Source organism: Elephas maximus, chromosome 18 (assembly GCF_024166365.1).
Source record: "Elephas maximus indicus isolate mEleMax1 chromosome 18, mEleMax1 primary haplotype, whole genome shotgun sequence".
NCBI lineage: Eukaryota > Metazoa > Chordata > Mammalia > Proboscidea > Elephantidae > Elephas > Elephas maximus.
Window position 1 is genome coordinate 76,842,902 of NC_064836.1, and position 288,358 is coordinate 77,131,259.

At 39.3% G+C, this 288,358-nt stretch overlaps 1 protein-coding gene across 1 annotated transcript; it reads left to right on the top strand.

The window, feature by feature from the left end:
• Positions 1 to 26,782: 26,782 nt before the first annotated feature.
• Positions 26,783 to 227,039, top strand: ALCAM (activated leukocyte cell adhesion molecule). Its single transcript, XM_049858259.1, has 15 exons — positions 26,783 to 26,952; positions 179,685 to 179,785; positions 181,360 to 181,579; positions 189,788 to 189,852; positions 191,910 to 191,997; positions 192,457 to 192,639; positions 197,704 to 197,831; positions 199,338 to 199,470; positions 204,059 to 204,171; positions 206,822 to 206,957; positions 207,076 to 207,213; positions 210,072 to 210,200; positions 212,064 to 212,102; positions 212,392 to 212,509; positions 226,932 to 227,039. The coding sequence occupies exons 1-15, from the start codon at positions 26,880 to 26,882 to the stop codon at positions 227,017 to 227,019; spliced, it is 1,752 nt and encodes a 583-aa protein (XP_049714216.1). The 5' UTR covers positions 26,783 to 26,879; the 3' UTR covers positions 227,020 to 227,039.
• The last annotated feature ends 61,319 nt before the right edge of the window (positions 227,040 to 288,358 follow it).

The following is a 288,358-nucleotide window of genomic DNA, read 5'->3' on the forward strand; positions in this document are numbered from 1 at the left end:
ACCTACTCCTCATTTATTGACTATCTCATTATCCGACACTTCGCATTTACAACAATAATAAAAAATCTACTATCCTACTATTTTGCACATTAATGAAGTGCGTCTGGCAGTAATGAAAGCCAAGTTGCAAGGCAAGAGTAACGCTGACTGTGATGGTTAAGGTTATGCGTCAGCTTGACTGAGCCATGATTCTCAGTGGTTTAGCAGTGATGTAATGATGTAATTTGGCAGTTATGTAGCGATGCAGTCATCCTCCACTTGGTGATCCGACAAGCTCATCTTCCTTTTTCACACAATGCCAATTTTCACATAACAACCTGGTCTTTGGAACCAAACTATGTCTATAAGTCAGGAGTGGATGTGCTAGCTATTTCAGACACAAGATTGAAGTAAGCATATGTTAGTCCAGGTTTTGTCATTCCTGTAACATTTATTTCATTCTTTAACTTGCAAAAAACCCTCTTTTCCTTAAAATGATAAGGCTTTTAACAGCAGATCCTAGAAACCTTCTGTATATTTTCTACCATCCAATTCTCTCAAAGCAAAACATAAAGGAAAAGGGGAGGTGGGGGCGGGGGGGCTTGGCTGCTCCAGACACTGTTCTTGGCAGGACCATCACAGAGCCTGCAGCCAAGTATTCCAAAGTTATAACTGATAAAATTTCTTAAGCACATAATTTCTGGGTCCATATTCACTATTCACAAGGGCTAGTGAATAGTTACCCACTCACTAGCCATTGGTGGAGGGCTGTCACGTGCCAGGCACTATGTTAGGTGCTGGAGACCCTGGCAATCTTAAAGTGCTTTGCGTCTATTTTTCTTTTTCTCCCCCCGCCCCCTTTCCTGCAAAATTCTGGGGACAGGAAAAAGGTAAAATGGAACTACTTTAAAATGTATATAAAGAAGCACATCAAGAAAAAAGTCAGAACTTGCTATTTGCAATAGTGCTCATTTCACACTACAGCTTTTTGGGGATTAGCGTAGGTAAACTGCCGCTGCAAGCTGATGTGTGAGCGATCACATGATGTCACTAGCTGGCAGTTATAATTAACGCCAAATCAAACTCTGATAGCAAACTCCCAATTAGGTAGGGGTTTTTTATGACAACTGTGAAAAAAGATCACCATACTTGTGATCAAGGAAAATATCAATGAAGGGAATACAATGAGGAACAACTGACAATTATGAAAATAGACAGACTGTAAATACCCAAATTGATTTTTTAAGATTTCCCCTACTACATCTCCTGGTTTGATGAATCTGTACTGTCCGCTTTATAGGCACCCAGGAGTTAATTCTCTGTATTTTTGTCATACCTAAGAACCCTGTGGAATTATCGTTAGCAGAATTAGCTATGCTTTAACATCTATCAGGGTGTTGGAACAAGTCCAGAAGTATTCAGGATTTTTTCTTTTCTGTATGGCAAACAGTGGGAAAGTATCTGTTTGTTAATAGGAAATGTATCTGAAGTCTTAATGTGATGCATGTAGAACCCAATTAAAGAAATAATTTTGAGGGTAATCAGGTATTCTAAAGAAGGACTATTAATGTTCTGTTCCAGACATCTCAGAAAGATATTGTAGTTGATATTAACATCCAAATGAGTATTGCCAGGACTGTCAAATTTCTGGTCAGACACTACCTTGTGCTTGTAGACAGGAGTGATATTGAAGAGAATCAGCATGTTGAATGACAGCGGTACCAGCCAATCAGAATGGACACTGCCCAAAGTGCTGAAGTAGATTTCGAGGGAAGATTTTTAGTAATAGGCACATAAATATTTCAATATTTTTATAACAAATATGGCTGTACCAGTGCATATGGCTGTCGACATGGCTTGACGGGTTGAAAAAGAGACTTTAAAATCATTCCAAAGATACTGCCACTGGCTAACTTGTGGAACTTCGTTTTGCAATTGCTTTTAAAGCCAGTTGCAAGCTGTGCAAAAAAAAAAAAAAAAAAACATTAATTTTGTCACTCCTCATTTTTTACCAAAAATGGTATTACACGACTTGTTCACTCACATTATTCACCACACTTGGCTCTAAATGGCTTTTTGCTATTTCCAAAAATCAGATTCACACCCCAAAGACAAAAATATATTAAGGGTATATTTTACAATGTCTTATACAGCATCCAAAAGCAAGTTCAAATGAGGAAAAGAAAACTCAAGTGGACTAAGTTCCTTTGAAGAGCCATTAAAGTAAGGGGACCCATGTATATAGTTATTCCATATGATTTTACATTATTTCACGTTGTATCATTGACCACCTGGGAGACTGAACTCTAGAAAAAAGCAAAATTTTCAGAACAAAAAGTTCACAACGCTATAAAAGCCTGACTTTCTTCTGAAGGGTATTCTATCTCCTAATTACAACTTCTGACTCTAATTAGTAGATTCATGGATAATAATACATTGAAGTAACAGGACAAAGTTTCCAAATACCTTAAAGTAAAAGGAAGCTAAGATTTATTGAGTGCCCATTTCATGCCACAAGTGCCACATGTTAGGACTAGCTTTTGCACATCTTTAAACAAATTTAAAAAGACTTTATATCTGAGCAAGCATTGTGTACCATTATTACATATCTTGGTGATATGTAATTACTAGCTGAAAAAAAAGTTTCTACTATTATACTTTTACGTTAACATTTTAAAGCCCCTACTATGTAATAGGTGTGTATAAAATTATTGTATACTACATTATTTAACACTCACGATAATTCTATAAAGCAGGTATGTTAAAATAGCCATGTTATAGATGAAAAGAAGGAGGCTTGGTGATGTTAAGAAGATTGTCTGTGGCTCAGGGGTAGTGAAGGGCAGAGCCAGGACCTTAGCCTAGGCAGTCAGATTCTAGAATTGCACTGTCATCACGGTGCTGCATTGAAGGAATTGGGGGCAAACATTGCTACAGACTTGCTACTTTTTTTCATCAGAAATGTTGTTACATGCTTAGTAAGGAGATTGTGTTCTGTTGTACGATTTGCATACAGGTAGGAACAGAATCAGAGCTGACCCATCAAGAGGGCAGAAAAGGGAAAGAAGGAGTCTATAATATGTGATGGAAGGAACACTCATCTCCCAATATCCCCAAGGTATTTTCCCTCAAGTCTGGTCTCAGAATGGCTAAGGTTCCCACTATGAATCCATCCTCTGCGTAAAGGCAATGATTATGTTGTTTTGACATGTGTGCTGTAAGCTACATGTCACAAATAATTACTTACGTGCTTAAAAAAATTTTTTAAGAAATTATTTCCTTTTTTTAATTTCTTTTTTAGAGAAAGCCACCACCCATTTGTCAGTATGTCATACTGCGTGTTGTTATGATGCTGGAAGCTATGCCACCAGGATTTCAAACACCAGCAGGGTCACCCATGGTGGACAAGTCTCACTGGAGCTTCCAGACTAAGACAGGTGAGGAAGAAAGGTCTGGTGATTTGCCTTCAAAAATTAGCCAATGAAAACCTTATGGATCACAGAATATCACCTGACTCATTTTCTTTGGACAAGTTATTAGGAGGGATCAATAACTGGAGGAGAATATCATGTTTGGTGATTATAAGACCAGCAAGGGCAAGGGAGGCCCTTGGTGAGATGGACTGGCACGATAGCTGTAACGATGGACTCGAACATGCCACTGGTCATGAGGATGATGCAGGACTGGGCAACATTTTGTTTTGTTGTGTATAAGGTCACTATCTTTCAGAAAAAATATAAAAACTTGTTCAACATGTACACATAGAAAATTACAGCAAACAAGTGTACAGTTTAAATAAGGCAAACTTTCAGAAATCACCACTCAGTTAAGAAATAGAGCATTTCAGTCTCATCCTCTTACCTCCCCTAGTTATTCATTATCCTAGTTTTGTGATGTCATTATTTTATTGTTCTTGACTTTACCACCCATGTAGGTATCCCTAAACTTTATATTTTATAGTTTGCTCTTTTTTACTTTATGCAATGTATGCATTCTGTGACTATGCTGCGACTTGCTTATTTTTAACATGTCTATGACACTGACACTGATTTATGTTGAAGTGCGTCTTTTGTTTGTTCATTTGCATAGCTATAAAGTATTCCACTGTACGTCCCAATTGATTTATCCAGTCTATTGTTGATGGATATTTGAATTGTTTTGAGTTTTTTTTTTTTTTTTTTTTTACTGCAAATGATGCTTCTATGAATATGTTTGTACAGCTCCCGGTGTCCATTTGGAAGTAAATCTTTAAGGTACAACCTAGAAGTAGAATTATTGTGTTATAGGGTATGGTGGAGACTGCTCATTACTGCCCAAATCCATTCTCCTCTTCTTCCATAATAACAGAGTGCTGGAGATGGTATTTCCCAGTTTTCTTGCAGCTATTTGTGGCCATGTGACTAAGTTCTTGCTAACGGAGTGTAAGTGAAAAGGACCTAAGACACGCCCTGGTCTGGACCTTAAAACCCTGGACGTGTACTCCTCTGTGCTCTTTTTGCCTTCTCACACGCTGGGACATGGATGTGCCTACAGTCCATCTTATCGACCATGAAAATGTGGACAGTGAGGTAAAAAAATGGCCACGCGATGAAATGGAAGAATCACTGATCCTTGAAGGACCAGGTTACCCCCCAAACCGGACCACTCACTCGGGACTGTTACGTGAGAGATAAATACCACTGCTTTTGGGTTTTGTTTGCTTGTTTTCCCCAGCACCTTAGCCTCTATCCTGTGCAATAAATAGAGCATGTACATGTTTACTCAGTTGTGCCAAAATGTGTCTGAAGGGGTTGTACCAGTTTACACTCCCACAGCGGAGTGTGAGCACTCCCGTTACTGCAGCCCCTCCCTGCCATTTGGTGGTGTTCGTTTTTTAACGTTTACAACTCTGTTGTCCTTAGCTGCTGTGGAGTTAGTCCCCATCTCACGGCGACCCTGTGCACATGTGTTTTATTGGCTGATCATTGGAAGTAGATCGTCAGACCTTTCTTACTAGTTTGTCTTAGTCTGGAAGCTCCACTGAAAGCTGTTTGGCATCATAGCGACAACCAAGGCTCCCTGTGGGTAGTGGCTGCGCTTGGGGGTGCACTGGCCCCGAATGGAATCTGGGTCTCCTGCACGGAAGGTGAGAGCTCTACCACTGACCCCCGCTGCCCGCTCGCAGCTCAGCTCCGGCGGGTATCAGTGATATCCACTGAGTTTTCATTACAGTCCTCCGACTACTGATGCCAAAATTTTTAATGATTTTTTTCAATCAGGTTTCTTCTTTTCTGAAGTACTTGTTTAAGTCTTGTGCCTATTTTTTTTTTCTATTTGATTGCCTTTTTCTTATTAATATGTAAAAGTTCTTCAGAGTTTGGGGAGGTATACTAGTACTTGGTCAGTTTCATGTGTTGCAGATAACTTTCACTCTCTTTTTGGAGCCTTGATGATATTTTTGTTTTTTGTTTGTTTTAATGATGTCAAATGCATCCAATTTTTTTTTTATTAATGATTCCTTCCTTTCTTTTTTTTTTTTTTTCGTGGAGAGGATGAGGGGGGCTTTTTTAAAGAAAATTTTCTCTTCCCTAATATCACAAAGCTATTCACTATGAAATCTTCTAGAAGTTTTGTTATTTTCATATTCAGTCCTTTCATCTGAATTAGATTTGAGATTATTTATTTGACAAAAAAAGTTGAGTTTATATATATTACCTCTATAGTACTTATTTTCACTCATTCAAGTGTCTGATATGCTGATTTTCACAGAAGATTAAAGGGTGGAGTTTTAACTGACAGATGGGAATTGTAAATAAATCACGGGTGTTCCCATGGGTATTATGTATTTCATATGAATACCATCATTAATGCGTATTAAGTGGGAGAAAAAAGGTTCAGAACAACTGCTTAAAGGCATTGTCTCCAAAAGTTTCCTAAGTGTGATTTCACTGGCATACATTGGCATAAATCTGCTGTTAGATACACCGTTAGTCACTCACGCACGGGACAGGCTAGAACTGGCTTATCAACACATCATGTGAAAAAGACCTGGAGTACTTGCTCTGTTTTTAACTTGTCGTTGACAAACTTGGCATGCCCCCAACTATGTGGCATAGTTGCTAAGAAATCTAATGATATCTCAGCCTCCTTGGAGAATAGAGCGTCCAGATTGTGAGAGATAATATCTCTGTAATTTATACTAGTTAGACAATGATAGGGCTATTGCACCTAACTCTGGTGCCACTCTTAAAGAGGCACATAGGTAAACTAGACTTCATCACAAGAAGGACGGAAGGAAATGGGAAAACTTAATTCAAAATGAAGATGTAGATGGGCCTGATACCTGTATTTAACAATTTTAAATGTAGCTCTATGAAAGAAAGGACACGTATGTACTCTATATTTCTCCAAAAAAGACCAGGCACCATGGATGGAAGTTATCTATGAAGGATCTTTATAGCAGTTGGGCAATGTGTCTTCAAAAAGAACCCATTAACTCAAAAAGTAGTAGTCTTCTTCCCCAACACTGATGACATTGAAATGGATGCTGGAAGACCATTTATCAGGGAGGTTACCAGTAACAACTAGTATTTATTAATCTTTACCACTAACAAAGAATTATTCTGTGCTCTCTGCCTGCATTTTCTCCATTAATCCTCACAGCGGCCTTAGGAGGTGGAAACTATTTTGTCCTTATTCTCTAATTGAAGGGCCTGAAGCTTAGAGGCATTAAACAATTTGCCCAAAGTCACACAATTAGTAAAAGGCAGAAAGCACATCTGTCTTGTCTCCAGGGACTGCCTTCTTACCCACAGAGCTTCTCACTTGTCAATGTGGTGCAAAGACTTGCTGCACTGGGAGAGGAGATGTTCTATGTTTCTTTCTTATCTAACTCCATGATTGGAACAAAATAGAAATATATAACCTTGAAATCATAAAGCATTATGGAAAGTAGGCACCAGAGGGGATGGAAAAGGGAACAGAAAAATTCAATGAGGGAGGGAAAAAGTCTGGAAAGAATCCTAAGTGCTGGGCCCTGCTCCAAGAAAAATACATTCCTGGCATGGTTGTAGACACCGGAGCATTACCTGAAAAAAAAAAGGTGGTGCATATGTGAGAAAAAGTCGAATGAGGAGTAAATCAAAACCCATTGCCATGGAGTCGATTCCAACTAACAGTGACGCTATAGGAAGGGATAGAACTGCCCCATAGGGTTTCCAAAGCTGTAATCTTTACTGACGCAGACGCCATATCTTTCTCCAGCAGCAGCTGTTGGGTTCCAGCCTCACATCTTTTGGGTACCTTCGAATGCAATGTGTTGTTGTTGGGTGCCCTTAAGTAGATTCTGACCCATAGTGACCCTATAGGAGAAAACAGAACTGCCACAGGGTTTACGAACTGTAATCTTTACGGAAGCAGACTGCCATATCTTTCTCCCCGAGCAGCTTGTGGGTTGAAATCGCCACCTACCTTTTGGTTAGCAGCTGAGGACCTAACAACTGCACCATCAGGGCTCCTTGAATGGGGAGTAGGAAGCAGCAAAGACATGCAAAAATGTTCACTGCCTTGGCAGAAGCATCATTTGATGATATGAAATGAGGTCTCAAACACATTTTGCTAATTACCAAAAGAAGAGGGGGAAATAAGGAAGGAATATCACCTCCATGCCAAGTGTAGACAGAGGGTCCTGCTGTGAGCGTACTTGCATTATTTTTCTTGTAAGTAACTAAATAGTACCCCTCACTTAACAAAGTAGCCACAAAAAAAAAAAAAAGATGCTGATTAGATCCAATGGACTATTTTCATACATTTGTTCATTGGTTCAGTCATGCATTCATGTAACAAATACTTATCGAGTGCCCATTATTTACCAGGCTATAGGGTTGCTATGAGTTTGGTTCTGGACAAATGAAATATATCAGGAAAAAAAAAAAAGTAGTTGCTCTCCCCTTTAAGCAATCCCTTATCTTCACTTCATTTAGTATATTCTCTGGATACACACATACACACACACACACACATACACAGACGATGACTATGTAAGATGATAAGGAATGTTAAATACTGACAAGGGCTAAGGAGAAAAAGAAACCAGGAAAGATGACCATAAAGTGAGAGTGTATGGGGAATGTTGATACTGAAAAGGAAAGAGGAAAAAATGGACAAAAAAAGGGATGCGTTGAGCACCACGTGTTTTTAGTTCATGCTTATGAATCATAAATACCATGAAAGGTCTTGTGACAAAGAGAAAAGGACACTGTGAACCTCACTTCCCTTCTCTTATCCTCATTTCCTCATCTATAACATGGAAATTCTAACACTAGACCTATCTCCCACACAAGGTGAATGTGTCTCTCAAATGAGTCATTGAACTTGAACACAGCATTCAAAAAGTAAAACAATATATCCATGCAACATAACTTTACTACAAAAATGATTTATATTTTTGAAAATGTCCTCATCTCTGAATCTCTCTTTCTCTGTGTGTGTATATATATGTATGTATGTGTATGTATATACGGAGAGAAAGGCAGATCTCTTTCAGAGACAGATGACAGAAATTTTCTTTAGGGTGTGAGGAGGATACACACAGGTTGGATCCACCCCATTCCACACAGCCTGACTTATATAAATAGTCTCACAAGGAAATCTGTGGTGAAAACCCCAAAATAGGATCCTATGAGGTTCTCCGGTCTCTAAGCTGGCTAGGACAACCCATTCCTTCTTTCAGCCTTCCTTAGATCACCGAAGAAACCCTGGTGGCATAGTGGTTAAGTGCTACAGCTGCTAACCAAAAGGCCAGCAGTTTGAATCCACCAGGCGCTCCTCGGAAACTCTATGTGGCAGTTCTACTCTGTCCTGTGGGGTCGCTATAAGTCGGCATTGACTTGAAGGCAATGGGTTTGGGTTTGGGTTTAGATTACTGAAGACTTCCCAGAGCTCTTGTAATCACCTTCTAAAATGCTGGTTTCCTTTCTCTATCCAAGAGACTGGACAAAATAGAACTTGTCAACTGTGCTTATGGTAATAAGTCTCCTTTCGAGCATTCCTTCTGACATTCTAATGCCTTCCTGAACATAAAAAAGGTCATTTTCCACCTGAATTCATCTTCTCCAAACTGCCTTATACTTTTGCAAATCCAAGTTTCAACAAGTTTGATTTCATGCCTTCTACAGTATTTTACTTGCTTTAACCAAGCTGAAAATCCCAACTGCCAGCCCTGCTTTACTCTAATAGATGAGTGGGGAATATGTTTTACTGGCTGACCGTGTAACGTGGGTACATTCTGAAAGCTGAACTCTTCCTTTTTCTTGAGTGACAGAGAATGAAATGCTCCTTTTCAGAAATTGCCCGAGGATTCCTTACGGTTTTGTTTCCCCCATCAATTCCGTAACTTCCTATGTATCAATTATGCCAAAATCAGCATTTTCACCTAAATATAAAACAATCCCCCAGAAGCCCCAAGAGTGAGCAGGCCTTTCACTTTGGGCAACCAACTCAGCTGGATTGTCATATATTTCACAACGCCCTCACCCGTTTTCCGGAGGAACAATTCAAGCCGTAGCCCTAGAAGTCACACGTGTTCTTGGTTACAGTAAAAAGGGTTGTGTTTACCCTTGGTAGGTTCAGGTATTGATTTAAGCGCGATCATTATTTCTAGACAACCTTAACTAGAATATAGAGCTCCATTCATCATTAAAGTCTGTGGGGGACAGGGGTACCAGGAGCGCTGCCGGGCAAAGGCTTGGGAAAACCTTGGACTTCTTTTTGCCAGCGATAACGGCAAGACAGAGCGACGTAAGCATTCCGCCCTGTCTGTCCACTTCCCCCAAATGATGAGTCAACAGTTCGTGGTCGATGAGGCAGGCTGGGGCCCTTCACCCAGAGGAATGGAATCCCAGGGGGGTTTGCAGGGGCCACACCCTAACCGCGATCTCAGATGCTGACAGGAGCCACAGGGACCGGGGAGGGGGACTAGCCAGGCCTGGCGGAGCGGCTGGGAGCGAGCGCACCCGCGGCCACAGAGCCCGCAGCCGCGGCCACAGAGCCCGCAGCCACCGCCACGGAGCCCGCAGCCTGCCCTGGCCGCTCCAGCCGCTCCAGCCTCTCCAGCCGCTCCAGCCCCGGCGCCCGAGCGCAGGCCGGTGCGGGCGTCTGCCCGCGGGATGCACGGGGATGTACCTCGGACCTGGAAATCACTTTCCATTCACAGAGACAGTGGTTTCTTTAAGAGAAAAGAGCGAGGGGACCCTTTTCCCAGCTCCCCAGGAATATCGACCGCTTCTCCTGGCCAGCGAGCTCGGAGACGCCCGGGGGAGGAGGTGACCACTGGGGAGAGGAGCGGAGGAAGGGGAAGGGGGCGGAGGGGAGGGAGATTTTAATTAAAGTTCACAGTTTACATTAATGTTCACTCTTTGTGACGTAGGCTTGCTTATATTTTAAGCCAATACCGTCTCTAATCGAAGTGTCTTCATTTATCATGGCAATAACACCCACCTCTTGAGGGACAGAGAGGAGTAATGAAGTTATGCCTGTGAAGTCGTCAGCGCAGTTCCCGGCCCCCCGAGGGTGCCCAGTAAATGGCAGCCAGTAGAAGCAGACGAGGGACCTGGGCAAGGTGGAACTCTGACTTGGGGGCATTGGCGAAGTCAGAACTGGCACGGCTGTGCTGAGATGGCCAAAATCAGGCGGTGACGGTGCAAGGCAGGCAGGCAGGACGGGACTGGGTCAGCTTCCCAGCCTCTGTGATCTCGGGAAAAAACCCAGCTCTGACTAGGAGGATGGAAGCGATCGCAAGCCGCTGGCGGCGCGGAAGGACGCAGGCCTTTGAACAGCAAAGGGAGAAAAAAAAACATCTCGGGAGCTTTGGGGCAGAAGGAAAGAATGAGTTGGAAGAAGGGAAGAAGAAAAAGAGAAGGCGGAAGCACTCCTCTTTTTCCTGCTGTATTTATTTATTTGGCGGACTCGTTTATTTGAATTTCCCCCACCAAGCGCAAAAGGGAATCAGCCAGGACTCTGGCCCGGGGGGGCATCTATTATTTAATTTAAAAAGAGCGCTTTTTCCTCCCTTCTTTGAAATAAACGCAGCTGCACTTTTCAGTGGTTCTTTCTCTTTTTTAAACCTACCCCAATCTATCCTCTGGCACACCCTTCCTCCCGCACTCCTGGCCTAATTCCCGGTTGGTCTTCTGGACTAACGAAGCATTTGTCTCAGTTCTTACATCCTGCGTACCGGGAGTTTATCTGCTTAAATGCCATCAGAGTTTACTATTTCGCTGATTTGGACTTCCACACCCAATGTTTCAGTCCTTTCTAGTTCAACGGTGTCATTAACAGGCGAGGTCTGTCCCTTTCTCCCTCCACGCCCACCTCTGTACAGGAACACACATCTACATTCCAGGGCACTTACATTCCAACCCCTCGCTGGGTTGCTATTTTGCCTGCGGCTCGCTGAGCACTTCAAAAGAGTTGTTCTTTGACTGCCCTTCCACCCTGAGTCGGTGCCTACTGGTGGGGCAGCTCTCTGGATTTGTAATCCGCACATTTTCGCTCTTTTCTCTGAATTTCCTTCCTTCTTTCCTTCCTCCATCCCCCCTCCCTCCTTCCCTCCTTCCCTCTCTCTTTCTCTCTTTTTAAGCTTGTTTCCGTTTCTGGTAATAAAAACAACCGAAATGCTTAGACAAAGCGTGAGTAGGGCAATCTGGCCTATACTCTGCATCTCAGCAAATATTTCCCAAGATCTTTTCCCCTCTCCTTTTCTTTATCTACTCCCATTTTCCCCCACCAGTACCAAGACTTCTGGTGTTCCAAAAGTTAACACAGTTGACTCAGATTTGAGAGAGAATCAGGTATCACTTTATTTCCTGGATGGTGTGAACTGTTAACCACTGGGCACTAACACTAGCTAATCAAAAGGTTGGAGGTTGGAGGTTCAAGTCCACCCAGAGGTGCTTAGGAAGAAAGCCTTGTCCATTGAAAATCCCATGGAGCATAGTTCTGCTCTGACACACACGGGGTCGCTGTGAGTCCGCAGCCAGCAAGTGGTGTCTCTCAATTTGGCTTTGCTGAAAAGTTAACATAGTGTATCATCCACTATTCATTCAAAAAACAAACAATAAACACATAAATAGGTGCCAAGCACTGTGAAGATCTTTGGGGGCTAAAAAGAAATTGGGGTTTCTTTTTCTTCAACTTCTCTCTTCCTGATTTACCACCTCCATCACCATCATCATGAAATTAATCTTTTACAACATTTACTGAGCCCTTAATATATGCCACCATAGGGTTAGGAGCTTTACATGGATTTCCTCATTTAATCGTTAGAGGACCCTATGAGATCAGTACTATGTTAGCTCCATTTTGTAGGTGAGAGAACTGGGGATGAAAGAAGTGGAGTAGCTTCCTCAAGATCCTAATCTAGTATATGTTAATGCAGAGGTTTGTGACCCGGACAGTCTGACTCCAGAGTTGTGGCACATCACTACTAAGGAGTTCACTGTCTCAATGGAGGATCCATACTTATAAACAGGTAAATACAATCCAAAGTGGTAAGTGCTAGAACCCTGGAAATAAATAGGTAGCAGTGACTAACACTGTCTGGGAAATCAGGAAAGGCTTATTAAGAAATAACTGGACGTATGAAGTGGGTCATGAAGTATGAGCAGGAGTATTTTAGGCAAACAAGAGGATGGGGGTGGAAGGTGCATTTCAGGCTGAGGGAGTCATACGTGTAATGCGGCTGGTTGAGAAAGGCCATCATTGTCTGTCTAGGAAACAGTGCATTCAATGTGATTGAAGCATAAGGTTCATGAGCGAGGGCTGTGAAATGAAGCTGAAGAGAAGTAAATATAAAACTAGGGGTAAAACCTGTCAAGATCTTTAGAGATCTTGCTAGGAAGTTTAGCTTTCATCTTGTAGGTAAAAATATTCCAGGAGAGATCTTAAACAAAGTCAGTAATATAATCAAGTTTGCGTGTGTGTGTGTGTGTGTGTGTGTGTGTGTGTGTGTGTGTTGTCCTTCCTTAAGATGACCAGAGAAAACCTGGAGAATGGAGTGAGAGAGAGCCAGATGGTAGACAGGCTGGTTGGAATGGTGCTGTAGAGCTGTGATAGGTGAGGCCTGGGGTAGGAGTAGTGAGATTGAAAAGGAAGATTTTTGTTCTCCCAAGAATATAGTCATTAGGCTTTGCTCTGTTTCTAGAATAAAGGGCTTAAGCACAAATAATTTCGTTCAAAATAGGAAGGTCTCTTAAGAGGCCCTTTACTTTTATGTTGTTAGTTGCCACTGAGTTGACTCCAACCCATGGCGACCCTGTGTACAGAGCAGAACTGTTCCATAAGGTTTTCAAGGCAGTGACCTTTTGGAAGCAAATTGCCAGGTCTATTTTCCAAGGAGTCTCTGGGTAGGTTCGAACGGCCTACCTTTTGGCAAGTAGTTGAGCACTCAACCATTTGTGGTTAAATTCTATTAATCTTAGGAAGATTAAACCATACAATCAATTAAAACCAAACCAACCCCACTGCTGTCTAGTGGATTCGGACTCATGGCGACCCTATAGGATAGAGTAGAACTGCCCCACAGGGATTCCAAGGAGCAGCTGGTGGATTCAAACTGCCGACCTTCTGGTTAGCAGCCAAGCTCTTAACCATTGTGCCACCAGGGCTCCATGCAATCAACTAGTGGAAGGATAATAATGGCTATCGTTTATGAGGGGCCTTCGTGGCGCAATCGTTAAGAGCTCAGTCGCTAACCAAAAGGCTGGCAATTCCGATCCACCAGAAACCCTTTGGGGCAGTATTACTCTCTCCTACAGGGTCTCTGCGAGTCAGAAAGGACTCAACAGCAGTGGGTTTGGTTTCGGTTTTTTTGATACCTATTTTGTAGAGACTACTATCCACACACTTAACATCCTTTAATACATTTGATCCTCCCAACAGATTTCAGAGTAAAGACAAAGCTATTATTAACACCATCGACCAGGTGAGGAAATTGAGGATCAGTAACGTGAAGGCTGTACAGATAATTACAGACAGGGCTGCCATGCAAATCTAGGGCCATCTGATCCCGCAGTTCATGCAATGCTTATGTGCCGAGATTAAAACTTTGACATCCTTCCCTAATCTAGTGTTCACTAGCCTCTGCTGCCTTTATCCTCTTTTAAATGCACTTCAGACATCACTGGGCACATATTTCTGACTACCTGGCTTTCTGCTCTACCAATATGCCCTAATATAGCATTTATTGAGGATTCATTATCTACCAAATACTAAGCAAGGCACTGTGATGATCCTTTCCAAGAACTAGGGGTTTAATGGTAAAAGAAAGAGCAGACATAAATGACATCAACATACAACCAGAAACATAGTAATCATCATCTTGTATAGTGTAGAGACAAAGGATTAAGGGCTATTAGAGAAAGAGCTAATGGTATTCAGTACTTTCCTGTGCCAGGGGCTTCATTTGTATTATTTTACTTAAGCCTCTGTGTGGTAGGTGTAGTTATTATAACACTTATAATAAGTAAACTGATTTGGGGAGGTGAAATAACTTGCTCACTGCCTCATAAATACTAAGTAGATGAGCCAGAACTCAAATGCCACTTTATCCGACATCAAACTCAGCTTCTTAAGCATTGCCTGATGCTGCTATTAGAATAGCTAGTGAAGAAGTCGGCTCTGTGGATGCTACTAAATGTTTAAAAAACAGCCCTTTGCGGGGGGGGGGGGGGAGGGGGTAGCCCTGATTTGATAGCACTTGGCAATTTCAGATTTCCATGGTGTAAATAATCCCAACAAGACCAATTGCAAGCTGCCGACGTGACTTCACTGATCGCAGCGCTGGGAGGTGATGTGCATGATCAGCCCTGGAAAGCTTCCAGCACACAGTTAGACCAGGGAGAACGAGATGCTTGGGCAATATTTTAGAGGAGAAGTGGAAGATACTTGGGAGAACTTTTGGAGGGAAAAAAAGAGGCTTATGAATGAAAACTAGAGTGGGGATTGGGTTAATTATAGTCAAGGAAGGTTGTAGGTTGAGTTGATTGCCATTGAATCAAGAGGAAAGACTGATTTTTTTTTTTAGGGGCAGTCACTTGGTGAAAATCACAACTTTTAAGGAGTGGCAATTTATGTAAAGACCTAAATATGACTTATTTTATCTGAAACTTTTGGAAAGCACTTGTCTTAATGACTTCTAAAATTGAAAACATACTTACGAGACTAAAATCATAGCTAGAGGAATCAAAAAGATTGATTTATATGATTTTCTGTCCATTCATCTACTTCTCTCATTCTTTATGGAAAGAGCAACAGCAGGCTGGTGAGGTGATACATGGCTGGAAAATCAACCTTAGCAAAATATGGCCAATAAAATTATAGAGCTACTCAGTGTTCACCTTCAAAAGAGATCCTGAAGAAACACCTGCTTGTTTTTTCTCAGTGTATCTTATATTGACCTTGTATTCAGGGAAAATAAATATATTTGCAAATAACTCCAAATATTTATCACTTTATTTCACACCTTTCTATGTATAAGGAGCCCTGGTGGCTCGGTGGTTAAGAGCTTGGCTGCTAACCAAAATGTTGTTAGTTCAAATCCACCAGCCGCTCCTTGGAAACCCTATGGAGTAGTTCTACTCCATCCTATAGGGTCTCCAATGTGTTGGAATTGACTCAGCGGCGAAGAGTTTTTGGTTCCTATGTAGAAAACAATACCAGTCCTTGCTTATTCTCCACATAATCAGACAGCACGTAGGATTGTTGTTGTGTGCCCTGAAGTCAGTTCTGACTCATAGGGATCCCATATGACAGAACAGAACTACCCTGCAGGTTTCCTAGGCTGGCATGGGACAAGGCAATGTTTTGTTCTGTTGTTGCAGAGGGTAACTATGCATTGGAACCAACTTGAAGGCGCCTAACAACAGCAACAACAATCTTTACAGAAGCAGATTGCCAGGTTTCTGCTCCAGCAGAGTGGCTAGTGGGTTTGAATCACTCATCTTCGGGTTAGCAGCTGAGCATATAACCGTTGCACCACTGGGGCACCTGAGCTTACGATAGTGCAGAGAATATTAGCTAGTACCTGCAGATAATGCTCTCTTTCCCTCTGTGCCAGTAAACTAGCCCTGTAAGAGGAGAAAGGAAAAAGATAAAGCTTACAGGGTTTCGCATGTTGTAGAGTATTTCTATTTCTTTTTACCTTGCCAACGAAAGGCTCCTGTTGTACATAATTTGTATGCTAAAGTATATTAGTCCTAAGCCTCAATAAAAATATAATGTTGTTATTACATGCCATCAAGTCAGTTCCAACTCACGGGGACCCTACATACAACAGAAAAAAAACACTGCCCAGTCCTGCGCCATCCTTAAAATTGTTATGTTTGGGCCCATTATAGCAGCCACTGTGTCAACCTATCTCCTTGAGGGCCTTCCTCTTTTTTACTGACCCTCTACTTTACCAAACATGATGTCCTTCTCCAGGGACTTACCATGTCCAACATACGTGAGATGAAGTCTCACCAACCTCGCTTCCAAGGAGCACTCAGGCTGTGCTTCTTCTGGCAAATCTGGTATATTCAATATTCTTTGCCAGCATCATAATTCAAAGGCATCAATTCTTCTTTGGTCTTCCTTATTCATTGTTCATCTTCCGCATGCATATGAGGTGACTGAAAATACCATAGCTTGAGTCAGGCTCACCTTAGTCTTCAAGGTGACATCTTTACTTCTTAACACTTTAAAGAGGTCTTTTGCAGCAGATTTGCCCAATGCAATGAGTCCTTTGATTTCCTGACTGCTGCTTCCTTGGGCATTAATTGTGGATCTAGGTAAAACGAAATCCTTGACAACTTCGGTACTTTCTCCATTTATCATTATGTTGCTTTTTGGTCCAGTCGTGAGGATTCTAGTTTTCTTTATGTTGAGGTGTAATCCATACTGAAGGCTGTAGTCTTTGATCTTCATCAGTAAGTGCTTTAAATCCTCTTCTCTTTCAGCGAGCAAAGGTGTGTCATCTGCATATTGCGGGTTGTTAACCAGTCTTCCTCCAATCCTGATGCCACACTATTCTTCATGTAGTCCAGCTTCTTGGATTATTTGTTCAGCATACAGGCTGAATAAGTAGGGTGAAAGGATGCAGTCCTAATGCACACCTTTCTTGATTTTAAAAAAACATAATATAGAGGAAATAAAGTGAATGTCTGATATTTGTTAGGTCTGCTTATTGGGGAACTGCTCACCGCCCCTACCCTTGAGATACTGAGGTTCTGTGAAATATGATGTCCCATCTGCTCTCTGGCTGCAAAGGTGGGCATACGCCTCAGGCCTTACCAGTCATGATACTTGTTCACAGTGAATTACTCAAGAAATGGGGAGAGCCAATCAAACTTCTTCTGTGAGAGAGAGAACGGCTCTCCTCCTTTGAAATTTTAATTTCTACGGTTGTAGGGTCAGATCTTCAAGTAAACCATCTTTTCAGTATGGAAGGAGCTGGGCTGCAGCAGAGGAAATTCAACCAAGACAAGCAAAGGCATGTGGAGCTAAGATACGGAAAGAGGGGCGAAGAGACTTGACAACCTGCTCAAATGCCTGGGTCCAGCTATGCAGGAACAGAGACACACTTCTGGAATTCCCAGTCATTTAAACCAGTAAGTCACCCCTCTTCTTTTTTCTTTTATTAAACTGGTTGTAGTGGGGATTTTGCCACTTTCCTCTTAAAGTATGCTGACCAATACAAAAACCTTAGTAAAAATTTCCCAACCTGATGACAGACTCCTGCTGGCTGACTGACAAGGATTAGAAAAATGGTATCTCCCTAATTTAAACAAGCTGAGGAGGGAGGATGGGGAAACACCAAGAGCTAAATTTCTTTCTTGGCCTGTATTCTAAGATATGCTAATGTATTCTACTTTGTTTCTCTGATCTATGACTCATTTCTCCTTGGACATCTCTGTCTTTCATTGGTACACAGACCATGATCCACTCATTCCTTCATTCATAAATTATCATGGCTTTGTTATTTAGCTCAACATGCTGAGCCTTCAGAATAGGCAAAAGTCAAGGTATTGAGATTGGAAGAAAAGGAAAAAGAAGATGTTGATCATTTTAGAAATGGAAGGACAAATCAGCACTAGGAAAGCTATTGTCATCTTAAAACTCCTGTAAGGAATTCAAGCAAATGGGGAAAAGCCACCTCAAGAAGGGGTAATCTGGGTTTTTTTCAGTCTTTCTAGGAAGGATCTCAGAGCTGCAGGTATTAAGAGGGAGAAGTGAGAACAGAATGTGACTCAGCTGCTGGTATGGGGAAAAGACATGTGTAACTGAGGCCCACCTTCTCGCCAGGCTAAATGGGCGTGAGTCCCTGTGTATGGACACTTCTCAGCTGCCCATTGATGCTGCTTTGCCTTTGAAGGTTGAATTTCGTATTTATTTAACCCTGGACTTAAGATTTGTCTCAGACCTGAGTATTCAATGGAATAACCCTGGGTCTTGCATTCTTTTGAAATGTCCTTGAGTCTAGGAAAAAATAATTGAGACTTATGCTCTTTGGGGATTCTTTTCTGACTTGATATGTTAACCACTCTTGGACAGAATGCTTCACTCTGTAACCTGGATGTCACTCTTCATAAAAAGGCAAGCCATTTCCCTTAAGAGATATATCAATTAACTAGTTTTAACAGAATTTTAAAACTGGAAGCGATAGGCAAAAATAATTTAACACACCTCCTTGTCAGCTAGAACACACACAGATTCTGGCAATTTCAGTGAAAGTATGTGCATCTTTATAAGTCTTTTTATGTGTTACCTTATATAGCTGTTTTAATATGTATTATGTTTTCTCATAAGCTCTTTGCCTTGAGGTACAATTATTAAGTCAATTTCTTGCCCTGACCAAAAAAAAAAAAAAAAAGCAGGCACATTAAACACTTTCAGATAATGTTAAAATGCTGGACTTTAAATTAAATATTAATATATATATTTTTTCTTTTTCATAGCGCTGTTAGCTGAACAGGTTAGGAATCACCTATGTTTGTGGAATACATTGCTCAGAATTATAGCTTTGCAAAATTCACCCTGTCAAGAACAGAGTATAAAGAACACTGAGGTTTAAAATCTTAAATAATCCTGAGCTAACTCTGTAGGCTTTGCAATATCGGCACTGCCTCCGTAATCACGCCTTAGTGAAATGTTACACAGAACAGGATTGAGAACGTTTACTCTGAAAGAGTTGGGGTAAATGCACTGTGTTTGGAATTGATCAATGCTGTCTGATATGCATCCAGATTTTTTTTTTTTATTATCCTGATAATTTGACTTAAAAATTACAGGGTATCTTGTGTATTTGCTCAACCTGAGGGTAGTATACTTGCATTTAAGCCAGTATGGGAGTCGTTACTGTGTGAATTTTGCTAAGTCTTCTGACTGATGGCACCTCTATTACCTCCTCTGTCATATGTGTAGTTAGACTCCCCTGGGGTTTTGATGCTGGTTTGTTTTAACTCTGCCGAAAAGCCTTAGAGTGTCTACATGAGGAGATGAGGCCTCAGGCTGCTCTACAAAATTCAGCCAAGGAGCCTCACCTTTATCTGTACATGAATTACCTTGCACAATAATTTATTATTCATTCACGCATTCATTCATCAAATAGTGTCCTGTGCCTACTATGTGCCTGTCTATTCTAGACACCTAACAGCAACAACATTCTAGGCACTTAACCAGTTACCGTCCAGCTGACGCTAACTTTTGGTGACCCCATGCGTGTCAGAGTAGAAATATGCTCTGTAGGGTTTTCAGTGGCTGACTTTTCAGAATGAGATCTCCAGGACTTCCTTCTGAGGTAATTCTGAGTAGGATCAAACCACCAGCCTTTCAGCTAGTAGCCCAGTGCTTAACTGTTTGCACCAGTCTGTGATATTAGCAGAAACAAATCTCACTGAGCTTTCATTTTTATGAGAGAGGTAGACACTAACCAAGATACATAAGTTACAAATATGTTATACGATGATAAGTTCTACGGAGAAAAATAAAGTGAGAAAGGAAGATACGGAGTATTGGGGCTGGGAGTTGAAATTTTAAATAGTTGTTCATGGAAGAATTCAGTGAGAAGGTCACATTGACCAGATGCCTTCAAAGCAACGGTAGAGTAAGCTACACTGTTAACTGGGGAAAAAGAGCTCCAGGAAGCAGAAACAGCAAGTGCAAAGGCCCTGAGGTGGGAGTACATCAAGTGTATTTAGAAACAGTGAGGGGAACAGTATGGTTAGAGTGAATAGAGCAAGTGGGAATTAGGAAATTGAATTTTTGCCACAGGCCTAATTTAGAAGAAAATGGTTTGTTCTTTAGGCCCTGAGAAGCATTAAAATACTCAGGTTCTTTTTTATATTGCATAATCAATGAGTCTTTGTCCACTGCTGTGAAATCTTTTTTTTTTTTTTTTTTTGGCAGACTAAGAACTGAAGATCTTTTGCTCTTCAGCCATTTCATATTTATATGAGCATTGCCTCTTAATAGTTTTCTGTAAACTCAACTATCTTATTTTAGGAGGGAATAGTATGAATAACGAGGGCCTAACATTTAATGTGGTTTTCTAGAACTTTATTAAATCCATGCTTTATTTGTTTGCTTTAGAAAATCAAGTATACATCATTTTCATGTTTCTACATTCATTTTTTGACCACCTCGTATTCCTGAATGAAACCTGTTGTGGAACATAACAGCTAGTAGATACATGACTGAGTAGAGGAAACTCTGGGGAACTTTTTGAGAATATTTAATCAAGTTGAAATTTCTGTTAAGGTATCACATATCTGAATAATCTCACTCTGAGTCACTTTCTGCTTACTCAAAGCTAAAAGAGCTACATCTTTCAGACAAAACTTAAAAACATGCAACAACCTTTGAAGAGGAACTTCCAAGTAGTGGGGTAAACCAAGGCTGTTAAGGTTTTGGTTTTTTGATTGTTTATTTGTTTTTTTTGTGGGGGGGGGTAAGAAATTTTATGCACCTACTAAAATCACTTATGGATTATGAGTTTTTAATACACTGAAAGGTTTTGACATTCATTATATAGGTAGAGTGTAAGTTTCAGAGTCAAATAGCTTAGCTAGATTTCTTTCTCCATTCCTCATGTCTAAGAGAGGAAAGAAAACGACTAAGTTGATTTCCAGTTAGACTGAAAAAGCTATGCATTTCTTTCTGTGCCCAGACTCTGAGCAATCTACAGTCTGAAGTCAGAACATAATGTTTACCACAGGTTTTGAAAGTTTTTGCCCTTCAGTGATATCTGTATTAGCTAGCAGTATTCAAGATGTGAGCTGCAGAATTTTATTAATACAATAACTGATATTACTATTAACAAATGAAATTAAACAATAAAATTCAATGGAATACTTTTTAGGAGAATATCTCTTCTGCAGTATATATCTAGAGTGATCGATTGTAGGTGTCATTTACTTAAAGAACCTTGGGGACAGAAATAAAAGAGCTTTATCTTATACATACATAATCTCCATGCCTCTTTAAAACAGTTTTACCTTCCTAGACTTAAATCCCACTTAGCCCTATTTCAATCGCTGTCATTGCCACGTTGTTGTTGTTGGGTGCAGTCACGTCAATTTTTGACTCATAGAGACTCCACGTGGCAGAGTAGCACTGCCCTGTAGGGTTTTCTAGCAGCAGATCACCAGGACTTTGTCCTACAGAGCTGCTGTGTAGGTTCAAGCTGCCAACCCTTCAGTTAGCAGCCTAGCCCTTAACCATTGCACCACCAGGACTCCTTATCACTATGTTATCCCAGGCCATTGCCCATCTCTCACCTGGTCACTTAGAACCTCTACTAATCAGGCTTCTGCTCTCAGCATGAGCTTTTCTGTTTTACTCTCGTTGATGGCAGATAGTTTTTATAAGCCTCTTCCTCTTATAGGTTAAGTGTCCTTACTTGATAGGTCCATGTTTTCACTATGGTGACTAACTAGGACTTGACACATTTTTTTTCCCCCTTCAAACCTTATATCCCTATTTCAGTCATTGAAGACCCAGAGGAAACCCCATTAGTCTCCTTATTAAAAAAAAAAAAAAATACCATCCCCCTTATTAGTGTTTTTCCAATATTCTCTTAGAGAATCCTTTTTCATTATCATTCATTCATAAGTATATCCTGATATATTTTCAAAATACTGGCTAGAAATGCATAATCACTGGATGGGAGGGAAAAAAAAAGAATCAGATTTGTTGCATGCTCCTGAAATGCAGACAACTTTGTTTAAAGACAAGGAAGGCACACAGGGTACTATGACGTAAGGTGATAAAGGACAAATGTCAACATCTTTGGTGAAATTTCATCTCCAGTGGGAAATTTTTTAGGTTAATCCGGAAAAAGAATTATATGTTCTATTTCATCTCTCTTAGTATAAAAATGCAAAATTAACATGAAATCAGTGGGTCATTTCCGTTGCCCTCAATACTTCGAAGGCACTCATACTTGACCTGGTTATGCTGTCACATACTGGTGGGGTTTATATTTTGGTACAGGACAAAAGTTTCTGGACTGTGCCTCATGGGTCCTGACTTCTGATACCAACAGACCCTACATAGGAAACCTGTCTACTATGTTATATCACTGCTTTGAACAGACTGTCCTGATTGATGACCAATTCTTTTATACTTAGGATGCAGAGCTCTTCTCATGCTCCAGGTAACCTGAAATATTTTTTCCTTGGGTGAGTATTATTCATTTTACCTCTTGCAATAAGAAGGGCCCTTCATCATGCTGTGATTCATAACTTACCTGTCTGACAAATGTCATTGTAATAGTATGTATTTTAAGTTGTAACAAACCAGTTTTGATTCAAATGCAGCTGGAACCACTCTTAAGAACTAAGGTGGATCCAACCCTCATTCCACAGATTTTGAAAGACAAATACTCTCCCTCTACTGCATTTTTTGTGGCTTTTACATAGTCATGTTTATCTCTGGCTCTGAGCTCTTGCTTACGCTGAATTATTTCAGTTTAGAAATTGTCTTGTCATTTCATATGCATTGTACCTGGCCCACACAGATTGGGTACACTGCCCTATTAGTTAATTTCCTCAAGGAAAACTTTATTAAAGTTTTGGGAAGATGCAAGAATTTGTGTTCAAATGAGGCCCCCAATTTTTTTTTTAAGAGTCATAAGTTTATTGTAGACATTTCTAGTGAGCAAAGTGGGTAGGAATGCAGGTCTAGAATCAGATGGCCTGCGGTAGAATCCTGACTTTACTATGAATCACTGTGTGAATTTGAGAAAGTGTTTTCATCTCTGGGCTTCATTTTCTCCGTGAGTAGAAGAGAGAAGATAACAGCTTTTATAACAAAGGATTTTTTTGAGAGAGGATTATACCCATTACTTTATGTAAAGTGCTTCAGATAACCTAACATATAGCATGCATTCAATAAATATTTCTAATTAATTAAACTGTATTTACAGGCCTTTTACCATTTCCAAACTCATGTTTGTACGGCTTGGCCCTTGTCCCTTCTTCTGAGGCATTCCTCTATCACTTCACTACCAAATTTCTATTTTTATTATTATTCTGTTTAACATAGAGCAATTTACCCATCTTTTTTTTTTTTTGTCTTAGCTAATATGACTAACGTCCTTTGGAATTACTGTTCCAAGTGGCTTATCAAGGCAATTTCCTAAATTAGGACATATTCCTCTCTAGATGCAATTCTGGAAGCAACTGACTATGTATATATTCACGTGTATTTTTTTTTTATGTGAAATAGCTCCAGTTTATGTACTGTGTGTTGTTCCTAATGAGCAGCACACCTTTGAAGGGGGTACTCTAAGGTGTCACCACGTTTTGTGACGGACTGACTTTTGCTCAAGGTCACTTGCTGAGCAAGTGCAAAGTCTAACAAGGCTGTCTATTCCCCAAAACCAATCTCCTCCTGCTATACCTGGTCACTTATCTGCATGGTCTCATTTAATTTAATCCTCACAGCAATCCCAAGAGACTGGCACTATTGTTAGCACTTTTTACAAGTAAGGAAACTGAGGCTTAGAGAGGCTGACTTAACCGTGCATAAGCCATTGCCTCTGAGCCCATTCTGACTCCTAGCGACCCTATCAGACACAGCAGAACTGCCTTGTAGGGTTTCCGAGGCTGTAAATCTTTACGGATGCAGACTGCCATATCTTCCCTTGCTGAGCAGCTGGTGGGTTCGAGCCAAGGTCTTAGCAGCGGAGCTTACCCACTGCACCGACAGGGCTCCTTGGCCCTGCATACAGGTAGTAAATGTCAGAGCCCAAATCTTTGTAGGCTGACTTCTTAACAATTATGCTATATTAATCCTCATCCCAAAATAAAGGCGGTCAGATAGAAAGAGTAGGTTAAGTACATAGTTAGGATGACTTCTAGTACGCTCCATGTAAGCCGCTGTTGAAAGAAAAGTAATTCCCTAAAGGAATCCTACAAGATCCCATTGGAATGTTAGGAATTCAGCCAAACCTAGTTCATGGAGTACTGTTAAAAGGCATTTGCCTCCTAGCATTAACCTTCCTGGAGCCCTGGTGGCACCGTGGTTAAGAGCTCAGCTGCTAACAAAAAGGTCAGCAGTTCAAAACCACCAGCTGCTGCTCAGAAATCCTAAGGTTCTACTCTGTCCTACAGAGTCACTGTGAGTCAGCGAGTTTTTTTAAATTAACCCTCCCGTTGATTCACAAGATGCAAATAAAATGCTAATGTTAAAACCAAGTAGGAGAAACTACTTATTTTGAGAAGAAAAATATAAAAGCTTACTCTAGAATACTGTTAATGTAAAGATAACCCAGAGTACAAGATCGGCAAGCTTTTGACAAAAGCCACAGATGAAAATCGAGTTTAATAGCCTGGGTACTTTTTTTTTTTTTTTGTCTTAAGCTTCTGCGCATCTAGTCGGTGGCTTCTGATGAGAACGCAGTAAGTGATGATTTCTAGCTGGGCTTCTCTGCTGGAGGCCAGCTTCACACTGGGGTGATCCTGTGATGCGCGAAAGGCTATTTAATGCCCCAGGGAAGGGATTCAGGGGCCAAGATTTTACTGCGCTTGGGGAGGAGAGTTGCGATCCCGCATCCCTGATTTAGAGCCACTTAAGCAGTGTTTTTTTTTGTTAAGCCTCCGACAGCTCCACCACGGTGTTCTAGAGAAAAATACTCCTTCATGCTCTCTGCCTGATCTGAAAGCGACACTGCTTCCTGTGTTGCGCCTGGGAGGTGTTTCAATCTTTAGATATTGTCTGAGAAGCCTGTCCATCTGCTGAGACGCCTGGCTTTCAGGAACCGACCAGGAAGAGCCTGTCTTTTAACCTAAGTAACTTGAGAATTTTCTGTTTATGACTCTAAATTCGCCGCTTAATTCAAAATACCAGAGACACACGCTGGGGCTCTTGCAGACACTGGGAAAATTCGCGCGACGAAATCTGGTCTAGAAATTCCTGATTTAATTTCTCCCGGGAAAAAAGCAAATATCTTCTCCGTATTTGCTTCTGGGCAGTCGATCCTAGTGGTCTGCGTGCATGCAGAGCCAAAAACCAAGCCCACTGCCTTCCAGTCGATTCCCACTCATAGTGACCCTACAGGACAGGGGAGAGGCGCCCCCCCAAGTGTCCAAAGAGGGGCTGGTGGACTCGGACTGCTGACCTTTTTTGTTGGCAGCCGAGAGAGAGGGGATATTAAACCTGTACTTGGAATGTCCCCCTCTCTTCCCCTTGCCCCGGCCAAGCTCTGGCCGTTAACAACCAGGAGAATCCCCAGGTTTTCCACCTCCTCCTGCTCCTTCCTCCTCCAACCTTCCTGCCCTTGGACCAGGGTGCCCGTCCCCGTGAGGCTCCCCCTCGCCCACCACGCTGCTTACAGCAGGGCGACGCTGCAACCCCACCCCGGACAAGCCCAGGAGTGTGAGCCGGTGGAGCGGGCACCTGGGGGCAAGAAGGGCGCAGTCGGCCCGTCCCAACCGCGGCGCGGACAGGTGCGCAGCGGGGCGCGCGAGCCCGAGCCAAGAGCGCGCTGGCGCTGCCCGGGCAAGTGGCCGAACCCGGGGAGGCGGCCCGGGCGCGCGCGGCTCGGCGCCGGCTCCCCATTGGCGGGGGCGGGCCGGGGCGGGGCCTGGCGGAAGCCCGCCCCCCGGCGCCCGGGCCGCGGCCGCCTCTGCCGCCGGCTCCCAGGCTCGGGCTCGGCGGGACTCAGTCCTGCAGCGCCTCTAGGCTGCGAGCGGCGCTCCGACCGCCTGCTCAGCGCGCGGCCGCCTCTGCCGCCGGCTCCCAGGCTCGGGCTCGGCGGGACTCAGTCCTGCAGCGCCTCTCGGCTGCCAGCGGCGCTCCGACCACCTGCTCAGCGCGCGGCCAAGGCGGCTGCGAGCGGACGAGGGAGGGGCGGGGCGGGAGGAGGAGAGCGGCAGTCTGCACACACCTTCCAGCTCCGCCACTCGGCGCAGTCCGAGCCCGCGCCGCCGCCACCTGCGGAGACCTCCCAGGCCGCCCGAGGCTTCTCCTAGCGCCCGGCTGTCCCCGCGCAGCGCCCGGCTGTCCCCGCGCAGCGCCAGGGCCGCTGTTACTATTCCGAAGGAGGAAGACCAGAGCCAGCCAAGAGAGCCACGCACACCTTGCCGAATTACTCAGGTGCCTCCGGGAAGACAGGTCGCCCGGCCCGGCCCGGCCCGGCCCGGAGGAGCAGCCAGGGGCCGAGGGCAGGTGTCTAGGGCGAGGGAGGAGGAGTTGGGGACACCGCCGGCTGGAAAGTTGCGACGCCAGAAGCCCGAAGTGCCGCGCCCCAGCCCGGGGGCAGTGTGTGCGCGAGAAGCCGCTGCCCCAGCGTCCTGACGCGCGAGCGGTCGGGCAGCGCGGGGCCGGAACGACGCCCCCTCCTGCGGCGCGGACTCTGCCGGTGGCCCGGGAGGAGGAGGAGTATGGCTTCGAAGGCGGCGCCCTGCTGCCGTCTGGTCTTCTGCCTGTTGATCTGCGCCGTTGTCCTCAGACCAGGTGAGCGGGGACCACGGAGCGGCCCCGGGCCGGCGCGCACCGGGGCCAGCGTGCTGGGCCCCCGGCTCCGGCCTGGCACGCTCGGGGCTGTGCGCCCCGGCGCGAGCGGGAGGTAAGGGGGCGCTCCTCCCGGCACGGAGCCGGTCCGGGGCTCGGTCATCTGTGCCGCACGCTTGGTGCCGCACATTTGGTCTCGGCCGGTTGGCTCAAGTTTGAGCAGCCAGCGGGGGCAGGGGGTCAGTCTCCAGGAACTTTGGGTGCGGCCGGGGTCAGGGCTGCGGGGGCCCACGCGCAGAATTCGTCGGGCGCCCCTTTCCCCTGCGGCTCCTGGTTGGCAGCCGGACCTCGCTCTCCGACCAACCCTCCTGTCTCCGGGTGTCAAAGTCCACCTCTCTGCGCCCCAGGCAGTATTCCTTTCGCTTAGTTCTCGGAGGAAATAAACTGCCTGCACTTTTTCGTGATAAATCCCCCGGTAACTTCCCCTGGGTAGGAGATGAGAAAGGGATGAGGCCAAAGGGAGGACTTCAGTCACCCCTAAAAAAAAAAAAAACCTGAAATCGTCGTTTTAACAACCCCCCCCCCCATTTCCTGGGAGGTGGTTGATGACTTGGCGGGGGGGCAGGGGGTGACGGTAGGCACAGACCACAGCCTCACCTGGAATTAGCAGCCAGGTTGTGAGCAGTGACTGAGCGGCTGTGGACTTCCAGGACCTGCGATGTAGTCTCAGTTCTCAGTTCTGAGTTGAGCCTCAGGGGAAAAAAAGGCAAAACCCCCAACAACTAAAATACCTCGCGGGGATCCCTTCCTTCACCTGCAGGGACGTCCCCTGGCCCTGTCACCCTGGCGCCCGCCGGGCTGCTGACCCGAATTGGTCCTAACTGGGCATTCTGCATGCTCGCGGTCACTTGACCGAGCAGCAGGTTCATTCCCTCCTATGACTTGTGGGGTTTTGGGAAACATTTTTTTCTCCTTGAACTTTAGACCTCTAGCCCTTCGTAGACAGTTGCAAGTTGAAGTCCCACCTCCTGTTATTTGGCTCACCGGTACCCTATTCTTTAGCTTTTATAAAAGAAAGGTCATTTCCTTTTGCATTTTTCCATTCCTACGTATGTCTCAAGTTGCTGGCAAACTGAGGCCACAGAAGGGGTTTGAAAATCTCTGAATCTGTCCCAGGAACGGGGGAAGGAGTGGCTGGAGTCCAGATCCCGAGGGAGAGACTACAAGTGCGTGTGAGCTGCAGCTGCTGTGTGCGCGCGCGTGTGTGTACGGGGGAGGTGCCCTCTCCTTATCTCTGTATTAAAGTTTCGCTTCTGAATGAGCTCACCTGCTGTCCTGAGGCTGGAGAAAGAGGCGTCTGGGATCTGTCTCCGGCTTTGGGGCGGGTTGAACCGGATTTAAAGCCGGCGGGGGCGGGGTAAGAGCACCCGGGAGGTGGAAGGGGAGACCCCCTTGGGTCTGGCACAACTGGATCTCACATTTCCGCGATCCCAGGGTCGGATCGGGGAAGGAAGAAAGGGCACTCTAGAGCTGGGGCGAATGAGAAGCCAGAGTGGGGGAAGAGGTGATGCGGTTTGTGAGATGCGAAGAGCAACACGACTGGAGCTCGTTTTCAGTTTAACCCTCTCGCAACGTCGAAATCTCACCCACCTCCCACACCCCGGGCCACACGCATACATCCTGTTTCCCTTTCCTTGCGGTTGCCCTGGAATTTATTTTTTAGTCAGGCCACGTCTACAGACGGTTTTTTCCCCCTGCATATATATTTTTTATGTATATTTAACTGCCAGGGGGAGAAGTTCCGCCTTCAGATTTCCTTCGCAGCCCCGAGTCGTTGGGTCCCGCTGGCTCGCGGTTCCAGCAGGCACCCAGGGCGCGCGCTCAGCAAGCCCGAGGGAGGACGCTGGCCTCGCCGCTTGCGGCAGCTGCGCGGGGCTCGGAGGTCTCAGACCCCTACTCCAGAGGTTTTCCCGACGTTACTTGGCTTGCATATGAGCGCAATTTTCTGAGCTGTGTCGGCGTGCTTTAAAAGAAAGCATTGTGCCACCAAAAGGCGCCGTGTGCACGCTCCGTGGAGATACGGTGTCTCAATCCAGGGGCTAACTGACTTCCCCACCTGCCGCCCTTCATTTCCGGAGCGGTTGTGATAGTGTGTGCTCAGGTCTAGACGGCAGAAGCTCGACTTTGTGAAAGTGTCCCCGCCTTCCCCTACTTCCCCTTGCTCGTCTGAGGTCCTTTGGCCTGCAGTCCCTACGGAGTCACTGACAGATTGTAGGCCTGGCGTGTTGCCTGTTTGAAGGGAGGGGGACATACATGAACCACGAAAACCGAATTCGGAGATCAAGGCAATGAAATATGTGCTCAGCATCTGAGGTAGCGAGAATCTCATTATTCTTGTAGAAAGAGCGTCAGCCTGTGGTGACATTTTGTATTGCTTTATAAAAGCTTTTCCTTGATTATTTACAACAGGGAGGTGGGGCGCAGCAGTTAACTGTTTGTTCGCTTGGGTCGTCTGTGTGCACCCTTTCGGGGACGTTTTCTTTACTCACTGGTACAAGGTTCGCTCCAGGACGTAAGGGCACTTGGGGCTTTGTTTCCAGAGGATACTAGATTTGAATCGTGTCTGCTTAGCTCAAGAGGCCTTGGGAAATGCATCAACTTTACTAACGTGATTTTCCAGCTATCTAATGTGGGACTTTAAAAATGTATTAATTTAAAAATGGCAAACTGCGTTGTAGTCCGTAACTATGGCATTATTCCTTGGTGATTTATATAATCCAATAGCAAGTTACAATTAATGGGACACTGTTGGCGACAACCTGCTATTCTGGGTTTGCTCAGCCCGTCTACCTTCAGGCACTTGACCAAGTCCTTTAACGTTTTGGGGCTGAGTTTTTCTCCTGTGTCAAACAGAAGGGCGGACTACGGTTCTACTCTGTGAGATCTCTTTCAGTTCAAAAAACCTTTGTCTCTAATGCCTTAAGGTAAAATGTCTATTTGCGTACCAGAGAGTATTTCCAATTGTATTTTTCTAATGCTTTCAGTCAAGGGAGCCCAATTATTAATTTACCAACCTTTTTTCTGCTTATATAAATTCATTGTAAATATCTTGTGATTACCCTACCAGGTATGGATAGGGTTAAAAAAAAAAGGAGGGGATGGGGAGGAGGAGGATGGAGAAAAATTAGCCTCTCACTCTCCTGGAAAAAAAGACCCCAGAAGTGGGAGAGGTTCTCAGGTTTCAGAAAACCCGGCTTAGTGTGGCCTGTCCCTCCTGAAAACCTGCCTGTTTATAGTTCATATGTAGCTGTGGAAACCCTGATGGCATAGTGGTTAAGTGCTAGGGCTGCTAACCAAAGGATCAGCAGTTTGAATTGGCCAGGCCTCCTTGGAAACTCTATGGGGCAGTTCTACCCTGTCCTATAGGGTCGCTATGAGTCAGAATCGACTCGATGGCAGTGGGTTTGGTTTCGGTATGTAGCATGTGTGGTTTCTAGAATGAGAAGCAAATGATGGCTGATGCTAATGAGTTGGTGTGATAATGCCTTAAATGTACACTAAATTTATTTTTAGACAAAGATGAAAATTTGTATCATGGTTATAATGCAGTGTGGAAAGAAAGGTAAAATACAGATATTTTCCTTTTATGTTAAAACCTACGGTATCCAAAAGATTTTGCATGACCAGATTCCAAACTTTCTGATTGTTCAGAAAGTTCAAACCAGCTTATTGTTTGTAATAAAAACATTTGTTATTTTAAAAGATAGCTTGCAGAGAGAATGGAGTCTGCTGTTGACTTCCCAAAAAGAAGGAAATCGGGAAAACTCTACTTCAGTAGTCAAGTGTTATCAGAAAATTCTTGTTTTGGAGTCAGGACTCTTGTGTTCAGTTGTTAGCTATGCCATTTAAGAAGGCTGTGACCTTGGGAGAGTTGTTTTTCTGCTCCGTTTTACTTCCCATCTGTAAAATTCTCTCTCTGGGTACTGCATGGTTCTGATTGGACTTGACTCATAGACAAGTAATGAGATTAGTGATTCCCTTGCTCAGCATTTTGAGTTTTTCAAATAAAACACACTATATTAATCAAAACTTTAAGCATATTGTTTATAGACTAACACTCTTTAATTTATTCTACTTAATTATCACTTTGACCCTATAATTAAAAGCAGGCAAAAATGTTTCTTTTATTTTTTATTCTTTTCTTCCCCCTTAAGTTTTCGTTGTCACTAAAACATGGTCCTTTGCAACACTGAGCACTAAGTTTCAGCCTGGTAGCATTTGCCAAGTGGTAGTTTAATACTTTTGTAATCATTTTGTCTCATTTTCCCAAACACACCTCTTTCTGTTTTGGCTGTTTATTTAGCATAAAACATCGTCCAAGAGTTGGAGCTCCCTGCAGCTATTACCTCAAGTAAACACATGCAGTATATGTCCCAACTATGCAAGAGAGCCACATAGATAAAACTCTGGTGAAATAGTCTTTCTGTGCCTCTGTGTATACACATACGAACGTAAACCGAACTCTCCAAGTGTTCATTTTATTCTTCGTTGTTAGGTTTTCGCAAAAGCCCATCTCATTTCTCACACATGAATGTGTGTGACATATGGAGAAATGAGCTAACTCACTGGAATACTAAAGAATGTTTTCTCAGGAGTGATTGGTGATGAATTACCATTTATTTAATTACTACTTTTGTATTTCAGCTCTTTTTTAGTTTCAGTAATAAATTAAAAAACCAGGAAATCTCTATTTATACATTTCATTGTTTTTTAAATTAATGCAGAATTTTTCCTTTTTTTTTAATGTAGAACAAAGTCAAGACTAAAATGTATCTGTTATATTTACGAAGAGGATATTATGGTCTATTTGGTTAGATCCTACAAGGATGATACACTGTACAAAGTATTTTATTTGGAGTTACTGATATTTTCATCCAGTTAATTTCTGTTTCAGTAACAAAATTTATATTCTCTTTTCCCATTTTTTATTGAAAGGAACACCATATGTATTTCATATAGGGCTAATTCCAAATGTGCTGTGGTACTCATTAATTGTTTTATGGTAACCTATTATCGTAGCCCATTATTGTCATACATGTTCCAAGAACGAAATTAGCTTTTAGTACCTTCTCTTGTATGTATCCCGTCAGCTCTTAATTATCTATTTCACTGAAGAGGAGATCAGAGCTGTGCACAACCCAAAACCAGTTCTCATCAAAGGATTACTTAATTTGACTGTGTGGTGATTTGCTTCAATGAATAGGCTTGTATTTGCTCCTCTGAGGATTCATATTTCAACATGATGAACCTAAGCTGTGTGTGTGGGCAGGGGTAGGATTAATCAGAAGTTAGATGTCCAGCTTCTCTGGCTTGCACCCCCCCCTTTTTTTTTTAGTTCTTTCCTCTATCGTCCCATAAACTTAATGCTTAAGATGAAGAAATCAAGTAATATTTGAAAATCGTAGAAATACCTTGATGTTCTCCATGAATTTCACAAAGGAAACATCCTGTGACCATAGCATTTAGTATATTCTCCCAGCTTTCCTCCAATTACATTTCCATCTAGAGTCATTCGTTTAGCTCTACAAATCATATTATCAACTTTTACTTAAATTGTATCCTCACCCTGTGACCATTTTTCGTAAATGTTCAATTTCAGCACTTCATATGAGTTTCCATAGATGAATGGATAATGAAGCAACAAACTTTTTTTGATATGTGTTGTTTTGGCAGCCAACTAGATTGACCCCTCAGCAGGATATTCACACTTCTGCTTGCTTAAAAAACAAACAAAAACCTTGCTACTTGTCATAGGTTTTGGGGTCACTGAAAACGGTAATATCCAGTCCATAAATGCCAGGGGCAGATTGAGGCTTGACTTAAAGAGACTTCTTTTTGGTTGCTTTCACTTATTGTAAGTGATACAATGGTGATGATGTTAACCAAGAATTTAAACTAATTTGCAGGCTAAGATACCAACCAGCCCTTCAGTGCCGCGTTTTCTTGGGATAAATCCGCAAAATACTCTGCTTTAGAAGTTGATCTAAATACGTAGATTTTTATTCTTTTCATCTGTAGATCTAGTTTTAGAGAGCGTAGCTTACCTTATTTGATCTGTGAATGAAAAAAGGTAACTTTTCCCCCGCTCTACCTTTGATGGAAGGTCAGCACTGCAGTGGCAGTAGTAGTTCCAGCGTGTCCTGTTACCTTTTCCTTGTGTGCAACTTCACTTTAGCTTTGTTTTATCACATTTTATTATATTTTGGTTCTTTTTAAAAAATATTTACTCAGTTAACCATGAGCTTTGAGAATACCAAATTTTATCTCCACCTGTGTATCCTTTAGTCTAGCAAAGAGCTTGGCATCTAGAAGCGGCTTCCTATTTTTCCCCCTTTGCATTGAATAGTCTATAAATAATGCAAAAAAGGCGAATTGAGTTCTTGCATCTGGCAGGACCACTCATTCATGGGTTACCAAGAAACTTTCCTGGAGAACTTGGGAACTGAGGATGTACTATTGCTCCCCTGAGAAATAAACTTGAAAATAAAAACATAATGAAAAAACAGACACACATATCGCCTGCTTTTGGGAAGTTCACTTTAAGCCACTTTACTTTTACAAAAGACCTACATTAGAAATCAGAAGAGGATTTTTGCTTTTAAGAAAAAAGGTGAAAAGCAGAATAGTGTTCGGCATTTGTTTTGCAGTGAGCCGTTGAAGAGGCAGCGTGCACCCAAGCAGCGCAGCGAGAATGGCGTCACCAAGCCCCTTCCCAGGGCGCTACACTCGGCATCTCAGCAGCATCATGCCGCTGTGGCTTTCACCTGTGTCTGTGAGCATCTGCACTTCATCTTGATTTATTTTATGCATTCCTGCTTTTACTTTAGGTTTTATGCGTTATTTGTTATGATTTGGTAGGTTATTTTTTGGATCTGGGAACGCTCAAAAAAAAAAGTTTTCCCGTGTGAATTAAGGGTAATTGCTCTTCTGCTTTGCACCATTTCATCTTACAAAAGGTTTTGTGGGAACGCTCTGCTTTCGGATAGTGGGGGAAACTTGTATATGCAAACTTGCCTTAGTGAACAGAAAGATTCACAGGCCAGTAAGACATGATGGCACCCGATAGTGCATTTATGAAGGGGGTTTATAGTGTAGTGGTTAAGCACTTGGCTGCTAAATGAACCCACCAGCAGCTCCATGGGAGAAAGATGTGGCAGTCTGCTTCCGTAAAAATTCACAGCCTCGGAAACCCTAAGGGGCGGTTCTACTCAGTACTACAAAGGTTGCTATGAGTCAGCTATCTAGGAAGGCCTATTTCATTCTGATCTTGAAACTCTTTCTAAGCCAACTGAACTACTCCCATTCTGGTCTTCTGTGAGGTCTTTCAGTACCTTTACTGTCAATTTGGATCTAAAAAGAAATACCAGGGATGTGTATACAATTGAATGAAATCTTCAAATCTTTCTGTACTTTCTGTTACAGCTGTATTGGTCAGAGATGGTGATCTGACCTGGGGTGTTCAATAGTTTGATGAGGGCAGCTGGAGCCAAACCTGATCATTGCTAATAAGGCAAACACATGTTGTTTGACTCAGCTATCTCAGAGTTTCTCAGGCACTCAGAAAACCCCGAAACACAAAAGAGGTAATGAAAGGTGAACACACAAGACGGGACAAGATAGGAGAAGCTATAGTTTTGGCCTAATTAATAGAACAGAATGAAGGGGAGAGAGTCTTGGCAACCATGGACTCTTGTCAGTAGCTTCCCAAGTAGTTTCCCTAATTGTTTGGACGTTTCTGGGTATGGATTTCACCTAGCTCCAAATCAGGGGAAGAAGGTACGAAGAACTCTATGTGCTGTTTCTAAATTTTTGAACCATAGTGTATCAGTAACTATTGCTGCATGATAAAACACCCTTAAATGTATTAGTTTAAACAACTATTTATTTAGTTCGTTGTCCTCTAAGTTGGCAGTTTAGTCTGGACTGAGCTGAGTTGTTTTTCTCGTTTCAGCTAGGCTTCATTCTATTGCAGTCAGTTGTGTCTCAGCCTAGGCATCTCTCTTTCTGGGGGTTATCCAAGACGACTTGGCTCTCCTCCATGTTTTTTCATCCTCTTATAGGCTTGCCTAGGCTTGTTCTCTTGGTGGAAGCAGGGTTCTGAGAGAAAGCCGAAACGTGCAAGGCTTCTTGAAGCATAGCCTTGGACCTGGCAAACTGTCATTTCTGCCTCATTCTCTTGGTCAAGACACGTCACAACCCCAGCTCACATTCAAGGGGTTGGGAAATAGCCTCAAACACTTAAATGGAAGGAGCTGCAAAGTCACTTTGCAACAAGTGACAATAAATAGTGCAGTCCCTCAACCACTCACAGTAATAGCGGGAGATGTGATAGCAGCAGGGACCTTTACTGCAGACCCTTAGCCCCATGTCTCAACTTACACTGTCTTCTAGTTCCTTGAGCAAGAAATATGACAGGCTGGACAGGCTCAAGCTCTATCCAATAATGATAATATTTCCCATTGCTGAAGCCTCAACTTTCCCTGGAATAAAATTATGGAAAATTCAGTGTGTGTACGTGTTTGTATGTGCGTGTTTACATGAGAGGAATTTTGAAGGGCTTTAGGAATTTTGAAGGGCATAGTGGTTAAGTGCTACGGCTGCTAACCAAAAGGTTGGCAGTTCGAATCCACCGGGTGCTCCTTAAAAACTCTATGGGGCAGTTCTCTGACCTATAGGGTCGCTATGTGTCAGAATTGACTCGATGGCAACGGTTTTTTTTAAAATAGGTATGCACTTCTTAGTCAGATGCTAAAAAGTGATAAGGAAGGGGTTGTTGGAAAAATGAAAAGGTGCTTTAGAGGCTCGTCTTGTTCAGTCCTCTTACTTGACAGCTGAGATAAGTAAAGCCACACGTTAAAGGATTACTGAAATTCAATAGTGTATTAGACATAATTCTCAGAGACAGTAATGGTCTTAGTGTTATTTGTGCCTGGATTTACAGGTTCAAGATTTTGGAACTATAAAGAACCTTAAAATTACTTAGCTACTTGCCCAAAATTAATTATTGAAAGATTAGAACTCATATGAATTGAGGATTCAACATATAAAACGCATTGAACAAATATTTATTGAGCACCCACTATGTGCAAAGCACTGTGGCTTGGTGCTGGGACTATCACAATAAACTAGATACTAGGTGGCATAGCGTCTAAGAGCTATGGCTGCTAACCAAAAGGTCAGCAGTTCCAATCCACCAGGCCAGGCGCTCCTTGGAAACTCTATGGGGGCAGTTCTACTCTGTCCTGTAGGGTCGTTATGATTTGAAATTGACTCAACGGCAACAGGTTTGGTTTTGTTTTTTTTAGACAGTCAAGGCTCTATAACTCAAAGAAGTTAAGTTCTCTCTGGGAAGCAGACATCAATCAATCAATTATATGATTATGTAATAGAAGATTTACTAAGTGCTTCCAGGACAAATAAAGAGGATTTTAAGTCAGAATGCTAGACCTGGTTAGGGTTTAGGAAAAAATAGGAATGCTCCTTTAAGCAAGAGGTGTTTGAGGTATATGGGAAAGAATAATTAAACAAAAGATGGAGGCTGAAGGACTGATAGACCACCACTAACACAGCCTCTGCCAGACTGAGTCCAGCACAACTAGATGGTGCCCGGCTACCACCACTGACTGCCCTAACAGGGATCGAAATAGAGGGTCCTGGACAGAGCTGGAGAAAACTGTAGAATAAAATTCTAACTCACGAAAAAGACCAGACTTACTGGTCTGACCGAGACTGGAGAAACCCTGAGAGTATGGCCCCCAGCCACCCTGATAGCTCAGTAATGAAGTCACTTCTGAGATTCACCCTTCAGCCAAAGATTAGACAGGCCCATAAAACAAAACGAGACTAAATGGGCACACCAGCCCAGGCGCAAGGACGAGAAGGCAGGAGGGGACAAGAAAGCTGGTAATCGGGAACCCAAGGTCCAAAAGGGGAAAGTGTTGACATGCTGTGGGGTTGGCAACCAATGTCACAGAACAATATCTGAATTAATTGTGTAACGAGAAACTTGTTTGCTCTGTAAACTTACATCTAAAGTACAATTAAAGGAAAAACAAAAAAAAATCCCTTGCACACAATATGCCCCCAATCTTAGAATTACCATAGCGGGGGATGTCCTGCCCAGTAAAGGAGAAATAACATTCTAGTGATCACAGAATCACCCCTCACAGATATTATTTTCAGAAATTAGGAAAAGAGGCTCTTTAGGGTCTTGAGTTGGTAAAGTAGTCCTATGGATTAAAATAAAAAAAAAAAATGTAGACTGAGGGGATAACATGAGTGAGTATGCGGAGGTGGGAAAGGAACACAGTTTCCAACTCTTGGAGATAAAGAGGCGCACCTGCCTCTCTTCGGGAGAACTGAGGAAGTTCTGAGATTGAGGCAGAAACCAGGAATTCATTTCCCTAATTCTCTTTGCCTATAAGAAATATGTCTCCTTTAAAGAATATGCACCTCTAAAACATCCCAACAGAAGATTATGGGAGTGCATCTTTTTCATACTATCCCCATAAATCAGTACTGTTAATGTAACTTTAACCAGACTGATAGACTGATAGATGGTTCTTATTCATCTAAAGCTTATAGGGAAAGACGAGAATTTTCACGTAACAGGCACACACGTTCACATGCAATGCAAAAGCTGTAGGTGCCTAACTTTATGATACATGAGATGGGCCACAAATGGGCAAAAGAAGAGCATCTATTGGTAGGATATTGATATCTTATTAATGATAAGAGCTACTATCATTGCTCTTTCCACATCAGATGGCTAACTTTTAGAACATAAACTGTCTGACCGTAAACCATATTTTCTTCTATTTTGGAAGATCCATACACTGTGAGATCACAGTGGCTGAAACGAAACAGTGGATTGAGAGATAACAGTGGGTGAGCCCTAATGATGTTGGTATTGTTTTTCATCATAAAACATGGTTTCCAAATATTTGTGCTTATTCATTTGAGGTATAATATACATTGTGTGGGTGGTCTAACTAATGCCATTTTGTAAAACCTGCATAATAAATCTTACTAAACAATGTCAGTAATTTTTAGGTAAATTATATTTTTGAGCAATTCATCCAATAAGTTTGTTTTAATAGGCTTGTCAAAATTATTTAAAAGCTGATAAAAGCACCACTGTTTGCAAATTAAAAAGATCCACCAGTACCATTGAATATGTTTCATCTTGTAATTTTTGGACCTATTATGAAAAGTAGAAGTAAATTCTATTTTTATAGTCACTTTTATGTGGAAAACCTGTAGTAATAGGTATCTGAAAAGTTTTTAACAAGTGTGTGCTGGAGGTACATTTTTTAAAACAATGCAATGAATATTTATTATAGAAGTAATAGTAGTATGCACATATTGTAATTTTATGAATAAAGCAGTTTCTTCCTGGCATTTAATTTTAAATGTTCAAATTTGTGGCTTGTATACTTTTTTCTGCAAGCATTTTCTCTCTCTCATAGTGGATATGACTTCGTAAGAACAGTATGGATGTGGATTATAAAACACAGGCTTTCTGTTTTTGCAAAGGTGGTCATGCTTTTGCTATCAGGTCTGAGGGTCAGATGCCATGCATATTTGGATTTACCCTGTGAAATTTATCTCCTACTCAACCCAACCCCAGTGGATGCCAATCTAGTCCTCGAATAGAATTTTTTTTTGAGAAGTGTTTGTTTAGCATGAGAGGAAATTGCTTTTCTTATCATACTAGATGGCAAGTAAGTATCTCTTTATTAAAACAACCCCTGCATCTGCTTAGCTGTTTTTCTCTTTGCCTATAAGAAATATGTCTCCTTTTTAAACTAAATGACAAAACAGTAGAAAAGAATAGAGTTTTAGGATATGTTTTGGAGGTTATCATTGTTCAGAACTGATCCAAAATGTTGGATTAGAAAGGATCTAAGAAGAGATTTTTTTGTAGACAATATGGATTTAAGTGCTTGAGAAGTAATTTTTTTTTGTAGAATGTATGGCTGTACCTTCATGATATTAAAAGAAACGCATTCTCTGCATAATTTTTGGCGACTGTCAGTGCTCACAGACTCCTTCTGGGGATTGTCGGTGTGTAGCATAGGTTCCATTACAAAAGAGCGCAGAAGCTTGGGCTGTTGATCTGAGCATTAGTTTGATTTTCAGCTCTTGTCTCTCTGTTTTCTCATTTGTAAAGTGGGGATAACAATACTACCAACTTCATTTGTTATGAGTATTCAAGAAGGTTATGAATATATAGTGCTTTTCATAGTGCCTAGCTGTAAACTCTCAACAAACACTTAATACAAATCGCATTTTTAGTATCCATAAATTATAATAATGACATGTAAAATAACTCATTTTACTGATTGAAAGATATGTTTCAGTCTCGTCAGGATCGATTTTTTGATTTTCATAACATATTCTTATTCGAATGTTTCATAATCCAAAAGACTGTCAAGTTACCTTTACAGTTTTATCAACTCAGGAAAACACAGGCTGAAACTGACAGCTTTAAAACATGTTACCCCATAAACAAAAACTCTAAAGCAAAAAATATATGTATATCACCAGCTCTAAAATTTTAGGGACACATACAGTTTGCTATATTATTTTTAGAAAGTGACATTGTAGGTGTGTTTCTGTAATTTGAAATAACCCGAGAAGCTGGACTATATGAAGAAGAACGGGGCATCAGGATTGGAGAAAGACTCATTAACAACCTGTGTTACGCAGATGACGCAACCTTGCTTGCTGAAAGTGAAGAGAACTTGAAGCACTTACTAATGAAGATCAGAGACCACAGCCTTCAGTATGGATTGCACCTCAACATAAAGAAAACAAATATCTTCACAACTGGACCAATAAGCAACATCATGATAAGTGGAGAAAAGATTGAAATTGTCAAAGATTTCATTTTACTTGGATCCACAGTCAACAGCCATGGAAGCAGCAGTCAAGAAATGAAAAGACGCATTGCATTGGGTAAATCTGCTGCAAAGGACCTCTTTAAAGTGTTGAAGAGCAAAGATGTTACCTTGAAGACTAAGATGCACCTGACCCAAGCCATGGTATTTTCAGTCACATCATATGCATCTGAAAGCTGGGCAATGAATAAGAAAGACCAAAGAAGAATTGACACCTTTGAATTGTGGTGTTTTGGCAAAGAACATTGAATATACCATGGACTGCCAAAAGAACAAACAAATCTGTCTTGGAAGAAGTGCAGCCAGAATGCTCCCTAGAAGCAAGGATGGCGAGACTACATTTTATATACTTTGGTCATGTTGTCAGGAGGGATCAGTTCCTGGAAAAGGACATCATGCTTGGCAAAGTACAGGGTCATCGGAAAAGAGGAAGACCCTCAACGACGTGGATTGACATAGTGGCTGCAACATTGAGCTCAAGCATAACAACAATTGTAAGGATGGCACAGGACCGGGCAGTGTTTCATTCTGTTGTGCGTAGGGTCGCAGTGAGTCGGAACTGACTCGACGGCACCTAAAAACAACAGCAACACAGCTTAGAAAGAGGAAGAACATTTCCCATTATTATAATTTAGTAATGTTGATGATAAAATGATGATTTTGAATACAAAGCACATTTTCTCAGCTATAATTCAATAGAGGAGCTCGACTCCTTTCCTTTCATGAGCATTGTAGGATGTTTGTATTTATTATGACTTTCTAGTGACTTTTAATGTAATAGTGACTTTATCCATTAATTATTAGTATATTCATTGTGACACAGTTCCCATCTGGTAATGAAATATCATTGCCCTGCAATACTGAGGTTGAAAAAGTGAAGTTAAAACCAGAAAACAAGCACACTGCAGGCTGCAGGTCGTAGTGTCTGAGAGCACGTTGTTGTTTTAGCGCATTAGTGTAAGTAGGGCAGGGGTAACTCATGTCTGAAAGTCTGTGTGCCTAAAAGACAGATTTATGTAGATTCTATAGATTCAGAGTAAAATAGAGCCCAGGAGGCATAATATTTTTAAGAAAACGATAAAAGTAAACAGAATCTGAAGGGTTTCCCACAGTTTAGTCTTACCTCCCTTCAATGTCTTCTTCTCTACGTTAACAAAATGATGTAAATCGAATAGAATCTTTTAACTGCTCTGTTTAAACCATTTTGGTGGCTCCCCATTGTGGGCGGGGTAAAATACAAACTTCTAAGATAATCCTTCTTCCTTTCTCAACACAGCCTTTCTTGGAATTCCATGTTCTAGCCATATTTCTAAAGGAGTCTTGGTGGCACAGTGGTTAGGGTGCTTGACTGCTAACAGAAAGCTTGGGGGTTCAAACCCAGCAGTCACTCCATGGGAGAAAGATGTGGCAATCTGCTTGCATAAAGATTATAGCCTTGGAAGCCCTGTGGGGCAGTTCTACTCTGTCCTGTAGGGTTGCTATGAGTTGGAATCGACTCGATGAATGGGTTCGGTTTTGATTTTAGCCGTACTTCTAAGTGTGCCATGCCCTTCTTGTTCCCTGGGTTGTTACTCAAGTCACTGACTTGTTCCAGAAGACACTCCCTTTCAACTCTTCCATTATCTTTTCTTTATGTGAATAACTCATATTCCCATCCTTCAGAGCAGTTGAGATGCCAAATACTCCAGAATTTAATTCCTTTAGAATATTGAACTCTTATTGCCTATTTATCCTTGCCTCTCTCCGTTAGTGGATTTTTGTGTTGCTAGAAGGCAGGGGCTAGTTTTTCTACCCAGTGTCTAGTGATATATAGTATTTCCTCAGTACACGTATGATAATTGAATAAATGCACTAGTCAAAATTAGAATTCTTGATTATAATGAGGCCTATTTAAAAAAACAACATATATTCACATACGAACAAGAGATACCTATAACGAAACACTTTTTCAATTGCATTTAGAAATTTAGAGAATGATGAATCTCTTGAATTATGACCTTTCAAAAAAGTCAGTTTTTGCCATATTGTACCCGAGAAATGCAAATAAAGTTTTAAATGAAATAAAGTTATCCTTGTTTTCTTCTAGGTGCCAATCCTTGTTTACATAAACAAAAATTTGATGACTGTAAAGTACTCTTCCAGAGCTTCCAAAGACATTGAACATAGCCTGTTTATGAAATGTGAGATATCCCAAGAAATACAGAAATATTAATTTATTTTAAGAATTGTAGTTCTCTGAACTACAGGGTAATAGTAGAAGCATGATCAGATAGGCAGTGGATAACTGGTAATGGCTTTATAATTCTTATTTTTAACTCATAGATCAAACCTGCGGATCAGGGTGTTTTCTAGAATATGGCAAAAATATTATAGAAGAGATTTCGTGAGCCAGTTGATAAATCAGGCCGGCAATATTTAATATATTTGTGCCACAAGAAAAACGTGTGTATTGTGGACTGTTCCTTTAAGGCTGTTTAGTAAAAATATTAAAAATAATTTAGAGAAAATCTGGTGTTATTTTTGCAAAAGTATTGTCCATAGAAGAAAAACGTTAAATTTCAATCACAAATCTAAGAAAAATACTTGAAGAAAAATTTTTGTAAAATAATATTTTATTTTTGCTAAAATAATAATAATAAGACTTGTGCTCTTGAAACTGACATGACATGTATTAAACAGGTCATTACTGATAAAAAAAAAACGCAGAATTTTATTTCTCAATGTATCCATTATTTGATGGTGTTTGATAACTGAAAACATATAGTTTTAAGTCTGTTTAATCTCTCTCTTCTCTTGGAAAAATAATTTTAAGTCCTATGTTTACTTAAAAGCAAACCCAACCTGTTGCCATCAAGTCAATTCTGACTTATAGTGACCCTATAGGAGAAAGCAGGACTGCCCATAGGGTTTCCAAGGAGTGCCTGGTGGATTCAAACTGCTGTCCTTTTGGTTAGCAGCCATAGCTCTTAACCACTACGCCACCAGGTTAATTTTACTTAAAGCCTTTTTATAAGCCTTCATTTAGTATCTTTTTATTTTAGATCCTTCCCACTTGTTCTCAATTTTAACATCTGTATAATGGTTTCACCAGAGACCTGGTGGCGTAGTGTGGACCAGTATAAATCCAACACATTGTCACTAGTAGCTCACATTTATCGAATACCTGCTATTCTCCATAGGCAGTGGAATGACTAATGTATTTGTATAACCAATTCCATGGTGAAAAACAGTGCTTCTTTTTTTATTTTTATTTTGAAATTACAAAATCTAATCTCACTTTCAGCCTTTTCAGTATGAGACTTTGAAGGCAGGATATCGTATGCCTCAAAAAGTAATCAGAGCGAAGGCAATATCAAATACAGCCAAGTAAGTGGGAATTCCTCTTTCTTTAAATACATCAGATGATTGGGCTATTTTCAGGGACATGTCAGGAATCTGGGTTAATCAAATAGGCTACATGACAGTATTTTTTAGATCTTACTTTACAACTTGAAAAAAATGTTACTTATTCCTATTGGCAAATATTGCCCAAATTCTTGGATTCTTAGCATCTAGTATAGGTTTCACCTTAACAGTGGTGTGTCCCAACAAAGTAATCTTTCTACAAACATGTGAGACAATTTATAAATAATATAACTCTCAATTTTCCATGGAAGCAGCCTCTAGGGGTTAATGTGATGAAATAATTTTTATCATTAACAAGCCTTATTTTATTCTATGCAAATTGGTTTTAAAAGTTAAGTTTTATGATAAAAGATATGATCTCAGTAAAAGACAGTATTCTGTAAAAGCTGTGGAGGATAAGTGATGATTATGAGAACAGCTTGTAAGAGAAGAGGGAAGGAGGAAATGAGGAGATCTCTCTGCAGAGAGAAAAGAGTTAAGATTCAGACACTAGCATGAAGGGAAATTGCTATAAGAAAAAGAGATTACCAGACTTTTCCTGTGAACCAGTAGCATTATTATTCAAAATAATTCTCTTTCTGCTTTGTTGTAAAACCTAGTTGATAATACATTTTAGTAATTCCAAGTATGAGTCACTCCTCTCAATAGCAAGCTAATTTTTAATCTTGAAGAGAGAAGAGCAATGGATGGAAAAAAACTTCTTCATATAAAGGAATTTTGATGCAAAGCTATCTTGAAAACCAGAGGATTATTGGCTCAACTTAGCAATATTTGTCAAATTCTGCCACAGTTCATGTGGATTTATGATTCTCTATCAACTTTTAAGAATTCTGAATGGTATTAGTTTCCTTAATTCTAGCGGTAAACTAAAGTTAAATGAAATAATGATAGAAAATACTACTTAGTAGTAACGTTACATAAATATACAATTTACCCATCCATTTCTACCTGAGTGTGTCTGAATTTACTCAGACCTGTGGTTAGTGCTGAAGGCTTGTCTGTAAAGGCTCAATTCCATACCTGAAGCATCGAGAATATAGTAAGACAGTATTTTAGAAACTCCTCTCACAGATGGGCAGAGCATATAATACCGAATGATCTGCTCTGCGTCCTGGGTAAGGGCCTTGACCTACGACTTGAGCTTTGACCTTCTGTTTCCTTCCACTCAAAGGATATCTAAATGTTTTACCCAATGAGGCGAGGCTGGAATACAGAGTTTGCATCCCAGTGCTGCAGAGGAAGTTACAATTAGAGAAATGCGTATAACACAGGGATGAGTGGGTGATTGCTCATACACTGAAAAGGGAAGTATGAATCTGCAGGAAGAAGAAATGGGTTTAGAAGGGCAGGGCTAGGAAGACAGAAATAACCCAGCGAATGCCTTTGAGTAGAACTGGTTGTCTCTATCTATTATTTTCAGTCAGCTGTACTGTGGTTCACACATAGGCCAACTGAAGAGAAGGCCAGGCCAGCAAACACTGTAGACTTGATCCTAGTTACCAGCTCTCTCTCTTAGTTTGTTCGCACACAGAGCGTGATTAAGCATATTCTTGTTGTCCAGGACATTACTGCTCCTCCTAGTTTTTTTCAAGGTTTTTTCCCCCCACATTCCACTTTCCTATCCCTATTCTCTATGATCTGGCTTCTTGACAGCCAGGAAAGCCCTATCATCATACTAGATTATATAAACAAAAAAACCAAACCCAGTGCCATCGAGTCGATTCCGACTCAGAGCGACCCTATAGGACAGAGTAGAACTGCTGCATAGAGTTTCCAAGGAGCACCTGGCAGATTCGAACTGCCAGCCCTTTGGTTAGCAGCCGTAGCACTTAACCACTACACCACCAGGGTTTCCACTAGATTACATATATGTACTTAATTGTTTTCTTAATGAGTTGTAGGTTTTTTTCTTAAAAAAAATAAAATGGTGTGGGAAAGTATGAAACGAAGTTAGGCACATGTATAAGAAGCATACTGTTTTTGAACACAAATTCCTAACCCAGGAACTACCAAGTAACTAGTATCATTGTAGTTCCTTTTTCAGCACAGAACACAGTGTTTACAACGGTCTCTATTCTTACTTAATCCTTTAAAGTGAAAGCAGACATCAAAAGTAGCATGAGCAAATTATCCAATAAACATTCATCTTCTGATAGTTTCAATCTCACTCAAGTTAACGTCATCTTAGATGTTAATGACGTGTCAAATTAACAAATGATGAGTTTGTCCCTTCCTTTTTCCGCAGGTCATTCTCTAAATAAAGATTTAGAGGTTCCTCTGGAAGAGAAATACTTGGAATAACTGAGAAGTAGTTACATTTTCCGCAGTGATATAGAGTCGTCTCACAGGCTGAGCTTCCAAATGAGGTTGCTACAGGACATGGCAGGCAGAAATGAAAGTAAAATAAACGATCTTCCCCGCCCACCAAGAAAACAAGCAAAAAAGACCCATCAAACAAACCCCAGACACGCTTCAAACGTGGGATAATCTTTTGCTTTACATTTTTGTTGCTGATTTACTTTGCCTTCTGGAAATACCGTACTATCAGCTTTTTTTCTTTAGGTGTTTACAGGGTACAGAGTGTACTAACTTTTAAAAAATAGTATTGATTCTCAGAGCAGAACCAATGTGTACTTGTTAGCCACACATGTACATTGTTAAAGCATAGTTAAAAAAAAATAGTTACTTCGCGAATAATACAAGAAAACAGGCCCTATGCAAACAGTTCATATGCTCTACTGACTGTATTATTTGTTGATTAAACTAGAATGCACTGAAAAGTGAATTTCAGCTTATCATTGTTGAATTAATAAGAGTAACTGGATTCACTATTGAGTTAAAAACAGTGACCACGGATTTTCCTTTTGCATGTGACCTGGCTACCAGTGATCAGGGACAGAGTGACACAGAGTACTGGAGAAAGGAGACCAAGGTTTCAGTTCTCCCTTTACCAGATGCCCTCGGAATTTGGTTAGTCACTCATATTTCTGTTCTCTGTTTCATTATTTGTTCAAACGATGATATCAGACTAAGTGGGCTCCCTTCCACATGCTTGCACATGTTGTGTGATTTTATTCCACTGCCAGGGGAAATGATCTTCACCTTCTCTCTTTTTTGTTTTATTTATACTTCTTTTGTCATCATCAGTACACACAATGACGAGCTGGGCATTGAACATTTTGTAGACTGAGATTCCCCAGTCACAGTGGACCATAAATTAATTAATTGAGCCATAGAAATAAAAAATACAATGTAGACAAGCATCATCAGAGTGTGAAATTATAATAGACGAGGGGGGATAAAACCTCTACCCTACTCAACATGAAACAAACTTTTCAAGAGAGTACAGTATTATATTTCATTTCAGTTCCATATTTTAAGTAAAGATATAGAGAAATTGGATGTGGTTCAGAGAAAAAGCAATAAAAATGATTAAACTTATAGAATACAGGTCCTGTGAGGAAAGATCAAGGCTAGAGAAGGAAGGGATAAAATGTATCTTAGTAGCTATGATGAGAATGCTGACCAATGATTCTTGGCCTCCACAGACAGCTGCCCAAGAACAACAGCAAAATAGGATTAAACTATTGAAAGAAAAAGCTCCTTCCTTGATTTTGATTTTGAAAATGTTCCTTTTGGGTGAGACTCATGGATGACTACCTCTGAAAGTGTTTCAAAATGTCATAACCACTTGTATCTCTGGGATGTTTTATATGCATACCGTACTCCAGGCAGAGATTTTCTGAGTTCTTTTTCAATTTAGAGATCAGTGTGAAAGGATAATAAATTTGGTGATAAACTTAGGGACAAAAGCCTCATTTTTTGTTGTTTTTAATGTTAATTGCCATCAAGTTGATGCTGACTCATGGTGATCCTCTGTGTGCATAATGATAAAAAAAAACAACAATGATAGATAGGAAAAAAAAAAAAAATCAAACCCATTGCTTTTGTGTCCATTCTGACTCATAGTGACTTTATAGGACAGAGTAAAACTGCCCCATAGGGTTTCCACGGAGTGACTGGGGGATTCAAACTGCTGACCTTTTGGTTAGCAGTGTAGCTTTAGCCACTGGGCCACCCCAGTTAATATTCTGTCTGGTTCAAATAGTTGGTAATTTCTGAGTGTTGGGTGGTTGGGCTTGAATCTTAGCTTAATATTTGGTAATGGAAATACTCTTCTAAAAACTTATTTAAAGTTAAATGAGTTTTTTTTTTTTCATTTAAACCATAAAGTGGTGCATTTTGAACTTAATAATTACATAGCAAATGTTTCTAATGGCACCCTGTGTATCTTTAGCTTTTGAGGGCTCAAAGCTGTGAGACTTTACAGTTGTGGCTTAGATATGATAAATGGATGTGTTAAAAATTTCATGAAGAACAAGAGAAAGAAAGGATAATTGAAATAAGTTACTTAAGTGGGCAAATGGTGTAATGCCTTTCAGTCAATTCCTTATTTGTAAAGTTAAAAAATAATTGTAGTTAAATCAGAGGCTTATTAAAGGAACTAAGTGAGGTGATTTCTGGAAAAGTTAATCAAACGAAATCACAAGGAGTACCGGCTTCGGAAGCGTTAGCAGTTTGACATGGTGTGCCTTCTAAGAAAGGCGCAAATCGGACACATTTAAATTTAGTGGAAAAGAGAAAAAAAGTTCCAGGTAAAGTGGAATATTATCCCACTACAACTTTTATCCTTATTTATTAAAAATGCAAGAATGAATGTAAGAAAGAGTGGGCAGAACATTTGCATAAAATGGAAAGTATGTGTAAACACACACACCATCACTTACATGCTTGTATAAACATGGATTTTTTTCTCCTGAAAAAATACAAGAATATTTAATAATGGCTATCTCTGCAGGGAAGAATGAGGTTCTGAGGTAGGAGGGCAGCCCCCCTCCCTTTTTTTAAGGTATATACTGTATAATCTTTCATGTGATTATATGTGTATATGATTTTTTAAGTGATAACAATAGTGACACTGCCAAAACTATAGGAGAGAGAGGTTTTTCTTAAGCAGTACTTTATTTTGAATTGAGAAATTCCAGCATTTAATTAGATGTAGCATTTCTATGCTTTTGAAATTTTGCAGTAACAATTTTACTTGTTCTCATATGTTTCTTGTTTCTCCCTTCTGTAGGCATGTGAAAGGATTCTGGTGTATTACAATAAACCCTGCAAACATTTTGGAATTAAAATGGCCCTTCATTTTCATTTTTCATTGGTATTTTTAAAAACACTAGTTTGCGTTTAAGCTTAAATCACATTTAGGATAAGGTTGCATAATATGCTTATTGATTGGTTTTTTGAAGTGATTTGCAAATATAAAACTGAAAGCCTACCTGATGACTATTAAAAGATTGCCAAAACGTATTACACTTAACCAAAGAGCATATTTCCTTTAATGAAAAGAGATTCACTCGTGATGACAGGCAAGTTAGGATGAGAAGAAAATATGTCATGGTGTGTATATAAAGTTTCTATTGGTAACTTTTCGACACTAAAGGTTGTTGAACTGTCTTTAAAGGAATGGATGGTTTTGAAGCTTGTGGTATATGAGCCTAGCAGCAATGTTCCCCACATTCCAGGGGTCTCATTACTCAGACCATGGTCAGGTTCATTTGGGAAGGCCCTGCTTTGGAGTTCACAGTACCAGCAGGTGCTGAGAATTTCTGATGTAAAGAAATTTGTTTAATGTTATTTAATCTGGCATCTGATGACACACTGGAGAACAAAGGCTTTGGAAAGGTTAGTAATGTTTACAAATAAAATATATTATCCAGATTTAGGATTATTTGATTTCTGGAACCTTGTGGAAACTGTTACTGCATTATAAGTGAAAATACAGCAGCAGAAAAACAAACCACATGAAAACAAGAGAAACCTGTTCATTTCCATGAAGATGCGTGTGTGGAAGATTTCTGCATGATTTGGACTTCATATCAGCCACATTTTATAAGATCGCTTAAATATAAATAATTATAAATTTGGGGAAGTAGACAATAATAAGCATGATATTATTTCTTACCATCTATACTGAATAAGCACCTTTTAAGTGGAAGGTAGAGGCCTTAGGATTGTCAAGGAACTCATGACTCAAAAATAGACAATAGTATTGCTGAACTATCTCCATCAGTCATAGAAATTTTCAAAACATAGATGCCTTTGAAAGTAAAACATTTTAGTTATTCTATTTTAGAGACTGCTTGAAGGAATGGAAAAATATTAAATATTATGTTTTCAGTGGAAACCCTGGTGGTCTAGTGGCTCCTTGGAAACTCTATGGGGCAGTTCTACACTGTCCTGTAGGGTCGCTAGGAGTCGGAATCGACTCGATGGCAGGGTTTTTTTTTTTTTTCATGGAAGGTTTAATGGAGGAATTTAGCAGGGCTAAACTCTCTTGCAAACCCTTGCAACATCAGGTTTAATTATTTTTTAATATAAATTCTTGCAAAACACCTATAACTTACAAAATTTAAAGAGACACCACTTGGCCATGGTCTCCCGTTAGCTATTATTACCTCTGGCATTTTTCAGAAACATTACTTGTAAAGGAAACCCAGGTAGTGTAGTGGTTAAGTGCTATGGCTGCTAACCAAAGGGTCGGTAGTTCAAATCCTCTAGGTGCTCCTTGGAAACTCTATGGGGCAGTTTTACTCTGTCCCATAGGGTCACTATGAGTCAGAATCGACTCGACAGCACTGGGTTTGGTTTTTTTTTTTTGGTATCAGTCATAAAATGCCTCCGATGCTGGCAGCCCAGGTAATGGTCTCTCACTTTAAGATTGTATTTTGGCATTTAGAAATCCGAATTGTTCTGATTTATAGGTAGTTCTTTGTATCTGACATTTTGTTCACAACTAGTGAAGACCTCATTCAAAAGAGATTAGATTTTCAAACATATGCAAATCTGTTTTAAAAGAAACAATCAAAAAATAAGATTCTAAAATTAAATTAAAATTAAAATGGGATGTGAATGTGTATATATGTATGTGTGTGTGTATATTCTCATTTAAGAATAAAATGAAGGCCTACTTGTAGGTAATCAGCAATTCCAGACTTTGTGAAGTATTGAAAAGAAGCGGATTTAAGTGAAAAGTGTTTTCAGTTTATGAGTTGTGGTGAATACGAAGGGCACTATGAATCCCCTCAAATTGCAATAGTAATCCAACACCTACAGGGACAAAATAAAAGGTATCGTGTGGTTTTCCAAAATAGTTCTAGTCTGTTTCCTGGAGAGTGCCGCGGAAGTAGGCAGAGTGCCACAGCGCTTCCACTCAGTGTGGTAATAGCCGTTTATCACATAGCAGAGGCCTGTAAAACACTAAAGCTGAAAGAATTAAAATTGAATTTGCTAAGAAAGTATAGAACAGTTTTGGGAAGTAGGTTGATTGTGTCTAAAAAAAAAAAATGTGTCTAGTTCCCCTTTTATTTCTCCTCCAAGTGTGCCCCTGACACATGACACCCTGCGTAGGGACTTGTGGATGGTGAGGTAGCACGCGTGTCCCCACGCCCACCTCCTCCCACACTGGCCAGGCATCTGTGCCTTCAGGAGCTCTGTCTGGCTTGCAGCGTTTCCAGTTCCCCATTGCAGGGTACGTACAGCCGTGATCTGGAAACTGCCGTCCTTACTCCCAGATGCCTAAAACCAGTTGCTATCGAGTTGACTTTGACTCCTGGTGACCCTGTCAGAGGAGAATTTTGCTCCATATGGTTTTCAATGTCTGATTTTTTGAAAGTAGATCACTAGGCCTTTCTTCCAGGGAGCCTCTGGGTGGACTCAAACTTCCAACCTTTGGTGAGCCTGAGAGCTCACCATCTAGTGACTGTTTTCTAATTCCCTGGCTCCTTCTTCAAGAGACACAGAGAAATTTCTCTGCTTCTTCCTTGCCATCGCCTTTTACTTACATCTCAGGGGTTTCCTTTGACTCCTTCAGCCTAAGCTGACTTTGTAAAACAGACCTTTGTCCCAGAGGCTTTATTGATAAGTTATCCCTGTTTTTAAGAAAACACAAGATATTGATGTAGTCCACAACTGCTCCTAAAAGTTATTTTACTTCCTTCACAATTACACTGTGTACGTTTAGAGCTACACGGCTCTCTCCCTTTCTCCTGGAACCCGTGCATTTATTGTCGTAAGCAAAGTCATTTAGGCTGGGAAGCAATTTTTATTTTTCCATTTTAAGATTAACTGTACACTGCAGCCATACAGAAAGTATGCAAGCCGATGACTATATTTTGGAAAATTATTTAATAATTCAGTAGCTTACAGAGATTGCTTTTGCCTTTCCCAAATCCTTCATAGTAGCCCTGTAAACTTTTGCTCTGTGTAGTTATCCTTTCCTTTAGCGTGGAAGAAGAGGTAGTTTTATAATTGGAGAAACAAATGCAGGCTAGGTAATAATGACCACAGTTCACAGAGAGTTTTTTTCAGAACAGTGTAATTGAAAACACAGTAAATAAAGCGTGTACCTCATGCTGTGAAATTGTGCCCAGAGTTTATCAGAAGATAACAATCAGCATATGTGGTTTGCATTTTAATCAAATGACCTTCCTGCCAACTTATTTAAAAAAAGAATTTGTGCTATTAAAATCTTTAATGATTACTTTAGACTCCTTTGTATCTCTGTTAAAAAATATCCTTGGCGACCACGACAGAGTATATTTTTCCATTTTAGGTCGAACAAAGTTTGATGGAACATTTTCAGGATGATACCATACGTTAGCACTCTAATCCTACATAGTATATAGTTATGTAGAACTTTTTGTCCTTGGAGAACAAACTAAAATATAGAAATTCACGACAAGTAATTTCCCATATGCAACCTTTCCTTATTAAATTTTTGCCTATGTAAAGTGATGTGATATATTTGTTATATTTAATTTCAAGTGAATTTTCCACCTTGGCTCTCTATTTTAGATTATTTCCCCTGAAAGTGTATTTTTCTCTAATTATCATGTTAAATAACACAAGTGTCTGAATCACTGTGTTATTTAGACATTTTACTGCTGTGACAGAAGCCTACAGGGTCTGGCTTAAGCAAACCTGTTGCCGTCAAGTTGATCTGGACTCATGGTGACCCTGTGTGTTAGAGAGTAGGAGTCTCCGTTGGGTTTCCTGGGCTGCAGTATTGATGCAAGCAGATCGCCAGGCCCTTCTTTTGCAGCGCCATAGGTGGTTTGAACTGCCAGCCTTTTGGTTACTCGTCAAACACAAACTGTTTGCGCCACTCGGAGCCTATGGCTTAAGCAGAAATGGAGAGTATATTGGAAGTGTAAAAGAAATGTCTACAACCAAAGGAGTTGATGTAGCTAGGACTCAGGACTCGAGACTGATTAGAATCAAAGGCACGAACACTGTCAGCTCTCTCTCTGTTTCTTGGCTCTGCTTCTTTTCTTCTCTTTCACTGCAGACCAACATGTTCTGATTCTTCAGCGATACCACAGCCCATCGCTTCTCAGTTTAGTTTCTTCCATTCTGTAAACCAGCCAGCATGGTTTCCCTTGACCCAAATCCAAATTCATAGGGAAGGGATTCTGATTGGCCCAGCTTGAGTTAAGTGTCCACTTAGAACAAATCAACTGTGATGGTGGTGGTGGGGAGGGGAGAGGCTCTAAAATACTGGAGAGGTGCTAGCAGAAAAAGCTGGGTAGGAAAAATAATGCTTGCTTACTCTAGCACTAACGATTGTAAGGATGGCGCAGGACCGGGCAATGTTTCCTTCTGTTGTGCATAGGGTTGCTATGAGTCGGAACCGACTCGATGGCACCTAACAACAACAACAACACTCTGGCACTTTTTATTCAGTTAAACTAACATGTATTGGACATCCATTATGAGCAGGACATCGCATACAACTGTTGTGCTGGATAAAGGTGAGTAAGATACAGGGTCTGTATTCAAAAAGGTCAAGATGATACGGCAGGTGCACTAATCATTTGAGTACAATGCAGGCGGGGCATGTGGTTTGATGATGATCACAAAATGAGAAACCGCTTAAGAAGATAGGAGGTTTGATCCTTTTGAGAATGTTTGGAATAGAAGAAATCCACCTGAGTGTGTGTATGGGCCCAGAGGAAAGAAGGAGGAAGTCTAGTTGAAGGGAGGCAGAACTGAGCTTGGAAGTAACTGGGGATTGACTGAGTGAGGTCTTCAAGTTGGAGAGGAAGGAAAGCGACGGGACAGTCACACTTAGGAATTTGTTAGGCTTCTTCCTTGAAGATGGAAACAGAATATGGTGTATTGGTTTCTTACGGCTGCCATAACAAGTTACCACAGATGTGTTGGCTTAAAGCAACAGAAGTTTATTCTTTTGGCATTCCGGAGGACAAAATCCAAAATCAAGGGTTTGTTTCTTCTGCAGGCTGTAAGGGAGAATCCTTTCCATGCCTCTCTCCTAGGTTTTGGTGGCTCCTGGCCATTCTTGGCTTTGCTTGGATGGCTGCCTCCTTCTTCACAGGAATATTCACATGGCCTTCTCCCGTGAGTGTCTCTGTGTCCTCTTCTCATCTTAGTAGACTTAGGAGTCACCTTAACTCCAGCATGGTCTCATCTTGAGATCATTAGTTAAGTCTGCAAAGATTCTTTTTTTCCAAATAAAGTTAATTTCACAGTTTCTGGAGAATAGAACTTGGATATATGTTTTCGAGAGAGGGGCACTATTCAGCCCACTGCAGATTGGTAAAGACATTAGTGCTGTTGAGTTTTTATGTAGAATTAATTTGTAGTGGACTTAAATTAATAAGGCTTTATGATGTTCTTCAGCAGTATCTACTACTTAGGAGTTTAATTTGGCGGAATCATAACTTCTCCATTGCATAGTCCTCTCTTTCTGTGGTTCTTTTCCCCTTCTTGTGTCTCATACACTTCCATATGTTCACCCTTTCTCTTTAAATTTCACTTTTCTTCCCCTCACTCTCCCATATCTCTTCAGCAATTACTGACATAGTTGACCCCACAGATGGCATTTTAGACTAAAGAGATATCCCCCTCATGGCTTTTCATTCCTTTCCAAAGACCGTGGTCTCTGCATTTGTTTCTTATCAGTTTTATAGTTCTTTGATTATATATCATCTGTAATAAACTGTGATTTTTAGAAATATGATATGTATTTCCTTAAACCCCATTGCCGTCGAGTCGATTCCGACTCATAGTGATCCTTAGGTGGTATTAATGTGTTTAACTTTCTATTTGTGGGCTTTCAGCCAGTTTTTAGCTCATGGTGACAGGTTTCTTACTGTAGATGAGTTAATTTTTTAAAATAACATTTTTGTGAGGCTATATCAAATGGTAAACTAGAGTTATAATGTGTTACTTTGCCCAGTTTCCCATATTCTACTAAAGTATATAATTCAAACCAAAAAATACAATAAAACATGTCTCCTAAAATTGTCCTTTGTGAAATGATGATGGCCATTACCCTGTCCCTTGAGGTTACTAAATTTTCCTTTTGGCATCTGTTTCCTTATTTAACTGGTAATATAAGTTTAAAGCTTATAGATACAAATCCTACTTTTAAGATTTGGTTTTTGTTTATTCACTGTAAGCAACATTTTTGGAAAACAAAGCACATTTTGGGGGGGATATACACGAGCATATATAAAGTGAACCTATCCAGAGTGCTCGAGTCCAGTGATACAAAATTATGTACATATATAATGTTATGTTGCATAGCAAGAAGTGATAGCCGTAAGTTTTAATGGATGGCTAAGTTAAAAAATATTTATGCTAATCAAAGAAGATAATAGGTAATAGAGTTTGTATTTTTCAATAGCAACCCCTTCTCAAACAGTTCTCCCTCCAACAGAAACAAAATCAACAAACCACCCATCCACACATTCAAAACTGTTTATGTAACGATTGTCACAATATGTATATTTTTTTATTTTTCCCAATATTTTATTAAGAAAAATTTTAAACGTATAGAAAAGTTGAAACAATTTGACAACGACCACCAATACATCCACCACCTAAAGTCTACAATTATCATTTTGCTCCATTTCACAATATATTTTTAACAAACACTTTGCTTTTCAAATTTATTTTGACTCTAAATGCTAATAAGAAGGCACCCAAGTTAAGGAAACTTTTGTTTTTACAAATAATGATAATACTGTTTTGTCAGTGAATTTGTTTGCCAGCTCTAAAAGCATTTAAAATGATGGTTTGGCTAGAAAAGGGTTTCTTCTTAATTCATTCAGGAAATGTCGAGTGCCTTCCGTGGGTTAGCTCTGTGCTAGGTTTGTGCTGGGAGTACCGGGTGAAGCTCTGGTGTTGGCGGAGTGGTGGTCTCAAACACGGACACGCATCACAACTACTTGGAGAGCTTATGAAAACATCTATTTCTGGGCCCCACGCCTAGGATTTCTGATTCAGTACTTCTGACGTAGGTCCCCAGAATTGCATTTCTAACAAGTTCCCATATGTTACTGAAGCTGCTGGCCCTGGGACTACACTTAGAGAAACACTGTGCTAGAGGAAGGCAGTCCTGTTTGTCCACCAGGTACCCTCCACCAGCTCAAACCCACTGCAGGTCCTGCTTTTTAGTTATTTCCAGCTGAAAAAATGCTTTCCATAAATTAAAACTGGTGTGTGGATAGCACACAAATTATATAGTTGCTTATTAAATTACCAAGAAACACACAAGGTCAGGTAGATTCAATTTTCAAAGACAGAGCTGTCTTGTTTATCCCAGTGAAGATGCATCCATCAGCATTATAGCCTGATTTCCAATTTAATCATCACTTTATTTTAATATAAACCTTCCTTTCTGGTTTTCTGGTAACCCTCCGGTTTTCCAGTCTTTAAAAGTGGTAGCTCGTGGCTCGTTTATTGCAATAATTAAGATGGATAACAGCATGCCAGCTGGAATGAGTGCACTTGTGTTTGCTGTGTGTTTTCCTAGTATGAAAGCTGCTTTTAGGGCATTTTTTTTTTTTTTTTTTTTTGGTCATATCTTTTGTACTCTAAACTGTTAACCACAGCATTTTTAGGGGAGCTTATTTATAAAGTAGCTGGTCATATTTACCAATTTTTAATCACCATTTATCAATGTCTGCATTATTCTTAGCCCTGGAGATTGTTGTTTTTCTGTTTGGCACTTCTGCCAAAAAAGCAACAAAAAGGCCTTCTAGGACTCATTAGAGATTTTTTTTTTTTTTTTTTTTACTACCTTTACACTTCCTCTGTTTCATTCTACTTCTCACTCCTTTTCCTTGTGAATCTTAAGTGACTGTGCAGTTCACATGAAATACATGGAAGCCCAGCCCCAAAAGTGAATCTGTTATAAGGCTTATCTGAAATTCCTTTAAAACACAAATATCAACAGACTTTTATCATTTTTTTAAACTGCTTGAGTTTGATGGTGTTATTTTCCATTTCAAAAATAAGTGCAGTTTAGATTCAACCAAAGTTATTCAGAAAAGGTTTGGACACTTGTCATCTTTTTTTGGTGTCCGTCGTAGAACTTAATACATTTCGGTAAATATTTGCTGCATTTTATCCTTATATTTTAACTTCAAAGGAAACTGCATGCCTGTTATTTTTCCGATTAAAAAAAAAAGTTGCTATATTTGCATTACTCATCTTTTGCTGTGTAAATATGAAAAGATAAAGTGTAACACCATGCCATAATATTAATTTAGTTATTATCCATTTACCAAATAACTAGTTAAAACAATTCAGGATAGTTAACAAGAGTGGCGATAAAGTCATTGTGCTCCTGTACTCATATTAGGCCTAAGTAGATTTATTTTCTGCAACTCTTTAAATGTACATGTCAGATTTCAGTAGGAAGAAAAACAGCGAGTGAAATAAGCAGAAGACTATCGCCAGTTATTGTCACTAATTTCTTTGGACCTTGATGCTTTCATGCTTTCAGTCTGGTCTTGGAGGCTGGAATTCCCCGACCACCCACACTGTGAAAACCTGTCCTCCCTGGAAAATCCAAAAGAACTGGTCAGTTTACACAAAGACAACAAGGGTCACACTGTTTGGAAAACTTTGGATCTCTTTCAGGAGAGTTGCCACTGGCCTGAGAATACAGGACAATCTTACCCACTGGCTAAATTTAACGTGTTTAGTAGACAGCCTACATCTCTTTGCAAAAAAAAGGCTGTTCTTAAAAATGGCGAGTATTGTCCTGAATTCTCTTCCCACATCCTCTACCACCTTCACCATGTACTTTCTGTCCTTGACTTCTTAATCCCTTTATACCTGTATGTAGATTTTATATACTGACACTACCATTTTCAGATAAATTGAAGTTAAAAGTATCATAGCTAGAAGGAGTAACAGCATTGTCCTGTGAAGGCTGGTGAAGTTAATTATGTGAATTGAACATTCAGAGAAAGAGTGAGAAAAGTAAATTCTCTCTTTTGGATCATTAATAAAATGATGAAGTATTTTTCTTACAGTATACTTTCGCATATCTGAAAGATTTTAATTTGCCATTAGTGAAACATGTTTTATTATTAGATTTTGAAAACTATTTTTTTATATTGGCTGTAAATGTCATTTAATTTGTATTTAACAAATAGAAGTAAAATATTATTTTCTATATGTACAAATACTTTAAAGAATTTTAATTTTAAAATGAAAGTTTTTATTCATTGATAGTGTTGAAGGAGAACTTTAGATTAATAGATTGAGAGCACAATGTATCATTTATAACTAACATAATTATTTTACTAATGACCTTCTTTAATATAGATTTGCAATAGTAATGTAAGAATGCTTAACATTTTTTAACCCTAGTTTCAGAGAAGAATAAAAGGCCTTCAGGAGTACCATACAGAGAAAGAACTCTTCATAGACAGAATTAAAGAAATATACGAGAAGGGAAAGATTTGCTGAAGATGGGATGGTGATGATGGGCGAGATGGTGGCAGAATTCATTGAGTGAGGGAGGAGAAGAGTAGAAACTAATCTGTTGTTCAGAGACTGGGGCCAGGTACGTCAGGGATTACGTTCCTGCCCAGTCCCCTGTTAGCCAAGTGTCTTTGGGAAGATAACTTCAGCCTTTTAAACTTCTGATTTCCATCTGTAAAATGGAGATGTTAATATCTGTTTTATGAAGTTATTGGATAATTAAGTTAAAAATACATGTTACAGCATTTCATACACAAAGTACTCAAGAATGAGAATTGTTATTCAAAATTATATTACAGAAAGCAAAGTAAACTCTATTATTAAAGAAAAGAGAAAAAAATTTGAATTGACAGAATTGTACAGCAGGCATGTTTCCCATAGAAGTTGAACCTTGATTAGAGTATGATAAAGGATCGCTCCAAGCTTGATAAAGAAAAAAAAAAAAAGGAAATTGACTACCAGCTACACCAGGAAGACCCACATCTTGGTAGTTAGTGACTCCCTTTTGTGTTTAATACAGATGACTATGTTTGTTGGGTGTCATCAAATCGATTCTGACCCGTAGTGATCTCATGCGACAGAGCCAAACTTTGCCACAGAGTTTTCTTGGCTATACTCTTTATGGGAGCAGATCACCAGGTCTCTCTCCCAAGGAGCCACTGGGCGGGTTTGATCCCACAACCTTTCGACTAGCTCTCAAGTGCTTGACCATCGTGTGCCACCATAACCAGACAGTAGATGACAAATTGAGATATAGGCTATTTCTCTAGAATTTATATATAACATTTGATGGAGAGCCACTGGAACTTATGAAACTTTGCTGACTCTTATATGCAGCTACCTGGAGAGCTTCTTTAGGTACTGTGACACAGGAGCAACACAGCAGAGAACTGGTACCAAATTCTCAGGAGAAGACAGTATTCAGACAGCTTTGTCATTAGAAATGTGTTTGTTTTCCCAATTCATGGCTGCTGTAACGCAGTTATGTGTTTATTTACTGATCCAGTGGATTTTTATCAAGCGTTTCTTTGGTTATCAGTACGAAAATCCACCTGAAATACAGTAATGATGAAGATAGTTATAGCCCCTGCTTTCATGGAACTTATAGCGGGTCTACAGAATTTTTAAAGAACCGTTCTGACTGGTAGAATAAATCGAGTAAAATTATCACCACCATACTAACCTTTTCAGTGGCCCCTGCCTTTCCATTATTAGGTATAAACAGGTGACTTAGATGCCCTGAAGCCAAAAAAAAAAAAAAAAAAGCCTCCAGTTAGTGGTTTTCAAACTGGGCTAAACCTTAGAAACATCTTGGGAGCTTTACAAAATACTGATAGCTTAGTTTCACAGCAGACAATTAAATAAGAATCCCCGGGGGATGGCCCGGGCATCAGTATTCTTCAAAAGCTTTAGATTTGATTCTAATTTGTTACCATGATTAAGAGCCACTGTTTCAGAGAGAGAGAGAGAGAAAGGAGAAACAACCACTCTGTAATTCTGTGATAGTGAATAATAACAAATACCAAGCAATAAAAATACCAAGCAAACAGACTGATGAAAATAGTACTTCTAAAACATTACAAAATTTGCCTTCATAGGTTTTACGTATGTGGCTTATACAGAAAGCAAGTAAAGCAACTTGGTCTAACTCTTACTCTCATGCTGGCTAATCCAGTGATTTCTTTAAGCTCAGTGGAAGTTTTGGCAGGAAATGTGTCATTTCAAGACAGTTCGTTATATTGTTAGGAATTTCCTGTCCTAACAATAAATGGATGTTGTATCACACAGTGCCAATAGCAGCTACATGATTGTAATTAATTTAGACCAGATTAATCTGTTTTTAAAATAATACCAGCATGAATTTGAATTTGCCATTGTAATTTCAAATTACTTGTTTTGTTTTACCCTCGCAGTTGCTGCGTTCATGTTACCACAGGGTCACCTGAGCAGCCGTACCATTTGCGGACTTAGCTTCCAAGGTCAGCAATCTGGGTCACCCAGAATTAGCACAATGGGAAAGGCAAGTGGGGCAGGCTTCCTTAGAAACCACAAAGATAAGTTGTCTTAAGCTGGAGTAAAGAAGGTGGTGTCAGCTGTGAGGTCTACCATAAAATCCACGAGAGAATTAAAGCTTGGTCAAAGTGAATGAGGGCAAGAGAGTTAATGTTATCTCTTTGTGTGTGTGTGTGTTGTTTACGCGGTGCTTACACTTATGTACGCCACAGTATTGCCTTTTCCTTCCTGGCAATAGGCTTTACTAGCTTGGTTTATATTCCACTGTTGATTCGTGTGTAAATCCAAATGGTAACTTGCTCACTGTGTTGACCTCTCTGAAGTAGGCAAGCTTCAGCTGGTGGAACAGTGTGCAGCGACTCAGAGACTGTGAAGTCTATCCCATCTTGGCCCATTCTTAAATTGCTTCATTTCCACCCTTTAGACTCTTCTTTGTGGAAAAGATTTGATGATGCTGCATTCCCCCACAGTTTATTTATTTATTTTGAGAAATAAATATTGTGGATTTTTCTGGGGAACTGTGAAAATACAAGTTTTTCTGAAAAAGTTAATTATTTTCAAAATGTCCTTTGACATCAGTTTATAGAGAAGAGGTATAATATCTCCTGTTATAGACCTTTCTAAGGAATTTAATATTTGATTATACCTATCATTTTTACACACTTATGTACTGTATTCTTGCAGAACCATTAATGGAGTTGGTAAACATCATATAATATTGAAACATGTTTCTATTAGATGAGCTTTCAATTATTCATGTTAATGGAAGAACATTAATGCAGACCTTCCAAAATGACAGACTGTCAGGAAGATCTCCAAAGCCTGGAGTTCCTGACTGACATCAGTTTGCTGCAGTATCTTTGCTGACTTTGATAATAACTGAATTAGAGGCCATGTGATCAGGCAGAGCCCAACTTGACTCTGCGTTTATTAGGAGGAGCTAGGAGCTGGCAGGAGGTTATCCCTAAACCCACAAGGCATTTTGGGTGACCTCCGAGTGTCCCACTCAGTAGAAGACAGAACAGTAGCGGCAGCAGCAGGAACAGTCGCAGTAATAGTACTACTAGTGGCAGCAGCAGGAGTAGCAGTAATAGTAATGGTAGCAGTAGAATTTAAAGTGATTGACGGCTAACTGAAAGGTCAGTGGTTCAAAACCACCAGCAGCTCCATGAGGGAAAGATGTGTTCGTTTCTGCTTCTGTAGAGATTTACAGCCTTGGAAACCCCGTAGGGTCGCTGTGAGTCAGAACCGGCTGGACAGCAGTGGGGTTTTGGTTTGAGTAGCAGCAGTAGGAGTAATAGTAGAAATAATAAGAGTGGTAACAGCATCAATACCTGTTTCCATCGAGGCGAGTCCGATTCAGAGTGACCTTACAGGACAGAGCAGAACTGCCCCATAGGGTTTCCAAGGAGCACCTGGTGGATTCGAACTGCTGACCTTTTGGTTAGCAGCTGAGCTCTAAACCAGCTCCGCTACTGATAGCTAACATTAATTGAATATTTACTACATGCCAGGTACTGTTCTAGGCTCTTCACATGTTTTAACTCATTCACTTCTCACAATACCATTATAACATGGGCTATTTCCATTTTAGGGGTTACTGGTTATGAGAAAATTATTCATCAAAACTCAGCCTAGTACTCAAATTTAGAGGGGCTGGTAGGTCATAGCAGAGCTTCTCAGGACTTTACAGTCGACAGAAATCCTCAGGTGGCTCTTTGAGCACCTGCTGGCATGAACAGCTTCTGATGCTCTAGGGGCAGTCCTCTGTCTTCTCTGGGATCCTATAACCTAGGAGAGAAATATAATCTAAAATGGGGTGAAATAACTTTACCCTAGAGAAGAAAAGTATAAGAAATTATTTAGTCACATTTAGAAGTTTAGACTGTAAACTGAAACAGAGGGGGAAAATCTGATAGTGATAAGGGCATTTTTATGAACTGAAACAGGTTGCTGAAGGAGGAAATATGATATTTTCCCTTGGAGACATTAATGCCAGGACTAATGGCAGCAGTATGTAATGATATGAGTGAAACCTGGGGAATGAAGGGCTAACCTTCTACGTCCTTTCCAGGCCTGTGATTCTATAATTTAAAAAAAATTAATACTAAAAACAGCCCTCAGAAGAGGAGAAATAGATTGGTTTGCTCAGATAATTAGGACATTAGTTTCCCTTAGGATTCCACCTTAACAACCTTGATGATTGTTTGTGGTGAAAGAAAAGACCATGAAGGTCAAAGAGCCTTAGAAGCAAATGTGCTTAATTCTCCCTGTAAACTGATATGGTAGGTAATGCTTGACTTGTATGATCATAATTGATTCGAAAAGCAGTACTCAAAAGTTTAAACAAATGTATCCCACTCACAGTGACACTGGTTAAGAAAAATTACCGGTAAAACAAAAGGAAAGTGATTTTGTACTTGAAAGAAGTAAAATTAGTAATCCATTCGCACTTGTTCTCATGCGAATTAGTTGCCTTTTCTTGTATTTTTGTATTTGGGAAGCACCTGAGTTGCGATCCAGATTATAATTTCGGAAGTGCCATACTGCTGCTTTTACGGGAAGTGATTGACAGTCTCAAGTGCTATGCTCTTCAGAGGAAAAGTGACTCACACACAGTGCCGGGAGTCAACATGAGCAAAAAACAAATGGTGTTTTCTTTAGTTTTAAGAAAACTTTCCCTAGCTCCATAAGTATAGAAGATGTAAGGTGAACGTATGCACAAAAATATGAAATAGATGTGAAATTTCATTCAATATTTTTAACATCTAATGTTAAATATACAGTATTAACTGGTGAATCTGTTGGCAACGGTATTGATTAGAATTTCTGTGAGGAAACATTTTAAAGTAAACTATCATAAATCTCTAATGCACGTATATTCCTCATCATATAATAAGCAATAATAAAAGGTTTGCCTACAATATGACGTTTTCAGCTGCATCAGTTTTGCTTAGAGTATATGACCTTTCTCACGCAGTGAGGAAGTATATCCTGCCATTCAAACCATGGCCTCGAAATGGTTTGTTCTGGTTTGAACTCCTGCTGAGAATTTGCATTTCCACGCTAGGTATACTGAATCATAATGTACATTTTAACGAGGTACCCAGGTGATTCTTATGTATAACTTCCAACCGGTTCAAAGCCCTGATTTGAACAGACCTGGTTCAAATCAAAGTTCTTCGACTAACTGGTATTGTGACCTTGGACAGAATAGTAACATTGGTAAGTTTTCATTTTCTTCATTTGTGAAACATGCATAGTGATAGTAATACCAGAATGTTCTTGTGAGGATTAAATTAATTAATGAAGTTAAATGTTTGGCACAGTGATTGAAGTTTAATATGCATCATTGAAGGCTATATTTTACAAGCAGTATATGATTGAAAAAATCTGATAACAACATGCTGTAGTTTAGGTTACGTGTTACACGTTAGACAGTTATAGAGGCGGCACGTTTGTACAGTACTTCTTTCTGCTGTTGGAATTCCAGATATGACAATGTCAAGAATCTCTGTAGCTGAAATAAAGCAAACTTGGATCCTCGGCTCGTCCTCGTTGCGATGTATATTTGATCATTGTAGGCTTCCTTTTAATTACAATCTCTTTTTATTGAAGAAAAGTAAAAGGAAAAATAATCAGAAAATAGTAAATTTGATATTTTGTACTTTATGAATGGGGGAGAATGGGCATAGTAAATGGTTACCTTTACTTAGGCCTAAAATGATAATGTTCTGTGGTGTTATTTCTCAGACATTATTCAGTTCAATTTAGCAAATTTAATACCTATTCCATGCAAAACATCATGCCCCATGCTGTGTGTAGGGGGGTAAATGTAAATACATTAGACACAGTTCTGCTATTTAGTGACTTTAAAGCTAACGTTGAAGAAAAACACAGGTTAAAATAAGTAGTACTGATGTTTGAAGAGGTGCATATTCAATGTGTTTTGAGACCGGGAGAGAAGTAGATTTGTTCTAAGTAGGATGGATTGGTTAGCCTTCTTATGTAGCTGGCCTATGAAGGATGGGAAGGCTGCTAGGAAGTTGAAGGGAACTCTGAAAAACAGTTTGAATAAAGAAAGAATCAGATTTGAGCATGTTCAGGGAACTGGAATATAGGGTGCGTGTGTACATTTGAAGGAGCCCTGGTGGGGCAGTAGTTAAAAGCACTCAGCTGCTAACTGAAAGGTTGGCTATTCGAACCCACCAGGCACACCATGGGAGAAAGATGTGGTAGTCAGCTTCCCTAAAAAGATTTACCACTTTGGAAATCCTATGGAGCAGTTCTACTCTGTCCTGTAGGGTCTCTATGAGTCGGAATCTACTCAGTGGCAGTGGGGTGGGTGTGCATTTGTCTTTGTGTGATTGTATTTTGTAAGAAAGGGATTAGGGGCCAAGGTATAAAAAAAAGTTCAAAAGCTCATGTTATAATTAAATTGAACAAGGCTTTGAATTCTAGGCTAATGGGTTTGGAGCCTATTTTGTATAAATTGGAAAAGCATCCAAAGCTTTTAACCAGGGGAGTAAAAAGACTAGATTTGTATTTAGGAAAGGTAAATGTGATGCTGGCATTTGAGATCTCTTTGCGAGAGTTTGGTAACAGGGAAGGCATTGAGGAAGCTTCGGGAAGGTAAGAGCAAGAGGCAAAGAGCAGAGCTGACTCAGGAGATATTGTAGGTAAGCACCAACAAGATCCATGCCAGCTTAGACAGGTTTGGCCTCTGTGTGAAGTACTATTTTGCATGAATTGTCGGGTTAGTAGCCTGAAAACACTGCGTAGTCCTCTTCGGAGAGCATGTCAGTTTAGGTGACGGACGCCCACTTTTCTTTGCTTATTTACTGAGAGACTCTGGGCAAGGGGCCGACATTTGCTCTTCCTCAGTAAACATGAATTACTTGCATTCCTCACTTTGGTCTCAGAGTGGTTTTAAGGATGAATTAGTAGTGATGAAAGTTTTTCAAAAAGAACTATGGAGCATATGGTTTTCCTGAAACAAATAAATCTCATAGGTGTCTCTAGGTCTATACTTTGGAACTAAATAAAAGAAATGCAGAAATTGTGTAAAGTGAGAGATAAGCAGACAGAGACCACCATATAATAAGCCCCCAAGGAGTAGCTTTTTGCTGTGCCTTGACGATAGGTTTTAGGTATACGCTATAGGAAAGCCCCAAACCAAAAAACCCACTGCTGTCAGGGTTTCCGAGGCTGTAAGTCTTTATGGAAGTAGATTCTTCATCTTTCTGCCACAGAGCAGCTGGTGGGTTCAAACTGCCAACCTTTGGGTCAGCAGCTGAGCGCTTAATGACCACGTCATCAGGGCTCCTCTTGGTAAGCCCCACAGCCACGTTAATGTCGTCCGTAGGAGCATTTGCCGGTTCTCTTCTGGGAGGGCTCCTCCTCTTGGTAAGCCGCATTAATGTCATCCATAGAAATATTTGCTGGTTCTCTTCTGGGAACCTGAGAATGAGGATGTCAGTTCAAATTTTTTGAATCTATAACTTTTTAGTTATTATTGATAGAATTACCAGTTGTATTTTCCTGCCATGCTTTTCATTTTTTGTGTCCTCTCTTTCTTTTTAAATCATCCCTACAAAAGCTATGTGTTCATTGTACTTATACCAATGGCTTGTCTTTGATACAACCATCGTGATAAACATCAGTAGACTTTACAGTGATAAAACATTTATCCTATAAATTTTACTGTCGGGCTATAGATCATATAATCAAAATACTGGTTATAACCTAGATACTTTAAGCCCTAAAGTAAGTGTATTTTATGTTTTGGGAGGTAAGTTTTTCTGCTGATATTCTTTGTTGCATCTCTGTACTTGTAAGACAGTTTTGTAGTCTCATGCCTTGTCTACATGCCAGCAGACAAGGCAGGTGGCCGGGTAATGCTCTTGGAGGAAGTCTGCCAGCTCTCCTTCTTGTCCCCCGATTTGGCCCATTTCCATAGTTTCCACCTGGCTCTTGAGCCTTTGCTCCATCTGTCATTTCTGATCCTTCTGGGGGAGGACTTGTCCGTGATATTTGGGTTTCTCCAACTTGAGCTTTCTCCCTCTTAAGAAGGCCATGTAGGCTCTCCGTATCAACCGTTTCCGTTGAAGAAGAAATTCATTAGACTACCCGCTTAGGTCCTTGGACGACTAAGAGGAAACTTAGACCATGCGTTCAGATAGATTCTTCAAAATGTACCATTTCATCTCTATCTGATTCTTCTCTTTTTCATACAGTGTCCAATTGGCGTTGCCACATACCAGCTGTATTATGTTGGCCAAATTACCTAAACATTTTAGTGTTTTATTTTTTCATTTATAAAATTGAGGTAACTTTTTCAGAGGAGATATTATGAGAAAATGAAATAATATATGCAAAGTACTTAGCACAGCTCCTGGCACGCAGTAAAGTTCAACAACTTTGGTTGTTGTTGGTTGTAGTCATTATTATTATTGATAATGGTATCAGTGTCTTGTGTTCCCAATCTTGCTAAGTGGCAGCACCATGCAGTCAACTTCCCAGGTCAGTATCCTGGTTATCCCTGACACATTTCCATCCCTCGTGTCCCACAAACAGTGAATTCTGTAGATTCTACCTCTCTTGTATTTTCAGCTCTTTTTTTCATTTCCTTACGTAGCCACACTCTTCAAGCCACCATCATTTCGTCCTTGAACTGCAATAGCTTCCTGATTCATCTCCCTGCATTTCTTTTCAGATCCTAGAATCCATTCTCACATTATAGCTAGAGATATTTTTAGAAAATTCAAAACCGATCAGGTTATCCCTTGCTTAAAATGTTTCAATAGCAGTTCATAACCTCTAGTATGAAGTATAAAATCCTCGAAATGAGTCTAATGAAAGCCCGGAATGATGTGTTCTTTACTCAGTTACCTGGTAACATTCATCTCTGTTTTACCTCCATTGTTCCTTTGTATCTAAGATTCAACTTTACTGAGCTTCCTTTACTTCCCAAAACATTCTCCTGCCCCATTCCTACCCAGGGCCTTTGCACATGCCATTTCCTCTCTCTGAAAGTCTCTTTAACTCTCCTGTTTCACCAGGCTAACTCCTAATCTTCAGCTCTAGTGACTTGTCTCAGAAACTTTCCTGATACCTCCCTCTCTCCACACTCTACCCCTATTGACCTGTTCCTACATCCTCTAGAACTGTATATTTCACTGTTTATAATTACTTATCCAGAGTCTACTGTTGCCCAACAGACCTTATGTTCCATGAGAGAAGGGAATATTCCTTTTTTTTTTCCCCCGTTATTTTGGCCCATAGATGAAGAATCCATATGTAGTTATTTTTTGAATGAATTGTAATGAGAAGATAATCAACTTTGTTAACTCTAAAGACCTGAGGTCAAATCCAGGCTGGACCACTTACTAACTGTATGTATTACTTTGAACAAGTTGTTTATCCTCAGTTTTCTTATCAGGAGATGGGGAGGTAATTATATGCTCCATATGATTACCATGAAGTCCCTGGGTGGTGTAAATGGTTAACTGAGCCTGAATGCTAACCAAAACTTTGGTGGTTTAAGTTTACCTAGAGGTACCTTGGAAAAAAATCCTGGTGATCTAAAAAAAAAAAAATCCCCCCCCCCCAAATTAGCCATTGAAAACTCTACAGAGCACAGTTTTACTCTAACATGCATGGGGTTGCCATGTGTCAGAACTGACTCAACAGTAACTGTTTCATAGTTTTTTGTTTTTTTCTTCATGATTACATGATTTTTATGGAAGCTAAGTGGGGTAACGGAAACCCTGGTGGCGTAGTGGTTAAGTGCTATGGCTGCTAACCGAAAGGTCAGCAGTTCAGATCCACCAGGCGCTCCTCGGAAACCCAGTGGGCAGCTCTGCTCTGTCCTGTAGGGTCGCTGTGAGTCAGAATTGACTCAACAGCAATGGGTTTTTTTAAGTGGTGTAACGTATAAAGCACTTAATCACAATGCGTTTTCTATAAACGTTACTTCCTCCTTTCTCCACTAATATTTATATTTGTTCTTTTGAAGACGTAGCTGTGATTTTGATCAGCATGCAGCATTCGTGCCCTTTTCTTGTATATTCTCTTAAGGTATAAAAAAATACAGAATATAATTTGTTTCCTGTTTGTCGATATGCTTTGAATGGTTGATGATGAGCCATTTTGGAGTCTCTGGCAATGGAGGAGTTACTGCTTTCTTTCTTTTAAGAAGGAATATTCTTTTCTTTGCTAAAGCATGAGAAGGGCTGATCTAATGATTAAGAGTGCCAGAAAAAAAAAAAAAATTGTTCTTTTGCTGTTTGACCCGAGGGGTTTGATTATGTGGTGCGTTGGTGCTGACTCACCCTGAGTGAAGAAAAGGATTTCATTCTCTTTTCCTTCTACTTTCGTATGGTTAATCTCAGTCTTTCTTGGAAAGATTTTTTGTTGTTTTTGTTTTTAATTCATCAAGTATAAGGTGTAATGTATATCTTGTGTTTTTTAAAAATGTCTGTTACTCTTGTTTTTAAAGGTAAAACAGAGAGTAAGGGGGTTGAAGAGGCAACTGTTTTTGTTTTAAGAATAGTAAAATGCAATTTTCACCAATTGTCCATTTTTAAACTAGATTTCAATTTCTCACATGGGGCCCCATGTGTGCTGGCTAGCTTTAGAGTAAGAATTTAGAGTAAGAATGCTCAAAAAGCTTTGATGTTAGCACTCCACTAAGAAACAGCTGAGAGGTTGAGTGTGATACTACGTGTCCTTGAAGCTGCAGTCAAGCGGATGTACTTCTTTCAATTTGTTTACACCACCATGAGATCTAAAAAAAAAAAGAAAAGTTAATGACAGTAGAAATTTACTTCATAGAGCAAGGTTTTCTAAGACTATGACTTGTAATGATTGAGTAACAGAATTTTTTTTTCTTCTAATATCGTGTGTATGTGTATGTTTAGCTACTAAATTTATTTGATGCATTAAGGCTCATCTGCCTTAGAATTTTGGGGGTTTTAGCATTAGAGATATATGACCAAAATAAAAGTGGGTGATGAAATGTTATAAAAAAATAATATATTTACAGAAAAAAACCAAATGCTATTTATATTATTCAATTTTATCTCCAGATTCTTTAGTCTGTTAATTGTTCATGCACCCCCAAAATGCTATTGTCACTAATAGAAGCTTGACCGTGTTCCATTTTTTTCGTAGAAATACCAAAGCACCTCCTTGGATTTCTTACACCTACTCTTTTGTTTCTGCCATTTTCTTTCTTGCTTGCCAGTAAACCTTCCCTGTTAATTTCTGTGTCCTTGAACTCTTGATAGATTCCACTTTCTTCTAAGGTCCTTTTTCTCCTCAAAATCCTAATGCATCTATAATATCTCTCATTTTTTTGATAGTCCTTTAAAACCAAAAAACAAAATGAAACATGTTTCCATCCAGTCAGTTCCAACTGATAGCGGCCGTATAGGACAAAGTAAAGCTGCCTTATAGGGTTTCCAAGGGGCACCTGGTGGATTCGAACTGCCAACTTTTTGATTAGCAGCCGGACAGTTAACCACTGTGCAGTGCTGTATTCTCCTGTGGAGCAGCTGGTGGGTTGGAATTGCGGGCCTTTCATTTAGCAGCCAAGTACTTAACCATTGCACAACCAGAAAAAAAAACCAGGGCCCCTATTTATTATAAAATAGTAACTTTATTCTCATTATTCTCAAAAAGCAAAAAAGGCATTAGTGTAGTTTGTCTAAGTTTGCATTATTAATCACCCACTTTCCCTTCTGGGGAGCCCTGGTGGCACAGTGGCTAAGAGTTTGGCTGCTAACCAAAAGGCCGGCAGTTCGAATCCACCAGCTGCTCCTTGGGAAACCTATGGGACAGTCCTCCTCTGTCCTGTAGGATTGCTATGAGTTAGAATCAACTCGAGGGCAATGGGTTTTCCTTTTTGGAGAAGTAGGTGCTCCTTATTTGCTTCCTGAAAGGCTACAGGGAGACCAAAGAAATTAAATTTAAGGAAGAATTCTGGAAAATGCGTAAGTTAAATAGGCAACTTGATTTCTGAGTCACATTCAGGTTTGGTGGTACTTCTCTGAATTGCTGCGTTTGAGTGTAAAATAGTTAAGTTCAGACTACGTAAGATGTAACTAATAAAAATAAAAACAAAGGACAGGGGTCAGGGAAACACCAGTGTTTCTAGAGTGTTAATGGAAAAATGAAATAATAAGTCAACAGAAAGCTACGTTCTAGTCACCTTGACAACTGGTAAAGGTGTTGCCCCAACTATGTGGCAGAGAACATAATAACTGACATTTCGAGAGTCATTTTGAAAGAGAAGGCCCAGGGACCAAGAAGGAAAATGAGCATAAAGAGCCAAATTTTATTAGGTCTTAAAGCAGTTGGTAATAAAATTTCCCAGGAGGAATTAAAAAAAATATATTTATATATAGCTAACTAGAAATTATAAGTAGTCCCAAAGGAGTCTTATTTTTCCAGTTGAAGTAGCTGCTTCTTATGTGAGACTTAACAGCATGTTGTGGTCAAAATAAACAGGTGGTTATAAGAAATTAAATTTCCCTGGAGAATGAGTAAATAATAGTGACATGCAAGTAATTACAGTATCACATAGTTCACAGTGTGAGGAAGGTCAAATAGTGAAGATAGACTCAGTTATGTCCCCCAAATAAACATGCATTGAATGCCTACGGTGTGCCCAGCTATGGGCTCACTGTTCTGACCATGTGGATATGTTTGTGGTAGATGGATGGATCAGAGAAAGAAAGAAATTCTTTATATATATTTATATATTTCATACACACTCACATATACGAAAACTTTTGTGGAATATTTGCAGAATCACAAAATTACTTATTTCACAGTCAGAAAGATTAGCAAACATTAAATACTTTTAAAAAATTCCCTAAAAGGTAAGTGTTTCATTTCCATCAGAGAGAGACAATTGGCTTATTGCACATCTTGGAAAGAGCCACTCTTGAATGCCCCTCTTCCTCTATCCCTTCCTTAATTCCTTTGTCTCTTCCTTCTTACCTTCATATCTTCTTTTTATTTCTAATTTTTTTTTCACCTCATATAAAAAAAGGGGTTGTGAATACTTACAGAATTAAAGCACGCATTGAGTACAGTTTAAAGTAAAAGAGAGATCAGAAGCAATTTGAAAGGCGGGTAGACGTCATTTTACCTGAGATAATCCCTGCGATAGAAATTGTCTTCGTTCGCAGAGGGTGGACATTGGTGTCACAGAGAGTGTTGAAGTGCTCTGCCATATGCCAGATAGGTTAAGCCTGAGCAAACTGCTTAGCCTTCCTGCATCTCAGTTTTATCAGCAAAGAAGGGTTGACAAAACCTAACTTTTAACATTATTGTAGGAATAATATAAGATTACGTATGTAATGTGCCTTACATGGTGTCTTGTAGATAGCAGGCAGTCACAAAGTTCACATTCATTTCCCTTATACTGGCTTGAATCCAGAGGAAAGAGAAGAACAGTATTATTAAGTAGCTTCCAATAAAAAAAAGTAAATAAATTGAAAAGATTCGTACAAAAAGAAGTCCTTTTAGTCCCAAGTTGTAAGAAAAAAATAAGAGCTGGTTTCTACTCTTCTTTTCAGAAGTAGATTACTGGCTCCTTCTTCCTAGTCTGTCTTAGTCTGGAAGCTCAGCTGAAACCTGTCCTCCATGAGTGACCCTGATGGTATCTGAATACAGGTGGCATAGCTTCCAGCATCCCAGCAACAGGCAAGTCTTCACAGTGTGACAAACTGACAGACACACGTGGGGATGAAAGATGACAGATGAGGGAACGATATATTTCGGTAGAGGTGTGGAAGGTGTATGTGCTGAAGAGAGAAAGATAAAAGCAGGGAGATTTATCATCTCTGAGGAAGTATGGAGGAAGAAGATCAGGGATTTTAGACTCAGTCTGGGTATATTGTAAGCTTGTAAATCAATAATGGATTAGTAGTGACTTTGCTTCAGAGTGCTTTTTTTTTTTTTTTAAGGATTGGCAACCTGAGAGCCAGTCATTTGGTAAACGTGTTCATATTACTTAAACTCCATTTAAAACGTTTTTACGTATTTTACTTACGTTATTTCCTTTAATCGTAGCAGTAACCCTCAGAGATAAACTTGTTAGCTTTATTTTAGAGATGAATAAATAGCTTCAGAGAGAATGAGTGGTTTGGCTTACACAGTAAATAATCACCACCAATGTTATAGCCGATTTAACTGAATGTGAGAGGGGACCGTAAGAAATAAGGAGACCAAATTCTGGGATTGATAGAAAAAGGAAGTAGTATTTGTGCTGATTATTTTCCATTTTTGGCCCATAAAAAAATAATTAGGTCTTTGTTTTGAACATAGCACTGAAAATACCATGTCTTAATGACCACATACTCTATTTGTGAATTGCATCTTTCACAATTTTAAAAATAGGAACAAGAAGGAGCATGGTACAGGAACACCAAGGAAATCACTTTCATTATTATCGGTTCTTTTCTTCAGCCTCCTTTCTCCTGATGAAAGATCAAGAAGGGGATGGTTTATGACAGAAAAATACTATGTTGAAAAGTGCATTAAGGCTTGTCACCTGTAGAAATCGTAGGTCCCACAGCCTTGCCCAACCCATGGCTTTAAAGTGGAGCTCTCGAGAAAAAATACTCTAGTTGAGAAAATTCCTGGGAGATTTTTGTTCATTCTTTTGTCACAGACCTTGATGTGGTTAAAAACATTCTAGTCCACTTCTAGGGGCTCAGTTTTAAACAATTGTGGCCTCTCCAGGGTGAAAATATTTTAAAACAACTAGCAATTCCAACATTAATTTCAGTGGTCCAGGTGATCCATCAGGCAGAGCATTTGTTTGACTTTCTTCTTTTTTACTTGAATCAATACCCTCTATGGACACTGATTAATGAATTAATTCTTCTGAATTTTTGCTTTACCTCTGGGATATTTTATAGCCATGGGCTAAATATGTACTCTTTCAGATCACAAGTGATAAATGGAGAAAATAGTGCCTTTCTTCCTCTTACGGGGGTTGCAGTAATCATTTAATGCCTGTAACATGCCGGATGTTATTATCGTGGTGCAATATTGGATTTCCTTGGTATGCTACAGAGCAGAATATTGGCCAATAATAAGATAGAACAGCTTTTCAAAGAGCCTGTGTTCAAGCCACCAGCAATTATGAAGTTATTCCCCATGAACTTACTTTGTTCTCCATTCTCTCCCTGTGTCAGTGGGGTACAGTGTTCGAGTGGGAAAGAGCACTAATGGACAGAAAGAGCTACCATAGTCATTACTCTAGGGAATGACATAGTTCATCAATTGAGCATGCTTTTCAGAAATGATGAGACTCATAACTAACAGTTGTACTAGTTTTGCACTGAAAATATAGCAGCCATACCCTTTTACAACATAGTATGTAGTTAAGTCATATAGTTTTACTGGATTCTTCTAATGTACATTCCTACTATTAGCAATAAAAGAAACAACTGGCCACTGGTGCATTTTTGAAAGAAAAAGGTGAAATTTTGTATTAGGTCTACATTCCAATATCGTAGATTTAAAATAAAAAAGTCTTTAAAGTGATCTTATTACAATAATTTATTACGAAGAGTATATTGTAATAGTGTTATTTCTTTAATATCCTTGGTTCTTTGGAAAATTTGTACCCACTATTCAATAAAAATATTGGGTGCATTTTTTTAGGACCTACAAAAATAAGTATTGCTAGACGTGACTATTAACAATGTTGATGCAGCCTCATTTGTGTACAGATTCTCTCAGTGGAGGACAAATAGGGGCAAGAGTTTAATGAAGACATTAGTCTGAATCAATTATCATAGGATTTCAGAAATGAATAAATTTTTAACTATGGAGAGCATTTAATCATATTATACTAGGCTTTTTTTTTAATATTCTTTCAGGGGAAAAAACAGCATATAGTCAGGAATTCTTTTTTTTTTTAATACTTCTAATTCTCTGCCAGGACTGTGTTTGCTTCTGTAGTGATTACGAGTTGTATTAGATCAGTATTAGGTTATTTTAGTTGGTAACATAGTATTTTTAAACATTTAATTAGAAAATCGTATACACATATTTGTAAAATGATAGTATTTTATTCTACAAATTAATTCTGTTCTAACTCTATAACATTAAAAGCTTCTTTAATATTTTAAGTCCAAAACAATCAGCACTTGAATAAAAACGTTGACCTTGCAGTTAAATGTTCACAGACCTTTCACAGAGGGAAACAGAGCTAGTGGGGGCTTAATTATATAGTTAGTACCTTTAATTCACAGTAACAACTTTATTTTGAATCAAATGAACTGTTTTTATTTGAATAGTTTGGAGAAACCCAACTGGCACTTTTTAAAACAAATGCATTTTTGTTAAATTTTCAAATTACTCAGTCATTCACTAACATTTTTGATGCATGTACCATGGACACTATTCTAGACATACGCGTTTTCTTTTAGTAGTTAAGGGTACCACCTGAGATGCCAGATAATATATACTAGGAAATTACTCTCTCTTTGTTTCACAGTTTCCTTGTGTATGAGAAATAGTACGTACCTTGTACGGTTATTGTGAGGAATAAATGCATAAATACAAGTAAAAAGTATAAAAAAGGGCCTAAGGCACGATATGCTGTCGATAAATTTTAGATATTATTAACCATTATTTTCTCATTTAATCCTCTGAGAACACATGTTGGGTACTTATTATTGTTCCCATTTTACAAGGGAGCTAGCTGGGTAAATTACATAGCTAGCGAAGTAGTAGAATTCAGATTATCACTGAGACCTGACTGAATCCAAAAACCATGTTCTTTCTACTACACTGAAGATAAGAAGGTTTTTTAAGGCAAAATAAATAATATGAGCAAAAGCATGTCGATATAGGAATGAGAATGTTTATGGTTGGATAACAGAAAATTACCCTTACTTGATGTAGACATCAAGATTTTGCAGTGTGGATAAGTAATATTGAATAGCTTTTTAGAGCCAGTTTAGAGTATATCTTAGACAGGCATTGTGTTTATCATTTAGTGCTGCTGCAACAGAAATACCACCGGTGGATGGCTTTAACAAACAGAAGTTTATTCTCCCACAGTCTAGTAGGCTAAAAGTCCAAATTCAGGATGTCAGATCCAGGAGAAGGCTTTCTCTGTCAGCTCTGGAGGAAGGTGAGTCTTCCCCTGTTTGAGGGGTCCCAGGTCCAAAGGACATGCTTTGCTCCTGGGGCTGCTTTCTTGGTGGTGTGAGGCCCCTCGGTCTCTCTGCTAGCTTCTCTCTTTTATATCTCAAAAGGGATTGGCTGAAGTCAAATGCAGTCTTACAGATTGAGTCCTGCCTCATTAACATAACTGCCATCTATCCCACCTCATTAATATCCTAGAGGTAGGATTTACAACACATAGGAAAATCACATCACATGACAAAATGGACAATCACACAATACTGGAAATCATGGCCTAGCCAAATTGATACACATATTTTGGGGGGACACATTTCAATCTATGACATTCTGCCCTTTGGCCCCCCAAAATTCATGCCTTTGCCATTTGTAAAACATACTCCATCATATCATAGCAAAAGTCTTAAATCAACTGTAAGTCCAAAATCCAAAAATTCCTCTTCATCTGTGAAATCTGAAATACAAGTTATCTACTTCCAAAGTACAATGGAGGAACAGGCACAAGCTAGACATTTCCATTACAAACGGGAGAAATTGAAGAGAAAGAAAGCATAACAGGCACTGAGCAAATCAACAGAACACATTACATTAGCCCTCAAGTCTTGAAAATAATCCTCTGTTCCCTGAAGCCATTCACACAAAGGCCCTGCCCTCCAGACTCTAGGTATTGGCCACGCTCTCTGGATTCTGACTGGAGGCCCCTTGGCCCTGTGCTTCAGTTCCATGTTCCAGGCCCACTGGGACAGCAACTCTGCTCCCTCGCATTTGGGGGGCTCCATTCTCCTACACCATCTGAGTGGCTACTCCACCCCTAGAAACTTGAGAGGCCATGACTCCACCCTTTGAAACCCCAGAGGTTGTGGCCATACCCTTTATGACTGAAGCAGCTCAGCTTCCTGTGCTCCTTGCCTTTTAAGCTTCTGCTTCCTGGTTCCTTGGCTGCTTGGCCCTTCAGGACTCACTGCCTGCGTCTGCCCTGATGGAGCAAGTGTTCCAACTCTCTGTAGCTCAACCAATAAGTGCCTGGAGGCACCCCACTCCTCCAGTAAACTTCAGCCAGAAGACACTCAGCTCTCTTGCTCCATGGGTTGGCTCCAGCCCTTTATCGTTCAGGTGTCCTGCTTCTGCCATTGCTGGTTCTCTGCTACTGCCAGTTTTCTACCACTGTTCTTGTGGTCTGTGCTGTCTCCAGTGTAACAGTTTTCCTCATTTCCTTCTGGTTCCTCTATCCATTCACAATTTCAAAACTGCTTCCACATTTTAGGTATCTGTTAGAGCAGCACCCCACTCCAGGTACCAGATTAATGTGTTAGTCATCTAGTACTGCTGTAACAGAAATGCCACAAGTGAGTGGCTTTAACAAACAGAAATTTATTCTTTCACCGTCTAGTAGGCTAGAAGTCCAAATTCAGGGTGTCAGCTCTAGGGGAAGGCTCTGTCAGCCCTCGAGGAAGGTCTTTGTCAGGCATTATAATTTGGAATTTCTAGAGGTCAGTATTTGAAAGCATTGATAATGTTTGGATATGCCTAAAGGAGACAGTGAAAGCCAAGGTTGTTTAGCAAGATAAGTGAGGATGACTTTTATAAACTCCAGGGGTGGAGCTCTGCAATCAGACTAAAGTGGTGTCAGACGATGAAACCATATGCAGAATGCCTTAGACATTTCAAAGGAATAAATGATTTGTTGATAGACCAGACTACAATAGTCTTTCATAGATAGGGAGACTGGCTTTTTTTTTCACTTAGTAAACAAAGCCAAATTGAGCACCTCCTATGTGTCTGCCACACATTATGTTAAGCACTGTGGATTCAGGCGTGGATAAGGTGAATGAGGTCTTTCCCTACACAGAACTCACACTAATGAGGGAGGCTTAAAATAAACAAGTAAACATGCATAAATAAGGAAACGACTGATTGCGATATGTGCTATGAATGAAATAAATAGGGTGATGTGAGAAAAGGCTAATGGTGGGAACGTATCTACTTTAAATGAGTGATTGGACAGAGCCCCTCTGAAGTGACATTTAAACAGAAACTAGAAGGATGCACTAAGGTGCACCTGACTCAATCCATGGTGTTTTCATCACTTCGTATGCATGCAAAAGCTGGACAGTAAATAAAGAAGACTGAGGAAGAATTGATGCCTTTGAATTATGATGCTGTTGAAGAATATTGAATATACCGTGGACTGCCAGAAGAATGAACAAATCTGTATTGGAGGAAGCACAGCCAGAATGCTCCTTAGAAGCAAGAATGACATACTTTGGACATGTTATCAGGACGGACAAGTCCCTGGAGAAGGACATCATGCTGATTAAAGTAGAAGATCAGTGAAAAAGAGGAAGACCCTCAATGAGATGGATTGACACAGTGGTTGCAACAGTGGGCTGAAGCATAACAACAGTTGTGAGGATGGCACAGGACCAGGCGGTGTTTCGTTCTGTTGTACATAGGGTTGCTATGAGTTGGAACCAGCTCAACGGCACTTAACAGCAGCAAAAACAGAAGGATGAGAAGGAGTCATAAGAAGTGCTGAGGAAGAAGATTCCAGTCACGGTGAAGTTTGAGGAAAATATGGCCGATGGGAGAGAATGATATTACCATTTTTAACTGCTGAATTTGCAGTGGTGTTGGCAATGGGTGTTGAACTTTAAATATCCTGAAATTAGTTGAGAATATGAACTGGTGTGAGGTGAATATTGTAAGTATGGATTTAAGGAAGAGTTACCCTTTTAGTGATGACAGCTCATACCATTAAATAAACTTCGAGCTACATTTCTTAGGTTTTAGTATATAGTCTTGAAGATCTTGGAACAGATTCTGACTTAGAAGGTCTTTGATGGAGCCTGAGATTCTTCATTTCTAGCTATCATATTTTTATGCAAATAACATGTGGCTTTTATGTTTGTTTGCCACCCGTGCCCTCCACCCTCAGAGGTATTTTCAGAAGCACCACTATACCTATTCTTTTTTTACATGTTGCTGTAAAAAATTACCATAGTGCACTTGCAAAAATATCTCCCTGGGGGGAGGCCATGGTTGTCCAACAAATGTGGAAGGTGCATGTTATTTGCATAAACCATGGGAGTTCCGAGGTGTAATATAAGTGATACTGGTCTGGGTACCATACATTGAGTACCAAGGCTGAAGAGAGAGGGGCAGGAACAAAGGATAGAATCTGGGACCAATCGCAGGCAAGGGGAGGAGGTAGAAGAGCCTGGGGAGAGAATGGGGGAGGAAAGAATGATGAAAGGAACACTGTGTGGGGATTGGAAGACAGTTATAATATTATTCCTTGGGCCATGATACATACTTATTACTATCTTTGGCTTTCCCAGAGTTCTAAAAATGTTCACTTTGAACCTGCATCTGTATTTTATTGATGTTCTGCTGTGGCTGAGGGTAAAAGCTAAATAAGCTAATAAGTAACATTTGCCAAGTTACTGCCACTGATGTAGCAGGAGCAACTCAAGAGTATCTTAAAAATATTTTGCATTTCATAGTATTCTATGGTTTATAGAATAGAACTTACCCACATACATTTTCCCTATAATGAGTGCTATTGTTTGTGCTCACTTTATGTCAGACACTGTGCTAAAATACTTTATCTGCATTATCTCATTTTATTATTGTGATGATGCTATGACTTAGCTACAGTATTTATTCTGTTTTACAAACTGGTTAAAGAGTAACCTTCCCAAGAGGGAGTAAGTGGCAGAACTAGAACTCTGGGGAGTTATGTGTGAAAGTCCTTTAATCTTAACAATCTCACTATACTACCTCATACCTGTGGATGGCAGCATGCTCAGGTAATTTGAGTCTCACTCTAGAGATGGGGGAGCTCTGGCGGTGCAGTGGTTAAGAGCTTGGCTGCTAACAGAAAGGTCAGCAGTTCAAATCCATCAGCTACTCTTGGAAACTCTGTGGGTCAGTTCTGCTCTGTCCTGTAGGGTTGCTATGAGTTGGAACCAGCTTGAGGGCAAGGGGATGATGATGATGGTGACTGGCGATGGGGAGAATGAGGCTCAAAGGTGCCCCAAGTTGCTTAAACAATAGAGGACCAGTGATAAAATTCAGAAACTTTGAAACCTCATTCTGTATGTCTTTGTTATTAAATACTTCTGTAGTCCTTTTAGTGTTAATGCTAATTTCTCTGAAAAAAAAATTGCTTTCTCGTTTGAGTTCAGGCTGTGCCATGTGTTTGGTGGCACATTGGTTCTATTTACCCCAATTGTTTTTAGTGTGTAATATCTAGCTAGGACAGAACCTTCTCAGTCTGTCAGGAGAAGCCTGCATCAGAGGAATCTGATGGGTTTCGTGTCTCTGCTGAATACTTTCCAGTCCTAGAAAACTGATTTTTGTTCTCTAGCTATAGGGTTGCTACGAATCGGAATCGACTCGACGGCAGTGGGTTTGGTTTGGGTTAGCAATGATCTAAAAAATAATTTATTATAAAAAATTAAATGTATTACACTGTAAAAATCATATAATTACGCCTGTAAAACTACAGATGAAAGCAAGCACAGAAAATTATAGTGTAAAGTTTTTAATTAGCTTCTGATTAACTGTAAGCTTATGTTTTAAATGTACCATGTGCTACCTTGTAATAAGTAGGCAGAATTAAATAACCACTAATATGTACATGATAAAAAGTTTAATACCATGGCTACGAGGCATTTTTACTGGGAAAGCTTTAATATGTCTTACTCTGAAGGGAGGTGAATTGTACAGAGTTGGGCTATCCACATTATTATTGGAGTGGCAAAAATCTTTTAGAACTACTTGAAGAATAGCCTTCATCTAGTTGGCTCTGTGGTTGGTGATCTGTTCAGCTCTCAGAAAACGAGGAGGCTCCCTTTCAAGAATGAAATCTTGCATGATTTCACTTCTGTTCTTACTTTCTATAGGAGACCTGTTCCTCCAGTTGGAACCCTGGTGGCGTAGTGACTAAGACCTTGGCTGCTAACCAAAAGGTCAGCAGTTCAAATCCACCAGCTACTATTCTGTCCTATAGGGTCACTGTAAGTCGGAATCGACGCTGTGGCACCCAACAACAACATTCCTCCAGTTGAAGAGAATGCTAGCTTTAGGATCCTAGCAAAACTAAACGGCTTTGCTATTTGTAGGAGCTTTCTTGTCTGCTCCTCATTTTGAGGATTATAAACTGGAAACTTAATTTGAGTGAAAGTCGGCATTTTCAACCTTTATTTAGTATCTTAAGTTTCTGAGTGATCTTGGACAAGTCATGTGAACTCTCTGGGTCTTTGTTTTCTAACTGGTAAAATTAGAAGGTTAAATTAAATGATATGTAGAGTTGGTATGAAACCGTAAGAATCCTATTTCTATATCAAGGCTATTTTTTGAATATTTTTGACACCTAATTCTTTCTATAATATCTCAGAAGAAAAAAAAAAGTAGAAGTGTTTTTAAAAAGAAATTTCTCAATATTCTGACGAGGAGAAAACCATTGAATTTGCAGACTGAATTGTTAACTTCTTAAGCAAATAGAATTCTTCTGAAATTGGATCTCATTGAACAAAATGCCATAAAATTCTTAAGCCCACCCAGAATTCATTAAAATTTAGGTGCCCAGTCACCTAAACTGAGACAATGATGACTGCTTACACTTTTCATTTACTTTTTAGAATTAACAGAAAATGAAAGAAAGAATTAAAAAAAAAAAAAAAAGTTGCCACTGAATTGATTCCGACTCATAGTGACCCTATCGGACAGTGCAGAACTGCCCTATAGGATTTCCAAGGAGTGCCTGGTGGATTTAAACTGCTGACCTTTTGGTTAGCAGCTGTAGCTCTTAACCACTGTGCCATCAGGGTTTCAAAAAAGTTCAAGATGTATGTCACTGCATGTCCCTTTCTTCTAACCTTGGATATGGTAAAGGAGAGCAAAGGCCATTATAGAAGTGCTACTCATACCAGATGCAAAATATAAATTAACATGAATGTATTTTTTTTATGGACATTCAAAAATATGGCTAAGATTAACAAAAAGGAATCATTGGACTTTCTTAACTTTTTTATTTTTTAGTGTTTCCATTACTTGATTGAACAAAAGCAAAATTTAACAGAATATAGAAAGTCTTGTGTTTTTTTCTACACTAATTGAGACATCCCTGTTATATTTAAATAGTCTTTCTACCCAGGGAGACATGAAAACTCAGCTGCCTTCCCCAGTGTCGGGTGGAATTATCATGTGTGAGGAGGAGGGATCCTTAAGGAGTGGGGATAAAAAGGGGAAGAGAGGAAATCATCTCGTTATCATCACCACTGCCCATGCTTTCCAGAGAACTTTCTCCAGTTCTTAGTATTTCCTTGCACATTGGAGGAATGGAGAGAAAGCAAACACAGAAGGAGGGAGTATGTGGAGAGGGGGGCCCATAAACCAAACCCGTTACTGTTGAGTCGATTCCGACTCATAGCGACCCTATAGGTCAGAGTAGAACTGACCCGTATAGTTTCCAAGGGGTGACTGGTGGATTTGAACTGCTGACCTTTTGGTTAGCAGCTGTAGCACTTAACCGCTACACCACGAAGGAGAGAGGCAAGCCAGGGTAAATAGGAGAGCAGAATGAGAGGCTGAGAGGCAGCAGTAATCTTTACCACCCTTTAATCAAAGGGACAAGCTTCAGGTGCCACTGCCCTGTGGCAGGTATATTTCTTTCATATGTAATAAAGAGGTGGGGAGGGGGAGGAAAAGGGAGAGGAAAGGGAAGGAAAACCCTAATTTTCATTGCTTAAAGCTTCCTTTGCTGCCACTTGCCCCCGCTGTCTCCACTGCTTCAACAGCATAGTCTGAAGATTGCCTTTAAGGGAGGAGAAATAAAGGGAAACCCGAGACAGGAAAGCCCTAGTCCCACTCAGTGTCTGCTGTTCACACAGTTCTCCTGCCCTGTCTAACACCTTCCCTAAAATAAAGGCCCTTAACCACAGCTTCCGGGGTGTTCTTAAATGAGCTGTGTAATGTTCCTTACTACCTGAAGTTGTAGACAGTTTAGGGTGTTTTTGTGGGTCTTGAGAGGGGAGAGTCCATAGAGTTTATAAGATTCTTAGATATACACTGGGCTTCGTTTTGGCTCCGCGTAACCTAACCCACTTGTGTTTTTTAACTCTTCCTTGGCTTCTTACTCCAACTCTTCGTCAACCCATACCTTACTTCTGTAGGCTCTCCTGAAAACCTGCCTACCATGTGCACAAAGGTCTTCCTACTGGAAAACACCTCCAAAAGTTTTACAAAGAAGGTTTCGAGACAAATCATTCCAAGGTTGGAGACAACCTGTAACACTCATTAAAGTAAAATAGTGGGGAGATCAAATGCTAGATCGAGATAGTACATCCATTGCCAAAAAAAAAAAAGAAAGAATTGTTAAATCCTTCGTTTGTAACCGTGAAGTATCTGAACTAAATATTTGAATGCCCAGAAAAGCTTTGAGTTGCTCTGTGTTCTTGGGATCACACAACTCTTATCCGTTGTAAACTCCCCATGACCAAGTAAATATTCTCAAACCTTAGAATTAGAAGCTTAGGTTTTTGGACCTAAAGATTTTCCAGGGCTAAAAGTCCCTTCCAAGAGAACAGTCTTTCTCATGAGGTTTAACCAGCCTGGAAACACTGAAGTTTAAAAACAAAACTATGCACACAGGAGTTTTCTTTCTGTCTCTTTGACTTTAATTTTTGTCCTCGTGTATCTTTTTATATCTTTGAACCATTGATTTGAAATGAAAGGATTCTGAAAGTTCCCCATTCCGATAATTTATAATATTTTGTTTTCTGACACTGGAAGAGACTAGAGAAGTACTTTATAATTTTTTTAAAAAATTTCATATATGTAATGCATATCCTAAAGATAGATATTAAGATATTAGGAATGTCATAGATACCAATACCGTTATTTAACTTTCTGCTAATCTTATTAATGACGTAATTTTGTATTTAGCAAAGTGCAGGCAATAGGTGTTACAGTCCTGAATTCTAATAAATATTTCAGAATTGGTACTTCTGAAGGGGAATTCATCAGACATTTCGTTTGTATATTGCTTAATAAGTCCTTTGTCCTTCATATAGAGACATAATCTCTGGTATGTGCACCATTATACAAAGCAAAGTTAGACTAATAGTACCAGTTTCTGAAATCATTAGTCAAGAATAACTTATTAAAATGAGGTAGTATGTTGTTCTGAGGGCATGAAAGAAATCAGAGTGGTGCTAGAATGCCCTGGAGTTGGTCTCTAGACTGCAATTGGCATAAACAGACCTGTTAGAAAGGGAGAAATGAATCTGTAATCTTTATGGCTCGGAAACTCATGTTTCTTCATTTGTCCTCAGTAGAGCCTCACACTGGTCACTAAAGAAGCATTCTCAATGAAAATGTATTGATATATTTATTTACAGGAAAAAGTTAATATAATGTGATACATTATTACCGGTGGTTAGAATTTATAATCTATGCTTTGATAGTATGCCAAAGGTAAAATAATAAACTTTTAAAATATTAAGCCAACATTTTAAATAGTTTACAACTATAATTCTATCTGTAAAAAGTCTATTTTGCTTTTTAAAACTTGGTATTAGGTTTCAACCACACTTTGTATCACCATTCTTTTGGTCGCCACATCAGTAGACTAACAGAATAAAAGCACCTGCCTGGAACACATTCATTGGAGTTCACTGTTAAAGAGATTCCCAAGAAACCAAACAGAAAACAAATAAAAATGAAAGGCATGTTTTATTAAATGTCTTCCACACCTGCTTCCTTTATCTTTTAGATTTATTTGCTAAAGCCCATTGTGTATCCTTAATTTTTTTGTAAAGTCCCAGGCATATGAGTGAGTGGCTGCTTTTGTCATTACACTGTACATTTCTCTCAAAAATATTAAATTATTAACGATAATGGCCTAGTGTTAAAGAAAATAGTGTTTCATATGTAGGGAATCTCCATAAAAGCTTATCAACTGAAGAAAGGTTAGAGTTGCTAAGCAGATTGGTTATTTATTAAGCTTGTACTGTAAATACGAAGAATATTTAAACAGCTGCTATCTCTGTGATCCTACCATTAATCTCGCTCAGAGTGAGACAAGGAGTGATATTTAACAATAATGTTAGAAAATGTTAGTGAAAACCAATCTATTATACAGTTTGCATTTTATTTCCAAAACGATATTAAAATAATGTACAAAGTATTCCAATGCATTTAGAATTAAAATTAACTCTTTTGCCTGCAAAATTTATTTCGTGTTTCACAATGGGTTGCTATTTATTTCTTAATGATCTACATTCAGTTAGAAGCCTGTTAAAATTAATTTCTCTAAAGTACTCTAGAAAATTGCAATGTTGCGGGTTTTTTTTTTGTTTGAAACTACACTAGACTGTCTAAAAAAACTGTCTAGGTAATGAAAATGAAACAAACAACACATGAACAAACAGATTGCGTACTCAATCCTGCAAAAGTTTAAATCGACGTAGTACAACAATGAATGATAATGTAAACAAACACACTTTACTAATATATTTTTATGGAAACTATTTTTTTTAAACAAAAGTTTCATTCAAAAGTAGTTTTAGATTCATAGAAAAGTGTGGAAGATAGTAGAGAGAGTTCCCATATGCTCCACGCCCAGGTTCCCCTGTTATTAACATTTTACTTTGCTATGGTACATTTTTCACAACTAGTGAAACAGTACTGATATTTTGGTTAACTAAAGACCATACTTTGTTCAGACATCCTTACTTTTGAAGTAGTATACTTTTTATGGGACATTAGTATACCACATTAGATTAGTCAACCTGTCTCCGTATGCTCTCCTTGGTCGTGACGATTGCTTAGAATTTTCTGGTTTTTTTTTTTGAAGACCTTGACACTTTTGGGGGTTGCTGGTCAGGTATTCTGTGCTACTGCCCCTCTTCTGGGATTTGTGTGATGTTTTTTCTCATGAATAGACTGAGGTGCTGGGTTTCAAGGAGGAAGGCCACAGTGGTAAAGGGCCATTCTCATCTCATCAAGGGTCCTCGCTATCAATATGACTTATCATTGTCGATGTTGACCTTGATCTCCTGGCTTGAACTGTGGCCCCCAAAATTATGTGTTGTAAATCCTAACCTCTGCCTGTGGTTATAATCCAATTTGTGAATGAGCTGTGTTTGTTATGTTAATGACAGACATAACAAACATAGGTTACATCAGTGAGGATGAGGTTATCTTTATTATGTTAATGAGGTAGGATTAGGGTGTACTTTTTTTTTTTTTCCTTGAGTTAACCTCTTTTGAGACATAAAAGAGACTAAACAAGCAAGCAAGAAAGCAGAGATGGAGGAATAGAAATGCTAACCACAGGAAGATCACCTAGGAGTGTCTCAAAGAGACAAGGACCTTCTTCCGAGCTGACAGAGAGAAAAAGCTTTTTGCTAGAGCCAGCACCCAGAATTCAAACTTCTAGCCTCCTAAACTGTGAGAAAAAAAAAAACTTCTGTTCGTTAAAGCTACCCACTTGTGATGTTCCTGTTATAGAAGCACTAGATAACCGAGACAGCAGCGTATGCTGGGTTTCTTCACATTAGCCAGTTACCATTGAGTCAGTCCCAACTCCTGGGGACCTCCTGTGTTTCAGAGTAGAACTGTGCTACAGAAGGTTTGTAATGGCCGATTTTTCAGAAGAAGATTATCAGGCCTTTCTTTCAAGGTGCCTCTGGGTAGACTAGAACTTGTAACCTGTCAGTGAGCAGCTAAGCACAGTATTAGATATTACTACAATAATGTGGCATTGCAACCACCAAAACTTCAGCATGCAACAATAAACATTTATTTAGCTCAGGAATCTGTAGGCTTCACCTGTTCTGGGCTGAGTTTGGCTGGTCTTGGCTGGGCTCAGGGGTGTGTGTGTGTGTATGGATGGAGGTAGGTGTGATGCTCAGGGAGTTAGCTGGTGCCAGTTATGTCTCAGGTGGCACAACTGGGGAAACTCAACTCTTGCCCACAATTGCCTCTTATCATGAAGGAGGCCAAAACTGGAAAAAAAAAACCAAATCTGTTGCCATCCAGTCGATCCCAACTCATAGCGACCCTATAGGACAGAGTAGAACTGTTCCGTAGCATTTCCAAGGAGCGGCTGGTGGATTTGAACTGCTGATCTTTTGGTTAGCAGTGAAACGATTAACCGCAGCAGCACCAGGGTTCCTTGAAGGAGGCCAGCAGGGGCATAATCTCATGGTGATGGTCAAGGGCAAAAGTGAACACAGATGTGCAAATGCTTTTCTGAAGCCTCTGCTTACATTACATTCACTGTCATCCAGCGGACAAAGCAGGGCAAAAGGTGATCTCAAACTCAAGAAGTAGGAAATGGACTCAGCCTCTTTAGTGAGAGGAGCTACGAACTCATGTGGCAAACTGTTTAAGGAAGGGGTGAGCAATAGGGGCCGTTAAAGCAATTGATTTGCCCTTCATAACTGGGCAAGGAAGCATGCCTGCGCCCTCCCTGGTGTCTGTTCATTGTGTTGAAAGAACTTTCCACCCATTTTTGTTATGAATCATGACAACAAATTATCATTACCTGTGTCATACTTCACAAGCTGTTCTTTCCAAACTGACAACAAAATCATTTAAAAGTATAAGATGGTAATTTACTTTTCAATTCTGTACACACCTTAGGTTATAATGAAATCTTATTGAGCAAATGCTTTTTAATAGGGGTATATTTCCAATATGAATGAGGATTTCATGTGGCAAAAATGGAAGTGTAATAATGACATGGAAGAAGCCTGTAAACCTTCTTATATATTTGTGCCAGAATTTGACATATGAATAATCTATTCTTAGTGAATATTCAGGAAACAATAAACTCTTATTTATAAAGAGGTCAGCATGGTAATGTTCGTTCAAATAGAGTTATTGGCATTTGCAAAATATGCAGTTTACAGGTTTGTTACTTTAGACGTAAATAAAAAAATAAGCCTTTAAGAATTCATGCATATTAAATCTGAAATTGTTTGGTAGAAAAAACGAATACGACAATCTAAAATAAAAATTTTTTAGAACATATGAAAATAATGTTTGAGATGTAATTAAGTATAAACTTTTATGTTTACATCTCATGTTTTGAATACAATCCTGAAAATGTATTTATATCACAGTTGTCTTAGAAAGCTACTTATGTTTGAGGCAGCATTTTGTAGTGAAAAGCTATGAGTTTCAGATCCTTGCAAACCCGAGCTGAAATCATGATTCCCATGTGAAGTTGATTTAACAAGTTTTGTCCTCTGTGAGTCTCAGTTTTCTTTTTTTGTAAAAAGGAATATTGTCTATTTCATATGGTTATTATGGGAACTTAGTGATATATTGTCTTACTTATCTAGTGCTGCCATAAGAGAAATACCACAAGTGGATGGCTTTAACAAAGAGAGACTTATTTCCTCACAGTCTAGTAGGTTACAAGTCCAAATTCAGGGCGTCAGCTCCGGGGGAAGGCTTTCTCTCTCTGTCGGCTCTGGAGGAAGGTCCTTGTCCTCAATCTTCCCTTGGTCGAGGCACTTCTCAGGTGCCATGTCCAAAAGGAGTGCTCTGCTCCTGGTGCTGCTTTCTTGGTGGTATGAGGTCCCCAACTCTCTACTTGCTTCACTTTCCTTTTATCTCTCGATATCTTGAGAGATAAAAGGTGGTGCAGGCCATACCCCAGGGAAACTCCCTTTACCTTGGATCAGGGGGATGACCTGAGTACAGGTGGTGTTACAATCCCACCCTAATCCTCTCAACATAAAATTACAATCACAAAATGGAGGATAACCATACAATACTGGGAATCATGGCCTAACCAAGTTGACACATATTTTTGGGGGGACACAATTCAATCCATGATGTATATCAAGCACTTAATGAACTCCTTCTACTATTTTGATATCTCTATCTTCTAAGACACACTCTTGTACCTTTACTTAATACCATTCTTCCCAATAAAAAAAATAGCTACCTTAAAAAAGCCTTTCTGCCCAGTGCTAGGGTACATGCATCTACTGTCCTCACTCTTAGATTACCGGCCATATATCTCGCACTTTGACTCATATGTAGGCAGGGCGTAATGCAGACTTTTGTTCTGATCATATTCCCTGAAACTTAATAGGAACACATGTTAACCAGCTTGATATAACCATTCTGGGACACTAATATCAGCATTAAAAAGATTTTCAGTGGTGAACGTGTATACATGTATATACATATATATATATTTTTAAGCTGGAGAATTTTGTTCAGAACACTTTGAGAAATGGCTACTCAGTAAAGAAAATAACTTCAAAGATTAAAATTTAGTTTTCATGTTACCCTTTCCTCCTTTTAGAGACAGTGAAAACTCTTGTTTATAGCTAAAACAACCAGGCTGTAATCTGCGATTGCCAGATGCTTGACCCAGTGTGTCCTAGATGACTTCAGGTTCTCAAATGCATAGTCAGTATAGGAGAAACAAACTCAATCAATCAATAAACAGATGTTTGATGTGCATTTTTCAAATCAGGGTACCCCGTGGTCATTCTGGTAGTCCAGGCAATGAGTTTTTTTTTTTTTTTCCACTACCCAAAAAAAAACCCATTGCCGACAGCATCCTGAATATCATATGCGTAGAACCCATGAATAAAGGTTATGTCTAAGCCCCCAAATTCCTTCACCTCTGTTGGATGGCACTGAGAAGGCTTAAAAAAAAAAAAACCCCAGTTAAGAAGGCTTAGCTTTTTTTAAATCAGAGCTCGGCATTGCTTCCATCACTTTAGGAAATACTTGCACACTCCCAGGCCAGCTGACACCCTGAAAACTGGCCCATAGACAGTGTATTTAAATTTTATGATGGACATGTGAGATGAGCAGGTTAGGGTAAATCTACCAACTAATGAAAGCCTTATCCCACTGTGAAAAAATATTCTTGGTCTGTTGCCGGGAAGAAGACTGAATAATTAAGAGTAATGAAAGTGTTTCTTTGTACTCCCATTTCCGTCCCCCAAGTGCCACTTCGTTGTCAGCCGATGGGGACATAACTTACAGAAGGGTCTTGATTATAAGACAAACAGGTCCTGGATAGTAATACTAAGGTGCTGTTGATATTAAAAATTCTTATGATTCAGATGAACCTGAAAATCTTGTCTATTCTCCCTGAGAAATGACTTTCTCTTCTAAATTCTTTGGTATTTATAGAATTAATAATACGTTGCATTAGCACAGAGCCTTTCATCCGAGCACTTCAAAGCACTCTTCATTTTTCGTATATTTTCATGTTTGGTATAACAATAAAATGTGCTTATGATTGATACTGGAGTGAGAAAGCCTTAAGAAAAGCAAGTGAAGTGTAATTTTGTATCAAATTATTATAAAATACATAAGATTTCAACTTAAATAATTATCTGAGTTTTATATAAAAAAAAAAGTCAGTGCTAAATTAGGATGAAGTGCATTTACATGTAAAAGTTAGCTTACTACCAACTGTTTCTTTTAAATTAGAGTGGCTTGTTCTTATTTAAAAAATATATTATGAAGAATATTTTGCCTCAGATTTTTGAGTTTCTTTCACTAAAAATTTTGTATCTTAATATATGTTAATGTATTCTTTGTTGGCTTTTTTATTCTCTTGGGCAATTACTACAGTAATTCGTAGACCTATTCTTACTGGTAAACAGAAAATCAAACCCACCCTATTGAATCTATTCTGACTCATAGTGATGCTATAGGACGGAGTAGCTACTGACCCCATAGAATTTCCAAGGCTATAAATCTTTATGGAAGCAGACAGCCACATCTTTCTCCTGTGGAGTGGCTGGTAAGTTCAAACCACTGACCTTTAGGTTAGCAGCCAAGCGCTTTAACTGCCACGCCACCAGGGCTCCTGCTCTTACTGGTAAGTAGGGATAAACTAAATTTGTCAGGACACTAAAGGAGCATTCGGTAAATTATGTTCCACTGACCTAAAAAATAGCTAGTTCTCTAGAAATGAAGCTGTTTATTTCTTAACTCTTGTGTAAGTTTATATAGGATTTTTCTGGGTGCTCATGAGATCATTGTTTAATGAACTCTTACTTAGCAAAGCACATTTTGAAATACCTTGTCATTTCTCCCAGTGGCAATATATGCATGTAGGAACTGTGAACCAGTTTTCTGCATGAGAATAGCATTCTAAGTTTAAATAAATACTTAAAAACCTTTATGTATGTGATTTAAAAGGAAGTCTCTGGAAAAAAAATATGGTATTGCAATAAGTAAAATCATAGTATGGTTTGCTATATTCTGGTCTTTGCTCTGTTACTAACAGATACGACCTTAGGCAAGTCCTTTCACTTCTCTTTCTTCACTGGTAACCTGAGAGCATTTCTGTTGATGATCCCTGAAGTCATTTTAGGCTTCCATATTATTAATAAATTGTGAACCCTCAAGGATACGGATTGTCACACAATCCATGGATTCAACAGTGGACCCAGATATGGCAATGATCATGAAGATGATGCAGGATTGGGCAACATTTCCTTCTGTTATACGTGAGGTCACCACGAGTCAGAGCAGAATCACGGCAACTAACAATAACAACAACTGTTTGTAAAGTGTGGGTTGTTTTTTCTCTCTTTCCAGACAATGCCTATGGTTGTTTCCCGTTGGAGAAAAAGTAATGATTAATTATAATTTATCGCCGTTCTACAGTCAGCAGTGCTAAAACAACTAGTGGCACGTCACACAAGGAAAACGCTATCTGTTGAAAAATAAATCAGCTCTTTCTCCCTCTGAATTTTAATTTAACTAAAAGGAGAACAAAAGCACTGCAGGATATTTCTGACAGTATAGTAAGGCTTTACCTATTTTCGTCCCATGATTATAATATGGCTCAGTGGTAACCCGGTGCTATTCATTTCTACTATGTATATAAGAAATTGATATAGTGATACTCAAGGATGTATTTGTTGTGACTCTTTCAGTAGCAAGTTCAAACTGGATTATGTAAAAAATAAAATTTATTAGGTCACATGACAGCAGGTCGAGGTCCAGGACTCAAGACAATGCCATCAGAGCACTCTAACCTTTGGTTTGTTTTTCTTTTGTCCTGAGTTCATTTCGGCAACTTCTTACCAAGGACTGTTAGGATGGTCAGAATCACAATCCACCCACTCAGCAACCTCCGTGTAAAATGCTTCTTTTTCTTAATAGCTGCAGTAAAAGTTCTTCAGTTGAATCTCCTTGGCCTGCGTGGGTCAAATGTGCACCAGAGTCGTTCACTGCAGTCAGTGGGATGGACTCTTCCAGCTGGCCGAATTAAGTGTGTACTCATCTCTGGAGCCTGTCAGAGTTGAGTGTGGGCATGAGGTCAGCCTGTCTGAACTGCATAAACTGAGGATTGGAGAGGAGCGGTGGCATAAACGCCAGCCAGGTTGCTGTTCCCAGAAGGGTAGATGGATGCTGGGTTGGCAAGCAACAGATGGATACCACTTGAATGCAGAGTCAAAGAGGAAGGAAGGAAGTCACAAAAGGAGGCGCCACTTTTTCAACAGTTGTGTTTTGAGTATCGCTGGTGTGGTTCAGTGACAGAATCCCTGCCTTCCATGCGGTACGCCTTGGTGCGGTTTCCCACCAGTGCACCCAAAGCATAGCCCCCACTTGTCCGTCAGTGGAGACTTGTGTGTTGCCTTGACGCTGACTAGGTTTCTTTGGAGCTTCCAGACTAAGGCAGACTAGGAAGAAAGGCCTGGGAGTCTACTTTGGAAAAAGAAGCCAGTGAAAACCCTGTGGAGCCCAGCAATCTGATCCCAAGTCCATGGAGCCACCATGAGACTGGGACAACTTTACAGCAGCTAACAACAACAACGTGTGTCTTATACACTGAGGATACATAAGTCAACAAAACAGAAAAAATGCCCTCTTCTTATGTAGCGTACTGTGGTGGGACAGGCGGAGTACTGCTACCCTTTGGCGGAATATCGGGGTCATACACTTCACGATATGGGAACTGTTTGGATTCACATTTGGTTCAAGACTGGCTTCCCTTGATTAGCTCATTTCTCACTTCGACCGTCTATAATTTTGAGGACAAATATTAAAAATTTTTGTTTTACTATCCTTACAGTTGATTATTGTTCATAATGGTTACAAATCCGTGAAAACTAATAGCAGAATTTCTAAACCTGCAATATGTCATGCACTGTAGTCTGTCGTGTCGTTGTTAGGTGCTGTCTAGTCGGTTCAAACTCATAGTAACCTTATGTATAACAGAGTGAAACGTTGCCTGCTTCATCGTTTCTTCCGTTTGCTTTAGATATGCTACCAAGAGCAAGTTTCAGAGTCTCTTCTTACTTCCATTTTGGTCTTTTCTTTCTTTCATGTCTTTTTAATGACCTTTTGCTTTCTTCATGTGTGATGTCCTAGATGTCATTCTGATACTCGTCTGGTCTTCAGTGCGTCAGATCTGATCTTGAGATGGTCTCTACATTCAGGTGGAATATACTCAAGGTTGTACCTAGACTCTCATGGACTTCTTTTAATTTTCTTCAGCTTCAACTTGAACTTGCATATGAGCAATTGATGGTCTGTTCGGCAGCAGGCCCCTAGCCTTGTTCTGACTAATGATAACAAACTTCTTCATTGTCTCTTACCATTGAGGAAGTCAAGTTGATTCCTGTGTATTCCATTCGACAAGGTCTATGCATATACTCATCATTGATGTTGTTGAAAAAAAGTATTTCTGATGAATAAGTCATTGGTCTTGCAAAAGTCTATCATATGATATCTGGCGTCGTTTCTATCACCTAAGTCGTATTTTCCAACTACTGATGCTTCTTTGTTTCCAACTTTTTCATTCCAGTCACCAGTAATTATCAATGCATTTTGGTTGTATGTTTGGTCAATTTTAGACTGCAGAAGTTGGTAAAAATCTTTAGTGTATTTGTCTTCGACATTAGTGGTTGGCGCATAAATTTGAATAGTAGTCATATTAGCGGGTCTTCTTTGCAGGCATATAGATATTATCCTGTCACTGGCAGTATTGTACTTCAGCATATATCTTAAAATATTCTTTTTGATGATGAATGCAACACCATCCCTCTTCCAGTTGTCATTCCTGGCATTGCAGACCATATGATTATCAACTCTCCTTCTTGATTTTAAACTTTTCTTTCATAAAATTAGATTTGTAAACATTCCTAGCAGAGTTTATAGAACATAGGCCACACTTTTAGCTTTCTGTGTTGTTTTTCCTTGCTGTACTGCATACCCAAAACCATCATAAAAAATATGCATTTAAATAATTACTGTTTAAAAAGTAAAATAAGAAACGTCATGTAAGTTTAAGGTTTCCGTGATATGATGCTGCTGAAAGTAATATTAATTAAAACAAAAACTAGATTAGATTACATAAACATCATCAGTTCTTCTAAATCTTTTTTGAAAAAAAGATGAAAAGAAATAAATGAATAAAAATGTAATACATTTTAGTTAACATTTAAAATTCTTGACATTAAGAATCAAATGTTTTCTTGAAAAATTCTAAAAAGTTTTTATGAGGATATTTTAAAAAAGAAAATTACTTCATTTCCATATCTTTGCAATTTTGTTTTCAAGTATTTACATTATATTCTGTAATTTCTGAATGTATGTGCTATTTTTCTTCTCTCACTTCATTTTATTATTTAGTTCAGGGCATAAATAAGTATTTTGAATAAAATTCTTCAACCTATGGCACTGATAAAGATGGCTGTTACTTCACCTCTGTAGGTTTGGAAAGTCAAGGTGCCAAGTGAGACTCACTACCATGTTCTTTTCAGTTATAATTATATGATTATAAATTATACAATCAAATAAAATATCTAGGAATTATTTTTTAATAACTGATCATTGGTATTGTAAATAATTTTTTTTAAATCGTTCCAACAACATTTAGCCCTAAATGGATAAAAATTTTAATAAACTTCATCAGAAAACGTTCCTATGGTTGCTTGAAGTACTATCCTTGATATTAATCTCATTTGTACATCTTTTTTTTTAAGCAAGTAAAAAAGACAGAATTTAGAATATGTACTTTTCCACTAGTGTCTTTATAAAGATAAGTAATATCATATCTTAGAGCCAGGTTTCATCAATTTGCTGAGTCAAAGGCTTAGTGAAACTTGAATAATTTTCCTAATGCTTGTTTTAAATTCTTTTCTCCCATCTTAATATGAATTAAAAAACAAGCATTGGACTTATTATCTGGCATTCAAAAGAATGTGAAGTTAAAGTCACATGGGTAAAGCTTTCATTTCTAAAAGTTATTTAGATCCATTTTATTATTTCTTTCCTTTGGGAAGATATAAATTAAACAACATTGATTTGACAATATTTAAAGGCCACTTAGTATTTGCTTGGAATTCTGCTAATTGGAGATGCTTAAAGTGATCTGGATGAAACTCTTTAGAAAGTAAAGAGAAAACAAAATCTGAAGATAAAGCACCTCTGAGTAGCCAAGCTGTGGGTGCACAGGGATAGCCCCTAAGGAAACCTAGGGCCAGGTCGGGAGAGGAAAGAGGGAGGAGAGTGCCTCCTAGGAGGTGGCACTTGAGCTGGGAAAAATAAATAAACCGGTTGTTGAACAATTCTGAAGTTGAAGAGCGAAATAGTGATTATCTACTGCCCATACTAGAGTGGCACATAGAGTCTTTTCAGATCTGTGGCAGAGTTCTTTTAGTTTGTTTAATCTTTTGTAATAGTAATGGAGATTGGGGCAGGAGTGGAGGTTCTGGATTGGGGAAAACATCACCAAGTTATAACATCTCAGAGATTGGAGAATGTCTGTCTTGTGCCCATGGCCTCAGGGACCAGCAAACAGGAAACTTTCAGTTAAAAAAAAAATGTTAGCGCAGTGCTTAGCAGTCTTTAAGGGGTTGCCAAGTTACTGACCTCTTATCTCTGACATGCCCCAGGGAAGAAGTTAGCAAAGAGCCTTAGGCCTGCCACCTCCTGTCACTAATAAAGATCCATTTACAGTAACAATCTCCTTTTTAAAAGCAAGTCCAGCAGGAAATTTAAGTGGATTCACACCTCTACATAAATTACCTCCATCAGATAACCAAACAGATTGCCTTTTCTTTTCATGCTATCTCAGATCGTCTACCCTAGTGTATTTTTTTTTAGGCAGTAGAGGAGAGGGGTGAGCTCCTTTGGGAGCCCGGTGATTTTGGTCTTGGCGGATCTGGAAGAAGGCACAGAATGAGGACACAGAAACATGGGGAAGGTGAAGGTGGACAAGAGAGAAAGCACCAAAAAGAAATTATTTTTTATTTTTACCCAGGGTCTTTCCAGGAGTCAGAATACCTTTTTTTAAGAGTATCTGTTATAAACTGATGATGACTGAGCTAAAGTAATAAGACTTGATTTCATGACTTGGTTCTGTGCCTCAGTCATAATTGTTGAATTAGGTACAGAGGTCCAAATGTCGTTTGAGTATTTGCTGTGGCCCCAGGACCATAAAAAGAAATACGTCAATTTCAAATATCTGACATTGGTTGCATTTTTTTTTTTTAAGTCCAGACCAGGTAATTGATTCTGATTTTCATGTTTTCCTAGCTTATTTAATTATGGTGACATAATGGTCTCAACAGTGTAGTTCTACCTTGGTCGAAGTTCGTGGTTCAGAGTCCATGCCAATGTGCTGAATCAGGCTTCTGCTACCATTTTCATAAATGGGAAGATTGACTAGATGAGAAAATTGCCACCTTATTCATTATGTATAGCTCATTAGTTCCCTTGTCAACTTCCCTGTGCTTTTAATCAATTGAAAGAGAAAGACTTTTCGAATTTTCAGTAGGAAACATATGGAGCTTCAGCTCATCAGTAACTGCGTGAACTTACATGTCAAGGTGCAGCTGACCTTAACTATGCATCCTTCCCAAGTTGCCTCTTGTAATCAATAAATGAAATAGCATCCCAGCCCCTTCACAGCTCACCTTCAGACGTCTGTTTTTCCACATCATCTAAGCTTCTGTAAAACATTTTTCCCCTATAATGGGCTCTAATCCTCTTTATATTCTAAGTTTTATAAAAGAGCTTAGCATTTCTACTCAATGTTGAGGTATGGCTGTAGAATAACGAGTTAATATTTTAAGAAACCCAACTTGACTTCAATATTTGAAAGCTGCATCCTTTCAGGCAGTCACCTTGAGTGGCGATAAATTAATTCCAAGGGTGTTAACATTGCACACGGGTTTTTGCAGTTGCTCCTTGGGAATGGCATTGTTTAACACTGGCATCATGAGCTTTAAAAGATAACCAAGAGCATTTAATACATAATGGCGCTTGTTTTTATTTTGGTTTTTTCTCTGTATATATTTGTGAGTGTATTGGGAAGAGTAACAGTGGAAATAGGTGGATGCTGGCACTGAGACTGGACAAGATTTTATACTGGTAAATCAGATTAAAATGTAGCCAGAACCAATTTATCTTGGGCTTTATTTGTTTGACTCTCAGATTCCCGCTCTCAGAGCCCACTTAGGGCCATCCTACCTCTTAGAGACATTATGGGCTTAGTTAGAATTAACTTAATTTTTTTCAAAGTGTATTGAAAGCATTGCATGTTGGTTAAGTATCTTTTTAAACTTATTTTTCTTTCTGTAAATGAATAATGAAAATAGTTTAAGACAAGCGAGAAACACATCAAGTAGTGTCAAGAAAAAAAGTAAATAAAAAAAAGTAACTCATGAAAATGAGTAAATTCCAAGTTTTCAGGTTGGGAGAGGCATTTAAGATATCAAAACATTATTATATGAAGTAGAAATTACATTGTTTAGTAAAAAATAGTGTCTTCAACCTTAAAGACTTTTATTCTTATCCATATTTTGAATGTACCATTTCCAAGATACGAACTATACCATTAAAATGCTGCGTATATAAAATTCGGAACACCAGATTAAAACTTTATCCGTTTAATCACTTATTCCCATATGAGGACAACATATACCTGCCAGGGGCTAGGTGGTCCAAATGGTTTGCCCTCGACTGCTACCCTGAAGCTGGGCGATCCAAATCCACCCAGCGGTACCACAGAAGATAGCCCTGGAGATCTGCTTCCATTTAGCCCAGAAAACCCTACGGAGCATTTCTACACTGTAACATATGGGGTACCGTGAGTCGGAATTGACTCAGTGGCTACCAACAACAACAAGAGTTTGTTTTTTGTTTCAGACCGCGCTATACCTCCCCTCACCCCCGCAGATCCTCATAGGTCTCCTGGTTCCCACCACTTCCACTGTGTTAAAATCATACCGTGCTATGTACGGTTTTTCTGAGTGGAGTATTTTCCACAAGGGAGCTTTCTAAAAAGCTGAAAAAATGCTGAGAATTAATCAGTTAAGCCCTACCTAAAATACATTGAATAATAATTAAAGGTATATAATAGAGCTTGAGTTTAATTATTCATTGATAAAACACCATAGGTGAGTTTTCCCCTAAAATAATAAAATTTTTAAACCAGAAAAATAGATCCAATTTAAAATTGGTTTCCTTGGAATTATAATAAAACATATATATATGTAAAATAGGCTTAGGTAGGTTTCAAATGGTTCTGTATATTAACTCGCTAAAATGCATAATTTCAAATCAGGTCAGTTATAGCTTTGATTCTTTGAACTAAACTCAAAACTATCTTTTCAAAGTATTAAAGAGAGAGATCAAATGCTTCTTTAATGCCTATTTTCACTCAATCCACACCCAATTATAGAGGACTGCTGTCAGAATGCCAGAATCACAGATGGAACTTCCTATAATGTTTCTGATATGATAAGGAGAATCTGGGGTCATTTTATAGCACAGTATAAATGCTGAATTCATGTCATGTCTTTCAAATCAAACTATGTAAATCACCTCTTATTTCTTAAAGAGTTATTTAAAAAATTGTAAGAACAGCGTGATATACCCATCATAGAGCAGGAAATGCCCTTGATACATAGACACCGAAACAAACACACATACACACAACCAGCAGTGGGGGCTCTGGGGCTCCATTTGTGTGAGAGACTTTTTTTTTTTTTAGAGGAGAGGTGAGTTCTTTAAAAGTTACCTGAAGCTGAACTATAATCATTTCAGTAAAAGTCTGAAGAATATTTGTCCCAATGTACAGGCCTACGTTTTCTCATCAGTTTAAAGCAATTTCAATGCGTAGAGTTTTATCACACCCCTACTTTTTATAAAACCTTAAAGATATATGTTTTATAAACAGAAAAAAAATGTAGTATAAAATTCTTGGTCAGTTACTGACTGCTCTGATTAAATTCCTTTAAGTTATAAGAAAAATGTCACTTGCATTAAAAAAAAAAAACCCCAGTCATCTTCTGAGACCCTTTTCAGCCAGCAGCTCTATAACATCACGTGATTCTGCCTTTACGGCCAGTCCCAGCGTAGACAGATGTGTAACCAGGGTTCCATCTGGTCTTCCACGTGACATCTGTGGCAGCAGTTGCATTAACAGGACGTGGCTTCTAGAAAGTGCTCCCTCAGGTGGAGCATCTTTGGATTTCTGTAAGAAAGTCACTGACACGAGTATCCAGTGAGAACTTTCCCTGAAGCTGCCAGCTCTCAGATGCTGACAAGGCAATGTTCTTATCTCTGGGATTTTCCATTCTTCCCCCATGAAGCCCTGTGTCTCCAGGCTGGCAGGGAACTCCCCCCTGGACAAGAGGGTGACAGACCCCCTTTGATGATGAGCATCCACAGGCACAAGGAGCAGATTCTTGCTATTCATAGCGCTGCACAGCTGTGTCAACTGGATCCTGCCCAGTGTCAAAAATGGGGGGCAGGGCCAGTTCAGGCCAAAGAGAAGACAGCTTGAGTACAGACGAACAGATTTAGGCTGTCTTAATCTATTTCCTCCCACTTGCCCCAATATTTAAGGTCTATCCTTTATTTTACTGAAACTTCGTACCTGTAAAGAGGATGTTTTCTCCACAGGCTCATATGGAAAACTAAAACAACAACGAATTACGGTTCCATCCCACAAAAGACATATTTTCATATAGGAATGGCTTGATGGATCTTTGGCATTAATATTTTCACAGATATATGTTCCCTCTTTGTTATTAAGCCCTGAGCTACACATAAAATAAGTCCTTGGTGATCCGTCTTCAGTGCTGCTGTGTACTCTGCCTGACTGCATGTTGTATGGGATATCAATTCATGGAGTCAGTGAGATTTTTCACCTTTTGTGAGCAAAAAGTATGCGTATAAATGAATAATGTGTTCAAATCATGAAGGAATACAGACAAGCTCTGCAGCCGTTTTTAGAATGACATGTAAGAGAACCTACAGCCAGTGGCCATTTCCAGCTAGGCAGAGCTTCAAAAAGCATCTAAAGAGTTAACATAACTGCATAGATGAATATGCTAATCAGGGCATAATTCATCTCTGAAGAAACATATTTATTGTGTCCGCTATTTGATTAGATGGCTTCAGTGTTCAATTAATTTGAACCTTTCAGTATCATTCCTGAGAGCTGCTTAATTAATCTCTTGCACTGTACAGCCCTGTTCATCCTACTCGCAATCCCTCGTCCCACTTCAAACGACAAAACCCAGGAACTGTGCCATCTAAAGACTTTATGTCAGTGTCAGGGAAAGTTGACAAGTGGCTGACTTTTTTCTTTATTAGGTTAATCAAACCAATCAGCCTTATAGAATTTACATTTGTCAGAAAATTTTAATGGGTTAAAACTAATAAGAAATACAGGAGGGAAATCATCAGGCGAATGGAGTAGTATTTGTATACCTCGGCAGCAGTCTCCGACTTTCATCAAATGGATCTTTTTCCTGCTTTTTTCCAAATGATAAATTTAAAATGTACTGCTGTATTGAACCCCAACCAGTATATTATGATACACTACTGCATGCTTCTTCCATATTTGGGCTCATTCCAAAGAAAGGTGATCCAACACAATACAGAAATTATCAAACAATATCATTAATATCACCTGCAAGTAATAATTTTGCTGAAGATAATTCAAAAAACAGACACAGCAGTACATTGACAGGGAACTGCCAGAAATTCAAGCCAGACTCAGAAGAAGGCATGGAACTAGGGATATCATTGCTGATGTCGGATGATCTTGGCTGAAAGCAGAGAATATCAGAAAGATGTTCACCCGTGTATTATTGACTGTGCAAAGCATTTGACTGTGTGGATCTTAACAGAGTATGGGTAACGTTGCAAAGAATGAGAATTCTAAAATACATAGTTGCATTCATGTGGAACCAGTACATAGACCAAGAGGCAGTCATTTGAACTGAACAAGGGACTACTACGTGGCTTAAAATCAGGAAAGGTGTGCAACAGGGTTGTATCCTTTCACCATACTTATTCAGTCTGTATGCTGAGCAAATAATCCAAGAAACTGGACTGTTTGAAGCAGAGCTCGGCATCAGGATTGGAGGAAAACTCATTAACAACCTGCAATATACTGATGTCACAGCCTTGCTTGCTGAAAGTGAAGAGTACTTGAAGCACTGATAAAGGTCAAAGACTACAGTCTTCAATATGGATTACACATCAACATAAGGAAAACAAAAGACCTCACAATGGGACCAATAACCGACATTATGGTAAATGGGGAAAATATTGAAGTTGTCAAGGATTTCTTTTTACTTGGATCCACAATCAGTGTATTATTGCTTAGGGCAAATCTGCTGCAAAAGAACTCTTTTTAATGTTAAAAAGCAAAGATGTCACTTTGAGGTCTAAAGTGCACCTGACCCAAGCCATGGTATATTCAATCTCCTCATATGCATACAAAAGGTAGACAGTGAATGACAAAGACTGAAGAAGAATTGATGCCTTTGAATTATGGTGCAGGCGAAGAACATTGAATATACCACGGGCTTCCAGAAGAACAAACAAACCTGTTTTGAAAGAAGTACAGTCAAAATGCTTCTTGGAAGCAAGGATGGCAAGACTTTATCTCATGTACTTTGGGCATGTTGTCAGGAGGGACCAGTCTCTGGAGAAGGACATCATGCTTGGTAAGGTAGAGGGTCAGCAAAAAAGAGGAAGACCCTCAACAAGATGAATTGACACAGTGACTGCAACAACGGGCTCAAATATAACAATGATTGTGAGGATGGTCCAGGACCGGGCATTGTTTTGTTATGTTGTACATAGGGTTGGTATCGGTCAGAACCTACTTAGTGGCACCTGAAAATAATAACATGTACCCACGCTTAGACTCTTTCTCTTCTACTTCTCTCTTTTCCCTTTTGCCCTGCTATTTGAGGCTTCATATTATCTATCATTGTTACTCCCTCTTAGTCTGAAGAAGCAGAGCCATTTTGATAGAAGTTGTGACCCAGGTTCCATGCCATCTCCTCCACCTTTCCAATGCTCTAGACCAACATTTATCTAACACCACTGCACCTTAGTGCGTTGCTAAAATATACTTAGCATTTCAAGAAGGATTTAAAACACTGAATCAATCAGTTGTTATCCCACATGGCTTCTAAAATAAAATACTTATGAAACAATAAGGTAGTATTTCTTCAATTGTATGAGTTCCATAAGCCTTTTTGAGAATATTCATAATAATAATAATAATAATAGTTTTAGTATACTAGAATACTTTTAGTTTTCCAGGTAGTATTTTAAGTTCAGTATATTTATTGCTTCATTTAATCTTATCTTCAAATCATCACTAGGTGCTGTTATTATACCGGTGAGAAAACTGAGGTATTGGAATATTAAATAATGTGCTCAAGAGTGGACAATTTGTAAATGAAGGAGTCAGGCCTGGGACATAGGCAGTTCCACTCCAGGGTCCACTTTCTAAACCTCTGAGATAGTGTCCCAAAAGTTATGGTTCCTTTCCTCAGAAGTATAATATACATATGCAAAAATTGTCAACATTTCTAGATGTCAGTAACTCTCTTCAATACTTTAAGGAGTCCTAGTGTAAGAATCCTTAATCTAACTTGTTTCCTCTGATGATATACTTCAGTTCTTCGATTCCCAAACTCTCATAATTATTATCTGGGTGTCTTTTTTTTTTCCCTAAGTAGTTGGAACAGATAGAAGAAAGAAAAAAAAGAGTGAGGGAGGGATAGAGGAGGAGACTTTTGCTCCATTTGTTTATGCCATCAAATTTCAGTAAAGACCTATAAAAAAGTTGTTCTCAACTATTTAGTGTATAATACACTTTTCCTCAAATTATTACATAACAACACCAATATAGGATAGTCAGCTTTTCAGTAAGCATTAAAAAAAAAAAAAAATTATCTACTTGCACCATAATTTTTACGAAAATTTTAACACCAAAAATATATGGCGTAGTGCTCAAAATAAAAAAAGAGATAAAAACCAAAATATAAGGGATAAAAGAAATTTTATCAAAATTGAATAAATAGCTCTACAAAGAATTACCATGCTGTTCTCAATAATATGCTTGAAATACGGAAATATTGGTATAAACTGTCACTAGTCCAAGGAGTGGCAACTAGGAAGGGAACCATTGTCTTACTGTGCGTGTTTGGCTTTAGAGAGAGAAGGTTCAGGAAGAAGCTATGTAAAGGGATTCTGATCACAATGGACTAAGGAGGAAAGACGCAATATGTTTGTAACAGTAGCTGATGTTCAGTTACAGGAGACCAGGGAAGCCAGTTCCCAGGAATAAAAAAATAGAGGAAGAAAAGGAAGGGCTGATCCAGAAACAGACCCAGGAAGAAAAGGATGCTCTCGATGGTAAAACGCCATAACCAGAAGGCCTAAATGCATCCAAAGCACTTAACACAGGGACCCATCATAAGGGCATAATACATAACAAGTGCATAATAGAGCTTAGTAAATTATGAATAAATGATAGCTATTTTTTTTGCTGTTATTAATGATAACAGTGTGTAATGTAGTGGGTATCTGTTGTTTTTGCCTGACCCACATCTGTGTCTCCTCCTTTTGGTGAATAGCATCCTGATTTCCTTTTAAGAAACATCCCTTCCCACACTTAGTTCATGTGAATCCAGTAAGATTAGCTCCATTTCCGGCTTAGTTAAAGAGGTAGAGAGATGATGCAGGCCTGGATGAATGGAATCACTGTGGTCACAAGAGTAGTTTGGGAATAGGCATATGACCTAAGGTGAGTTAATGAGAGCTCACACTAGCTTTTTTTTTTTTTAATCTCATGGGGAAAAGGGTTTTAATTTTCTGGAGTTGCTAAACTGGAAGAGTATCGTAAGCTTGGAAATGGTAAATAGTAGCTACTGTCTCTGCCCCCACATGGGCACAGGGTACCTTAATACGAAGTTAATACAGAGTGAAGCGTGCTGAGGCAGGGAGAGACCATATCCTGATGACGTACTTCGGGACCTGAGTCTCACCATGCCTGCAGCCATTCGTACCCTTGTATTTCCTAACTCCTAGTACTCCAAGTCAGTAAATTTTCTCTTTTTTTTTTTTCAGCTTAAAATAGTTTGTTTACTGTCTGTTACCACAAAAAAGAGCCCATCTTATAGATAATCTCTCAAATAACTGTGCAGTTAGTCTCCATGGGTATGAATGGGACATCCAGTTAGAAGTTCTGAATAAGCCATTCTCCACTGGTCACTGCTAGCCAGTACCTAGATCAGTTCTGGCACACAGTCAATGTTTATTAAATTTTGTTGAATAAATAACATCATAAAAAGAAAATTCTGATTGGATTATTGGAAGAGGTCAAGCTAAACCTCTGTCTTTTTAACCCTTTCAAGATCGAATTATTCTCTGCTTTGAATTTTCCTTTTTTTTTTTTTTTTAATACCATGTGTTTCATTAATGGAAGCATGCTGAGTCACGGAGTGTGTTTAAATTTTTGATTGGCAATATGGATTTTGAGAAATATTATTTGGTACTACATGGTTACCACATAACTTTAAAAGTTCTCAGACCGCATAATTAGCAGGTGCCCATCTTTATCTTTGGACCTTGGTTGCTGAAGTTTTTCATGGTGCCTTCCTTTAGGATACATGGGGAACCTCTGGTTTTTCAAATATAACACACACACACAAACCCACCAGGTCTCCCTGTCACACAGGGAACTATAAGTATGCTTCCAAGGCTTATCTAGGGGTACAAAAGCCAAAAGAGACAAAATTTTTACCCATTCTCACTACCTCACTTGCAGGCCTCATACCCCAGCTATTTTGCTTCAACAAACATTTGTTTCACCTTTTGCCATTACACAAGCCCCACTGGAGGGCAGAAAATACTTTCACTGGTAAAAGTATACTCCCAAAGAATCTGAGAGCCAGAAAAAGTGGGTGGAATACCATATTACCATGGGTCATGAAAGGGTAAGATATTTAAACCAAAATGTTATTCATAAACTTAGTTATATGTGCAGTGATATTTTACCCAAGGTCTGATTTTTGTAAGAAATTATTTATTGGAGATAAGTTCGAAATATATAAAGGGCATGTAAAAATGGTACACATGATGACAAACATAAAAGTATAAATTGAATGACTTGAAAAGTTACAAATTGCCAATGAGAAAATGCAAATTAATATTGATGAGCTGTTTACTAAATTGAGCCTTCAAAAATGATTTCAGTGTTATATTAGGTACACTGTGTCCTTTCATGCTGGTTCTTCCTGTGTATTTTGAGCAAAACGTATTCATAGTTGAGAGAATAATTATTTATTCAAGCCTGAATAAGAGTTATCAAGCAACTACATAGGGTTTCCCTGGACTCCTATTTAAATTTTACATGTGCGTATATAGTGAGCTAAACTCATTCAACTACAGAAACATTACGTATTTCTTCTTAATGGGAACACAGCAGAGTCCATAGGTAGATTTTTAGTCACATTATGTTAAAATAAAGCTATTTTCAAAAGCATGAAAACTTCTGCTTATCATGGCCTTATGGAAATAAAAATTCTAGTTAGCAAGTTTTCTCTTCATCTAAAGGTCTGTAGGTTTATTCACACATACATTTACAAAATTAACCATTTAAAAGTGCCTAAGTACTTGAAGGAAACCCCGGTGGCGTAGTGGTTAAGTGCTACGGCTGCTAACCAAAGGGTCGGCGGTTCAAATCTGCCAGGCGCTCCTTGGAAACTCTATGGGGCAGTTCTACTCTGTCCCATAGGGTCACTATGAGTCGGGATCGACCCGACGGCACTGGGTTTGGGTTTTGGTTTTAAGTACTTGAAAATAAGGTGCTTCTATAATAAAACAGGAGCCATGGTGGCACAGTGATTAAGAGCTATGGCTGCTAACCAGAAGGTCAGTTGTTCAAATCCACCAGCTGCTCCTTGGAAACCTTATGGGACAGTTCTCCTGGGTTCCTCTAGGGTCACTGTGAGTTGGAATTTACTGGATGGCAACTTTTTCTTTTTTTTAAATAATAAAACATACAAATTTTAAACCTTTCTTAATCATTCAAGGATGACTGTCCTGAGTGTTAATTACACATTGATGCCAGCAGGGGCTACTTCTGGTGTGTAGAATTATTTGCCTTTACTCGAAATGATTTTATTTATTACTGCTGTGAGCCCAGCCCCCATTAGAATTATTCATTTATACTCTGCCACATCTCAAAGAATTTGCTTAGTGCTCCTAAAAAGATACATTAAAAAAATAATTAAAAAAACTATGTTAATTAAGTGAGGAGATCAGGACACAGACGCATTAAGTAAAACCGATAAGATGAGGCTGCAGTTGAGATTAGTACACAAAGTGTCCGTTTGCTACAGGAAGGCACATGTGACTAACAGCCCATAAAAACAGGGAGATGTCATAGCACTGCCAGGCTCAGTGTTCAAATGTGCAGAAGGACCATAACTATTTCTGGTACTGAGAAAAAATCTCCAGGGTCTCCAAGTTTTCCCACATGCCCTCTAGCCTACCTGGACTGTCCTTCCAGCACTCCTCACTTGGCTAACTCATCCCTGAAAACTCTGCTCAGATACCATTCCCTGAGTCGTAGCATTAGGTGCCCCTCCTCTGCAGTACAGTCATATGAGTCAGGTCACTCTTGTTACACTTGCCACATTGTATTGCAATTATTTGTTTAATCTTCTTTCTCCTCCATAGTTTTGAAAGTTCCTTAATGGCAATGATATGTGCTATTCATCCTTGTATCTCCAACACCTACCACAGAATCTAGCAAATTAGAGACTATCAACAAATACCTCTCAAATGAATGAAAGGATACTGGTAATGTGCTGTAAAGCCCCTTAAACAACAAGTATAAATATAGAAAATCTGTTTCTGAGAGCTGTTTCTTACAGTCTTTCTCACTGTACATCTGGTTCAGAAAATCAAAAAATACTTTGTGGTTGAACCAATAGTCAGCCCAACATCTGTAACTAGGGGACTTGCTTAACTCAGGGATAAGTTTTAAAGGAGTGGATGGATTGCAAGTCATTGTAGAATCATTAGGAGTTTTTCAACTAAATATTCGATGTATATTGAAAGAATATTGAGTTCAAGTTTCCCTTGAGTGCAGTGATTCTATTGCAATTTTAAGTGCCAGGCTACTTCACTAGTCAGGGAAACTGGGTGCACCATTGACTTTTGTAGGAAAACCTGACATGTAGTTAGCTATATGTGAGTCAAGGAAGGATCCTATTATAGCGCCTTTAATGTTAAAATTCATTAAGTGTAGTTTAGTCTTTTTTTTAATCTTTAAGTATATTTTTGCCTCTTCCATGAATTAAGCTATTGAATATCACTTCATATTGCTCTCTGAATACCTGCCTACTTAAAAAAAAAAAAGAAATTCAGTTTGTAGTTTATGTTGGGCTTGTAAACTAGATAATTAAGTTTATTTTAAAATTATCAAGGTAAAAATAAGGCGTACCTCAAATAGGTCCTTGACAACTTTCTGATGAGTGTATGGTATATTTTCTGTCTAGATTCCCCATCTAGATGATGGGCACCACCAGCTACTTAATTATCCAAACTGCAAATCTCAAGAGATCTTCAGTTTTGAGCTCTCTCTTACCTCTCCATATTTAGTTATTCAGGAAGCCATGCCATTTCACTTTTGAAATACCTCCACTACAGTTTTTCGACTACCTCTTTATTTGGGGCTCATAATTTTACATGGACTACTATAGGAATATTCTATCTGGTTTCTCCACCATTAATTTCATAGTTTAAACCTCTTCAATTTAATGTCTACATTCACCTCTTAGAGATTTTCCCCAAATGCAAATCCTTCTAGAAATACCCTGCACCCTTAGGATAAAAGTCAAACTCCTTATTCACGCATTTATCATCATAAAATTTTGAACACCTGTTATGTACCAGGCACTGTGTGAGATGCTTAACAACACATACAGAGCTTTCCAGAATCATTTTCCTGTTTCCTCTCCTAGCATTCACCCAGTCACATCTTATGAGCATATGCATCATCCAGAACTATTAACTTTTTCAGAATTGAGAATGTCCTCTCTCACTTCCAAACCTCCACAAATCCTGGAGCTTCAGTGTGAAATGCGCTTCTCTCCTTGCTCTTCAAGATTCACCTCTTTCCTTTCCACTCTTCCCCATCTCTGGGCTGAAATAGAAACTTTCTCTCTGGTGCTCTCTAGCTGTGTTTTCTATACCCCCAGGATAATATAATCATCATGTTTGTAACTGCTTGTTTCCTGGCATTACTTTTCCTAATAGACTGTGAAGACAAGGGTAATATCTTGTTCACCCCCAGGGGTTTACATAACATCTGATCAATACCAAGTGTTCAGTTAATGTCTATGGAATAAATTACTGAATGGCCACTGGCCTGACGGTGCTGCCACCCTACAAACTCTCTTTAGTTTCATGGTTTTTTGTAAAATTGTCTTCTACTATCCTTCCCAACTAGACTGTAAGCACCTTAGGACAGGGAGTTTTCTCCCCTTGTGGTACCTATTAAAAGGCTTTTCACATAGTAAGTTCTCAAGCCATAGTTGTTGAATTAAATTTTAAAAGTACTCCGCAAATATCCCTGCAGTGTGTTTGAACATCCAAAGTGATGACGTTGTTGCTGTGTGTTCATTAAAGAGAGAGAAAGAAGGAGTTGAAGAACTTCCTAGGGAAATCATTTCTCCTCTTAGCTCCTGCTCTCCTCTGGCTTCTTACCCGCTCTTGGTTGTCTCAGCATTAGGCTTAGACAGAGAAGGGGCAGCAAACTATGGAAGGGAAGTTGTGCCATGTAGTAGAAGCACCATAGAAATAAAAAGTAAATTGAATTTTTGATGGCTGAGAGGCCCTGAAGAAAATTGATGGAAACATTAATTCAAGAAGCAAGTTGGGTGAGAGGAAGCAGAATCAGAGCATAGCCAGGAGAATGGAGCAGTCAGAGTAAGGCAGTTTTGACAGTCTGTGGTGGAGATCTCTATGGTAGGACTAATTGAGAATTGATTGTGCATACAGAAAGGTTATGTTTTATTAAGGGAAACCTTTTTCCCTTTTGTCTTTATGAAATCTGCTCTTCTGAAAATGTTATTCCCTTCCCATACTAAACCCTCATTAATTTATAATTCACCACATTGCTTCAAAAGTGCTGCACAGACTTTCTGTTCCTCTCACGTACAGAACTGCTAGTACAGAAAGTCAAGTAGGATATAGGTTGACATGCTGCTTCTCTTGAGGGCTGGATGCCAGACTTGCTGGTGCCAAAACATTTTAGCAGTCATCTCTTAGATCATTGTAAGTATATGTAAGTGCCATTTTGCAGGCTCCATGAAAGTGAATTCTGGCTCTAAAACAACTCTTTCACTGTTAACTGTAAATTGACCCTGGTTTCTGGAATCTGAAGTCAAAGCTCAATGGAGTCTCCTAGTGGGCCTCTCGGTTAATTTTTAATTTTGAGGAGGGCTACCATTTCACCACCTCAAGTCTCTGAAGGCAGAGACAGTAGGAATTCAAAGAAGTAAATGAGTCCAGCTTCCCTCCCCATCCTAACTGTTCTCTTTGCAGGTGAATTTGACAGACCTTTGGAAGTAGCTGGATACAGGAATGCAGAAGATGAAGTCAAAATGGTTTTTTAGTTTCTAATTATCCAACATGCCGTTAGTAAAGATAAAAAAAAAATAGGAATTAAAAAAGGAGTAAGTTTAACATCCCTTTTCTTTGAATCCTACTTTATGATACTGATATATAGAAAACAGGAGAAAAACTTGACCGTTCAGATAATTCTTTTTTTTTTTTTTAGATTTTAAATATCTTTAGTACAAAATTTTTTTTTAGTACAAAATGCCTAGGAGACGTATAGGTATAAGGTCACAGGTTGTTTGTGTATGTGTGTTAAAATGGGGTATATTAGTATGCATATTACGCAGAGGTTAAAATTTCATTTAGCCTCCAGATACCAGGCAGGAGACATAAATACTGCCAGCTAGGTGAAGATTGCCACCACTCATCTCCCAGTTTGTCTTACGGTGGCAGCTTGTATGTTTCTGTGATACTGGAAGTTATGCCACTGATATTTGAAATAACCAGCAGGGTCACCCATGATGGACAGGTGTCAGTGGAGCTTCCAGACTAAGATAGATGAGGAAGACTGGCCAGTGAAAACCTTATGAATAGCAGCAGAACATTGTCTGATACATTTCGGGAAGATGAACCTCTCATTTTGGAAGGCACTCAAAATATGACTGGGAAAAAGCTGCTTACACAAATTATGCTTGACCTTGATGATGTGAATGGAGTAAAGCTTTTAGGACCTTCATTTGTTGAAGTGGCATGACTTAAAATGAGAAAAAACAGCTGCAAACATCTATTAGTAATCGGAATGTGGGATGTACGAAGTATAAATCTAGGAAAATTGGAAATCATCAAAAATGAAATGGAATGCATAGGCATTGATATCCTAGGCATTAGTGAGCTGCAGTGGACTGGTATTAGCCATTTGGAATCAGACGGTCATATGGTCTACCTTGCTGGGCATGACAAATTGAGGAGGAATGGCATCACGTTCATCACCAAAAACAAAAAATTCAAGATCTATCCTGAAGTACAAGGCTGTCAGTGATAGGATAATATCCATCAATATACAAATGATACTAGTTAATAGGACTATCATTTAAATTTATGCACCAATCACTAATGCCAAAGATGAAGGAATTGAAGACTTTTGCCAACTTCTGCAGTCTGAAATTGATCAAATATGCGACAGGCTTATTGGTAGTTACTAGTGATTGGAATGCAGAAGTTGGAAAAAAAGAAGGGTCAGTAGCTGGAAAATATAGCCTTGATGATAGAAATGACACTGGAGAGCACATGATAGAATCTAGCACGACCAATGACTTTTTCATTGCAAATAACCTTTTTTTCAACAATATAAACGATGACTAGACACATGGACCTCAGCTGATGGAGTACATAGGAATCAAATCAATTACATCTCTAGAAAAAGATGATGAAGAAGCTCAATATCTTCAGTCAGAACAAGACCAGGGGCCGATATGCTCATATGCAAGTTCAAGTTGAAACTGAAGAAAATCAAAACAAGTTCACAAGAACCAAAGTATGACTTTGAGTATATCCCACCTGAATATAGACACTGTGTCAAGAATGGATTGAACTCCTTAAACACTAATTTAGACCAGATGAGTTATGGGATGACATCAAGGATATCATACATGAAGAAAGCAAAAGGTCATTAAAAAGTAAGGGAAGAAATAAAAGATGAAGAGGAATGTCAGAAGAGACTCTGAAACTTGCTCTCGAATGTACAGTAGCTAAAGCTAATAGAAGAAATGATGAAGTAAAAGAGCCTGAACAGAAGATTTCAAAGGGCAACTCAAAAAGATGAAGTAAAGTATTGTAATGAAATGTGCAGAGACCTGGAGTTACCAAACCAAAAGGGAAGAACACACCCAGCATTTCTCAAGCTGAAAGAACTGAAGAAAAAAATTCAAACCTCAAGTTGCAATATTGAAGTATTCTACGGGCACAATATCGAACAAGCATCAAAGGAAGATGGAAGGAATACACAGAGTCACTGTACCAAAAAGAATTTGTTGATGTTCAACCTTTTTAGGCGGTAGCAAAACCGATGGTACTGAAGGAAGAAGTCCAAGCTCCACTGAAGGCATTGGCAAGAAGCAAGGCTCCAGTGTTTGACAGACTGCCAACTGAGATGTTTCAGCAAACCACTGCAATATGCTGGAAGTGATTACTCATCTATTCCGAGAAATTTGGAAGACAGCAACCTGGCCAACTGATTGAAGCTATCCATTTTTGTGCCCATCCCAAAGAAAGGGGATCCAACTGAATGCAGAAATTATCAAACAATATCATTAATATCACACACAAGTAATATTTTGCTGAAGATAATTAAAAAATGCTTGCAGCAGTACATCGATCGGGAACTGAAGCCAGATTCAGAAGAGAACTTAGAACAAGGATATCATTGCTTGTGTCAGATGGATCTTGGCTGAAAGATGTTTACCTGTGTTTTATTGACTATGCCAAGGCATTAGACTGTGTGGATCATAACAAATTATGGATAATATTGTGAAGAATAGAATTCAGAAAGCTTGTGCTCACGAGGAACCCACACATAAAACAAGAGGCAGTCATTCAATCAGATAGGACAAGGGGATACTGCATGGTTTAAAATCAGGAAAGGTGTGAGTCAGGGTTGTATCCTTCACCATACTTATTCAGCCTGTATGCTGAGCTAATAATCCAAGAAGGCTAACTACATAAAGAAGAACACAGCATCAGGATTGGAAGAAGACTCATTAACAACCTGCAGTGTACAGATGACACAACCTTGCTTGCTGAAACTGAAGTGAACTTGAAGCAATTTGATGAAGATCAAAGACTTCAGCCTTCAGTATGGATTACAGCTAACATAAAGAAAACAAAAATCCTCACAACTGGACCAATAAGCAACATCATGTTAAACAGAAAGAATAATGAAGTAGTCAAGGATTTTAATTTCTTTGCATCCACAATCGGGGCCATTCCTTTCAATGGCCTCATATGCATTGAAACTGGACAATGAATAAGGAAGACAGAAGAAAAACTGATACCTTTAAATTATGGTGTTGGTAAAGAATATGGACTATACCATTGACTGCCAAAGAACAAACAAATCTGTCTTGGAGGAAGTGTAGCCAGAATGTTCCTTCAAAGCAAAGATGGTGAGACTTCATCTCATGTACTTTGGACATGTTATCAGTAGGGTCCAGTCCCTGGAGAACGACATCATGCTTGGTACAGTAGCCAGTCAAGGAAAAAGAGGACGACCCTCATGGAGATGAAGTGACACAGTGGCTGCAGCAATGGGCTGAAACAGCAAGGATTGCAATGATGTTGCAGGACTGGGCAGTGTTTTGTTCTGTTGTATTTAGGGTCTCTATGAGTGGAAACCGACTGGAAGGCACCTAACAATGACAGGTGGGGACTGACAGGATTGTGTGCCTGGGCTAAAGGGACAGTAGCTACTCAGCTCTGGTTAACTCCTGCCAAGCAAGGATGCAGGCCCAATATAACCAAATCTTGTGTTTGTTTTTCCAAGAGAAACTATAAAGCTATCCCTGCAGTATTGTGTGAATATCTGCAATGAATTAAAAATTGGAATTGTGTGATGGTCAAATAAAACAGGTCTATGAGACAAATTCAGCATGACAAGCTACAGGTTTGAGACTCCTGGATTAGAGTCTTAGTGGGGAAAACAAAAAAAGATTTATAACATGTGAAGCAATTTGAGAGTATCATAAACCATTACATACTTAGATGACAATGTAAATAAAATGAAGTTATCAATTGGCAAACATTCTGGAAGGGAAAGATGAATGTTAGCTGAGGTTAAACCTGAGCTAAGTGATGAAGTCGTGCTCTATTGGAAACTGGAAAGATGAGTGGCAATTAGTGCCAGTAGGCAAGGGAGAAAGCATCTCAAGGAAAAAATTAATATGTAGCCTAGATGATAATTTAGGAAGACAATGGATTGTGCATTCTGAGTGGAAATAAAGTACTAAAACCGTGTTTTCTAGCTCCTACACCATTTCTTTTTCTTCCATGCTCCACCATCTCCTATTTTATCCTACAAAAAAATAGGGGTTTTCATTAAGTAAATAAGTAAAAATTTACTGAGTACACACTTTGTGCCAAAAACTAGTCCAATTTCTGGTGTACACTCTGTGTTCATACTACATAATGCTCTCTCATACATACAGACACATACCAAATTCAATTTTATTATAAATTGATTACAGGAGCAGTCACACTATATATTTTAACTACTTCTCAAAGGAAGTGGAGTTGCTTGAGAATTTTCATAACCATGAAAAAAGGCAGTAAAATATCAAAATTTTGAACATTGGCATTGTCTCTCAAGTGTCAAATATTTCTAGAAGCAAATGGGTATAAACCAGTATCACGTTCACTGAAAATAAAAAAATTTAGAAGTGGGTAGCCAAACTGAAATAAGAGTTTGGTTAGTTAATGTGTAGTTTCGATTCAACAGCTATCAAATGAATAGTTATCATCAGGACAAATGTAAAAATAAATAAAGGTTATCGTTTTATACTTTGCTTCCTCTGTCCTAATGCTCTTTGAGACGACAGGCACATAAATTTGTAGAGAAGTAGGCAGACTGAATAAACGAGAGAAAAGCCTGTTTTTGGAGAGAGGGGAGCTACTGGCATGACGCATCAAAGGTGTTTGGTTATATATTATATATGACATTTCATTTGATGAAGAAATAATATACATGTAACAATATAAAAATTGTTTGGCTTTCTAGCTTCAGCAAATGCCTTTATACTCTTTTTCAAGTATGGCAGTTTGATTTACAGTTGAAGTATATTACATATCACAGGACCCAAATTTGACAGTGTAGAGTGTAACGTATTCAAAGAATAATCCCATTGTTAATCAGTGAATATGAGTGAGCACCGATAAAGAAAACTCTTCAAGTCTCCGTTGCCTAAAGCAAATCGCAGAACATAAAGTTAACAAAAAGCCTATGTTGTTGTTTCAAACTCAGTACTCTTAAAGCAGGATCAAACAGTTGAAAGCCTTCCCAGAAGCATTAGTTAAAAGGCTAGGTAGCTTAACGAAAAATACGCACTCGCAAAGCTTGGGTTACACAGTGACACTCAGTTCAAAGATCCTGTGTAGCTGGCCTAACCTTTCCATTGGTTTCTCACGGTCTTCTTATTCAGGCACGCTTCCAAGACACACGGAATATTAGCTGTGCACTCTCTAAATTTAACTGGAAAATTGGGAGAGATCAGATCCATATGTGAAAGAAAAATAAAGTGTCAGCATGACTATCTTAAATCTGTATCTGGGATTTTATTTTCAAAAGCTGCCCCTTCATGACATACCGCATAAAAAATGCAGTGCAATTTCGCATTATTTTGTTGTATACCTTTCACAAAACCGTATTTGAATCGTGAGAAAAGGTACAAATCAATATTCACTTAATATTTTTTTATTAAAAAACACGTACCCAAAAGGAACATCCCAGGATTTGAATTCCAGTAATTTTTCACCTTCAGCAGCCTTACTTCTAGTGGGTCAGGAGAGCAGTCTCTCCAGCACAGCAGCCGTTAGGCTGTTTTCTTCTCTAATGTTGGCCCTCTTGCGTACATTTTACTGCCTGCTCGGGTGGAATTTTTATCTTCACAGACGCGTTTCCTAGTTTATCTATTTTTATGCCCAGGAAACTGTGGTCTATATGCTAACAAGTCAAAGTTGTAGCTGTATGTTACAAAACTTCAAAAGCAGAATTTCCCAGCACTGGACAACTTGACACACTTTCTTAAGGCAATTTGATGAAAAATAGAACTTTCTTGTTAAGTTTTTTCTTTTTTTTTCCCTCAGTCTGCAATTTACAAGAATTGGGAATTTGGAAGGTTTTGAGAGGGGGGAAAAATGGATTATTCAGCGGGTACCACCTGCATAATAAGACAAGACTACTTCTCTTGAAAAGTTCGAAATTTGCAATTACTTAAAAAAATCTTTTGTTGACTTTTGAAGACCACACAGATGTCTGTTACATTTTTCCTGGTGAATGTGTAATAATGTTTAACTGTGGAGTATTGAGGCTATAGATTCAGAGATACAATAAAGCTATTTGGAAATTTGGAAGATTTTGTTTTGTTCCTGAGGTATTTTGCCTCAAGTTACTTAGTCAATGGAAAGAATAGCAGTTACCCAGAGACTGTAGATTGCTTTATCCAGATGATTGGCAATTTATAAAATTTGCATCCTTCATAAAGAAGATTTTCATAATTCACAGATAATTTGTTCTCCACAAGTGCAATTCAAATAAGCTAAGGAAAACATACAACCCGTTTTGTCACATCTAATGCCTGTGAAATCTCTGCTGCTCTCAAAGAACCAATCTGTCAGCCTGTGTATCAGTGCTAAGCAGTGCATGTGACAAGGACAACCACTTCCTATAATAGGAACATTATAATGTATAATGGGAAACCCTGGTGACATAGTGGTTCAGGGCTACAGCTGCTAACCAAGAAGTCACCAGTTCAAATCCACCAGATGCTCCTTGGAAACCTTATGGGGCAGTTCTTCTCTGTCCTACAGGATCACTTTGAGTTGGAATCAACTCAGTGGCAGTGCCAATGGCATAATAAGGAGGCTTGGTGGTGCAGTGATTAAGTGCTTGGCACCTAACAGAAAGGTTGGCATTTTGAACCCACTAGTCACTCCACGGGTGGAAGATGCGGCAGTCTGCTTCTGTAAAGTTTGCAGCCTTGGAAACCCTATAGTGGCAGTTTTACTCTGTCTTACAGAGTCGCTATGAGTCGCAATTGACTTTGACGGCAATGGGTATGTATTATTATAAAGTATGTCTTTATGGGTAAAATGTGGGATTATTTTTCCATCAGAATTTTCACTGAAGCTTCTACTTGGAGGATGTTCGACTATATGAAATGCAATATAATGGAACAATAATTGAAAACATTTAGAAAATTAACATTTTTGTTGTACATGTTCCTGCTTTCTAAACATAAAATTTCTGCATGCAGAGCTTTTAGTTAGGAAAAGAGTGAGCACTTTAGAAAAAAATATATATTTAATAAACATTTATGAATGACTTTTGGTTACTTATTATGGCAAGCATATCTCAACCCACAAAGAGGTTACAAGCATTTTTTCTCTCATGCCCCCTAGTTTTTTTCTTCATGTTTTCTCCTTCATGTCTGTAAGCACACACGGACAAACAGTAGCAGATTTTCTACTTTTCAGGAAGCTATATTTTACCATCAAAAGGGAGAAAAAGTCTTATCGAGGAGTAACCAGTTCCTCTCAGAAGAAGTAATACATGTGCTGATTAATAGAGGTTTAATAGGAGGGCTTATGTTGTCTTTGGAAAAGTAGCTATAAAATGGTATTATGGTAGAAAGAGGTAACAGGAAATGAAAGTGTAAGAGTGATTTGGTAGAGGAAATTTCAGAATGCACACTACACTTTTAAAGTATTTTTGAGATTTATTTTGCATAATGACCTTCATTGTACAGTTCCATGAGTTTTGACAGATGCGTTCGGCAATGTAACCAACAGCCTAATCAATATACAGAACGTCTCTGTCACCCACCCAGTTGCCTCATGGCCCTTTCCAGTCGGCCTCTCCCGTGCCCTGCCCAGTCACAACCGGTGTTCTGATTTTCATCATTATAGATTAGCTTTGTCTGTTCTTGAATTTCATGGGACATTTTGATAGAAGAGACTTGTTCGTATCATTCCTGGGCTCAGGGAAAAGAACCCGTGGAGAGAAAGAGCTAGAAGATTCAAGAGAGAGGGATGGGATTTTGGAAATGCTTCAACATAAATTCATAGTGTCATTAAAATGCATTTGTTAATTAAATCTTTCAAAAAATGTAGACATTTTGCAGTTTTTAATCCTTCACTAAAACACCTGTATCTCAGATTAAATATACCAAGAATCTAGACCACAACCTGTTACCACAGAGTTAAATAAGTTCTGACTTGAAACATAAAGAAAAATGTAACAGGAGGAGGACAACTGTTTTCCTTAGAAATTCAGGCCTGCAGTGGTCTCACCAACGATCTAAGCTCCTCCAGTTTCTAAACTCCCGCGTTAATATGCCACCCGCCCCCTGCAACACTAATTTTGCGTTTGCCTTTAGTTGAAAGCAGTTCTTATACACACTGCCTGATACCAGTTAAGTTTTCTGATTTCTTCTACCATTTGTTTCTTGGTCCTTAAGCTCAAATAACATGGTGACAGCTGCCTTTTTATTCCTGCTCCATGATTATGGATTCCTAACTGTTCGAAATTTTTTCGTACGCTCCTGACCCTGTAGGTGCAGACTCCTCTAATTTTCAATGCTCTCTCTATCTAATAAGTGCTGTTCTGGTCATCTTGAATGTTCTCCAAGAAAGCGTGGATGAATAGGCCAGGGTGACTATGCTCTTCAGTGCAAATAGCAGCCATTAGCAATCAGGGGCCAGAGATCAGGCAAGAGCAGGCTTTAACATTGTGCCATCTTCACATTTTTATTTAATGGCTACTCATTTATTAAGGCTTCATATGTTCTGAAGAGTCTTCTCCTTGTTTAAGACGTGTTTAAGTGCTTTTCGTATACCCCGTGATTGTTTTTTATAATTTTAAAAACCCCTTCCCTTCCCAGCTCATTTGTTATCAAGCCATTTTTTTGTGTGTGCCAGGATGTGGCTCAGAGGTTAACTTGTCCATCTAGAGTAATCAAGAGGTGACAGTGCTCTGGTACACCCGAGACATGCACAGCGAGGAGGTTTTGAACCCTGGCTGTTGAGAACATTGTTTCAGTGCATATTAATTAATGACAGGTGACCCGAATTGATTCTGTCGAAATTCAGGTCAAACGAGCAAGTGACTATTTGACTTCTAGCCTCAGACGCTAGAAGCCTGGCTGTTGGATTTTCACCAGGAGATCCAGTGTCTTGTCTCAACAGCTTGAGGGAATTAGGCTTTTGAGTTTTCAGTCCACATAGGGTGAGCAGGCTCTGCAGAGGTGATTTACGTTAAGCAAGCTTGTCAGAAACTGATTTATAGAGCAAAGTGGCATTTTTTCAATTTACAGGTAGAAGAGAAAGAGCATGGACTTTGGAACCTAATAGAATGGGGTTTAATTCACAGTCTCACCATTTAATATCTGTGTTGCTTTGGTGATGTAATTTAATCTCTCTGAATTTCATTTTCCCGTTTGTAAAATGGGGATAATACTTATTTGGGATCCTGATGAGAATTACATAAGCTATATATGAAAAGTAGATAGGAACCTCACTGGAATATACTGTGTGCTGAGTAAGCATTAGTTATTTTTTTTTCTTCACTGTATAGAAAAAATGTTTCAGTTTAGCTAGTAAACTTTGGTGCACTAAGAAAATCAATTTAGAGATTAGATAAATGTTTTATGAACACAAAATTAAACAAAGGGTGATATTTCATCTTGTACTTCTTGTTGTTAGGTGCCATTGCATGGGTTCCGACTCATAGTGACCCTATGTACAACAGAATGAAACACTGCCCAGTCCTGTGCCATCCTCACAATCGTTGCTATGCTTGAGCCCATTGTTGCAGCCAATGCATCAGTCCATCTCATTGAGGGTCTTCCTCTTTTTCGCTGACCCTCTACTTTACCAATCATGATGTCCTTCTCCAGGGACTGCTCCCTCCTGACAATATGTCCAAAGTATGTGAGACACAATCTCATCATCCTCGCTTCCAAGGTTATAGTTCTTCCACAACAGATTTGTTTGTCCTTTTGGCAGTCCGTGGTGTATTCAGTATTCTTCACCAACACCACAATTCCAAGGTGTCAGTTCTTCAGATTCCTTATTCATTGTCCACCTTCCACATGCATGTGAGGTGATTGAAAACACCATGGCTTGGGTCAGCTGCATCTTAGTCCTCAAGGTGACATCTTAGCTTCTTAACACTTGAAAGAGATCTCTTGCAGCCGATTTGCCCAATTCACTGTGTCTTTTGATTTCTTCACTGCTGCTTCCATGGGTGTTGATTGTGGATCCATGTAAAATGAAATCCTTGACAACCTCAATCTTTTTCCTGTTTATCATGATATTGCTTATTGGTCCAGTTTTGAGGATTTTTGTTTTCTTTGTGTCCCGGTATAATGCATACTGAAGACTGTGGTCTTTGATCTTTATCAGTAAGTGCTTCAAGTCCTCTTCATCTTCAGCAAGCAAGGTTGTGTCATCTGCATAACTGAGTCTTCCTGCAATTCTGAGGCCCCATTCTTCCTTATATAGTCAAGCTTCTCAGATTATTTGCTCAGCATACAGATTGAATAGATGTGGTGAAAGGATACAACCCTGATGCACACCTTTCCTGACTTTAAACCGTGCAGTATCGCCTTGTTCTGTTCAGCTGACTGCCTCTTGATCCATGTACAGATTCCTCATGAACACAATTTGTGTATGGAATTCCCATTCTCCACAATATAATCCATAATTTGTTATGGCCCACACAGTCAAATGCCTTAGCATACTCAATAAAACACAGATAAACATCTTTCTGGTATTCTCTGCTTTCAGCCAGGATCCATCTGACATCAGCAGTGATATCCCTGGTTCCACGTCCTCTTCTAAACCTGGCTTTAATTTCCGGCAGTTCCCTGCGGAGATACTGCTGCAGCCACTCTTGAGTGATCTTCAGCAAAATTTTGATTGCGTGTGATGTTGATATTGTTCGATAATTTCCACATTTGGTTGGATCACCTTTCTTGGGAATAGGCATAAATATGTATCTCTTCCAGTTGGTTGGCCAGGTAGCTGTCTTTCAAATTTCTTGGCATAAATGAGTGAGCACTTCCAGCGCTGCATCGGATTGTTGAAACATATCAATTGGTATTCCGTCAATTCTCAGAGCCTTGTTTTTCGCCAGTGCCTTCAGTGCAACTTGGACTTTTTCCTTCAGCACCATCAGTTCCTGATCATATGTTACCTCCTGAAATGGTTGAACATTGACCAGTTCTTTTTGGTATAGTGTCTCTGTGTATTCCTTCCATCTTCTTTTGATGCTTCCTGCGTCATTTAATATTTTCCCCGTAGAATCCTTCAGTATTGCAACTCGAGGCTTGAATTTTCTCTTCAGTTCTTTCAGCTTGAGAAATGCCAAGCTGTTCTTCCCTTTTGGTTTTCTGTCTCCAGGTCTTTGCAGATGTCATCATAATACTTTACTTTGTCTTCTCAAGCTGCCCTTTGAAATCTTCTGTTCAGCTCTTTTACTTCCTCATTTTTTTTCCTTTTGCTTTTAGCGGCCTGACGTTCTAGAGCAAGTTTCAGAGTCTTTTCCTTTCTCTTGTGACTTTTTAATGACCTCTTGCTTTCTTCATGTACAATGTCCTTGATGTCATTCCACAACTCGTCTGGTCTTCCGTCATTAATGTTCAGTGCTTCAAATCTGTTCTTCAGACGGTCTCTAAATTCAAGTGGGGTATACTCGAGGTCATACTTTGGCTGTCATGGACTTGTTCTCATTTTCTTCAGTTTCACCTTGAACTTGCAATGAGTAATTGGTAGTCTGATCTGCACTTGGCCCCTGGCCGTTGTTCTGACTGATGATATTGAGCTTTTCCACAGATATGGTCAGTTTGATTCCTGTGTATCCCATCTGGTGAGGTCCATGTGTGGAGTTGCCATTTATGTCGGTGAAAAAAGGTATTTGCAATGAAGAAGTCATTGGTCATTCGAAATTCCGTCATGCAATCTCCGGCATCATTTCTGTCACCACGGCCATATTTTCCAACTAGTGATCCTTCTTCTTTGTTTCCAACTTCCAAATTCCAATCACCAGTAGTTATCAATGCATCCTGATTGCATGTTCGATCAATTTCAGACTGGAGAAGTTGATAAAAATCTCGTCTTTGTCCTTAGTGGTTGGTACATAAATTTGAACAATAATTGTATTAACTGGTCTTCCTTATTTAAAAAAAAAAAAATAGGTGTATGGATATTATCCTATCACTGACAGCATTGTACTTCAGGATAGATCTTGAAATGTTCTTTTTGACAGTGAATGCAAGACCATTCCGCTTCCGAGTTGTCATTCCCAACATAGTAGACCATGTGATCGTCTGATTTGAAATGACCAACACCAGTCCATTTCAGCTCACTCATGCCTAAGATATCAATCTTTATGCATTCCATTTCATTTTTGATGATTTCTAATTTTCCTAGATTCATACTTCATACTTTCCAAGTTCCAGTTATTGATGGGTGTTTGCAGCTGTTTCTTCTCATTTTGAGTCATGCCACATCAGCAAATGAAGGCCCCGAAAGCTTGACTCCATCCATGTCCTAAGGTTGACTCTACTTTGAGGAGGTAGCTGTTCCCCAGTCATACTTTGAGTGCCTTCCAACCTGGGTGGCTCATCTTCCGGCACTGTATCAGACAATATTCCGCTGCTCTTCATAAGGTTTTCATTGGCTCATTCTTTTCAGAAGTAGACCACCAGGTCCTTCATTCTAGTACGTCTTAGTCTGGAAGCTCCTCTGAAACCTGTCTGCCATGGGTGATCCTGCTGGTATTTGAATACTGGTGGCATAGCTTCCAGCACCGCAGCAACACACAAGCCCCAACAGTACGACAAACTGAGAGATGAGGGGGGCATCTTGTACAAGCTGAATGAATTGACAGATTTCAACTTAGGAATATTTCTGGCTAGATAACTAATATTGAACACTAGCCGTGTGATAACCTCTTCCATGGAAAATGTGAGAAACCTACAGGAAATTTTTTTTACTATACACCTTTCCTTTTTCAATATTCCTTACTAGTTGCATGCTTCTCATATTATAACCTATCATAGAACATGACATTCCTATTTAATTTGACCCTAATCTTTTGTGATACATTTTTGATTAGGAAACTATTAGGGATCTTCAGTTAGATTTAGAGATACCTAGACCTGCTAAGGGTGTGGTTTCTACTGATTTATGTTGGTTCTAATTAAATTCAATTTCAAATCCTGATTTTGAAATAAGGAAACTTATTTGGTATCTGCAGTGTATGTAGCAAAAATTACACTTATGAACATTCCAAATGAGGTCCTTCATTTTGCAAAATAATACTGTGACTCTTACAATATTAGACATCTCACCGCCACTGCCTCAGACATCTTGTAAAAGTTACTTTCTTATTTTTCATCTCTCATGTTGAGTTTTTCAGCTTTATTGAGGACTGGAAGTTAGAATCAAGTATGGAAGATCCTTTCTAGGTAGTGTCTGTTGTCCATGAAAACTAGTGATAATTCATGCCCACTCTCAAGAAGTTTGAGTATAGTGTGGGATTTCTGCAATCAAACAGTAATTACAATAGAACATGCTAAGCCTATCACTGAGCTATGTATACAGTGTGATAAGAGGAAAAATGGAGGTTGAGGAGAAGAGGAGAGTCTGATTCAGACTGGACCTGTACCTGAATGTAAGCAAGGAAATAATGAGACAACCTTATAGCAAACTCTTGGCTTTATTCTTCCCTTTTCTGGCACTGTTACAAGCAGGATAATTAAAAAAATAAATAAAACTGTCTTGTTGATTGCCATTTACTGATGATTAGCTAGTAAGAAGTTAGGTTGACCAGTGACTGGTGGATTAGATAATAATAGGTGATCCAGTGACATAGCTTGGATTGCTCCCAAGTAATATCATATAAAACCTGACTAAACCAAACCCACTGCTGTCAAGTTGATCCTGACTCCTAATGAGCTCTTTTTTCATGGCCAGGCTGTTTCTGTAACTTTCTCCAGCATCCATTCATTTAGATTCACGTGTCAGAAAACATGAATCATCAGTGCAGCCCATCAGCTTTGCAGGTAATTAACTCATGAACATGATAGGTAGATAGATAGATACAATATGTGTGTATAAAACATAAATGTATGTAATATGTGTACCTGTATATGTGTGTGTGTCTGGTGTGATTTGTGACTGGCTGCTAACCTAAAGGTTGGTGATTCAAACCCACCCACTCCACTAGGGAAGGGCCTGGTGAACTGCTTCCATAAAGATTACCGCCACGAAAATCCTATGCCCTATAGAACAGTTCTACACTGTAACACATGGAGTCAACATGAGTCAGAAACAACTCGCCGGTGAGTTTGATTTTTTAGAGTTTATGTGCACGTGCACACACACGTTTTCATTCCAGAATTTACCATTTTTATGTGCGGGAAGATTGGTCCAACTGGAACCACTCCACAATTACCAGAAACAAAACTCTACTTCAAGCTTTTAAACTGCTGTTTTTGCCGGACTACCTTCTTTTAATACTCCTCAGGTTTATTTCATATTCTCTCAGTTTCTCTACCATTTAGTGCCCAAGTTTAGTCCTTTGGAGTTTTCTTACTGTTCTATCTGACTGTGTGAGCTCCATCTCGTATTGGAACTTAAATTCTCTGGCTTAATCAATCTCAGTTGTCATATTTACAAATACAGAAACAATAATTCCCATCTCATAGGAATGGTATAAGTAACACACACCTATGTTCATGTACATATATACACACATATATACACATATGTACATGTTGTAGTTGTTGTTAGGTGCCATCAGGTCGGTTCTGACTCATAGTAACACTGTATACGTATATGTATTATCATTATTATCTAATCCACCAATGATTGCTCAACCTAACTTTTTACTAGTTTATCTTTAGAAAGAGGCAATTAACAAGACAGTTTTATTATGCTTTTTTATAATTATCATCTCTTGTTAATTTAAAATTGTACCTATAAAATTGGTTTAATATCTTTTAAGTAGGAATAACTATAATTTTCAGTTTATCATAATTTTATATACTTAAACATTTGAAGGAAAGAAGAAACTGAGAAGGAAGCAAGTGACAAACAGGATTTATTCCGAACAGAACCTTCCGTGGTACTTCTTGAAGATCATGTATAATTGACCCCAATGCCTGTAACATCCCAGAAATATACGAGAAGAATTGTTACTCAGTTTAATCACTAACATTGTTTAGAATTGCCAGTGCGTGAAGTTAGTGAAAAGCAGGCAAACTCTGAGTCAGTTTTATTATAGTTTTTAAATTCTCTGCAGACAAGGTACCCCCTTACGCGTACCTCTTATTATGTGGGCCTCTACCAGTCCTCTGCCCTTAATATGTCCTTTGAGATGACAGCTAAGGATTTATGAGTAGATTTAGAGAAGGGATTCGGTCCTCAGAGCTTTCCTGTGTTCTGTGTACCATAAGGTGAAAACGGAGGGGTCAGGAGAGAGGCGAAGGATCCCAACAGCGGCAAGTCATGACTCAGGACCACGGACCTGGGCCTCAGGTGCTAAACTGTCGTACCCCACAACAGCCCTGTCTGCTTCAGGACCTTGGTTTACAGCCCATCAGTGAAGGGAGAAGGCAGGCGCTTTCTTCACTCTGCCCCATCCACACCCATAAAAAAAAAGAAACTGTTATTCATAATAATGATCCTGAGTCACACCATGTAACTCATCAGATATGTTCATTCTCCTGCATCGATTGCGCTTAATCAGCAAAGGAGAGGATTAAATGTTTTTCCTCCCTAGATTATTTCAATCTTACATGTGAAGGTCGTTCATTCATTCATCTGCATTTAATTTGAATGTTGCTGGGAAGCTTTTATTAGTCTAGAAGAAATCAAACTTGATAATGTGCAGAATAAGTCTTTATTGTTTGATAATTGAATGGCTCTCTTTTGGAGTTAGAATTTAAATCTAACCTGGCAAAACTGTCAAGGAAAAAAAAAGTGAAAAATAAATTTATGGGAAGGAATAGTGTCATTTTCTAAGAACTTCTTGGCTGTAAAAAGCCTGAGTATTATCCTGTGAAAAGGTCAGCAAATGGAAAGTGGATCTAAATAAAATGAGTCAGCTTTCGAAGATGACCGTGATAGTGTGGAGAAACACATAAAGGCCACTTAATTTTTTACTTGTCATCTTACGGGGAGAAAACTGTTACAGAGGGGTGACTTAGAATATTGGCGACAGAGATGGTCAGCTGAAATTCAAAGCACTGTTTTTCTCTTTGGTTAACGAGAGAATGATTCGGTGTATGCTTTTCTGACAATATTAAAGGATTAATTAAAAAAAAAAAAAAAGAAAACTTCTTTGAAGCCAAACAAGTTTCTTTCCTTTTTTTTTTTAGCCTTCTTATCCTTTCATAGGAAATGCCTAAGTCAGAAATAGGATAGGTTCATCTGCAAAGAAGAAGATAAAATTTTTAAGACATCACTACTCTTTCTAATTACATAATGAATCAAAGTGAATCTTACCTGAACCTTGCCACAATGTCATGCTTAGGGGGAAAAACTTTATAATTTACTTTCCAGTTTTATTCTTTGACATAAATTGATTTTAATGATCACGTTTTTAGTATTGGCTTACGTACTTTATGATAATTATATACAAGTGATATTCTTGCAGCTTCACCATCTCCCAGGGGATGGGGGACAAAAAACAAAACAGAAAACCATATATCCTGGAAAGCTGCTTAGTGTCTGCCTGCTTATCTAATGAGGTTATAGCGCTCTGGATAAGGTTGTGGATTATGGGAGTTAGAGCTAGTAGACACGTTTGGGTAGATCTCACACGCACTTGAAAGCTACTAGATCTTCACCCTCCTGTAGCCTTAGCTTTATCTCCAGGCAGTGCCTCTGAGACTCACTTCCTTATGAATTCATCTCTGTAGTTTAACATTTCTGGTTTGGCAGTTTATTTTGAAACCCTCATAGTGCTGGGAAGCGCAATATACACATGAATTGCTAACACTTGAGCAAGAATTAATCTTCCAAATTGTTTTCCTTTATGAAAGAAGAAAAACTAAGAGAGCTTTGAATACTAAATGGGAAAACCAAGTATTCTTCTACAAATCTGTGATCTTAAAATTTCTCAGGGCCTAACTTGGCATCATACACTACTTTTAACTGGTCATTAAAAAAAAAAGCCACTATGCATCCTAAAGGAAGTTTATCGTGTGTAGTAAAGCAGGATACCAGCTAGTTGCTCCTAGTTGTAGTATACTCCTAGTTGCATATAACTCATCTCTTTTTATTCCATCTAGAACAAAGAAGAAAGATGTGACAATATACTTGTTTTATGGGTTTAGAAATTGAGGTACAAGTAAGGTTGGAAACATAAAAAGAGCATTTCCAGCCTCTTGTTCCAGGCAAGGTGTTGTCATTTCTTTTTATAGATCAAGATGACTAGAAACCTGAAAAACTGACTGATTTACCAATGGTTATATATAGTTCAAGCAGTGAGAACCAGAACGAACGCAAGTGCCTAAGTGCAGTGCTATTTTTAATACTGGCACCTACCTTTTGATCTCCCTGAGATTCCTTAGGAGCCCTGGTGGCATAGTGATTAAGACCTTGGCTGCTAACTGAAAGGGAGGCATTTCAGATCCACCAGGTGCTCCTTGGAAATCCTGGGGGACAGTTCTACTTCGTCCTATAGGGTCGCTATGAGTTGGAATCAACTATAGGGTCAATGTGAGTCGAAATCAGCTCAACTGCAATGGGCAGTGGGTTAAGATTCCTTAAGTTCCTCATATGTAAAATGGGGATGATAATATTTAACTAATAATTGAGGTGATTAAACTGAATAATGCATGAAAAATGCTTAGTAATATAACCAAAGCAAAAAACTAAACCCATTGCCGTCGAGTCAATTCTGACTCATAGCGACCCTATAGGACAGAGTAGAACTGCCCCCATAGGATTTCCAAGGAGTGCCTGGTAGATTTGAACTGCCAACCTTTTGGGTAGCAGCCAAACTCTTAATCACTACACCACCAGGATTTCCAAGTAATATAAGGTACTGTATAAATGTAAAATATTAATACTAATAAGGTACATGGTAAGTTTTTCCTTTAATAACAGCATATATTAATAAGGAGAGCAAGAAATAGATTCAGGTCTGACAAATAATAGTTTCAATTTTTAACTTACCTTCTTCAAATGTAATTTTCTTAGAATTCATTAACGTTTTTATCTGTGAACAGAATAAACAAATAAAAAGACTTAGTTTCAGAAATGGTATGTTAACCTCATTACCATCCTTTATTCCCATACACATTAAAAACATTTCCAAAAAATTATTTCCAATCACTTACTAATAAGCTACTGAGGTTCACCAAGTTCCTGCCCAAAGAGAATTAAGAAAACTGAGGAATGGGTGGTTAAAAATGTTACCAACTAAAAAGTAAATATGCTGAGTGAACCACTTTTCAAAAAATTTTATTTCTGAAGACAAGAGAAGTCTTTCAAAAATTATTATTATTGATAAGTTGACTAATATATGAAGAGGTCCTCTTAAAGCTATCAAGTTGATCTAGGTGTTTACTGAATATGGAATCTAAGGAAGAAAAGAATGTCAATGCAGTGAGAGTGGTGAATAGAAACAAAGTTGTACATATATATATGAGGTCATAGATGAGGACAGAGGAAACCCTGGTGGCATAGTGGTTAAGTGCTACTGCTGCTAGTGAGAAAGATCGGCAGTTTGAATCTGCCAGGCGCTCCTTGGAAACTCTAAGGGGCAGTTCTTCTCTGTCCTAGAGGGTCACTATGAGTTGGAATTGACTCGATGGCAATGGGTTTTTTGTTTTTTTTTTATATGAGGACAAAAGAATATTTGTTGAATTTCCCAAATAAAAGATGCTTTATGAAATGGGTGAGGATGGTTCTGGTTGTGGAATTGCAGAAAACCAGACTGTGATAGATAAAGGAGTGAGAATGGAGATATTATATTTACTGTGAAAGGAATTAGAAATGAGTTGGGGACTAGAAGAGCATATTGGTTCCTTTAGGAAAGGGAGTTAAACTGGATACGACATGCGTATTGTCGTTTTCTCTTGTGAGAGAAACAAAGGGGAGGTTTGACCAGGATTTTCAATCACTTGTATGATTGGGTTGTAAAAATGCTTAAGGTTAGTCAGAATACTGTAGGTATTTACCAGTGGTTCTTTAAGTGAATGTAAGGGACCGTAGGCCTGGCTGGGCATAATATTTGTAATAAAAATGAGCATGGAATAATTTACATTATGTAAGCCTTGCAAAATTTGAGGGAAATATCCTAATTTGCAAGGAAAATATGCTTAATTTGCAGTGCCTGTGGCATAGAGATGGGTTAAAGGAGAATCTTTCTGTAGCAGCCTCCGTAATCTAAAGTTGTAAAACCATGCATATCACAAAGTTTTTTGTTATAATTGTTTTGATCAGTATTTAGGAATGTTAGAAAAGACTGAAAAATATGCAGCTATATTGATAGATATCATGTCCACTTTCTTCACTAAGCAATGGAGCAAAGTGTTCTCATTTAGTCTACAGTTTTATCTATACTACTATTATGCTTAAAACTGCATTTTCTGGTATCTAAATATTTGTATATATCTACATTTTAAAAATAAACAACTCATTGTTATGTTGCAGTATACACGTGTCTGAAACTGGTGCCCAGATGGACTAAGCGAAGGACGTAAAAATCCATGTGGTCAGGTACCACGTTTGTCTTATTGATCTCTGTATTCCCAACAACGAGCAGAGACCCTGGTACATAGAGGGGCACTTGTATTGTGTCATTATCATTAGCTGCTATGCAGTCAAAATCTTGATTTAAAAAATTCCATTCTGTGAGTACAACCAAGTATTCTTCTAAAACAAAATACTTGTCTCACTCTTTCTAAATATTTTACTCCAAAGAGTCTGGAAAAAAGGATTATACTTTCTTTACTGCGTCCGTCAGTCAGCAGCTATCCCTCATCTTGTGCTTGCTTTCTCCTTCCTCACATTAGATCCCGTGATCTTCATTGTAATTAGATTCTCACAGCCTGTAACTCTCTTGTTCCTTTCATCTTCCATTTACTCACCTGGCAAAACTCTAAACCTCTATAAATCCATCTGCTTACTCCGGACTTAAACTAGTGAGCAAAATCATGCATTATGACTAATCTCACGTAAAGGGCATGACCACAGCTCTCAGATGAACACTCGCCACTCTTTTGGAAGTTCCAGTGTGTGTCCTTTAATTCCCTTTCCCTTGTTCTTAGCCTTTCTCACCAAAGCTTCTTATGACTAAGGAGTGTGTGGATTGGACTCCCATTCCCGGGGTTTCACGGCAAGTTCCATCTCCCACACCCTTCTGCCCCACCAAAACCCTGGAAGCCTACATAGGTCAGTTAAGCCACTAGCCAAAGTGCGCTGTAGACAATAAGGAGGGACCAGTTTTTCTTTAAAAAGTTAAGGTGGCTGCCTTCAAGCATCACACCCAGTTTCTCAAAAGATTGCTCTCAAGGTTGAAACCATGCTCTTAAGGGTCAGCGACTACTTAATTATCAGTCTCATCACTGTGGATACGTACCACGGTAGTGGTTCGGTTTTGTAGCGTTTGGTTTTGCTGTCAGTAATTGGGAAAGTACCCTTTGAGGTTTTAGCAATTACCTGAAACATACGCTGTTTTCCAACAACATCAAATAGATTATGGAGACTTTGTTACAGGAATTCTGATGCTGTTCTGTTACTTGCCCTCCCATAGTTTTGAATTAAAGATGTAATCAGACGCTGAATAGAACTGTGGGTGTGCATGTCAGCTTCTTTCTGTGGTGTGCAGGAAGCAGCCCCTGTGCTGTGTGTGTGTTTCAGATCGTTCCATTAGGCAATTCTGAGACTAGATTGAGGTATTACATGCAAAATTTTATGAGAAAGTATTTCCCGTTATTCTTTGAGAGAGTGTTCAGTCCGATTAAATTGTCCCCAGAATATGAGGTTAATACCTAAGAGAGTTACGGTAACCATATATAACTTAATTCATGATTGGTCTAATTTGCTAAGTAACTCTGCTTAGTGGCAAATTAAAATGTTCATATTTGAGGCTTTTCTTGTTTGAAAAGGAGAAAACAAAAAAACCAAGTCGGTTGCCTTCAAGTGAATTCCAACTCACAGAGACCCTATAGGGCAAAGTAGAACTGCAGAGAGCGGCTGGTAGATTTGGACTGCTGACCTTTTGGTTATCAGCCAAGCTTTTAACCACTGCACCACCAGGGCTTCTGAAAAGGAAAAGGGGAAGCTTTATTATTATTTTACACTTAAAAGTGAGTACTTTTTCTTTTCTTATTTGGTTGGTGATACCTACCTGTTACCTTGATAATGAAGAAAGTGTAGGTCATTGACAGTGGATATAGCATAATTTTAAATCATAAGTTATAATATTTCCATTATTGTTCTAACATGTTTATAAGAATTACTCTTTTTTAAGACTTGTTTAGATTCCCATTTCTTTCGATTTTTGTCATATGCTTTCAGATTTCATCGAGTCCATTTATTCAACTGACCAGTTGAAGAGCATCCTAGTAGCAGCACAATTAGAGCAAGTAACAGTAGTAATATCTGATTCTCCGACGACTGTGCAGATGGACTGTGGCCGAGGGTTCATCTAACTGTATGCTTAGAATTGTTCTGCCTGTGCCTGTAGACATATCTAGGTCACATACTAGCCCTTGTTGGTGGTGGAAAACTGGCAAGGCAGTTCCTGACCTACTTCTGTCTTTGAGGATGGATGTGTGCTAACATTGTCAGTATGTTAGATGGGTTTGTTTTGAAACCTGGATTTTGGATTTAAAACATCAAGTCTATTAATATAGCAGATTTTAAGTTTATAGTTTCTCAGTGCCTATATTTTAAACTGGTACAGATAACTCTATATAATATGCTTCACATGAGCTTAAAATCTAAAATGAGATTTACAAAACACTCTGGTTGCTCTAAGGAGAAATCACTCAGGCAGACCTACAGAAATAAAACATTAAATTGCAGTGTGTGTTCTGTTCATCTGTTTCAGTTGTGTGCATACTCAAAACGAATTTGCCAGTTAAGTTGGCATTTTCTTTTTAAATGGTCTTTGCTGGGTAGATAAAACATGTCTATAACTTTTCATTAACTAGGGAATAAAATTTAAATACAGAAGATTTTAATCACATACACAAAATTTGGCAGTAAAGTTTTTTTAACATCAAATATAAATATTTTATAAATTTCATGCTCTGCAAAATATATGATCATTTGAGTAAGTTTTAAAATCTCTTCTAATATGTTGACTCTGCTTTTTGAACTAGCTCTTGAAACGTATGTAACTCATGTCTGGCTTGGCTTCTCCCAGTTTCTCAGGAACTTCATACTTTCTTTTGTTCACATTCTCTTCCTCTGAAGTGGATCGTTGCCACCATCACCACGGTCAGAATTCTCCCATCTTAAAAAATGTATTTCCAAAATCCCATTCTCCCCCACCCCCTTTCTGACTACCACATTCTCTCTCCTTCCTCTTACAGACGAACTTATTCTACATGGCTATCTACAGTTGCTGTTTCTATTACTGCATTTTTTACTCACCTCTTTCTCTTTAGAGCCTAATTTTATACCAGTCCTCCACAAAAATAGTTCCCCCTATTAATGGTTTATATTCCTAAATCCAGTGGGAGTTTTGAGTCTTCATTTAACATGGCCTCTCTGGTGCATTACAATCTACTGATGACTCTTTCCTTGAAACATTGCCTTTCACAATGCTGCACGCTTGTTCCTTTCCTACCCTGGCTTCCTTTGCTGGCTCACTCTATATATATCTGCCTGACCTTCAAATATCGGGATTACTTGAGGCTTGGTTGGCATATTTCTGTAATAGCTCTCTATTCTCTTCCTGTGTTTTCACTCGCAACCATGGCTTCCACTGCCATTTGTTTGCTAATGATCTTCAACATTTCAATTTTAGAACAAGACCGTTCTCTTTTGTCAGGGCCTTTAGATAGAGCTGTATAACATCATCCTCTGAATGTCTTACGTCTTCTCCACTAAATCTTGGTATGTCCCAATAGGCACTTCCCTCTGCTGTTCTCTGCGTCTTCCCCATCTCAGCAAATGGCATCGCCGTCCATTGGGTTCCTTAAGCTAGAAACCTGGAAACCATTTCTTACTCATTTCTCTCTTTCAGTGTCCAAATTCAGAATGTATACTTGTCCTTTCAACTTTAATTTGATATCTGTTGAACCTAGAAATGCTTTAAAAGGATATCTATTGAACCTAGAAAAAAAAAATCCTTGTTCTACCAGGATCAGCTTACCTTGCCTGCTTTACCTGGAGGCTAAACTTCCTTTCTTTCTGTCGCCTACTGACAGACGCCCTCTCTCAGTTCTTTCAAATACATTTTCCTCTTTCATATTCGGTGTCTCATTTATTCTTCCCTCTACCTAAAACCTTTTCCATTGGGGTCACTACAGTTTGGAATTGACTTGACAGAAGAGGGTTTTTTAGTTTCTTGTGTCTTCCTGAAACAGTCCTGGTAGTATAGTGGTTAAGCACTCGCCTGCTAAGCAAAATGTTGGTAGTTCGAACCTATCACTAGCTCTGAGGGAGAAAAGACCTGGTGATCTGCTCCTGCAAAAGATTTACAACCTAGGAAAGTCAATGGGACAATTCTCCTCTGTCCTGTTGGGTCGCTATGAGTCACAATCAGCTCGATGGCACACAACAACAGCATGTCTTCCTGATAAGTTAACTCTTTTATCAGTTTGAAATGTCCTTTTTCTATTTAGCAATATTCTCTGTCTTGGGCCTACTTGATGTGATATTAACATAGCCAGTGGAGGTTTCTTATATTTACTGTAGGCATCTTTGTTACTATTAGCATTGATTAATTTTTATTCAAAGTTCAATTCAGTTTTCTGTGAAATAAGTGTACTTGCTATGTACTTTGAAGCACAAATTTCATTCTCACAGTGTACTTCTATTACACTGTGAGAATGAAATATTTAACTATTTTTGTAATTCTTGTTTACTTTCTTACTTCTCCACTAGAATATAAAGTTATTAGAGCAGAGAATACAATTATGTTCCTAGCTGTTAGAATAATGTTTCACTTGTACATAGTATTTTAAAAATAGTTGTTAAATCAATAAATGATAAATGAAAGTGTTTTTTCTCTAGTTAGATTTAAAAATACAAATGTTTCAAAATTAAAATACAGAATATAAAATTAATAGTTCATTATTTAAATCTAATAAAAATAAATGTTTAGAGCTTTAACTATTAAGAATTTTTAAAAATTCCTGCCATTCACACTTGATTTGAATTAAAATTTTTGTTGTCGTTATCCAGGTTACAAATTGTGCAGCTACTGTATTTTAAATTGTGGAATTAATATAAACTTTCTTTTTATTGCATAATTTTATACATTTTTTTATACATATATAATATACATTATTGTATAATAATAGTATTAGTTGGTCATATATTAACAAATGGATTTATAAATAGGTACAATCAATGAAAAACATCAAACTCCAAAGTTTGATTAATATGTTTTTCAAATTACTTTTTCTGATGTGTTTTTGAGGAAAGCCTGGTGGTGTAGTGGTTAAGACCTAGGTCTGTTAACCAAAAGGTCGGCAGTTTAAATCTACCAGTTGCTCCCTGGAAACTCTATGGGGCAGTTCTACTGTGTCTTACAGGGTCGCTATGAGTCAGGATTGAATCAACAGCAATGTTTTGTTTTGTTTTTGGTTAATGTGTTTTTGAAAGTATAGCAAAAATCGATATTCAGTTCCACAATCATTTTTGCATTCAGATCTCCTTTAAAGTTTGTAAAACACAACCCTGCAAATCAAACTCTGAAGAGACTTCACTAGCTAGCTCATTGACTACGTATATCTAAATATTTTAAGTACACTTGGTAGTAAACGTTCAGGTATTCACTGATCTTTGAGTTCTTGTTCATCTTTTAAATTCTGTGAACACTTGGTATTTATACTAGAGTAACACACCACATGATAATAAAAATACCCACAACTGGACCAATAAACATTATGATAAATAAAGAAGAAATCAAAGCTGTTGATTTCATTCTGCTTGGATTAACAATCAGGGTCCATGGAAACAGCATTCAGGAAATCAAACGACATATTGCATTGAGCAAATCTTCTGCAAAAGACCACGTTAAAATTTTAAAAAGCGAGATGTCACTTTAATGACTAAGGTTGCCTGACCTAAGCTATGAGAAAGTTGGATGATGAAAAAGACAGAAGAATTGATATACTCAAACTCTGATGTTATGAAGAAAATTGAATATCCTATGGACTGCCAGAAGAACAAACAAATCAGTTGTGGAAGAAATACAACCAGAATGCTGCTTAGAAGCAAGAATGGCTAGACTTCAGCTCTCTTACTTAGGACAGGAAATATCACTAGAAAAGGACATCATCATGGTAAAGTAGAGGGTCAGTGAAAATGAGGGAAACCCTCAATAAGATGGATTAATTGGAGTGTTTAGTCTATTAACATTTATGTAATTACTTCTGTGGTTGGACTTATGTCTAATGTTTCATTTTTTTCTTCTATGTCCCTTCTGTTTTCTGTTCGTCTAGTCTTTCTTGCTTGCTTTCTTTTGATTATATGATTTTTAAAAATATTTAATTTATCTTTGGCTTTTCAGTTATGCATATTTGCATTATTTTAGAGTGGTTCCTCTGGAGATTATAATATACCTTCTTAAATTTTCACAATCTATTTAACTTTTCACGGTCTACTTAGATTTAAATAGAATCCTTGGAAGTATGTAGAGCCACTGGTCTTCCTCTGTGTTATGCTGCGGTTTTCATATGTATTACATCTACGTACGTAATAAATTTGGTAGGACTATTTTGCTTTATGGATACATGTATATTTTAAAGATTGAAAGGAAAAGTGTCTTTTATATATGAGTACATATTTACGTTTCCTAATGCTCATCATTGTTTTCTGAAGTTCTGAGTTACTTTTATTTCAATTCCCTTCAGTCGAAGAACTTCCTTTAGCATTTCTTGTAGTGTAAGTGTGTCTGAATATGTCTTTGTTTTGCTTTTTTTTTTTTGCTGAGTGTAGAATTCTGGTTTACAGGATTTTTTTTTTGCCCTGTCATCACTATAAAGATGTTGTTTACTGTCCTCCTGCCTCTACTGTTTCTGATTAGAAGGCAGTGGTAATTTGAACCATTATTCCCCTTTATGTAACAGGTCATTTTTATCTTACTGCTTTCAAGATTTTCTCTTTATCTTTGGTTTTCAGAAATTTAACCATGGTGTGCTTAGGTATGGTATTGTTTATATTCTCCTTCTTTTTTTTTTTTTTTTATTCATTATAAGCATTTTTTTCCTTTATGTCGTTGTGCATAATTTTATAAACTCCTTTAAAGCCTTGTGAGCAATTCTAATATCTGAGTCGTTTTGGGGTCATTCTCCCTTGATCTTTTTTTTTTCTGTTGGTAATGGATCGTATTTTTTTTGTTTCCTGACGTCCGTTAATTTTGGACTGTATCCCTGACATTGTGACTGTTATGTTACAGCTTCTTTGCATTCTGTTAGAGTCATCTTAAAAGTGATAAATTTTGTTCATTTGTTTGTCGTAGCAAGCAATTAATTTGGCTAGACTCAAACTGTTATTCGCAGCAGTTTAAATCTCTGTTATTTTAATTTTATGCAAATTTCATGGAGCCTGTCCATGCATGTGTTGTTATGAGTTCAGTCATAGTTCATATAATCAGAGTTTATTCACATAATTTTAGTCTTTTTTTTTTCCATGGCTCTGTTTTTCCCAGGATTGACCACCCTCTTCACTTTCTAGCATCTGTGATAGCCCCAGACTGTGTGTCCCCTGGTTCTTCAAGCCAGAACTTAACGTTTTCTGAGATTTGGCCAATGGCTCATGATACAAAATGGAGACTGTCCTTGGACTGAAAAACCATAAAAAGTGGAAAATTTGCCCAGTGCCATTCCCTTCGTCCAAGACTTGACTCGCCTGTAGAACGTGCCTGCTTTTTGTTATACTCCAGTGTCTCCGAGTAGTTGTTTCTTTTGATTTTGTGTCTCCGAGTAGTTGTTTCTTTTGATTTTGTCCAGAGTTCATAGTTGTTATCTGTGGGAGGTCCAATACAATGGAAGCTTGTCTAGCTATTACCAACGGTAGAAACTACTAACTCAATAAATATATTTTTAGCCATTTGGGATGCAATTAAAACTGGTTCTCACTCTCTTATCTTCCTAAAGAAATACCTAAGGTTGGGGGAGACTGTTTTGGGAAAACTCTCCAGATCATGATTTTGTTCTTCATATAAACATTATGTTTAGATTTAGATCAAACAAATTTAGATTGTTTGATCTTATAGTAAACAGCCTCCATTTGGCTTGGCTTTTTTACAAATTAACTTTTATAACTTTGCCAGTCTCTTACTTTGTTGTTGAGTTGTCACGTTTCTTCCCTCTGTCATATTGGTGTACCTATTCCATCTACCAGCTAGGCCCAGTTTGTATGAAGCTCTTTATAATGTATCACTTATGTCTAGTCCATAACAGGTAGTGGAAACAAGATGATAAGGTTTGATAGGACTGTGTCTAAAATAATAGTATATATATTTTAGAGTAAGATCACAGGAAACTCTTCAAATAAAGTGCATATTCTAACATCAGAAAATTATTTGTTTAACTTTTAAATAAGTAGAAAACATTTTTTCTTTGGTAGTTTGTATATATGCAATATTTATAACTTAGGATAATTTTTCCTTCTAATCATTCATGTTAACAGAACAGCCTTATCTAGAAAGAGGCAGTTTTAAAATTTAGGGCAAGGCTAGAAAGCGTAAATAGCTAAATGTGGTTAAAACAAAAATCAGCAGTTTAAATGGAGATAATTTACTGATGAGTTTAAGGAAACTTCTTAGATGTCATCAAAGTAACTACTAATATATCATAAAAAATATAATATGTAAATTAGTAATATTTTAATGACAAATGAAAATACTCGGGACTCAGCATAAAGAGAGTGACCTGTAAGAATTTCCGAGCTTCCTCACTGTTGTATAGTAAGTGGGACAATGAGCCTCATCTACAGATTTTGGACCACTTGACAGAGGTTACATATATGCTCACATGCACATAGGCAGGCTGCCTTAGCTTGTTGACATCTGTAATGATCACCACACACCACTTGTTTTCTTTGCATCCCCAACTGCTTCTCAGTTTTGTGTCTCTTGCAGAATTAGCTGTTGAGGTTTTGGATTAAACACCCATTTCTTATGAATTTAGGTGCTGTGAATCAGTTCCCTAAAGCCCAATCAAAACTAATTTCTGTACTTGCAGAGTTTTGAACCAGATCCATATGATGAGGATTCCATTCAGTTCATTCTTCTCCTTCCCCACACCAACAGTCTGAAGGAGAAAGTCAGCCTTAATTCATAGCATCCCTGCATTACTTACCACCAGTGTGGAGCCCTGGTGGTACAGTGGTTAAGAACTCTGCTGCTAACCAAAAGGTTGGCAATTCGAATTCATCAGCTGGTCCCACTCCCTGTGGGGCAGTTCTACTCTGCCCTATAAGGTCGCTGTGAGTCAGAATTGACTCACCGGCAATGAGTTTGGTTTTTTTGGTATGCTAATAGCCTGAACACACATTTTGGCATAATCGGTTAACAAATTGAAGATATCTAGAAAAAAAAGTGCAATGTGAGAATATTTCAAAAGTGTAGTCATCCATGAGCCACAAATTTCTGGTGTAGTCTGTGTTTTTTAAAGCTGTTGTTGAGAGAGAATATGAATGTGTGCATGTACTGTGAAGTTTTTGAAACAGTTCCTAACAGGGAGTTTGAGAAGGGAGAGGATCCTGAGCCTTAGATTTTACAGAAAATCACAGAGTTCCATTCCACATCCCCCCAAAGCATGGCTTCAGCACAGCGGTCACCTGGGATTATTGAAGGGCAGGCTAGGCTAACATGCAGTACAACAGCAGAAGAGACTTTGACAGGGCGAGAGGCTTTATTTCCTCAGTCTGAACTTTTCTCTTCCTCATAAATAGTGGAGAGCTTGACTTCAGTTTTTTGAAACTTTTATGTGCTGTTACTTTGAACCCCTTGTGTTTATGAAATGAAATTCCACAAAAAAAATGTATTTTCTGAGCACAGTTTATTCATGTTGGAAACCACTTGCTGGAGATACAACTACTGTCATTTGTTTCTCTGGTCTTACACAGTAATTCAGCTGAATTGCTTGTTTGGGGATTCTTTCCTTTGTTTCCACTCTAGTGGAAAGAATGCACCAGAGAGTGCAATCCCGTTGTCTGAGTGATGAGATTTTGTTCAGACTGTGACAGTGCATAACTCCTCTCATTGCCCTATCTGTTGACCCCCAGAGAGGCGGAGAGTAGCACAACCTTGGGACCTAAGAAGCTTTCTTTCTTTCTTTTTTTTTTTTTTTGTAACACTGTTTACACGAATAGGAACCAGCAGCAGCCATGATGATGGAAAGTGGAATGTATCTTTCAGCCAGAAAGATAAGAGAAAATTGGTGAGCTCAAGTTGTTTAATGGGGCTAATAAACAAATGCCATCAGGCTTGGCACTTATATGGGACACATAAAAATTGTTTTGCTTTCCAAAACCATAAACTGTGCTCATAACTATAGCCCATTATCACCTTACAAATGTTACTTACTGATTGCAAGGGGACCCAGGGCAGATTTAGACTGTGGGTAGCTTAATGCTTGCCATCTTTCCAAACTGGAAAACACTGAAATCGCATTTTTCACTGAAGAAAGTGGTGGCTTTGCCTTTTACCTTCCTTCCTGAAGACTGGCACGTTCGTTAGCACTGGTCACCACATCAAAGATGAAGTCTTAGGCATTAAAATGACTTAAAAATAAGTGAAAATTACTCAGAAGGTATGTAATTCTGAAATTAGATGGGTTTTTTTTTTTTCAAGAACACTATTTCTACAAGAAGTTCAGACTAAATTTAGATTTTAAATGGCCCATCTAGAAAAGGGACCAAAAGGGGACAATTTTTTGTTTAGTGGATTTCTCCACATACATATAACATGAAGCGAATCAGTACGTAAAGTGGCTGATACTTAGGAATGACCTGTCTTCTGGTTGGAAAAAATAAAACCAAGTGGGGGAAAATACTGCTGTGTTTGCTTGTTATTTAGATATTTCTTAGTCTTTTCTGTATTAAACTTATAAAGGTGTTTTTTCAGCTATTTGACCAATTAAATAAGGATAGTTTGTACTTTTCACTTGCAAATGAGGATTAAATTCATTGGTTTCTTCACTATTCACTGCATCATGCAAGGTAGTTAGAGAGTAAACAAGATTATTGTTTGATGTGTTTCAAAACTATAGATCAAGTAGCACTGAAAGAAAAGTTTAAGGGAAAACATTTTCCTCTGTATCAGTTGCGTACTTTACAACCTTGTCTGTTTCCTACTGAGGTTATTTCATGTTATGAGGGAAGAAAGTTTCTGAATTCTATATTGAAGTCTTTTTACAGACAATCCATTAGGAAAAGTTGAGCAATTATTATTATTGCCATTACTATTAATGATGGTTTGTTCATTAAAGAACAAATAAATCCAGAAAAGCCTATTTTGAATGTCATTGCATAGCTGAGACCAACTCAGAATTGATTTCATACCTCATAAGATGGCTGAGCTTAATTCTATGTCCCTATCAGTACATTTATACAGTCTGTACTTTCTATAAATCATAAGACCCATTTGAATTCTTACAAGTTCATAGAACAATACAATGTACTAGTTAATTGGACCTTCATGTTTCATAACTTGTTATTGCAAGTTTGGGACAAAGCATATCTGTGTGAGTCATTAGTTCTTCAAGACAGAGATCTGAGGTCCTTTAGGAAAAACAGGAAACAAGAACATCTAAGTAGACATGACTGTCTGGGGAGTAGAAAAGGCACCTGGTCTTAATGGAAATCACTAAATTCCATCTTGTTCCCATCCAATATTCTCCTGCTGCTTAATCCAGAGAGATTAGTAGAAAACCAGGTAGATCGTAAGTGGGTTAAAAAACTATATATTCATTACCTTAGACATTGATTTAGCGACCCTGACATTGATTTTTCAGAAAGACTTCCTTGAGCCCCCAGCTTAGGTCAAGTGCCCCTTATATATATCCTCTTCTCTTTCTTCCCACAAACATAGCATGCATCATATAAATATCTCTTCATTTATTGCTCTCAAACTACTAGGCAAGGAGCAAATGAGGGTGGAAGCTATGTCTTAGTCATCATCCATTTACTCATTTCTTCTTTCCTGATTTATAATTCTCATTTATCAGTAAATATTGGTGGAGCACCTACTAAATGTCATGCATTATAATGAGTTATGTTAGAACGGGGAAGGACAAGAGGGGACAGATGAGGGGTATCATTACAGGATGCTATGAAAACTTTGTGATTGATTAGATGTGGTGGAGATGGGAATGGTAGAGAAACCCATTGTGATTCCAAAGTGTTCAATTTAATTGCCTGTATAGATTGTTGCAGCCCAGGTAGGCCAAAGGTTAAAGCACTCAGCTGCTAACTGACAGGTTGGTAGTTCGAAACTACCCAGCAGCTCCTCGAGAGAAAGATCTGGAGATCTGTAAAGGTTAAAGCATAGAAAACCCTACACGACAGTTCTATTCTGTCATATAGTGTTGCTGTGAGTTGGAATTGACTGCACGCAACAATAACAGCGTAGATTTTGTTGAGTTGGTAACCATATAGAAAATATAACAGAAGGCGAAGTCTGGAGAAGTGCAGTGAGGAGAAGATGACAATTTTGGCTTCGTTTGGGCCACACTGAACCACAGACGTCTGCATGATATCCAGGTGAAGAGTACTTGTGAACAATTGCAAATGTGGGCCTGGATCTCAGGCGTGTGGTCAGGGCTGGAAATACAGACTTAGGGAAGCAAAAAGAGTAATTGAAATTGATACAACCTAAATCCCAGTGACGAGCTTTATTTTTCAGGCAGGCAAGGAAAAAGGGGGATCGTTCAGAGACTTTAGAGGAGAAGCAGGAGAGCAAGCTACTCCGGCAGTCAAACAAGGGATGTGTTTGGAACATGGGGCAGAGAGAGACATTTTCCACTTAGGGAACACATGTGAACACAAGTTACATAGCAGTGAAGGTCTGTACGGAATAATGAATGGTTTTTATCAAATTTATTGATTGCTGTACACTGAGACCTTAGCCTGTCAGGGGTGTTACAAAACCCAGTTACGTGTAAGTATTTTTCATCAAGCTTGTGTTCTTAAATAAATCTCTTAGGGTCTCCTTATTTCTTTCTTTCTTTTTTGGTAAAATGAAGAGATTGGATAAAATGATCCGAATGCTGCCTTCTAGGTGTGGGTCTAATATTCTGTGTATGGTACTAGAAACAGGCAGGGAAGTGCCTTTGGTCAGAAGCAGCTTCCTTGGGAATAAAGTAGACAAATATAGCTGTAATATATAAACTCATATTGTGTATTTTAAAATCAACCACACAAGAAAATGTTGAAATTACAAAGCTAGGAAAATTAGAGAGTAACTGGTATTATTTTTTACTCTACTGGATGAGTTAATTACAGAAAAATTTGGAAATCAAATCAAATATATCTATAATCAGGATATTGGTGATTTTTTTCATCAGTTTGTCATTGCCACACCCATAACTCAAAAAAAAAAAAAAAAAGGTTATAGCTGGATGATGCCAGGTAAATAAAGATCAATGAATCACCTTATTACTACTAGTCAATGTTAATACTGCCCAGGAGGTGGGGGCTGAAAGATAGATTTATTTATTGATTCCTACATAATCAATTACCTAACATTTACCAAAACCCAGAAAGTCGTCTTATCCAGTGTCAACATGGGTGACTTCCCCGGTGTTATCAGTACCATAAACACCCAGTGGTATTAGTCTATAGTGATACCAGGGTCAAGGGAATCAAGAGGGAGGGGAGAGCAGTAATCACTGACATCCAGAGGCGTTTCTACATAATGACAACCATCCCCAGGTGCTGAGGTTAATACGCTTTCAACAGGAACAAGTGGAATAAACGGCTGTCATGAATATGTGCCACCAGAATGGAAGCTTTGCTCAGCCAGAGAAACAATTGGGAAGTCAGTGAACTGGCATGTGCTCACACCTGAGGAAAGAGAGTACTTACCACTGAGCACATTGGGACAATTAAAACCGAGAGGATTTTCTTGGAAGGTATTAGAAATCTCGAAAATATTCCAAAATATTCACTGAGAATCCCATAAATATTTGTTATAAAATATTAATAACCTTTTATTTGCTGTCCAAGTTTCAACTATTAAATCGTGAATTATGAAAATAAAGTCCACATTGTTTTACATCTGGGAATAAAAATAAAAGTGCAGCATACTGGCAAGACCTGGTCTTGCATCCCTAATGTGGCATGAAAAGAAGCCTGTGGCTGGTGCATCCAAATTACTGGCATGAACTCTCACACACAGACTGCTCCTGGTCAAAAAATGCCCTTGTGTTTTGCCTTGAGTACTTCCATTGATATATGTTTGAAAGAAATCTTACGATTACAGTCCTGAAAGGAAGGCTAGTAGAAAATCTAGTTTATTGTTGAGACACCAGACAGGACTACATTTAGAGAGAGAGAGAGAAATTGAGAAAGAAAAATGAAAAGATAATGTAGGCGGGAAGACTATTGCATGTGACCAAAAAGTACAGAAGAAAGCCATGTACTTTTCTGCTTCCTAGAGTGCAAAAGAAACATATTAAACTAATACGGTTTACCCAGAAATTTTAACTACAGCAGGACGTATCTAAAAAGATTGGTTAGAGAAAATAGAGCTGTATCAGCTGTCTACCATTTATTAATTCATTCAACATTATATATTACATATCAACCGTCTGTGTTATTGGATGAGGGCCATGATATTAAATTATATATACCCTAAAAATTGAATTATATATCCCCCAACCTTGGTTGTAGGTTGAACCATATGAAATTGCCAAAATGTTATTATTCTTTAACCTCAAAAGAGTTATTTATATGGTTGAACCTAGTATTTGATTTATCACTAAGTAGTGATCATTGCTAAATCAACAGCTTGTAAGCACAGCATAAGAAAAACACAAATTTGTATGCTGTTCAACAGCTTGTAAGCACAGCATAAGAAAAACACAAATTTGTATGAGTCAAAATAAAAAGCAACCCTGTTGCTGTTGAGTCGATCCTGACTCATAGCAACCCTACAGCGCAGAACTGCCCTGTAGGGTTTCCAACGCTATAATCTTTACGGAAGCAGACCGTCACATCATGGAACGGCTGGTGGGTTTGAATCACTGGCCATTCGGTTAGAAGCCGAGCATTTAACCAGGGCTCCTTTGAAACAAAATAATGGCTTATAAATTTAAGTTTTGACTGTGCTATACAAATTAACACAAAGTACATAAATTTACCAAGAAGAGTAATTCTTAAAATCTGAATCAAGCAAGGAGGTGCTCCTCTAGAAGTTTTACCCATTGCTGAAATAATAACAACTGGATCAGATTTCTTCTCAAAAATATATTGCCCATAAAACTGTTGGAATAAACAGTTATTTAAATAACTCTTAACTAAAACATTGAGAATGTTAATCCATTTATAGCAGCTATTTATAGTAACTGGGAAAGGTTCTATATTGAATGTTTTTAGGTGGAAGCATTGATCCTAGCATGCTCTATAAAACAGCATTCCCTCTAGGCAGTGTCGTTTCAGTGGTAGTCGAACCGCGGGAGACACCAGTCCACTTGACTGAAGGAAGATTCTGTTATAAAATAATTCTAAAGCTCTGCTCAAGATTGAAAAATGCTTTCATGCACAGTGGGTACTTTATTGTCCTCAGCTATTTGAGGAGATGAGGCACTTGGTAAATTTTTACAATAAATCGCTGTTCTCTGAATAAGAGTGTTATCCCAGTTTATAAAGCCTTACGTATTTTCTGTTTTCCAAGTGGACATTCAACAAACTTCGGTTGTGTCTTTGTGTTATACTTATCTATAACTCAGTAATTTTTCTTGAAGGGAGGGGGAGGAGAGAAAATTGTATGACAAAGTCCATATTAAAGGAAATTAGCATTTTTTTTAGAAAGGGGAGAAAGCATTCCACGTCATCTTGAATTATCCTCTTATGCATTAAAATCAGCCTGCATGTGTTATAATTGCACGGGTTGTTTGCTGTGTAATTTACCACAGGCAGGGTGCCCGTACAGACAGTTAAATTAATTCACTGCATAGGGTCATTTAGGAAGGTCAGCTTCTGACAGGTAACCAATCCAAAGACATTGCTAAAAATATAGATGGAAAACTTGCATCAAGAAATAGCTTCTGTTTCTTTCAACTTAATTTTCAAATTGGGTAGCCTAAGGCCGAACTTGAAAATGTACGAATTATATTTTGAAAATAAACACTTACATTAAAAATTATTTTTAACAGTGAATTACTCTTGTGCTCTCTAAGACATATTTATTTCTTCATTCATTCATTCACTTGCTATGCTAGCAGATTCAAAATAGTTTACCAGTAAAGGAAGAGAATTTTTGCCTAGTTTTGCAAGAGTTTTTATCTATAAGTCCTATAAAAAGGAAAGCTTTCATTTAGGTAAACCAGCTGAGATTCAGGAGTCACGAATTTTTAAGTAGAATAACTATTTTTAAAAAATCTAATCCTATAAAACTTTCTGGGGCCCATTGTCATTTTCAGTCAGAAGGCCTCTTCCCACTGTCTTCTCCCGGCCCCGTCTTCCACCCAGATCCTCAGAGAGTTATGCCCAAGAGGGAGTCCAAGTGAATTAATACTTTTGTATTACTATTAGCAGTTAGCCTTAAATCCTTATGTTGCCTCTGCCCTTGGCTAGCTGGGGTGAGCTTCTTTTGTCCATCTAATGTAAGGCCTAGACTGAAAGTACATTTGTGGGGCTATCTCCACACCTCCTTGTTCCTGGTTTTTGTCATGGACTTCAGAGGCAGAAATGAAGTGCTCCTGCCGTCTTTCTCTGTCAGCTACACAGGAGGAATAAAAGACAAGCTAGGGCACGTAATCCAAGAGCACTAAGAGATTCCAAGAAAGAGGGCCTTAAAGAAGAATTTTAATTTTTTGCTTCCTTTCACCAGAAATTATAATCATGCCTTTGCCAGACTTATATTAGTACCACTTCTTAAGAGTAAGGGTGCTGTCAGAGAGGGAGGTGGAGTTGAGATTTTTAAGCTAACTCCAGAGATAAGAATGCCAAGGTTTACAGATGAAGAGAAAGAACAGGTCAGGAGAGGAAAGACTGAGTTACTAGTTAAGAAAAAGAGCCCCTAAACTGAGTCGCCATTGGTCATGGGGCTTGCATGGAGTGCCAGCACCCTGAATGTAAAGGTCAGTCCAGAGGCAAATGCGGATCGGAAGGGCCCCAGGGAGAAACAAAAGAAAAAAAACTAACCTAGACACAGGCCCAGTGGCAAAGATGGAACTAAGTGTGAGATGTGAATAAATGGGGGCCGTACTATCGACCTTGATACAGACTTGTTGAGAGGAATCTAAGCGAGGATAAACCCTTTAAAGAGGACTGACAGTCATGTGTGGAAAAAGTGAGTGCATGAATTTTGACAGGAAAGTAAGTATTAAAAAAAGAAAAATTGTGTAACCTTAAATGAATTGTGGATCTGTGATTAAGATAGAGAGTAGAGCATGTTAATGCTTGATTAATGTGGTAAACCAAGTCACTTCACCTCTCTGGATTTCAGTGTTCTCTTCTGCAACATGAGGGAGATTGAACTTGATGATTTACAGTTCTCCTTAAGGCTTGAAAACTCTATGAGCTATAGTTCTAAACTGAGTTAAATGGTGCAGCTATTTAATAGCAACTAACTTGTTTAAGAGGGAGCCCTGGTGGCACAGTGGTTAAAGAGATCAACTGCTAACCGAAAGGCCAGTGGTTCAAAACCACCAGCGGCTCCATGGAAGAATGATGTGGCAGTCTGCTTCCATAGAGGTTTGCAGCCTTGGAAACTCTGTGGGGTCACTATGAGTTGAAATCAACTTGACTGCACTGGGGAACTTGTTTAAGACTTGAGATTTCATCTCGAAGATAATTTTTTTTCCTAAGGGTACGTTGTACAATGAAGATACTTGAAGGTGAACTGGAGAGTATTAAAGGAAAAATTGAGATCCAAGAACAGAAAACTGATCTCTTAGGAGGCAGTACTGAAAGTCCATCATGGGAGAGCCTTCTCTTGGAGAATGCTGTGTTGTAAACCAGTACTTGTTAAATAGCATGCAAATCATAGAGTTATTGTCAAAATTCTTTTTCAGTACATCTTTGGAGTAGGGGATCTGACTTTTTTATTACTTATGTGCTTCTATGTGATGCTAAATAAGTATCATTTTGCTTTCCTATCAAGTATGCATTATATACTGATGATTTAAGGTGAAAAAAACAAATCCATGTATACCATATTTTTCCTAAGTGAGACTTTGAGTAATCTTGACAGTCCTCTTCCTCCAGAACCAGCTTTCTATCTGAAAGGATCCTCTTAAGCAAAGATGAAGAGAGCCTCCACAACTTAGGTGATGAAGAATATAAATAAATAAGAGCTGACTGACTTGGGTTCTTAAGTAAAAAAATAAGACTGCTAGTTTTTAAGTCTCAGTTGTCTGATTCCCTCTTATGATTTACTTCGTCTTAATTAATGGCAGCTTAGAAATAGCTAGGAGGGGACACACTAAGAAATGCCTGTTGAGAGTGATGGAGGAGCTTATAGAATCTAGAGAACCACAGTCATCCAGAAGGCGTTCAGTGGATGGCCCAACGCGCTCAACATGGCACTCCCCAGGGGATTCTTTCTTTTAAATATAGAACAATAGTTATGACCCCCACATCATCAAAAGCAGGACAGATTCTGCTCAACATATTATTAAATTTGATGGATATATCAGTGGCATGTTCAATGCATTTAAAAAAATTGTCATCTGAAATGTGAAAGCATATATATATATATATATATATATATATAGTTTTATAATGAAATGGGTTTATTTTAATTATCTTGAAAATTTTCTCATCCAGAACATTTCAACCCCCAGGGAAAATAGATAAAAGAGGTGTCAGCATAGATACACACATTTAAGCTGCCTTTAGGCATAATTCAGTCTATTTTATTGGACTAAATATGAACTATATTCTCTGAAGACAGTGCTGGCATAGAGTAAAAACTTATTACTGTACAAAAACTGGGTATTTTTTTCCATATATCACTTGAGCCCACTCAGCTAGCTCACCTTTAACACTTTCACCGGTGTGATTTTTCACATCCCAGTCGTTTGCCAGTAGCACCTTACAAAGGAGAATTAGCGCTGCTGCTCTCAGTTGCTATCACTTGGATCTGACTCAGGTGTACGTATTATGATAGTTGTTTACCTAGAAAAGTAAGTAAGAAGGGATTTGGAGAGGTGAGACTCAAAAATATATTATGTCTTAGGCTGCAAATGGCCACTCTTCCAAAGTTTTCTTTCTTCAGAGTTTCTAGGTTGCAAGTGTCTTCTTCATTTAAGCAAGGGAGTGAAGTTTTTATTATCACACATTTTCTAAAGTCCAGCTGTTCAAATCTCGAGTATCCTACTCTTTCACAAACATTTAGTTGATGTCTTAGTATAAGAAGAGTGATGTCAAGTGACTGACTGTGCTGAATAAAACCATCTTAACATTGAAAAAAGAAATCCTGTAAATAAAGATACCTGTTCGTGTTTGCTGTGTGACACTGAATCCTCTTAGCCTGTAGTGTCTTTGAGAGCAGGAGTAAAAGTACACACTTGTGTCCTGTGACACTTTATTTCCTGTGTCTATTCCGTAGCTGTTTGAGATGTAGTGTGTTCGTGTCTAGAAGGGGCGATTGAGAAGAAAGCAGAATACAGATGAGGATTTAGGACTGTGGTTTCTAAATGCACTGTCCACGTGAAATTTCATTAAAAATATGCTTCTATTGCATTCCTTCCGTCTTCATCATCCATTCTATGGCACTGAAAAAATCTTGGATATTCTTGGCATTACCCTTTCTTTGAAGGTCTCAGACGAATGCCATTATGTTTGAATCTGTATGGGTTCCTATTATGGATTGAATTGTGTCCCCCTTCCCAAAATACACATTGTAACTTCTAGTCTCTATGCCTTGTGGTTATAATGAGGCAGGATTAGTGTAGGGTGTGTCTTGATTCAATCTCTTTTGAGACCTAAGGGAGATTAAACAAGTAAGCGAGAAGCAGAGAATGGGGTAAAATAGGTGCTAAGAAACATGGAGATTTCCAAGGGACCAGGAAACAGAAGCCGAAGTGGTGAGGACCTTCCTCCGGAGCCGACAGAGGGAGAAAGCCTTCCAGTGGAGGTGGTGCTCTGAATTCAGACTTCAGCCTCCTGAACTGTGAGAAGATGAATTTCTGTTTATTAAAGCCACCCACTTTTGTTATTTCTGTTATAGCAGCACTATATAACTAAGACAGTTCCCATAAACAAAAAAGAATGTTCCAATAAGGTATACGCTTTAATGTGCTTAATGCTAAATCTGGGAACTCTTGGGATGTGTCAAGAACTGAGTTGTACAAACATCAGCATTAACTGGCTGGATGACTTTTGCAAATCAATTCACATCACTTGGTCTCCGATTGCTCTTGAGAAATGAGTGGGGTGTGTGTGTTGGGAGGGCACTAAATATTAAGTTGTAAGAGTCTAAAGGTGTATGACCATACTAATTCCAATAAAATAGTAATGGTGATAATAATAGTAAATTTATAACGTTGATTGAATTCATTCTGTTGTACCAGGCTGTGGTAGAGAGCAGATATCCACTTCCTAACCCTAATGAAAAAACTTACCCACTGCCTTGGAGTCAATTCCAACTCATAGTGACCCTATAGGACAGAGTAGAACTGCCCCATAGGGTTTCCAAGGAGTTGCTGGTGGATTCAGACTGCCTACCTTTGGGTTAGCAACTGATCTCTTAACCACTTCATCACGAGGGCTCCTCCTCAACTCTGTAACCTATAAATATGTTGCCTTACATGACAAATGGGACTTTGTAGAAGGGATTAAGGTTTAGGATGTTGAGATGAGGAGATTACCCTGGATTATCCATTGGGCCCAGCCTAATCACACAAGCTCTTCAAAGTGGAGAACCTTTCCAACTAGGAGAAAGAGAAGAGATAAAATGTTACTGGCTTTGAAAATGGAGGAAGGGGCCATAAGCCGAGGAATGCAGGCACCTTCTAGAAGGCAGAACATGCAAGGAAATGGATTGTCCCCTAGAAATAAATAAATCTCCCTTCCAGATTGGAACACCACCCTGTGACACCTTGATTTGAGTCCGTAAGACCTGTGTCAGACTTCTGACCTCCAGAACTGTAGGGTAACAAATGTAATATTGTTTATAACAGCAATAGAAAACTAGTGCACGTTCTGATGTACTAGGCTTTCTGCTTTGAATTAGCTTGTTGTGGCCTCTAGCAACACTCAGAAATAGGGACATAATTATCACCAATTTACACATGCGGAAATGAGGTTCAGGTTGTTTATTAAGTAACTTCTCAAGCTCACAGCTTGTAAATGATGAAGTCAGCATTTGAACCCAGGACCGTTTGTCTGATTAAAGATGATGTACTTAAAATCTCCCTATTTGAAAGCCATTTAGGAGTTTCATGTCTCATTTTGTCTTCTGTAGTTCAGCATGAGAGCAATTTTTCTTTATCAAATGCATCCTAGAAAGAAGGGTCAACAAGGGTATCTTTGTGAGTTTTTTTGGCATTTCAGAAAAAAATTGTTAGATATTTTGTGCAAAATCGGCCCTATTTCCCGTTCTAAATACATCAACTTTCAATTTCCTCATAACCAGAGTAATTTGCTGGTATTGTATAAGAGAAAAATGAAGTGTAAAATAGCAAAAGATTTTTTGTTCAATAATGGAGGTTTATTTCTTTCATAGTTTCTTAGATTATTCCTTTTTTCCTTCTCTCTTTGCCTTCTTTCCTACCATTGTTTTGTTTGTTTGCTTCTTTGTTTTTGTTTTTCTTTCATTCAGCCTTAGCAGCAGCTCGTTGACCTCAAAGAATAAAAATGAATAAGAACAGGAAAAACCAGCTACTCCCTTTTAAGCTGATTTGTCGAGAAACTGTACATTCTCTTATCCTTACGAAGCCCCATCTATTTATCTTCTCCCTTTTTCTTATTTCTGCTCTCAGATGCCTACCTCTCTTTGGTGTTTTAATGCTTCTTTTCTCCTTCTTTCAAAAGCTTTCCTGATTCCCGCTTTACTCAGCAGGTCAGGAGAAATCTGTTTGCCCGGAAGCTATGAACGTTTTATAACCTCCTTACCAAAATGACACCACATCTTCCATGTCTGAAAAACATCTGAGGTGATGAGCTCCTGAGAGCTCCGCCATCTCTTTGTCTCTACACCTGATACCACATTCCACTTCAGAAGGCAGGAGAAACCAGAAAGTAACTTAGCTCTTTGGTTTTCCCCCCTTGCTGCTGCAAGCCCTTGATGCCACTCAGGGTCTGGTGGGTATCTAGGGTTTTACGTAAGCAGCAATCTCTTTGATATGAACTGCTGAGCATGAAGGACATTTGGGGAGAATGAACAGGGTGAAACTCATTTTGTCCATTAAGGGGGAAAAAAGAACATGAAGACAGGCATATACCGAAAGAGAATCTGTGAAAGAGAAAGCACTCTGGTTGAAAAAAAAGGACAGACTGAGTCAGGTAGCAGAATTTTCATAAAGCAAAAAAGCAACATAAATAGAAATTTAATTTTGCATAAACAAGTGTGTTTTTTTAACTTCTATATGTAAGCGGGATGCATTTTACACAGCGAGAACTCAAAGTCAGTTTATATCTAAAATTAGCAAACAAGATGAAAGTGCCATTTACTACCTATGGCTACAAGTAAATGATTAACTGAAAATGGGTTAATGGTTCTACCAAATGTAAAAGAAAAGTTAAGAGTGTTGAAAATCATAGGTTTACAGAGTATGCCTGAAGTTAAACAATGCATAGAAACTTTTTTTACAGGGGAACTAAATTAGCTCTGCTTTCTCTCATGTTTTTCTTAACTTTCAACAATCGGCTAGACTCAAAGCCTAAATAACTTCATTCACTATAAACTTTGAATGCTTAGCAGAAGGCTTCATATTTACTCTTTTGAAATATGTGAATTTCTAAATTTTTTCTGTTGTCAAAAAAAATTACAAGACCTGTGAAAATAGAAACATAATTAGAAAAAGTTTTCTACACATATGAAGCATTATACAACATAACAATTTTCACTTCTAAGAATACATTGTAGCTTCTTAACATTTGATGATGTTTGTCACATAAAGGAATATGTTTATGTGATATATTCATTGAATTAAATTTGCAAATCAGGTGAATAATTTCATAGTCAATGCTTTTAGTTTATACAGAACTACAGCTCTGCTAGTATGTCTCCAGGACATAGCAATATTTTATATTATTGTCTTAAAGCCATTCAAAACAGATTGATGTTGTTGTTAGATGCTATCTAGTTGGATCCACTCATAGCAACCCTGTGTACAACAGAACGAAACACTGACCAGTCCTGTGCAATCCTCACAGTTGTTGCTGTGTTTGAGACCATTGTTGCAGCCACTGTGTCAGTCTGTCTCATTGAGGTTCTTCCTCTTTTTTGCTGCCACTCTACCAAGGATGCGTGATGTCCTTCTCCAAAGACTGGTTCCTCCTAATAACATGTCGAAAGTAAGTGAAAGTCTCTCCATCCTCACTTCTAAGGTACATTCTGGCTGTACTTTTTCCAAGACAGATTTGTTCATTCTTCTGGCTGTCTTCAGTTCTTTCAGCTCGAAAAATGTGGAATGTGTTCTTCACTTTTGGTTTTCTACCTCCAGGTCTTTGCACATGTCATTATAGTACTGTGTCTTCTTGAGCTGCACTTTGAAATCTTCTGTTCAGCTCTTTTACTTCATTTCTTCCTTTCACTTTAGCTACTCTACGTTCAAGAGTAAGTTTCAGTCTCTTCTGACACGCTTTTGGTCTTTTCTTTCTTTCCTGTGTTTTTAATGACCTCTTGCTTTCTTCAGGTATGATGTCATTCCACAGCTCATCTGGTCTTGGGTTTTTAGTGTTCAACTCATCGAGTCTATTCTTGAGATGGTCTCTAAATTCAGGTAGGATATGCTCAAGGCCATACTTTGGTTCTCAGGGACATGTGCTTTCTTCAGTTTCAACTTGAACTTGTATAGAGTAACTGATGGTCTGTCCCACAGTTGGCCCCTGGCCTTGTTCTGACTGATGGTACTGAGCTTTTCTGTTGTCTCTTTCCATAGATGTGGTTGATTCGATTCCTGTGTATTCCATCTGGCAAGGTCCATGTGTATAGTCGCCATTTATATTGGTGGAAAAGGTATTTGTAATGAAGAAGTAATTGGTTTTGCAAAATTCAGTCATACAATCTCTGGCATCATTTCTATCACCAAGGCCATATTTTCCAACTACCAATCCTTCTTTGTCTCTGACTTTCGAATTCCAATCACCAGTAATTATCAGCGCATCCTGATTGCAGATTTTTACCAACTTCTGCAGCCTGAAATTGATCAAACAATCAATCAGGATGCATTGATGATTACTGGTGATAGGAGTGCAAAAGTTGGAGACAAAGAAGAAGGATTGGCAGTTCTTCTGGTGGTCCATGGTATATTCAATACTCTTCATCAACACCTTAATTCAAAGGCATCAATTCGTCTTCTGTCTTCCTTATTTATTGTCAAGCCTTTGCATGAACGTGCGGAGATTGAAAATACCATGGCTTGGGTCAGGTGAACTTTAGTCCTTATCTTAGCCTGGGTTCTCTAGAGAAACAAAATCAGTAACGTGTATAAAAACATATACAGAGAGATTTATATCTAGGAAATGACTCGTGATTGTAGAGGCTGGTATGTTCCAAGTCCGTGGGTCAAGACAGAGGCTTCTCCTGATTCACGTAGTCACGAGGACTGATGAACGCAATATTGGAAGGTCAAACAGCAGGGCTCTTGCTCAGAGGCTGTGAAGATTGATTAATCCCAAGGTGGGTAAGCAAGATGGTAGGTAAGCTGCTAGCTTAAGTCCCAGAAACCTGAGGTCAGACGAACAGGGGCTAGCTGCGGAATCCAGAGTGAGCAAAAAAAGCCTGCAAGCCTCGCCAGAAAGTTCACTTATTTTGAATGCAGGCCACATCCCCAAGGAAACTCCCTTTCAACTGATAGGGTACTCACAGCAGATCCCATCATGGAGATAATCACATTATGTCAGATCTCATCATGGAAGTAATCACATCATAATAAGATTGCAAAGCTACGTTGTAACTACCAAACCACTGAGAATCATGGCCCAGCCAAGCTGACACAGAAACTTAACTGTCGCAGTCCTTAAAGTGACATCTTTGCGTTTTAACACTTTGAAGAAGTCTTTGCAGCAGATTTGCCCAATGCAATACATTGTTTGATCTCTTGGCTGCTGCTTCCATGGGCGTTGATTGTGGATCCAGGTAAAATGAAATCCTTGATAACATGAATATTTTTTCTCTTTACCATGATAATCTTGCTTATTGGTTCAATTATGAGGATTTTTGTTTTCTTTATGTCGAGATGTAATCTACACTGAAGGCTGTAGTTTCTGATCTTCGTTAGTAAATGGGTTGGTAGTCTTTCCCTCCCCCAAAAAACAAAGAAGAAAAATCAAATCTGTTCCAAGAATTGAAAGAGCCATTGGCTTTTTTAATTTGTGTGTATGCCAAGAAAGTGAGAACAATGGGATAAGAATGGAGGGACAGGAGAAAGAAAGTTCATAATTTAAGCACTGGTACCTAAACTGGCTTTCTAAAATGCTTTCTGCCCTCTGCAGACACTGCAGAGGAAATGTCTGTTTTGTCTTTCCCCCATGGTCTCCAGTTTTGTCAGGCATGGTATACCAGTTCCTCCAGACATTACGCCGAGTGTCTCCTCCCATTCCCATTCTCTACACAGTCTTTTGACGTATCTGGTGTTAAGCACATTAACAAAACAGAGAGATTGAGGTAGATACGATTACCTTTACATAAAGTAATGAGGTACTTTATTATTAACAGAAAAAGTTCATTATAAAACAATTACTTCTTCCCTTGCTCTCTGCAGTTAGAAATCCTAGTTGTCCAATTAAAAAATAAAATAAAGTTGTGTGTGTGTGTGCGTGTGCAAATATCAAGAAGAGATGAGAAGGAGCAATGAAGGAAAGTAGTAAAGATTAGCCTTCAAATATGGAAAGAACTGTGTAGGCTTTTTCCATCTCCTCTTTCACCTTATTGCTTTCTCACTATTCTTAGCAGCTAAAGAAAAAAGCCCTGTACTCTATTTTTGAATTGAATCAATGAGGGAAGGAAAGACATATTATGAAATGTACTTCCCACCAAAATCCAGGACACCATGAGGATGTTTTCTTTTCATTAAAAAAAAAAAAAAAAAGATAATAATAATAGTGAATCATTCTCACTAAGAAAGGAGGACTTTAAAAAAAGGTCACAGCAGATATTGAAGAACGAGTTCTCTGTAGACACTAAATTGAAGAAGGAGGTAGAGAAGAAATAGAAACACCCCCAGCCATTTAGACAAAAAAGAAGCTCCTTTAAGTTCTTTTTGTCTTTATATTTGAATCTGGCTATATTTTAGAATCAACCATTACTGCAGTTTACAATAACATGGATATAGGACCTGTGTCTTCCTCAGAGAAAATGTCTCACTGGATATGTGTGTGTTCTAATTAGATTCATTTTTTTTTTTTTATTAAAAACACCAGGATTATTAACAGAAAAAGGATTATTAACAAATAAATTTCTTTAAAGATAAATGTGCTGCGATACTGTCCTGATACCTGCATTTCCAAAGTCCAATGAAAGTCTATGGGGGTTTTGCAGTGACATTTCCAGTCTCATGTTCTGCCCTGCCATCACCATCAGTGCAGACTATGTCCCAGTTTTTCATTTGGAAAATATGGTCACTAAACCCGTACGTTGCCAAACAGAATTGCTGGACTGGTAACGGAAAGGTCGGTGGTTCAAGACCACCAGGAGCTGCTGGGGAGAAGGATGTGGCAGTCTGTTTCCATAGACATGTATAGCCTCAGAAATCCTGTGGGGTCACTATGAGTAGGAATTGATTCGATGGCAGTGGGTTTGGTTTTAGTTTTGTATAATGTGCCAAGGAGAGTGATTAGTGCCCTGAATTCATTACCTACTAACACTCATAGTTTCCTCGAAAGGTAAGTACAGTCATACCTATTTTACAGATTGTAAAGCAGAGAAACGTAACCCATGGCCATCAAGTCGATTCCAATTCCTAGACATAGAAGCTAAAAAAAAAATACATTAAAGGTTATACAGCTATGAAACTGTGGTACCAAGGTTCAAAGTAAAATAATTTAAGTACCAAACCTATGGCAAAGTGGTTAAGATCTCGGCTGCTAGCCAAGACTTCAGCAGACCGAATATACCAGCCACTCCTTGGAAAGCTATGGAGCAGTTCTACTCTGTCCTATAGGGTCACTATGAGCCGAAATTGACTCCATGGCAATGGGTTTGGTTTTCTGGTTTACCAAACCCCTGGGTTTTTTCTACTTTCTGCAACACTCTGCTTCACCATTCTTTACTGCACACTCAGAAAAAGGAAAATACGAACATCAGCACAACCGAATGGTTTCTAAAAAATTAAGGTGAGAATGCTTTGCTATGATTTTCAGGACCTGGGCCTCCACATTAAAAGTAGAAGAAGAATCACAATGCAGTTTGTCTCAAATCTGGTAACCTTGTTACCGTTATGTTATTTGTCAGTCTGCTCTGTGTGTGTGTGTGTGTGTGTGTGTGTGTGTGTATTTAGCTATTACTATAAAATAATAATACCTGTCTTACTACCATCTGGGTCAACGTGAAGTAAGATATTAGCTTTGCTCCATCATCGAGAATTCTAGGTTCCTCTTTATATAGTACTTCAAAGTTTTGTGCGGGGAGCTTAAGCTCTTGCGAGAGAGACACCTGGCTGTTAAGGAATCAAGTAACGTACCCCAATGTAAATCTTTCAGAGGCACAATCAAGTAACGCACCCCAATGTAAACCTTTCAGAGGCACAGGATAGTCCATTAATTAAACTAAAGTTCAAGTAAAACCATTTAGTTTAACAATTAACATGACCACGTGCAAAATCTCTATTGTATCAGGAGATATAATAATAATATAACAATGCCGGTAGTATTTTCCCCAGAGGATTAGTTCCATCACAAAGTAAAATAAAATGAAACAGTTTCTCCTGTATGTTATAAATATTATTGTCTTTTAGAATTTTGTTAATCTTATTGATAAAAGTGATTAAAATGTCTCAGTCAAATAGCATTGTTTAAGTCACTGTAAAAACCAAGCCAAATAGGTTTTCAAAGGCATGTCGAATGAAAACGCTGTGTCTTCAATATCTAGGAACTAGGAAACAATTTTAAATAGACATGTATTTCATACGCTTTAAGAAGTGATTTCACTTTACTTGGATCCACAGTCAACACCCATGGAAGCAGCAGTCAAGAAATCAAACCATGCATTGCACTGGGCAAATCTGCTGCAAAAGACCTCTTTAAAGTGTTAAAAAGTAAAGATGTCACTTTAAGAACAAACGTGTGCCTGACCTAACCTATGGTGTTTTCAGTCACCTCATGTGCATGTGAAAGCTGAGTAATGAATAAGAAAGACCTAAGAAGGATTAATGCCTTTGAATTATGGTGTTGGCAAAGAATACTGAATATAAAAGACTTGCCAGAAGAATGAACAAATCTGTCTTGGAAGAAGTACAGTCAGAGCGCTCCTTGGAAGTGAGGATGGCAAGACTTAATTTCACATAATTTGGATGTGTTATCAGGAGAGACCAGTCCCTGGAGAAGGACATTATGCTTGGTAAAGTAGAGGGTCAGTGAAAAAGAGGAAGACCCTCAATGAGATGGATTGACACAGTGGCTGCGACAATGGACTCAAGCACAACAATTGTGAAGATGGTGCAGGACCGGACAGTGTTTCATTCTGTTGTACGTAGGGCCACTATGAGTCGGAACCAACTTCAGTGCACCTAACAACAACAAGTGATTTTAAGTAAGAGGAGACCAAATATGGATAAGTGAATAGCCAATTAAGACAAAAGTCAAACTGGAACGTTAAATTATAGCTAAAATGAATCTAGAAATTCTGTGAGATTTTTCTTCATACTATAATATTGCCAGCTTAGTAAACAGGCCCAGTGGTGAGGTATGTTTTATTAATTCTTTCTAACTTTAAGGCTGTAAATCTTCTATAACTTTAACATGGTTTTGTTTTTCAACCATGTATAAAGAAATTATTAAACTATATCTTGTTAGGAAAAAAATTTTTTTTTGCCTTTAAATTATATTCTATAAATCAATTCATGTCTGTCCTTCAACATAACAGCTTCTGTTCATTGATTAATCTCTGCTGGAGAATGGAGAGGTGGTTGTGTGATGGTCTGCCAAGTTTAAACACAAATGTTGAAGTTGGGTAAACATGAGCAGGGACAGCAAACAGAGTCAGATGTACTCCCTCGTGGTCCTCTGACAGATGCTGACGTGATCTTCACAGAGAACAAGCAAATTTTAAGCACGGCTACCCCCTACTTCTACATTCTCCCCCTCCCATCTCTACTGAAGTCTAGGAATGCCTGGGGAGAACTGTTTGTTTTTTTAATTGGATTTTTAGAATTTCTATACTGTCCGATAGGGTCACTATCAGTCAGAATCACTCAAGGGCAGTGGGTTTTTGGGTTTTTAATAAATACTGTTTCCTCTAAGCCAATCTATGTGCTGTTCTACCTAACAACCACTTTGTTTTTCAGAACTGATTTGTTGGAGGTCAGTGTGCTTTGGTTTGGCTTCTTTTATACAGTCTACCCAGGATCCTCCCCTATATGTTTTGTTTAGGGCTCATATTAATTAAAATCTCCCAATTTACTTCTTAAATGCCATACCTGATTTATCACCACAGTTTCCACATTGACAGTAGAATTTCTTCTCCAGAATTCTACTTCCAGTGCTAAAAATGTGTGTCATCATGAGTATGTCATGAGAATAAACCTGCAAATGTTCAAGCCAGTTTTTCCTAACCCAGAGAAAAAGAATTCTTGGACTTTATTGATCTATTTATAAAGTATATATGGTGCAAAGTGGTTAGGTACTAAAAAGCTACAAACCTGACTTTTCTAAAGTGAGATATGAGGACAAATTTTATTCCACTAGGCAATGTTCCATTAAAATAAAAGATTATAATCTCAGGATCCTTGCTCCATTTTGCTTCTGTTTCAGTGTGGTCATTTGACAAACATAAGAATACACTAAAGATTGTAATAAGCAATCATTTTCTTCTTACTCTGAATTCCTAAGGAGAATTAGATATCAAGTCTAAGCTGGCACTCACTTGAATGCCAAAATGTTTGATAGTAATTTTGTTGGTTGGATGGATATGACATACTTGAGGGGTATAGTGATAGGTCTGTTCACTCAAAACACCACTGACAATGGATGTGACCAATCTGATACCCAGTGCCTTGTTGCCAGAAAGCTACAATTGAAATATCTGTGATGAGTTTACTACAAACAGATTATAATTTGTATTAGGATGGGCGAAAACTATTAAAAGAAAAAAGGCCATACTTTCTTAATATTAACATGCAAATAATGACTAAGATTTCTGCTGGTTCGTTCTTTTCATGGATTCTGCATTTCAAGATATAGGCTTTGTGCTAGATGGATGGCATATTTTTAAAAAAATCAATCTATTTTTTTGAATGTTTTCTCTCCAATTTTAGAAACTATGGAGAAAACTAACACAGTGCTTATAGTTTAATAGTAGGAGACTGAGTTATCAATAATTTTCTCTGTTACATGCTCCAGTATGTATACATACACTTGAAAATGTAACATCTTCATCATATCACCCGTGCCAAACCTCCAGAAACTCAGCTTAATAAAGAAACTGAGGCTATTCAGAAAAAATACATGGTGTGGTGTTAGTAAAAAGAATATTGAACTGAGAGTCAGAAAAGTCATTTCCTAAACTTAATTTTTCCTTTATCACCTAAAATGCTCTGGTCCTTAGCCTCCTGCGTCATATGATAAGTAACCTGCACTTACTGTATATATGATAAATAGTCTCTAAGATCATTTCTCATTCTAATGGACAACTCGAGTTTGCTAGACATTTTATGAAAGTGCAAAAACGAAAACATTTCGTAGAGCCAGAGGCCGCTTATCTGCCAACCTCAACCATCCAGAGCCCAGCCAAGAGCCCGTGGGAAACACAAAAAGGTTCTGAGCAGCCAAAATAAATGCTGATACCCATGAACTAAACTTTATTCTTAAGGAAACTCCTCAGGGTCCTCACTCAGAATCTGTTTACTCTTTAAATAGATTCTCCTTTTGATTATTTTGTTTTCAAAGGCCTGGCACTTTAGGAGCAAATTGGACAGGGACTACAAGACAGTCACCAAATGGAGCCATGTATGGAAGAGTGCTTTGTGGATTCTGAAGTACTGTGCAAATGTGAGCTATTATCATTAGCAAAAGTGACAACTGAGAAATAATTAGAGAACACATAGACAAATCATTAAAAAACACACAAGAATTTCAAAGTTCTTGTGGGGTAGGGCCTTTTAATATCCTAGCACATAGTTTTAATCACTTAAGTAGCTCCTGAGAACCTCACTGAATTATATAGCCGAGTATATGGTCACAAAAATAACTGAGTTATCAAGAAAAGGTTCAGTTACATTCTGAATAATACTTGGTTTAAGAAATGGTGCTTTGGAAAGTGCATTTAAGTGTGATATAAACATAAATTATTATTATATCATCTGCTTTGGAGTCAGGAGAATATACAATGGTCCAGAAGTTTTCCATCTAAGATAATTAAACATTAAAAGTCTGTGTAGTACATGAGGAGTCACATTTTACTGACCTAGGATGTTTTATCTGATATTCCACTTTTTCTTGTGATCCTGAACATATGAAATATTGCTCTAATTTTGAAATGCACTTAATTTTTTATTATCTGTAATGACAGTAATTAAGATTGTTGTTTTTGTTAGGTGCTGTTGAATCTGTTTCAACTCATATGGGCCCCATGTGACAGAGGAGGATGGCCACACAGAGGTTTCTAGGTTGTAATCTTTACGGGAGGGAGCATATCCAGGTCTTTCTCCCACAGAGCCACTGGGTAGGTTTGAACCGCCAGTCTTTTGGTTAGCAGATGAGTGTTAACCACTGTACCACCAAGACTCCTGAGTAATTAAGATAAAATAATATTTATTCATTTTTTCCATATTTAAACAAAACAATACTAAGCTTAGATCAGAATTTTTTACAACATGGGTTCTAAACTCACAAGCATATTGTGATAGTACTATTGGAAGAAGTGCGGCCAGAATGCTCCCATACTTTGGACATGTCAGGAGGGTCAGTCCCTGGAGAAGGACATAATGCTTGGCAGAGTACAGGGTCAGCAGAAAAGAGGAAGACCCGCAACAAGGTGGATTGACATGGTAGCTGCAACAATGAGCTCAAGCATAACAACGATTGTAAGGATGGCGCAGGACCGGGCAGTGTTTCGTTCTGTTGTACATAGGGTCACTATGAGTCGGAACCGACTCGACGACACCTAACAACAACAACTATTGGAAAGATATAAAACCTGGTATGTGCCAACGTTCAAACATATGACATGCTGAGGTAATGTAATAAAAATTTTAATAATTTAGAAGTGATAGTAGTAACCAACCTAAAACAAACTCAAATTACACTCGAGAACACTCTCCAACTGATATAGAGTTTAAAATCAAAACCAAATTTTGTTCAATGTCAAATTACTAAAACATTCTTTGGATAGTCCAACAGCAAATTAAAGTGTAAAGTGGGAATAAGGAAAAAAGAAATACTGTTTTATTTTTTTAATCCAGATATAAAAGTAATACGGCTTCTAATCCCAACTGAAAACTAAGTGTACACTTTTCTTATGTTGTCGAGTGTAAACCTCAGAATGTTTAAGCCTTATTTTATGTTGTATTATCTGTGAGTAAACGGAGTCCCAGGAAAGTTCAGTCACAGTGGTGGAGGTATGAAATAAGAGCTTGGGCCTCTATACTCTCACGCTTGTGTTCTTTAAACTGTGAGTTATAGAACTGCTATTTTATGCTTCGATTTTAATATAGCAATTTTATCATCTGCTAGATAAAATTTTTAAGAATGAAGATGTGGGTGGAAATCACAGTCCATTCTGGGGCTAAGGCCATCATTTTGGAAGTCATTTCCCAGAACCAGGGCATTTCAAGAGAGTACACAAAAGCAGAAGTCCAAAGAGCAACGGAATGGTGACTAGGAGAAAGGACATCAGCCGGGCAGGTGCAGGCCGGTTGGGTGGCTTGACCGCCTGGGGTGCCAGAGCGCAGCTTGCTCAATGACCCTTTTGTAAACAGCTGAGCAAGAAAGACAGGGGCACTGGAAGAGCTGCTAACTCCTGGCTACCAGTAACTTGACGATACATGTCACATTTTCCAGTCCCTCCCTGTCAACAAGAGGCGTGGTGCATCAAGCCAACACTGACATTCAGGAGTAACTAATGTTATTGGCAGTAGGCTTTGGTGAGTATCTTTTGTGACACTATCACCTTGAATCGGAACATTTAAACAATGATAGCACAATGGCTTTGCATTTTGTGTCACACCTTTGTGTGGGACCCTTGATCCCATCAGTGTTTTCAGAAACATTTCTGGGGCCCAAATCAATTCAGAAATTTCTCTCAAAAAGAAAAATTAGTCGTGACAGAAAGGCACAATACCCTGGGCCTTTTTTACATTTAACTTTTGTGCCTTCTTTGTCACAAATCTCTAGTTGTGGAGCACAAAGTTTAAAAAACAACAACAACATGTCACAAAAACTTTTTAGGACCATTTAAGTTCCAGCTTTGAGTTTTTCTCTTACTTAGATTGTAGTGTATACTGACTGAAGACAGCTTGTACAGGTTAAAGCCAAAATTCATTTTACGTTAACAATTTGTGTTTAGAAAACCAGGCACATAACACCCCCAGGGCTAATATTTGCTTTGGACTGTTCTGCTTATTTAGTCTCAAGCTTTTCCAAAGAGCTAACACAAAAAGGCAGCTTTCTTATTTGCCTTGCAAGCGTGTGATTTCACACATAGTGTCCAAGGTGCTTCTAGGGAGACTAAGTGTTAGCTGTTCTTCATGTGAGCAGTGTGCTTAGCCATGCTGGGAAATGTGAACTTTGTGGTTGCAGGACGCAGCAACTTAGAGTCGTTCATGTCGATTCTGCTTTGGAAGTGGGTCCTCTTCACCATTCCCACTTCCCCATCACTTTGATTAGGTACACTTCTAAGCTTTCTAATTATCTAACAAGGTTACCTTCCCCTAGTTTCTTCTCCAGCTTGTTGTCCTCCAGACTGCTGCCAAAGATAACGTTCAACAGCAAAATTCTGACCATGTCACTGCCATCGTTAAAAAAAAAAAAGAAAAAAAATCCTCATTATCTCCATATTCCTTACAGGATAAAAATCCAAATTCTTTATGCTATTTTCTAAGAGTTTTCAAAATATCAGCGCTAAAGCTACTTGCCCAGCTGCGTTTCCCTCCATTGCCACTTCTATGCCCTAAGCCTCGGGCACACTGGCTAAAGATGCCTTTTGCTCCCAGCCTTTCTTCTGCGTGGAGATTCCTTCATTCTTTTATTCACTTGAAGAAATCCTCACCTGAAGATTCAATTTAAATGCCTATTTGGGCAAAGCCTTTTCCAGCCTATGCGTCATGTTCTGATCCTCTAACATTTGGCACTCAGTCTCTTTTATCCCACTAAATAAAAGCCAGAGGAATATAATAACTAACATTTATCCAGCACTTATTGTATGAAAAGGAGCCCTGGTGGTGCAGTGGTTAAAGCACTCAGCTGCTAATCAAAAGGTTGGCAGTTCAAATCCACCAGCCATTCTGCAGGAGAAAGATGTGGCAGCCCGTTTCCATCAAGATTCATGGCCTTGGAAACCCTATGGGATAGTTCTACTCTGCTCTGTAGGGCTGCTGAGTCGGTATCAACTCAACGGCAGTGGGTTAGTGGGTATTCTATGAAAAATACTTTTTAAGCAACTTACACATATTTAATAGTCACAGTAATCTTGTATGTTTAATGCTGTTATTATCCTTCATTTTATAGTTGGGAAACATGAGCTCGTATGTTGTTGTTGTTAGGTGCCCTCGAGTCGGTTCCGACTCATAGTGACCCTGTGTACCACAGAACGAAACACTGCCTGGTCCTGCGCCATGTCACAGTCGTTGTTATACTTGAGCCCTTTGTTGCAGCCACTATGTCAGTCCGTCTTGAGGGTTTTCCATTCTTTCACTGACCTTCTATTACCAAGCATGAGATCTTTCTCCAGGGACTGATCCTTCCTGACAACATGTCCAAAGTGTATAAGATGCAGTCTCGCCATCCTTGCTTCTAAGGAGCATTGTGGTCATACTTCTTCCAAGACAGATTTGTTCGTTCTTTTGGCAGTCCATGGTATATTCAATATTCTTCGCCAGCGCCACAATTCAAGGGTGTCAGTTCTTCTCCGGTCTTCCTTATCTGTTGCCCAGCTTTCACATGCATATTGTGTGACTGAAAATACCATGGCTTGGGTCAGGCACACCTTATTCTTCAAGGTAACATCTTTGCTTTTTAACACTTTAAAGAGGTCCTTTGCAGCAAATTTGCCCAATGCAATGCATCTTTTGATTTCCTGACTGCCGCTTCCATGGTGTTGATTGTGGATCCAGGTACAATGAAGTAAAAACACAAGTGGGTTAAGTAATTCTCTGGGGGCCACTTAGCGTGTTAGTGGTAGAGCCTGGTTCAGGCCCAGGCAGTCTGAGTCCAGAGACCGTGTCTTAACTGCTGTGCTGTGTTGTGTTCTACTTGTGTTTCTTTTATCTCCGTCTAGATTTTAATCCAGGACCCCTGGTGGTGCAGCAGGTTAAGTGCTTGGCTACTAACTGAAAGGTTGGTGGTTGGGACCCACCCAGCAGCTTTGAGGGATCTGCTTCCGTAGAGATTACAGCCTAGAAAACCCCATGGTTTTACTCAGTCATATGGGGTCTCTGTGAGTCCCGAATCAACTTGAAGGTATCCAGCAACAACAGATTTTAACACCCTTGGAAGAGATGATTTATTTAGGACTCTGTGCCCAGCAGGAACGTAATGACTGACATATGTAGCCTGTTAATGGTTTTATGTTAAATTTATTGGAATTAATGTGAGTTATAACCATTTGGATTAGGGAAAATTTGATTTTCAAAAGCTTAAACAAAATTCTAAGGTTTGTTTTAGAAAAAAATAAGGAAGGTTTGGCACAGGTCAGCAAAAAACGTTTGGATTAGGGAAAATTTGATTTTCAAAAGCTTAGAGTAAACAAAATTCTAAGGTTTGTTTTAGAAAAAAATAAGGAAGGTTTGGCACAGGTCAGCAAAAAACGTTGCATTCTAATGAGATACACCCTGTTGCCCTTGATGTTTGGCATATATCAATTACGGTTTCGTGATTCTATCAGCAATAGTGGATGAACGCTTAGCCCGTATTTGTTATGTTCCAGTCACAGGCACATTCAGTCTTTCCATTTCCAATAGATTGCATTGGCTTTTCTGAATATGTCATCCTAAATTGTCTTATAGCTACAAAGGTTTTTGAGTAAATAGCATACTTCCCTAATGGTAACTTTCTGAAGTACGTTCGTATCAGTTATTTGTATTGACCATGTATGTTTACCCTGGTGACTAGTAGGTAAGATGTTATGTTGGGAATATCCTACATAGAATAGCTTCCAGTTTTTAAAGTTAAAGTAAAAATCTATGGCTTTCTGAATAACAAACTTTCTAAAATCATGCTGGGTACATAGAAGGTATTTAATAAATGCTTGTTAATTGAACATATATCATAATCTTATTTTTTCATGTAGACATTACCTGCAATTCCCAAAAAACGGAAAAAGAGAAATTTTAAAATTGATCCAGAGGTGGTGGTGCTGTCTGCTGCGTGTACACAGAGATGCAATCGTGTTTGAAGAACACACACACACACAGAACATATTTTTGTAGGAAGCTTAAGAGGGAATGAACTTGACAATTACTGTCAAGTTCTGGTTTTCAGACGGTGACACAGTCCAAGCATTTCAGTTTTTGTTTTTTTTTTTTCTATTTGATTTGTTTGTTTTGTTTCCTATAAATTACTTCCTGGAAGGGAAGCTTCAGTAGTACTTTCAGTTATAAAACTCAAAGGAGATTCACATAAATAAAACCCACATGATTTAATCTGAAGCCCTGCCGGGACTCTTTCAGCTCACCTCTGTAACCTGGTATTCTTTTGATGTGTAGGAAGAGTGAACTTTTTTTTTTTTTTAACCTGAATGACACTATTTCTTTAAAAGCTGTTAAAAATAGCAGAGGAGGAGAGGTACTATTATAATATTCATTTAGGGGAGTTTTGAGTGTCATTATCTTCCTAAGCAATAACGAGGAACAGATTATCAAATGCATTGTCCCTTTTAAATGGAAAGATGAGCCAAATGTTATCAGCACCTCGGTAGAATTGGGAATATGTGGGAGACATAATCATAAAACAGCATTGCTGGGCTGCACCCAGGACACGCAGTTCATCAGAACTCTTGGTACTGCTGGAAAGTCAGCACCTGCTGACATCTGTCTGGGGAGCCAGGTGCTTACGACGGATGTAAATAATTGCCTTTACTGATGAAGCCAGAGCTTTGCCCTTCAAGATTTGTATGTCCTTTCCTTCCCCAAACCAAGCAAATATAGATGAAGTCGTCTAAATACAAAATGTGTTTCATGGGTTGTAGAAACTATGCGTATCAATTTTTAAAATCGTAATTGTAAAAGGTATTTTTTAATTGTGACAAAAAAAGGCACAGGTTTTGAGATCAGAAAGATTTGAATTCAGTCTCAGTGCTGACATTTATTTAAGTCATTCAGCAGCATTTTGGGGAGGGGATCAACTGTGTTGCTTTTCCAGTGGTGGGTGGTAGAAGTGCACTGATAAAATGTTACTCTGCCTGCTGACGGACTGTCTTCGCTCCCTGGAAGCTTCTTATTAGGCTTTGATTCCCGATCTGTAAGATCCCTGCTTTTGTTGGGCGCCATCGAGTCAATTCCTTGATCCATAGCAACCATATACGCAGTGGAACTGCCCCCATAGAGTTTTCCAGGCTCTTTTTTTTTTTTTTTTTTAATCTTTATAGGAGCAGATTGCTAGGTCTCTCTCCCATGAAGTCACTGGTGGGTTTGGATGGCCTATCTTTCGGTTAGCAGCTGAGCTCTTAACTACTGCACCACCAGGGCTCCTTGTAAGATGCTATCTTAGTCATCTAGTGCTGCCGTAACAGAAATACCACAGGTGGATGGCTTTAAGAAAGAGAAATTTATTTTCTCACAGTCTAGTAGCTTACAAGTTCAAATTCAGGGCGTTGGCTCCAGGGGAAGGCTCGCTCTCTCTGTCGGCTCTGAAGAAAGGTCCTTGTCCTCAATCTTCCCCTGGTCCAGGTTTTCTGCACAGGAACCCTGGGTCTAAAAGACGCACCCTGCTCCCGGTGCTGCTTTCTTGGTGATATGAGGTCCCCAACTCTCTGCTTGCTTCTCTTTCCTTTTCTCTCTTCAGAGATAAAAGGGGTGCAGGCCATACCCCAGAGAAACTCCCTTTACCTTGGATCAGGGAGGTGACCTAAGAGTGGCCTTACAATCCCACCCTAACCCTGTTAACATAGAATTAAAATCACAAAGTGGACGACAACCACACATGGTGTAACTGAGTTGATACACACAATTTTTGGGGGGGCGCAATTCAATCCCTGTCAGGTGCCTACCTTTTAGGTTATTGGGGCATTTTCTTTTTCACTTTGAGAATTTGTAAGCTGTCATGGGCAGGACTTCCTGTGTGTCCTGACAGTCACTGCTCAATTGCTGTATATTCAATTGAAAGAGCAGAAATCAAATATGTTTCCTTTTTTTTTTTTTTTTAAATTGTGCTTCGGGTGAAAGTTTACAGCTCAAGTTAATTTCTCATTCAAAAATTTATGCACATATTGCTTTGTGACATTGGATGCAATTCCCCACAATGTGGCAACACGCTCTCCCTTTCCCCTTATCCCCTGGGTTCCCTGTGTCCATTTGTCCAGTTCCTGTCCCTTCCTGCCTCCTCGTTTTGCTTTTGGGCGGGAGTTGCCCACTTGATCTCATATATTTCATTGAACTAAGAAGCACGTTCCTCACCTGTGTTATTTTTTATTTTATAGGCCTGTCTAATCTTTGTCTGAAAAGTGGGCTTCAGGAGTGGTTTCAGTTCTGGGTTTATGTTAGTTTATGTTCTTTCTAGCCCCTCCAATCTACAGGGTTTTTGTTTATTTTTGTATTTAAGTTTCAATGTGGTAAACATTTTATTACTTTTCAAACAATATTCCTAAATTAGCTACGATGTGAAGTGAAGTAAGAACATGTAATCATTTTCTCTATACCTAACAGCGATGAGAATTGGACTTGAGGTGAGAATTAATTCTGAGCTCCACTCCACCACATACTGACCTGGTGATGTCAGCCTAGTCGTTTGGCTGTGCTGGGCAAACATTTCTTATCAGTAAAATGAAGTATCATGATATTTGCCCTCTGTAAGGCTTGTTTAGCATACAGGATTTTTATAAGGCCTGAATGCAAATAAAGGCAGAATGCATATAAAAGAATATTGCAAACTGTAAAGCACCATAAGAGCATCCATTATTATTATTACTCTAATGTATTATTTTTAATTTAGCTATCTGTTCCTTGCAGTTGGGCGTCTGCGAGGTGCGTGTTCATGTCCACCACACCCCACAAACACATGTTTTTTCCTGAGTAGTAAACAAAGAAGATGCATTTATTTAGTGAATGGATTGGTTTTGCTTAAATAAGGAGGTGAAGGCAGGAGACAGAGGCAGGTGAGATACAATGCAGAATTAAGCAAATAAGCAAGGAAAACCAGCTGAACACAGGTCTTTGCTCAGGAGGGGTGTCCACGTACAGCTTAGTGACAGGCTTCACACGCTCAAGTTCCTGTGAATCTCAGGCCATACAAGTGCCCTTTCCTGCTTTCCGCACTTGTTTTCCTTATCTTGTTTTTTGTTTTTTGCTACCTTGCCCCTGATATATGGTCTTCCAAATTTGTCTGAGATCATTAAACCATTTCCTAATTTAACAACATAAATTGGGCACATTTTCAATTTCCAATTGGCCTCTCAGACTGTAAGATGAAACTTTGAGAAAATTAAATTATTTGGGAGGAAGAAAAGTTTCAAAGTTGGAGGCAAATTCATGTCCAGATTTCGTAAGGTCTTTAAAGCTTTCCTACATTCTGACAACCTTAGAAATGAAAAAACTACCTTTCAATACATTTTCCTGTATTTCTCGTATCTACTCATTGCCTTCCTAAATTATCGTGTTCTCTTTCCCACTTTTACTCCCACTCATCAATTAAGGATAATGACAGTCAGGGAAAATGACATGTACAAAAAGTTATTTGTTAAAATATTAATAGATGACAGTATAGTCTCTCTAAGTCCATGCACTCCTGAGCTAGTCCGGCGAGCTCCTGCTGTGAACGAGCTACAGTGGCATTGCGCTCCTCGGTCATTCTGTCCTTGAGGCAGAACAAGATCTCTGAAGGCAGCAAGATGGTTTCATCGTGGATTGTGCTGGTATCTTAAATGTGTGCATCTGTGTATAATTTTTTTAATTTTGTTTTTCTTGTGAATTCAATCTCTTTCAAGAAGTTTATCTTGGGAAAAAGTTTCTATTTCTCTTTCCTCTTCAAAGTTAGAAAACAAATCTTACGGTAAGCTGAGTTTAGTTCAGAAAAGGGGGAAAATGCGGTAGTAAACTGTATTCGTTTTCTTCCTATGACCTTAACTTAAATTGCAGCCCCTCCAGGGAGCTGTCAGTTAAAAGCGTGGAATTTACACAAATCTAAGTCCCTGAAATCAGCCAGCAAGATGCACTGAATATGTAGAAAACCTATTAAATAGCTTTTTAACCTTTATTATGTACCGTGTTTGATTGTACAGATCTATATCCTCAGGAGACATAGGCAATGCTAATTGGGGTTCCTGTAATGAAAAGAGCAAAAAGCTGTTTCAAAGGATGTAAACATTTTTAGCACCAAGTTAGACCCTTAATATGGAATATACGAAAAGCAAACCTACTGAACAAGATAGCTCAGCCAGTTCAGAGGCAAGAGACAATCTGCTTATTCAGTAGCCCTAACAAATTATTTGTTATTCCTAGTAATCTTCTAGACCCATTATAAATGAAAATTCTGTAAGTCCATAATTCTAATGCTATTAAATATTACTTAAATGTAAAGCAATACAGTTAGCACTTGAATATTACTTTAAATGTAAAGTAATATTGTTAGCACAAGCTGTTATTAACAGATAGATGCTCTCTGTGAAAACAATGATAAACTTATTGGCTACAAGTTTTTTTGATTTTTTTTTTCTAAGGCATTTTGAGGAATATTAAAGCTACAAGGAATTTGTTGTTTGGGGGTTTAGATTATCAAGGACAGCTTTGAAATTTCTCAAATTGAGGCCTTTTTGTTGTCATGGCATTAAATTATTTGTAAAAAACAAATTTAGTAATGTCACAATAACTGTGACCTCTTTCTGAATACAGACTCTAGTCTAATTTCCAAAAGTTTCCATTACTTCAGATGATACAATTAAGGGCTTTTGTGAAGCATTCTGCCTGCTTTCTTGTTGATGGTGTTTTTCATGAATACAGTATAGTTATTCTTCTAGTTAAAATAATTGAATTGTATTCAAAATTTTAATAAAATTTATATGGTAAAATGTACAGGAAAATGCAGTCGTTTCACCATTTAGTTAGAAGTGATACTCTTAAATAGTTAAAGCTGGCCTTTCATGCCGAGAAAATGTTCAGAGCAATGGAGCAGAAATATGGCCCTCTTTCTTTGGATTATTTTAACCTGCGAGTGTGCCAGTATTGGTTTCTCCCATCTACCCCTTTGGTTAACTTTGTTCCCAAATGAAATCCTCAGAATATGCATACAGACAATACAAAAACTAATGCAAGAAAGTGAATTCCTTTAGGAGGGGATGGGGAGAAGGAAATGCTATTTTAACTGATTATTCCAGCCGGTCGATCAGTTGTCCAACAGAGGGGAGGAACCCCCTTCCATGGGCATCTTAGAGACACAGGCTCAAGTCCTAGGTTATTAGGAGAATGAGAGTAGGATGTAGTCAACTTTATGAATCCAATTAACATAAATTAGTAATTACGTGTTTCTTGATTTTTATAATGAGCAAAACATACTATAAAGGAAAACATGCTTAAGCATTTAGTCTCCTTCACTGTAAAAATCTAAGGTATACATTCTTAAGTACTTCTCATATTTTTCGGTGTACTTCTCCAAATTTTTAATTTGGGGTTCAACGTATGACCCTCCCCCACACACACACTTAGAAAGCATCGAGTGTTTTTTTATTGGTTTACGTAAGTTCGTCCCCACGAGGGGACCTGTGCCTGGGCATATTAGCATAGACTTACCCATAAACCAAACCAAACCTGTTGCTATCGAGCCGATTCCGACTCACAGCGACCCTGTAGGACAGAGTGGAACTGCCCCGTAGAGTTTCCAAGGAGCGCCTGGTGGATTGGAACTGCTGATCTTTTGGTTAGCAGCAGTAGCCCTTAACCACTACACCACCAGGGTTTTCAGCATAGACGTAGAACCTAGCCAAAAACTCATCATCTTGGAACGATGACTTGGTAATGCAGAGGTCCCACTGTGGGACAAGAGTGAGAAAATCAATCTCCTCCTCAGAACAAACGCCGTTGAGGATAGCTGCTGAAGAAACCCTAAAGCCTTGTGCTTTCAGTGACATTTCCAAAGTAGGTCCAAATCTGTGGGCTTTTTTATATGTATGTTATGTCCCATTAAAACGTTTTAAAGGCAAATATAGCTTTTTGGGGACAACTTTAAAAACTAATTTCTAATCCCCACAGACACCACGAACCCTTGGTTGGATTCTCTAAAATTTCGAAGAAGAGTACATGGCCTTCTGGAATGTTAACTGCAGAGAAAAACATGTGGGTTAATTGTCCAGAGCTCCTTTCAGTGGAGCACAGGAGGGCTTCATATTACACGTTATCATTGAGCTACTGCAGCCTGCAGAATGCTGCAAAGGATTTCAAAACGAGAAAAATGTAGGCATTTCCCTCAAATAGCATGCATCACAGTGGACGAATTAAAGTGATAATTCTCCCCTTATTTATAAAGAATTAAACTTGTTAAGACATGAATAAGTATATATCACTAGAGCTTAAGCCCCACGAAAGCAGTTTTTGCATCATCATTTCTAGAACTGTGCTTGGAACAGAGTGGGCACTCAGTAGTCGATAAATTAATGAAAATACAAATAATAAAATTATAAATGCCAAAATACATTGTTAAAACAATTTATTTGGCTCTCACCGCTTCTGTTCAATGGGTTGATATGGTTGATTGTGTGGATATGTTTTATTTTATCATTCCCATGTTGATGAACATTTAGGTTTCTCTGGTTTTTGAGTATTCAAAAAATGCTGTGTTAAGTTATCTTTGTATGTAAGCGCTTGTGCACTTCCGGAGAAGTCTCCACAGGGTAGAATCCCAGCAGTAGAATTGATGGATCCAAGGGTATTAACATCTCAAATTTGATAGACACCATCAAATTGTGCTTCCATAGTTTTTATTCAATTTAAGGTCAACCTTATGCTTTTAATTTTTGATTCAAGGTCAACTTTGGCAGTCTTAAGAAAGCTTTAAATCCTCTTTCTCTCTATAAAAGCAAACATTTCAGCACACCACAAATTGTGTTAATAATTTAGAGGATTCAGAGATGGCATGAGGTTCGCTCCTTTAACTTAAGAAATTCTAACAATTGCAGTAGAATCTGCACATTTGCTGATTTTGAAATTTGTAGTACAGCCCTCAAAAAGTAAAATTAGGGTTCTCAACTTAAATCACTTCTCTTGCTTTTTAATTATTTCTAAGTAAAATTTTTGCTTGTAATTTAAAAGTGGCTTCAAATGGAAGCCAAATGCTAGTTTGCTGGTGAACATAAAATGAAAGCAAAGAGGTCTCACATTTTATTGCATTTTATTGGGGGAATTTTATGTGCATTTATGAGTTTGGGAACACTGCCAGTCTTGGGATGTGCTCCTTATGAAGATCAGGGATCTATCTGTAGAAATAACTGTGACAAAAATTAGAGTTTGTGATAAAAGAGACTACCAAGTGTCACTCAGTGGCTCTACGTAGTCCCCCCTGGTGATAAGCAGGGCAGCAGCCTTTATCGTCCTGTCTGCTGCAAGCTTAATTAAAGGCTCAGGGCAGATGAAATCTCCACCAAGAGGCTTTGGCCAACATCCTCAGGCCAATTGTTGAGATCCATCTTTATGTATCCCAAGAGCACTTAGTTTACTAGTTCATATGAATTCCATTTTGTTATTAGAGGACAGGGAACTGGTATTTTCTTTACATATTTCCTTTACAAAGCATACCTAACACTTTGCATGTGGTAGGTGTTCAATAAATATTTGATGAATGACCGGATGTATAAATAGATGATTTTTGAGGTAGGGCTTGAAAGATACATAGGAATTCAGCCAGAGTAAATGTGCACAAGAACTGATGAAGGGGGAAAGCTTAGACTAATGGGGAAGAATTAGGACTTATCCAGCCTCAGAGAACTTTTCATGCTTGTGGTATAAAGAAATATCAGACAATGGTAAATGGAGGAGGCAGTTTTCAGCATGGTAACACAAACACTGACATTGTTTTTTAAAAATTTCAATGTGCAGATCTTTCTATGATATAATATAGCTTATTACATTGACCTACAGACCAACAAAAAGGTAAAGATTTACATCATTATACGATACTAAGCTTGGAAGTAAAACAAAGAGCACAAATCTCGAAACATACTCTTGGGCACTAGCAGTATTTTATAATCTAGTAAGATGGCCCTTTGCCTTCTAAATGTTTTTGCACACCGTAATCATTTATCCAGCAGGTGTAAAGTCATACGTTTATAGAACTGCAGGACCTGATGGAAGAAAGAGAAAGGAAGGGCGATTGTTCTGCTTATTCGCAGGCGTTGTTTCGTTGTACCTGTAATGTATGGCATGTATGCAGATAGAGCCTTTTGAGAAAATGTGTTCTTACTTCTGATTCAGTAATAACCTCATCTGGCCCCCAAGCACGCAAGTTTGTTAAAGGGAACTGACAAAAAGAAAGCGAGAAAAAATCTTTTCTCTGTTTCTCAAAATGTCATTAGTTTCCATCTGCCGTACATTCCATATGACTTGGGAATTACAGGTCCTTGTGTCACACACGCACAAAAGTAAATTTACTTCCAGTGCATTTCCTAGCTTTAATAAAAATCTTATCTCTTGTTTAATGCAACTAAAGTATGAGAGGAATCGTGAGATAAAATAACTTTGTCAACGAATCATAAAGTCACAGGTCTAGAAAGCACCTGCCACACCCACTCCATCAGTTAAACTATGATATTATATCATATTAAATAAAAATATATGTGTATGTATAGTTTACAAAGTTTATATAGTGTGGATAATTTTTGCTGGGTTGTATAGAAGAAGTATATTTCCTAAAATCAAATGCTTGTTATTTGTAAAGAGACTGGGAATCAAATTCTCCCTATTATAATTTATGTCACTTCTTTGGGGAAGATAAATTTTGTTTTTGTTATTTTCAGTTATGATACTTTTTTCGAGAAACATAACCAGTTGTTATCAAGTGCCATGTCTGCCTGCACACCTTCCCTAGTACCCAGTGATTATTTAGTCTCACACTAAAATTCTATTCTACTGAAGATAGTTTTATTGGAAACCACAGTTTTGTTGAACAAAAAGAAGCCAGTGGTAGAAGGCCTAAACCAGTGATTCTCAACTAGATGGACTTGGGGAGGGAGGCACAATTTTGTGCCGGGGGCATTTGGCAATATCTGGAGGTATTTTTGGTTACCGTAACCAGGGGGAAGGGGCCACTGGCATCTAATGGGTAGACGCCAGGGATGCTGCTAAACATTCTACAATACACAGGACAGCCTGGCACAATAAGGGTTTATTCAGTCCAAATGTCTACAGTACTGAGGTTGAGAAACCCTACTTTAACCTGATTTTATAAAATATTTACATGTTTTAATTAGAGTTGTTTATCCTAATACATTAATAAAGCAAAAAGGAATGCTCACATTTTTAACTGTCAAAATTAGTAAAATAAAATTTGAAAGTCATTTCTAAGGAAAAATTTCTCGTTTCTGCCAACTCCCTCCCTGTTATGGATTTAATTGTGTCCCCCCAAAATGTGTGTCAACTTAGGTAGGCCATGATTCCCAGTATTGTGTGGTTCTCCTCCATTTTGTGATCTGATTTAATTATCCTACATGTTGTAAATCCTAACATCTATGATGCTCATGGGAGCCCTGGGGGCGCAGTGGTTAAGAACTATGACTGCTGACCGAAAGGTCAGCAACTCGAATCTACTAGCCGTTCCTTGAAAACCCTCTGGGGCAGTTCTACTCTGTCCTATAGGGTCGCTATGAGTCGGAATCAACTCCATGACAATGGGTTTGGACTACTTTTTTGGTTATGATGTTCATGAGGCAGGATTAGAGGCAGTTATGTTAATGATGCAGGACACAATCTACTAGGATTAGGTTGTATCTTGAGTCAGTTTCTTTTGAGATGTAAAAGAGAGAAGCTAGCAGAGAGAAGGGGGACACGCTATCACCAAGAAATAAGAGTCAGGGACGGAGCATGTCCTTTGGACCTGGGGTCCCTGCACTGAGAAGCTCCTAGACCCAGGGGAAGGTCGATGACAAGAACCTTCCCAGATTCGATAGAGAGAGGAAGCCTTCCCCTGGAGCTCCCTCTTCTAGCCTTCTAAACTATGAGAGAATAGATCTCTGTTTGTTAAAGCCATCCACTTGTGATATTTGTTATAGCAGCACTACATAACTGAGACTCTCCCCAACCACTCATTTGTGCAAATGAATCTCTGTAAAATGTATGTAAAACTGGATTTTAGTCTGTATTCTTCACAGCTGTGAGCCAGTCGTAACCACGTTTAACCCTTCTACAGTACCTAGCAAAGCTACAAAGCTCAATAAATGCTTTTGAGGATGGCGATGCTATTAAAATATCAGTGCAATAAATTATAGTCATGCAAAATTAGAACATGAAAAATAGACTAATTCTCATCCTGTTTTCTGTTCTATTTGCTGTGATTCTTCTTGAAATACAGTAACAGATTCTGAGCTTTAAGCTACCCCAACCCAAATGCCTGTATGTCAGCAATGCAAAGGCAGTGATTCCTCTGAGCTTGATAGCCTTTCAAAAGCCGTTTATAAGGAAAACAGCATTTCTCACCAATATTGGAAACATTATTTAATGTTAATTATTTCACGTAGAAATAAAAAGTATTCGCCTAACTTCTAAATTTTACTAGAGACTGTTTCCAGCGTCCCTTTAAATTGTTTGCCGTGTACAGAACGCATGACTAACTAGCTTGTTGTTACGGTTAACGGCCATCAGATTGACTGCGGCTCGTTGGGACCTCACATGTGCAGAGTAGAACTGCTCTGTAAGGCTTCAAGGCTGTGACCTTTCGAAAGCAGATCGCCAGGCCTGTCTTCCCAGATGCCTTCGGTCAGGCTTGAACTGCCAACCGTCCAGTCAGTAGTTAAGCGTTTAACCGTAGTTATGCCCCCTAAGGACTCCCTGTGAAGATAACCATCAGAACCACGGTGGAGTGGCTCTACTCTGTGACACATGGGGTTGCCGTGAGTCAGAATTGACTCAGTAGCAACAACAAGCTTGGTTTCTGGTTTTGGTCTGATATTCTATACGTTAAGATTGTTTCAGTTAAAAGATTTTTCCTAAGTTCTGCTTACCTCATTGTATTTCCGTTTAATTCTCCTATTTAGCTTTTCTAGCTCTATTGTTTTTTTTTTGTTTTGTTTGTTTTTAGCTCTATTGTTTTTTTGTTTTGTTTGTTTACTCTTTAGTTAATAAACTTTAATTTAAAAAATGTTGAAATATCTATATACTAACCCTCAAGTATAACACTTTTTTGCATTTTCTTGTATGCCAGGTCATTTCAATAGTAACGGTAATAATAATAATTTATAATAATATTTGACATCTCTATAACACATTTAATACAGAAGGTTTCCAGCACAGTCTGAAGTGTCTGTATAACATGCATATACACATGAATATAACATGTATCACACTCAAATGCACACACATACACACACAGTGCTTTCACGTTCTGCCTGTACCTTCTTTGCAGAAGGACGTTATAGGCATTCTGTATTTGCAGTAGTGCCCAAGAGTCTCCAGGCTGCAAAACCATGAATAATATAACCAACCAATATTGCAGAGAGAAAGTTGCAGGGGAATTCTGGTAAGCTAAATTAAATTCAGTGTTGGCAAGTCAAAGATAAACAGCTCTTTCTTCTATGAATAGTGTAAACAGGATCATCCCTGTGGACAGGTGCTTTGGGTCTCAATGGCACTTCATATCTGTAGAAATTAGGACACTAATTCCTCACCAGATCCCGGTGGTCTCTGAAGCTACCTCACCCCGGGGAGCGTTAGAGTTAGTGTTAGTTAGCTCTTCCACAGATCCAAGCCTTGAGTCTTTCTTTTTGATAAACCTGAGAGTCAGGATCTCTTAACAAAAAGAGAAAGATGATGATTCCAGCAAACTTGAACATTGTTTCTGAAATAATCATGATTATGGCCCCTAGCGCCATCCAACTTACTGTCATTCATCCTGCCCTGTGTCTGTGGAGCCGAGCTTATGTCGGTACCTGTCGGCCTTTTACTTGCTGCTCTCCTTCCCGCCCTCGTTCTTGTCACCATATCTTATTTCCGTCATGCTTGTCAGCTCTTCGGATTGCTATCTATGTCATCCTGGCTGATCTTGGATATTAAGTTGTCATTAAAAGACCCAATCCACGAATCTTCAACTACTTTAAAGAAGAACAAAAACAGCTCTTTGCTTTTTGCTTTATGGTCATTACAAGAGGAAGATAAGAGGCATTTCAGAGTACCATTCGTAAATCACAGAGCATGTATGGTGTGTAATTTCTTTTCTACTGCAGTTCCACCCTTGAACCCTTTTAGAATGTGCTTGCTTTCTGTTTGTTTCTCGTCAAAACAGAGAGTACCAAACAGAGGACAAAATTCAAATTACTCACACATCCAAGAAAATACATCACAGCCTTTAGAGAGTATATGGCAGGAAGAAGAATTTTCAGGGTCCAGTGGTATTGGCTGCTCCCTGATTTTCCGTGATGTCAGTTTGATATCATTCATGGAAAGGACTCCACCGCGTTCAAATTAGGCTCCATTTTATTAAATAAAAATGCCAGGCACCAGTCCTGGAAATACAGAGAATAAAATGTGTGGACTCTTCCCCGTGGTAATTAGGCTTTCATCATACTCACTCATACAATATGTATCTAAGATTTATGCAGCTTCAAAACCTAGCACAAAATCTGGTGGATAACTAGCATGTTGAGGTTCTGTAGGGAAGAGAAAAGAAAAATGATCCGTGAGAAAGAGCAAAGCATTAAATTTGGGGAGAAGGAGTTTTGTTGTTGTTGTTAAATTTCCCGTACCTGGCAGAGGATTCACCTCTCTGATACCTAAACTGTGTCCGGTAGCTTTCACCCCTTGGCCAACCCTAAAATGACCCTTACTTGTCAAAGGAAGGTGTGCTTATGTAATGATAGGAGACAGATGCATTTCTTGCCATAATTTAAGTTACAGGCTCGGATCATCTTAGGTTTATTTACATATTCAAGTGCCTGATGAAAAACAGAATATTAAATTACAAAATAGTTTCCTTGGCTTGGCAGACCTGCACCTGTGTAGTCCGTTGAACAGGTCTTAAAACACGTGGTGTAAATTCTACTTTTAGGAGCCAAGGTACTGAAGAAAACAAGCACTGTGTTGTGGAAAAAAGCATCTTCTCAACTGTTAGTTTGCGTGTTTGCAACCACAGATCTAAACCTCCATACTAAGAGACTATTCCTTCCTTGACAGTCTTACGCTTGTTGATGGTTTGAAGTTAAAAGGGCTGGAAGTTCCAGTGTAGGGCATACAAAGCAATCAATAGAATAATTGCTCAAATTTTTCATTATGAGACTGACCGTACAAAAAGCAATTTTAGTGAATCTTTTTCTCAAATAGTAAGTGAAAAACACATTCTCGTGGCTTATACTTTGTATGTTAAATTTTTACCAGCGTTAAAAATGCTGAAAATTCTAGTTGTTAACGCTACATATTTACATGTAATGCGTGTTTTTTATTTGGGATGTTTTTGTTCACTGGGGTGAAATTGTTTAAAGGGAAAGTAGCCTCCTCAATTCACAGAATTTTAAAATAGGAATTGTAGTATCTTTTTTTCTTTATTGAAGTTAATAATTTGTATCTTATATAAAATTTTTGTGCACAATAATTCTGTGACTGATAGATAACAGCAGAAGATGGTATCCACACTGTCCTGTTTCTTTAAAAAAAAGAAAGAAAGTCATAAATAAGACAGTCTATTTATGGCCGCACATTGCCTTAGCTTTGCACTTTAGCACCACCTGGTGGACAAAATATCTTTTTTTTTTCTTTTCTCCGTGGTTTAAAGTAAAAGTACCTTCACAGGCTGTATCCAATTAGGACTTACTTTGAGATATATAATTTTAATAGTATTAAATTTTATACATAATTTTAAACAAAACAAAGTAAAAAGTACCTGAGAAGCCTTGTTGGTGCAGTGGTTAGTTCTAAGTACTATTACCAAATTAAATGTCATGAATTAGTATGCTACATACTTATGCAAGAATTTTTCCCCTGTGATATAATTATTTATTTACCTTTTACATTTTTTTCAGTAAAAGGTTAGATAAGGTTAACAGATGTTCTGTATCTTGGTAGCAAAGTGTGTTTTAGGTTACATTGTGTACAAAGAAAATGGAGGAGAATATTTTCAAGAACAATATTTTATGAAAAATTTTCATACTAGAAATGCATAACGTTATTATTTTATGCAAAATTTTTAAAAACTGCTATTTGTACTGATACTGCGAGAAAGTAACGCTTTTATGCTCATTTTTTCTTTTATAAATAAAATTCTGTTATGGTTATATACATATTCTCAGATTTTAATAATGTTTGGAATTTTCCCGAAGATATATTCAACAATATTTGCAAATAAAAAATACAGGTATAAACAAAAGTGGGTTGTTTTGTTAATTCATGAAAACACATAACATTTTCTCTCCCTTTTTTCCCCTTTTTTCTAAAGGCCTTGGATGGTATACAGTAAATTCAGCATATGGAGATACCATTATCATGCCTTGTCGACTTGATGTACCTCAGAATCTCATGTTTGGCAAATGGAAATACGTAAGTTTGACTGACCTTGAACTTGGCTAATAGCTTCCAGTTTTTGAAATAAAAATTTTTATGTGAGTAAATGGGCGTTTCACATGAGCATCATGGCAGCATTTGACCGTGGAGTACAAACATAGGAAGTTGGGATTAATCTGCTGAGTATGCCAGAAGAATTATTCCTAAGTTTTACATAACAAATGCTGTTTTTAAATAAAGCCAATAAACACATAATTCTTAGATTATATTCAGTTAACAATTGAAGTGTTAGAGGCAGAGAAACATGCAGGATTCCAGACTACAGTCAGTAGAGTGTAGGCAAACGCTTAGTGGAAGATGACTGCCTTTCCCCACATACTGGTTTTTGCCTGGTGTGCCTACTGCAAAGCCAAGATGTCCCAGCAAATATCCCATTAATTACTCATCAGCATTATAACATTTTTCCTGGTGTTTTGCTTTAGAACTGTGTCGACGTTGTGGATCCTTTTTACATTTAACATTGTGGATATTATCTTTTTCTTGTAGATAGCAAAATCGTATTTTCTTAGTAATGGAGGCGCAAATGGGTCTGAAAATAGAGGATAGATAACCAGGTAGTTGGATGTGGAAGGGTTAGATAACTAGGACTGATAAAATGTCTCAATTTAATTACCAAAATCAATGAAAGATATCTCTGTGGCACAATTTCCCAATGCTAGACCACATGAAACCCATGGTCATTTGCAAGCTTAAAGTAGAAATATGTTTCCCTGGACACAATAGCTATTACCCATCTCATTTAGAGCAGAGCAAACTTTCTCTAGCTCCTTGAAATGTTGAGAGGTATTTGCATAGGAAAAGAATTTGATAGTCAAATAATTTTCTAAAAGTTTCTTTGTTGGAAGACCCTTCAGAGTCTTTCAAATGTTCAAGTACATTATAGATTGTCTGAGGGCCAGAGTTTGACTCGTTTCTTAAGTTTACTTGGTCACACAAGTTTTTCCCTCAAACACCTCTAACAGTAAATATTCTGAAGAACACATTTTGGGAAACGCGCTTAAGGTTGTACTCAACGGGTGGTGTACATAACACAGTCTTAAAATGGGGGTTCTGAAGTCTGACCAACAGGTTTTAGCGTATACTCGCTGTGGGATTCTGGGCAAGCGAATTAACCCCCATTTCCTCATCTGTGAAATGAGGATAATAGACTCTTCCTCACAGAGTTGTTGAGGGCTGCATGAAGCAATGCCCATGGAAACACTGACCTAATGCTTGGCATGTGGTAGTTGCTTGAGAAATGTAAACTGCTGTGACCAGGAGGCTGACAAACGGGAACACTCCACGCTTGCGTGAGTGCATACAAAGGGAGAGGAAGGAGGCAAGGCTGCAAGTATCCCTTTGTACTCCGCCTGTTACCAGTTCAGGTGGGGTAAATTTGCACTGCTTCTCTTTTCCTGTAAAGGTGGGAGTTTGAAATTAAGACTTATGAGAGCAAAGTGTGTTAGCACCCCCAAAATTCTGAGGTGGAAGAATATGGCCAAGGAAATTTTGTTATTCTGAAACATCCGAATGTGCTTGTTTTTAAAATGTATTATTATTTCAATTTTTAGGAAAATCCCGATGGCTCCCCAGTATTTATTGCCTTCAGGTCCTCTACCAAGAAAAATGTGCAGTACGACGATGTACCCGAATACAAAGACAGATTGAGCCTCTCAGAAAACTACACTTTGTCTATCACTAACGCAAGGATCAGTGACGAGAAGAGATTTGTGTGCATGCTGGTAACTGAGGACGACGTGTTTGAGGCACCTACGGTAGTCAAGGTGTTCAGTAAGTAGTCCACAGTATAACTGCTAAGTAGGATTGATGGCTGGTCCTAGAAAATGTTCTTTAGGAAGAAGACTGAACTCCAGCAGCTCCACAGCAGGCATCTATACAAGAGAACTTCTGGAGATATTCACTGTGCTCACGTACCCTGTCAGCCAGGAAAACAAGAAGCCTGAAATTTAGATAGGAGATTTGCAGAGAGGAACTGAAAGAGTGCTCTCTGTTGTTTTGTTGGGTAAAATTTCGTGCAACAAAGGGGTACTCCTTAGTGATAACTGCCACGTGAGCTTTACATTTCACTGACATAGACAAATAAATGTTCTGTGATATGAACGTTGATGGATAGGAGCCCTGGTGGCGCAGCGGTTAAGAGCTCGGCTGCTAACCAAAAAAGGTCAGCAGTGTGAATCTACTGGCCACTCCTTGGAAACCCTATGGGGCAGTTCTGCTCTGTCCTATAGGGTCACTATGGGTCGGAACCAATGTGATAGCAACAAGTTTGTTTTCTGGGTTTTTTTTTAATACGTAACCGTAACCAGTTGCCGTCGAGTTAATTCCGACCCATAGCGACCCTGTAGGACAGAGTAGAACTGCCTCGTAGGGTTTCCAAGGAGCACCTGGCAGACTCAAACTGCTGACCTTTTGGTTAACAGCTGTAGCTCTTAGCCACTGCGCCGCCAGGGTTTCCAGATGATTATACATACATGTGTAATCCAGGGTTTCCAGATGATTATACATACATGTGTAATCCAGGGTTTCCAGATGATTATACATACATATGTAATCTGGGGTTTCCAGAGGATTATACATACATATGTAATCTGGGGTTTCCAGATGATTATACATACATATGTAATCCAGGGTTTCCAGATGATTATACATACATATGTAATCATACATGTATTTTATATGTATATATGTATTAAGAGGAACTGTATGAGGTTGCAATTTTTGATATTTAAAAGCCATCACATATAGGCAAATCCAAACTATGATTTCGATATCTAAGCTTTCAATTTAATAAACAAGTACGCGTATATTTAACTTCTGAACTTAAATCCTTGCTAATTTAGTTCTTTAAAGTATTCAGTTTAGAGAATCGCCCCAAAATAAAGACGTTCACATGCGGATACACCAAGGAGAAAAAAAATAGGAGAAAGTTGTAGAAGAAATTTGGAATAATTACTGTAGTCATTATGGCAAAGTTACTTTGCCTAATGATAATATATAGTTGACGTTACTGTGCAAATAACTATGCAAATGAATGACTTGAGAAGTTCCAATTAAAGCATTTTATCTTTTAAAATTCAAATAAAAAGTCCCACCTCAGTTACCTCATAAAATTTTAGAAATTATGGGAGAAAAAATAGGCCTCAACAGTTTCAGAATGCCAGTCTTTTTTAATTAGGGAAGAAGGTCTCGCTTTCAACTTTTCCTCTCTGCTTTCTGATAACTTGACAGCAACTAGAAGTTATTAAAATAAATAGGGAATGAAGAAACCCAGAGGGCCTTCCGACTGCAGCAGGTATAACCATGGAGTATGGCAGTTTCTCTTGTCATAGCCTATACAACCAAGCAGGAGTGCCCCCTAAGTATTTATATCGCCTTCAGAGCTCCTAGGGGTTCGTGACGCAGATTCAAAGAGTGCTTGGGCTACCAAAGGAAACCTTTGTTCTCTAGAAGAACCTTGTAAAAGCATATTCCGTGTTTCAGTTGATTACCTTTCAGTTTGGAAGACCCTTTCCAGAAACCATCTACCCTTCTCAACCATTTTATGAATCAAACGAAGTACCAGGTGTTTGCCTGGTGTGCCTCCTTCATTAAACAGCCCCCCAAACCTGCATCGCCTATTTGCTAGTGGCCCGTGTATTTTTTCTTTCTTTTCTTTCACTTCGCTTTGACGTTTTTAGGAAGAAAAATGGTGCGCCGCTCAGGACGTTCTTTCTAAAAGAGAACAATCCCTCACACTTTTTTTTTTTTAATAGGCCATGATGTCGTAAGTATAAACAGACGTCAGGAATGCCCCACGGTTGATACAGAGATTAAGTCAAGCACTCCAGTGATTATGGGCATTCCCTTGTCATTGATGGGTTTTTTGTTTCCAGTTAAAACTACAGATTATCAAGATAGCATACACCGATGTTGAGAAAATTCAGGTTATTTCATTCGGAAGAATCTCTTGTGAGGGTTTTCCAAATATTCTTTTTTAAAAGTGTCTTGCAGCAATCTGAAAAGGAGAGTTTCAGTTGGTCTAATTCAGTACAATTTGCAAGCTGTTTTGGAGTACAGAGGATTCCTGTGAGTGTGAAAACAAACTCACACCCCGCATACCGCCCGCACCCCCTACCCGCTTCGCTTTTGAGTGTTGAAAACAAAGTGATTCTCAGAAACGGAATTTGCATTCCAGGCTCTGAGCCAGGGAGAATTTAAATAGACAAGTTACACACTCTTGAAAATGGTGTTTTATACCACAAATCGTGAGACCCTCCAAATCTGATAAAATGAGCAGCATAGCTGATGATAAAGACAGTGTTTGCAAGAGCATATAGGGGGCTTGCTTTTATAAAAATAATTTAATTTACTTTAGGTGACTTTTTGTAAAGCAAACAACAGCTGTGACAGGGAGGCTTTTATTCTCTGCATGTATATATTGCCGTCACTTGAGAGTTACTGGGCTCATCAGTCAGTCCTCTGTTTCGCTCTGGTGAATCACCTAGCAACATGCACCCTGTACCACAGACCCAAGGATGGTTACTGTGAGCCAATCACAGAGCAGCCTGCTGCGGAGGGCCATCGTCAGGGGCAAAGTCAGACTGTTTTTATTCAAACTAGAGGCCATGACCGATGACTCTGTTACCTCTGATGCAGCTTTGTTTGTTTAGTTTTAAGCTATACCTCAGAAACAAGAAGTCATGCCCATAAAGCAGTCCAAATCCACAAAGTAACGCTGCCACTACTAAGGAAGCTTTTTTTTTTTTGTAATTGAATGGCATCAAAATCATTTAGTTCTTGGTTGCATTTAGTGCACACTTGAGGTTAATAAAACTATTCTTAAATGAGAGTAGACCTTTAAAAGTCTCCAAAGATTCATTCCAGTGATTGTGCAAAAGGCTTAGAGGTCGAATGGGTCCTGGAGAACCAAACGGCCAGCTGTGATATAATGAACAAATCACGGAGCTGGTCATTGGGAGAGCCAGGACTTTTAGATCTGCTGCAGTTTTCTGAACTTGGGCAATCACTTGGCCAGTCTGGGGCCAAGAGCCCCTCGTGGGTATAATGAGCGCTTTGACCAGATAGGGCTAGTCTCACCTTGTTGCTGGATCCTCTTCAGGAGCCAGTGAAGAGGGTTGGGGAAGGCGAGGAGCTGCTGTGCTGCTCAGCTAAGCCATCCATCAAGTCAGTATTTCAGAGATCATCATGCTAATTTGTTCAGAGAAAAAGGAAGGGCTCCAACTCTGAAAAACTATTTGAAAACCACAAGCCAGGCTAATCTTAGTCCTTTATTCTGTGGTGTTAAAACAAAAACTGTCCCCATGCTGGGGAGTCTCCCGTACCTGTAGACCAGTTCTTCCCATGGTGAGAGGCCATGTTTGTTGGCTTCACACACAGTCGCTTCAGAGCTTCTCGGCTGCTAACCAAAAAGGTAGCAGTTTGAATCCACCAGCTGGTTCTTGGAAGCTCTATGGGGCAGTTCTACTCTGCCCTGTAGGGTCACCATCATTCAGAATCAACTCAGTGGCAACAGGTTTGGTTTGGTTTATTTGGGTATGTTTAATCTGAATACTTTTGTCCAGGTTTAATCAGAATTGAGCATCTTCCCTTCTGCAAAGTTGTTCAACCTACAAGTAAGTGGTGTGGATTTTTTTTTGGGTGGGGGGTCCGCAAGGAAGTAGAAAATGACCTGTTTACAAATGGGACCTACGCTGTGCATTTTATTTTGACTTTTTAAGTATGTAAATGCGTTTCCCATGCCATGAGGACAGTACACCGTGACTGCACACACACAACGGTTTACTTAAAGTACCTCAGGATTTATGAGGGGTGATGGCTCACAACGTGCTGACGGAAGCCCTTTTGAATCAAGGTAACCAGTGCATCTCCCCTTCTTTGCTCTCCTCCCGTTGCACATTGAGCTGGCCTCTGTCTGGTTTTTGATAGTAACATTCATACATTGTGGGTAATATAACAGGAATTTTGCATTCATCCCTACGTCTTCACCTGGCTGGGAGATGGCTAGATACCAAAGTAGATGTAGTTTAGCAAATTGCTGATTTCTAGTTTCTCCAAAAGCTGATGTTAATAACCTTCATTAACAATAGCCTGGGTAATAAAGCAAGAGGAGATGTTTATTTTAGTATATTTCTTCCTGATAACGCTCCACCTCCTTGCCACAATTTCCTTCTACCCTGACATGCGAATCTACTATATGACATCTCCAGCTAATATAAAACTAAAAGAGTTAAGACTGCTATCTTATGAAATGTTTCAAGTTGCACTAAATATTAAATGTAGCCTAACTTTAATTATATATGGTAAGACCTCAAAGGATATTAGTGAAAACCCTACAATCTATTTGGTGAAAAAATAAATCATTTGAATCTTAGCATTATATACCATTGCTGTAGCTATAGGCATACCACATTCTGCTAAGAAGTGAAGTCTGGGTGTCGGCTGCACGTTCCCCCAACCCAGACACGGGTGCGCGTGTGCGCACACACACACACACACCCTATAATGTACTATCAGATTTACTTTTTTAATTCACTTATTTCCTAATTTTAAACAACTGCAGTGCGGCCCTGTGATATGGTAGTGTCTAGCTACTTCAGTTAAGACAGCTGTGTCAGCAAGGAAGAAGAAAATGAAATAAGGCATGGTTCTGTCATTTGATAAACATTCAGTTGAAGTGATTTTAGAGAAATTTAGTCAAGAATGTTCAGAAGCAAAATTTGGCTTAAATTGGTGCCCTTGACTAAATTACTTTAATAATACAAATAAATTTGTGGGATTACTTTTCCTTTAAATTCTATACTTGGTTATGAGTTCTTGAATCATATTAAGACATAATTCACATAAAGCTTTAAAAAACACTTTAAAATCAATATGCAATTATGCCAAAAGAGTATGTGTCCTCCTTTATGGTCAGTCCTTCAGCTAATACCCATCGATTGTTACAATCTAATATAAAAGAAAATTACATATGAAAAGTGTAGTTAATATGGAAGGTTGAAATGAAAGTTTAAGGAGAAAATTACTCAAGGAAATGCAATAGGTATTACCATTTTCTCCACAATACTCACTGTAGATCTCTCTTCCAAATAGGGATAAGAATAACAATGTAAAGAGGACTAAACTTTAAGCATTTTAAAATCAAGTTTCCCTAGCTTCCCTACAGTTTTATTTTACTGAAAGAAAAAAAGAATTTTAGAAAATATTTGTGGACCCAAGCTTGCATGGACCAAAGAACCAAAGACTGTAACACTCTGGTAATAACTATGGTCGCATTGATAAAATATCACAGAATTTTTAAAGCAAAGTAGTAGTACACATGCTATGTAAGAGGAAGTGAGTATGGGCCCAACTGTTTTGCTACATGACTTTAGTAGACTAGAAATTAGCGTAACTTGGCAAAACTGCCCACCAACTCTTTATATTTAGAGCCTCATTTTTTTTTTTTTTTTGCCAGGAATTTTTCAGATCTCTTCATACATTCCATGCATAGATGCTGCTGAAGGAGAACCTAAAAACCATTTCTTCATTTTTTCTTGTTAATTTTGACTCTTGATGGGCCACCTAAATTAGTTTAATATCTTATCTCTCTTGAGCTCTCAGGGAAGATGACTACTGATTTCAGTTCCCAGAGAACTTCAGCCTTCTTACTTAAGCCCCAAGAATTTTCATTTTAGTTAAATGTTTTGGATGCAGGCCTATCACAAATGTATTTGAGACATTTGGCTTTTTAAACATGAATTTCAAATTGAATTCAGTGGTTTATGAACAACTCAGAGTTGTTATTATGAATATTGACTTTACATCAAAATAGTGATGACACTGTTGATATGTGGGAGACTTGAACTCCCACATGTGTTTCTCAGAAACCGTTGTCTGTTTTCATTTTTTTTGGCACTGTGAATCATTTTTCCTTCACTTTCATAATAAATCAAGCAGTCAGATATCACTTTGTGATTGTGTTAAGATAGTTGCCTCTGTTGTGCCTTTCTGCTTTTCAATATTTCCCTTTTTTTTTTCAATTTTTCTATCATTCTTATGTGTATAACCTATGTATTTGGAAACTAGAAAATCACCCTTGTAAAGATTGTTATTAATAGAATTGGATTTCTAGAATTAATAGTAATTTTTTTAGGTTCTCTTGTAATTAAAATGCACGAATTCAACACATAGCTGGATTTGTTATTATTCATTATTCTAATTTCTAGTACAAAGCATAATTGCCAAGGGGAAATTAGTTCTAGATGTTAACCTGAAGAAGGTTACATTTTTTCTTGTATCAGTTCTGGTGCTATCCATTTTGCTGACCCAAAGATACTTTGGTCTTCTTCCCGCGTTAGGTGCCATCGAGTCAGTCCCCACTCACAGTGACCGCATGTACGACAGAAGGAAACACTGCCCAGTCCTGCGCTATCCTCGTGATCGTTGTTATGCTTGAACCCATTGTTGCAGCCACTGTGGCAATCTATCCTGTGGAGGGTCTTCCTTTTTTGCACTGACCCTCTACTTTACCAGAGATGATGTCCTTCTCCAGGGACTGGTCTCTCCTTATAACATGTCCAAAGTACATGAGACAAAGTCTCGCCATCCCCGCTTCCAAGGAGCACTGTGACTGTACTTCTTCCAAGACAGATTTGTTCATTCTTCTGGCAGCCCATGGTATATTCAATATTCTTTCCCAACACCATAATTCAAAGGTGTTTATTCTTCTTCGGTCTTCCATATTCGTTGACCACCTTTCACCTTTGATTGAAAATACCATGGCTTGGGTCAGGACATCTTAGTCCATAAGTGACATCTTTGCTTTTTAACACTTTAAAAAGTTCTTTTGCAGCAGATTTGTCCAATCAATACGTAAGCAGTCTTTTTCCTCATTTTCTATAATGGTCTGAGTAGATAACATGTTTGGTAACTGAATTCCAGATTGAGTAATAATGTACAAAAGCGAATTTCGTTTTATTTGGTAAGCAAAATTAATAGTGTTGGAGCTGATTAGCAATAAGACTCTGAAAGAAAGAGTATTTGGGTTGTTTTTATTTGTTTATATGAGCATAGAATAATTCTCCAGGAGCCTCATAAAAATGAATGGCAATTAGGCAATATACATTTTCTGTACATTAATTGTTGGAGGTAATTAAAAAGCATAAAATCTATCAATAATAGAAAACTAGAAACTGAGATTTAAATAATTTAAAATCAGTTTAAATCATACGTTGTTTCTTCAGTTTTTAATCGTTTTTTCTCTGAAGCCTCTATTAAAATTTATGCTTATAGAACATCTTATATGTAAAATGTTTCCTTCCATTCTGTCTCAGATTCCAGATTTTGAAGATTTCCTCACATTTATAGCTTCCTAATATGACTTGACTTTAAAGATAAGGTTTGGACTTGAACTTCTACATACTTTAATTAGGTTTCTATTTCCCATGTTTTTAGAAAAATGAGTCTTATACTTCACTGTGCTCAACAATCCTGTTGGGATTTGTTTTAAAAAAAAGATGTGGATTTCTGGGATTTTTCCCAGATATTCTGATTCAGTAGGCCAGGTAGAGCTGAGAAATCTGTATTTCAAACAAGTACCCTGGTGACTCTGATTCATGGGGGTTAAGGCCTTCAACTAATGAGGTGGAAGTTACTGATAAGTAGAAAATGCGTATGTTTTGGAGACAATACTGTCTTTAGTACGTTAACTTCTGTTTTAATATCAAATCTATGTTTACTACTTATATCAAGAAGGTATCACAGATAATTTATTCAAAGGAGTTATAAGCACTTAAAATAATATTTAAAGTAAATAAAGCAAATACTTGGAGGGGGTAGAATAACCAGACTTCTTACAGTTACACTGGAAGCCTATTCATTATTTTGTTGCTTGTTTTTCTGCTTTGAGTAAATGGATTGTTTTTGCTATAAATTAAGTCACAGATGCCTTTTTTTTTTTTTTTCCCTGTGTTCTTAAAACCTTTTTCTACTTAACTTTAGAGCAACCCTCTAAACCAGAAATTGTAAGCAAAGCACCATTTCTGGAAACAGAGCAGCTAAAACAGGTAAGAACTTCTTTTTGATTAACTGCCTCTAATTACTGTGGTGCTAAGTGCCTTCTGTGGACCCTGAATGACATGACAAGTTAGATGGACTTTGCTCTTGAGGAGTTGTCTGTGTTACAGTTGCCACTCAGAAAATCTGTGCAAGGTATAGTGTGGACACAGAGTAAGGCGTGGTTCTTCTTGAAGGGAGAAGAGGGGGATACGGGTCAAGAAAAACAGAACCCTTTCTTGTTTGAATAAGCTGAATGTTTAATAGAGTCGTGAAAGATGAGTAGATTCTCTCCAGGCCAAAGGTAGACAAGGGCTTTCCAACAACATGGAATAATATTATGTAAAAGAGAATGACAAGTTTTGCAAACTTGAAGTTATTTGCATTGCTGAACATATAGGTAGTGACACTAGGGGCATGGACAAGAGAACGTGGAAAGAGATGAATTTGGGGAGGTATAAAGAGGTCACATGATGATAGGCCTCATACACTGTGTAGGGAGTTTGGACTTTATTCTGTGGACAAGTTAAACAGTTGAAAGATTGAAGTAAAGGAATAAGAAGATCAGGTTTAAAAGATGACAGTAGTGAGGGTGGGGGGGGTGAAGAGAGGTTGTAGTGAAGGGAGAGAGACTGGGATTACAGATAAGAGCACATCCATTGACCAATAACTTTCTTTTCACTGATTAAAACACCTGGTTTTTCCTTTGTGGTAGAAAAAATTCTTTGAATAACATTAAATTTTACAACATAATATTATTTGATAAATACTAAATATTAAAGTTAAAACACTTTTGGAGAAAAGTGGTTGACATTATAGATCATGGTAAATATACATAGAATGAAATATACACAGTATGAAACTGGAAAGGCAGCCTGATCTTAGCACAACTGGACCAATAAGCAACATCATGATAAATGGAGAAAAGACTGAAGTTGTCAAGGATTTCATTTTACTTGGATCCACGATCAATACTCATGGAAGGATCAGTCAAGAAATCAAATGACACATTGCACTGGGCAAATCTGCTACAAAACCAAACCAAACCCAACCCACTACCATCGAGTCGATTCCAACTCCTAGCGACCCTAGAGGACAGAGTAGAACTGCCCCATAGTTTCCAAGGAGCGCCCACTGGATTTGAACTGCTGACCTTTTGGTTAGCAGCTGTAGCACTTAACCACTACACTACCAGGGTTTCCTTCTGCTGCAAAGGACCTCTTTAAAGTGTTGAAAAGCAAAGATGTCACCTTGAAGACCAAGGTGCACCTGACCCAACATCATGTGCATGTGAAAGCTGTACAATGAATAAGGAAGACTGAAGAAGAGTTGATGCCTTTGAATTGTGGTGTTGGCAAAGAATATAGAATATACCACGGGCTGCCAAAAGAATGAACAAATCTGTCTTCGAAGAAGTACAACCAGAATGCTCCTTAGAGGCAAGGATGGCAAGATTGGGTCTTAAGTACTTTGGACTTGTTGTCAGGAGGGATCAGTCCCTGGAGAAGGACATCATGCTTGGTAAAGTACAGGGTCAGAGAAAAAGAGGAAGACCCTCAACGAGTTGGATTGACACAGTGGCTGCGACAGTGGGCTCAAGCATAACGATTGTAAGGATGGTGCAGGCCCCGGCGTGTTTCGTTTTGTGGTACATAGGGTCGCTATGAGTCGGAACCCACTCAACAACACCTAGCAACAAAAACAATGATTCTTGCACACACAGATCTGTAAGCCGTGGTAATAGCCAGTGTTAATGCAGTTATGTTATTTAGGTGATGTTAAAAATGAGTAATGTTAGAAATGAATTTGGTAATGCTTTTAAATGAAAGTGATTTTATTAATAGTGGCATGATCTATTGAACATTTAAAAATGGGCAAGACCATATTTTTAAGTACAAAAGATGATGTTTATAAAAGAGAGTATTTATTCGGTCCTTAGTCAGCGCTTGGAAGACTAATAGGTCCAGAAACCTTTGTGATAACTCTGCAGCCCCCAAGGAGTCTGAGGCTCCCAAATTGACAGACACTGATTGCAACAAAGTGGTAACATTTTCTCTTTGTTTTGCAGTTGGGTGATTGCATTTCAAAAGAAAGCTATCCATATGGCAACATCACATGGTACAGGAATGGAAGAGAGCTGCAGCAACGTGAAGGAGGTGGGTATGAGTTGGACAGTAAACCCCGATGACCTGTTTTGACTTTGTCTTGTGTAGGTATTCCTTAGAGTCTCTTGTGTCTGGATGTGTTGCCCTCTCTTGATCAATGACTGTATGCTTTGTTAGTTTAAGTAGTCATTATATCATTAACTGATTTTTTTAAATACCATTTTAGCCCTTGTGCAGAAGAATCAAGAGCAGAGAAAATTATTTCTGTATGTGGCATGTTCTAGAAGTTAATTAAAATGAGTGGATGATGGGGCTCCAAAATTCTGTTTCTGTCTGTGCCTCTGACTCATGGCTTTGAAAAGATATCCCACCTCATTACATGCCAGTCTACCCTCCTGGTAAATACAGTTAGAAGGACAAGCCCACTATTCAATGGTGTTGTGACATTTAATTAAGGATTGTGATTTTCAGGTGAAAGATTCTATCATTAGTGTTCTTTATTTTCTTCAGTGGTGAACATAAGTTTTAATAAGCAAATGGACCCAGCCACTCAGCTCTATACCATGACTTCATCCCTGGAGTACAAGGCAACCAAGGCTGATATACAAATGCCATTCACCTGCTCTGTGGCATATTATGGACCATCTGGCCAGAACACAGTTTATTCTGAACAAGCAGTCTTTGATATTTACTGTAAGTTACTTGATATGTAAATTCAACATGCAGTTATAATGTTTTAGAATAAATATTCAAATATTATTAATCTTTTAAGTCCCAAATCAAATGTTTTTTTTGAATTTTGTTCCAATTCTCCACCCCTCTAAAAAAAACGATCCCCAAATTATCCCTTCTTCCTTGAAAAGCATACAGCACAAAAGCTTACCACCCATCTTATGGTGTCTTTTATTACCTACTTTATTATTTATGACCATCTCTTCTGTTTTCTGCTACACTCTAAGGTCCTTAAAGGCAAGACCTCTACCGTGGTCCATTCTTTCTCGTAGTCCTCACCTGTTGCACGCTGCCATAAATTTTGGAGGAGTTCAAAATGCTTTCTAATCGTTTTCTGAATGAATGATGGACAAATACAGGGTTATGACTGGTCTTCTAGATGAGAACTCCCATTTTAATAAAAATATTTATTTTAATAATTAGATGAATTGCATAACTTATGTAGGAAGTTATATTCCAAGATAGTTTGGTCAACTGTATTCACTTTTGCTCACAGATTTGAAACATAGCATATTAGACGACAAAGGAGTCTATGAAGTCTCCTGGTCACCTGGTCTAACTCCACTATTTTACTGCAGAGTAAAGTGAGGCTCAGAGAGTTGTCCTAACTTGGCTGTAGAGACCAGATCAGGATCCTTTTCGCCAGTGCTAGCCTCTTTCCTGTAAGGCTGTTGAACAATTAAGAGTAAAGGTGCTGACATTTCAGCTGTGAATTACAGTGTGTTTTCAGAAAAGTAACTTAACCACTGTAGGGCTCAGTTTTCTTGTCTTGAAATGGGAAAATATAATACCTAATTTATAGTGTTGTTACGGAGATTAAGTGAAATGGGAAATCTGAAAGTGCGAGCACAGTACATGTAAATGCTCATTATTAAGTACTGTGGTCATCATTAGATCAGCACAGAAATACAGTGGGGAGAGTGGAAAAGTGAGGAAGGGCAAGACATAGTGCAATAATATTTATATATCACTACACAAGCATACAGCCAGAAGTATGTTTTTGGAAAAAATGCAAGAGAGGATTTAATTACTAATATTACTTAAAATGAATGAAAAATTCTCGTAATACTGCTGTGTGTTCTAGAATAACAGGACACTTCTACGTCTATTCTGGAGGAAGGGCAGAAATGCCAGCTCACCCTTTGGAGCGTTGTGCCTCATCTGCATTTGTTTAATATTTGATTTTATATTTGCTGAAAATATACAGAGCAAAACATGTTCCTATTCCAGGGTTTCTAGACATAGTGATCAGCAACTTTGGTTGTATTCTTCACATGGTTTCAACATTCTCATTGTTTCTGTTCTAGTTGTTCCACTGCCATTTGCTTAAACTCCCTCATATACAATTATTTTGCTTCTATAAAGCACAAATCCTTACACAAGGAAAAAAAAAAAATGAAAACCTTGACTTACCCTAGCATTAAAGGGTTGTTTTGCCTTATACTTGAGAAATGCTTTGGTTTGATTTAAAAGCAAAACATTAGATTGTCTCTGCCTGTGTAGCTTATCTAAAATCAAGCTATTATTTCTCTAAGTGAAGACAGAATTCTGGCTGTTCAAAAAATTCAGTTGAAAACAAACCATCTCGGTGTTAGTGAAAAGGTACAAGACAGGAGAGAACACCAAGATGGATAACAAAAATTGGGAATTGATTTAAGACAGAACAGGAATGTATGTGAGTGTCAGGCATGGAGAGTTGGGGTGGGCAGAGAAATCTTCGGATGAATAAAAAGGAAATGATGTTACCATGACTGGCCTTGCGGGGCACTTGGTATGGTTTTGAGAAGTCACACATACACAATACTAGGCTTTACGGCGAAGACACCAGGGATTTACTGCATAGGCTCAATATTTGAGGAGTTTACTACCCCAATAGAAAAAACAAGACACCTCCATTGGAAGGAAATTGTCAGTACAAGGTTCAAGTGGTAAGTGCCACAGGAACTCCACAAAGGTCCTGAGCGCAGCTGCTCCAGGACAGTGGTTCTCAGACTTTAGTGTGCATGAGAATCACCTGAAAAGGCTTGTTAGAATACAGATTTCTGGACCCTGCCCTGGAGTTTCTGATCCAGTACATATGGGGAAGGGCCCAAGACTTTGCATTTATAATAAGTTCCCCGGCAATGCTGATACTCTGATCTGAGGACCACACTTGGAAGAACACCCTACTGTGTAGAAAAGATCAGGGGAAAAAAAAAAGGAGAGAACTAAATGAAGAGCAGTACATTCCAGAAAAAGGAATGTGGGGAATTCGTCTTGACAGAGCTTGAGAAAGAAGCACTAGTCTATTCCTTCCTTAACCTACCCGGTCAGTAGTAAGTCCTGCAGATTCTCTAGCTCCTCAACCTGCGTTCGTCTGACTCTTGCCTTCTGACATTGCCTGAGTTTAGGTCATCGTTCCTCATCGTCTGTATTTCTGCAGTGATTTCCTAAATGATATTCCTCCTCTCTCTCCACCTGTCTCTACTCACTCTGAACAAACTACCTTTCATGTGACTGCCAGAAATATCTTTCTAAAACACAAATCTGATCAGGTTACTGCTCTGCTTAAGATTCTTCAGTGACTCCCAGAGTTCTCCAGTAAATCTTGTCATGCCCAAGTCGGGTGTGCCTGGAGGCCCTTCTAGCTCTGATCCTGCACTGTCTTGACCTCCGTCACTGTACCCGTGCTCTATTCTCCAGACTCCTCCTGTAGAATACTAACTGCATGTCTTCCCCAGTACTGTCACTGTCTCCCCTTTATCATCTAACTAGCACCTACTTCTCCTTCAGAACCCAGCTCCAGGGTAATTTCCTCCTAAAAGCTTCACTATTTCAGGCTTCCATGGACTGCCCGTGATGGTGTGTTTACATCACATGCAGTTTTTATGGTGATATGGTCTTAGTTGTCATGTCTGCTCTCTGGTAGTCATGAATGGACTTGAGAGCAGAAAGTATGCTCTATTTAACTTTATAATCCCAGCACTTAGTGCCTGCACAAAACTGATGTTCAATAAATTTGGCTAAATGAGTGAATGACTAGATGGAAGGATGGATGGATAGATGAGAGGAAAACAATTGAGTAGACTCTTGGTTATCATGTTAGGGTTTATATACAGTAATGATATAAGATTAATGAGCTAGATTCAAGTCAAATTGTGGTTACCAGTTTAAGAAATTTTGTTGGGAATGTATGAAGGAGTTTTAATACTAATGTAATATTCAAAACATCATTTCAGAAGATTGATTTAACAAAAATATATATGAAGGAGTAATAAGGAGAAAGGCTTAAGGTGAGGCTCCACGTGGAATTTGATGGCCGTGGTTCAGGTGTAGGTTGATTAGGGCCTAGACTAGGGTAATGTTAGTGGGAATAAAAGAGGAGAATCAAATGCAGAAAATATTATAAAGTTACCAAGATGGGTGACAAAAATTGGAAATCATGAGGACTTGGCAGTTGGGTGAAGAAGAGAGGGCAAAAGAGAAAGCTAGAGTAACTGGCAGAATGATGATTTACTGATAGACAAAGTGAAACTCAACGTCGGGACAAAGGGAGATCAAGAAACCATTAATTTTGGTTTAGTCATGTTAGAGGCTATCCAAAAAGTTACCGTGAAAACCTAAATCTGTTTCATTAACCCTCTGATCACACTTTAGTTCTTCAATGCTCTATAAAGGGCAAAGCCTATCCAAAAAGGGACAGAGAAGGAAATTTTTGAAAAAATAAAGTCAGACAGGTTGTGATCCCTGGCTGTCCTGGTGGAGCCATGATCGGAGGCGTGCAGCGACAACACGCTACAGGCCGAACTAGTGAGACAAAGGCCGCGTAAAAGAGTGAGGAGACCCAGAAATGGGAGGTCAGTGGGGCCGAAAGCAAACTTTATTCACTTCCCACATTTTCTGGGGACTTCCAGCCAGGACGCTACCTCAGGAAATTTCAGAAAATGAAACAAGTATATTAAATGGATCACTCTTTAGCCTGAGAATGTTCTGACTGAATATTCAGAGTTTTTCAACCATAGAGGAAAGGTAAAGTGCAATTTAGAACAACCTTGCAAAGTTTTTTCTGCACCTTAATCTTAGAAAGGTAAATAAATGTTTGCTGAAGATAGAAAAGAGCCTCCAAATCTACCGCTTTTGTGTCTCGTTTTGTTAGGTAATAACAAAATGGCTCTTTCCAGGTAGATTATTTTTAGCTCTACCAGTTTGGAAATATAGACACACTCCTCAATAGTTGTTAAGTCTTGTGGGAGAAAAAAAAAACATTTCTCAAAATTTCACCTTTGCGTTATATGATTTCAGAATTCACTTCTCGTTGTACTTTACAGCTAGTGGATAAGTTAGAAAGTGCATCATTTATAACTCCACCACCACCTCCCCTTTTATTTCCTGTTTGCAGACATGGTCCCTCCAGCCTTTAATTTCTTTAGCATTCTACTGTTGAGCAGCAGCCTGTATTAAAGAGTACCCTTTAACCATATTTTCTCCATGAAAATGACCAAAATGGAATAAACGCTGCGTCTTGGCTCCAGAGAGCAGGACAGATCTAGAATGCATGTGCCGTCCTGCTGGGAGTGGTGAAAGCCGATCTACTCTTCTGCATGCCGGAGAACGTCTGGTGCTGTTTAGCTCATGTCTCCTTTCATTTACTGTAATGGATTTCGCTCCTTTGCTAGCTGATTCAGTCTTTCCCAACTGTAAGATTCACATAATATAGTGAAATTTCCTTATAATGAAATCATATGGTGAATTTGTTCCAACTGGTCTTTTACACAAAATGATTATGGTCATTCCTACCTTGGTTAAAGACATTTTGCTAAGAGGAAATTGATTTTTATATAACTGTGTCTCTTTGTAGTTTCCCTAACCAAGATTAGTACTTGGTATAGCAAGTAGCTATTAACTTCAGTCTGTCTATAAAATGATACATTTAATTAGCATTACTACGTTCTTGAGAACATTGTATATAATTTAGTCATTTACATTGTGTGTACAGAGTAATTTGATTTTCGATGAAAATGGTTAACTTATATCTGTGACTTGCAGATCCCACAGAGCAGGTGACAATACAAGTGCTGCCGCCAAAAACTGCCATCAAAGAAGGGGACAATATTACCCTTAAATGCTTGGGAAATGGCAACCCGCCTCCTGCGGAGTTCTTGTTTTACTTACCCGTAAGTGCTTAAGCATTATTACTTGAGGTAGACTACTGTAATTTTGTCCTCCTGTTTGGTATCTGGTTGACATTAAGAATTTACATACTTACGTAGCTTAAATTTTTTTGGTTGTAGCTTAAATGAGAGAGGGTGTTATTCTTGGGGACAGAGGACACCTGTAGAATGTGACTTGAAAGTTTTTCATTATCTGCCAGTGCTCTTGCCTTTTTTCCTCAATGTTAAGAAGTTTCAAGGACAAAGAGAAAAAAAAAAAAACTAACCACCTGATACAGGAAACCATAATTACAAAAGCTCAAGGTTTAATTACGCAAAGAAATTATACAAAGCTGCTCTTCAGAAGCAGATAACTGTAACATAAAGGTTGACAGCAGAATGGTCTGATGTGGATTCTAACTCTACCCACCTTGTCATCGTGAGCACACCCCGACCCTCTCGAGGAGGGAGAGTTCGGTTGCACGCCATTTGTAGCTTCATAGAATCAAGCTGTGGGCCATTTCTTGTCAGAGCATATCACCTGGAAATGCCAGTTCCTCCATATTCACCCGTGTCCTAGCAGAGAGAGGCAATATGCGTAGAGGATAGTTTGGAACACTCCTCTAGAATGTGTTCTAGATGCCATAGTGATCCAGAGCCTGACTTAGAGTTCTGTCTGAGGGTACTTGTCTGCTCTGCCACAGAACTGCCTTCCTTCCAGGTTTGGTTTGGGGTTGGGTTTGGTATCAGCTTAGACTGAGGTATGTATAAAACCCAATAATACACTTACTACAGAGATATATTTATGAATTTCATCCACTACATTACACAGAAGACTAGTACAAATAATTTTTTTGAGACTTAAGCATCAACAAAGAAACTCTGCTTCTCCCACTAAATTGGCATGCTGTTTTTGTCTCACGTGCAAATGAGTTTTGAAACTAATTATGTTTCCACTTTGGCTATCAGGGATGTCATAGCCACATTTGTGTCTCAGTTTTAGCAACAGTACCTGTTGATTATTTTTTCTTGATTATACATGCATCTGGTTAATCTATGTGTTTCCTGGTCTCAATTTCTTATTAATTTTTCTCATTTCTTATACTTTGCATTTTTTTCCTTTCTCTCTTCTTTTGTTCATTTCTTCCTTCTTTTTTTTTTTTTTTTTAACTGGATGTTTGGCATATTTTCTTTAAGCTGCCTCAGAATTATTTTAGAGCAGTTAGGGCATAAATATAAAAATAAGATATTGGAATTTTTTTTAACTCTGCTTTAAAACCTGAACACAAGTCACGCTGTGAATAAAATGGAGATCCCAAATACCATATAAATTAGCTCTTCAACTTCCTTAGAACCAAGATACTAATCATTTCTCCGGGAATCAGAAACATGTAAGCTTGTTTTTCTGATCAAAGAAACATATTCCTCCCTTTTTTCTTATCTGAGAAAATGCCATCTTTATCAAGAAATATAACTGTTCTTATTGTAGCTACCAAGTGTAATCATCTGACATTTTGCCTCTATCAAAAGGGCCACCCAGAAGGAATCAGAAGCTCAAATGCTTACACACTGACAGATGTGAGGCGCAATGCAACAGGAGACTACAAATGCTCCCTGATAGACAAACGAAGCATGATTGCTTCAACAGCCATCACAGTGCACTGTAAGTCACCTTCTTCTTCATTACCAGCTTCGCCTGAAAGACTCCTGGTATCCTAGCTTGGCTATGTTTTCAAGTATATTGTAGCTATCTCTTAAATTACTTGGTTTCTGTAGACTCGCTGAAGACCAACAGAGTCAGCTCGTTTTGGTCCAGGTTTGCACTGTGATGCTTAAACCTCGCATGGATTTGATAATTTCACCTTTTGACAGTGGTAATCTCCATTCTCCTTCTCAATTTCTTCAATGTGGGACATCAATAAACATTATTTACATGGATCTTAAAGAAATAACCCGTTTATTTTAAGAAAATATTTAGATATTCTTGAAGCTCACAGGTTTGCAGTTGTCCCAGGAATGACTAGATTAAGTAACCTTTTTATTGGATTATAATATTACCTCCTCGAACCAAACAACATAAAGTAACTGTAGACTCAGGATTTAGAAGGGGAGTAGGGAACACTGCAAGTCATTCATTAGTTTAATAGATGCTATCTAAAAAAAAATAATAATAATAATTTTTTTTTATCTAAAAGGATAAAAAATCTGAAAATAGCTTCTTCAAAATCACCTCGAACATTCCCTTTTATTAATTTATTAATTTTAACCTGTTTTTAATCTCCAAATATGAAAAGATGTTATATTTACCCCAGTGTAGTAGAAGAGAAATATGCAGAGATATATACAAAACACAGATTTTACTTGAATTCTTTATTTTGCAATTCATGATGGTCCATAGTATTGATGTACATGAAGAAGGATGTCATGGAAACAGGAATATGATTCGGACTGTCCCACGGGGACATTAGGCATGTATAGATTGCCCTGGGCAAGCGTCACTCTTGCTTGGAGGTATAGGCCGAACGTCTAATAAGTCCTTTGCACCCAAAAAATTTCCCCTCGACATGGCCCACTGTAATCCCATTGAGTGTAAGGTGTCTCTTTGTTTACAAATTGAAAGATACATTAGAAATTGTCCTGGGTTAATGGTTTTAAGTCTTTCACTATACCCGTAATGCTTGAAAAACTCGTACAATAAGAGCTGGAACTTTCAGAGAGATACAAGGAGGTCCTTTTGGGAATAGCAGAACCAGATGATTGCTTGTGAGCATTTGATGTTGGGAGTGTACCCTGGGGAGGCCTGTGAAAACACTGGTCTGTTAAAAAATATTCATAGCCAGGCCATTTCTCTCTTTGCTCCATATTCATGTTGCACGAATCTGAATGTCTCTGTCATCAGGGGCTAGTTAGAGACAAAGTAGTGACCTCTCAGAATAAGAACAGTCTTGCTTTTTCTCTGAGGACCCATCATCATGGGACCATTTACCCTGATCTGTTAATTAAAAAAAAGAAAAAAGTAAAGTGAGGGAGTATAGCTAACAGAATTGCCTGTGGAATAGCTCTCTGGTATCATTCACTGTTCATGGGATCTTTGTGCCAGAAACCAATAAGCCAGTGCCTGAGAGATGGTATGACATGCTTGTGTTTAAAACATGTCAGCTACATGGAGCTCTAAAATGAGAGAGCTTCTGCTCCTATCACTTGTAGATCAGGCTGGAGGGATAGATGGCAGGCTGGTAGTGCAGTCACATAGTACCTCAGTGATCATCAGTGACACAATATATAATTAAAACAAAAGAATGAAACCATTTAATTGGATTTCAGTGCTTTTTAAAAAATACATTTCAGTTTTGACAGGTAGACTGCAACCTTGGGATTTAAGGCCTTTGTTGCTTGTTAAAAACCGGAAAAAAAAAAAAAAAATTATTGCAAGTAAATCAATGCTTTACTCTAAATTATATAAAGACATAAAAATCCTGTTTTTGTCCATTTGTGCTTTTTGGTTGGTTGTTTTTCAAAAACAAGACTCGTTTCCTTTCCACGTACGACTGAAGGGAGCTTGAGCAGAGAAGCAGGACCCACACCCACATACCCACATGAGCTGGCACGACAGACCCTTTAGCAGCACTCCCAGCCCCCAGATAGGCCATTGCTGATGTAACGTCTCCTATTCCTCTGCCAGTTCATGCACACAGAGATTCCTCATCAAAATTTCTGAAGCTATCACCATCCTTTAAAATCACCTATTTTATCTATTCACTGTCAAGTTAACTGCCCAGCTAATAAAAGCTTCTAACTCACCCTGAATAAAGTTTTTCCTGTAACTGTAATTCACTCAGGTATTCTGAGGAAACTTCACTTGCATATGAAATGGTGGATTTTTTAGATAATCACTGAGAAACTGAGAAAGCACACTCCTTTCCTTAATTCATTCAACTATAGTTTTTGAAGGCCGACCATCCGTGACTTAGATACACCACTGCAGATAAACCAGTGACAAATCAAGTCATGGACCCTATGCCCATGGTGCTTATAGCCAAGAACATCAAGAAAGAAGCATTAAAAACTATTTCAAGAGGTTAACAAATTGTAATTATAACATACACAACAGAAGAGAAGCAGAGGTGCAATGACAAATCCCCACTATCAGAGTCCCAACTCCTAGTATAGCAACCGAGATGCTTTGCAGGCCTACCTCAATTAATTGTGTATGCTTGTCTTCTGAGCTGTCGCCATTCATACCAGATCACTCACCATTGTGAAATCAGCCAAACTCTATCTCCCCTTTGCCTTTGCTTGTATGGCAGAAGTTTTCCCTACATCTCTGCCATCAAAGCCGCTCACCAACATGGGAGGACGCTGACAGATACTCCCTCCTATACAAAGCTGTGGTAAAGTAGAAGGTCAGCGAAAACAGAGGAAGACCCTTAATGGGATTGACACAGTGGCTGCAACAGTGGGCTCAAGCATAACAACAATTGTGAGGATGGCACAGGACCGGGCAGTGTCTCATTCTGTTGTACATAGGGTTACTATGAGTAGGAACTGACTCAATGGCACCTAACAACAAGAACAACCTACAAAATCTATTTTACTGCTTTAAATCTCAGCTTGGCTCTGTTCACTATACTCTGTTTCAATCTCCTTCTATTCACCCCGTTATTGAATGACAGATTCCCACTCAAGGATTATGGGGATGACTGAACACACAACACCCATGAGACTGTAAGCAGCTCATTACTTCAGATACATTCCCTGCCCAGGGGAAGAGGACAAGGTCACAGGAGGTTTTCATTCAGGTATAAAGTGAGCAACCAAGGGCTGTGAGAGGCAAGCTTTGTAGAATCAAGAGGGTGGGGTGCCCCCCAGTTCCCACAGGAGGATGATTGGCTTGTGTGACTAATTGTGCAGGCTGGCAGGGAACTGAAACCCAGTGCTCGGGGATAAGCAGGGACACACCTGGTGCTCTTGATAAGGACAGTTATTTGGTGAGTGGAGGTTACTCAGGGGAGCATAAGGGGATGGGAACTTATGGTTAGGCCATTCAAGGCCCTCCCAGTTCCATTAGATGTCAAACAAACAAACAAAAAAACCTGTTGCTGTTCCACCAGGGCAGCAGATAATATTGGGCTATAATTTTAATCCTTATACCACACACTCCCACAGGTCTTTGCTTGTGCCTCTCTGTATTACCTTTCCTTTAATCCTTCAGGAGTCCTGGTGGCACAGTGGTTAAGAGCTACTATGGCTGTTAACCAAAAAGTTGGCAGTTCGAATCCACCAGGCGCTCCTTGGAAACCATATGGGGCAGTTCTACTCTGTCCTATAGGGTCACTATGAGTTAGAGTCGACTCAGCAGCAATGGGTTTTTGATTTTTAATCTTTCAGCAAATATTTATTGAGCTTCTAACCTGTTCCAGATTTGCTACTAGGTGCTGATTTCCTATTCCCTTATATTACGGTCAGTTGAGTGCATACTGCTCTACGTCAATGAACTGTAAGCCCATTAATCATCTCTGCATCTCCTATCAGTGCTTGGTATATAGTGGCTGTACCGTAAATGTTTGTTAAATTGAACTGCATTTTCTTCATACACATCATACTGTGACAGTAAGATTTATATAGAAATTATTTTCCATTTGGAAGATTCTACATCCTTAAATGTGTCTGTATTCTGTACTTTAAAAAGTCATATCTGCTGACAGTATATTTAACCATAGGTCTTATTTAAACTTTTAATTGCATGAGAAACGGAGTAATACTTTTTTAATATTTAACTTTTACCCTTGATTCTCTGTGAAGAAACACACAGACTAGTGGTTTTACCGTTCATCACCTGCTGTCTAAATGTTACTTGATTTTCTAACATTATGCCTTACCAACAGTTTTTACAATATTTTCCTTGTTGTCATCTTTCTCTGCTTTCTTCCAGAGTGATTTAAGATTTTTTTTTTCTTGAGGAGATGAACCATAGGGGAATATTTATATGCAGTCAAAACAGCAATCATATTAACTGCAGATAAATGCGTAATCAGTTAGACTGGCCGTTCACTTGTTCAGCCTGGCCTCAGAGCTGACTTGAAAAACTAGGCTGATTATGCTACAGGCCAGTTACTTCAGTCACATAAATGAGTTCTGAGTTTTCAAGTGCAGTTGGAAGGATTTTGTTCCTTCAACTTTTCTTCTCCAAAATATTTTGACCATCTTCCTTTCCTGGAGCTTGCATTTCAAACAGATTTTCTGCTTCACAGATTTGGATTTGTCCTTAAATCCAAGTGGGGAAGTCACCAAGCAGGTCGGCGATGCCTTGCCCGTGTCATGCACAGTATCCTCTAGTAGGAATGCAAGTGTGGTGTGGATGAAAGTAAGTCATTTCTGGGCAGTATCTTGCTGTTGGAACTGATTCCTTCCTGGATTTCTTTTGCATCTTCTATCCAAAAATGTGCACTCATGGATAATGTTTATACACCCACACTCATATTCAAACACACTCTGTCTCTCACTATCTCTCTGATAACACGAATCAAGCCCCAGTGCAATTTTAGAGGTACTCGATAACAGTGCAGAGCCCTGGTGGCCTAGTGGTTAAAGTGTTCGACTGTTAACCTAAAGGCTGGAGGTTCAAATCTATCAGCCACTCCTTGGAACCCCTATGAGGCAGTTCTACCTGTCCAATAGGGCCACTATGAATTGGAATCGACTTGATGGCAGTGGGTTTTTTCAATAACAGTGTGGTAATCCTTAATTGAAGCTCTGAAACTAGTATGGGGCATTACTTTAATTATGTGTATATACTAAGTAATTATTCATACACACATATATACAGTTATATATCTTTAAAAAAAAAACACCTAACCTACTGCCATCGCATCAATTCTGACTCATAGTGACCCGATAGGGTTTCCAAGGCTGCAAATTCTGCGGAAGCATACTGCCACATCTTTCTCCTGTGGAGTCACTAGTGGTTTTGAACTGCCTACCTTTCAATTAGCGGTTGATTGCTTTAACTACTATGCAACTAGGGCTCCTTAGTTATATACCTTAAAAAAAAACCCAAACCTGTTGCCATCCTGTTGATTCCAACTCGTAGCGACCCTATAGGACAGAATAGAAACCAGCGTTTCCAGTTACATAACTTAGGACCTAATAATATTCATTATGTTTTAGCCTACATTATTCTCACTTTATGCTTTAATAATCCTCAAAATATACAGGGTGTTTACTATTTTTCCTCGTGTTACTTCTAAAGAAACTAAGGCAAGAGAAATCAGGAAGCTCACAAGTGACAGAATAGAGCCTGGAGCTCAAGCCTCCCTGAGTTTAAATATTATGCTCCAGTCAACACGTCTCTGCCTCCCTGCTCCCGAGACTTCTCCTAAATTTCTGAAGGTGCATTCCACTGGATTAGGAGCATCTTGCAAGTAGGGTCCCTTTTCTTCCCTGGGCCACAGCACAATGCTGGAACCTACTAGAGGTTTTGTCAGTATTTCCTGAGTGGGTACTTATATTCCTGTAATTGTCTGAAATGTAAGCCATTACCTGGAGATGCAAACACTGCTATGTGTTTAGAGTGAGATGGTAAGGTTGATAATTAGTGATTTCAGGTAAAGTTATCACTGAAGGAAAAGGTTATAACTATGGTCCCCTCACAAGCCATTTGAAATCGGGGCTGAAAATACCTTCATAAAAATTTTTGGAGAAATATGTTGCACAAGTTTCTTCTTAATGGAGATACAAATTGTTTTGTTTTACTCTACCATCAGACTTTTGACTCCTTTTATACCAGTTACCCCGTTGGTTGCCTTCTCACTTTCAGAGCTCAGCTCCTTAGTTCTCTCTCGTAGCCACCCTCTCATTGCCCCACCCCAGCTTCTTGTTCCCTCCCGTAATTAAAGTGTCACTCTATTGGCTGCATAGTTAACATGATATATTTGTGGTACTCAGTGGTCAAAAGGCTGAGTAAGTTCTTGGCAACGAATCAATAATTGTATGAACACATAATAATAATGTATTTTATTATAGTTCTAGAGAAACTAAGTTCACATTGACTAAACCAGTTTCCATACTGCCTGTAGTCGTTTTTAATTGAACACCTAATGTCAGTAGCGGTGTCCTTGGGTGGTACAAAATAACTGGCTAATGTGCTTGGCGGCTAACCTAAGGTTAAAGGTTCAAGTCCACTCAGCAGCATCTGGGAAGAAAGGCTTGGTGATCTACTTCTGGAAAATCAGCCATTGAAAACCCAATGAAGCACTCTACGTGGAGTCGCCATGAGTCAGGATCAACTCAATGGCAGCTAATTATTTTAATGTCGGTAGTGTTTTTCAATGTTGCCTGGCTAGTTGATGGAGGATGGAAAAAAATCATAGTGGACAAAGATCACACAGTCTTAGGATTCTAAGATTCTGAAATTTTAGGATTGTGTTTAGTTGTCTGGTTAGAAGTACTTCAATTCTAAGTAGAATAAACAGGATTATTTTCTGTATATCAAGCAGTTGTTAAACTAAGCATTACATTTCTGTTGCTGATAGGAGTTAGGCTACTAATCTGTAATTGAAGTCCTCTTACAAAAGCATTCTTGCGTAATTGTCATGGCTCAGTAATGGATCCCTTATCTTAATAATTGTGTCATATACAATAACTTCTAGACATTTAATTTGTCATTGATTACATGCTACAAGTTTCCATGTCTGTTAATCCTAGACCATTGGCACCTACTACAATGAGGAGTTAGTATTATTGAGAACTTCCCTTAATGTAAACACATTATTTTTCTAATTAAGTCTAAGTTTATGAACATGCTCCAAATTATAAATAGAGGAAGAGCCTAAAATAAAACTCTGATATATCTGACTGTAAAACTACATAGGAAAAAGGAAATCTATTTATTAAAGCATCTTAAGAAAAAAGGGCTTACATTTTCTAATGAAGAATAGTTTTAGGTGTGTTATCTCATAAATACCTGGAGAGTTATGATTGTGCCGTGTGAAGTAATTCACTTTTCATTGAATCAGGATAACACCAGGCTTCGATCCAGCCCGTCGTTTTCCAGTCTTCGGTATCAGGATGCTGGGAACTATGTCTGTGAAACCGCTCTGCAAGAGGTCGAAGGGCTAAAGAAAAGAGAGTCGTTGACTCTCGTTGTAGAAGGTAATAAAATCCTTGGACAGCAGTTCAACTTTTTCTTTGAAAATTTGATTTTTCATTTCTTTTATGATCTTAGTTCAGTTAAACAACACACAGTGTTTTAATTGTAATAATATTTTAGGAAAACCTCAAATCAAAATGACAAAGAAAACTGATCCCAGTGGACTGTCTAAAACAATAACCTGCCATGTGGAAGGTTTTCCAAAGCCAGCTATACAGTGGACAATTACTGGCACCGGAAGCGTCATAAACCAAGCAAGTATTTGTCTTCTTGTTACATGCTGCGCCTGCTCCAAGGTGGGATTTTATTTAAGTACCTAACCTCTAGGCTGGAAACCCTGGTGGCTTAGTGGTTAAGAGCTACGGCTGCTAATCAAAAGGTTGGCAGTTCAAATCCACCAAACACTCGTTGGAAACTATATGGGGCAGTTCTACTCTGTCCAATAGGGTCACTATGAGTCAGAATCAACTCAACAGCAACGGGTTTGTTACCAACATGAAATTCTCAGTATATTCTCAGAGGAAGCTTTTGCTCATGTCTTAATTCTCCAAAAAAAGAAAACACGACTCAAAGAGAAATTTTAAATCCCAGGGTCGTGGATAATGGAAGAATCACTATGTTTGTCAGTATCTGCTTTTAAAAGAATATAAATTGGGTGTTATTCCATGTTCATTAGTTCTTGAAACTTGGGTGATTAAAATATTAAGGTATCCACTTTTCTGCATCTTGAACTTGCACATCTGAGTATAAGTAGCCTCCATTCCTTTGCTTACTCATGCATGTTAAAGGATATCTTTTCTCAGAACAGGTCACTGCTTGTGAACATGCTCCGATTTGCCAATGCCAAGGCTCAGGCCAGGATAAAAAAAAAAAAAAAACAATGCCAAGGCTCAGGCCAGGATAAGACTAGCTAAATACATAGCTTCCAGGACCTTTTGAACAAAACCAAAAAAAAGAAAAAAAAACCAAACCCATTGCAGTTGAGTCCATTACAACTCATAGCAACCCTATAGGACAGAGTAGACCTAACCCCGCAGAGTTTCCAAGGAGCGCCTGGTGGATTCGAAATCCTAACCTTTTGGTTAGCAACGTAGCACTTAACCGCTATGCCACCAGAGTTTCCTTTTGAACAAAAGGGGCATTAAACCAAACCTTGATATTTGTAAACTTGACAGGACATGTTAGCAATAATAGAGTAGGCTAAGGAAGTATGACCTGCACCAATAATTTCTGTTAATACTAAGTCTCTGACCAAAAAGGGTAAGAATCTGGCTTGTCACTAGGGGTTCAGAGTTGTAATCCCACTAAATTTCCAATCTGATTAGGTTACATACATGTTAATTCCATTTTCTCTACAACAATTGCCATATACTCTCTTCTCAGTAGAGCCAGTTAAAGACTCTAGGTGTGCCCAGAGGTGCCATTTGATTATTTAAATCTTAGGAGCTGCCCTCCCAGCTTTGGACCCAGTAAAATTTGAGAAGTCATGCATACAACAAAGAGCTGCTATTTAATTTTAAATTCAAATGTCCAGTCTTCCCCTGTCCAGAATTGCTGTGCCATTGGTCCAGTTTATGCAACATGTATTATGCTTCCTTCACCTATGGGTGAAAGCCATATATATATGGCTCCAGCTATGGAAAGCCCCCAGGGAGTAGGCATAATTGAAGCAAGTGACTCCTGACTTGACTAGGTGTGATGGAAATACACATGTAAGAGAAGGGCAGAGGAACTCTGGTCCCTTCAACACTGAGGAAATGCAATCTTCTTGACTGAGAATAAAGACCTGAACCACCTGAATTGGTGACAATGTACAGATCAGTTTTTTAACATCAAAAATGACTTGGTCTTTCTACTCTATTAGGCTTGCTCTTTAGTTCAATTAATTGATAAATTCAGCAAAAGGTTATCGAAATGAATCTATACCCTTTAGATGGTGATAATGCAGGCATAGGAAAGAGGAAAATAAGGACACATTAAATATTTGATGAATGAAGGGATACAAAGATTTAAAAGACCATCCTAAAAATGAACAACTATATTTTGTGGAGATAAAAGTAACAGAAATGCAGTGAGAAATCCATATGAGAAATCCTCTTGGGAAGTGGAAAAATAGCAAGTGAATTTACTATGAGGATAAAAATAATAATGCCATTCTTCATTGTCGAGAAGAAGGATTGCTTCTCCCCGCTAGGTGATATGTTATTTTTCTTGTTCTAGGTTTGTGCTGACCCAGCCATCATCTTTTATTTGTTCCCTCCTCAATGACTTGGTGAATCTATTACTTTACATCTGCTGGATACCTTCCTCACACACCCAGGGATGAGAAGTTATCCCAAAGCAGGAGACTAGCTCTTGTCCTTAAGGCACTTACAGTGTAGTTGAGCAGAAAGCATATAGAGAAAAATATAGACCATGATTGGGATAATATGAGAAAAGAGCACAAGTCCCTATCTGCTTACATGGTGATGGACTTAGGCGTCATGATGACCTGGAGAAAAGATTAAAGTGAAATGTCCTTTACACTTGGAGAAGTTAAATGCAGTGATTGTCCTCCTTAACACCTTGCAACAATCAGTCGAAAGAGAACCAGTCACTGAAAGAGAACCAGTCTTCTGCATTTAGCTCAGGAAAATTCAGAAAAATGGTTGGGTTTATCCCTTAGTAAATCACACATACATATGTACTTAAATAATAATTTAAGATAAAGGAATTAAGAACAATGACAAAATTCACAAGTAAGAATTAAATTCCTGAGTTTATTGAGATAAAATTGGTGATTAGAATAATCACTAATTAACCACTTTGAGACAAGTGCCATCATGTCAAAATATTGACTAAAGCTGGGCATCTATTGAAAGAGAAGATCTTAAGAGTAAATTCTTAGAAATCACAATAGAAGCATATAAACATACCCCATCGTGGATTTGTTGATCTTTCTCTTTCCTGCTGTAGATATAAGCCTGAATTTGGTCGTTACTGGTGATCATACACATACAGACACCAGACAACCCCACAGAGAACCACACCTATCCTGTTGCATTCAGTACTACCCTTTCCCATGCCTTTAAATCCCTTTCCATTTCTAAATCCATCTTCCTTCTTTTTGCAGACAGAGGAATCTCCTTATGTCAATGGCAAGTATTCTAGTAAAATTATCATTTCCCCTGAAGAGAATGTTACATTAACTTGCACAGCAGAAAACCAGCTGGAGAGAACAGTAAACTCCTTGAATGTCTCTGCTAGTGAGTATTTTATTTCTGGCATTAAAAAAAAGTAAGAAAATTTGAAGTTATTCTTCATTAGTTTAAAGTCTTCAGTTCCATCTTCCTATTCTGCATTATGGTAAGTTTTATTTATTTGCATTTGGTATCATCATCATAAGACACACCCCCCCCACGTCCATTCTTGCACTGTCCTTGTCTTGATAGTTAAATCATTTCATATTTTATGCATCAGAGGCTGTATCCTGTACAGGAATGGTTCCCAACAGCAACAGATAAGAGCTGAATTCCTCCTTTTTTATGCCATGTTTTGTGTTCAGAGTAAAAATAATTCAAAGATGCCTTACAACATTTTTCCAAGTTTTAATTTTGGTAAATTTTTATTCCCTTTAATCTATTATTTTGCATCAGTTTTCTGGGGTAATTGTTCTACCCTTGTATTATTTTATACAGGAATGCCACATGCTTGAATTCACTCAGCAGATTGGTAGCAAAGCAAATGGGATTTGTGAAATTGTTCTTTTTGTCATAGTCATATTTAAGCCATAGCCAAAAATCAGATAAAATTATCTTGTAGAGTGAAAAACCTATTAGAGCTGAAGTAGCTCTAACTACTACTAATAGCTTCTATACTAATAGCTTCTTCTGAAAGAAGTTGTCATTTAAAGTGAAAGTATCCACCATTTTCAATTCCAATATTGTCCCTGTTGCTATACTAGCTTTAAATCAGAAGTGGCCTAGAATAAGGGTTGGTTCTGGACAGGATGCTAACTGACCCTCCCAACTTTTATCCTTCAGTCCAGTTGGAATCTTGTACATTACATTAGCAGGCTAGGGACACACAGGCTAGGAATTAGCTGGAGGTCTGGGGAGATAATTGTCTATAGATAATGGTCCTAGAAAGATTATGACTGGAATAGAAAAGCCTGATGGATTGACAAGAGAAAAGAACCAAACAAATTTAACTCTAAAATAGGAGCATTGCCTTCTCAGAGTTCAATTCAGTGAGTATTGATTTGCCCTCCCTAGAAAGGGAACCTATCCTTTCTTCCTGAACACAAGTCTCTCTTTTGATCCTAATGCACTGAATAGTGTCTTTGAGTTTTCTAGACCTTGCAGGGGCTTGATGACATTTAATGCACTCATTTTCAAATTCAGCGAGCTCATGCTGAGATCCCAATTTAGTATGAATGGAGAGGGGCCAGGGGATCTGCATTTTAACAAATATCACAGCAAGTTCTGTGAGGACCATGGACCACATTTTTGAGGAAGATTTATGTAGTTTAATATCAGATAACAATTTGCAGACAACAGCAATTACAAAATGGACCAAGGATATGGGCTATCACAGCCATTTGGCGAGCAGTTGCAACTTCAAATATGTTGTCTCTTAACCTCCGAGACAGTCCCAATTTTCAACTCTATCTCTCCCACTTTGAGAACTTCTCTAGGTATAAGTTCCAGAACTAGAGGAGGAAAATGAATTCTCCTGTGTCGAGACAGGAAGAAAAAAGATTGAGAAGGGCTGAATTGTAGATTTTCATGTGTGGTAACTGGTTTCTCTTAAAAATGAAGTGCTATGAAAGGTGGTAGGTAGTGGGGAAATTAATGTTTCAGATGAGTACTACAGCTTGTCAGTTGTGCAATTTTCTATGGTAGATTAATGTCTCATAGTTTTATCTACTTCCCTTTTCTTAAAACAAGATTAATTCGTTTGTAGGGAAGTTCATGCTCTATTAAGTATAATTTTTTTTTTTTTTACCCTGAGCTGTAGAATAGATATTTTATGTTTGAATATTATTACATCATATTATAATGGTAAAGGTGACTTTCATATATCAACAAATTTTGTTTTTAATTTCATATTAACATTTTTCATTTCAGTAAGTTTCCCAGAACACGATGAGACAGACGAGATAAGTGGTAGGTACTATGCTGCCGACTCTTCTTCCTTGTCGATTAGCTCAAGACTTACATGTTATTACTGTATCGGTAATTATCTAAGCTCTCCACAAATTTGACTTGAATTAAAAGAGCAAATGAGACAAGGTAGTAAGAATGCTAGACTTTTACCTGTTAAAATCACAATAAAGTTTGCACATTAACCGTAGAATAAGCCTTAGTCATATTTCTTAAGTAGTAACTAGATTGCCCTCTCTCAGACATCCTTGGCATTGTCTGTAATTGCATGGACTTTTCTTTTTTGCTGTAGATGAAAACAGAGAAAAGGTGAATGACCAGGCCAAGCTCATTGTGGGAATCGTCGTTGGTCTCCTCCTTGCTGCCCTCGTTGCTGGTGCCGTCTACTGGTTTTATGTGAAGAAATCAAAGTAAGTAAGCATGGGGAAAAATTCTTCATTGTTCATTGACTTTCACGGGGAGAAAATAAAATGAGTTTACTATGCTCACTCCAGTGGTGCCTGTGACGTCTACGATGAGAAGGAGGTCTCCCCAGATCAGGCTGGTCTTGTTTGGTTTTTAGTGCACAGGGACCTCGTTGCCAACGCTGGGAGCACGGCCTAGGATGTGATTTCACGTGTATCCACTCACTTTGCTCAGTCACTAGCCTGAACTCAATTATTTGATTTTACAGCGCCTGGATGAATTTTTCCTTAAGAGCTCGGTTGCTAACCAAAAGGTCGGCACTTCGAATCCACCTGCCACTCTTGGGAAACCCTGTGGGGCAGTTCTACTCTGTCCTGTAGGGTTGCTCTGGGTCGGAATGGATTCGACGGCAAATGTTTGGTTTTTGCAGTGACAGGCTTTGCCAGCAAAGAAGTTGCTAGTGAGGGAGGGGAAGCACGTTGTCACTGAAGAAATACTGTTCCAAGGTAGATATTTTGAGTTGCCATCAAAGAGCAGCAGTAGCGCAGAAATTTTAAAGTCACATAACAACACGAACATGCTTTGAGCTCGGTTCTAAGTATTTTCATGTATTTAATCTTCGCAACACATCCACGATGTATATACTGTTATTCATATTTTACATTTGGAAAACTAAGGCAGAGAATGGTTCAATGATTTCCTTAAAGTTACACAACTCAAGAGGGGCAAAATTGTTATTCGATTTAAGGCAGCAATGTTGGGGAATCTTTTTGCTTAATCTTTAGGCCTAGTTCTCTCTTACCGTGCCTTCCTTTCTGCCCTTTTGCTACATGAGGCAAAAACATGTTTCCTCTTGTGGGTTGATGTGCATGGCCGTCCTCCCTTTGGGGCACAACCACCCCAATCCTGCCACTTCACACCTGTCCTCAGCTGTCCCCATCATCACTTGATAACAAATATGTTCTTTTTCTCTAATTGAGAAATTACATTTTACCTAAAAAACCCATCATGTCTGTTTGTGCCCATGATGTCTGTGGGAAATTTAGAAGACTGCCTGGACCAAGTAAGTGAAAGGAAATGTGAACAGTTGCCCAGAGGCCACGTCTGTCTTATAGAAATTCTCCTTCTATGTGTACAAGTTCCTGGTGATCAAAATCTCACCCTCTCTTTTTGGTCCACATTAAAGAAAAAAAACATTAAGGCACTCATAAATCTAATAGCTTGTGCTCTGAGGTGTTATCATTTAATGTACTTAAGCTATATAAGTAATTTTCTTTCTTAAAAGAATGAAAATAAAATCTCTGTGAATCTTGAAAAATAAACTGCAGTTCTGTACATTATGATCAAATGCATGTTAAATTCGTATACCACCCCAAGCCTCCTGAGTCATCCTATTCTGATGACCAGCATCCTATCAGATACAGTTTGTCCTTCTATGAATAGAATAAATTACCGTGTGTGTGTTTTAGTTACTTCATTGGTTATTACCATACAGTGACCCAAAACTAAGACCAGGGGTAAATAAACGCTGGACACTCGGCTTCACAGTGTCCTTAGGTTAAGGCTTCATGCGTTTCCTTTTAAGTATCTCATTAAATTAAGTGCAATTTCTGCCATCTGACTTGAATATCCATCTAAATAACTGTTATTTAACGGAAAGTGCACCAACTTTGATAGAGTTAATATTATCAGTAATCAAAGTAATAAACTGCAATTCAAATCACAGGCATTAAAATGTTTTTATTAAGAATTTGTAGAACACTTCAGATTTACTAAGTGCTTTGCATTCCTGATTAGTTATTCCTTGCTGGTGCCCTGAGATACGCCAGCGTTTTAGCCATGTGAGTTTGTGTTGTTAGCCCCTGAATCCACTTGTCCAGAGTCTGAGTGCATGATGGTTCATAATGAGGGCTTGTAAGTTAAGAATTACTAGGGCCATTTTTGGATCTACTATCCTCTTTTCCCTTTTCCCCATCCAGATAATTCCTTCAACTTTAAAAATGAATATAAGGGTTTCATTTTTATCTTTAGCTAACTTGTCACCATTTTACATGGATATGCGAAATTTCTAACAAAGGTATGGCCCAGACTTTTTCCTAGATACCCGAAGAAATATAGCCCTGTGTTTACCGTCTTGCAAATAACACCGACAATCTTAGTGATCACACATTCCTGCAAACAACTTGCTTAACAGTTAAATTATGAGCCAGACATTTTATTTAAAAGCCTCAGTGATACACCTAGGTAAGCAGTAAAATATTAGCAACACTTATGGGAAGTTCTTTGCACTAATAACTTTAAAGCCACTAGAGAGAGGTGAGAAAAACAACATTTTATTTCCAAATAGAATCTAAGAGTAAGTTTGTAAATATTCCTGGTGGCTACTCAGCTGACACGCACTCCCCATCCTGCTGGTGTGAGCCACATATTTTATATCTATTTCACCCACAGAAAGGAATACTCAAGAGTTGTGTTCCTTGCTCGTTGTCATATGGTAGATTCGCTGCAGGGTAAGGACTGGTGATGCCTCTGCTGCACTGATCCACACGACTGCTCACTGGAAGTTCTTTAAAGCTAGAGGTGTTTGATAATGAGAGTGGATGACTCTGGTCATTTCCCACGTATGGAGGGTATTAACTGACCATGACAAGCAAAAGGCATTAATTGATTAAGTATACTCCAGGCCTGGTTACTTAACAGATGGTACACTACTAATGAACTAGAAATAATCCAGGATTTAATAAGTTATTTTTTTGTTCCTTTTTACTCTGTTCTCCAAACATCTTATTTCTAGCCGGGCAGAAACATGAAAATCATTGCTTGAGTCTCAAATATTAGTCTCCCACATATTAGTACAAGAATTAATGAAAATTTAAAAGACCCAAACATAAAGGAAAGATGTAAACAAAGCATAACGTAGCCATACATTTATTCAGAAGTTTATTACAATCATAACTTCCACATTGGTTACATTTATGAGACCCCTGACCGCTATACATCTTATCAGTCAGCCAAGATCAAGCATTAACCTAAAAATACACATTGTGTGAATCCTGGAAACTTACCAAGAGATTTATTGTTTGCAACTATGGACCTTATGACAGTTTTTATGAAAATTACTGTGTTAGATAATCTGGGAATTTAAAAGCCACAAGTAACGTTAGCTCTGCCTTATGTAATACAACTGTATTGCAGTGCACTCTCAGGAAAACAAAACCAGAAAACACGGTCCTAAATTGACAGGACTAAAGAGAACTCACCTGTAACACTGAAGCCTTAAGAAAGAATACTATATTAAGCCTCTCTAAAACACTTTTACCAGTTAGTATCTCTTACTATAAAACAAACCCACTGCTGTCAAGTTGATTCTAATAGTGACCCTATAGGACACAGTAGAACTGCCCCGTAGGGTTTCCAGTGAGTGCCTGAGGGATTCAAACTGCTGACCTTTCGGTTAGCAGTGGTAGCTTTTAACCAGTAGGCCACCAGGGTTTCCTCTCTTACTGTGTATCTATCTATGTACAGATAGATAGATATATGCATATATAGAACAGGATCTTGCTAGCAAGTTGATTTTAACTGAATTCTATTTTCCAGTCAATACTCACTCTGAAACCATGAAGGAGGGGCGTTCCCTGCTGAATAAATTTGAACGGGTAGTGGGATTGAGCTGGAGGCCATTCATTTATAGCATGGTCTCAACAACTTTCCCCATTTATCACTATAAGAGCATCTACTGTTCTCCAGGCAGGGGGCTAGGCACTTTTTGTACTTTCACTGAAATATTCAACAATTTAATGAGGTAAACACAATTAATGCCATTTCATGGTATCTAAAAAAAAAAAAGATTCAGTGAGATCAGCCTGCCCAATATATGACCAAAAAAAAAAAAAAAACCCGTTGCTGTCGAGTTGATTCTGACTCATAGTGACCCTATTAGGACAGAGTAGAACTGACCTATGGGGTTTCCAAGGAGCAGCTGGTGGTTTTGAATTGCCGACCTTTAGGTTAGCAGCCACTGCATCACCAGGGCTCCAATATATCACAGGTAGTGAGCATTTTACTCCAAATCCCATATAGTTTCAAATATGCTTTGCTGCTTCACCGGGACTTCTCTGGAGTTAAAATTTAAGCTCTGACTTTGATTGCTTGCTGGCATTTAGCATCGTGCTCTGGTGGAAGGAATATGCTCTAAAATGCACTAATGACATGGCCTCTCCACTTGTATTAGAAGTCTGCCTAACCCAAGTTTTGGTTTCCTTCTATTTCCCTGCCTATCAGCTGGCAGGAAGCCGGAGGGAGGAAGGGAAAAATGTCCCATTATTCCATCCCTCCAGGATGAACAGAGTGGACTAGAGAGGAAATACAATGATGCGGAAATGCTGGAGTCCCCGTCTAGTCAATCACAGGGTCATTGGTCACTCAGAGGACAGTACCTGTCACATACCCCCCACTGCCTGCCACTGCTGGTGACTTGAAACATTTCCAGAATTAAGGATTTTCATTAAAAAAAAAAAATCTCCTGGTGCCTGTATATATGCATCTAGTTTTAATTTCAAAATATCAAGTATTTGTTTTAATCTTTCCCAAAGGTGAGGGGAGGTTCTACTCTGAGCACTTGCCGTGAGCCAGGTGTCGCCCACACAGTGTTGCCTCCCTCAGGAGACACTTTGAACCATGCTGCTGAAAGTACACAGGTGGCAGCCTGGTTTTTTGCATATACAGTGTTATTACGTTTATTTTGACCCCCTAATCTTTTACCTAATGGATGGATTAATTCATCTTTAAGCCTAGATGGAAAGGCCATTTTCTAATATACATTGAGGACCTAAGGATTCCATAGTTTAGTGAATTATTATTATTATTTTTGGAATATCTTGGAAATTCTAAGGATATAAATTTGAGAGCTGTAGTGATAAAGCCAACTATTTAGTTTTATCTTTCCTTCTTCCAACCCAGAAATTGCTAACAACTGTTCTCCCAAGAAGCAGGGAGTAGAGCTGTCCTCTCCTCCTCTGGCTCTTCATTAGTTTGACTTAAGAGGAAACCCATTCTGCTCTCAGCAGTGACCAGGAAAGAGGGAAAAAGTATTGTCTTGGACATGACCCTGATTACCTGATAGAAATCAACAGCCATTTTGCTTAAAGTGATAACTCTCTGCTGCCAGGATCCCAGTCTTAAATACCCACAGCTGCAGCATCCTTCTGTGGTGAATCCCAGACATGCTGTAAACTAGAAATCACAGAAGACATCCCTTCTGTCGATCTTCTTCATGCTTCTTCCAAGATAGTTTTCAAATTTGTTATGTATAGGTTTGCTTTTGAAAAATCAAAAATCTTAGGAACTTTATCAATATGTAAATTATTTAAAGTAGGTTATGGTTTGTTTTCCAAATATAAAATCCCATTGTGATATTTTATCAATCTTTTCAATAAATAAAAAAAGATAAAATATCACAATGGAAATTCAAGCTGGATTCAGAGAGGATGTGGAACGAGGGATATCATTGCTGATGTCAGATGGATCTTGGCTGAAAGCAGAGAATACCACAAAGATGTTTACCTGTGTTTTATTGACTGTGCAAAGGCATTTGACTGTGTGAATCATAACAAATTATGGATAACATTGAAAGAATTGAAATTCCAGAACACTTAATTATGCTCATGAGGAACCTGTATATAGATCAAGAGGCAGTTGTTTGGACAGAACAAGAGGATACTGCGTGGTATAAAGTCAGGAAAGGTGTGCGTCAGGGTTGTGTCCTTTCACCATACTTATTCAATCTGTATGCTGAGCAAAAACTCCAAGAAGCTGGATTATATAAGGAAGAACAGGGTATCAGAATTGGAGGGAGACTCATTAACAACCTGCAAGATACAGGTAATTCAACCTTGTTTAATGAAAGTGAAGAGGACTTGAAGCACTTACTGATGAAGATCAAAGACCACAGCCTTCGGTATGGATCACACCTCAACATAAACAAAAATCCTTGCAACTGGACCAATAAGCAACATCATGATAAATGGAGAAAAGATTGGAGTTGACAAGGATTTCATTTTACTTGGATGTACAGTCAATGCCCATGGAGGCAGCAGTCAAGAAATCAAACTGTGTTGCATTGGGCAAATCGACTGCAAAAGGACCTCTTTAAAGCAAAAATGTCACTTTAAGGACTAAGGTGTGCCTGACCCAAGCCATGGTGTTTTCAGTCACCTCATATGCAAGTGAAAGCTGGACAATGAAAAAGGAAGACTGAAGAAGAATCAATGCCTTTGAGTTATGGTGTTGCTGAAGAATATTGAATATACCACGGACTGCCAGAAAACTAACAAATCTGTCTTGGAAGAAGTACAGCCAGAATGCTTCTTAGAAGCAAGGGTGGTGAGACTTTGTCTAACACACTTTGGACATGTTATCAGGAGGGACCAGTCACTGAAGAAGGACAGTCTGCTTGATAAAGTAGACAGTGAAAAAGAGGAAGACCCTCAACAAGATGGATTCACACAGTGGCTGCAGCAGTGGGCTGAAGCATAACAATGATTGTGAGGATGGCGCAGGACTGGGCAGTGTTTCATTCTGTGGTACATAGGGTCCCTATGACTTAGAACTGACTCGGCAGCACCTACGAACAACATCTTTTCAAATTATACCATCTCCCAAGAGTGTGAATACTGGTGATGCCTAGCACCCCCAACCCCCACTTCTCCTGTCTCCTCCATCTCCCTCCAATTACTGTAAAAGAAAGGCACACTTAGGGGGCACCACTAGCTTAGCCTCTTATCTCCTATGGAAGACATCTCTAAACAGATATATAGTATTGGGGAAAATCTCACAAAAAAGGTTAAAGAATCTAAGCAGTTATTTGAAAGCAATTTAACCCTTAATAGGTACTATGCTTCTCAAAGTAACACAGAATGAGAACCTAGCTGAGACCTAGATTTAAACTCCTGCTGCTGTTCATTAGCTCTGCGGCCTTGGGCAGCACCTCCATGACTCGCCTTAAATGTGGTGTGTCCCTGTCACATGCTGGGTGCTTTCACATATACTGTCACACACCCCCCACAAACACACCAGCCCTGTGAGTGGATCCTGTTGCTCTCCTGTTTATAGATGAGAAAGCTTGCTGAAGAGGAGTGATTTTTCTAACAACCAGACTTGACACAGAGGTTGAAAACCCAGGACCGCTAATCCCAGGACCAAGAATTTCTCTCCACCTCCAGATTAGACTGGGTCAGCTCTAGGGACTCTTTCTACGTTGACTTATTATGATTTATTTATTTATTTATTTTCTATTTAAAGTTTCTAAAAATGTACACTGATGAAGAAAGCTTCAACCATCATGATTTATATTTTAATTCAAACAGTTATTATCTATTAATTCCTAACAGTGTCCCTCAATTCAATTGACTGAAAAATATGTTGTTGAAGGGAATATTTAAATATATTTTTGTTCTCTGCCAGCAATAGATGGAGTTCCACTCTCTGTAATTCTTTCAAATCTCTTGTTTTCCAAAATAAAAATAATCACATTTATTCCATAAAAGTGTATTCATTTTTATGATGTCAGTTTCAAAGTCGAGTCAAAAGTAATCAGAATAATTTCTTAAAATAATTTCCCAGCTAAGCAGGAAGGACTTTTAAGGAACAAAAGTGGAGAAAATAATAACTTGTATGTAAATCTTACAAACATCTACTCAATCAGTGAGTGAGTACTCCCTCCCCACTAGTGTTAAGTTTTTATATTTAATACATTTAATAATGGCTAACAATTCAGCATACTCTAAGCAGTTTGGCGTCCTATCAGTGGTATAATTGTGTAAAGTGGTGCCTGGATTCAGGAGTCAGGCTGCTGGAGTTTGAATCTTGGCTTTGCTGTTCACTAACTGTGTGACCACAGGCAAGTTTATTCATCTCACTGTAAATTGAGGATTGTGTAAGTATCAAATAATTTAGTATCTATAAAGTACTTAGAACAGTGCTTGGCACATGAAGCATTATGTAAGTGTTAGCAGTTATTATTCTGGAAAGTGGGATTAAGAAAGGAGAGGAGAGATTTTTACTCGTCAATGTTTACCTTTTCTTATTGTTTTATTGTGTAAATTTTGCAATAAGAAAAATAATCAGTTTGAAGCCACTAAACTCTTATTCTGCAAATATATTTCGGGCTGCATGTTTACCCTTAACTTTTATCCCCTTCTGATCGGTGAACAGTGATAGTTTTGGTCTGATTATGTTTTAGCCTGATGTGCAGAAAGATACTGTGAATTGCCCTAAGTACCCTGGAGAGAAGTCTTGTCACTCCCTTCCTCTCAGTACTTCCTTCTGTTTTGGACGACTTTATGAAACCACAGAAACCACTCTCGATCTCTGGAAAAATACATCCACCTACAAAGTAAATGAAACAGTAAATAAAAATAGTTTCCAGTTTCTCTTTGCACCTCTTGCCTGGTTCTTTCCATTTCTAGCCACAAGGATCATGCTTTTTTCCCCCCCCCCCCCCGTATAACTTTTTTTTTGTTACAGTAAAATTTGTATATATTAAATATACAATTAAATTGGTTTTGGTAAATATATATATACCCATGAAGTTATTACTCAGGTCAAGATATAGATGTTCTATCACAGGGGTTTGCTGTGGGCCAAAATCAACTAGACACCACCTAATAACAACATCACCCCCAGAAGATCCCTCAGGCTCCCTTCCAGTCAAGACCCACCTTTCCCATCCCATTAGACAATCATTATCCTGATTGTTACCACCAGGCGTTACTTTTATCTCTTCTTGAACTTCATGTAAATGGAATTATACAGAATATACTCTTTTGTGTCTGGTTCCTTTTACTTAACATAATGTTTTTGACATTCATCTATGTTGTTACATGTATTAATGATGTCCCCTTTTTTTTTTTTTTAGTTGCTAAGTAGTGTTCTATTATAAGAATATACTACATTCTTTAGTCCACTGTCTTGTTGATGGACATTTGGATTGTTTCCAGTTTTGGCTGTTATGAACCATATGACTAAATAGTTAATATGGCTAAATAATACAGACATTATCGTACAAGTGTTTTGTGGACATGTGTTTTAATTCTCTTGTGTAAATACCAAGGAATGGAATTGCTAGATCATAAGGTAGATAGTTGTTGGCAAGAAATTACCAAGCAGCTTTCCAACTCATGGAAACCCTGTTGCTCTACTTGGGTTCCCTTTGCTGGCACCACCATCCAGAAAGATGGTGTTCCACCTCCAGGCACAGACTGCCTGTTCATAGGCTTCATCTCATTTGTTTCTGTTCTCTTGGAAATCACAGTCTTTTACTACCTGTTGTCCAGTGGCTGAAAATACTTGTTTTGTTTCCCTACCCCACCCCAGTTCTTTTTTATTATTCATGTAAAATCTAAGACCCTTGAAACATTGCAATTTCATTTAACCTCCTTTTTTATCCTTGTTGCTATTGTTGTCATATGTCTTAGATGTATGTATATTATAAATCTCATATGACAATGAATATATATATGTGTGTGTGTGTATGTATACACACACACACATATATATATATTCAGTGTATGTATCGGAGCCCCGGTGATGCAGTGGTTAAGCGTTTGGCTGCTAACCGAAAGGCTGGCAGTTTAAATCCACTAGCCGCTCCTTGGAAACCCTATGAGGCAGTTCTGCTCTGTCCAGTAGGGTCACTACGAGTCGGAATCGACTCAACAGCCACGGGAAATATATATATATATATATTTACATTAAACTGTTGGTTGTATTTTAAAGAAATTTTTTAAATACTATCTTATATTTAAGCACATTTATACCATCTCTGTTTTCTTCGTTTCTTGTACATCTGAGTTTCCACCTGGTGTCGTTTCCCTTCAACCAAGAAATTTCCTTTAATATTTCTTATAATGCAGGTCTGCTGGTGATGAATTTTCTTGGTTTTCTTTATTTAAGTATTTCTTTATTTTGCCTTGAATTAAAGAATATTTTCACTGGATATAAATTTCTGGATTGAGAGTTTTCTGTGTTTTTTTCTTTCAGCATTTTAAAGATGTACAATTGTTTCTGGCCTACGTTTTTTCTGAGAAAACATCAGTTATCATTCCTATCATTGTTCCTCTTAATTTTTCTGTGGCCACTTTCAAGACTTTCCCTTTATATTTGCTTTCGATTAGTTTGGCTATGAAGTATCAGGTGTAGTTTTGTTTTTGTCCTTTTGCATGGGTTTACTGAGCATTTTTGATTTGCAAGTTACTGGATTTTACTGAATCTTGGAAATTTTGGTCACTATTTCTTCAAATATATTGTCTGCTCCATTTTCTCTCCCATCTCCTTCTGGGCTTCCAATAACACTCCTTGATTTCTCCACAGGTTATGGAGAACCTGTTCATTTTTTCCCTATCTTCTTTCTCTTTTTCCAAATGTATAATTTATATTTCTTTTTCCTTAAATTCACTGATGCTTTCTTCTGCCACCTCCAGTCTGTTATTAAGACCAATCAATAAATTGTTCACATCAAATACTGTATTTTTCAGTTGTAGAAAGTCCAATTTTTTTTGTTTACATTTTTCACTGCTGACATTTCCCATCTATTCTGTCATTATTGGCATCCTTTCCTTTAAGTTATTGATCGTATGTCTAGTAGCTGATTTATAGGTGTTGCCTGCTAATTCCAACATCTGTATCATGCAAGGACATTCTCTGGACACAACATTACATTTTTCTGTTCTTCTCATGTCTGGTAATGTTTTGACTATATACTGGACTTTGTGGGTGATATGTTGGAGACTCTGGGTTCTGTTATCTTCTTCTAAAGAATGTGTTTTGTTTTTTCTAGCTGCCTGTTAGATTGCAGGCTGATTGCCTTGATCTCTTGATGATTAATTCTACGTTTTGTTATGGCACATCTGTCTTAGGGTGAATGCTTAGTCCTGACATAGTGTTTATTTGGCATTTCTTGGGTTTCAGTAGAAAGACTGAAGTGTTTGCCAAGCTCACCTGCCTTAAACCAAAAAAACCAAACTTGGTGCATTTGGGTTGAGTTCAACTTATGGTGACCCTGTGTGTTACAAAATAGAATTGACTACTCTAGGATTTTCTTGACTGTAATCTTTATGGGAAGCAGATCAACAAGCATGTCTTCAGCAGTGCTGCTAGGTGGGTTCAAACCACCAAACTTTTTGGTTAGTAATAGAATGAGGTTCAAATCTACCTCCCCTGTGTGAGTAGTAACTCTTTTTTAATCCTTACTAGTCTCAAATCCTCTTTAGAAGTAAAAAAAGATAGGTATAAATAATAAATAAATACATTTAACCAATACTATCTTTTTTTTATGCAATTATGTTTTTATATTGACAGAAATAGGAATCTGTAAAGTGGTATTGCTAAGTGACTAATAGTTATTTATGAAACATTTTTCACTTGTTTGCTCAATGGCTTCCATCAGGAAAAACGCTCTCATTGTCTTGTTTTGCAATTGTCTAGTACCTGGTCTCTTAATAACAGATAATTATATATCCCAACTACTGTGATTTCATTTTCTAATTTTACCTTATGCACAGAGAATGTGAATATTTCACAGGCCTGATCTATGCAGGCAGCACATGCATTTTGACTCTTGCCCATTATAAATGCTCTAATTCTTATAATTGCAATAGAATGAATCCAAGACAAATTAGTATTGATTATCTTTGTCATTGCAATTACTTCTGTTTTTGGTAAAGTTTTTGGTTATAAATATTAGAATAATCAAGGTCCATGTTTATACATATAATTTGTGTACTGCTCTCTGAAGGGGTAGAGTAAGACATCACTCATGTTCTGTCATTTGAATGTGATATTTTCTCTATTTAACCTATCTATGAAAAATCAACCAACTGTGTACAAACTTCATATTGCTAAACACTAATATCATAAAGAAGAGTATACATAAATAGATATAAACTGTAATAAGGTCAGTTAGTTCAATTAAATAAAATAAGAATCTTTTGCATATATACCATATACCAACCATTATAGTATGTGCTGTGGTTAAAATATAAATAAAATGTAGCCCTTATTCTCAATGAGCTTATAGTTAACTCAAGAAGATTAATAAGATTGACTGTATTTTAAAGCTGCATGGGGCAAATGGCTGGAAAACTTGGCCGAGACTCTGAAAGGAAAATTTGAATCTTTCTGTATTGAAAGGATGAAGAGTGGGATCCTACTGGCATCTCAAACAGAAGCCCAAGAGGGCTGTACTTGAGGAATCATATGGACCAGAGGTTGACTAAATCTTACAAAAACTGTAACTGAATCACAAACTAGCTCAATACCTGACTGAATAGGAATGATCAGCTCCTCACCCTATCTGTTTAACAAAGGAAAAGAGGGAAGCTTATCTGATAGAAAATAACATTACATGGAGTCTCTACAGTTCTATACATAGTGCCAGGCCAAAAAAAAAAAAAATTGAAAAGGATTACACATGCAAAGAATTTAAAAAAAAAAAAAAAAAAGCAAGCAATAATCAAGAGAAAAATTAACTAGAGAAGCAGACCCATAAATGATCTGAATAATGTAGCTAACAGGCAGGATATTAAAAGAATAATAAATAATATTTGAAGAGCAGAATAAAGATGGTTATAATACATGGAAGAATGCAGAATTTCACCAGAAAATTGAAATCTATTTAAAATTCAGGTTGACATTTTAGAATGGAAAAACATAGTATTAAAAGTTCAGTCTTTAGTGGATGAATTTCACCACAGATTATCCATAGCAAAGTACATGAGAAGGGAACTGGAATACAGATCAATTAAAAAACACCCAAATTAAAGTATAGAGGGGAAAAAAAGATAAGACAGACAAGAACATGAGACACACAGAACATACACAAAAGGCCTAATTTAAATATAATTGAAATCCCAGAAGGCAATAAGCATAAGAATGCCCGTCATCAGCAAATTAGATTAATAAATCATGGTAATTCACCCAGTGCTATGCTATATACAACAATGTGAATAATGAATCTACAACTACATGTAATATTCTGTCTAAACCCCACAAGTATAAGATTGGGTAAAAAAAAAAAAAGAGACACACACATAAATACATATGGTGTGATTCATCTATATACAAATTGAAAGAACAGATAAAATTATTCTGTGAGAATTTAGGACTGTGGTAACTCTTGGGGAAGTGTCAGTGACTGGAAGGAAATATGATGAGGAACTTCTAGAACCGTGACTCTCCTGTTTCTTGACCTGGGTGCCACTTACATGGATGTGTTCAGTTTTTGAAAAGTCATTGAATTGTATTCTCATGTTAGGTGCCTTATCTTGTATGGACATTATTCTTCAATAAAATATTTTTATATGATTTGTAGACTTGTAGGAAGAACAGACTTCAAACAATCTTTAGAGGTCATCCTAATCTATCTCCCACCTTTTTACAGTTGAGTTTACCGAGACCTTGTTAGTCAAGTAACTTAACGTCTCAGAAAAGAGACTAGACCTCAACTAATCTTTATTCATATATGTTCCTTTCATTGCCTACAAGATAATAGAAGAGAAAGAGGTTGTCATTTATTATGCAGTACATTTTTGGCACAGGAGAAAAAAGTTTGTGATAAGATTATATAACTCAAAACACTCTTGAACTTATTCACAGTTTGGTCCTATTTACAAGTTTGAAATATCTGTTTTGTAAAATGTTATCACATATTATAAAACTTGAACATTTTGGTGGAGCTTGAGATTACTCTTCTGCCCTGTGACTAGATTTAGAAAACTGTGCTTTAACCAAATTATGCATGTTAAAATCACAAATTCATCTTCTGCTGCCTGTAATGAATGTCCTACTTTGAATGAGCCCAGTGCTTTTTTTCTGCTTGGGTATTTATGATACCCCATTACATCCCTTTCCTTAGGAAAGTTGTGATTGTCTGCAAATGAGTTAAGGAATTCTATTTAAGGCATAGAAATACTTTCAATGAAAATGGAGTTTTATACCCCAGCTTATGGAATACCCCATGTGGTATTACATAAATTCCTGAAAGTAGGAAATGCTACTCAGAATTGTATGGCAAAAATATTTTGAAGTGACCTATCACTGTGTGTCAAATGATAATAATTGCTTCCCGTAAAGTGGAGAGTAAAACAGCTCAACCAAAAACATGATGCGACTCAGTATGTACAGTGTATGTGTGGATGTGTGTGTGTGTTCCTCTTAGCCGTGTAATTGCAGCTCCACTACCAGGCTGATTCCACTGGAATGTGTTCTGTGATTAGCCCAGGCTCTCAGATGTGGAAATGACTGCCCTAGTGGTTTGCTGGTTACAGATTTAAAATATTTGCTTTTCACGTATATGTCAGTTTAACCCTAAAAATTTCTTAAAGTTATATATGTGTGTGCCAATATGCTAATATTTATTTAATTGTCTTATAGGACTGCATCAAAACATGTGAACAAGGACCTTGGTAATCTGGAGGAAAACAAAAAGTTAGAAGAAAACAATCACAAAACAGAAGCCTAAGACAGAAATTAGTTGTCCAGGTGGGTAGGCTGTGTGAAGTTTATAGACATGATTTCCAGGGACGTATGAAACATTCTTGAAGATGAAAGGGAACGGTCTGATGTTAAGATGCCTCATAATTGCAGCTTTCAAAACAGGAAGAGTTTTTCAAATGGAAATTTTTGTGACTTAGGTGTTCTCAGAAGAGTGGAATCTCACACATCTCCCAGTCATCCCCAATATAAGCGTTAGCCTCTAAATAATCAAAATCAGTTTTGATATTTTAACACCCAATTAACATGGGTTTAATTAACACTTTGTATTCTAATGCCAAGATTTTGCTGATTACAAAGCAGGGTTTCGAACCAGCTCAAACCGATCCAGTCATGGCTGACGAAGCAAAACCAGAGCAGATGGGTGCTCTGGAAAAATTATGGGCAGAAGCCCTAGAGTAGGAGACTCGAAAGAGGCACAGTGAGCCCTTTCAGGGTCCCAATGAGTTAGAATGGATTACTGGCAGGACTGTGGAGAGTGACACACATTCAGAGCGGCAGGGTCGGCGCCATCTTTGAGTAGGGCACCACTGTTTTCCAGCTCTGCTTCAAATCCAACGGGCCAGAGATTTGGTTGCTATGCAGTGTGTATGCTGCCCTTGTTTTCTAAGAGGGAGATTAGGTTTCTAACAGGGCTTCAACCCGTAATTTTTCACATGTAGTTACCATTCCATTTCACCCAACGTTTAACAATTCCTGTCTGTTCTGGTTTCACTTCCTCGGCAGAACTGATTCGAAGCCCTGGTGCAAAGTAACTTTATTTTATTGACATTTGTGTAGAATAAGAGCAGATCCTAATCCTTTAACAGTTGTGAGAATAATTTAAATTATAAAAAGCTCAATCTAAGTATTTAATATACAGATAAACATGAGATAAATATGAGTGCATTTATATACCCATCTCCCAAATCATTTTAAAGACAAACAAGCTTGTGTATATGTATGTAACACACGTATGCTTTTCTAGTTACAGTACATCTGTGTGTGTGTGCGTATACGCATATTTGCATGTACACACGTATGCGTAAGGAGCCCTCGTGGCTCAATGACTAAGTGATTGGTGCCTAACTAAAAGGTTGGCAGTTCGAATACACCCAGCAACTTCCTCAGGAGAAAAGACCTGGCAATCTGCTGCAGTAAAGATTGTTGTTGTGTGCCATTGAGTCCATTGCAACTCATAGTGCCCCCATAAAACAGAGTAGAACTGCCCCATAGGATTTCCAAAGCTGCAATCTTTACAGAAGTAGACTGCCACATTTTTCTCCCCCGGAGCAGCTGGTGGATTCAAACCGCCAACCTTTCATTTAGCAGCTGAGCTTTTACCACTGTGCCTTCCATAAAAATTTTAAAAACCCACGCCGTCAAGTCCATTGCGACTCCTAGCAACCCTATAGGACAGAGTAGAACTACACCATAGAGTTTCCAAGGAGCACCTGGTGGGTTTGAACTGCCAACCTTTTGGTTAGCAGCTGTAGCACTTAACCACTACACCACCAGGGTTTCCCCATAAAGATTACAGCCTAGTAAACCCTATAGGGCATTTTGACTGGGTCCTATAGGGTCACTGTGAGTCGGAATCGACTCAACAGCAGTGGATTTGGTTTTTGGTTTTTATAGGGTCACACTATGAGTCGGAATCAACTCAAGAGCACAAAACAGCAACAGCATATGTATGTCTGTGTATATGTGTATGTATGTGTGTATATGTATACGTGTAGGATTCATATTATCAATGTTGTGTATATTGCATATATAATATAGCTATAAATGTGATTTTTAAGACAATCTCAAGGAGACAGTATTGTCACTTGCAATATGAGCTCTTTCTTTTTATTCATGTTCCATTGAGCCAGCCAAAAAAAAAGCCATTTGGACAAATTATTTTGTGTGTCCTTGAGAATGACTGTTACTGATGTAAAATCCACAACCACCACAGTAAACCTTGGCATCATTGTAAATAAACCGCAAGTCTCAACTTCAGTAGGCCACCTGAGTTAACTCCTTCATAAGAATGGGGGACATGGGAAATAAATGTAATTGGGAGAATTCACACAAAAGAGAAGAATAGAATAACTGAAAAAAGGGCATACATTCAAAATCTGAAAACCAAGATCTCAAACCGATTGGACAAAAGAAGTGGAAATTGGAATTCCTCTCCCGTCCTGCTTTCCTTTGGAAGCCAAGCATGGGATGATTCGACCTGAATTTTTTTTTTTTTGCTTTTGCGTCTCTAAAGTTTTCTCCCCAACCTCATATAAACATAAAGTTTTACCCTGTATTCTTTTAAATTGGGTAGAGTAAGTTTTCAGAGGAAAATTGAGCTTGAAGACAAACCCCCACAAAATAGGGTGTGAATTGAAAGAGTAAGTGCATTTTTTTTTTAGCCTGAAGAGAAATGAGATTTTTTTTCTGCAAACCTTGTCATCTTAGTTTGAATTCAGCCATTTTCATAAAAATAAAAAACTCTCAACAGTTTCTAATTTTTCTTCTTTTTTGTAATAGACGGGACGCAGCCATGCTTGAATTAAAGGTAGACTCAGGGACAAGAGTTTTATAGAAAGGTTCCTATTAAAATAACCCCATCACTTTTAGTACAATGCCACTGTTGATGATGAAGATGATTGTTGCAGTAACTTATCTAAATTGTATTTTCTTTCTTTTTCATCATTTCAGAGAAAAAAAAAAAAACCCATATAGACCAATTGAAGCATGAACGTGGATTGTATTTAAGACACATATAAAGACATTGACAGCAATTCATGGTTCAAGTATTAAGCCGTTCATTCTACCAAGCTGTCACAGGATTTTAGAGAATTATCTCAAGTAAAACGATGAATGAAATGATAAACAGTAACAGCAGATTTTGGCAGCCATGATAATAGGTCATCTGTTTTGTTTGGCTTTTCGTTTTGTTTTTTCTGTAAACGTCTGCACTGAGGATTTCTTTTTGGTTTGCCTTTTATGTAAATTTTTTACGTAGCTATTTTTATACACTGTAAGCTTTGTTCTGGGAGTTGCTGTTGGTCTGATGTGTAATGGAATGTTTTTATTTCAATTGTTTGTATGGGTAATCTGAGCAGGTACATTTCTGATTCTGATTGCTATCAGTAATGCCCCAAACTTGATCACAAGCACCTCAGACCCAAAGGTGGCAGCTTGTGAAGACTGGGGACACACACATCGCTCTAGTCAAAGTTGTGATTTCCATCACAAAGAACGGGGAGCAGAGAGTCAGAATAAAAAGCACCATGTGAGTTTATTCTGTGTATGTGCCACCCGCTGACTCTCGGAAGTCAAATCACACATGCGTATGGACACATACATAAAAGGGTACTCCCAAACTGACAATTTTGCCTATTTTGGGGAAAAAAAAACAATTTGGGCAGCACTTAGTTTTGAGACACCTACCAGTAAATTATTTTCCCTCAAAAGAAAAAGCAAACCAATACGTGAGAGACAGTTTGGAAAAATCATGGAGAACGTTCCCACTTCCATAGATCATAATGTAAATCACTGTAGTTAAAAGTTGGTTTTAAATCCTTTGGGTTATCCACTGCCTTAAAATTATACCCGTTTCCTTTAAAAAAAGATACCAGTCAGAATTGGAGATTTTTAACAGTGGTCATTATCAAAGCTGTGTTATTTTCCACAGAATATAGACTCTATATTTTTTTCGTGTGTGTTTTTGTTAACTACGCTACAGATACTGAATGCACCTTGAGATAATTTAGTGTTTTTAACTGGTACATAATTTATCGAGCAGTACATGAAAGTGTAATAATAAAATGTCTATGTATCTTTAGTTACATTCAAATTTGTAACTTTATAAACATGTTTTATGCTTGAGGAACTTTTTAGGGTGGTAGTGAAAATGGAAACTTTTTGAAGTAGACTGAATATGGGCCAATGGTTACCTGTGATTAGACTTTTAAACTTTGCTCTTTCAAGCAGAAGCTTGGTTTCTGGGAGAACATTGCACAGCCATTTTTGTCCCAGGATTTATATAACTTTACAGGAAAAAAAAAAAAAAATGAACATCAGATTTCCAGGTATATAACTGTGTTCTTTGGGGGAAAAAGGAAAACTGGTGTTTGTTTTTTAGGTCAATGGGATAAAAAATCAGAAGCCGATGAAAAGAAACTGAAGATTAAAGTCAGAAGGCAATTAGGAATAGTATTTTGCTACTTCCGCATTATTCAGAAACACGTGTTATTGTACATTTGTCAACCGTTTCCTGTCTGGGCAATAGTAACTGAGTTTAATAAAATCTTCCTGTAGTACATTGGTAGGGATTAAATATATAAAATATCCTATTAGACTCGATGCTGTATAAAATATTATGGGAAAGAAGAAAATATGTTATTTGCCTCTAAACTTTGATTTATTGAAGTTTTATTTGGCAGGAAAAAAAATTGAATCTTGGTCAACATTTAAACCAAAGTAAAAGGGGAAAAACCAAAGTTATTTGTTTTGCATGGCAAAGCCATTCTGTTATCTCTGTAAATACTGTGATTTCTCTCTCTCTTTTTTTTTTCTCTTTAGAATTTTGTTAAAGAAATTCTAAAAGTTTTAAACACCTGCTTTCTGCAATAAACCATGAACACTACAAAGAAATCACTTCCATCTAAATTTTTTTTTTTTCCTTTTTCCTTTGGTGTGGGAGATCAAAGCTTCAAAGTCTAACTCCTAAGATATATTTGCAGGAAGAAGCAACGTGACAATAGGAAGAGAGGGTTATACTACAATTATTTCTTGGCGTCCACTTGCAATGGTTAACTAATTCCAAAAACAGTTGTCAGAACCTAGAGAGCAGAACATGAGAAACGGGGAGCCATGGACAAAAAGCAGAAAGCCTGCTGGGAAAAAGGGACAACGTTATTACCATTGAATCAATGCCTGGACAAAGAGCAAGACTCAGTTGTGTAATGGTGGCCAAGTGCACAGCAGTGCTGGGAAGAAGATAACTCATGGTCCTCAGCTTTAGAGGTTTTGTCTCTCCAATTTAACTCTTTGACAACAGGAGACAGGTTTTGCCAGTTCAAGGTTCGCTCCATGTCTGTGACTACAGGAATTGTATGTGGAAATGGATTAACATACCCGTCTATGCCTAACAGATAATAAAACTGAAATATGTCTTCACATAGCTCTCGCAGCTGCCTGCCTCTTGTCTAAGCTTGGAAGTTCGTGTATAGAAAGTGATTGTGTGTATTAAAGAGTGGAAATATGTATAGTGACTCTTCATCTCTCTGGAGTGAGAATACAGAAAAATAGTCTATGCCTGCCTGTTATTCCAGGGGGGCCAGCTTAGCCAGTCCTAGATTCCACCCGTGACTGGTTCTACAGTGTGTGTGTCTCTGCATCTTCAGTTAGCATGATCGTACTTATTGTGGGTGACCTCTGTGGCTGCACTGAGAGCTTCATTAAGAGGACATTTCCCTAATTCCTCACACCTGTCATAAACATGCCAAATGGCTTACCATTTGAAATTACCTAGGCATGAACTTTCATGGAAGTGCTTTTCCTTCTAAAAAAAGGTAAAGCCAACTGTGTGCATCAGAGAGGGAAATATTCATTGAGCCCATCCTATGTGCTAGGACCATGCATACATTATCTTATTTAATCCTTAACAATTATAAATAATATTAAAGATCCCCTGTTTGACAGCTGAAGAACTGAGGTCCAGAGAGCTTCCATAACTCTTAAGTGTGCTTAGCATCTACGTAGGGGAGTTGGGTATCAAACTAGGTAGAACTCCAAAGTCCATGCTTGGCCTAGTCCACTGTAGTTCTCAAATTTCCTCTGAAGAAACTCTCCTTTTCATGATAGATAACACTGAAGAATATTTAACACGTGAATAAGTTGTTCCATCTATAAAGGAAAATTCCAAGTTGTTTAAGTCATGTAACTGTATAATTTTTCAACTGTATTTGGATTAAATTTGTATAATTTTTCAACTGTATTTGGATTAAATTTATTAGACAGTATGTATTATATATATAACCAAAAAACCAAACCCGCTGCCATCAAGTCAATTCCAACTCATAGCGACCCTATAGGACAGAGTAGAACTGCCCCATGGAGTTTCCAAGGAGTGCCTGGTGGATTCGAGCTGCAGACCTTTTGGTTAGCAGCCGTAGCTCTTAAACACTATTTCACAAGGGTTCCCATTATATATATAGACACACATATATTTTATTTTTACATGCACATAGATTGGTTATCACATATGAAGTGCCTCTTATGAGACAGGAGCCCTGGTGGTGCAGTGGTTAAGAGTCCTGCTACTAACCAGAAGATTGGCAGTTCAGATCCACCAGCCACTCCTTGAAAACTCTATGGGGCAGTTCTGCTTTGTCCTGTAGGGTCGCTATAAGTCAGAATCGACTCTATGGCAACAGGTTTGGTTATTACGAGATAGGCACTGTACTGATGTTTAATTTACAATATTTCATTAAATCATCTCAACACCCTGATAGAGGTGTTGCTATTTCCATTTTACAGATGAAGACAATGCAAACAACTTTGTCTATAATCACTAACACAGGAGGTGGTTGAGCGAGAACCCACACTCAAGACACCAAAGTCCAAGGAGCTGTATTCCCCGTTATTGTTTGTCACCTGCATCCTAAGACTGTCCATCTGTCTCTGCTTGCACAGGGCACCAAGATGACAGATTTGCATTCAACCAGCTACTTGTTCCTCCTTGTATGAACACAGCATTCATATTCAGAATAGCTTGAAAAGAAATGAGAAACTCGTGCAAACTGCTTTGAATATAATATTCTGTAAATGTTAGGGTTTTTTTTGTTTGTTTTTTTAATCCTGTGTCTAAGGAATCCAAGGTACTAACTGTACTATTTAAAAAATCAGAGTAGTAGATTTGGCTTTGCAGGTATTCCTTTACAAAAAAAAAAAAAAAAAACAGCTAAACATATGTTTTTTTTGTTTTTTTTTTTTTTATTATAAGCTCCTTGAAAAAAACTAGCTTTTCAACACACTGTCTTGGGAACACATGAAGCAAGAAAGCTGGAGCTCATTTTCTTTTTCCCCCCACCATCCTGCCTCTTCTCTTTGCCATCCTCGTTCAAATTCAATTTCTTTGCCTTCCCCCAAATGCTGCCCCTCTCTCGTTTTTTCCTTCCAAATACTTCACGTGCACAGATGTCCTTTGGGAATGAACACACAGGCACATGACTCCAAAAGAAGCCCCCATTCTCAGGCGATTTGGTCTTGTTCCCTTTTATTCATCAGCCGTAGGGAAAGATCTTACCCTGTGATGGCTCAGCAACTGAATGACAGAAAAGATATTCCATTGCATAACTACACGCATACACACGCAAGGACGCGTGTGCACGGGAACACACATACATGCCTGCAGACACACATTGTGGGCTATTTTACTGCATTTTCCTGAACAGCAGGACATGATTTGTTTATCAGGAAAGGAATTATTCAAAAAACTATAAAATATTTGCCAAATAGCAGCTATGGGGTAGAAATGTCCCTATATGCACTAATATTGATATAATGTAAAATATTAATATTTTGATGGGAAGTATTCTTAAATATAACAGATACAGTATCACATTAGACCCAATAGTTGCAATGAAATTTGTACACGTACACCTGATTGTATAGATTCTATACCACAGAAAAGCTAATAAGGACCTCAACGTGATACCCAGTGAGGCCCAAAATAAATCTTTGGAATCTTTGTGAGCTCTGTGTTTGCAGCCAGCAGAGGCTGTGGTCTCCAGAAGGTACAGCATTTAATCAAATGTGCCTTTGGAAGCTGTCAGAAACTCCATTTGGACCATTCGGGAGCTAAATAATCAAAATGAAATCTCAACTTTTCCCTTAAATATTTTCATTCTGATTCTGTATTCCCAAGCAGCCCAGAATACATTGAACTTCAATTAGCAGCTTAAATTGATGGCTTGATGCCACAACACCTGAGGTGTTTACTTCCGCAGAAATAGAGGATGAAATTTAAGAAGCCTTATACAATTCCCTGAATTCTCATCAGTAAGAGAACCGCATTACTGGTGAAATAAGATGTAGCGACTGCTTGAAAATTGATTCACAGCACTCTGCCTGGAATAGCTTATTAAGGAAACAATATTTATGCTAAGAAAAGGTTTATATCTAAGCATGATAGTCATCCCTCAAATGTTAAACTGTTACTAAAAACTCAATTTACTTATAAGATTTGGCTTCTATTTTGTTAGTAATAACAGCTAAGTTCCTTTTTTAATTTGATTAGAATTGCCTACCGAAAGCTTTAGCCACAGCCTGTGTACTGAAAGACAAATAGACATTATTAATTGTTGAGTGTTGATTCCAGGAGGAAAGGTTTTTTTTTGAACATTTGTAGGTTCATTTACAGTTACCATCTTGTGATTTTTCTTTTTAAGTAAGCTTTTTGCTTTATACATAATAGTTTCATAGGAGCTTTTTAAAAGATGATGAGATCTTGGGTGCATTGCAACAACATACACATAAGCAACAGATAGTCTTGCCCCAATTTCCAAACTGATGGATCTGTTTTGAGAGAAATGTGATTAAAAGATTGTCTGTAGTGGCTTTGTTACTCTTTCGTTCCTTCGGGTTTGGTTTTTCTTGAGTGTAATAGAATAAAGTCATTAAAATAGCCAACATGTACTTCAGAGTTATCATCAGTTATGTTTTTCTTGTCCCAGTGATAATGGTAATGTATGTAATCAACGTTCAAGTCAATGAGCTATGAGTGTTTATAAATACTAGTACTATAGTTCTTACTGGGTTTTTGTAACATAGATGGAGTAAAATTTATATTGGGCCCCTCAACATTATTGCCCAGTGCCTCCAGGCATTACACAGAACAGAACCTGGCAGTTTGTGTTGCTAAGCCCTGTTATTCCCCTCCAGGGACAGTCTGCCAATAAGCAAGGTACCCACGTCATCAAAGATGTGGTGAAACCCAGGTGAAATTGTGCACTATAGCTTAGTAAGTAAACACAGTTAAGCCCGTGAGTACCTTGCCCCTGTTCCCCTACCTTACTATTGGAAGTAGGGTGTGTGTTTGTGTAGCTTGGAGGTTGAGGAGTCTGCCTCTCAATTTCTCTTTTAAAATTATTTTTCCTGGCTTTTAATCCAATGAGGAGATCATGTGGTTGGGAGCAAAGTCAAATGGGCTTTACCAAAATAGTTAACATTCCAATTCAGAAATTAAAGATCGGGACAGAGCATTCCAAGGTTTGGAAACTTGGATAAGCTGAGGGAGCTATTCATTTATGATTTGAGTGTACGAATAAGCTCCACTTTCCAGACATAAAGCATATATATTTATAATTGCAGTTAACCGAGCTTTTGCTAAAAGAGGGCTTTGTGATGAGGCATGTAGCCAAATCCTTAGCAGCAGCCCACACGCCTCTGATTTTGTCTCTGCTCACATTTTCTTCCTAGAAGACACCACCACAGTGTGGTTCCTTCCTTCCACTCCTCTCTGTGTGTGTGCCAGAGGATGGCTCCTAAAGTTGAACACTCCAGTGGTAATTTTGAGAAAATTATCCTGCTCCTGCCTGTTTTATGGTCTAGTTGTTGCATTAATTGCCCTAATTCTTCACCCTTACCTGCATTCATACCTTTTGCCATGTGACTTTGCAGTTCCTCCCACAAAAAGATCACAACATATTTTCCCACCCCTGGACACTTGTTACCTGCCAATAGGGTTGACCCCAACTCCTGGAGACCCATGCACGTGGGAACAGAATGCTTCCCAGTCCTGTCCATGCCCATGGCAATAGGGTCGACCCCAACTCCTGGAGACCCCATGCAAGTGGGAACAGAATGCTTCCCAGTCCTGTCCATGCCCATGGCAATAGGGTCGACCCCAACTCCTGGAGACCCCATGCACGTGGGAACAGAATGCTTCCCAGTCCTGTCCATGCCCATGGTTGGTTGTGGATCAGATTGTTGCAAGCCATTGCGTTTTCATTGGCTGGTTTTTCAGAAGTAGATCTCCCGGTCTTTCTTCCTGGTCCATCTTATCCTGGAAGCTCGTTGAAACCTATTCAACATCAGAGCGACATGCAAGCAAGCCTCGAGTGACAGATGGGTAGTGCCTGCACTGGAGGTGCATTGGCTGGGAATCGAACCCAGGTCTCCAGCATGGAAGCCGAGAATTCTATCACAGATCCACCCTGGACACTAAATTCAGCTATATGTTTTGCTTTGGCCAAGAGAATCAGTTGGAAGTGACGGTTTGCTAGTTCTGAGTCTAGGCCTGAAGAGGTGTAGTGTGGTTCTACTTGCTCTTGTATTCCTCTCATTGCCATGAGAAAGGCAGCCCGCTAGTCACAGAAGGAAGTCAAGGGCAGATCTGTCTCAAGTAAGGGGTCCCAGCTACGCCTGGCCCCGAGCAGGCCCACAGCCAGCTGAGCAAACCTAGCCAAGGTCAGCTGAGCCCAATCTAGATCAGCTCTTTCAAACGGCCCACAGACACACAGGTTGCAACAATAAACAATCGCTGTTTTAAGTCACTGAGTTTTGAGATAGTTGGTATGCAGCAGTAGCTATCTGGTACAACTCTTCAGAGCAACAAAGACTGGTTGACTCACCAGGTCAAGACAATACTAAGAACATTCCACAAAAATACAAAGACATTTTATTAAAAGTCCCAGTACCCAGTGATCAGTCTTTTGTGCTTTTGATATTCTCCCCTCCTCCCTGACCTTCCTGTGGACATTTACTATCCAGGGCACCCAACTCTAATATATGCTATCAAATATATTTTGATATCAACCCAGAAAAATTACTTATAGTAATGGCAGATAGCTATTTAGACATCTTTCTTAGGTGTATCAATCACACACAAGCTTCTTGGAGACTGGCACATCGTGTGTTCTGCCTGGCTCTGGACAACATTTGTCCTTTCCCGTTTCTCAAGAAGTTCAGCATTCTAGACAGGCTGATACAATTGCTTTCTCTGTATCCCCATATAATTACCTGCCAATACCTTTCCCCAAATTAGAAACTATATTCAGGCTAGATATTCCGCTGACACCACATTCCTCTCCAAATGTCAGAGTCTCTTAAAAAATCTTCTCAGCTCAAAAGGCCTAATTATCTTTTCGGTAATTCATGTCGTTGGTCATTAGGAAAATCGTGCAAATCAGCAAGCGTTTAGGTGCCCAGGCACTAAATTGGGGCATGAATTTAAAAGATCACAGGTAAGTTTCTTCCTAGGAGAAACTCAAAAAGTTTTCTCAGTTTTCATTAACCTTTTTCATATGTCTTCGCCTTTCAGGCAGAGGTTCTCCAGACCTATAAAACTGCTCAGCATAAAAGATTCAGTGTAAGGAAGTGGAAGCATGAATAGGACTATTTGAATGACAAAAAGTTGGGAAGCAGTCCTAAGCACACTTACACATGCATACTGGAGGCCTGGTGGTGCAATGGTTAAGCTCTAGCTACTATCCCAGAGGTTGGCTGTTTGAACCCAACCAGGCGGCTCTTCAGGAGAAGGACCTGGTGATTTGCTCTGAATAAAGATTACCCATTGCCGTTGCTTCCGCTCATAGCGACCTTTTAGGACAGAGTAGAACTTGCTCAGAGTTTCCAAGGCTGTGAGTCTTTACAAAGGCAGAGGGCTACATCTTTCCCCTGTGGAGTGGCTGGCGAGTTTGAACCTCCTACCTTCGGGATAGCAGCCAAGAGCTTAAACATTGCATCACCATTAAAGATTACAGGCTAGGAGGCAGTTCTACTCTGTCACATGGGGTAGCTATGAGTAGGAATTGATTTGATGGCACCTAACATATGCGGGAACCCTGGTGGTGTAGTGGTTAAGTGCTACAGCTGCTAACCAAAGGGTCGGCAGTTCTAATCTGCCAGGTGCTCCTTGGAAACTTTATAGGGCAGTTCTACTCTGTCCTATAGGGTCGCTATGAGTTGGAATCGACTCAACGGCACTGGTTTGGTTTTTTTTCGCATAGACTGTCGCCAAACTTCTCCAAGCTATTCAGAACCTGACTGTCCACCACATCCTAGATGAAGTAATGATGGTTGTGGTGTGTGTGTAGATGAGACGGCACTTCGTTTTTTGTTTCCCCCAAATAGCAAAAGTCATCTTTGAGGGACAGATGAATTTATTGACTTATGGAAAGTTCATGGTCTTTAGAAACAAGCAGATTTGATCGGACTTCTAAATGGATGGGAATCTTCAGTTTATTAGCAGTGAGGCCTTGAGTATGTTGTCTACACCCCATCAACCTCAGTTAGCTTATCTGTAAAACGACAGATGTATTACTCACATCAGAGCTTCTTGTTGTTTAAAGAATAAAACTAATGCATTGAAGAGAAAATAAAGACTCCGAGACCTAGTGTTGAGTCCATACTGGAGATTACTGCAGGGAAATCTAATCCAAGAGAGGGTATGTTCCAAAGAATGAAGCTAGGCAAAGAAATAGGTAAGTTTTTCTAAATACAAAAATTTTGAGAAGTGTCTTTCCCTACTTGGGGAAGCTAGGTGTCCGAGAGCTCGAACTGGCTGGGGATATTTGGTCTAGCAGATTAGTCCTTATGCAAAGGGCTGACCTGGCTTTTTATGGCTATTCCTGGAAATGATCTTCTCTGCATACATAAAATGCCTGGTTAGAGACCATGGCACCTAGTTGTCATTTTAGCCAGGTCAGGTTTGTGCTTCTGTCAGCAGGCTAGAGAGCAAGTCAAGATTTGTCACAGGCAAAAAGTTCACAATGCCTCAAGCATAGTAGAACTCAATGTATCTGGTTTTTTTTTTTTTTTTTTTTTCTGCATACCACAGTGAGTAACAATGTGGACATATGTAACCCAGTAGCACTAAGATCAACTGACATTTGGGGTGACCTCACCTATTCCAGTTCAGTGGAGTTACTTTCTTACTTCTTATCCTAGTCTATTACAACTCCATGGCGGTAGGCTATCTAGGTGGAGGTGAAAAATAAATGTGGAATTAAACGAAACAGCTGTAAATATTCTCCAAGGCTTGAAGCCATCAACAAGTAAGAAATGACCTTCCTCTCTAGCCTTCTGGGAAGGCTTCTGCTCCTTCTCCATGCTGCAAGTCAAAAGGGTTGACACCAAGGATACAAAACAAAGAGGGGGTGGGGATGGAGAAGAAAGCAATTGTACTTCACTTCTGTGCTCAAGCCTCAGTTGAAGCAAAAAATGGAAAAACAATCTCGTTTTTCAATGAAGATTGAATCGTTAATTAATGGCTTGGACTGGAGACTTTTACTTACTGAGTTCATAACCAAATTCCTCGGGTTCTTGTCCTGTCATATTAGCCCATTGAAATAAGACAGACACCAGTTGCAAGGGAAACAGAAAGTGGCAATTTATTGTCTGCGCAGACAAGGAACAGTGTGAGGTCTAGTGGCCGAAAGACCACACACTCTCCACCAGAGGGGATCAGGGACCTTTTACGTCCTCGAGTCCCCAGGGGGCAGGGATCAGCACCTGAAACCCTACACCCCAAGCCCTTCCATGCTCAAATTTGGAGACCTGGGCGCTGAGTCATGCTTCATAGGAAGCCCACATTGTGGGACCTCTTGCTTTGCAAACAGGCTCAGGTGGTGCTGTATGCTGGAGAATATCTTCCCTTCCAGAGAAGCTCAGGTCTGAGGTCAGGTAAGGAAGGACACTATTCTCCAGATATGCACATGTGTCAAGATCCTGGCTGGCACGTGCACAAAGATCTGGCACCAAATACAAACTGCAGTTAGAAGCTGTGGCTTTCAAGGGTGGTGGGCTTGGAGCAAACCACAGACAGAGACCAAGGTTTGCAGGGGCATCAAACTAAGGGGGGAGGGAGCTGTGGCAGAGCAGAGTGAAGCTGCAGCTGAGCAGGGTTTCAAACTGAGGCTGTGTTTTGTGATTTCAAGTGGCTGTAGAACTTTCTATTAACTGTGAAAAATAAATTTTTTTTTTTTTTTTTTACCGTGAGTAAACCCAAAATTCATGGGTCCTGCCCAAGTTTCCCTTCAGGGGCTGGAAACTTAAAAATGAGTTGTTTTTCTGTCTGGGGTCTGGTTCATTAGTCAGAAAATCATTGAGTGGGCAACACAGCAACCAGAACAATTGCTAATTTTGCCACAGGATTATTTTTATATCTGGGATTAACAAAGGAAAAATGATCACTGTCATGGATTGAATCATGTCTCCCCAAAATATGTGTCACCTTGGTTAGGCCATGATTCCCAGTATTGTGTGGATATCTTCCATTTTGTGATTGTTATTTTATGTTAAAGAGGATTAGGGTGGGATTATAACACTTTTACCCAGGTTAAATCCCAATCCAATGTAAAGGGAGTTTCCCTGGGTGTGGCCTGCACCATCTTTTCTCTCTCAAAAGATAGAAAGGAAAGTTAAGTGAGCAAAGAGGGGGACTTCATTCCACCAAGAAAGCAGAGCTGGAAGCAAAGCGCATCCTTTGGACCTGGCGTTCCTGCACGGAGAAGCTCCTAGCCCAGGGGAAGACTGATGACAAGGAAATTCCTCCAGAGCTGACAGAGAGAGAAGGCCTTCCCCTGGAGCTGACGCCCTGAATTCAGACTTCTAGCCTGCTAGGCTACGAGGAAACAAATTTCTCTTTGTTAAAGCCATCCACCTGTGCTGTTTCTGCTATAGCGGTACTAGATGCCTAAGACAATCACCTGTGACAGGGAGTCTCTAAGTGACCAGGCTAGGCCGCCAGAAGAAACTAGGCAATAGTAGATAAGAACTGTGTTAGTGATAATTTGTTTTTCTTACTGTTCCTCACGCTTTTTCCCCTTACACCACTCTTAGACACACGCCCAATAGAGGCTAACACAAATTATCCGATCACCATTACAACTAATGAGGTGAGTTTTCTATTGTACACCATTACAAATTTGATCTCGTAAACAAATCCATCTTCTGTTGTGTCTGGATAGGTAACTTTGTAAACAGAGCGTTATAGAATCATTGCAGTTATTGCCAGTGATAGTAGATTTAAATGATTTGGGGTCATCGATCTAAATTAATGCATGGTCTGATTAGAAGGCACATTACAATGCAATTCATCTTTTCTGTAAGGGATCTTTTCCAAAAGTAAAATAACAGTATAATTTCCTTGAACTTCTTCTGCAACTTAGCTTGTAATTAACATGCAAGGACAATCATTCCAAATGCAATGTTTAATACCACTGACATATTCCTCCCTTAGAAGCCAGCAATTTTAATCCCTTTATTATTAGTTTGATTAATGCAAATTACTGTACATGGCTGTGGAGGAGTAGAGATGAATCAAAGTTAGCACACTTATTCATTTAGATTTAAATTTCTCAGAAATGATAATGCTCTCTCTCGCCTGTGATATCAAGGAAAGGAAAATAAAATACTCCATGTACAAAATAAAAGATCTGTTCCTATATGAAGATTACAGGAAATAGTTCAAGTTCAAAATGACTGTGTGCATCATAGGATCCTATATGGGCCCAGAAATTAGCTTCCAAGAGATCACAGCCCTGAAATTCCTAAGGAGTGGTTCTACTCTACACACACAGGGTCGCCATGAAATGGAATTGACTTGAGGGTAGCTAACAACATCAGCCTCCACGTATTTTAGCAGCCATAAGGCCATGTTTTTCTTTCTTACATTTTAACATCTCTGAAATCAGGATGCATATATGCCCAAGCAGGTTTTACTTTACCTGGCAGTAGTCACCACATAGCTGCCATTTTAGGGAAAAAACATCAGAAACTCCAGCACTGAAACTTGCAAAATTGTTTCAGGAGCTTGGCAGAAAAAATACAGAGACGGTAATAGCAGAGCGCTCTTCTAACCTATAGGATATAAACAATTGTAGGGGGAGGTAGCAAGGCATGGATTTAGCAGTCTCCAAGTGGAACTCCAGAGTAGGCTAACGCTGTATCATCGCAAAACTGGCTTAAAAGACAAGCACCGAGGGATTTTAATTGTTTTTGGCTCTTGATGGGACAGAGGAAACCGAAAATTTGTGGACCTCAATGACTCCGAATTGAAAAGCAATGTGAAAGAGTCACACTCTGAATATTAAGAAATTTTTAAAATATTAACCAATGTTGTTTGCTAATATTGTAGACTATATGTATGACAAGAGTGATTAAAAAATTATGTCTAAATAATTCTATAGGAACTCTTTCCACGTGTGGAAAATAAAAATATTAAGTGAAAAAACATTATGTTGCAGATTAATTGGCAGCATTTTTCTTTCTTACCTGTTGCTGTTGAGTCAATTCCAACTCATGGTGACCCTATGGGACAGAGTAGAGCTGCCGTATCGGGTTTCCAAGGAGCGACTGGTGGATTCAAACTGCCGACCTTTTGGTTAGCAGCCAAACACTTAATCAGTGCGCCACCAGGGCTCCTTTTCTTTCTTAAAAACCCGACCCACTGCCGTCGAGTCGATTCAGACTCACTGCGATCCTCTTGCAACAGATAGCACTTTGAGTCACTGAAACACAGTATATAAAAAAGAAATAAACCAAGGAAATTTCACCTCACAAGGCGTGGTTAGTGTTAGCTAAACAGGTATAAGCATCTCTCTCTTCAATGAATTTGCTACACTACAGTAGAGAGAGCAATGTCATGGGCCTGTGTAGGAAACCTTCTCAGCCAGGTGCCCTTAGACAAATTATTTAACTTTTCTGAAGTAAAACAATTGCAAAATAATGAAAATAATGCCCTTCACAAATGATTGTTGTGAAAGGTAAATAAGTACAAGAAAACCCAGTGCCCGATGTCCAGAAAGCATTCATAAGTTTCTACACACTCCTTAGCCAGACATTCAAAGTCTTCCAGAATACAGCCTTAATATTTATCACATTCCAAAGAAATACTTGCTCTGCCTTTGCTATGTGGTCTTGTCCCTACTTCTAATGCCTTCATTTTATACCCTCCCTGCTTATGTCAAGCTTCAAAATCCTGCTCATCATTCAATATTCAGCTCATTCATTGCCCTGTGTTCCCTGTGAACAGGGTATTGTTGTTGTTCTTAGTTGCCACGAGTCTACTCTGACTCATGGAGTCCTTGTGTATAACAGAACAAAACGTTGTCTGGTCCTGCGCCATCTTCATTATTGTTGGTATGTTTAAGTCTATTGTTTTGGCTATTGTGCCAGTCCATCCCATTAAGGGTTTCACTTGTTTTCGCTGACCTTCTAATTTACCAACCATGATGTCTTTTTCTGGTTATCGGTCTTTTCTGATGACATATCCAAAGTAAGCAAGCCAAAGTCTCCTCATTCTTGCTTCTAAGACGTATTCTGGCTATATATCCTCCAACACCAGTTTGTTCTTTTTTTTTTTCAATTGTGCTTAGGTGAAAGCTTACAGCTCAAGTTAATTTCTCATGCCAAAATTTATACACATATTGTTTTGTGACACTAGTTGCAATCCCCAGGATGTGACAGCATACTCCGCCTTTTCACCCTGGGTTCCCTGTGTCCATTCAACCAGTTCCTATCCTTTCCTCTTTCATCCTGTCTCTGGACAGGAGCCGCCCATTTGGTCTCATGTGTCTGATTGACAGAAAAACCACACTCCTCACATGTATTATTTTTTGTTTTATAGTCCTGTCTAATCTTTGTCTGAAGGGTGGGCTTCAGGAATGGTTTTAGCTCTGGGTTAACATAGTGTCCAGAGGCCATAGTTCTGGGGGTTCCTCCAGACTCTGTCAAACCATTAAGTCTGATCTTTTTACGTGAATTTGAGTTCTGCTCTGCACTTTTCTCTTTCCCTCTTTGGGACTTTTTGTTGTGTTCCCTGTCAGGGCGGTCAGTGGTGGTAGCTGAGCACTATCTAGTTCTTCTAGGCTCTGGCTGGTGGAATCTCTGATTTATGTGGAGTTTTTGTCTCTTGGGCTAATGTTTAACTCATGTCTTTGGTGTTCTTTGTTCTTACGTGCTCCAAGTGAATTGGGACCAATTAATGCATCTTAGATTATTAAATATCCTTTGCATTGTAAATTGCCAATTTATAGCTTTTACTCATTTTTCTGTTGGGTAATTGGACTTTTCCTTCTCAATTTTAGGCATTTTTATAAGTTAGGGATAGTAAGTATATTTTTCCCAAGTTGCCAACTCTCTTTTGACGTCGTCTCACTCAAAATCTTGTATATAGTAAGTATTCAAATATTTGTTGAGTTAAATTGACATCTATTTACAGATAGATATTATCCATTTTTACAGAGGCTAAGTTGCCCACTGAGAATCACTAGAGCTTAATTAGAGCCTTTTGTACATTTCAATTGGAATACTAATAATTTGTTTATGTGAAGATTATTAATAAAACAATACTGTGCACGAACTTTACAATCATTGGACTATAAAGAAATATTTTTTTATGTGCTCACAGAAGCATTGGATTTCTTTAATTTAACAAATATTTGTCACACTAGGAGAAACATTTTAATCTCAAGTCTATAGGTATGTGGTTCTTAAGTTCTATGAGTAAAAATATTTGAAATTCTGGGAACAAATCCCCACAAAATATGCATGTCAATATATGTAAATGCTATCTCTCCAGAGCCACACCGAAGTCCATTACTTTACGGGAAATGTTTGTCCCCTGTTGTGTAACAACCCAGTGGCACCTGAACCCAAGGTTGGCCATGACTCCAAGAGACCAAAGAAAGACTCCAGAATCAGTGATCATGACATATGATTTATTCAGGAAGCTTACTTATGGGACCATGGCCCAGGGCGGCAGTTGGGCCAGTTTAAACCAAAAAAACCAAACCCAGAGCCATCGAGTCGATTCTGACTCATAGTGAGCCTGTAGGACAGAGTAGAACTGCCCCATAGAGTTTCCAAGGAGCACCTGGCAGATTCAAACTGCCGACCCTTTGGTTTGCAGCCGTAGCACTTAACCACTACACCACCAGGGTTTCCCTGGACCAGTTTAGCACTCTGCAACTGCCTAGCAAGGGACATAAGCCTATATACCATTCCAGCTGGGACCAAGGCTCATAGCTTTTCTCCCACATTCTCGGGCAGTCAGCATTCCCAGGGACTTCACGTCCAGGCCCAGGTGTTTTTCTTCTTGCTGCTAAGGCGTCCCTCAGCCTTGGCCACCGGCCCGGTTACGCCACTCCCAGCCTTGTACCTCAGCCTGAGTCCATCCCGAGTTCGTGCCCAGCATGCTTGAGGGAAGAGCAAAACTGACTCCACTGGAAGAGGATGCAGATGGCTGAAGAGCATCACCCTCCACCCCCAGCCCCCATTCTAACTGTGTCATTCAAAAGGTCACCGCCGCCATCTTACACACTCTACCTCCTTGGCCACTATCGTTGATTCTGGTCCAACAGAGGAACACTGGTGACCTTTCCTGGAGCCTCTTGGGGAGAGAGAAAACAAGTTTCAATTCCTGTCTAGCACATTGCTGTTAGTTGCTGTAGCGTCGGTTCTGACTCCTGTTGACCCCGTGTACAGCAGGAGGAAATGCTGCCTGGTCCGGCACCGTCTTGATGAGTCCTGGTGTGCTCAAGTCCACTTTGCAGCCACTGTGTATCTGGAGTGCTTCCAAACTAGGGTGCTTGTTATGGATTGAATCGCATGGCCCAAATACACGTGTTGTAAATTATAACCCCTATACCTGTGGAGGAGCATGTGTGGCACAGTGGTTAAGAGCTACAGATGTTAACCAAAAGTTCAGCAGCTCAAATCCATCAGTCACTCCTTGGAAACCCTATGCGGAAGCTCTACTCTATGTTATAGGGTTGCTATGAGTTGAAATCAACTCACTGGCAATGTTTTTTGTTTTTTGTTTTAATACCTGTGGATGTAATCCCATTTGGGAACAGAGGTTTCTTTGTTATGTTAATGAGGCCATATCAGTGTAGGGTATATCTTGAACCAATCACTTTTGAGATATAAAAGGAGCAGATTAGGCACAAAGAGGAGGAAGCACAGATGGGGGAAGATAGATGTCGTTCCACATGAAGATCGCTAAGGAGCTGAGGAACAGAAGCTGAAAAGAGACAAGGACATGCTTCCTCCAGAGCCAATACAGACGGAGAGTCTTCCCCTAGTATCCATGCCCTGAATCTGAACTTCTAGCCTTCTAAACTCTGAGAAAATAAAGTTCTCTTCCTTAAAGCCCCCAGTTGTGGTATTTATTTACAGCAGCACTAAGAAAGTATGGCAGGGCTTACTGTCCAGCATTATATCAGGCAATATTCTGTTGTCATTTATAGGTTTTCCTCAGCTAATTTTCCAGAGCAGATCACCAGACCCCTGTGTTAGTCTGGAAGCTCCACTGAAACCTGTGACCCTGCTGGTATTTGAAATTCTGGTGGAAGAGCTCCCAGCACCATGACAACTTGCAAGCCAGCACAGTACAACAAATTGACAGACAGATGGTGGCTTCTCTAGTGTAGGTGATAAAATTTTTGGAATTTACGTTTCCAAGATGTAGAAATGCATCAGCTGTATAAAAGTGAATAATGTGGACCTAAGGAAAAAACAAAGCCACTAAGGGAAGCGAGGGTCCTGGCTGTACTCAAGGCCCTGATTCCCCTTGTCACAAGGTACCCAAGCTTTCCCCTGTACTTTATTTAAACTCCTTTATGGACAAGCTAGTGTTGGTTCCATTTCTGTCACTTGCAAGCCAAAGAATCCTAACATACACATGTGCACACAAATTTTTCCACACTGTTTCACAGGATTTGTGGGCTTCCAAAAGCCCACTTTCAAACCTTATCCACAGACAAAAGGAAAGGGGGGCAGGAAGCCCATGGATCAATGTAAAAAAATTTGTGTGCACATATGTATGTTAGGGCTTTTTTGGACACTTATCCACAGATAAGTGTCCCTGAGTGGCACAAATAGCTACCAACCAAAAGGTTGGTTGTTCAAATCCACTAAGTGGTGCCTTGGAACTAAGTCCTAGCCATCTGTTTCCAAAAAAGTCACAGCCTTGAAAACCCTACGGAGTGCAGCTCTACTCTGCAACACCTAGAGTTACCATGAGTTGGAAACAACTCCATGGCAACTTGATATACTGGATCCACAGATGTGAAATGTGAACCTCTTCTCCAAGCTATCCTTCAATTCTGTGAACATCAGTTGCCATATCTATTTGTTTAGGAAAACAGTAATTATCCTAAACTCTTTCTCTTGAGAGCTATCACTAACATTCAATCCTTACCACCACAATTCAGTCAAGTAGATATCATTGTTCTTATCTTTCACGTAAAGACACTGAGGCTGGGAAAGTTAAATATTTCCCAATCAGTATACCTAAACTGAACCTGAATTTTCTGACTCAAATCTGCAGTTCTTTCCTTAAAGTTGCTTGAAAGCATTATTGAATCTGGTGGTTGTTTTTAATTATTCTTTTAAGCTACTACTTTGAAATTGGCCTTTAAGAGAGTTGGATAAAATGCAATTAAAGCAGGAAAGTATTTGATATTGAGAATATAAAAATGTAATGATGGAGCTGTGTATAAAATTTAATTTTAAAAGAAAGTTTTGGGTTGCTTATTTTACATATCACCCCCGCCCCATCTTAAATAAAAACTGTTATGAATGCAATAACCTTCTAAAGCACTCTGAAATCACAAAATCCTTGGGAGTAAAGAGCCATCATAATTAAAGTGTCATTATAAATAATTACAAATGCCTGTCACACATCCACCTTCAACGGTTTGTATGAAATGACTGACATATAACCCACCTGGACTAATTTTCCAGCTTCGATTGAGTTTCTACAAGAACCTAGTTACCCTGGGGAGGGTGAAACCTACAGCAGCAAACAGGGAGAACAAAGCTCACGACTGTGGAGGAGGGCTTGAGTGTTTTTTCCAAAACGCAAGCAAGTGAATCAGCCCTTGCAGGTTTGCATTTCAGAAATAATTGAGACAGCAGGGAAATCATGCTCTGCATCATCTCTGGGTGGAACAAACTGGTATGGAGAGTGCTTCCCTGGCCAGGCAGAGGGCCACGCCTCCGCCTCCCCAGGCTGCATCCTCCCTTGGCCAACCCACCCCTTCGTGGTCAAACAGAGATTTCCCTTTTGATCAGACAATATCCACAAATGACAACAAATCAGAAAATTTTCAAAGGAAGAATGAGAAAATAAAGACAACAGGAGGAGTTTAGCTCTGGCTTTACCGTAACTGTTGTACTAAATTTTGCCCTCTCTGGAGAGTGATTGCACAACGTCTTCCTTCCCTGGGCTTACAGAAGGCCTCTGTGCTCCTTTGTGACTGGAATGCACACTCTCACTCTTCTCGTCACAGTTTCCAGATTGTTCAGCAGCTCTGTGATTTACAAGGCCCCCTGGGTGCCTTGGATCTAGGCAACTCCCAATTCCTTTGCTCCAGGAATGACTATTTTCTGTACTATGATAGAATTCTTGCCAGCTTAACATTAGCTCCTCCTGAGTAGAATGCATTGTGATGTGATATACTTCCAGCTAACCCTGACTCCCAGCTTCTCTCAGCACTAGCATCTTCTGAACAGCTGGCAGCTTAGCAGCCAGACCAGAGACACATCTTCCTTTGTAATCCCTCGACAAGCCTAATCTTGTGCTTTGAGCAAACTAAGTGCCCAGGAAATGTTCTCATTGTCGGGTCACCTGTGGCCACAGAGAAGGTGGACCATAGTATGGCCTCTTACTGAAGAAGGTTCCATTGTCTCCGTTTCCCCCAACTAAGCACTGAGGCTTCCGATATAGCACTGGAGGAGTTTCCTAAGCAATGTACTGACCCCTCTTCTCGGAGGTACTCCATAGTTGTGGCAGGGAGATCCAAGCCGAAGGTAACCAATGAGTTGCCGTCAAGTTGATTCTGACTCATGGCAACCACATGTATGTTAGAGTAGAACTGTGCTCCATAGTGTATACAATGGCTGATTTTTTGGAAGTAGATTGCCAGGCTTTTTTTCTGAAGCACCGCTGTGTTTGTTGTTAGATATCATCAAGGCAGTTCTGACTCATAGTGACCCTATGTACAACAGAACAAAACACTGCCTGGTCCTGTGCCAACCTTACAATCAATGCTATGTTTGAGCCCATTGTTGCAACCACCATTTCACTCCATCTCACTGAGGGTCTCCCTCTTTTTCGATGACCCCCTACTTTACCAAGCACGATGCCCTTCTCCAGGGAATGGTCCTTCCCGATAACATGTCCAAAGTATGCAAGATAAAGTCTTGTGATCTTCGCTTCTAAGGGGCATTCTGGCTGTACCGCTTCCAAAAGAGATTTGTTCACTCTTCTTACAGTCCATGGTATATTCAAAATCCTTTGCCAACATCATAATTTGAAGGTGTCAATTCTTCTTCAGTCTTCCTTATATATTGTCCAGCTTTCCCATGCATATGATGCTTGGGTCAGGTGCACCTTACTCTTCGATGTGACATCTTTGCTTTTTAACACTTTTAAGAGGACTTTTGCAGCAGATTTTCACAATGCGAATCATTTGATTTCTTGACTGCAGTGTCCATGGGCATTGATTGTGGATCCAAGTAAAATGAAACACTTGGCAACTTTAATATTTTCTCCATTTATCATGATGTTGCTTATTAGTCCAGTTGTGAAGATTCACTGTTTTCTTTATGTTGAGGTGTAATCCATACTGAAGGCTGTGGTCTTTGATCTTCCTCAACAAATGATTTAAGACCTCTTAACTTTTAGCAAGCAACGTTGTTTCATCTGCATGTTGCTGGTAATGAGTCTTCCTCCAATCCTGATGCCCTTTTCTTCTTAACATACTCCAGCTTCCAGATTATTTGCTCAGCATACAGATTGAATAAGTATGGTGAAAGAATACAACCCTGACACACACCCTTCCTGATTTAAAACCATGCAGTATCCCCTTGTTCTGTTCCAACTACTGCCTCTTCGTCTATGTACAGGTTCCACACGAGCACAATTATGTGTTCTGGGATTCCTATTCTTTGCAATGTTATCCATAATTCGTTACGATCCACACAGTCGAAAGCCTTTGCATAATCAATAAAACACAAGTACAAATCATTCTGGTATTCTCTGCCTTCAGACAAGCTCCATCTGACGTCAGCAATAGTATTCCTCCTTCCATGTCCTCTTGTGAACCCAGCTTGAATTTCTGGCACTTCCCTGTTGACGGATTGCTGCAACTCTTTTTGAATCATCCTCAGCAAAATTTTACTTGCTTTTGATATTAATGATATTGTTCAATAATTTCCATATTCCATTGTACCACCTTTCTTTGGAATGAGCACAAATATGGATCTCTTCCAGTTGGCTGGCCAGGTAGCTGTTTTCCAAATTTGTTGGCATAGACAAGTGAGCACTTCTAGCATTGCATCCATTTGTTGAAACATCTCAGTTGGTGTTCTGTCAATTCCTAGAACCTTGTATTTCATCAATGCCTTCAGTGCACCTTGGACTTCTTCCTTTAGTACTGTCTAGTCACCTAGTGCTGCTATAACAGAAATACCACAAGTGGATGGTTTTAACAAAGACAAATTTATTCTCTCACAGTCTGGTAGGCCAGAAGTCTGAATTCAGGGTGTCAGCTCCAGGGAAAGGCTTTCTCTCTCTGTTGCCTCTGGAGGAAAGTCTTTATCATCAACCTTCACTTGGTCTGGGAGCTTCTCTGCACAGGAACCTCAGGTCCAAAGGACATGCTCTGCTCCTAGTGCTGCTTTCTTGGTGGTATGATGTCCCCCACTCTCTGCTCACTTCTCTTTCCTATTATCTCTTGAGAGATAGGTGGTGCAGGCCACACCCCTGGGAAACTCCTTTTACATTGGATCAGGGACATGACCTTAGTACAAGTGTTACAATCCCACCCTAATCCTCTTTAACATAATCTAATCTTGCCTCATCTACCACAGGCAGAGATAAGGATTTACAACACATAGGAAAATTACAGTCACGAAATGGAGGACAACCACAAAATACTGAGAATCATGGCATAGTAAAGTTGACAGATATTTTGGGGGGAAACAATTCGATCTATGACAAGTACCATCGGTTCTTGATCATATGCTACCTCCTGAAATGGTTAAACATTAACAAGGTCTTTTTGGTATTGTGACTGTGTACATTCTTGCCTTTTTTTTTTTTTTTTATGTTTCCTGCCTCATTCAATATTTTGCCCAAAGAATTCATCATTATTGCCACTCAAGGCTTGGACTTTTTCTTCATTTATTTCAGCTCGAGAAATACCCAGCATGTTCTTTCCTTTTGGTTTTCTAACGCCACATCTTTGCACATTTCATTATAATACTTTATTTTGTCTTTTCAAGTCGCCCTTTGAAATCTGTTCAGCTCTTTTACTTCATCATTTCTTCCATTCTCTTTAGTCATTAGTAAGTTTCAGAGTCCCTTTTGATATCCATTTTGGTCTTTTCTTTCTTTCCCATCTTTTTAATGACTTTTTGCTTTCTTCATGTATGATGTCCTTGATGTCATCCCACAACTCGTCTGGTCTTTGGTCATTAGTGTTCAATGTATCATATCTGTTCTTGAGATGGTTTCAAAATTCAGGTGGGATATACTCAAGGTTGTACTTTGGCTCTTGTGGACTTGTTTTAATTTTCTTCAGCTTCATTTTGTGCTTCTATATGAGGAGTTGATGGTTCATTCCATAGTTAGCCCCTGGCCTTATTCTGACTGATGATATCAAGCTTTTCTATCATCTCTTTCCACAGATGTAGTTGATTTGATTTCTGAGTATTCCATCTGGTGACATTCACATGTATAGTCACCATTTATATTGTTGAAAAAGGTATTTCCAATGAATAAGTCTTTGGTCTTCCAGAATTCTATCATGTGATCTTGAGCATCTTTTCTATTACCAAGGCTATATTTTACAACTGCTGCAACTTCTTTGTTCCCAACTTTTGCATTCCAATCACCAGTAATTGTCAATGCATATTTATTGCATGTTTGATCAATTTCAGACTGCAGAAGTTGGTAATTATCTTCGATTTCTTCTTCTTTCTCATTAGTGGTTGGTGCGTAGATTTGAATAAGTTATAACTGGTCTTCTTTATAGGTATTATCCTATCACTGACAGCATTGTACTTCAGGATGGATCTTGAAATTTTGTTTTTGGCAATCAGTGTGACACTGTTCCTCTGGAATTTTTCATTTCTGGCATAGTAGACCATATGATTGTCTGATTGAAAATGGCCAACACCAGTCCATTTCAGCTCACTAATTCCTAGAATATTGATCTTCAAGCATTCCATTTCATTTTTGACAGCTTCCAAATTTCCTAGTTTTATGCTTCATACATTCCACCTTCTGCTTACTAATGGATGTTTGCAGTTGTTTCTTCTCATTTTGAGTCAGGCCACATGAGCAAATGAAGGTGTCCAAAAGCTTGACTCTATCCATATCATTAAAATTGACTCTACATTGAGGAGGCGGCTCTTCCCCAGTTGTATTTTGTGTGCCTTCTAGCCTGAGGAGCTCATCTTCTGGGAGTATATCAGACAATGCTCCACTACTATTCATAAGGTTTCACTGGTCAGTTCTTTCAGAAGTAGATTGGCAGGTCTACTTGTCCACCACTGGTGACCCTACTGATATTTGAATACTTATGGCATAGCTTCCAGCATCACAGCAATATACAAGCCACCACAGTACAGCAAACTGACAGATGAGTGGTGGGAAACACAGCTGGATGGGCTCTAACTTATAAAAAAGTTACAATGAGATAGTAAAAGATAAGGAAAATGGGCAATATGTTCAAAGTAAGAGATTCACAGAAGGGAGATCAAGAAGATAGACAGAGGAAGTCTGTGTGATAGAGAGATCATGAAAAAGTACTGAGCATCAACTATGTGCTAGGCATCTCCCATTCATTCATTCACTTAAGCTTCAACGATCCTTTATAGGTATGCCTTGTTATCGCCATTTCACAGCTGAGGGAACTGAGGCTTAACTGATTGATGTAGGTCCCATACAAGTAGGTAATAAAGTTGCATTAGGTTGCACCATCATGATAAATAGAGAAAAGACTGAAGTAGTCAAGGATTTCATTTTACTTGGATACGCAATCAACAGCCATGGAAGCAGCAGTCAAGAAATTAAAAGACGCATTGCGTTGGGTAAATCTGCCACAAAGGAATTCTTCAAAGTGTTGAAGAGCAAAGATGTCCCCTTAAAGACTAAGGTGCGCCTGACCCAAGCCATGGTGTTTTCAATCACATCACATGCATGTGAAAGCTGCACAGTGAATAAGGAAGACTGAAGAAGAGGTGACACCTTTGAATTGTGGTGTTGGTGAAGAATATTGAATATACCATGGACTTCCAAAAGAACGAACAAATCTGTCTTAGAAGAAGTACAACCAAAATGCTCCTTAGAGGCAAGGATGGCGAGACTGCATCTTACATACTTTGGACATGTTGTCAGGAGGGATCAGTCCCTGGAGAAGGACATCATCCTTGGCAAAGTACAGGGTCAGCGGAAAAGAGGGAGACCCTCAACAAGGTGGATTGGCACAGAGGTTGCAACAATGAGCTCAAGCATAACACCGATTGTAACGATGGCACCTAACAACAACAACAACAGGTTGCAAAATCCACAACCTTCCTTCTTCAATCATGCTGCCTCTTTAATTACATAGGATTCACTTAAAATCTCATTACCAACACCCTGGTGGGAGATAAAGGACAGTGGTAGAAGAGAGAATTCACACAATAGCTGAAAACCATAGAATGGCTGGAAATTTCCTGTAAGAAAACCTGCAAAACAAATTTAGGAACATAATTGGCTTTAAAGATAAACACAAAAAATGGGGCACTTTCCGTATGCAGTTACAATGCATATAAAATTGCTGGGAATGGCACAGTTATGGATGCGATCACTTTTGAATCCATCCCGAACACTACTCTGAGTCAGCTGGCAATATTGGTTTAAACCTCTCTCTTTTTTTTTTTTTTTTTTGGTGGGGGTGGTTCTCACTGCTTCGGAGAGACGGTCACCTGACCGGACAGGACAGCACCACTGCCCACTAACTGCCCGCCCAGAGGACACGCGTGTGGCGGCCAGCTGACCGGACAGGACAGCACCACTGCCCGCTAACTGCCCGCCCAGAGGACACGCGTGTGGCGGTCAGCTGACCGGACAGGACGGCACCGCTGCCCGCTAACGGCCCGCCCAGAGGACACGCGTGTGGCGGTCAGCTGACCGGACAGGACGGCACCGCTGCCCGCTAACGGCCCGGCCAGAGGACGCGTGTGGCGGTCAGCTGACCGGACAGGACGGCACCGCTGCCCGCTAACGGCCCGCCCAGAGGACACGTGTGTGACGGTCAGCTGACCGGACAGGACGGCACCGCTGCCCGCTAACGGCCCGGCCAGAGGACGCGTGTGGCGGCCAGCTGACCGGACAGGACGGCACCGCTGCCCGCTAACGGCCCGTCCAGAGGACACGCGTGTGGCGGCCAGCTGACCGGACAGGACGGCACCGCTGCCCGCTAACGGCCCGCCCAGAGGACACGCGTGTGGCGGTCAGCTGACCGGACAGGACGGCGCCGCCGCCCGCTAACGGCCCGGCCAGAGGACACGCGTGTGGCGGTCAGCTGACCGGACAGGACGGCACCGCTGCCCGCTAACGGCCCGCCCAGAGGACACGCGTGTGGCGGCCAGCTGACCGGACAGGCCGGCACCGCTGCCCGCTGACGGCCCGGCCAGAGGACACGCGTGTGGCGGCCAGCTGACCGGACAGGACGGCGCCGCCGCCCGCTAACGGCCCGGCCAGAGGACACGCGTGTGGCGGTCAGCTGACCGGACAGGACGGCACCGCTGCCCGCTAACGGCCCGGCCAGAGGACACGCGTGTGGCGGTCAGCTGACCGGACAGGACGGCACCGCCGCCCGCTAACGGCCCGGCCAGAGGACACGCGTGTGGCGGTCAGCTGACCGGACAGGACGGCGCCGCCGCCCGCTAACGGCCCGGCCAGAGGACACGCGTGTGGCGGTCAGCTGACCGGACAGGACGGCGCCGCCGCCCGCTAACGGCCCGGCCAGAGGACACGCGTGTGGCGGTCAGCTGACCGGACAGGACGGCGCCGCCGCCCGCTAACGGCCCGGCCAGAGGACACGCGTGTGGCGGTCAGCTGACCGGACAGGACGGCACCGCTGCCCGCTAACGGCCCGGCCAGAGGACACGCGTGTGGCGGTCAGCTGACCGGACAGGACGGCACCGCTGCCCGCTAACGGCCCGGCCAGAGGACACGCGTGTGGCGGCCAGCTGACCGGACAGGCCGGCACCGCTGCCCGCTAACGGCCCGCCCAGAGGACACGCGTGTGGCGGCCAGCTGACCGGACAGGCCGGCACCGCTGCCCGCTAACGGCCCGCCCAGAGGACACGCGTGTGGCGGTCAGCTGACCGGACAGGACGGCGCCGCCGCCCGCTAACGGCCCGGCCAGAGGACACGCGTGTGGCGGTCAGCTGACCGGACAGGACGGCACCGCTGCCCGCTAACGGCCCGCCCAGAGGACACGCGTGTGGCGGCCAGCTGACCGGACAGGCCGGCACCGCTGCCCGCTGACGGCCCGCCCAGAGGACACGCGTGTGGCGGCCAGCTGACCGGACAGGACGGCGCCGCCGCCCGCTAACGGCCCGCCCAGGGGACACGCGTGTGGCGGTCAGCTGACCGGACAGGACAGCACCGCTGCCCGCTGACGGCCCGCCCAGGGGACACGCGTGTGACGGTCCACAGCTACTGCTGCTCCAAAACAGGTAACGGGCTTCCGCTAACTACTCAGAGCAGGAAGTGAGGTCTGGGGCTACGGCCCACTCGTTCAAGCGTGGCATCCTTTCGCCTACAGTGGAGGCTCTCGTGCGGGATATTTAGGAGGAAATGGGAAAAGCCACTGCCGTTTTTCCATCACCTATTATTTTCTAGATGTTGTCGTCGTTGGTAGCTGCCGCAGGGTCAGCCCCGGACTCCTGGTGACTCCCTGCTCGGTGGAATAGGACCGTTGTGATTCACAGGGTTCTTACCGACTAATTTCGTGGAAATAGATCACCAGACCTTTCTTCCTAGTCTGTCCTAATCTGAAAGCTCTGCTGAAACATGTTCAGCATCACAGCAACAAGCAACCCTCCACGGACAGACAAGTGATCGATTTAAGGTGCATTGGCTGAGAATCAAACCTGGGTATTTTAGTCAACTCCTTACTATAATCTTATGAGGTAAATATGACTACAGTAGTCCCCTCTTATCCTCAGAGGATATATTCCAAGACCCCCATGGATGCCTGAAACCTTGAACAGTACCCAACCCTAATAAATACTGTTTTGTCCTATAATACATTCCTATGATAAAGTTTAATTTATAAATTAGGCACAGTGAGAGATTAACAACAATAACTAATAATGAAATAGAACAATTACAGCAATATACTGTAAGAAAAAATTAAAGAACCCGTTGCCGTCAGGTTTCCTTTTTTTGGGTTGGGTTTTATTGCCGGCCAGTCGATTCTGACTCTTAGCAACCCTATAGGACAGAGTAGAACTGCCCCACAGGGTTTCCAAGGAGCAGCTGGTGGATTCCAGCTGACCCTTTGGTTAGCAGCCAATCTCTTAACCACTGTGTCACCAGTGCTTCACATACTGTGATAAAATTTATGTGGCCGTGGTCCCCAGGCAGGACGGAGATGGGCTGTGAGAGATTTCATCACGCTGATCGTTTGCCATTTTCAGACCTCAGTGGGACACGGGTAACTGAAACCATGGAAAGCAAAACCACGTATAAGGGGGGACTACTATATTCCACTTTACAGGTAAAGACGTGGAGATTCTGGGAAGTTACATTAGCCAAACTTGTATGGTGCAAAGTGACTTTCAAACTCAGGTTGATCTGATTCCAAGATCAGCTTTTTCATTATACCACACCTGACTCATCATGCATAGTCGTCCATTCCTAGATTACATATTACCTTGAAGCGGATCATAGTTGTAGCTGTAATAGCAGCAGCAGCAACAAACGTTGAGATTTCCATGACTCATTTAATAATCAGAACAAAACAACCAAATGACCAAACTATTTTTTATCATGATTCAAGACATGAAGAACTTCCTCTTTTTTCCCAGTTGAAGCTGGAGTGTGTATGGGGGTCAAGGGAGAGGAGAGACATCGGGGTGCTTGGGCTAGTGTTGATAGGAACAGTACGGGTCCTATGAGGTCTGGGCTTCATCACTGAAAAACAATCAGCAGGGGGGCATCTTTTTTATCAAAATTTGCAGTGTCCATAAATCCATGGAGCTTCCCAACTTGGAGTGTCTTGCTTAAGCCTTTAGGCTCCAGACTGGGCAGGGCTGTCAGAGCCTGCTGGGTCTGGATCACAGCCCTGCTCTTTTTTTTCCTACATTCTGGGCTACATGCATGAACCGAAGATTGTTTTTTGCTAGATATAATTTCTCCTGGTGTTACTTTAATTCTCTTAGTCCTTTAAAATAGATATATTTCTAAGGACTATATTCTAAATAAACAGGACTCATTGAAGACATCCCTACAAACAGCTGTATTACAAGTATATATTACAAACCCAGAGGCTGATGTGAAGCCGTTGTCTAATTTTGGAGACGGAGATTCCCATCAATGGAGATTCTTTCTCCTCTGTTCCTACTACAGCCTGGCTCATCCTTCATAACAGCAGTGTTTATCCAGCCTATATTTAGGGCCCAGGCCTTCTTTCAAAGGTCCCTGAGTGGTGCTTGACTACTAATCTAAAAGTCAGTGGTCCAAACCACCCAGGAGAGCCAGGCACCTGCTTCCATAAAGGTTGTTGTTTACCCTCCAATCAATTCTGACTCACCACGAACCCATGTGACAGAGTAGAACCTCCCCCACTGGGTTTTCTTGGCCATAATCTTTACAGAAAGAGATCATCAGGTCTTTCTCCTGCAGAGCAGCCTGGTGAGTTGGAACCATCAACCTTTCGGTTAGCAGCAGAGCACTTAACCGTTGTGCCACCAGGACATACAGCTAAGAAAACTCTATGTAGCAGTTCTACTCTGTAACACATGGGGTTGACTCAATGAAACATATTGGCTTTGGCACGGCTTTTGGTTTTGGTTTGGCCTTCTTTCTCTTCCAGGTGTGTAACACTGAATAGTTATCTTCTTAGGTCACTGTGTCTGTCTCAACTAATTTAGCATTAGAATTGTCCTCACGTATTTCAACAGGGCTGAGTATTAAACTTATGCATATCTGTCACTTCCCCCCTAACGCTGCCAGCTGCCTTCTGCACAGAGATGGGAATTTCCCTGAAGGGAAAAAGCCAGCACCCCCTGAGACTCATCCACCAAATCAATTTTTACTTACGTTCTCAACTTGCCCTCAAAACACAGATGCTGTGCTTAAAAGACTAATTGATCATTTTATTTCAATTGCATAGAAATGATATTGAAAAATCGAGCAGAACTTGGGCCATTAGAGCTCAATATTTGGCAGGAAGAGATCTGCTTATCAATTAAAATTAGAAACCCAAATCCCCACTGGTTCCAATTGTCATGGTAATAAAGAAAAATGTACCCACAAATGGTATAGCATCGACCACTAAAGCCATTCTTATGAAACTATGTCTAATGCAAAGTTTACAGTATTAGCATTGCCAATTGCTGTAGAAATCTGCTGGCTCTAATAGCTCTAATAGCTAATAATTTATAGGTTTTTTCCCTCGCCACAAGCCATAAGTTAAATGTGACATTCTTTATAAGCAATAGATCTGATTCTCCCTTCTACCACGAACTTTCCATGAAATTGTTTACTGTTTTTATCATATGTAATTCAATAGCTTTCCCCCACACCACTTCACAAAGGACATGGCATTTGGGACATTAGCAGTGAAGGGAGACCATGACATACAAACTACTCAGAAAAAAGGCAAGAAAACAGAACTTCCGTGATTAAATAACCACGTTTCTTATATGTTTAATTGCTATTTCCAATCAATAGTCACTCAGCCCCAATTATGTTCCTTGCATTGTGCTTAGACATAGTTGAATCAAAAAAAGCTAAGAGAAGGCACTGGCCCTGAAGGAGAACAGAGAGAAAGATGTGAAAATTGAGTATAAAGAAAAGCCAGTCAGGATAAGGTACTTGAATTCTGGGAATGCAGAAGAAGAAGGAATTATTTTTGGCTGAAAGATGTTGAAAGAATTCAAGGAAAGAGTAAGAGTCTGGCTCAAGAAGTGAAAAAGAACTTTAATTTGCAGAGAAGAGAAGGTTGGAGTCTCCCAGGCAAGGGAAGAGAATAAGAAAACAGACAAGGTCATAAAAATGCAGTTGTATTTAGGAAATGAGTTGCAGGTTTTGAAATCCCCGGACCAGGTGGCATGGGGAACTAGGAGATTAGTCTGGAGAGTTAGGTTTGGCAGATTCTGAATGGTCTTAGCTGCTGTGGTAGATTGCATAAGTATTCACAAATTCGTCTCATCTCTGTATGCACACCCCTTTTTAATGACTTTGCAGCTTCTCCCAGCAAGACATTGTATCTATTTCTCTGCTCCTTGAAGCCACGCTCTGCTACTTGACAAGGTTTGGACTATGGCACATTAGCAAACAAGATGAATGCTATTATGAACTCAAACCCCACTTCCCTGACACCAGCTGAGATAAAGAATCCACTTCCAATTCAAATCTATTCAATTTTGCTCCTACCTGCAAATGCAGGACTTCCTCCTCCAATCCTCACCAGGTCAGAGATCACAAATCAGAAGGTACGGTCCTCTAGACTGCCAAGCCTACTCAAGACCTCGGTCACCAGCAGCCAAATTGGAAGTCGCCATAACACCATCACTTCTGACCTGCTGACTACAAATTTGTGATTACCCTCTATACCCTCAGAATATCAGCCGAAAACTCAGGAGTTCCAGGTCCCATTCACTCTGACCTGTTTGCAACCATTACTCCTTTGGTTTGGATAATTCACTGGAATAATTCACAGAACTCAGGAAAATGGTATACCTACAATTACAGTTTTATTGTAACAAAAAGGATGCAAATGAGTAGATACACAGGGCTACTTCTCCACCACTCGTCTGTCAGTTTGTTGTACCGTGGTGGCTTTCTTGTTGCTGTGATTCTGGAAGCTATGCCATAAGTATTTCAAATGTCAGTATGATCACCCCTGGTGGACAAGTTTCAGCAGAACTTCCAGACTAAAACAGACTGGGAAGAAGGACCTGGCAATCTACTGAAAAAATTGGCCAGTGGAAACCTTACGAATAGAGGAAGAACATTGTCTGACACAGTGCTGAAAGATGAACCCCTCAGGTTGGAAAACACTCAAAATACAACTGGGCAAGAGCTGCCTTCTCAAAGTAGAGTTGACCTTAATGGCGTGGATGGACTCAAGCTTTCAGGACCTTCATTTGCTGATGTGCATGACTCAAAATAAGAAGTAACAGCTTCAAACATCCATCAGTAGTCAGAACATGGAATGTACGAAGTATGAACCTAGGAAAATTGGAAGTTGTCAAAAGTGAAATGGACCTAGAGAAACAATAGCAGTGACACGAATAGACATATGCACACCCATTTTCATTGCAGCTTTATTCACAATAACAAAAAATGGAAACAACTTAAGTGTCCATCTATGGATGAATGGATAAACAAATAAAGGTACATAACTACAAAGAAATATTATGCAATAATAAAGAATAATAATGAGTCCGTGAAACATCTTGTAACATCTATGAATCTGGAGGCCATTATGCTGACTGAAATAAATAAAAAAAAAAGAAGTCAGTCACAAAAGGACAAATAATGTGTGATACCACTTTTATAAAAAGTTAAAAAGAATGGGTTTACTCACAGAAAGCAACATTCTTTGATGGCTACAAGAGAGGGAGAATCACTTACTAGATAGTAGACATGTTAATTCTGGTAAAAGGGAAGGCAATACACAATATAGGGGAAGTCAGCACAATGTGACTGAGTTGAATGAAGACAGTAAGAGGTACACAAGAATAAAGGACAACTACAGTGACGACTATGCCACATATAATCCTGCAACAAGAATAACAACCTAAAATTTGTGAGTGGTTTCATAGGTAGATATTTATGTGATATTGATGTAGGAGGGTATATGGGAGTGCATACGCGTGTATATATGGGTATAGTTGTGGGTAATTTTATATACATATTTGTATGTGCTACGTGTGCAGAAATCAAAGCTGCGCTGAAGGCACTGGTGAAAAACAAGGCTCTGGGAACTGACAGAATACCAGTTGGGATGTTTCAACAAAACGGATGCAGTGCTAGACGTGCTCACTCGTCTATGCCAAGAAATCTGGAAGACAGCTCCCTGGCCAACCAACTGGAAGAGATCTATATTTATGCCTATTCCCAAGAAAGGTGATCCAACCAAATGTGGAAATTACCAAACAATAACATTAATATCACATGCAAGTAAAATTTTGCTGAAGATCATTTAAAAGTGGCTGCAGCAGTATATCAACAGGAAACTGCAGAAATTCAAGCTGGATTTAGAAGAGAATGTGGAACCAGGGATATCATTGCTGATGTCAGAGGGAGCTTGGCTAAAAGCAGAGAATACCAGAGAGACATTTACCTGTGTATTATTGACTATGCTAAGGCATTTGACTGTGTGGGTCATAATAAATTATGGATAACATTGCAGAGAATGGGAATTCCATAACACTTAATTGTGCTCATTAGGAATTTGTACATGGATCAAGAGGCAGTCTTTCAAATGGAACAACAGGATACTGCATAGTTTAAAGTCAGGAAATGTGCATATCTGGGTAGTATCCTTTCACCATACCTTCTCAATCTGTATGCTGAGCAAATAATCCAAGAAGCTGGACTATATGAAGAAGAACAGGGCATTTAGATTGGAGGAAGATTCGCTTACAACCTGCGTTATGCAGAGGACACAGCATTGCTTGATGAAAGTAAAGAAGACTTGAAGCACTTAGTGATGAAGATCAAAGACCACAACCTTCAAAATGGATTACATCTCAACATAAAGAAAACAAAAATCTTCACAATTGGACCAATAAGCAACATCATGATAGACAGAGAAAACACTGAGGTTGTCAAGGATTTCATTTTACTTGGATCCACAATCAACACCCATGGAAAGAGGAGTCAAGAGACCAGAAGACACATTTCTTTGGGCAAATCGGCTTCAAAAGACCTCTTTAAAGTGTTGAAAAGCAAATATGTCACCTTGAGGTCTAAGGTGCACCTGACCCAAGCCATGGTATTTTCGATCGCCTCATATGCATGTGAAAGCTGCACGATGAATAAGGAAGACCAAAGAAGAATTGACACCTTTGAATTGCAGTGTTGGTGAAGAATATTGAATATACCATGAACTGCCAAAGAACAAACAAGTCTGTCTTGGAAGAAGTGCAAACAGAATGTGCTCATTAGAAGCAAGGATGGCTAGACTACATCTCATATACTTTGGGCATATTATCAGGAGGGATCAGGCCCTGGAGAAGGACATCTTGCTTGGTAAAACTGAAGGTCAACAAAAAAGAGGAAGATCCTCAACAAGATGGGTTGACACAGTGGCTGCAACGATGGGCTCAAGCGTAGCAGCAGTTGTGAGGACGGCACAGGACAGGGCAGTGTTTCATTCTATTGCGCCTAGGGCCCCTACAAGTTGGAATCATCTCAACAGCATCTAACAACAAGAACACACGTTTATTCATGTTATAATAGTGCACATAGTGGGCACGGCCATGAAAACTTCTTAGATATATCCAAACACCTCATGAGACTGAGTTAAGGGACTTGAAATCTAAGGGCCATAGTTCTTGGGGGACATTTAGCTCAGCTGGCAAAACATAGTTCATAAAGATAACGTACATACCAGTTTGGTGAGTAGCATCTGAGATCTCAAAAGCTTGTGAGCAGCCATCTAAGATATAATTATTAGTCTTTTCCCATACGAGCAAAATAAAATTGAAGGAAACCAAAGACTCAAGGAAGAAATTAGTCCAAAAGACTAATGACCTACATGAACCACAGCTTCCTGTAACCTGAGACCAGAAGAACTAGATGGTGCCCGGCTACCACTACTGACTGCTCGGACCAGGGACACAATAGGCTGTCCCAGTTAGAATGGGAGAAAAATGTAGAAAAAACTGAAATTCATAAAGAAGACCAGACTTACTGGAATGATAGAGACTGGAGGAACCACTGAAACTATTGTCCAAAGACACTCTTCTAACCTGGAACTGAAGCCATTCCTGAAGGTCACCTTTCAGCCAAATTCATTGGCCTGTAAAAGAAACAATAACTCCTGTGAGGACTGTGCTCCTTAGAACAATCAACTAAACGAGACCAAACGAGCAACATTTGCCCAAAAGCTAAGATGAGAAGTTAAGGAGGGGCAGGGAAACTGGAGGGATGGAAATGGGGAAGGCAGGGTGGAAACAGGGAGAGTGCAGACAAATTGCAGGGATAGCAATCGATGTCATGGAATAATTTGTATATGAATTGCTGAGTGGGAAATTAATTTGCATGTATACTTCCACCTAAAGCAAAATAAAATGTTTTAAAAAAAAAATCCTAAAGGGAAGTACTAGTCTGTCACATGGGGTCACTATGAGTTGAAATCAATTTGACTGAAAAAAATGAAATAGAACCTTTGAAGACTGATATCCTAGGAATTAGTGAGCTGAAATGGACTGTTATTGGCCACTTTGAATCAGATAATCATATGGTCTACCATTCCAGGAATGACAAATTGAAGAGAAATGGTGTCACATTCATTATCAAAAAGAACATTTCAAGATCTATCCTGAAGTACAATGCTGTCGGTGACAGGATAATATCCACATGCCTACAAGAAAGACCAGTTAATACGACTATTAGTCAAATTTACGTGCCAAATGCTAATGCCAAAAATGAAGAAATCAAAGATTTTTACCAACTTCACAGTCTGAAATTGATCAAACATGCAACCTGTATGCATTGCAAATTACTGGTGATCGAAAAGAGAAAGTTGGAAACGAAGAAGGATCATGAGTTGGAAAATATGGCCTTGGTCATAGAAACAGCACCAGAGATTGCGGGATAGAATGCTGCGAGACAAATTATTCATTGGAATTACCTTTTTTCAATAACATGAATGGCAATTATACACGTGGACTGTACCAGATGGAATACACAAGAATCAAACTAACAACATATGTGGAAAGAGACAATGGAGAAACTTGATATCATCGGTCAGAACATGATCGGGGACAGACTGCGGAACACACTCAACTGCTCATATGCACATTCAAGTTGAAGCTGAAGAAAATTAAAACAAGTCCATGAGAGCCAAAGTATATCCCTTAGTATATCCCAACTGGATTTAGAGATCTTCTCAAGATAAGAGTGATTCATTGAACACTAATGACCAAAGAACAGATGAGTTGTGGAATGACATCAAGGACATCATACATGAAAAAAGGAAAAGGTCATTAAAAAACAAGGAAAGAAAGAAAAGACCAAAATTGATGTCAGAAATATTCTGAACCTATTCTTAAACATCAAGTAACTAAAGCAATGGAAGAAATGATGAAGTAAAAGAGCTGAACAGAAGATTTCTAAGGACAGCTCGAGAAGACAAACCTAAAGTATTATAATGAAATGTGCAAAGACCTGGAGCTAGAAAACCAAAAGGGAAGAACATGCTCAGCATTTCTCAAGCTGAAAGAACTGAAGAAAAAGTTCAAGCCTTGAGTTTCAATAGTGAAGGATTCTATGGGCAAAAAATTGAACGATGCAGGAAGCATCAAAAGAAGGTGAAAGGAATACACACAGTCATTATACCAAAAAGAATTGGTCAATGTTCAACCATTTCAAGAGGTAGTATATGATCAGGAGCCAATGGTATTGAAGAGCTCCAAGCTCCACTGAAGGCATTGGTGAAAAACAAAGCTGCAGGAATTGATAGAATACCAACTGAGATGTTTCAACAAACAGATGCAATGCTGGAAGCACTCACTTGTCTATGTCAACTTATTTGGAAGAGGCCTACCTCGCCAGCCAACTGGAAGAGATCTATATTTCTGCCCATTCCAAAGAAAGGTGATCCAACAGAATGTCAAAATTATCGAATACCATTAATATCACATGCAAGTAAAATTTTGCTGAAGATAATTCAAAAAGGGTTGCAGCAGTACATCGACAGAGAGCTTCCAGAAATTCAAGTCAGATTCAGAAGAGGACGTGGAAGGAGGGATATCATCCCCCATGTCAGATGGATCTTGGCTGAAAGCAGAGCATACCATAAAGAGGTTTATCTGTGTTTTACTGACTACACAAAAGTATTCCGCTATGTGGATCATAATAAATTATGGCTAACATTGCAAAGAATGGAAATTCCAGAACATTTAGTTGTGCTACTGAGAAATCTGTACATAGACCAAGGGGCACTTGTTCAAACAGAACAAGGGATACTTCGTAGTTTAAAATCAGGATAGGTATACATCAGGGTTGTATCATTTTACCATACTTATTGAATCTGTATACTGAGCAAATTATCTGAGAAGCTAGACTAGATGAAAAAGAATCCAGCATTAGGATTGATGGAAGACTCATTAACAACTTGCAATTTGCAGATGACACTAACTTCCTTGCTGAAAGTGAAAAGGACTTGAAGCACTTACTGATGAACATCAAAGACCACAGCATTCAGTATGGATTACACCACAACATAAAGAAAACAAAAGTCCTCACACTTGGACCAATAAGCAACATCACGATAAATGGAGAAAACATTGAACTTGTTAAGGATTTCATTATACATGGATCCGCAATCAATACCTATGGATGCTGCAGTCAAGAAATCAAACAAGTTCTACTCTGCCACATAAAAAATAAGGAAAAAAAAAGAAATCAAGCAATGTATTGCATTGGACAAATCCGCTGCAAAAGACCTCTTTAAACTGTTAAAAAGCAAAGATGTCACTTTGAAGACTAAGGTACGCTTGACCCAAGCCATGGTGTTTTCAACTGCCTCATATGCATGCGAAAGCTAGACAGTGAATAAGGAAGACCAAAGAATTGATGCCTTTGAATTATAATATCGATGAAGAATACTGAGTATTCCACGAACTGTCGGAAGAACAGAAGAATCTGTCTTGGAAGAAGTACAGCCAGAATGCTCCTTCGAAGCAGGGCTTTAAACCTGTTTGAACCAGTCCTGTCATGGCTGATGAAGGCAATAGGAATACAGGAAGCTTTAAATTTGAGTGATTTGGCAAGGTATCTAGAGCATGAAAAATTACAGGTCAAAGCCCTGGAATGAGGCATAATGGGCCCTTTCAGTAGGCGGTTACTGGAGATTGGATTATTTCAGGACTGAGGGGAGTAACACACATTCAAAGTGGCATGGTAGGCCACCATCTTTGAGGGGGTGCCATCATATTTGAGTGGGGCAGCCTTGTTTCTGAATCTGCTCCAAATCTGACAGCAAGGGATTTAGTTGCTATTGTTTTCTAAGAGGGAGATTAAGTTTCTAGCAGGGTTTCAATCTGTAATATTTCCTGTTCTGGCTCACCCAAATTTTAAAAATTGGGGTCTTTTCTGGTGACACTTCCTTGGTCATGACTGAACCTGCTTAGAAGGATGGATGGCGAGACATTGTCTCACATATTTTGGACATGTTATCAGGAGGGACCAGTCACTGGAGAAGGACATGACGCTTGGTAAAGTAGAGGGTCATCTAAAAAGAGGTAGACCTCCAATGAGATGAACTGACACAATGGCTGTAACAATAGGCTCAAACATAGATGGCTGTGAGAATGAAGCAGGATCGGACAGTGTTTCGTTCTGAATTTGGTCTTTGTCATTATTTCCTGAAAGGAAATCTCTAAAACCATGGAATTTTACCAGCGATTGAAGTGTCTTTGTTATCTATAAGGACTCTAGACCACATTTATCTGATAGGTTATGCGAATGAGTTAACTCAGGTCAGGGATGGCCAGTCCAGAAAGCCTCACCATGTTGTATCAGTCGATATCAGGGAAAGGGGACAGGATCCAATCAATCATGCCTACATAATAAAAACCAAAAGAACCAAACCCTTTGCCGTTGAGTCAATTCTGACTCACAGTGACCCTATAGGACGGAGTAGAACTACCCCATCGAGTTTCCAAGGAGCACCTGGAGTATTTGAACTGCCAACCTTTTGGTTAGCAGCTGTAGCACTTAACTACTACACTACCAGGGTTTCGTAAGGAAACCCATTGCAGTCAAGTCAATCCCGACTCATAGTAACCCTATGAGACAGAGTAGAACTGCACCACAGGGTTTCCAGAGAGAGGCTGGTGGATTCAAAATGCCAACCTTTTGGTTAGCAGCCATAGCTCCTAACCACTATGTCACCAAGTCTCCATGCCTATATAATACCCAACCCAGTATAACAGCACCCCAATAAAAGCTTTTGATACAGCAGCTCCAAGGGCTTCATGGTTGTTGAAAGATACCATTGCTTGGGAAGGTAGCTTGTCTTTTGGATATGGAAGCTCCATGCTGGGAACCCTCCCAGGCCTGGCCATATTCTTGTTAGGTGCCATCGAGTTGGTTAGCAGCTGCGAGCCCTGAACCACTAGGGCTCCATATATATATATGAACCCTGCCTGAATGTCCTTCCTCCATGTATGCATGTGGATCACTCTTTGATTCACTTAAGAAGCCACTAAAATGTTACCTGCCACCAATACCTTCCCTGACTATAGAATCTAAAATGTCTCCTGTTCTCCTCAAAGCCCTTCAAATTTCTTTGCCCTGCTCTATTTTTCTTGACTCTTATCATCTCTAGTGTATTTTTTATATAATTTTGTTTTGTTTATTTTCTCTGTCACATAACTCCCGCAAGAATGCAAACTCCACAACAGCAGGGACTTGGCTCCCTGGTGTATACTCAGGGCCTGGAACAGTGCTTGGCCTTAGGCAATCAGTAAATATTTTTGAATTATTGGGCAGACAAAAGAACCATAAGGTAATGAATGAACAGACTGAGTTGGCGCTGAAGCAGGCCGCAGAGCTCTGCTCTGCCTCGGCAGGAGTGGCTCAGGCCTTGGGGTCCTTGCAAACCTGCACGTAGGCAGCACCTATGACTTCATCTGTGATAAAATAAGGCAAGCCGAACCAGAGGCTGGCATGACAGTTGACAAGTAATAATAACCAAAATTCTACTCACCAATTTTATTGATTCTATTGATAGTAAGTCACATCATGCTAAAATGTGTGTGTGGAGAAGCACGTGTCAAGGTTGATAAAATTCAGTGTTAATCTACCTTCACGATTTAGTTAATTACCTAGAAGAATGGTGCACCTAAAGCTGAGGGAGCTGCGTTGCCATCCTAGTGATCCTGGAAGGCGGAGCTGAAGCCCAGGGCGGAGGGGCCTCCACTCAGAGTTCAGAGAGTGTGGCTGATACCTAGACTCTACAGGGCAGGGCCATTGTGTAAATTCTCTGAGAAGAGAGGATTATTTGCAAAGCCTTGAGGGCTAAAGTAATGTTTTCTGCTGACTTGCTTGGTGCCTCTTATGCCTTCTTCCCCTTTAATTTCTCCCATTTTTGGTGGAAATATCTACCTTTTGGCTGTTGCACCATTGTACTTTGGAAGCAAATAACTTGTATTCTGGATTTCACAGATGAAGAAGTATTTTTGGATTTTGGACTTGGAGTTGATTTAAGGCTTTGCTATGATATCATGGGGTGAATATGTTTTATTTGTGTCCAGGACATGAATTTTGGGTGGTCAAAGTGTGGAATGTCAAGGATTGAATTGTATCCTCCAAAAATATCTGTCAACTTGGCTAGGTCATGATTCCCATTTTGTCATCTGATGTGATTTCCCTGTGTTGTAAATCCTATCACTATGATGTAACGAGATGGATTAGCCGGAGTCATATTTATAAGATCTATAAAAAAAGAAAAAAAATTTTTTTTTCTTAATGAAATTAGTGTCTTAAGCCAATCTATTCTGAGATATAAAAGAGAGAAGCCAGCAAATAGACATTAGGAGCACATACCGCCAAGAAAGCAGCACAGGAAGCAGAGCACGTCCTTTGGACCTGCGGGCCCTGAGCTGAGATGCTCCCAGGCCAAGGGAAGACTGATGCATCACAAGGACCCTCCTCCAGAGTCAACAGAGAGAGAAAGCCTTACCCTGGAGCCAGCCCCTGAATTCAGACTTCTAGCCTACTGGACGGTGAGAGAATAAATTTCTCCTTCTTAAATCCATCTACTCGTGGTATTTCTGTTACAGCAGCACTAGATAACTAAGACAAAGAGGAAGGAAAAGAGTTCAGATTAAAATCAGGTACATAAATGGGCAGAGACTGTCATTTTCCTATGCAATATCTATTTTCCCCTTCCTTCTTAACGACAAAACCTAGATTTTTGCCTTTAGCACATTGCCTCTCAGAATAAAGACTACGTTTCCTAGATGCCCCAGCCTTCCTTGTACATAAGTGTGGTCATGTGAGTAAGTTTAGGTGCAGTCATGCGACTAAATACTAACCAGTGAGATGCAGACTGATGTGTTGTATGATCTTCTGGGACTTCAGAGAATGCTGCTCAATTGGGTGGGTTCACTTTTAACCCTTCTGACTATTCTCCATGCCACCATGTAACCAGGAAGCGATGGTTGGAAATCCTGGAAATACAGCAGCGCTTTTGGACCATAGAGCGTTTCTCAAGATGGCAGCCATGTACTAGGATATGGCAGCCATGTACTAGGATGAATAAGCACACAGCTAGCAGCCCCATCTCTAATAATTCCATATAGTCACCATGGTATTGCTAAGACTGCCCACATCGAGATACAGGCAGAAGTAAAAGAGACATGACTTCTATCCTGTTGCTTTTGTTGTTGTTATATGCAGGTGAGCCTAATTTTGTTGTTGTTATATGCAGGTGAGCCTAGTCCTAACTAATATAACTGGCTTCAAGAATTGTAGCCAGAATGATATTAGTGGGGGAAAAAATGCTGAATTTGTAGTCAGACTCCCTGTTTCAGGTTTCCCCGATAAGCGGTCATTTATGACTGCGAAAGTAATTTCATCTTTCTGAGAATTTGTTTCTTCTATTTTAAAATTGGGGAAAATCATGTGTACTTGTAAGGTAGTTGTGAGAATTAAGTGTGAAAATATACATGAAAAGTGCCTTATACGCTTTAGAGCACTGAGAATAATTACAAATTCATGGGAGTGGGTTGCAAAAAAAATTCAGTCTTGCACCCTGTGGAATGACCTATATACATGTTCCTAATAAGTAATTATATTTAATTAGTGCCTCATCATACAATTTTACTGACAGTTATGGATCACCTACATTGTGCAAATTAGCAATGGCTGCTCTGGTACAAATAAGTAAGTAAAACATGATACCAGCTACCAATCATCTACAATCCAAATAGCAGATAACCCACCCGTTGCCGTTGAGTCAATTCCAACTCACAGCGACCTTATAGGACAGAGCAGAACTGCCACATAGAGTTTCCAGGAAGCAGCTGGTAGATTCAGACTGTCAACATTTTGGTTAGCAGCAGATTTCTTATCCATTACACCACCATTGCTCCAGATAGTAGATAGAAAACTTTTTTTTTTTTGTTAAATCAACTATAACCCAGTCTTGAATTACTACTGCTCCCCTCACAAATAAATGATACAGGTGAAAAAAAATTTTGTTTCTACTCACCACAAATCTGTATCTGGCTAATATTGCTGATTCCTTGGAATAATGGACTGCACGTGACTCAGGGCAGGAGGATTGTTTTCAGACAGTTGTCACGCAGGAAAGTTTTCAAACAGCAATTAGAGTAAATTTGGCAAAATTCCACATTTCAATCTCAGCCTATAACATCATTAAAATATATTTAATAATCCTGAGCAGAGGGAAACTGAAGAATGAAAAGAGAAAAGGAAGGAGATACGGATGGCAGAACAGAGAGAGTTGTTGTTGGAATGCATCTTTACAAGAAATAAAATAAGTGGACAAGGTGAACTGTGCAAAACCTTAGAGCTGTACTTCTGTACATGGTAGTGGAAAAGATGAGAGGTGGATTGAGAAGTTCATAACATAGTGTGATTGTTGCTAGTGCTGTTTACAAGTATTTCTGAATTCCCATGATCTGGGCCCATGACTTGGCCCCTTTGTGGATGGGTAATGAGATATGAGAGGAAGATATGTACACTTCCGAGTCTAAGCGTTTCATTATTGCTACCAGAGCTCTCATTCCCTCTTCCAGTATGGACACCAATACTGGGACAGTGGCTGCTTGATCGCACTGGGATCTGGAATACAGTGACAAGGCGCAGAACTCCAGCTACCCCTGACAGACAATGTAGATTGAGCAAAAAGTACATCCTGATTTTTTTTTTTTCTTCCTGAGATTTTGTATTTCTTGTTAGTGCAAAATAATCTAACCTCTAATGTTATCTATGTAACATTAGAAAGTTTGCGATATTCTGCCATGGAGAAGCCATAGTTAGAGTTAGCACCATAAGCTATATAATTTATGGACACAGAACAGAGATTGAGGAGAGCTACAGAGCGGAGGACCCCTACTAGCTAACGTGGCACAGATTCACCATCTCGGAACCTCAGCCACTAAGAACAGCAGACAGGCAGCAGGAAGGCAACTTCACAGAGCCCTCAGCAGAAGACAGAGCATCCGGTAACCAGGGATACATGCTTTTCCACCCCCACCTTCCTTCCTTCTGAACGGCCTTGCCGCTTTCCAGTAGGTCAAGCGGGTCGCTGTGCTGGAGAGACACCGGCTCCTTGCTGCTTGGATTCACTCCACCCCCACTGCTGTTCCTTCAGAGCCATTTTTGTTGGTGGTGTTTTTGTTTGGCTTCTTTTTATTTTGTATCTCTCTCTTACCTCCTTCCAGCGGGCACCCTCGGAGCATTATTTTTAAAATTTTTTTCTTTCCAAAGGACTAATGGACCACAACTATCACAGCCTCCAGCAGACTGAGTCCAGCACAACTAGATGGTGCCTGGCTACCACTACCAGCTGCTCTGACGGGGATCACAATAGAGGGCCCCAGATAGAGCTGGAGAAAAACATAGAACAAAATTCCAGCTCAAAAAAAAAAAAAAAAGACCAGACTTACTGGTCTGACAGAGAGTGGAAAAACCCTGAGAGTATGGCCCCCGGACTTCCTTTTAACACAGGACTGAAGTCACTCTTGAGGTTCACCATTCAGCCACAAAACAAGACTAAATGGGCACACCAGCCCAGGGGTAAGGACAAGAAGGCAGCAAAGCTGATAACAGGGAACCCCAGGTCGAGAAGGGGAGACTGTTGACGCGTCATGGGGTGGCAACCAAAGTCACAAAACAATACATGTATTAATTGTTTAATGAGAAACTAATTTGCTCTGTAAACTCCCATCTAAAATAGAATTTTAAAAAATGTAAAAAAAAGAAAAAAAAAGATTTTCCCCACCAGTTGTGTGAAGCTAAGTAAGTTAAAAATATGATAGAAAAAAATACCTCAGGGAAAAATAATCAGTTTTCCAGTGTCTTTTCACAAAGAGGTGTCTAAGGAGGTTGTGTACAGTGGTTAAGCTCTCAGATGTCAACTGGAGGGTCAGTGGTTGGAACTCATCAGCAGCTCCTCAGGAGAAAGACGTGGCAGTCTACTGCTGTAAAGGTGACAGCCTTGGAGACCCTGCGGGACGGTTCTGCTCTGTCCTGTAGGGTCACTGTGAGTCGGAACCGGCTGGACAGCAACGCGTTGGTTTGGTTTGGGTAAGGAGGGTGTGCTCTTAGCTGAGCAGATGGTGAGGCTGGAAATGACTGCTGAATTGTTCTGTACTTAGGAAGAAGAGACAGCAAGAGAAGGTAGAAATGGTGGGAAAAATTGAAGCCAACAGAGCTGGGAAAATTTCGTGGAGCAAGGTTAGAGAGGGAACTGGTGTGATTGTAGGCGCGTTTGAACCTTGGCAATAGCACTGCAATGTCTATACTGAGAATTGTATTAAGTATTCTGTGTGGCAAGCAGAGACCATCTTTTTTATCCTCTTTTTTTTTTTTGTTACAAAATCTTCATTGCATCCCTCAAACACATCTAATTTCACAAAGCCTTAGAAACTACCATAGTTTTTTACTGAAATGTTGATTCTTGCTCCAACATACGTGTAGGGTGAGATTTGGCCTCATAGAACCCAGACAGAATTGATAAACATTTTCATTCCTATTTCAAGCACTCATGTTGTTCTGTGCTTCCAGAATCACAACAAGACTGCAACAAATGAGTCAAGAGTCTTACACCTAATAAAATGGTTGAAGTTATAGGAGAATTTGTAACTACAAGCTTTTAAAGCTTTCAGATACGTTTTTGGCAAAACGTTAGTTGTTCTCCATTTGAAGTCAATAATATTTTTTAAAATGCAGTGGTGATCTTGCTCTCAGTAAAAACTTGGATAAATTACAACAGTTCTCAATACAGAAGCAGCTTAAGGGTTAGGAGGAGGCCAAGACAAAAGAGCTCTAAGCTTCCGCCATCTCTCCCATTCAACCAGAGCATCTCTGCTTTTATTTATTTTAAATATTAGTGTTCCAGAGACGATTTCATACCTTTACACAAAAAAAAAAAAAGTTCAAAAGTCCACTTCTTTTGAGAGGCTTCGAATACCTTCTGGTACATATTTTCTTTATTAGAAAAAACAGTCAATAATATCCAACCTGACCCCACACTTCCAGTACTTGTTTGCCCAGTTTCTTCTGAAAAATCTCCCTGGTAATTTTTTTCCGTATTTTTTGCCCAGTCAGCTCGACTTCACCAGTCCTGAAGCTCACTTTATCATACCCTCAACACAACTGCAAATCTGCCATTTTGACCTTTTGGCCTTAGAACATCTGAGGCATTTATCTTCTTCTCTGTGTCCCTCTCTATTTCTACTAATGATTTTCATTCCCATTTTGTTTTCAGACTTTTTTTCCCAAGCTTTGTATTTGCCCACGTTACTTGACTCCTTCAGCCTTGTCAGTGTCCTGCGAATCTGTCAAAATCAATTACCATAACTTCAGCAACTCCATCTTTGATTACAGAAACAAACCAAGCTAAATATTATCTTTAAACCAGAAATTAATTACCAGTGAGTTTATATGTGTGTTTTATGGCTCAAATTAGAGCTCCGAGAAGGAATAATGCTGTATTCCAAATATAAGCAATTCCTATCTAGGACAATTCTGCCAAGAGAAATAGTCAAATAGCCATAAAGGCTCAAGTATTCCAGGAGGGTATGGGCAAACCAGGCTCCCAATTTTTATTTTTTAGTCAACTCGTCATAGGAAACTTCCTCAAGAAACAAAATGCGGACGTTGAGGAACAGGAAGTAATGCATCAGGCTGAAGTGTGCCGTGTGCATTAATGACATAGAGGTTAATTAAAATCATGAAGTAGTGTTGTCTCTACCAGGTAAATGAAAATTGACTGTGATATTCTTTGCTTATTGGCATTTATTTTTAATCATTTGCCATTTCAATAGCCTCATACAAGTTACTAAAGGTTATGTTGGTTTACACCCCTGTGTTTATTCAAGAGGTCCCTGGGTGGTGAAAATTGTTAAGCACATGCGTGGCTACTAACTAAAAAGTTGGCGGATTGAACCCTCCCGGGGGCACCATGGAAGAAATGCCTAATGATGTGTTTTCTAAAAGTCACAGCCCTGAAAATCATATGGAGCGCAGTTCTACTCTGCAACACATGGCATCACCATAAGTCAGAATTGACTTTGCAGCAACTTTTTTTTTAATTATCTTTTCAAGACTTTGATGTTGGTACGCATTTCTGCAATACCCTTAAAGATTCAGTATTGTGTTCTGTAGATAAGCACTGCTTCAGGGACTTCAGATTTGCTTTTTTCTATTGCAATAGCCTTCACTCCATTGGTCAGAGAGCCAATACTGGGATTTTTTGTTACTGTTTATGTATATACTAACTGTGCATTCAGAAATGAGGAAAATAACCTCAGGGTATATTTGCAGACTCATTAGGTCCGTTCTGATGTGGACTCAGGCTGAAATTCCATTTATCTCCTGATCTCCCATGAGTCCCCACTCTGGTCTCACAGTGGCATCCTGGCTCCCTAAAGACAGTGCCTAAGTATTGTCCTTTCCTGGATGACAGTGACTGTAGTAAATAGCGGCGGGAATGTTTGGGGAAGGCCTGACGGAAACTTCACCTTACATATGTGCGGCAGATGTATTCTCTCTTTATCTGAAGGCCTCTAGATGAACCAGTCTGGAATTGAAATAGGTCTGGGAATTAGATGAGAAGTAATAACTCTTCATCACAGTGATTCAAGCCAGGTGCACAAAGGCCAGACCTATAGTTCTTTTTTTTTAAATTTTCTATAAATCTATAAGACAACTGTGGTCTACCCAAATATTTCCAGCCACTGCAAACGATGCCACGCATCACATCATTTCGGTCACTGCTCTGAACTTGCTTCTTACTCCTCTGTCCATGCTTCCTTGATTCTGGAGGTTAAATGATCTGAATTCTGGGACCCCATCAATTCAGAGAAGTAAGTCAGACTCTTTAAAGGGCAACATTTAAAAAAAAAAAAAAAGACAAAACCAAACCTATTGCCATAGAGTAGATTCTGACCCATACTGACCTTATAGGACAGAGCAGAACTGCCCTGTAGGATTTCCAAGGCTGTAAATCTTTACAGAAGCATACTGCGTCATCCTTCTCCCTTGGACCTGCTGGTGGGTTTGAACCACCGACCTTTCGATTAGCAACTGAGTGCTTAACTACTGGCCACCAAAAAAAAAAAAAAACAAAATCCATTGCCGTCTGGTTGATTCTGACTCATAGTGACCCTAGAAGACAGAGTAGAACTGCTTCATAGGGTTTCCAAGGAGCCCCTGGTGGATTCCAACTGCTAGCCTTTGGTTAGCAGCTGAACTCTTAACCACTATGTCACCGAGGTTTCCAAACTTGTTGCCGTGGAGTTGATTCCGACTCACAGTGACCCTATAGGACAGAGCAGAACTGTCCCATAGGCTTTCCAAGGAGCAGCTGGTAGATTTGAACTGCTGATGTTTTGGTTAGCAGCTGAGCTCTTAACCACTGTGCAACCAGGAGAAGGTGACCACCAGGGCTCCTTAAAAGGCAGCATATCCCACCTTATATACGGCCAATATAGCTTTAGTTTTCCTCTCGCTAATTTGTTCTCAAGGGGCCCTGGTGGTGCAAAGATTAAAGCTCTTGGCTGCTAACCAAAAGATCAGCAGTTTCAACCCACCACCCGCTCTGTGGGAGAAAAGAACTGGCGATCTGCTCTCTTAAAGACTTTAGCCTAGGAAACCCTGTGGGGCAGTTCTACTCTGTCCACTATGAGTCAGAAATCAGCGTGACGGCACACATCACCACCAATGCAATTCTCTTCACTTTGCTGAAAAGAGTGTTCTGTGGGTTCTCTCCTGAATTAATTATGGGTTGGATGAGTGAGAGTATATATAGAAAATAAATCTACTTGCTCATTTCTTTCTTCCTAAGTCTTTGGATTCTTCCTTCTACAATATGCTGAGAATTTCTGGAATCTTTAAATCATTCTGTGTAGGCCAATCTTAGTTCAGACCCAATCCCAGATAGTAGAGTTAGTACATTGAATTAGAAATCTCTGGAAAGTACAGACACATTGATAAAGTTGACCTAATTTAGGAGTCTAGGAATTCATTCTCAGACATATTCTTCAGGTTTTTGCCAAATAAATTAGCAAAACTTGAAAAACTTTGCTGTAAAAGTCATTTTTCCTCACTTAAGACTTTGTATTTTTGTCCCTAAGCATGCTGGGTTTTGACTCTAAGTCTAGAAGCAATGAAATGTGGTGGGAAGTGGGGGAATTCATGAATAAAATTGGTTTTTGCTTGAAAGGTAACTACCTCAGATAAGGTCTTACAATGTCTTCAAGTAAGTAGGATCAGCCAGATATGACAGGGAGGACGAGCTGCTTTTGCAAGGTTTAGTAAGATTTAGAGGGTCAGATAACTCTGACTCATTTAAATCCACCTAAGCGTGTTCATTCCAGTCATAAAGACCCAGCTTTTTCAGAAAAATTGCTCTAAGTTACACAAGAGACCTAATGAGGCCATATTTCCATTTCCATTTTAAGTCAGCACTATATGATCAGACATCGCCTTTGACTTTTTTGTTGTTATTGTTCTGAGAAAAGAAATTGAAACAATTATATGTGATAACTAGGACAGTGTTTTAAAATTTATTTTTATCTTTCATTGTTGAGAATAAACACAGCAGAACATACACCAATGCAATAATTTCCACATATACATTTCAGTGACGTTGATTACTTTCTTCAAGTTGTGCAACCGTTCCCATTCTCCTTTTCCAAAGTTTCCTCCCACCTTAACATAGACTCACTGCCTCTTAAGTTTCTTATCTAATCTTTAGAGTTTCTGTTGTCAATTTGATCCTATACAGATAATTCTTAAAAGAGCACAATGTTCAAGGCTGACATTCTTTACTAATTAAGCTAAACTATTGTGATTTTTAGATCTATAATCCTGAAAAGAGAACATTTTAAGGCATTTACAGAAGGCTTCTGGACTTTGACGATACCTCAAGCTAAGAATTCAAAAACCTTGATCTCATCATTTTCTTCCTTCCTCCATCCTTCCATCCCCTCCTGCCGCCTCTATTTCTCTCCTTCATTCTTTCCTTCCTTTTTTTTTTTTTTTTGCTCCTTTTCTTCTTCATCTGGTATAACTACAAGCTGCCAATCCAATTTACATTCTTTGTATTCCTTGTTTCCATAGAGGCCAACTTTAGAAATCTGTTCTTCTACCAATGTCTAGCCTTCATTCCAGGTGACACTGAGTGGTGATTTAAATAACTTCTTTTGTCATTTCAAGCAATCTACTATGTGTATTCCAATTCCCAATGGTATTACATCATTAGTACCTTTACCCCAAACCAGATCAGACAATCCCAGGTGCTCACTCTTAAGTGTCAACTTCTTGCCCCATATATTTTATTAGTGTTGGAAACAGATACCCTGCTAGCTATATTCAGAAAGAAGAATTTAACATAGAAAGTTAGGTGGTGAGAAAACCACTGAACGAGTGTAAGAAGGCTGTTCTGGGCTTGGCCGATAGGAATGATTTCCAGAAACATAGAGGGCCGACTCGCAAGAGCATTTTTTCCCTGACGCCAATCTTAAAGCTGGGGGTTCAAAAACACCCCTGGAACTCTGAATCAGGCTTCAGAAAACTGGAAATGAGAAGCTGTCACAGAAACTGCCCCTTAACACTAGGAAGAAAGAAAATGGATTTTTAAACATTGCAGTAGGGAAATCTAATTTTTCTGTAATTTTTGTGCCTTTTAAGCCTTCCAAATCTTAGTCCCGTCATCTGACAGGAAGAGTCAAATTCACATGAAAAAAATATAAATTGCAAAGAATTCTGGGAAATAGAGATTTTAGCTTTCCAATCTCATAAACAGGTGTTGAGAAAGCCCTTTCACAGTTTTTATCACACCTAGAAATTTCCTATCAAGTGGAAACCTTCCAGGTGAAGCTGTTTTGCTAAGGACCACTCTCCTTGCCTTAAAGAAGGTATGTAGGAGTTACATGTTGTTCAAACACTACAATTCATAACAGAAGGTAGTAGATACCTGGCCCTGATAGTGATGCCCAATTCTATCTGTGCCCAGGAAAGTGCAAGGCCAGTAGACTGGAGATAGGACCACTGTCAAGGACACCGGGCTCATTCTTAGGGGCTGTGCTACCGAGATTTCGTTGGCCAGAGCAGGCTTCCCTATGGCATAAGAAGGAATATTGCCTGTAGACCTTGAACGTTGATCTTCCTCTGTCTAATATAAGGCATTCCCCCTTTTTATCAGCAGCACCCTAGGACACATAAAATTTGGGGACCTATGCAGGAATGGAGTGGCAAAACAAGTCTCTGGGAAAGGGATGCCCTGATTTGTGGCGCACATTGTTTTCTGAGTGTGAATACTCCCACCACTGCCGGTTTGAAGCTATCATCCTGGTGTGGCTGAACAAGAGAAGAGATGAGTATCATCAGCTCTTGCAAGGCTCTCAGGGGCAGGCTCTGGCGCCTCACTGGACTTCTAGCTTCCTAGCGGGTGGAGGAAGAGTTCACTTAGCTACAAATGTGGCTGGCCCTGGAGTTAACGGAGGCTATTTTATTTTTTTATTAGTATGCCCCCTCAGTGTTGTTCTGAAGCTGGTACACGTGAAGAGAGAGTTGGAGGGATAGGCAGTGGTATTTGATTCAAGGTGCTTGACCCACCTCTGTGGCCCCTTTCTAAAGAGGAATAAGGGATGTGTCAGCCTTGGATTTCCAAACTGGCTACCTGAGTCACTTTGGAAAACTGCTGATTGTACACCTGACCGAGAACTATGTTTTTTCTTCCCCAGAACTTGCTTCAGTTTGTCATAGACACCCATCAGCTGTATACTGCCTTTCCATTTAAGGTCCATGAGAGCCAGAGTCCTATATACTTTTGCTTATTATTATATTCCCAGTATGTAGTAATTGCACCCAGATTGACACATAGTGGGCATTTTAAAATAAATAGTTGTTAAATCAATGAATGAACAAATAAAACTGCCTATTTTGAGCATTAAAAAAATGATGCTTGGCCTCTTTGATAAGTAAAGAGCATCCAGAGAAGTTCAGTTCATTTTCAAAAGTAACCTACCAATTCCTGGCCTCACCTCTGAACACAAAAACTGCCCCTAGATGGTCCTGCTTTACATTACAGTGAAATTACTAAGCTGTTGCTCTTTCTTCTTTGTGAGCAATATTCAAAGACCTACTCTCCATTTGGTGGTGTTCTGCTAAAATAGGCAAATACGTGCCTTTTAAAGTCTTCTTTATAAGTTAGGTGCCTTTATATTACTTTCCTTCAGATACTGTGTAACCAAATATTGAATGCAAAGAAATAATCTATCCTGGGTCTCAATAAAGTAATGTTTTTGTCTTTTATTTATGATAAAGACCTTCATGTTATTCACATCTAAGAACACAGTAAAATCTCAAAAGAATGGGGCAGATAAATTATACTGGGTTTATTAACATTAAGATAAATGAGAAGTATTTTTGGATAATTCTTCAATTATGAAAAGAAACAGTGATGTCTGCCAGTGAGACACTGAACTTGAGAAGATGAAATCTTCAACCTGAGTGACTTCCTGCCCTCATTTTCAAAACAACCAGTTGGCTTCACATTCACAGCTGAGACCATCATCATTCATTAAAAAATGCGTTACATAACTACAGTCTCTGAAGTCCTCTTTGCCTACCTTTAAATTGGTATAATACATAGAAGGCTGTGAATTTCTTCAAATGAGATGAAAAAGAACTCTAATCAAATGATATCTGAAAATTAAATTCAAACATTTAGTGCAAAGAGCCAAAAGTAATAGAGCACTGGATCATTGCCTTATTCAGCAGGTGACAACACCTTTTCAGTTGTCAGTTTCACCTGGCACAAATTGTTAAGCACTGGACTACTAACTGCAAGGTTGGCAGTTCAAACCCACCCAGAGGCCCCTCGGAAGTAAGGCTTGGTAATCTGCTTCCAAAAGGTCAAAGCCTGGAAAACCCTATGGAGCAGTTCTACTCTGCATACATGGGGTCACCATGAGTGAATCGAATCAATGGCAACTAATAACAACAACAATTGAAAGACTAGGTAAAAATCAAAACATGTTTGGGAAAAACAAAAATTAGCCTTAGAACGAAATCTTAGCAGCTAAGTTTGTGGGCTCAGTAATCTCTCTCTGTGTTAAGGCTGCCCTCAGAAAGGCAAATGCATTAGATTAAGAACCTTATAGACTATGGGGAAACCATGCAAAATCAGGTAAAATATTACACTAAGGGTGTCCTAAAATGGAAGGCCAAGTTCGGCTGAGGCTGTATTTCTCCTGGATGGAAGTAACGTGGAGAACATTGGAGTGTTAGGCTGAAAGGCTATACCAAGTTACTTAGAAAGCCCTTTTATACCATCAAATTCTATCTCAACAACACCAAAAAAAATGATGTTTCAGTCAATGAACTGTAAAATAATGTCCACCTGAATGTACCATAAAATTATCTGAACATTTATGTATCTTAATGTCAATTCATGAGCTTCGGAGATTCATGCCATGTCTATCCCCCACAATTTACAGATGAGGAAACCGTGCTTGCTCCTACTTTGTATCTCCACATTGAAAGTGTCTAAGAAAGTTAATGTGATTTGTCCAGAGTCAAAGAGCCATACGCAGTAATAATGGTAGAGCTACAGACCAGGTAAGGTCAACAACAACAACAACAAAAAACCCCGTAGCTGTCGAGTCAATTCCAACTTATAGCAACCCTACAGGACAGAGAAGAACTGCCACATAGGGTTTCCAAGGAGCAACTGGCAGATTTGAACAGCTGACCTTTTAGTTGGCAGCTAAACACTTAATCACTGTACCTCCAGGACCACCGGGTAAGGTTAGGGGTGCCGTTTTTCTACTATTTTTCCTTGCACATTAACTTATGATCCCTTAAGAAAAGAGACTATGTTTATTTAATGTGTTGTGCTTTTGGAAATAAATATACTCAAAAAATACATATATATATTTTTATACTTCCTGCCACTGCAGAGAACAGTAATGCTTTTAAATGGTGGAGTTAGAAATTTTGAACAAAGCGGAAACGCTCTTCTAAACACCTAACCTGAAAGTACCTTGCATTATACTGAACGCTTGTTTGACTGCAGAGCAATTTGGAGGACAGAGGGGTAGCAAGGAAGTATAAAGTATCAAGCCTGAAGAAGTCCACAAATAAGAAATGGTTATTTACGAAAATCGCTGTAGAACTTCCCATTTGTTTTGTAAACTTCGGAACACAGCCATTTAGAAAGTTCACCACTAAATATAAGATGTCCTTTCAATACACTTTAAAAATACAGTGCCCTAAGAATTAAATCACCAGGAAGCTCTGAACTATAGGGCAAATGAGACTACAAATCACGTTATAGGACACATTCCATCTGGAAGGATCCCAGAGCACTGTATAAATGGATTAAAACACACGTCTGGGAACTGCTGCACCCACAGCGGAAACAGCCACCTCTGGGCCCGTCCTGGCAGCTCCTTAGCAAAAGACAGCCACGGCGCACTCGGGAGGGGTGACGGATTTCCAGTCCTAACCAAACCACACATCTGCTCCTGATTCAATGCCACGGAGCTTGTATTATATAGAGTGGTCCTGAAATGAGAATATCTTGGAAAATACGTTAGGACAAGCCATTCGGGAAATGACGGCGTTTCTCACACCATAGTGAAGACAGCATGGGCTTCGCAGTCGGACAACACTGGCTGCAAACCCCGGTTTACCCATTTTCTGTCTGTGTGATCTCAGGCAAACTGTTTAACTGCTCAGAACCAACATTTTCTTATACGCACTAGTTTTTGTAGTAAGCGAAGTGATATAAGGCCTTAGCCAGTGCTCGGGACACGGCCGACGTTCCGTAAATGTCCATGTTCTGCTTTGGCTTACTGACGGAGAAGCTATCCCTTCTTTTTAAACGTTATCGTATACCAAATTTTCAGCTTCTATTTATATTTGTGCCTTCCTCACCGTCACCCCACGTGTGTGCGTGCGCGTTTGTATGTACGCGTGACACATACACACACGCATAAACATCGCTGTTGGCTGCTGTAGAGTCGGCCCCCAACTCGTGGACACCCCATGCACGATGGGATCAGACCGTTGTGGTCCGTAGGGTTTTGGTTGGCTGATTTTTGAAGTAGATCACCAAGTTTTTCTTCCTGGTCCGTCTTAGTCTGGAAGCCCCACAGAAATCTGTTCAGTATCATAGCAACACACAGGCCTCCCCAGGTGGTGGCTGCACCCCATAAATGATTGTTTTATGTGTATATATATGTGTGGCACATACATGTAGGTGAGGGTGGCTTCCATTTGTATTCTCGCCCTGCATCCATTGTTATTAGGGGGAAGCCTGAAATGAGAAGATGAGTGTTAACGCATCTGACGTAGGAGAAAAAGAGCTCTTCTGTGATGTCAGCTGGGAAGGCTGAGTGTATTGCTGCAAATGCTCATAAGGGGTAGATGCTGGCAGGTGGGTATATGTGGCAGAAGGAGTCCTGGAGGCACAATGGTTAAGTGCTCAGCTGATAACCAAAAGATCGTCGATTTGAACCCACCAGCGAACCCACAGAATAAAAGACCTGGCAATCTGCTCTCATAAAGATTAAGCCAAAACTTAAGCCATTGCATGGAGTCCTTTCCAACTCATAGCAGCCCAATAGGACAGAGTAGAACTGTCCCATAGAGCTTACTAGGCCGTGGTCTTTATGGAAGCAGGTGGCCCTTCCACAGGGCAGCTATTGGGTTCGAACTGCTGATCTTTTTGTTTGCAGCCGAACACTTAACCACTGTACCACCAGGGCTCCTTCAGTAAAGATTGCAGCCTAGGAAACCCTATGGGGCAGTTTTACTCTGTCCTATAGGGTCCTTGTGAGTCAGAATTGACTTGACAGCAGACAACAAAAGATGTGGTTGTGGGAGTCTTAAACAGGATTTTTATGATTGCTTCAACTTTCTAATTTTTCAATGAAAAACCCAAAACCAAACCTGTTACTGACGAGTGGATTCTAACTCATAGCAACCCTATAGGACAAAGTAGAACTGCCCCATAGAGTTTCCAAGGAGTAGCTGATAGATTCAAACAGCCAACCTCTTGGTTAGCAGCTGAGATCTTAAGTGGAAAAAAGTCATCAATTGAGAGTGAAGATGGGGCAGGAGGTTTTGAAAGTCTGAGGAGAGAAAGAGGCTATAAAACAGCCATCTGGGAGAGAGAGTACATGGCCTGAGTAGGGATGGCAGGATTTCTTGCCAGTGTTAAAAGCTATCTTGAGATTTGTGGCCATGATTTTAAAGTAATACCAACAGATAAGATTGTGTTTTTCTTTTGCCGTGTTCAGCTGAACAAGTAGAAGTATAGAGTTAGCAGATAACTGGATTTAACTAAGGCTTAAATTTTATTTAGCCAGGGCTTGGTTTTGAATTTTATTTAGCCGGGGTTTAGTTCATCAAGAAAATGTGATAACAAGAGTGGGGCAAGGGAATGGAGAGTGTATGTAATGAAGTGAATATAACGGTTGGCCTAGAATTCAAGCTGTGAAAAGAGATTGAAGAGGACATCAAGGCCATGAAGGAGAGAATGGAAAGGTGGTAGGGGCAGTAGATTGGCAGTCCTGGTAGGCTTGAGGAATCAGGGGTCAGGATATTAGAAGACATGAGCTGGAAAGAAAGGAGATGGTGGCCAGAGAATGTGCTACAATTTATCTTAAGAATAGATTTGATGCATTGAGCACTAATGACCAAAGACCAGATAAGAGTTGTCGTTATTGGCAATGACAAAGTTTGGGTGTGACCCTAGGAGCGAGTGGCTGAAGCAGGGTAGAAGACAAGATAATTGGAGAGAAGAGGGTCAAAAGCTAGCAGGTCACTGTGCTGGAAGGATCATCTAAGCTTTACAACAAGAATCGTGTACAAGAGCATTTTAGTCATCGAGGACCTAACATATTGAGAAATGATGGGGAATGACCCAGGAATTGGTAGAGGACTGCATCAATGAAAGGAAGTCAGTGATTGAATCTAAATCCATGAGATTTAGGGCTGGTGAGACCTGAGAGTGCCTCTTGGTATCAGTTGATGGAGATAAAGAGGTCTGGGGAAAAATTAAAAATAAATCAATACCCTACCATAGCACAGATGATACTATTTTGAATATGTTCTTGCAGACTTTTAAAGATACTTATCCATACTAAATGGAAAGAGCAGTAGGGTCAGTGACAAAAAACACATGCGTATGTGCTGCCCTCTCCCTGGGGAGTCGTTTTTGTCTAGACTGCTCTCTTTATCTCACTGGGGATTCCCTGGGTGGTGAAAATGGTTAAGTGCTTTACTACTAACTGTAAGGTTGGCTGTCCAAACTCACCCAGAAACACCTTAGAAGAAAGGCCTGGTGATCTGCTCCTGAAAAGTCACAGCCTTGAAAATCCTATGGAGCACAGTTTTACTCTGCACACATGGGGTCGCCATAAGTCAGAACTGACTTGATGGCAAATGGTTTGTTTTTTGGCGTTATCTCAGGAGAGAAACTGGGCACCTGCTGCTTATCTGATGAAAACAGTTGTGGAGTGATGAAATGGAAGAGGAAACGGGGGTGATGGAGTAGGGAGGGGGAGTATAATCTATCTCCTCCTTCGAGGGTCAGCCAAGCATGGATCCTCCAGAAAAGTTCAGCCACTTCCTTACTCCAGGGACAAGAAATGTAATCTGAAGCCAATTACAGTCCATATGTTATGGGAATTTGGGAGTACTGTCCTTAGTTATATGCCTTAAAGATATTTTGCTCTGCCTGTAATTTGTTTATGTTATTTTATTTAATCATGTTTATGCATTTCATCTGTTGGAGAGAATTCTCATTCGCCTTGCTCCAAGTTTCCCCACAGAGGCTGATACCACCCAGGCAATTCTATTACATGGCTGGAAGCAAACTGGCCAAAGAACAAAGCATATCCTCCAGTTAGATCGATCAATAATAAAACTGAATTTTGATCCCCATCCCATGTGTCTTATATCTCAAATAGCTCTGAAAGTGGAAGGGGAAGACAGAGGAGTTAGGCGTTTGTCCCCAACCCCACATACCAACATTTTCCTTAATGTTTTCTGGCATTAGTGTCCTGTTTCAAAAGGACTTCTCCAAAGTTATACATTTCCCACATTGTGTTCTGGCACATATGATTTCGCCTTTCTTACTTAAGTCTTTACTCCAATGAACATTTATTATTGTATGAAATAGAAATTTAAATTTACTCTTTTTAAAATGTTGCTAGTTGTCCCACAACTATCTATTGAATAGTCTAACTATCTCTTGGACATCAAATGAAATGGTCTGGAACTCTAAACCTGAAGTTCTTTTCATTCTCTGGATATTCTTGTGGAAATGTATGTCCTAGTCATTTTGGATGTAAAATCTTAAGAATACTGAATTCAGTGAATGGATTATTTGTTTTCCTACCCCAATGTTTGCTCACCCTCCTAGAATGCTCTTCTTTTGACTCTTCACCATTCAACCATCTATCTCCATGAAAACTTCTTAGTCTAGTGGAGCAACAATACCCTCTTACCACTTGTAACTCTTAAGGAAACTGCAATTCAACAGCTTGCATTTCAACACCAACAGTTAGCTGCCGAAATTTACAGTTCCCATACACATTGTGATTAAAAGTTCCTGGGCATTCAAAAATGTAAATGTCCCATAAAACGGCAAGTACTGGCACCATAACACTACTAGGATGGAATGATAAAAAAGGAGTAAACTGTAAAGCTTTGTTTTTATTTTAACCACAGCGTTTTTTATCTACAGTAGAATAAGGCTGTAGTGATTGATTGGACTAGAAGTTCAGTTAAAGGAGCTAGAAGTTAAAATTGGCCTGAAGTCACCAAATTAGATCAACGTTTTTAGGAAACCAATTAAATGAAATTGATTTATGTCATGCATTTGGTTGTTCACTCACAGGCACGGTCCAGGTAAAACTTTGTGAGGATATATAAGAGAAAGCAGAAAACACGAGCTATGGAGGAGCCCCTAGTGTTTGCCTCAGCTTTTGGAGACGTGGACTGGCAAGCTGACTTGCACTGGCACATCCTTCCCCAGAGCTGAGTCTCGATTATTAAGGTACCCATAATGCCTGCTGACCTGGTCTCTCCTCTCTTTGCCACTCCTTGTGAACTTGATCAGTTCACTGCTTACTGTAGCCCCAGTAGTGATAGGTACACAAGAAGGAATGAACACAGTAAAAAACGTGACAAAAACTAAATCAATATTAACTGTAAAAATAACAATAATTTCATTTGCAGTTTAAAAAGCAAATAAAAGGAAAAGCATTCAGTTATTCTCCATTAAGTATGATGTTAGTCACAGGTTTTTGGTGAATTCTCTTTATCAGGTTGAAAAAATTCTATTTCTAATTTACTGAGTTTTTTTTTTTTTCATAAGAGGATATTAAATTTTGTCAGTTGCTCTTTCTTGATCTACAGGTAGGACCATATGGATTGTTTTATTTATTCTCTTAGCATGTTTAATTCCACTGACTGACAATCTTGCATTTCTGAGATAAAGCTTATCTGGCCCTTTTATGTTACTGAGTTCAGTCTGCAACTGTGTTCTTTATGCTAATGAGGGGGGAATATTGGTCTGTAGTTTGCTTTTTCTGTAATATCTATCTTTGGATTTGGTATCAGAGTACTACCTGAGCAG

Bases quoted from the DNA above. Each gene is read 5' to 3' on its own strand.
- ALCAM (XM_049858259.1), top strand. From the start codon at position 26,880: ATGGCTTCGAAGGCGGCGCCCTGCTGCCGTCTGGTCTTCTGCCTGTTG. The intron at 206,958-207,075 runs GTAATAAAATCC...ATAATATTTTAG, and splicing joins GTTGACTCTCGTTGTAGAAG to GAAAACCTCAAATCAAAATG. The intron at 212,103-212,391 runs GTAGGTACTATG...TTTTTGCTGTAG, and splicing joins TGAGACAGACGAGATAAGTG to ATGAAAACAGAGAAAAGGTG.